The sequence below is a fragment of the Panthera onca genome, chromosome X (assembly GCF_046562875.1).
Source record: "Panthera onca isolate mPanOnc1 chromosome X, mPanOnc1 haplotype 2, whole genome shotgun sequence".
Lineage (NCBI taxonomy): Eukaryota > Metazoa > Chordata > Mammalia > Carnivora > Felidae > Panthera > Panthera onca.
This window is the reverse complement of record NC_138357.1, coordinates 11960669-12249026: the sequence shown is the minus strand read 5'-3', so window position 1 is coordinate 12249026 and position 288358 is coordinate 11960669. Positions and strand designations below refer to the sequence as shown.

The 288358-nt window shown below is 40.2% G+C and overlaps 1 protein-coding gene and 1 pseudogene across 4 annotated transcripts; both read left to right on the top strand.

Moving 5' to 3' along the window:
* The first annotated feature begins 13271 nt into the window (after positions 1-13271).
* On the top strand, positions 13272-20030 carry LOC145713666 (melanoma-associated antigen 10-like). Of its 4 annotated transcripts, none has more exons than XM_081792559.1 (6): positions 13272-13501; positions 16023-16098; positions 16436-16507; positions 16870-16973; positions 18190-18267; positions 18344-20030. In XM_081792559.1, the coding sequence occupies exon 6, from the start codon at positions 18411-18413 to the stop codon at positions 19479-19481; it is 1071 nt and encodes a 356-aa protein (XP_081648685.1). In that variant the 5' UTR covers positions 13272-13501; positions 16023-16098; positions 16436-16507; positions 16870-16973; positions 18190-18267; positions 18344-18410; the 3' UTR covers positions 19482-20030. The 4 variants fall into 4 exon arrangements, with proteins under 4 accessions (XP_081648685.1, XP_081648683.1, XP_081648684.1 ...); XM_081792557.1 differs by lacking the exon at positions 13272-13501 and adding an exon at positions 13985-14115; XM_081792558.1 differs by lacking the exon at positions 13272-13501 and adding an exon at positions 13985-14115 and having other exon boundaries at positions 16436-16512.
* Positions 20031-207037: 187007 nt separating this feature from the next.
* LOC145714607 (glyceraldehyde-3-phosphate dehydrogenase pseudogene) lies at positions 207038-208127 on the top strand (annotated as a pseudogene).
* Positions 208128-288358: the final 80231 nt, after the last annotated feature.

Here is a 288358-nt window from a genome sequence, read left to right as displayed (position 1 = left end):
GATGTTCATTATAATAGTCTCTGCTTTTTGTACGTATAAAATATTTCATAATTAAAAACAAACTAGAAATTATGTCAAAACACTTTAAACATCACAACCCCCCCAAACCCTTTAAAATGCCTCTTTTATTAAGATAAAGATCGTTCTATTGACAGTTTCTGCAGCATAGTGATCAAATTTGATTTTTGTTCATTTTTCCTTTGTGATTTTTCTCAGTTTCATAAAAAAATCTACAGCACAAGTTCTATTAGGTAGCCTCTGCGAGGCTTCTGGTTACTCTATGAAACATGTAATACTTGTAGCACATGTACACTCATGGCTGATAGGCATATCCCTGTGTATCTAAATGGCCCTTTTTCTACCAGTTGAGTTGTATGCTTACCAAGAATCATTTGTATGTGTTCACAAATCCTTTTATATGTTAATTAAGCTTTATATCTTCATTGTTTAATTAAATATCATGAAAACCAATGAGATATACCTGTAAAAAGAAAGGGTTGTTTTTTTTTTTCTTATAGGAAGTCTCAGATAAAAGCCTTGGACAGACACAATAAAGGTGAGCCTTTAAAATCAATCTGTATTAATTAAGTGTGAGCAAGATAACGAATAGATTTGGAAAAAAAATTATAAACAATAGAAGCCTTCTCACAGATTGCTTGGCAAGTAATTTTCCAAGTTACTGCTCCAATTCAAATAAAATGTAACTAGAAATTACAGTGTATTTGCTATGAGCATGCATTTCACAAGAAAAAATGAACAGAACTCCAATCACTGGTTGCATCTCAAAGAGAAGACCTTGGCTTCACATCAAAGGACTGATAAAAGAATGTACACTTTCATGTTTTATGTTAAAAATATGAAGACAGCTATAAAACTCTGATGAAAAAATTTTAAAAAGATCTAAATGGAGCTATTTCATGTGCATGAATAAGAAAACTCCATATTGTCAAGATGTCAGTTCTTTCCAATTTCATCTATAGAGTCAATGCAGTCCCAACTAAAATCCCAGGGAGTTATTTTGTAGACATCAGCAAAGTCATTATAAAGTTTATGTGGAAAGTCAAAAACCCAGAATACTAACACAATACTGAAAGAGAAGAACAAAATTGGAGTTCTGCCACTAGCCAATTTCAAGACGTACTATAAAGCTACAGGAATTAAGACAGCATGGTATTGGTAAGTGAGTAGAAAATTTATCAGTGGAACAAAATAAAGAGCCCAGAAACAGACTCCATTAAATAGAGTCAACTGATCTTTGACAAAGGAGCAAAGGTCATATGATGGAGAAAAGTTCCAACAGAAAGTGATACACGCACCTCGATGTTTATAGCAGCATTATCAACAATAAATTATGGAAAGAGCCCAAATGTCCATCGACAGATGAATGGATAAAGAAGAGGTGGTATATACAATGGAATATTACTCGGCCACGAAAAAGAATGAAATCTTACCATTTGCAATGACGTAGACAGAGCTAGAGAATGTTATGCTAAGTGAAATAAGTCAGAGAAAGACAAATACCAGGTGATTTCACTCATATGTAGAATTTAAGAAATAAAACAAATGATCACAGGGGAAAAAAAGAGAGAGGAAAACCAAGAAACAGTCTCTTAACTATAGAGAACAAATTGATAGCTACCCGAGGGGAGGTGCGTGGGGTGATGGGCTAAATAAGCGATGGGGATTAAGGAGTGCATTTGTCATGTGGACCACCAGGTGTTTTGTGGAAGTGTGGAATGAGTATATTATATACCTGAAAATAATATTACACTATATATGATAAACTAACGAATTTAAATAAAAACTAAGAAAAAAGTGATGGAACAACTGGCATCCACATGTAAAAAAATGAATCTAGATAATAGATCTTACACAAAAAGTAACTCAAAATGGATCACAGACCTAAATATAATATGCAAAACTATAAAGTTTAGAAGATAACATAGGAGAAATCCCAGATGACTTTGGGTATGGCAGTAACTTTTTAGGTATAACAACAAAGGCATGATCCATAAAAGATATAACTGATAACCTGGATTGCATTAAAATTATAAACTTCTGTAAAAGATGCTGTCAAGAGAATGAGAAGGCAAACCAGACTGGCAGGAAATATTTGCAAAAGGTGTATCTGATAAGGAACTATAATCCAAAATATGCCACAACTCTTAAAACTCAATAAGAAGAAAATAATAACCCAATTTAAAAAAATGGATAAAAGATCTAAACAGACACCTCATGGGAAAAGGTACATATGGCAAATAAATAAACATATGAAAAGACGCTCAACACCATATATCACTAGGGAATTTCAAGTTAAAGCAATGAGACAGAACTGCACAAGTATTAGCCAAAATCCAGAACGCTGACAACACCAAATGTTGATAAGGATGTGGAACAACAGGAATGTTCATTCACTGCTGGTGGGAACACAAAATGGTACAGCCACATTGGAAGATGGTTTGGCAGTTTCTTACACAACTAAATAGACCCTCATCCTATGATCCAGGAATCATGCTCCTTGGTATTTACCCAATAGAGTTGAAAATTTATGTCCACACAAAAACTGCACATGGATGTTTATAGCAGCTCTATTCATAATTGTCAAAACTTGGGATTAACCAAGATGTCCCTCAGGAAGTGAATGGATAGGTAGATAAACTGTGATACTTCCAGACAATGGACTATTATGTAGAGCTAAAAAGAAATGAGCTCTCAAGCCAGGAAACGTTATGGAGGAATCTTAAGTGCATATTACTAAGTGAAAGAAGCCAATTTGAAAAGCCTACCTACTATATGCTCTAAAAAATAAAGCCTACTAAAAATATTTAGTATAATTTTTGATTCTTGTTTTAACTGATTCTTTAGACTGTTTACATTAAATAAGGTCTTCTATATTTACATTGAATAAAAGACTGAGAGGAAATATATCGATATTTTCACATTTTATTTATTTATGTATGTATTCATTTATTTAAGAGAGAGTGCAGGGGAGAAGGGTTGAGGGAGGCAGGGGGGGAGGGGGAGAGAGACACACACAGAGAGAGAATCTCAAACAGGCTCCATGTTCAGCACGGAGCCCGACCTGGGGTCTGATCCCACGACCCTGGGATCATGACCTGAGCCGAAATCAAGAGTTGGATGCTTAATTGACTGAACCACCCAGGTGCCCCAAAATATATCAGTATTTTCAAGACCCTTATCCCTGAGTGGTATATTATAGGTGAATTTTTATTTTTTCATTTTTTTCATTACATGTTTTTTCATGTTTCATATTTCCTATAAATATTTGTAACTAGAAGGTTATCTTAAAAATATTGAAAATGACATGGAAGAGTAAAAGTAGCCTCGACTACAGGGTTATTCTTTAGCATTGACCTCAAGAATCTTTCTATTATTCTAACAGTTCTAACATTTAAGCTATATTTGAAATTAATGTCCTGTCCTGGTGTAACTACTTTGATATCCCAGCAGGTCTTTGGTTTGTTGATTTGTCCTTTTGCCATGAGGAAATAGCTGCCTGGAGTTCCTTTCTGATGTCCATATGATGTGTTATGGATTCTAGAAAATTTTATGTCTTCTTGTAAGTATGGCAAAAATTGCCTGCTTGTTGTAAATAGCAGTTTGTTGGGAGATATTCATAATGTTGGGTTTATGCACTGTCTGTAAATCTACTCCTTCCTCTTTTGCCTGAAGATACACTTGGAAATAGAGTGTTTCATCACTTAAGTGATTTTCCATAAAATATCAGAAATAAATAAGAGGAGAAAGGAATACACTCAAGTGAAATGTATTGAGCATAATTATGTAAGTGTACTACAGAAACTGAACTTGGGAGAGAAAAGAGCAGATTTTTCACAAGATGCTCCAAGGGAACCAGAAAACGTTCCTTTTTAGTATATAGAGAAAACCTGGCGTCGAGTGTTCAAAAGCTGTAACAACCAACGGGTGCACCTTTTACGAATCTACTTGTTTCTACTAAAATACCAGTTAGTGCCAGACTGGAGCTAGGATGCAGTCTTTCCCAAGTTGCCTTGTCCTCAGTTGGCTTGGCCTAGCCAGCTACCAGAGGTAGTCACCTTTGGCTACCACCATGCAATTCAGACTTCTAGCACAATGATTCCTTTGGCAAGAAGAGGCATGGGTATTCTGATGCTGAAAGCAATCTTCGGTGGCCCCATCACAGTTTATTTCTACCCCTGACTAGTTATGTGTCAACCTGTGCACTTAATTCTGGAATTCTAGAAGGGAAGACATACATCTACAAAATCGTGCCAAACCCAGGCAAACTGTGATTGGCAACAGAAGGCAAAGTACTGCCGGCACATGTGGGTAAAGAGAGAATACCGTTTGGAGAATTGAGGGTAGTGGTGGCATCTGAGCTGATCATCCTTCAAGGATGAGAGTCACTCAGGGTCTGGTGACAATCCTATTTCATTTGGCATTTTGGCTTCCTGAGGCTTGATCATCTCACCAGAGCAGGAAGTTTGATTTTTGAGACACAGAGCTGCTAAGAGCTATGCTTTAAGACGAATGCTCTGCTCTTGAAGGTGAAGTACACTGGGGAAAGGGTAAGACTGGAGAAATCTTTTTCTGTTAACCCTCCAATCCTATCATACCCACTATCCCAATATGCCTCCATTTGGCTTACTTTCTGGACAAGTAAAAAAATCCTAGCACTTAAACTCTGTTCCAATTAGCATCTGATTTTTGATTAGATGCTCACATTAGAATATTCTTCACATTCTCATTTACCTGGATCCTGTGAGTCCAAGAGGAAAGATACAATCGTGTAATATTAAAAAAAAGTATCAGGAAGATCAAAGTTCCTGGTTCTAGACTTCATCTTCCTCATCTATAAATACATTAACAATGTACAAAAGAATTATTGAAAATACAGTTCGTGTAGATTTTCTGGGTGCGGAGTTCCTACTGTTTTTTGTTTGTGCTTTATTTGGATATTTTTTGGCATCTGTGGTTTGCTCTTTGTTATTAGATTTAATGGAGGTGAACAAAGGGTGGACAACCCAAAGAGATAATTTCAGACATCTGTTATTCTGATTTGGGGAATCATTCTTGACATATCCCTTCCTCATATCAGAAGAAAAGCCTGAGCACAGGAAAAGCAAGATGTAAATTTGGCTTCTTCCCCCTAGGAGGAATAAGGTACTGCCCTCTAGCCTCCATTTCTATTTATAAAACATTGGAAAAAGTGTGACATTTGTTTAGAGACTGTTTCTGCAGTTTCTATTGCCTGGTTCATTGTCTCAGCATCTCTTTCCTTCTCGGGAACATCTCCATCTTCTTGGAAGGAAACTGCTTCTTCTTCCCAGTCAAACCCAATAGTCCTAGTAGAGCATCGAAGTGTCCTTGGTCACAGAGGTAGGCACACAAGAGAGAACAGGGACATTAGGGCAGTCAGGAGGCAGTTGAGGTCTTAGTTCCAGCTGTTCTGACACCAGACGTACCCTCTCATTTGGTTATGTGAACCACTGACTTGCCCGTTTTGTATAATGTTAGACTTGAGTTTGTTATTTATACGAAGAATCTCACTCTCAGAAGAAGAAAACACTCTTAATCTGTTCACTCCTTTCCATTCCTACTGCCCAGTTAATATTCCCACGACCTCGTGTTTCTACTGTTAAAATAGTTTCCCGCCAAGCCTCCCCATGTTCACTGAAAAAGTGAATATTTAATTGTATTTCATTTTATTGCAGGTTTATCTTCATGGATGTGTGTCCCGTACAGATGCATAAAGCCCCATTCTTAGAAGGGCCCTTGTTCTTGGTTTAATGCTCTGCTGTTGATACCTTAAAATTCTTCATTTTATCTTTGATCTTGTTTTCTGTACGTGGAGGGTGACGGGGCAACGAAGCTCGTGCATGAGGAAGGGAGATGTGCTAGGCGCGAGCTCAGAACTACAGGCTCAGTGGGTGGTAGGCAGCGTGCACGCCAAGCAGTTGGCATGGCCGCCTAGTGCAGTCCAGGGTGTCATGGATCCTCAGCAGGGTGACAGCTGGAACCTGAGCTCCTACTGGGGGCAGTGATGGTGGCGGCGGCAGCAGAAGCAGTAACGGTGATGGCAGCAGATGTGAATCAGGGAGAGAGGTATTCTACAGGGGTGAAGTGTGGGGACCAGAGGTGGGAGCTCAATTTGCCTATCTGTCCTCATAACCTGTCACTGTAGCATGTGCACAGATATTAACTCTCTGGCCTGAATGCCAGGACGGGGGTTGCCTGTGCTTAAGCAGCACATGTGAATAAATTATCATAGAATAAAAGCAGTTAGATATGTATTGTAATAACCATTTCAGGAACTTATTAGAATTCTTCAAGGAGTTTAGAATTTCTGGTTTTGAAAACTGCAACACTGCAAAGCAAATATCCACAGGCTTGGAAATAGAAATCAAATTTATAGAACATATTTCACAGAAAAGAATATTTCCTTATGAGGACTTGGATCTTAATGTTTCGGTTTCTCTGGCTGAACAGTGAGGAATACAGTGATCTAGGGCGAAAATCCACAAAGTGTAAGTGTTTCCAGAGGGAAGATACTAAGATAACGAAAGGCCTAGACCAGTGCTGAAGAACAGTACTTTTTGCAAAGATGATGATGATGGAAATGTTCTCTTTATCAGTGCTTTCCAGTACAGTAGCTACTAGCCAAGTGTGGCTATCGAACACTTGAAATGTGGCTAATGTGACGGATGAAGTAAATATTTTAAATTTCAATTTCAATAGCTACAGGTGGCTAGTGGCTAATGTAATGGACGGTAAAGGTCTAGACACCATGATATATGGGAATCTCCTGAAAAAAATAAATGTCTACTTTGGATAAGAAAGACTGGAGGAGAACATGTTGACTATTTGCAAACATCTGAAGGTTTGTCATGTGGTTGCTTGGGCAGCCTCATTGTGATTTCACAAAGCAGAAATAGAACTCATGAATAAATGGTTACACAGGGACCAGTTACTGACATTATATAAAGAACTTTCTAACAACCAGTGTGTCTAAAAACTTTAATGGGTGACTAGACTAGATGCCCCCTTCAAGTTCCCTTTCCTATGCTGTGAATCAATGATTATAAGATCTAAAGGTTGGGAATGATGTATTATGGAGAGAATTTCTTTCCAGCCAGATATCCATGTAATACTAAGGTCATTTAGGACACCCAGACTAGGTGGCCTTGTCTATTTTTCTATTAAATTCTGGGTGAAATATATTCTGTCAATCTCTGAGATTAATAGTTCTATTTTCTACTCACTGTTTTTGAGAAAATTCCATTACTAAAGTAATTTGTGGGGAAAAAGAACTAACTTTTCAAGACCTTTTCCTTGAGGCTATCAACATATACATTCCATGATTCCTTAACTTCCCAGTCTTCGTAGGTATCTAAGATTATGTCTCTAAAACATTGACAGGTAAACATTAAGAACGATGCAATTCCTAGGTTAGATAATAGTTGATGCGAATTACTTGAAGTAAGAGTGTAATCTGACTAGATGGAAGCAGTTACCATAATCAATTTCTATGTTTACGTTTGTACAATCATATCTTTTGTGGGATACTCAACTTAGGAAAAATTATAAAGTAAAATAATTACACATTTTATTTAACAATTAAAAGGCATCAACAAATCAAATGATTCAACAAGAAATATTTTACAGTGCATACTCTGATCCAAGCAATTGCAGACACTGGATATAGTGGGAGACGTGGCATGGTCTTTACACTCATAGAGCTTATAGTCCAGTGGAGGACATAGATGAGTAAACTATCAATTACAGCTTGGAAATCAATGCTATGATGAGAGGGGGGCACGAAAGGGGTACGGGAGCATAGAGATGGGTGCCTAAACTAGCCTGGACTTGAGAAGGTGTGGGATGGGGACAGGATATGTTATTGAATGCTTTTCCGTATAGGTTTGGGTATGATTTTTCTCATTTAATCTGTCAATGCGGCATGCTTGTTCTAGACTTATCTGCCCTTACATCCATCCCTCACTTGTCCTCTGCCTTACAGTACACACAGGCTGAATCCTTGGGCTGGTCAACAAATGCTATCTGGGTTCTGCCAAAAGGCAGACCAACAGAAGATTAGAAGCTAGGAGGATGGAGCAGCCAGAGTTTTCTCCTCCTTCCTCTGCATCAGCTGGTTTCCTCTTTAATGGCTACATATTTTCCATGGCTCCAGCCCCGTCAGGAGCCCCATGGCTCCAGATCCTGTTGAACCCAACACCAAGGCTCCAGAAACACCGTCTCCTCTTTTCATTGTTCTTCCAGCCTAGAAGTGGGAATGACTTCTTTATGTTGCTGGTTATTGGATTCCTTGGATTGCCCCTGTTTAGCTTCGTCATCACTTATGTAACTAATTCCCTGAATTAAATCCTTTCTGTGTTAAATGTCTACTATGGTTTCTGTTTTCCTGGATGATTCTTGACTGTTACATGTGTGGCCAATTATAATGATAGATTTTCTAGTATTAAACTTCATCACATTCCTGGGACAAGGTCAATTCTTTTACCTGCCATTAAATAGGTTTCAGTTTCTCCTATAATTAATAACTAAAAGAAAACAAAACCCAAAATACCCTTGGATATTGAAACCTGCTCTAAATACCATTCTATGTCTCTCATCCTTTTCGAATCCTACTCAAAAAAGTTTTTACACTGCCTACTTTTTGTATATATTGAAAAAATTCCAATAATGCAATAGGGTGATATATTTAACTTACCTGTGTGATGCAGCCCGAGTGATCCTCAGAGGGAAATATTATAGCATGAAATAAATGTCTTAGAAAACAAATATTTAAAACATGTAAACCATTCAAGAAGCTAGGGAATCAATAGCATTAAAGCAAAAGAAATAAAGGGTAGGAAATAGTGAAGATAAATGCATAAATAACAGAATAGAAAATAGAGCCCCAAAACAAAGCCAGTTCTTTGGAAACACTTATAAAATTAGACAAGTTTTGTAAATATCAGTTACTGAACAGAAAGGCAGAAATAAACAATAGAACTTAAATTGTACAAAATATAGATGCAGAGGAGATTTAAATATTATAAAAGAACACAGCAAATATCTTTCCCTCAGGATAACCAAATGGTGGACAAGGGACAGTTTCTACATATAGAGATATTTCAGTTAATAAGCTAGAAAAGAATGAGAGAATGATCAGTTTTCAACCCCCAAGGATTAATGGATAAACACAATGACCAGTGATGACCCAGCATCAGCACAAGGACAAACAGTATTATGTACCTCCTAATGGAAGTGAACAGCATCACCTATGGAGTAGTCTTGCAAAACAAAAGACAAAAATTCAAAAAACATCTGCTCAAGCTTCTACTTCTAATTAGCAATGTAAAGAAATACAGGGCGCAGAGGAACACAGTCTCAAAGGACACCGAAGTGTTAGAGTCTGCAAAATCCAGACTACGGGAACCAGGACAAAACAGAAGACCTGTATTGTTACTGTATAACGATAAAAATTGCAGCAAAAAAGAGGTGATATGTAGGTGATATTTAGACCTATAGACTAAAATGATTTAGGGGAAAAATGATCCTATTGGGGCACCAATTCAAGGAAACAGATTTTTAAAAAAGTATGTAAGGCCTTCAGTTAAGTGTGAGAAATAACTGGATATTTGATATCAATGACTTGTTTAATTTTGGGGTATTGTATTGGGTTTATATTTTATAAAAGAGTCCTTATCTTTTAAAAATGCATCCTGAAATACTTAGAGAAGGAATGGTATGATGTCTTGGATTTGCTTCACATTATTCTAGCAACAGAGATTGGGGGTGGGGGTGGGAGTAGGTGGGGGTATAATTTAGAACCAGATTGGCCATGCATTGGTGACTGTCGATGTTGAGTATCTGGCATATTGGGTACAGTATACTATTCTCTTTACTGATGTGTAGGTTTTAGGACTTCTGTAAGAAAGGTTTTATTATAAATATGCCATTCAATTTGAAACCTTAGTGAAATAGACTGCTTTTTAGGGAAACAATGGCCAAATTGGTTCACAAAGAAACAGAGAATTCTAACGAGTGCTACAGACTGAAACTGTATTCAAAGATCAGGCAACCCTTACATACTCCAGGTCAGGCAGTCTTGAAGGCCAGTTCTAGCAAACGGTCAGGGAGAAGTAATTCACTATCTCATGCAATCTCTTCTAAAGCATCCAAAATGATGGGCAATTATTCAACTACTTCTCCCAGGCTAGCTCTCCTTGATTCAAAAGCCAGATGAGGGCTCCCCATGAACATAACACGCGAGCTAAGCTCGCTCACATAGCAGTAAATATCTTAAACAGATTAATAGCATATTCAGCATAGCAGTGAATTAAATGAATAAACTGTGTCTTAGGAGCGAAAACATGATTTAACATGAGAAAATACTTTCCATTGTAATTCCCTACATTAACAAATTAAAGGAGTATATTCGTTTGCTAGGGCTGTCATAACAAATTACCACAGGCTGGGTGGCTTAAACAATAGGACTTCATTTCCTTATAATTCTGGAGCCTAAAAGTCCAAGATCAATGTGATGGCAGGGTTGGTTGCTTCTGAGGCCTCTTTTCTTGGCTTGCAGTTGGCTGTTTTCTCCCTGTGTCTTCAAATGATCTTTCCTTTATGTGTCATCTAAAGGATGACCTAACTTCTTCTCATGAGGACACCAGTCATGCTGGATTTGGGCCCACCCATATGACCTTGTTTTTACCTTAATTACCTCTTTAAAGGCAAGATCTCCAAATTCAGTCAAATGCTGAGTTACTAGGATTTAGGAACTCAACATACGAATTTTGGGGTACGTAATTCAGTCCATAACAGGAGAAAAGAAAACATTATTACATCAGTGGGTACAGAAATAAAAACTTAGAAATTCAGCACAAGTTCATGGGAATTTTTTTTTAAATCTTTTAGCAAGCTAAGATTACAAGGGAATTTCCCTTTCCTAAAATCTACAGCAAACATGCTTTCGTGTGAAATGTTAGAAGCATTTCCAGTAAGGTCTGAGAAAAGATAGAGGTATATGCTATCACCTCAACTGTTCAAAACTACACTGAAATGCAAAACCATAGCTGTGGATATATAAGTAAGGAGTATGAATACTGAAAAGAAAGATACTATTTGGTGATATGATCACTTATGTAGAAAATTCTAAGGAATAAGCATGTGGAATATTCAAATGAATACGAAACCTCAGAAAGATAGTATAAGTTCACTCTAACAAACAGCCAGAGGCTTGTCACACAAAAACAGTAACTAATTAGAACACGTGATAGAAGACATCCCAACAGCCACAGGATCCAAAAATTACCTTAAACGAATCATCACAAAAATGTATGAGATCTTTACGGAAACAACTATAAAAGTTTACTGATAGATTCTGGTAAAATAAGTCCCAAACAAACAGAGCAGTATAGCATATTCATTGGTGGAATACACATCATAGTAAAGATGTCAATTCGTATTTACAGACTTAACGTCTTACCTGTAGATGTCAAGATGACTACAGAGCTTGGGCTGCTGTCTTCTCCCAGAATGAAGCCCAGAAAACTACGGAAGGGAGGATAAAAACAAATATCAACAATAAAATCGAAACAACCAAACATGAGAAACCCCTGGGGGAGACTGAGGACTGTGCTGAATAGGTACTTATGTTTGGGGTGAGGAAGTTCTGGGCCTAAGCTGGGGAGACTTCGTAGCTTGTAATAACAGAAGGCAGATGGCAGGACAGGGAGGAGCAAACCTTTTCAACTTCTGCTCCTGCTTCATTGCAGAAATCTGAGACCGTGCCTCAGGGCACAAATGCCAGTAGCCCCCCGGGGGGGGGGCAATGTCAAAACGGCAGGGAAGATGGGGTTCACTGAGGCACTATGACTCCAGTCTCCTAATAATCATCTGAAACCATGCTAATGAGTAAGGACTCTTCAAAAAAATTAGTTTAGCAGAATATAAAGTATGAACTAAAAATGGAATAGTATCACAATGAATCACCCATAGTAAGGATAAGTATTTTTTCATGAAAAAAATATTACATAAACACTTTGGATAGATGCACAATGTATATAATATATTTCTCGCTATGAGTGACAGTTATAAAAAAAGAAAATCACTGCACTGGACAATGCAATAGCCTGGAACCTGAAACCATTCTCAAAGAGTCGCTGGCAGGCAGGGACGATTTCTAATTTCCCTCATGGTATTTAACTGAGAAGCCAGGACACAAGGTGAGGACCCTTAAGAGAGAACTAAGGGGCCCACCCATTCCAGAACAGAGGTTATCCCACAGAATCGTGCTTTACTGCTGATGTGAGTCCTGGGAGACTCCGAGCAGGGGTCCCAGGCTGAGCAGGCCCCTCACTTCCAGCTTGAGGGTCTTGGGAAGGTGGAGGCCTTGGTGTGAGGGTGGCAGACAGAGGTCAGCGAAGGGAGGAGTCCAGATCTCGCCAGGTGACAAGGTGAGGTCCTGAAGGAGGATTTGAGGGCCAGAAGAAGCCTGCCCTGTCTCTGTGGTTAGCCCTGGGACGCTCCAGGGCATGGTCACTGGATGTGCTCAGAAGGGAGCAGCTGGTCTCCGCCAGACATCAAGGTGAGGACCCTGAAGGAGGACTAGATAGCTTGGCCCCAAATAGAGGAAGCACCACAGAATCTAGTCCTTGACCTGCTTTCAGCCCTGGGAGGCCCTAGAGCTTGGTGGCCAAACGCGGTGTCCCCTGATGCCCCTACTAGGGCATCAGGGAAAAGTGAGAACCTCGATGTGAGGGGCCCAGCTTCATGTCAGGAGAAGGGAGGGGACCCAGGTTCTGCTAGGCATCCCGAGGATCTGGAGGGAGGACTGCGAAGACTACGTCCCCAGACCCAGGGCGACGCACAGAGAGCCGCCCATGGTATCAGAATGGGAGGTCCCAGGCAGGTCGGGCAGGCAGAAGCGCTGCCTCCCTGACTTCCTCTTCCGAGAGAGGGAGTCTCAGGCAAATGGCCTTGGACTGCAGGCCGCATCAGGTCCGCAAAAGGGCTGACAGGCAAGCCCTATCAGTAGTAAATGTAAATACCTTGGACATGGCCCAGGGTACGCCTAGAGCCTCAGATGGGAGGGTGGTGGCAGGGAGCTTACCCTACGCCTGGCGTCAACCCTCCGTCGCCCTGGAGCAGATGGCCATCCGTGCTTCCTCACGTCCACCTTGATGTTCTCCGGAAGGGGAGGGGCTTGTGCTGCAGCCAATGAGCTCAGCTCCAGAGAGGAGAGCGGCTCAGCCAGAGCCCAGAGCCAAGGCGAGGACCTCGAGCTAGGACTGAGGGGTTTTTCACCCCAGACATCGGGTCCTGGTCTCGGATGACCTGTGCGGTCATCCCGGGGAGACCCCAGGCGGGGTCCCCGTACGTGGCGCGGCTGGCCTTCCGTCTTGGGCGCGTGAGGGGCGTGAGGCTCGGCCTGACCGGAGCCCACTCCGGTCAGAAGAGAGAGGAATCGCGGGCTGCGCCAAGCTCGGAGGTGAGGACCCTGAGGGAGAGGCGGGAGGCTTCCCCACCCCCCCACCCCGCGCAGGGACGGGGGCCAGGCTGGGCCCCGCCGGTGCCGTTAGTTCTGGAAAGCCCCGAACACGGCGTGGTGGGCAGCGGCGTTTGGCGACCTTGGTCTTGGGCGTCTGGGGGACGCGAGGCTTCGTCTGGGGGGGCCCGACTCAGGTGCGGGGAGGGACGAGTGCCAGCCCTTGCCAGCGATGGATACGGACCCCGCGGGAGGAGTGAGGCGAGACCCCACCACAGATCACGGGGCCCCCACTCCCATCCGGCTCTTACTGCCAACCCTGAAGAGACGGGGCAAGGTCCCCGGATGTTCTACTTCGCGACTTGTATCTGGGGAGCCTGAGGGGCGGGGCCTCAGAGCAGCTAGGCGGGAGGCGCGGGGGCACCGCCCACCCGCGCATACGGAGCGTCTAGCCACGCCCCGCCCCTGCGGTCATCCCGGGGAGACCCCAGGCAGGGTCCCCGTACGTGGCGCGGCTGGCCTTGCGTCTTGGGCGCGTGAGGGGCGTGAGGCTCGGCCTGACCGGAGCCCACTCCGGTCAGAAGAGAGAGGACTCGCGGGCTGCGCCAAGCTCGGAGGTGAGGACCCTGAGGGAGAGGCGGGAGGCTTCCCCACCCCCCCACCCCGCGCAGGGACGGGGGCCAGGCTGGGCCCCGCCGGTGCCGTTAGGTCTGGAAAGCCCCGAGCACGTGTGGTGGGCTGTGGCGTTTGGCGACCTTGGTCTTGGGCGTCTGGGGGACGCGAGGCTTGGCCCGGGGGTTGCGGACTTAGGGCACAGGGGGAGGAGGCCTGGGCTCTGCGAGGCTGCAGGGTGAGGTCCCTGAGGGAGGAGGGGGACACGGCCCACGGCCCTCTGAGCCAGCCGCCCTGGGGAAGCCCCAAAGCGGGATGGGCGAATACGGCGGGCGGTGATGTGCATTTTGGGGGTGCGGGGCCCCCCGACTCAGGGGCCAGCAGAGGGCCGGCCGCCGGGCAGCGGGTGAGGACCCGGGGCGGGCGGGGGGCCCGCACCTCCCCCCGCGGGGTCTGCGCGCCGGGGGCCTGTTCGCGGGGCGGGGGGACGCGGCCCCGGCCGGACAGGCGGCGAGGGGACGACGCTCCCGCCACGGAGGGCGTGCGCCGCCCCTGCCCGCCGCCCCGCGAGGCCCCGCGCGGGGCCCCGGATGTGGGCGGCTGAGGGACGGGCGGCTCTTTGTGCCGAGGTGGCTGCGGCTCGGTGGTGGGCGAAGCCCGGGCCCCTGGCGGGCTTCGAGGGGCAGACCCGGGGGCAAGTGATCGGACCGTCCAGTGCGGACGCCGGGGGCCCAGAACCCCCTGCGCCTCCCGTCAGCCCCGAGGAGCCGGGCTGGACCGTGGAGCCCAGGTGGCGGTCCTTCCCCCCCCCCCCCCCCAACTGCCGTCCCTGGCATCTCTAGGGGACGGTGGCCAGGGCTGAGGGACCGTCCCCAGGTCAGCAGGAGGGAGGGGATGCGGACCCTGTCAGGAGTCAATGTGACTATTTGCAGGCTTCGTGATGGGCCCCACTCAGTCCCCGCGGAGGGAGGACTCGGGCATCGGTGGTCAGATGGGGTGTCCCCTCCCTTCTTCCAGGGCGTGGCGGGGCCTGTGTCAGGGAAGTGAGGCCTTGTCTGAGGGAGCATTCTGAGTGCTTGAGGGAGCACAGAGGCGATGCCCCCCCTGCAGAGCAGAGGGGATTCGGCTCCTGCTGGGAGCCCTGGGAGACCCAGGGCAGGGGGGGCAGGATGTGGCTTCTATTTAGTTTTGCTTGGAGGTTGTCGGGGGAATGAAGGCGTAGGCCTGAAGGGGCAAGGGCAACTTCGCGGAGGGAGGAGTCCCAGGGCCCAGCGGGAGTCAGGTCAAGGACTCAGGGCACCCCCTTCCCCAGAGGGGTCCCAGACGGGACCCAGTGCTGTTCTGCCCTTGCTGGCAACACGGGAGGACCAGGGCGGTGGCTACTGGATGTGGCCTCCCCTCCGTATTTTCTGGTGCGGGGTCTCAGGGAGGTCGAAGACCTTGATCTGATGGGTGTAGCCCAAGGGCAGCAGGAGGAGTACTGCCCTCTGCCAGGTATCAAGGTGAGGACTCGGAGGGAGGATTTAGAGTATCTCTCATCCTGCAGAAAGGTGTCACAGAAAGTTAGCCCTGCTGTCAGCCGTGGGAGGCCACACAGCAGGGTTGCCAAACGCAGCGTTTCCTGATTTACACTTTGGAAGTCTGAGGGAAGTGAGGCTTTTTCTGAGGGTTGTAACATCAGGTTACTAGAGGGTACAGTCCCAGGCCTTGCCAGTCATTAAGAAGAAGACTATGAGGGAGGATGGAGAGGACCTTCCACCTCAGATAGATGGGGTCTTGGCCTGCCTTGAAAATACCCCAAGAGAGGGGAGGCCTCAGCCCTGTCCCACCCCTCGTGTCCACCCCAGGAGTCCACAGGCAAGGTTGGCCAGATGTGGCATTTCCTTACGTTGTCTGGGGGAGTGTCTTACAGAGGTGAGGACCTTGGTCTCAGGAGGTGACACAGCAGTTCAGAAGAGGAGGATTCCCAGGCCCTGTCAGGAGTCAATGTAAGGATCCTTGGTGCGAAGCCTGAAAGCCCCTCTCCTTGAAAAGAAGGACCCACAGAATCACGGCCCTGGGAGGATCTGAGCAGGAGTAGCCAGGTGGGAGGAACTCTCACTTCTGCCACAGACCCTACCAGGAGTCAAGGGGATAGAGTGTCTTACAGAGGTGAGGTCTTGGTTGGAGCGGGAGACTTTAGGTCAGCGGAGGGTAGGACAGGCCTTGCTGGGAGTACAGATGAATACCTCGAGGGAGGATTGGGTGTATTCCCCACACTGGAATAGACCCCGGGCAGGAGTGGCTGGATTTGGTGTCTTTTTACTTTTGTTTGGAGTATCCCAGGAAGGTGAAGAGCTTGGCCTGAGCTGGTGACATCAGCAGAGGGAAGAGTTCCAGGATCTGTGACGAGTCAAGGTAAGGTAAGGATCTTGAAGGAAGACTAAGAGTGCCCCCCAACCCAGACAGAAAGAGCCTCACGGAAACTCTACCTCGTCACCACTTATCCACTCTGGGAGGATCTGAGTAGGAATGCCCAGATGTGTTATACCCTCACTTCCTGCATGGGGTGGGTGGAGGGGGTCTCTGGAAAGTGAGGCCTTGGTCTGAGAGGGTGATTTCAGAGGAAGTGAGCCCAGGCCCTACCAGGAAGAAAGAACACCCTGAGGAAAGACAGAGGGAAACCCCCTGCATCTGGGGCAGAGGAGGCCTCGCCCCTGATGTCAGCAAGACCTGGGAAGGTGTGGCTTGCTGTGATGTCTCTTCACTTTTGTTTTGAGGGACTTGGAACTGAGGTCCTTACTCTGAGTGTGAAGGCAGGGGAACTGAAGAAGCCACATCAGATCAGAAGAGGGAGGAGTCCCAAGCTCTGCTAGGAGTTAAGGTAAGGGCCTTTGGTGAGGAACAGAGGTACTTCCCACCCCAGAAAGAAGAGATCCCCTACGGTCTGGCTTTCTCCTATTCTCAGCCCTAGGATGACCCAAGCAGGGTTGCCTTCATATGGCACGCCCTCACTTTCTCCAAGGTGAGGGAGGTGTCCCAGAGAGGCGAGGTCATAGTCTAAGGGAGTGATGTTAAGTCAGCAGCAGGTAGTCCGGGCCATGCCAAGAGTAGGGATGAATGCCATGAGGAAGGATTGAGGTTAGCCTTACCACAGAACAGATGGGGACCAGCCCTTGCTGTCAGCACTGGAAGGACCTAGCAAAGGCGGCAAGAGGTGTTGCCTCTTCATTCTTGTGCAGGGCTTCTCAGGGAGGTGAGAGCGTTGCTCTGAGGAGGAGCCACGTCAGGTCAGCAGAGGGAGGTGGCCCCGTTACTGCCAGGATTTCAGATAGGGACCCTGAGTGAGGACTGAAGGCACACCCAGCCCTGCCTGCCCCTGCTGTCTGCTCTGGGAGGCTCCAGCCAGAGTGAACAGATGTGGTGTGCCGCCACTCTCTTGGTGGTCTCAGGGAGGTGAAGGCTTGTTCTGAAGGGACCAGACTCAGGACAGCAGAGGGAGGAGTCACAGGCCCTATCAGGCATCAAACTGAGGAACGAGGGTAACACTCGCCTAGGACGGAGGGATTCCCACAGACTTTGGCCGGCCTTTGCTGTCACCCAGGGAGGCCTTGGGCTCATAAGGTCAAATGTGTTCCTCTTTCATTTCCTTCTCATTGGTCTCCGGAAGGTGAGTTCCTGTGCAGAAAATTTTGCCTGAGGCTGGCAGAGGCAGGGAAGTCGGAGAGGGTTTGGCCAAGGTCAGGGGGCCAAGGTTGGGCAGGTCTTGTTAGGGAAAAGGTGAGAACCTTAGTGAGCACAGAGGGGATCATCCACTGCAGGGCAGGAGGGACCTCACAGAGCCTGTTCGGGGCTCCGGGTATGATGAGGTGAGGTCTTGGTGTGAGACACATGTCCTCAGTTCAGCAGAGCAGAGGAGGCCCAGGCAGTGCTAGGAGCCAAGGTGAGGTACACATCCTGAATATCTATCAAGGACCCGCCCGTGTCAGAACAGAAGGGACCCCCCAGTGCTCGACTCCACCTGCCCAGTGTTGGCTCTGGAAGCCTTGAGCTGTGCCGGCTGGCTGCACCCTCAGGAACTTTCTCACATCCTCCTACAGGTTTCCAGAGGACGAACTGTCCAGGAAGACAGGAGCCCTGTGAAGCCCGAGAGCGTCCCCCCGCCGCCAAAAGAGCCTGTAAGTTGGCCTTTGTCAGAGCTGCCAAGGATGTGTTTCTCTACTGAGACTGTTGATCCTCTCCCTCTGTCTCCAGGCCTGTGGCACCCGATCTCCCACCATCCCGCTCACACTTCTACTTGTTGCTGCCAACTAGAGGCATCATGCTTCACTCTCCAAAGCGTCCGCGGCTCATGTTGGAACCAGACTTTCAGGCCCAAAATGAGATACAGGACCTGGCGGTGGCCCACGTTCTCAAGGCTGAGGAGGAGGAGGAGACTTCCTCCTCTTGCTCTTTCAATTTCTCCTATCCCTCCACCTCCTCCTCTCTGCGTTCCTCTCCTGTGATCCCGGTTTCCAAAGAGGAGAAGGAGGTGGAGGAGAAGGAGCCTGAGAAGGAGCCCGCCACAACATTGAGTCCTCCCCACAACCCTCAGAGCCCCTGCTTCTTCTCCGTATCACGGAGCACATCAGAAGGAGGCTCCAGTAGCCAAGAAGAAGATATATGTTTCCCGCAGACCTCAACAGACACCGAATCTTCGCCCACAGACCCACTAGATGAGAGGGTAGCTGATTTAGTGAATTTCATGATTCTTAAGTACCAATTGCAGGAGCTCGTCACAAAGGCAGAAATGCTGATGGTTATCATGAAAAGGTACAGGAAACATTTCCCTGTGATCTTTAAGAAAGCTTCTAAGTTTATGGAGGTGATCTTTGGCATTGATATGTGGGAGGTGGACATTTCTGTCCCCTCCTATGTCTTTGTCAACTCACTGGACCTCACTAGTGTTGAGGTGTCTAGTGACACCCACGGCATGCCTAAGAACGGTCTCCTGATAATCATCCTGGGTGTGATCTTCATAGAGGGCAATTGCATCCCTGAGGAAGACCTCTGGGATTTCCTGAATATTATGGGAGTGTATCCCGGGAGGGAGCATTTCATTTATGGGGAGCCCGGGAAGCTCATCACCATAGATTGGGTGTATGAGAATTACCTAGAATACCGGCGGGTGCCTGACAGCAATCCTCCACGCTGTGAATTCCTGTGGGGTCCCAGGGCCCATGTTGAAATCACCAAGGTGAGAGTTCTAGAATTTTTGGTTAAGATCAAAGGGATTGACTCCCTTTCCTTCTCATTTTGGTATGAGGAGGCTTTAAAATACGAGAAAGAGAGGGCTTGGGCCAGAATTGGATCTGGGGAAAGTACTGCTGCTATGTTCATTGCACAGCATTGATCAGCAGCTTCCGCCCCAACTGAAGAGGGAGCCCGAATATTCACTCTCTATTTGAAGAGGGCAGTCCTGGCTCTGAGTAGAGGGTCAGGGTCAAACTGGGGAGAACACAGTGTGCAACAACTTTGTGTTCCTGTTCTACATAGATGATTTGGAAGTTTATCTTTTTTTACCTTTTGGTGTTTTTCAAATGCTGTTTCTTTTACTGGAAGGTTTTTTAGCTTTAGAATCTAAGTGTGTGAATGAATTTGTCACATATCTGTTGATGTTTCTCAGATTTAAGAATATGACTTTTGATATTTTACAAAATAAAATATCAAATATCACAATATCAAATATTGTGATCTGGGACAAGATAACAACACTGGAATGGGAATTTCCTTGGAAATGTGAAAGAAAATGGGAAAAAAATGGAATGTAAAAGGTGGCTCATTTTTGGATTCCCTTAACCACTAATTTATTGTTCTGTAAAATTAAAAGACATATACCTGGACTTGCTTGGCTTACTGAAGGAAGTAGGCATAATCTTAATAAATCTTATTAAATGAAAGATCCAGCTTACTGGCTCATTTATTTGCCAAATGTTAATTGGGTATTTTCTCCTTAGAAAGCACTGTGTTGATAGCGGAAGTCACGCCCCTAATTATAAAACGGTAGGGGCTAGGAGCAGCTATCACCAGGAAGATGGTGAGATGTCTTCCAATACGTGAAGAACATGCGAAAACAAGGAGCGAGGAGGTGAAACTCCAGATGCGAGCAGTCAAGTAGAAATGCCCTGAGCCAAGGCAGTTTAGGAACCGTAGTTCCTCCTGTGTGTGGTAGCAGGGTGATGTGTTCTAGAGGTGACAGAAAAGCCTGGAATAGGAAACTGCCTAGTAGTCAATTTTGTATCATGGAGAAGCCAGAGGGAAATCTCCATCCGGGGCAGGTATGGAAGATGGCCTGAGCTCTTGTCCCAGCACGGTTAACACAGTGCAGTGACTAGGTGTTCTATCCATCGTCTGCAATGATTTCCTGAGCATAGGGTAATAGTCCCTTGAAGCCACTTGGCTGCCACTCTTCCCTGGCCTGAGAGAACCAGAGCCTACACCATTAAAATAACATTAAAGGTAGGTTTTATTTTTTAAAAATGTATTTATGTGTTGTATTTTGGAGTGTGCACGAGCAGGGGAGAGGCTCAGAGGGAGAGAGAGAGAGAATCTTAAGCAGACTCCGCGCTCAGCATGGGGCATGACGCAGGGCTCGATCCCACAAGCGTGGGATCATGACCTGAGCTGACATCAAGACTCAGATGCCCAACTGACTGAGCCTCGCAAGTGCCCCTAAAGGTAGGTTCTCTTGAGTGTAATTAAGCCAAATCTAAGCATATTTCGGTTTTGGGGGAGAGTGAAATGAAGGAAAATAGTGTTTTGGATGAACAGCAAGAAGGGAAGAAAGGAGTTGGTCTTTGATTCAAAGTTTGGGAACTTGAGTTCTATCAGCTGAGAAAGGCTAACCCATAACCAAATTAATATATCCCCTAAGAGAAAAAATGTAATGAATTTTATCTGTGAAGCTGCATTTTTGCCTGATTTGATATTCTGTCTCCTCTTGAGCTGTGTATCGTCTGAGATGTCCTGTATAAACACAAAATCCCAGAGGAGGGGGCAGTAGGGTCTGGGGACAAAATAATATTAGAAATAGCTGCCATTTGTTAAAGATCCAATAAATGCCAGGCACTGTGCCAGCTACTTTCCTTCACGTACATTCCAGCAGCCTTGCTTCATCGTCAAACCCATTTGACAGATGATGAATCGAAGGCTCATAGTGATCAGTAATATCCCTAAGATTATACCCAGCCCAGTGATGGAGCTGGGACCATAACTCTGGTCTGAGTTTATTTAGGGTCCACATTGTTTCCACTCCCCATAACCTGAGGCAGGTTTTCTGTCCCACGCCATTTCTCTTAGTACTTCATAATGGTTCTCAGGTGGCAAAAGAGGGACGATGTGACAAGGTACTAAAAGCAGGCCCCTAAAGAAGGAAGAGGAAATGAGAATAAAACATAATTTGGGAACTGATGGAGCTTCACTTATCTAGGGGACTCCTGCTCTGATCCCTCTGATACCTTCATAGCTGATTCTGCCTAGGTCCTGGCATTTGTGTCCAGTCCCAGCAATTCCCTGAATTACAGCACCTTCCTCTGGGTCGTCCCATGTGTCCTCCCATTCAACTCTGAACCCTGGCCTACTGCCCAGCTTTTCACTGTCTCCTCTGACGGCTGTGCTCTGCTCCCAGTGGACACCCCTGAACCATCTGCCTTGCCCCTAACATAGGACATTCCTACCCCTGCAGAAGTCCCCTGGTTGTCCCAAACCACTCTGGAGCCCTGATTGCAAGAGCCCCATGGACTTCAAAGTTTGATTTTGACAAGTGTTGTTTAGATCCATCTGTAGTAAATTGCATGGTGACCGCCCCCCCGCCCCCCCTCCCCCCCGCCAAAGATCTATCCAAGCCCCGATCTCCTATCGAATTCCCCCTCTATCTGAAAGTGGAGCATCCCTATGATAACGTGGAGGAAAGACTACCATTAATTATATGGAAAACGTTTTTAGCATCCCCAGACCCCCAAAATCACCTCTCTTAGGCTTTTCTGATACTAAAGGACACATCTTGCTAGTAGATGCACAGAATAAATCAAGGTAAAGTACAGATGCTCAAAGACAACTTCAAAGTTATGGTGGATTGAGGCTGAGACGCTGAGTGTAGTTGCTAGGGGAAGGAGCTGGGGAGCACTGCCCTCTCTGCTCGGGGTGTGTACCTCCCCTGCAAGCTCGCTGCAGGACAAATGCTGGCATCTAGTTTTGCTTTTCACCTTTTTTTTTTTCTTAAAAGATTCTTTGGATTTCTTTCAGGTAGCAGAAACGGGTACTGACCTAGATCTTTCATGACAGTGAAGTGGCATAGTGTGAACTTTTGAACAACGGGGCACACTCGTATGTGTGTATGTGGCCTTATTTGGAAGTAGCGGTTTTGCAAACGTGAATGCCTTTTAGGAATCTTGAGTTGTGATTCTCTTGGACTTAGGGTGGGCCCTAAAAACAGTGAGCGGCATGATAATGGACAGGAGAGTGAGATTTAAGCACACGGAGGACATGGAAGAGGGGCTGTGAAGAATGGAATCTGAGACTAGAGTGAAGCATCTGGAAGGAAAGAATGTCAAGGATGGCTGGCAGTTGTCAGAAGCAAGGAGAGAGCCAGGAGACAGAGTTCTTCCTCCAAGTCTGCAGAAGGAGCTCCCTTGCTGACACCTTCATCTTGGACTGTTAGATCTCCAGAACTACGAAAGAATACATTTCTGTTGTTTGAAGCCAGCCAGTTTGGGGTACTTTTTTATGACAGCCCTAGGATCATCCCCACTGGGTGTATTTAAAAACCTGTCAAAGTGTTTTCCCAATAGGCTTGTGAGTGGAGTCTGATATGACACGTAATCTACCGGTTATCGGGATATAACTCTGAAGTCAGAGTTTTTTTTTTAAAAAATGTTTATTTATCATAGTCAGCAGAGGGGCAGAGAGAGAGGGAGAGAGAGAATCCCGAGCAGGCCCCCCACTGTCAGTGCAGAGCCCAGTGCGGGGCTCGATCCCACAAACCAGGAGATCATAACCTGAGCCGAAATCAAGAGTCAGACGCTTAACTGACTGAGCCACACAGGCGCCCCTGAAGTCAGATTACTTTTGAAACCACCATGATATTTGCGGTAAGATTTTAATGGGCTGCCTGTTTCTGACGTTGTCCACTGAACACATACACAGATGAATAAGTTTACCCACGTGGTTAAAACCCAAAGCCTCAAAAAAAAAAAAAAAAAACCAAAAAAAAAAACTAAACACAAACAAGCAAATCCTAAAGCCTCCCTCATAAATGGTAGATAAGGAAAGGCCATGGAAATCTCTGTGTAAGCAAACATCTACCGAGGCTGAATTCTTAAAATCCTTGGAGTCCTTCTAGGAAGTTAAGAACAGTTCCTTAGCAGACATACTAGCTCTGATTTAAAAAGAAAAAAAACAATCACTGTTATGGACTCTATGTTTTGTGTTCTCCCCAAATTCATCCTTTGGAACCATAACCCCCAGTGGGGTAGTGTTAGGAGGTGGGGCCTTAGGGAGGTCATTAGGTTTCAATGGGATCATGATTGTGGGGCCTCCATGATGAGATTAGTGTCCTTATAAGAGAAGGAGACGTGAGACCTCTCGGCCATGTGATGAGAAAAGGAGAAGCTGGCTGGCTGCCTGGCTGCAAACCAGGTAGAAGGTCCTTACCAGACACTGAATCTGCCACCACCCTGGTCTTGGACTTTGTAAACCCTAGGACAGTAAGAAATTTCTGTTTAAACTACCCCATTGATGGAATCTTATTAGAGCAGCCCACGCTGACTAACACAACCATCCTTCCGTTACTCCTTGTCTGTGTAGTGGCCCCACAGCGAAATCCTGGTTTGCAGCGTGCCAAAAGCTTTTCAGGATGTTACAGTTGTGTGGAAGGCAGCAGAGGCTCATAAATTAAGATTCCGACTCTGCATTACAAGGAAGGAGAAAATCCTCCGTCTGCTGAGATGATAGAAGTTATTGCAAAAGGCAGTCAGTTCGAAAGAGTGCTAGTGAGTGAAGAAGGGTGAGTCCTCCCCGCTAAGACTGAGAGCCTCCCTGGAAAACTAGATGTGACCCTGTATTTGAGAGCACCTGTCACATCGTAGGCTCTTGCAAAAGCTGGTGGATTTCAAGGCAAACTTGTTTTTCTCAGAAACTCCTCCAAGAATTGAAGAGGGTTGATGTCATAGCAAATGCCTTTTCCTTAAGCACCTCGTGGGGGTCAGCTTCTGGGAGACATCAGAAGTGCTCATCCACACCTTGTCTCTCTCTCCTTCCTGGGTGGCCCACCTGTCGTTTGCAGCAAACATGGGGACCCTATGTTGAGATGTAGAGCCCCAAGATGGAAGCAGTCTGGATCCCTGAGTTACCTGAGAAAAGTCCCTGCCAACCCACATCAGAATTTATGTGAATGACGTGTTAAGCTGATCATATTTCAGGTTGTGTCGATTGCCACAGCTTGCAGGGTTTTTTAAAATTTTTTTTAACGTTTATTTATTTTTGAGACAGAGAGAGACGGAGCATGAATGGGGGAGGGGCAGAGAGAGGGAGACACAGAACCGAAACAGGCTCCAGGCTCCGAGCCATCAGCCCAGAGCCCGACGCGGGGCTCGAACGCACCGACCGTGAGATCGTGACCTGAGTTGAAGTCGGACACTCAACCGACTGAGCCACCCAGGCGCCCCAGCTTTGCAGTTATTTTAACTGATTAATACACACCTCCTATTTCTGGCCTTAGGCTTTTGAAAGTATTTTACTTACAAAGGTAGTCGTTCATACGTTCTTGTAAACAAAACTCCAAAAATCCAAATCAATCACAATTCTCCCTTTTACGAAGTTCCTCCAAAATTCAGCCCTCTTCTCAGAGTTAACCACAATTACCAATCTGGTGTGTATTATTTTCAAGCTTATTCTAGGCTTTTCATGTATATATAACGTTGTTTTCCTTTTAACATACTGGGTAGCGATGTGTATATTAACCTTCCAGTTACCTTTGCCACTTCATATAGTGAATGAAAGATCTTTCCATGGTAGCGCTTACTCCCTAGAATTCTAAAGTATGTATGTGCCGTAAATAATTAAACACTTTTCGTCCTGATGGACACACAATTGTTTTCCATTGGCTGCTATGGTTAACAGAACTGAAATCAACATCTTTCTAAACATGAATTCTTGGGAGAATGAATTTGCTTTCTTTTTTTTTTTATTTTTATTTTTATTTTATTTTATTTTATTTTTTTTAATATCTGAGCAAAAGCTTTATTTTTTTTTTATTATTTTTTTTAATATATGAAATTTACTGTCAAATTGGTTTCCATACAACACCCAGTGCTCATCCCAAAAGGTGCCCTCCTCAATACCCATCACCCACCCTGCCCTCCCTCCCACCCCCCATCACCCCTCAGTTTGTTCTCAGTTTTTAACAGTCTCTTATGCTTTGGCTCTCTCCCACTCTAACCTCTTTTTTTTTTTTTTTTTTTCCCTTCCCCTCCCCCATGGGTTTCTGTTATGTTTCTCAGGATCCACATAAGAGTGAAACCATATGGTATCTGTCTTTCTCTGTATGGCTTATTTCACTTAGCATCACACTCTCCAGTTCCATCCATGTTGCTACAAAAGGCCATATTTCATTTTTTCTCATTGCCACGTAGTATTCCATTGTGTATATAAACCACAATTTCTTTATCCATTCATCAGTTGATGGACATTTAGGCTCTTTCCATAATTTGGCTATTGTTGAGAGTGCCGCTATAAACATTGGGGTACAGGTGCCCCTATGCATCAGTACTCCTGTATCCCTTGGATAAATTCCTAGCAGTGCTATTGCTGGGTCATAGGGTAGGTCTATTTTTAATTTTCTGAGGAACCTCCACACTGCTTTCCAGAGCGGCTGCACCAATTTGCATTCCCACCAACAGTGCAAGAGGGTTCCTGTTTCTCCACATCCTCTCCAGCATCTATAGTCTCCTGATTTCTTCATTTTGGCCACTCTGACTGGCGTGAGGTGGTATCTGAGTGTGGTTTTGATTTGTATTTCCCTGATAAGGAGCGACGTTGAACATCTTTTCATGTGCCTGTTGGCCATCCGGATGTCTTCTTTAGAGAAGTGTCTATTCATGTTTTCTGCCCATTTCTTCACTGGGTTATTTGTTTTTCGGGTGTGGAGTTTGATGAGCTCTTTATAGATTTTGGATACTAGCCCTTTGTCCGATGTGTCATTTGCAAATATCTTTTCCCATTCCGTTGGCTGCCTTTTAGTTTTGTTGGTTGTTTCCTTTGCTGTGCAGAAGCTTTTTATCTTCATAAGGTCCCAGTAATTCACTTTTGCTTTTAATTCCCTTGCCTTTGGGGATGTGCCGAGTAAGAGATTGCTACGGCTGAGGTCAGAGAGGTCTTTTCCTGCTTTCTCCTCTAAGGTTTTGATGGTTTCCTGTCTCACATTCAGGTCCTTTATCCATTTTGAGTTTATTTTTGTGAATGGTGTGAGAAAGTGGTCTAGTTTCAGCCTTCTGCATGTTGCTGTCCAGTTCTCCCAGCACCATTTGTTAAAGAGACTGTCTTTTTTCCATTGGATGTTCTTTCCTGCTTTGTCAAAGATGAGTTGGCCATACGTTTGTGGGTCTAGTTCTGGGGTTTCTATTCTATTCCATTGGTCTATGTGTCTGTTTTTATGCCAATACCATGCTGTCTTGATGATGACAGCTTTGTAGTAGAGGCTAAAGTCTGGGATTGTGATGCCTCCTGCTTTGGTCTTCTTCTTCAAAATTACTTTGGCTATTCGGGGCCTTTTGTGGTTCCATATGAATTTTAGGATTGCTTGTTCTAGTTTCGAGAAGAATGCTGGTGCAATTTTGATAGGGATTGCATTGAATGTGTAGATAGCTTTGGGTAGTATTGACATTTTGACACTATTTATTCTTCCAATCCATGAGCAGGGAATGTCTTTCCATTTCTTTATATCTTCTTCAATTACCTGCATAAGCTTTCTATAGTTTTCAGCATACAGATCTTTTACATCTTTGGTTAGATTTATTCCTAGGTATTTTATGCTTCTTGGTGCAATTGTGAATGGGATCAGTTTCTTCATTTGTCTTTCTGTTGCTTCATTGTTAGTGTATAAGAATGCAACTGATTTCTGCACGTTGATTTTGTATCCTGCAACTTTGCTGAATTCATGGATCAGTTCTAGCAGACTTTTGGTGGAGTCTATCGGATTTTCCATGTATAATATCATGTCCTCTGCAAAAAGCGAAAGCTTGACTTCATCTTTGCCAATTTTGATGCCTTTGATTTCCTTTTGTTGTCTGATTGCTGATGCTAGAACTTCCAGCACTATATTAAACAGCAGCGGTGACAGTGGGCATCCCTGTCGTGTTCCTGATCTCAGGGAAAAAGCTCTCAGTTTTTCCCCGTTGAGGATGATGTTAGCTGTGGGCTTTTCATAAATGGCCTTTATGATCTTTAAGTATGTTCCTTCTATCCCGACTTTCTCAAGGGTTTTTATTAAGAAAGGGTGCTGGATTTTGTCAAAGGCCTTTTCTGCATCGATTGACAGGATCATATGGTTCTTCTCTTTTTTTTTGTTAATGTGATGTATCACGTTGATCGATTTGCGAATGTTGAACCAGCCCTGCATCCCAGGAATGAATCCCACTTGATCATGGTGAATAATTCTTTTTATATGCTGTTGAATTCGATTTGCTAGTATCTTATTAAGAATTTTTGCATCCATATTCATCAGGGATATTGGCCTGTAGTTCTCTTTTTTTACTGGGTGTCTGTCTGGTTTAGGAATCAAAGTAATACTGGCTTCATAGAATGAGTCTGGAAGTTTTCCTTCCCTTTCTATTTCTTGGAATAGCTTGAGAAGGATAGGTATTATCTCTGCTTTAAACGTCTGGTAGAACTCCCCTGGGAAGCCATCTGGTCCTGGACTCTTATTTGTTGGGAGATTTTTGATAACCGATTCAATTTCTTCGCTGGTTATGGGTCTGTTCAAGCTTTCTATTTCCTCCTGATTGAGTTTTGGAAGAGTGTGGGTGTTTAGAAATTTGTCCATTTCTTCCAGGTTGTCCAATTTGCTGGCATATAATTTTTCATAGTATTCCCTGATAATTGTTTGTATCTCTGAGGGATTGGTTGTAATCATTCCATTTTCATTCATGATTTTATCTATTTGGGTCATCTCCCTTTTCTTTTTGAGAAGCCTGGCTAGAGGTTTGTCAATTTTGTTTATTTTTTCAAAAAACCAACTCTTGGTTTCGTTGATCTGCTCTACAGTTTTTTTAGATTCTATATTGTTTATTTCTGCTCTGATCTTTATTATTTCTCTTCTTCTGCTGGGTTTAGGCTGCCTTTGCTGTTCTGCTTCTATTTCCTTTAGGTGTGCTGTTAGGTTTTGTATTTGGGATTTTTCTTGTTTCTTGAGATAGGCCTGGATTGCAATGTATTTTCCTCTCAGGACTGCCTTCGCTGCATCCCAAAGCGTTTGGATTGTTGTATTTTCATTTTCGTTTGTTTCCATATATATTTTAATTTCTTCTCTAATTGCCTGGTTGACCCACTCATTCGTTAGTAGGGTGTTCTTTAACCTCCATGCTTTTGGAGGTTTTCCAGACTTTTTCCTGTGGTTGATTTCAAGCTTCATAGCATTGTGGTCTGAAAGTATGCATGGTATAATTTCAATTCTTGTAAACTTATGAAGGGCTGTTTTGTGACCCAGTATATGATCTATCTTGGAGAATGTTCCATGTGCACTCGAGAAGAAAGTATATTCTGTTGCTTTGGGATGCAGAGTTCTAAATATATCTGTCAAGTCCATCTGATCCAATGTATCATTCAGGGCCCTTGTTTCTTTATTGACTGTGTGTCTAGATGATCTATCCATTTCTGTAAGTGGGGTGTTAAAGTCCCCTGCAATGACCACATTCTTATCAATAAGGTTGCTTATGTTTATGAGTAATTGTTTTATATATCTGGGGGCTCGGGTATTTGGCGCATAGACATTTATAATAGTTAGCTCTTCCTGGTGGATAGACCCTGTGATTATTATATAATGCCCTTCTTCATCTCTTGTTACAGCCTTTAATTTAAAGTCTAGTTTGTCTGATATAAGTATGGCTACTCCAGCTTTCTTTTGGCTTCCAGGAGCATGATAAATAGTTCTCCATCCCCTCACTCTCAATCTAAAGGTGTCCTCAGATCTAAAATGAGTCTCTTGTAGACAGCAAATAGATGGGTCTTGTTTTTTCATCCATTCTGATACCCTATGTCTTTTAGTTGGCGCATTTAATCCATTTACATTCAGTGTTATTATAGAAAGATATGGGTTTAGAGTCATTGTGATGTCTGTATGTTTTATGTTTGTAGTGATGTCTCTGGTACTTTGTCTCACAGGATCCCCCTTAGGATCTCTTGTAGGGCTGGTTTCGTGGTGACAAATTCCTTCAGTTTTTGTTTGTTTGGGAAGACCTTTATCTCTCCTTCTATTCTAAATGACAGACTTGCTGGATAAAGGATTCTCGGCTGCATATTTTTTCTGTTTAGCACACTGTAGATATCGTGCCAAGCCTTTCTGGCCTGCCAAGTTTCAAAGGAGAGATCAGTCACGAGTCTTATAGGTCTCCCTTTATATGTGAGGGCACGTTTATCCCTTGCTGCTTTCAGAATTTTCTCTTTATCCTTGTATTTTGCCAGTTTCACTATGATACGTCGTGCAGAAGATCGATTCAAGTTACGTCTGAAGGGAGTTCTCTGTGCCTCTTGGATTTCAATGCCTTTTTCCTTCCCCAGTTCAGGGAAGTTCTCAGCTATAATTTGTTCAAGTACCCCTTCAGCACCTTTCCCTCTCTCTTCCTCCTCTGGGATACCAATTATGCGTATATTATTTTTTTTTTAGTGTATCACTTAGTTCTCTAATTTTCCCCTCATACTCCTGGATTTTTTTATCTCTCTTTCTTTCAGCTTCCTCTTTCTCCATAACTTTATCTTCTAGTTCACCTATTCTCTCCTCTGCCTCTTCAAGCCGAGCCATCGTGGATACCATTTTGTTTTGCATTTCGTTTAAAGCGTTTTTCAGCTCCTCGTGACTGTTCCTTAGTCCCTCGATCTTTGTGGCAAGAGATTCTCTGCTGTCCTGTATACTGTTTTCAAGCCCAGCGATTAATTTTATGACTATTATTCTAAATTCACTTTCTGTTATATTATTTAAATCCTTTTTGATCAGTTCATTAGCTGTTGTTATTTCCTGGAGATTCTTCTGAGGGGAATTCTTCCGTTTGGTCATTTTGGAGAGTCCCTGGCGTGGTGAGGACCTGCAGGGCACTTCCCCTGTGCTGTGGTGTATAACTGGAGTTAGTGGGCGGGGCCGCAGTCCGACCCGATGTCTGCCCCCAGCCCACCGCTGGGGCCACGGTCAGACTGGTGTGTGCCTTCTCTTCCCCTCTCCTAGGGGCGGGATTCCCTGTGGGGTGGCGTGGCCCGTCTGGGCTACTTGCACACTGCCAGGCTTGTGTTGCTGGGGATCTGGCGTATTAGCTGGGGTGGGTGGGCAAGGTGCACGGGGGCTGGAGGGGCAGGCTTGGCTCGCTTCTCCTTAGGTGATCCACTTCAGGAGGGGCCCTGTGGCAGCGGGAGGGAGTCAGATCCGCTGCCGGAGGTTTGGCTCCGCAGAAGCACAGAGTTGGGTGTCTGCGCGGAGCGAGCAAGTTCCCTGGCAGGAACCGGTTCCCTTTGGGATTTTGGCTGGGGGATGGGCGGGGGAGATGGCGCCGGCGCCTTCGTTCCCCGCCAAGCTGAGCTCTGCCGTCCGGGGGCTCGGCAGCTCTCCCTCCCTCTGTCCTCCAGCCTTCCCGCTTTCCGAGCAGAGCTGTTCACTTCTGACCTCCCAGACGCTGAGTCGCGCTTGCTGTGGGAACACAGTCCGTCCGGCCCCTCCGCTTTTGCCAGCCAGACTCGGGGGCTCCGCTTGGCCGGCGAGCCGCCCCTCCGCCCCGGCTCCCTCCCGCCGGTCCGTGGAGCGCGCACCGCCTCGCCGCCCTTCCTCCCCTCTTCCGTGGGCCTCTCGTCTGCGCTTGACTCCGGAGACTCCGTTCTGCTAATCCTCTGGCGGTTTTCTGGGTTCTTTAGGCAGGTGTAGGTGGAATCGAAGTGATCGGCAGGACGCGCTGTGAGCCCCGCGTCCTCCTACGCTGCCATCTTCCGGAACCCCCCATGAATTTGCTTTCTAATAAAAGAGACAAACCACTGAAGTTGGGATAACATGCAAAGGTTATGAATATTTAAAACTTTTAATCAATATTGCCTAGATCGGGTTCCACCATGTTTTCTCACAAATTACTATATGTGAATATCCTATACGCTCACAAACATTTTACCAATCTTTTCAATTTTTATCAAAATTATGAGTGAAAACTATTGTGTCAATTGTTATTTTAATTTGCGTCTCCCCTTTTCTCATTAGGTTAGGTAGGCAGAAAATTAATCTCTCATCCATGTAAAGCTGGATTTATGCAGTGATGTCCTGAGCAAAAAGATTCCTCTGGGCATGATTAGAACCCTGAAAGGTCAGCAGGACATTTTTCTTTTACTTTGAAAAGCAAGGATTCGGCCAGAATGACCAGGAGCTGGGGGAGGGGACCAGACAGGACCCCCTTAGTCAGTGAGGGGAACTGAAAGCATCGTGGGGAGAGCAAGGGTCAGAGTCCACACGAGAGACCATATGCAAAACCGAGTGCAGGGGGCCTCTGGCAGGGCTCTGAGTGCGGAGTTCAGCATAGGGAGAAGCGTCCAGAAGGAGAGATGGTGGGGAACCTGGGTGGGTGGTACTGGACAATTTACTTGAATCAGCTTGGGAGATCTCAGAATCGTCCTCACTGGCTGGACGTCTCAGTGAGGTCTGAGTAAATAGGTCAACTGGAGGAGTGGCCCCGCAGCATGGCAGGCACCAGCCCCTACCTTAGGGCCACCCTAAGTCCTGTCAGGAAGAGCACAGCTGCTCCCTGTGTCATTTGGGTGAGCAGCACTCTTGGGTACTCTAGTGGTCCAGGGCACCCTTGCTGGTGTCCCAGGGCTGAGAGCTGCCTTGGTGCCGGCTGGACACCAGAATGTGTTTCCCCTGCGCACGGTGGACCCCTCTGTGGAGGCTGGGGCTATGTGGGTGCACAGGGGTGGTGACCGACGTGTGACGGTTGAGACAGACCAGAAATACTAATGAGCAGGGGAAGGGAGTGTGCGGCTGCAAGGAGGTGGGAAGTGGAGAGACAGTGCCCTGGGACTAATCACCTCGGTGACTCTGCAGGTAAAGGGCTGGGTGTGGACATACCTCGAAACGGGTCCCCATGTTGTCCCTGGCTCAGGCTGCCTCCCACAGATTCTGAGCTGTTGGCACATTAGAGGGCAGGTGTCCCATGGCTAGGACTGTTGGTCCTCATTGCCACCAGATAGAGGATTGGCCCAAGGGTGCAGACATTTGCATGATGTGGATGGAAACCCATGGAGATCACTGGGGGGTGAGGGGGTTTGTGGGGTCCTGTGCAGGAAGCATCGTGTACTACCCGTTGAGAGTTCCTCCACCTCTAAGATGATGTTTGTATGTAGGGAGGAGATGTCCTAAGTGACACTCCCGGTGAGAGTTTCCCAGGGGAATTCTAAAGTTATGCGAACAGCTGTAGCACTTTGGGTCTCTTCCATGCAGTCGGGAGGCCCAGGCAGGGGACACGCTCCACATTTTGAATCATCGAATGTGACCCTCTTGCGTTTTGATCGATTCATCCGTGATCTCATTTAGTGATTCGGCAAATATTTATTGAGCACGTAATGAGTTAAAAACCCCAAGTAAACAGAGCAAAAGAAAGTGACAAGGCACTTGATTCGGGCTGCGGGCGGGAGAAGGTCAAGAGACAGATTTTAAGGAGATTCTGTGAAAGGGGGTGGGGAGTGTCTAATGCTTCTGAGTTCTGAAGGTTGCTGACTAGGCAGAAGCTGTTTGTCCTACCTGAGATCAAGGATAGAGGGGGAAAGTTTGTGGGGACTGGAGTTAGGGGTAGCAACGAGGAGGGGTGTGACAGAGAGGGTACAAGTGAGCCATGTTGACGGCAAGGTTGAGTGGGCCGTCCAGGTGAAGCTGTCCAGAGGGCAGTAGGAAACCTGGGTTGTACTACAAAGAGAGGGACTTGGGCTAGAGACCTGATCAGGCCACATCTCTAGGGTCATGTGGTTGCAGCTAAAATCAAAGTTTAATAAATCCAGGAAAGACTTTAAAGGGAAAAAGTACTCACCGAGTATAAGGAAACAGGAGAACGTTTTCTGGTATATCTCTGGGTGAGTACTTCTAAAAACACGTACAGCTATATGTACTCGTGTATATACTTACATATACTTTTGTATATGACATACACATACACACATATATGTAATATACACACATGCGTATACATAGATATCCCCGTCTATTTGTGGCTGATCTTACATACACAGTGATAAGAGTTTTCAGTCGCACATCTGCTGTTTTAGGTCACTTCTCAGACTCTGCTCTTGGCACTGTTTGTGCGAATCTAAGCTCACACACTCCAGTACCCCCTCTTCTAATCAAGTGTGTTGGTTTTAGGGAGCTGTCGGCTCTACAGTAACTACAGTTGGTCATGGTGAACCAAGCAAGGGACTGGACGTTGAACTTGGGTCAGGGTACCTGGAGGCCATTTCTCCTTGATCCATTCTATATCTAACTGGCGGACAGTGGTCATCAAAATTTTAGACATGAGACTTCTCATTCCAACTGAAGCCTTCTACAGAAGTCCAATCCACAGATGCAAGGGTTGCAATCATCTCCTATTCACCCTGCTGGTGAGGGAGGGACTCCTGCCTTAGGTCTTGGGGCTGGTTGAGCCCACGACCTCTGACAGTATGATGAGACTGACGGGTCATGTGCTTACATCTCAGGGGAGGGGGACACAGCATGCCATGCAGGGCCACATGGGGGGTGCACTCGGGAAGAGAGTGAACAGTCCAGAAGGGGGGAGGTAGATGGACTTTGTAGAATCGGGACAGTGGGATGACCCCTGGCTCCCACAGCAGGATGTGACAGCCTTGCCTGAATCGTTTCGCGGGCTGGCAGGAACTGAAACCCAGTCAAAGATGAGTAAGAACTTGGCCTGGTTCTCTTTGTAAGGAGGATTGTTTGGCTAGGAGACCACCTCTTCAAGAGCAGAGTGGAGAGGAGGACAGGGAATTAGATTTTCAAGGCCTTCTCAATTTCCCAGATGTCAAGGCAGCACATGATATTGAGCCTTGGGGGCGCCTGGGTGGCTCGGTCAGTTAAGCATCTGACTCTTGATTTCGGCTCAGGTCATGATCTCACGGCTTGCGGGATCGAGACCTGCGATGGGCTCCGAGCTGAGCGTGGAGCCTACTTGAGATTCTCTCACCCTCTCTCTCTCTCTGCCCCTCCCCTGCTTGCTCTCTTTCCCTCTCTCTCTCTCTCTCTCTCTCTCTCAAAATAAAGAAAGAAAGAAATTTAAAAACTCTTGAGCCTTAATCATAGGCCTTAATTTTAGGTCTCAACACCGCAATGAGGAAGGCAGAACAGTCTGGCTGAGGCGAGGACTATAATCCCAGAGTCTTGCTGGCTCAGTACCTTTCCTTCTTCCTTGGGGACCGTGGCCCTGTCACCCAACCACAGAACTCTGGATTCCCTCTGAGCACTGCTGGGAAAGCCCTGTGCTAGAAGACTCTTCCTCGACCGTGGACTGCCACGTCCCTGCTCAGGCATGTATCTGTGTGGACTCCATCCTGCCCAGCGCACTGAAACCCAGTTTTGCTGCCTGGTTTTCCGGCCTTGCCAGCAACTTGTGAGGCCCCAGCCTCCGTGTCCCCCTACCTTCCCACCCCAGCTCGTCACGGCCCCACCCCTGACCAGACACGTTGGCACACGCTGTCTTACACACTCATCAGTCTCGATTCTCAGCATGGGATTGGTTGCCATCCCTGTAACCCACTATCCCCCCCCTTAGAATTCTGCTAGGATTTTTCACAGGCTCTTCCTGCTGACGCCAATCCCTCTCTCTTCCTTCCCAGCCTTGCTTCGGACTCTCTTTTGCAAAGAGGCTCCTGCCAGTGCCTTTTCCTGGCAGCTTCTCAGCACCAAATAACATGGGGGATCTTCTCTGATTTTGCACCCATGTTTCCTTCTTTCAAAAGTATTTTCAGTTCAAGTTCCAGCTCCCTCAACAACAGCACGGACTTTTACTGATTTTACTTTCACCTGTTGCCTGAGCTCCCCCAACACGGCCCACAGTCCCCTTGCACTGTCAGTGAGGAGCCTGCTTGGGATTCTCTCTCTCCCCCTCTCTCTCGGACCCTCCCCGCCCTCTCTCTCTCTCGCTCAGAATACATAAATTAAAAAAAAATGTTTAAAGTGTACAATTCGGTGGCACTTAAAGCACAATCATCACCACTATCTATTTTTAGGACTTTGATTCAATTAATTATACCCACAAAGACTCTATTTCCAAATGAGGTCACATCCGCAGATATCATGGTTAGTATTTGCACCTATCCTTTTAGGGGACACAATTCAACCCACAGCACAGGTCCAGTTTTTAAACTCAGCTGGGAAAGATCAGACTAATGTGTAATCTATGGTTAATATCGCCTCATTTCTGGGGCGCCTGGGTGGCTCAGTCAGTTAAATGTCTGATTCTAAGGTTTCGGCTCGGGTCATGATCTCAGTTGTGAGATCAAGCCCCATGTCGAGCTCTGCACTGGGTGTGGAGCCTGCTTAATATTCTCTCTCTCCATCTGCCCCTCCCCCAGTCTTGTGTGCGTGTGTGCACACACGTGCACTCTTTCTTTCAAAAAAAAAAATATTGCCTGATTCCTAAGGCAAAATCCTTTGAATACCCTTTTTTTAAATTTTTTTTTTATTTTAGGGGTGACTCAGTCGTTAAGCATCTGACTTCGGCTCAGGTCACGATCTCACAGTTCATGAGCTCGAGTCCCACATCGGGTGAGCTTGATCAACCCACTTCAGGTGAACTTGAGCCCCACTTCAGATGAACATGAGCCCTGTTTTGGGTAAAACACGAGCCCTACTTCAGGTGTGCCCCGCTTCTCTCTCTCTTTCGCTCTCGCCCCCCTTGCCCCTCCTGAGATCCTCTCTCTCTCTGCCCCTTACTCATTTGCACCCCCCCAAAGATTTTATTTTTTTTTAGAGAGAGTGTGAGCAAGGGAGAGGGGCCAAAGGAGAGAGAGAGAGAGAGAGAGAGAGAGAGAGAGAGAGAATCTCAAGCGGGTTCTGCACTGAGTGTGGGGCTCCATTCCATGACCCTGGGATCATGACCTGAGCCAAAATTAGGAGTTGGATGTTCAACCAGCTGAGCCACCCAGGCACCCCAAATCCTTTGACTATTCTGATCAATGCTCGATTAGTTTCTCCACTCTGATGGGAACAAGAACAATTCCTAGCCCTGTGTGAGCTCTGGAGCTTTTTCTCTGTGCAGCTTTCTCTTCTCTGGTATTCTGTACTTCAAATTCTGGATTCCTTGGACTCCTTGGCTGCCCAGCTCCATCTCAATCAACTCGAGGTGACTGCCAGGCTCCCCTCTTTGCACTTTGACCTGCAGTCCCTCTCCAGGCTCTAAGCTGCAACGATTGTCAGGCTCGTTTCATTGTTTTCATCTCTGAGATCGTGGTCCTTTGTTGCGTGATGTCCGATAAATTGAAAATCATGGTTTCGTCTATTTTTGTCACTTTTTAGCTGTTTCAGATAAGAGTATCAATTTGGTCCCTATTAATCAATTTTGGGAGGAAGGAGGAGTCGTGTAATACAAACCTAAAATATCTGACGAATATCCTAATAATTCAAACCTACTTAAATTAAAACCAAGGTTGAAAGACTGTTCATATAGACATACAAACAATGGGGAGAATCCACAGGAAATAGCAACAATGTTTTCTTCTTGCTAGTGAAATTATAAGTGATATCTTTATTTTCTTATTGATGGCTTCAATATTTTCCAACACTTCTGAACACATAAAAATTACCTTCATAATTATAAAATATAAACACTTTAAAATGTGATACAGACTACCAGAAATAAACACATATCCTCTACATGTTTTTTTTTTCAATATTGATCATATTCTTGCTGGACTCTGTTCAACCTCTGGCATATTTACGACTTGCATAACTAGAAAGAAAAAAACTGAATTCCAATGAGTATACAATGTGAGTCATCCAATTTGCCTCACACTTTCAAGTATAACACAGGTAATAATCTGTCTTGTTTTTTAAGGCTTTCCCTCCAGTAAAAGTGTTAACTTATATTTTAGAAAGGAAAATTATATTTATATATAAACCGTATTCTCCATGACATGATTGGATTCAATATTGATATGAAGCACTGCACATAGGCAATATTGGTAGGAGGAATTATAACAATCATATTAATTATTATGAATGTTGTTTACATTTATCTTGTCAATGATTATAATAAATTGTGGTATTTGAACATCTATTGTTCAGTCATAACTGCCATTAACTCAGAGTCATGCCTGAAAATGTACTTTTATTTAAACATTCCTTGATTTTCATAAGATTTACATAATGATAATCACTATATTCCTTCAGACTATTATTCAACACGTAGTTATTTAAGCTAACACAGGACTACCTTTCACAAAGTAAATTCAATGTAAAAAGAACTATGATTCCTGGTTTTGTTAATATTTCTTTATTGTAAAAGTTATTTGCTTGGTTGTTGGCTGTATCTCATATATGTGTTACCTGCATTTACTATTCTTCCATTTTAACAATTTCATTTACACATTGTCCTAACCAAGTTATTAATGCTTTCTTTCACATTCATGTATTATTTTTCTGCCTCAGAAATATTCTCACCACTGTATTATTCATCCTTTGTTCTTTTCTTTTCCATTTTAGAAGAACCACACATGCTCTTTCCTCCTGTACGCATTGTTCTTTCTCTGTGTTTTGGCCCATGGCCCTCTTTCTGAAACTCATCAATCCCTGAGTTCTACCAACTGATTTTGATTTGAAGTGTTTCTATAGATATTCAGTTGTAAAATGTTTGCACTTTATTGTTTTCACCAGAATAAACTTTTAATATTTTTCTTTTTTCTTTTTTTAAAATGCAGATTCATATTTTCTAAAAACAATGGAGTAATAAAGTATGTAACTTGTTGATGCTGGCTTTTTCCACTCAGCAAGATGCCTTTGAGAATCATTCAATTGGTTTTGGATGTCAATGGTTTATTCCTTTTTATTGCTGGGTAGTATTCCATTGTGTGGATGCACCATAGTTTCTTTATCCATTCATCTGTAGAAGGATATTTCTGGGTTGTTTTCAGGCTTTGGAAAACACGAATAGAGCTGTCATAAGCATTTGTGTATAGCCTTTGTTTGAACATAAGTTTTCCTTTCTCCCAAGAATGGGATTACTGAATCATATGGTAAATGTGAGTTTACAGGAAATTGCCAGATCATTTTCCACAATGGCTGTACCACTCCACATTTTCACCAGTAATGTACGAGAGTTATCATACTTGATAACACTATAGCACTTAGTAATGTGCATATACATATTTAAATTTTTAGTCATTTTCAAATGTGTATCATGGTATAAAATTGTGGTTTTAAAATGCATTTCTCTGATGGCTAATGATGTATAACAATTTTTCACTTATTCATTTGCCATTCATACGACCAGTTTGGTGAAGTGTCAGCTGATGCTTTTTGCCCATTTTTAAAATTGGGTTGTTTTCTAAGTTTTGAGTTTTGAGACCTCTGCTGAGTCTTGATGCAAGTCCTTTATTAGACATTCATTTGAAAACATCTTCCAGACTGTAGCTTGATTTTTATTCTCCTAACAAGTGAGCGCCTCAGAGAAAAAAAAATTAATTTTGAAGATGCCAATTTATCATTTTTTTTTCTTTTATAAGCCATGTTTTTTGTGTGTCACGTTTAAGACATCTTTGCCTCATTTTGGGTCAGGAAGACTTTGGAGCTGAGAGCTGACCTTCCATCTCCCACGTGGCAGAGTAGGAGGTGCTCAGATTCCCCTTCAAAGGTAACATGGACAGGATGCGGTGGGTACCGACCCCCTTCCCTCTGCGTGATGCTGAGCCAGGCGGTCTCAAGCAGGGCTATTCAGGGCTCTACCTCCTCTCTCCCCTCCACTTCCCTTGTATCACTGGGGCCAGTGGTGAGCTGAGAATCTACCTTATCCTACTCAAAAGACAAAAAACAATCAGGAAATAGAATAACGAAAACAATTTTGGGAAAAAAGTAAGCCGGTGTGAAGTGTTCGTTGGTTTTTCACATTTGCCAGGAAGGTGTCAGCTCAGTGAAAGAGGGAGCTGAACTTCCACTCCATCTGTCTGGAGTAAGGCTGTGTGTATCAGCACCCCACTTTTGCTGGGGAGTTGTGGGTGGAGACCAGAGAGAAGCCGACCATGGACACCCACAGGCCCTGGTTGGGCGTCTCAACAGGGGAATTGCTTGCTTAGAAGAAAAAGAAACAGGATCAGGAGTTCATAATATAAGGTCCAAAATGTGCAGGGCACAGTTGAAAGACACCTTTCCACACTAAGAACCAAGGAAATCACCATTGGAGTGAGAAAAGACAGTTGGGAGATGCCAACACTAAGGTGAAAAGAGTCCCGGAATATCTGACAAGGATTTTAAATAAGGCTTCATAAAACTGGTTCAACAGGCAACTACAGATTCTCCATAAACAAAAGAAAACTAGACTTCAGGAAAGAAATAGAAGTTATGAAAAGAGCAGCAGGTAAGAGATCTAGAACTGAAAAATATAAAACTGATACAAAAAATCTTGCTGGATGGGCTCAGTAGTAGAGTGGAGGTGACAGAGGATAGCATCAGTGAACTTGAAGAAATCAATAGAATTTACTGATCTGAAAGGCAGAGGGAAAATAGACAGACCTTGTAGATACAATCATCAAAATTCAGTCTGGAGACTTCTGCTTTTGAGAACATGGAGTAAATGTATTTTACCTTTTACTCCTGCTAAGAACAACTAAAAATCCTAGATATTGTATTTAAAACAAATGTAAAAAGACACCGAAAGTTGGAAAGCCAGACTGGCTTGGGGACTAGCGATGGGAGGAACGGAAAAATGATGAGTTCCCTTAGTTTCTTGTTGTCTTGTGTCATATATCCCAGACCTGGAGCTGAAGAAGCCAGCAATCAGGAAATGCCAATGGATATGGACCAAAGGAAAAAAAATAAGTCCCAGCAAAAGCCTATTCTCTCTAGCTAAAAGACCAGGAAAGGAGCAACCTAGCAAGACAGAAATATTTTAGACCATAACCACTCTACTCCACAGAAACAATTGCAGCCCCATCCCACATACACCAGTCAAGGCCGAGTGGGAACACAGACTTCCACCTTCACCGGGTTGTAATGAGGCACTCCAAACACCTTGCCAGAGTGGCATCAGAGAAGGCCAAATGGATACTGGGGACCATCATCACCCTTGGGCATCAGCAGTGACAGTGGAGACCACTTGGGTGCCTGGAATTCTACCCCATCCAGTGGAGAGGATCTGAGGCTATGAACAGAATATGAATAGAAGCCAAAGTAGGAATCGAGACTTCTACCTCCACCTGTCAGCAAGAAAATGATGACATTCCCTCTTACCCTGCCGAACCAGTGTCAGAGAAAGCCAGCTAAAATAAACGTCTAAACAAGATTCAGAGTCTCATAACATAATGCACAAAATGCCCAGATGTCAACTGAAAATCATCATACCAAGCACTATGAAGATCTCAAACTGAATGAGAATGGCAATGACTGGAGGCCAACAACAAGGTGTTACCCAGGAGTGCTGATTGGAAGGGGCACATGCACCCCGATAGCAGCACTATCAGCAATAGCCAAAGTATGCAAAAAGCCCCAATGTTCATCGACCGATGAATGGACACAGAAGATGTGGCATATATATACAATGGACTATTACTTGGTGATCAACAAGAATGAAATCTTGCCATTTTAGAGTGTAATACGCTAAGCAAAATGAGTCGGTCAGAGAAAGACAAATATATAATGTGGAATTTAAGAAACAAAACAGATGAGCATAGCGGAAGGGAAACAAAACTAACATAAAAACAGAGAGGGAAACAAACCGTAAGAGACTGTTAAATACAGAGAACAAACTGAGGCTTGCTGGCAGAGTGTTGGGTTGGGGGAAGGGCTAGAGGAGTGAGGGGCATTAAGGAGGACACTTGTTGGGATGTGCACTGGGTAGTATATGTGAGAATCACTAAATTTTGTTCCTGAAATTATTATTACACTATATGTTAACTAACTTGGATTTAACTGAAAAAAACAAAACAGCCGTCATAACAATTTTCAATAAGATATTATGAACATAGTTAAAACAAATTAAAAATAGCCTCAGAACAGAAATGCAGTTTCAGCAAAGAAATAAATGATGTAAAAAAGAAAACAAACAGAAATTTTATAACTGAGAAAATGCAAAAGCTAAAATAAAAATCCAGTGAATAGGCTAACAGCAAAATGGAGGAGACAGAGGAAACAATCCATGAACTAAAAGGACAAATTTGAACAAAGAAGGAACAGTAGAAATTATCCAATCTGAACAACAAAGGAAAAATAGACTGAAAAACATAGACTAAATGACTTGTGGAAATATAACAAACGATCTAAATCCAAGTCATTGGAAACTCAGAATAAGAGAAAGTAGGGGCTGAAAAAATATGCAAAGAAGTAATTACTACAAACTCTTCAACTTTGGTAAAAGACATGATCCTACAGGTTTAAAGAGCTGAGGTGACCTCAAAGATCTAAATAGAGGCATACCATATTTATTGACCAGAAGACTCAACATCGTCAAGATGCCAATTCTCCCCCAAATTGATATACATGTTTAATATAATTACCATAAAAATCCCTACGAGAATTTTTGTATAGATATAGACAAAATTATTGTCAAGTTTATATGGATTGGCAAAGGAAGTAAAATGACTAAAACAATTATAGAAAAAAATAAACTAGTTAGAATCAGTCAACCCCATTTTCAAGAATTGTTTTATAGCTACAGTAATAAACATTCTATGATATTGTTGAAGGGATAGACACATAGATCAATGGAATAGAATATACTATTCAAAAGTAAACTCATATAAGTATGCCAAGGTGATTTTTGACAAGGGTACAAAAGCAATTTAAGAGCCTTTTCAGCAAATAGTCCTGAAACCTTTGGACATCCAGAGGCAAAAAAAGGAACCTTGACCTAAATATCACAACTTTTACAAAAATTAACTCGAAACAGAATATGAACACAAATGTAAGATGAAAAACTATAAAACTATTAGAAAATAAATAGATCTTTGGGGTCTGGGGCTTGACAGAGTTCTTGGCCTTGACATCAGAAGCATGATGCATAAAAGGAAAAATGCATAAATTGAATTTCATCAAAATTAAAGCTTTTGCCCTGTGAATGGCCCTGTTAAGAAGATGAAAAGATGGGCGCCTGGGTGGCTCAGTCGGTTAAGCGTCTGACTTCAGCTCAGGTCACGATCTCGCAGTCCGTGAGTTCGAGCCCCGCGTCGGGCTCTGGGCTGATGGCTCAGAGCCTGGAGCCTGCTTCCAATTCTGTGTCTCCCTCTCTCTCTGCCCCTCCCGCGTTCATGCTCTGTCTCTCTCTGTCCCAAAAATAAATAAACGTTAAAAAAAAAAAAAAAAAGAAGATGAAAAGACAAACTACCGACTGGGAGAAAATATTTGCAAACCACACATCTGATAAAGAAGTAATATCTAGAATATATAGATAATTCAAAATTTAACAGCAAAAAACAAACATCCAATTAGAAAGTGGGTAAGCAAAATGAAAAAAACATTTTACTACGTATATACAGATGGCCAATAAGCACATGAAAAGATGTGCTAGCCATTAGGGAAATTCAATTGAAACCATGCTAAGACATCATTACACAACTATCAGTCATGTATAAATTGATGGGAATGTAAAATGGTATAGGCACTCTAGAAAACAGTTGACAGCTTCTTAAAAAAACCCCAAAAATCCAAACATACACTTACCACATGACCCAGAAATTGCACTTCTGGGCATTTATCCCAGAGAAATGAAAACTGATGTCCATGGAAAACTGTACATGAAAGCTGATAGTAGCTTTATTCATAAGAGCCCCAAACAGGAAACAATCTGCATGTCTGAGATTGGCTAAACAAACTGTGGTCTATACATACCATGAAACAACACTCAGCAATAAAAAGGAATGAACTCTTGAAAAACGCAACAACTCGGATGGGTCTTTCTAGAATTTTGCTGAGTGAAACAACCAATCTTGAATGGTTGCATACTGCATAATTCCATTTGTATATCATTCCTGAAATGGCAAATGTATAGAAATGGAGATCAGATTAATGACTGATAGGGATGATGGAGGGTTAGGGGCAGGAGGGAAGTAGATATAGTTATTAAAAGGCACATGAAGAATTCTTGTGATGATGAAAATATTCTGTCTCTTCACTACATAATATAGTTTTGCAAGTTGATACTATTAGAGATACTGGGTAGATGTAAACGTGACATCTTTGTATTATTTCTTAAAATTTCATGTGAATCTACAATTATCTCAAAATAAAAATTTAATAAAAACAAAAATCTATTCTAAGAAATTTATATGAAAAATGGCCCTGGGGCACCTGGGTGGCTCAGTAGGTTAAGGGTCGGACTCTTGGTTTTGGTTCAGGTCATGAGCTCGCGGTTTGTAAGTTCGAGCCCCACATCGGGCCCTGTGCTGACAGTGCAGAGCCTGCTTAGGATTCTCTCACTTTCCCTCTCTCTCTGCCCCTCCTGCATGCTCTCTCTCTCTCAAAATAAAGAAATAAACTTTAAAAAAAAGAAAAAATGGCCCTGTTTCTTCAACAAATAAACTACAGGGACGCCTAGGTGGCTCAGTGGGTTAAGCGTCTGACTTCGGCTCAGGTCACGATCTTGCGGTTTGTGAGTTCGAGCCCCGCATGGGGCTCTGTGCTGACAGCTCAGAGCCCGGAGCCTGCTTCGGATTCTGTGTCTCCCTCTCTCTCTGCCCCTCCCCTGTTCATGCTCTGTCTCTCAATAATAAATAAACGTTAAAAAAAGAAACTACGAAGAAAAAAAGATGGAGGGGGGGGCTTGTATATTTAAAAGAATTTAAGAAACATATCGCCCAACTTGAATACTCAAAGCTCATTAAGATCCTGATATGAGTAAATAAACTTTAAAAATAATAAAAATAGGAAAAACTTGAACCCTTACTGTATATCAGATGGTATTAATGAATTAAAATTTTTAAGTGTGATAATGGCATAGTGGTTATGTTTAAAAATCAGTCTTTATATTTTGGAGGTACACACAAATATTTATTAATTGATAGTCTGTCAGAGATTTGCTTCCAAATAATGTGGGTGATTAGAGTGGACGAAATTCTCAGATGGCCCCCACGAATGACATGCACGAATGACATCCACCCCTTGAGTGTGGGTACGAGCTGTGAATATGAGAAGATTTGTTCCCATGGTTACATGATGCTATATGGCATCAGAACGTCTTGAGATTTAATTAAGATACCTAATAAGCTGACTTTGAGTTAATAAAATGAGAGAATTGCCCAGTTGGGCCTGACATAATGGGGCTAGCCATGAAAAGGGACAAGAAACAGCTGTCCTTGAAGAAGCAAACAACAATGTTGTAAACTGCCCACGCAGAGGGCCATGTGCCACAGATTTGAGAGCGCTCGGTAGGAGAGAAGAGAAGCCCCCGGCTGACAGCCAGCAAGAAAACAGGGACTTCAGTCCTACAACTACAAGGAATTGAAATGCGCCAGCAATCACGTAAGCCTGGCAGAGGGCCCCAAGCCCCACGTGAGACTCGAACTCCAGGCAATACTTTGCAGCTTGGTAAGACCATAAGCAGAGAACCCAGTGGCACTAGACTTCAGAGCTTCTGTGAGATAATACATGAAGGTAGCTTGGAGCCTCTAAGAATGCTAACAAATCGCTCTGCGGCGATAGAAAACGAATGCAGGAGAATACAGACAAAACAAAATTGGCTCTGAGTTAACAGTAGTTGAAAATGAGTGAGCCCCAATCCCCACGCTTCTTCACAAAGAAGCGCACCTGGGAATCCCAAGGAAGATGGCAGAGTAGGAGGATACTGGGCTCACCTCATCCCCCTGACAGACCTAGAGGACACTCGCGTCAGCGTATGTAACCCAGAAAATGACCCGCAGACGAGCAGAACAGACTCTCCACAGCTAAATGGAGACAGGAGGCCACACAGAAGAGGGTGGGAAAGGCAGAGACATGGTTGGGAGCCAAACTGACTCGTGGGAGAGTCTGCAGGAGGGAGGGACGCCATGGCTGTGGAGAGAGGAGAGGAGAGAAGCTACACTGGGCACCTGAGGCACGGGAGGCCAGCCCTGGGAAGAGGAACCCCCATAAAATGTGGTTTGAAGGCCAGAGGGCCTGGCTTTGGGAGGTTTTTACAGTCAGTGGGGCTTAACACCTGGAATTTAAAAATCAGTGGGCTTGGCTCTGAGAGAGCCGGGAGGGTGAGAAGAAATGGAATCCCTGTCCTTAAAGAGACAGCACAGCAAACAGCCCAGCCGAGATACAGCTTAGAAGCAGCAGTTTGAAAAATGCATGGGATGCACGGGAAGGAGATATACTTAATAATATCAGAGTGTGGGCTGGAAGGTCAGGGAACTTTCAGAGCCTTCTTCAAGAACAAAAGAGCTAGTGGGTGCCATCTCCCTCCTCTCCCTCCTCTGCCCCCCCTCCTAGACATACAGACACCCGCACTCTCCACCTGCCTTGCTTACAGTGCACCCTACCACTGCACGCGCTTCCGTGGCTCTGCCCCCTCCCACCTGGCCAGATTCCGCAAGAGATTTCTGGGCGGCTGCAGCCCTCTTTCTGCAGTGGACTAGCACAGACCTTGCCGGCACTGTCCTTCTGTGGACCTGCCCCCTCTGATTGCCCTTGACTGGAGCCCATCCAAAGTGCTTCCATAAGCCTGAGAGTGTGCAAGCAGCCCTGACACGGGTCGGCACCACTCCAAAGTGACTTCTGCTCCGGGGAGAGGGAACATAACTACACACACCAGTCTGACTATACGCCCCAGCGGTGGGCTTGGGGGCAGGCATCGAGTCTGACCGAAGACCTTGCCCACCAATGAAAATTTCTTGAGGGACGATACAGGGAGACGCCCCTGCAGTTTGGTGAAACCACAGCTATGTCAAAAACCTGGTCTGACTCAACTCAAGCCCTAGATGGCCACACACTGGCCCACTAACAGCACTGGGCCCAAACCATGTTCACAACAGGCAAAGAGCCATTGCAGACACCATGGCTCGGCCACAACAGTAGGGCGCATGCAACACGCATAGAAGACATTTTTGAATGGCCAGGTTCTGGTGAACAGGGGACATTGCACTGCAGGGCACCACAAGACCTATTCTTCGTAAGGCCACTATTTTCAAGAGCAGGATGCATAGCTAACATTACTAACACATAGAAACAGACACAGATAGTTAGACAAAATGAGGAGACAGAGGAATATGTCCCAAATGAAAGAACAGGACAAAAGCGCAGCAAGAAACCTAAGCGAAACAGAAATAAGTAATATACTTGATAGAGGATTTAAAGTAATGCTCATAAAGATACTCCTTAGACTTGAGAAGAACGGATGGTCTCAATGAGACCATCAACAAAGAGATAGAAAACATAAAAAAAAAAACCAGATACGAAGACCTCAATAACTGATATAAAAAATACACTAAAAGGAATCAAAGGTAGACTAGAGGAAGCAAAGGAATGGATCAGTGACCTGGAGGACCAAGTAATGGAAAGCAATCAAGCTAAACAGGAGAGGGGAAGAAAATGAAAATAAACTTAGGGAACACAGTGAGACCATCAAGCATAATGACTTTTGCATTATAGGGGTCCCAGAAGAAGAGAGACAAAAGGGGGCAGAAAATTTGTTTGAGGCAGTGATAGCTGAAAACTGCAAATCCGGGGAGAGAAACAGAAATCTAGATCCAGGATGCACAGGGAGTCCCCACCGAAATTAACCCAAGGAGGTCCATGCCAAGACACATAATAGTTAAAATGGCAAAAAGTAGTGACAAAGAGAGAAATTTAAACACAGCAAAACAGTTATGTACAAGAGAAATCCCACGAGGCTAGCAACTGATTTTTCAGCAGAAAGTTTTGAAGGCCTGAAGGGAGTGGCAGGATATATTCAAAGTGCTGAAAGAAGAAAAAAGCCTGCAACCACAAATACCTTATCCAACAAGGTTATCCCTCAGAATAGGAAAGATAGAGTTTCCCAGACAAACACAAGTAAAGGAGTTCATCACCACTAAAGCAGCCCGACAAGAAATGTTAAAGGGGACTCTGTGAGTAAAAGGAAAGTCCATAAGTAGGGTGAGAAAAGTAGAAAGCACTAAAGGAGTGAAATTAAGTTTATCTGTACAAATCAGCCAAGAGATTCACAGAATAAAAGGGTGTAAAGTAGGACACCATATACCAAAAACATGGGGCGGGGGGAGATGAGTAAAAATTTAGTGCTTTCAGGATGGGTTCAAACTTAAGAAACCATTAACTTAATATAGACAGTTGTATGCATAAGATTCTGTATATACACCTAATGGTAAATACAAATCAAAAACCAATAATAGATATGCAAAAATTGTAAGAAAGGAATCCAAGTGTATCACTTAAGAAAGCCAGCAAAGTGTGAGAGAAGAGAGCAAGAGAGTAAAGGAACAGAGAAGAACGACGAAAACTACCATAAAACAAAGAACAAAATGGCAGTAAGTACATACCTATCAATAATTACCTGGAATATAAATGCACTAAACACTCCAGTCAAAAAACATAGGGTGACAGAATGGATAAATAAGCAAGACCCATCTATATGCTGCCTATAAGCTGTCATTTCACATGTCATTTCACATGCAGATTGCAAGCGAAAGGACAGAAAAGCATTTATCACGCAAATGGAAGTAAAAAGAAAACGAGGGTAGCAATACTGACAGGACAAAATAAACTTTAAAACAAAGACGGGAAGAAGAGACAGGGGCACCTGGGTGGCTCAGTCACTTAACTGACTTCAGCTCAGATCATGATCTCACGGCTTGTGGATTTGAGCCCCACATGGGGCTCTCTGCTGTCAGTGTAGAGCCCGCTTTGGATCCTCTGCCCCCTCTCTCTCTGCCCCTCCCCCACTCATGCTCTGTCTCTCTCAAAAGTAAATAAATAAACATTTTAAAGAAGTAAAAAAAAAAAGAAGAGACAAAGAAGGATGTTATGTAATCATAAAGGGAACATCCAACAAGAACATTTGTGCACCCAACATGGGAGTACCCAAATACATAAAGCAGCTAATAACAAACAGAAAGAAAGTAATCAATAGTAGTGCAATAATATTAGGGTATTTTAATACCCCACTTACATCAATGGATAGATTATCCAAACAGAAAATTAGCAAGGAAACAGTGGCTTTCAATGAAACATTGAACCAGATGGATCTAACAGATATATTCAGAAAATTCCATCCTAAAATAGCAGAACACATATTTTTTTCAAATGCACATGGAAAATTATTCAGAATAAATCACATGTTAGCCTGCAAAACAAGTCTCAACAAATTCAAAATATTGAAGTCATGCCATGCACCTTTTCTGACCACAACACTGTGAAACTAGAAATCAGTCACAAGAAAAAATATGCAAAGTGCGCAAACACATGGAGGTTAAATAACATGCTACTGAACAATGAGTGGGTCAACCAGGAAATCGAAGAGAAAATTAAAAAAATACGTGAGACAAATGAAAATGAAAAACAATGGTCCAAAATCATTGGGATGCAGCAAAAGCTGTTCTTAGAGGGAAGTTTATAGCAATACAGGTCTACTTACAGAAGCAAGAAAAATCCCAAATAAACAAAGTAACCTTACACCTGAAGAGCTATAAAAAGAAGAATATAAACTCCAAAACCAGTAATAAAAATAAATAAAATAGAAACTAAAAACAAACAATAGAACAATAGAACAATAGAACAGATCAATGAAACCAGGAGCCGGTTCTTTGAAAAAAATCAATTAAATTGATAAACCTCCATCCAGACTCATGAAAAAGAGAGATAAATAGAGAGAGAGAGAGAGAGAGAGAAGATTCAAATAAACAAAATCAGAAGAGTAAGTAAGAAGAGAAATAACAACCGATACCACAGAAATACAAAGGATCATAGGAGAATATTATGAAAAATTGTATGCCAACAAATTGGACAACTTTGAAGAAATGGTTAAATTTCTAGAAACATATAAACCTACCAAAACTGAAACAGAAAGAAATAGACTATTTGAATAATACTCAAAAACTACCAACAAAGAAAGTCCAGGACCAGATGGCTTCACAAGTGAATTCTACCAAACATTTAAAGAAGAGTTAATACCTGTTCTTCTCAAAGTATTCCAAAAAATAGAAGAGGAAGGAAATATTCTAAATTCAACTTATAAGGCCAGCATTACCCTGATACTAACACCTAATAAAGGTAGTACAAAGAAAAAAAAAGAGAAAGAGAGAACTACAGGCCAATGTTGCAATGAACCTAGACACAAAAATTCTCAACAAAAATTTAGCAAACAAAATCTAACAATACATTAAAAAAATCATTCATCAAGGTCAAGTGGGATTTATTCCTGGGCTGCAAGTGTGGTCCAGTTTCCATGAATCAATCAACATGATACATCGCATCAATAAGAGAAAGGATGAGATCTATATGATCATTTCCATAGGTGCAAAAAAAAAAGCATTTGACAAAGTAAAACATTCATTCATGGTAAAAAAAAAAAAAAAAAAAAAAAAGCCACCCTCAGCAAAGCAGGTTTAGAGGGAACATACCTCAACATAATAAAAGCTATACATGACAAACCCACCACTTACATCATTCTCAGTGGTGTAAAAATTGAGTTTCCCCCCTAATATCAGGAACAAGATAAGGAAGTCCACTCGCACCCTTTCTTTCAATACACTACTGAAAGTCCTAGCCTCAGTGATCAGAGAAGAAAAATAAATAAAAGGCATCCAAATTGGAAAGGAAGAAGTAAAACTTTCCATATTTGCAGATGACAAATATGCTATATAACCATAAAGATTCCACCAAAAACCTATTGGAATTGATAAATGAATTCAGTATACAAAATCAATATACAGAAATCTGTTGCATTTCTATACACTAATAATGAAGTAGCAGGAGGAAAAATTAAGAATACAATCCCATTTACAATTCTACCAAAACTAATAAGATACCTAGGAATAAACCTAACCAAGGCAGTGAAAGACCTGTACTCTGAAACTATAAAACACTGATGAAAGAAATTGAAGAGAGCACAAACAAATGGAAAGATATTCCATGCTCATGGATTGGAAGTACAAGTATTTGTAAAATATCTATACACCCCAAAGCAATCTACACATTTATTGCAATCCCTATCAAAATACCCACAGCATTTTTTCACAAAACTAGAACAAATGATCCTGAAACATGCATGGAACCACAAAAGACCCCAAATAGCCAAAGTCATCTTGAAAAAGAGGAACAAAACTAGAGGTATCGCGATCCTAAATTTCAAGATATACTATAAAGCTGTAGTATTTAACACAGTATGATACTAGCACAAAAGTAGATACATAGATCAGTGGAACAGAATAGAAAGCCCATAAGCAAACCCACAATTATATGGTCAGCTAATCTTCAACAAAGCAGAAAAGAATATGCAATGGGAAAATGTCTCTTCAACAAATCATACTGGGAAAACTGAGCAGCTACATGCAAAAGAATGAAATTGGACCACATTCTTACACCATACACAAAAATAAACTCAAAATGTATTAAAAACCTAAATGTGAGACCTGAAACCATAAAAATCATAGAAGAGAGCATAGGAAGAAATTTTTCTGACATTGGCTTTAACAACTTTTTCTACATATGTTTCCAGAGGCAAGGGAAACAAAGAAAAAATAAACTATTGGGACTACAACAAAATAAAAAATTTCTGTACAGGAAAGGAAGCAATCAACAAAACCAAAAGGCAGCCTACTAAATGGGAGAAGATATTTGCAAATGATATACTTGATAAAGGGTTAGTATCCAAAATATATAAAGCACTTAGACAACTCAACACTCCCAAAAAAAGAAGCAATCCATTTGAAAAATGATCAGAAGACATAAACAGACATTTCTCCAAAGAGGACATCCAGGTGGCCAAAACACACATGAAAAGACGTTTAACATCAGTCATCATCAGGGAAATGCACATCAAAACCGCAATGTGACGCCACTTCACCCTTGTCAGAATGGCTAAAATCAAAACCACAACAAACAACAAGTGTTGAAGAGGATGAGAAAAAAAGGAAACTTGTGCACTGTTGGTATATATATATATATATATATATATATATATATATATATATCTCACATAAACACAATGGAATATTAGTCAGAATGAAATCTCGCCATTTGCAATAATGTTGATGGATGTAGAGGTTATAATGCTAAGTGAAATAAGACAAATACCATAAGATTTCACTTCTATATGGAATTTAAGAAACAAAACAAATGAACAAAGAAAAAAAGGCAAACGAAAAAGCCAGACTTTTAACTATAGAGAACAAACTGGTGGTTACCATAGACGAAGTCAGTGGGGGGAATGGGTGAAGTAGGTGAAAGGGATTAAGAGTTTATTTACCATGATGAGTACTGAGTAACATATAGGATTGTCACATCACTATATTGTACACCTGAAAATAATATAACGCTATTTAACTATACTGGAATTAAAAAAAAAGAGAAGTGGACCTGCTATTAATAGATGAATGGATAAAAAATATGTGATATAAATATACATATATATATACACACTATATATATATATGTAAATATATACACACACAATGGGATATTATTCAGCCATAAAAAGGACAAGATCTTGCCATTTGTGGCAACGTGGATGGACCTAGAGGGTATTATGTTAAGTGAAATGAGAATGAAAGATACCATATGATTTCACTTACATGTGAAATCTAAAAAACAGAACAAATGAGTAAAAAAAACAAACAGAAAGCAGAAAAAAAACCATAAACACAGAGAACAAACTGATGATTGCCAGAGTGGAGGGTTGTGTGGGGATGGACGAAATGAATGAAAGGGAGTGATTAGATATTGTTTCCCATTTATGAAAGGAGCAATTCCCAGGAATAAAAGGTACAGCATAGGGAATATGGTTAATGATATTGTAATAGCAATGTATGGTGACAGATGGTAGCTACATTTGTGGTGAACATAGCATAATGTATAAACGTGTTGAATCACTAGGTTGTACACCTGAAACTAATGTGACATTGTGTGTTGACTATACCTCGATAAAAAAAAAAGAAGCAGAATTGATGTCCTCACCTAACACTCAGCTCACCTGCTGCCTTTCTGGTCATTCTTTAGTTCTTTTCCAACCTAAAGTAACTGTAAAGTTTTGATATGGGAGTGTGTGTGTGTGTGTGTGTGTGTGCGCGTGTGTGTGTGTTTTGGGGCATATGTGTGTGTATGTGTGTGTGTGTGTGTGTGTGTGTGTGTTTTGGGGCATATGTGTGTGTATATGTGTATGTATGAAACTGATAAATAAACCAGTAAAATGAAAAACTTAACAGAGTAGAAATCAAAATTTACTTTAACTTCAGGCATTGTTTAGATAGTTAAAAATCTGGAATTCTATCTATAAATCTATAACTCACCTGTGTATAGGTAACCAAGTTGTCTGGTAGAAAAAAATGGAAGGGATTAGTATCTTACTTGGGTCTGCCAATATGTTAAACATGAAACTTTACGCCACCTAAACTTTGCTTCTTCCTTTTCTAAAGTTTTACCTGTGGTAAACGTTAACGTTAGTTAGGAACCTTCCATTTTTCCTTATATAAAATAAGACCAAAACTTCCTGCCTTGTCTACCTCCTTTGGGTTTTTTATGTATATTTACAATTGGCAGAAGGTGAAATTCTACATGCATCACTCCTTAAAATAGCAGAATTATTTCAGAATTACATCTAGAATGTATATCACAAAGTGACAGAGATCAAGTTCCTTTCTAAAAAAAGTCAATCCATGGAAACACAGAAGAATGGAATCTATCCTAAGCAAGAATTGTCTCTCTGATAATTGCACCAAAAAATCAAACAATTTGCATTATAAACAATGCATTATCTGTGGCCTGAGCAGCAGCAGCAGCAGCAGAAGTGGCTCAGGGACTTTTAACTTCCTCCCAAACAGGTATCACTTTTCCTCAATTCACTGATGTGGATGGACAAATGATGCTTTCACAATCATGTGAATTGCTATGCAAGCGGAGCTTCCAATGCAGTTCTTTAGGATACACTTATGACTTAGAGTGCCATCTCTTAAATGTCTTCTAGGTGAAAATTTTGGAGTTGTCATTATTCTTAAGAAAGCATACTAGGTCTCAGTAAGAAAGTGTATGAGGTCTCATCCAGTTTGACTAACAGAAGGCATATTCTGACATTGAGCCAAAGTTTCCTTCGCTCTTAAATCTGCCCCTCGTCCTAGTCTTCTACCCATATCAGGACTGCTGGGAAGAAACAAACTGATCTTTCTGTCCCCAAAACTTTTGACATATCTAAAGTTCAAATCTCATGTGTGTTCCAAAGAATTTTAAGTGTCCCTGAGAGGCATGCAAGAAATGGCAAGTTTGGGTACGGGCCAGGTAATTATCGTCTAATTGGTTTAAGGTTGGACCACGCTTCTTGTACCCATTCCCCTCCAAATGAAGCTGGGAACAATTAAGCTAATAATATAAACTTCTGAGAGAATCATCCATCACAGCAAGAAAATATAAAACACAGTCCTCCAGGGGCCAGGTTTATGGTAACAATACAGATCATGCAGCCATAAACAACTCTACAAACATGTTAGGGAGTGTAAGGTTGATCTCCTTGGACGACTATTAGGGTTGTTGTTTGAAGGTGATATATGACTATGACAGAAACCCCAGAAATCTCCTGAAGAAAACGATATCAGTTCAGGGCTACACTGAGGCTATAAGTATTTCATAATATCATGCTGTGTCTGACAAAACTTCTCAGATTTCTAGTACCCAGCCTCCCTTCTTATGTAACTTCCTCCACATAAATGTTCAGACATTTTGTAAATGGCTGATGCATTCAACACAGACAGCAAATGGAGCTGAAAACCAGGACTCCATCAACACCCCTAAATAAGGAAAAGATGGTTTAAACTTCCAATTTTTACCTGTGTGAACCTGCCGGTATTGGCACTAGTGAGTACCAAAAATAAAAGCAATGTAGATAGAAAGAAAGTGAAGGAAAACCAAAAATCCAAAACTTCACCTCGAAGCAATCACTGATTTGCCTTTCACCTCCTGTGGAAAAGAGCCCAAAGTCAAGAATCTCTTCCAGATCTGAGAGCTCATTTGTTTTTGTTAAATTTGCAATTTTTGAAAAGTGACCACCTTGCTTGGTACCAAGACACAGGGAGCATGGAAGTCCCCAGATGACAATGATCCTCTCCTATTTATAGAGAAAGAAAGAAAGAAAGAAAGAAAGAAAGAAAGAAAGAAAGAAAAGGGAAGGAAAGGAAAGGGAAGGGAAGGGAAGGAAAGGAAAGGAAAGGAAAGGAAAGGAAAGGAAAGGAAAGGAAAGGAAAGGAAAGGAAAAGAATTAAGCTTATTGCTAATCATTCCCACACTAGGACAGCTTAGGCATAAACAAGAAAGAATGCTTTAGAGTGGACATAAATTAAATTAGGCTTAAGAATATTTCATTTTTCTCAAACATTTACTGAGCACCTATCATGAATTAAGTGCTATGGTAGCACTAAATACATAAAGTCGCAATTCATACCGTTAAAGGGCTCACAAGCATAGAAGAGGCAGACATGTAAATTAGTTCTTGTAATACACCAAGAGAGTTGTTATAGTCTGATGAAACCTAAAGTGCTAGGAGAGCACAGAAGAGATTTTTGGAGGATGGCATTACAGAAGAAATGATGTTGTTGCAGAATATTGACAAATGGTTACAAGTTGGCCAGGAGAAGAGAGGACATTCCATGTAAAAAGAAGAGATTTGTAAAGGGTACAGAGGTCTGAAATAAAATAATGTGCTCAGGAAATACAACATGTAGTTTTGTCTGGTTTTGTCTGACGAGATGTACAAGATACATAAGTGGAAGGAGGCATAAGATCTAGTTTTTAAAAAGCAAGAAAAAAGCATTGGGTGAAGCATATTGATGAAGCAGGAGAGAGGCACAAGAGAAGATTGAGGCTTTCTCCAGAAAGAGACCCAGAAACACAGAGAAGAAATTGATGATCGTCAGAGGGGAGGAGAGTGGGGAGATGGGCAAATGGGTGAAGGGTAGCTGGAGGTGTAGGCTTCCAGTTATGAATAAGTCTTATGAATGAATAAGTCATGGGGATGAAAAGTACAGCCTAAGGAATATAGTCAATGGTATTGTAATAGTGTTGTATGGTGACAGATGGTAACTACACTTGTGGAGAGCATAACATAATGTATAAACTTGTCACATTACTATGCTGTACATCTGAAACTAATGTAAACATTGTGTGTCGACTATACTTCAATTTAAGAAAAGAAAAGAAAGGAAACAATTGAAGAAAACAGGAAGACAAAGATTAAAGCTTTCTCTATCTCTTCTCCTTCTGAGCCTTCAATGAGAATTGCCCTAAACAGTCTATTTACCAAAATAGACTTTTTCTAGAATGTTCTTCCAAACTCTTCCAGCTGCTGCCCATTACCTAGTTCCAAAGCTGCTTCCTCGTTTTTAGGTGTTTGTTACAGCGGCAACCTCACTTCCAGTACCAATTTTCTGTTTTAGTCTGTTCAGGCTGCTATAACAAAATACCACAGACTGGATAGTCTATAAATAACAAATCTATTTCTCACGGTTCTGGAGGCTAAAAGTCTGAGATCATGGCACCAGATGGTTGGATGAAGGCCCTCTTCTGGGTCACACACATCTCCTCACATGGTGAAAAGGGGCAAGACAGCGCTCAAGTCTCTTTTTTTTATATTTTTTTTTCAACGTTTTTTATTTATTTTTGGGACAGAGAGAGACAGAGCATGAACGGGGGAGGGGCAGAGAGAGAGGGAGACACAGAATCGGAAACAGGCTCCAGGCTCCGAGCCATCAGCCCAGAGCCTGACGCGGGGCTCGAACTCACAGACCGCGAGATCGTGACCTGGCTGAAGTCGGATGCTTAACCGACTGCGCCACCCAGGCGCCCCTTTTATAAGAACATTAATCTCATTCATGAGGGCTCTGTTCACATGACCTAATCACCTCCCAAAGGCTCCACTTATTAAGACCATCACATTGGACATTAGGATTTCAACATATAAATTTGGGGGTGGGGGGCTCAAACATTGAGATCACAGCACACTGTTTGCGGTGTGAACAACTGGAGGGTGGCAGCAGGAAAAATGAGGAGACCCGTTGGGAAACTATTTTAACAGGAAAGACAAGTGTTCATAGGAAGCTGAACTAGAGTGATAGTGGGAATGGGAGAGTGGAAAGATTAGAGTACACTCCCCAACACTTTGTATGATCAGTCGTTTAATTTCAGCCATTTGGTGGGTGTGTACTCGTATATCATCGTGGCTTTATCTGTATTTTCCAAATTACCATGTTGAATATCTTCTCATGTGCTTATTGACCATTTATGAATCTTATTTGTTGATATGTCTCTTCAAATTTTTGACCTATTTTTATTGCATTAATTTTCTTTCTTTCTTTTTTTTTTTTTTTTGAGAGAGAGAGAGAGAGAACATGTGAGCAGGGGAGGGGGCAAAAGGAGAAAGAGAGAATCTTAATCAGGCTGCATGCTCAGCACATAGCCTGATGTGGGGATTGATCCCACAACCCTGGAATCATGACCTGAGCCGAAATCAAGAGTCAGACACTCAACCAATTGAGCCATCCAGGCATCCTGAGGGTTGTTAGTTTTCTTGCTGTCGAATTTTGAAAGTACTCTATTCATACTGGATACAAGTCTTTGATTGGATATATGATTTTCCAATATTTTCTCCCAGGCCTTGGCTTATCTTTTCATTTTCTTAACAACACTTAAGAGAGAAGATTTTTAAAATTTTGTTGAAGTCCAATCTATTAATTTATTCTTTATGCACTTGGTGTTTTGGTATCATATCTATGAAATTTTTGTCTAACCTAGAATCACGAAGATTTTCTTCCATGCTTTAGACTAGAAGTTTCATAGTTTTAAGGTTTAACTTTAGGTTTATGTTTCATTTTGAATTAAATTTTGTATATGGTATGAGGTAAAGATTCAAGTTATTTCTTTTTTTAATTTTTCTTGTATATCCAATTGTTCCAACACCATTTATGGAAAAGGCCATCCTATCACTGCAGTATTGCATTTGGGCATTTGTTAAAAATTAGTTGTCCATATATGTATGGGTTTATATATGAACTCTGTATTTTCTTCCATTGACCTAGTTGTCTATTGTTATGCCAATGTCATGCTGTATTGCTTAATATAGTTTTATAATAAACCTTAATATCAAGTAATATCTTACAACTTTGTTCTTTTTCAAAGCTGTTTTGGCTACTCTAAATCCTTCATATTTCCACATAAATTTTATAGTCAGCTTGTCAATAGCTACAAAATTTTTACTGGGAGTTGATTGGGTTTGCTTTGAATGAACAGAAAAAGTAAGGAAGAATCAATATTTTAAAAATATTGAGTCTTCCAATTCATAAATATGAAATACATTTCTATTTATACAGCTCTTTTTAAATTTCTCTCTTCAGTGCTTTATAGATTTCTATGAACAGATACTTATGTATTTAGATTCATATTCAAACACCTAACATCTTAGTGCTACTGCAAATTTTATTTTTTTATTTCAAATTTTAATTTCCAGTTTTTCATTGCTGGTATGTAAGAATGCACTTGACTTTTGTATATTGTCCTTACATCACTTTGTATCCCAACTTTGCTGAACTCACTTAGTTCTAGGGTATACATGTATATTTAGATTCCTTGGGATTACTGTGTAGACAGTCATGTCATCTGTGAATAGAGATAGGTTTATTTCTTCCTTGCCAATATGTATGCATTTTATTTCTTTTTCTTGCCTTATTGCACTGGCTGGGTCTTAATTTTATTTTTAAATAAAAAACTTAATATTTTATTCAGGGTTCTGGGATCAATTGTCAATGATACATTAGTAGGGTTTCTAAAAGTTACTGAATGATGAGGCACTGATTATTCAAAAGGACTCTAACATTTCTTGGAGAAGGTTCCATTGCTGGTGATAGAATGAGGGTAAAACCATTGATATTCATCAGTGAGGCAGGAGTAGATAGTAAAGTATGTCCTCTGAATTGAAGATAAAAAGATGGCAATTTTTTTAAAAGGTAGTGTGGCATGGAAGTAATATTATACTTGTAAATATATCAGGCGATATTGCAGAACATCTATTATTTCATTTGGTGCTTAGAATAAGTCAAAGATATTGGTATTACTAACTTCTTTTTACATATGGGAAAACTGGAATTCAGGCAATAGAATGTTCTACTTAAGCTTACATGTACTTACGAGTTTTCATTCAATGCACTAAGAGGCATTGGACTATTTAGAGATTCTGATTTCTGAGTTGGGGAAACCCTGGCCTCTTCTGTAAGTGCTAGGACCAGTCTCTATAATGTGGTAATTTTATATATTGTCCTACTAGTGTGTAAGAGTTAGAATAGAAGTTTCTGACAAACTGTCCTCTTGCTTTTATGTAATCAATTGCACATCAGGAAGCTGTACTTTTTCTGACATCTTGACCCTTTAGACATGACGTGGTGAGTGCATGATTCTTTGATAGCTGAGCAGATAAATGATTTCCACTAAGTTGTTCCCTTGCCCTGACACTCTATAGTTCTTATTGCAAAGAAAGTTCAAGGACACAGAAGTGCTTCTGATGCATGAGGCTTTCAAACAGAGTCTAGGGACCCCAGGATTGGATTTGATCTTGCTAACAGCTATAGAAAATACCACAGTTAGTGTGTTTCCATTTCCATTCAGGAAACCTCCAGATGCACTCTGGGTTAGTTTGTGTATGATTTATGTCTTTTCTACAGGGATGTTGGCTTCAAATAGAAGTCCAAGTATGTCTCTTTTTGGGAAAAGCCTTCATTGATCCCACCTTTCTTGTGTTCTGACCTCCTTTTGCACCTTTAGGACAGCATTTCTCATTGCTTTATGAAGGAGTTGTAGTAGAGATATTTAGGTTTTATATCTCCCCCCTCCCACTTCCCCACAAGGCCGTGTGTTTCTTGAGGACAGAGCCCCTGTCTTATTGATCACTGTATCACATATGTTGAGGAATGGGCTTTAGAACCAGAGTGGGCACTGAATAAATATTTGGTTAATAGAAGTGAAGAGTATGAGTAGTTTTTTTTTTTTTTTTTGGTTCTAGATATATACAGCAAAATATCCTTTCAAGTTAGTTTCATTATTAGACTTATTTTCTGAATAGTTAAGCAGAGGATAGTATGAGACTTGGGTGGTAGATACCTCTAAACTATGCTTCTAGCTACCCTATATGGAGGGGAGAAGTTGGAACTGTCATTTTTTTCCAGTTGAGTTGCCTCTTGTTGGGGTATACTCCTTACAACTCATTGGACCATCTAGTCAAGGTGCTCTATATGCCCGCAATATGAACGGCAAGATAGGGCTTCAAAAAACTTATATTCTAGGTGGAGTATAAGAAAATAACCCAATAAACAAACAAAAATAAAACCACAGGTTGTTTTGATACGAAAGAAATGAACAGAGTGGTGCATAAGAGCGTGGTAGGGGAGAGGGGTGGCTGCTTTGAAAAGACTTCTCAGAAGAGGCCTTTCCAAAGACATGACATTGGTCCTGAGATTTAAATGATCAGAAAAGGGCCAGTCATATGAAGAGCTGAGAAGAGAGCACTCTAGGTAGAGGAATCAGCAAGCACAAAGATGCCGAGATAAGAAAGAGCTTTGCTGCTTTCAAAAACAAAAAGGAGGACGGCGTTGTTAAAATGAGAAGAGAGGGATAAAGTGATATTGAAAAACTAGCAGGGGCAGATCCTCTGAGGCCATGTAACCCATGAGAAAGACGGGGAACTGGATTCTGAGTGTAATGGGAGACCACTGAGGGGATTTTAGCAGGAAAATGACATGATCTAATTTATGGTTGATAATTAACTGTTTGGCAATTAGACTATCAGGTGTGAGGGGCAAGAGTGAAAACAAGCTGGTGAGAGATAATAATGACTTGTATTATCCTGAAAGCAGTAAGTATGGAGAGAAGTACATAGGTTCAGGGATATATTTTGAAGGTAAATTAACAAAAGTTGTTGTTGGATTGTATATAAATGATTAGGGAGTGGAAAGAATTAAGGATGGCCTCTTGATTCTTGGTTTGAGCCACTGAATGGATGGTAGTGCCATTTGCTAGAACACGTAAGACTGAGGAATGAGTAAGCATTAATTATGGAGTGAAAAATCAGGGTTTTGAATCATATTGAGTTTGGATATTCAGTAGAGAACTGTGTGAAGATGTTAAGAATAAAACAATCTGAAGTTCATAGAAAAGGTCAAAGCTGAAGCTATAAATTTGGTATACAGGTGATAGTTAAAGCCGTGTGCTTGGGTGAGACTGTTTTAGGAATGAAGTACTTTTAGAGGAGAGTACCTTTCAATATTGGGACTCTTCAACAATGAAAGGATAAGAAGAGGAAAATAATACTGAGGATTGGCCAGCTAGGTATGAAGAAAATCAGAAGGGTGCAATTTCCTGTGTGTTGTGAGATGAGAGTGTTTAAAGAAAGAGAGTGTTTAAGACAGAAACAGAGAAGCGTCCACTGGATTTGGAAACGTGGGGGTCATCGGTTACCTTAAGAAGCAGTTGAGAGAAGTCAGGTCAATTACTTCTAATTTCTCAAAGAAGAATAAGGTGAAGCCATCTGCCGTGAGTGTGTGACTGAGGCTGTAGTAGGTTTGAGGAAAGAAGGAAAGGTACAGAATGGATATGGTGAAAGCAAATTTATTGAGGGAAAGGTAGGATTGCTGGGCACTGTGGAGTGCCCACGTGAGGCTTACGACAAGAGATTTAAAGAGAATTTTCCCATGCAATATTCAGCTTTTAAGTTTTTCATGTGAGGAGATGATATATTTAGGTTCAACTAAGGTTGAGATTTCACTCCTTGCTTAGAGGGTTAGAAGGGCGAGGGTATAAGAAAGAGAGTGATTATAGTGCTGGCTAATGGGATATAATTTGGATAAAGAAGGGAGGATGTAAAAGTGGTGATGGGACTTGAAAATGCAGTGGGGTTAATGGATTGGAGATTATAAATTGGTGGCAAAATTGTTGGACTTGGGGAACAGGAGGAAGGATGAGAGGTTGAAATCAAGATTTCAGGAGTGGTGCGGTCATTTATAATGCTGAACTTGAGTATGTGTACATGAGAGTGAGTGGCTTGGGCAAGGTGGAGGAAGTTAAGCTGTGAATCTAGTATTGGGCATTCCATGTATGTGGTTACTAACATCACTAAACATGACTGGAACAGAATTGGAAATGACGTCAGACAGCGATAGCCCAAGTTTTTAATGAATGAAGAAGAGGCACTGGGAGGTAAGTAGTTGGCAGGGACTAGAAATGGTAGCAGGTGGTTTTGTCTGGTGGCATGGGCATTAATGGAGCTTGGGATTTTGAAGAAAAGAGAAGGCATGATTTTGAAGTAGCAGTGAGGAATAAGGCTGCTCCTGGATCTGGATTCTAGGATTATGACAGAAAAATATTCACCTTTGCCAGCTGCATGTCCTCATGGGACATCCGGGTCTCAATTAAGGTGAGGAGGGGGAGGAACGGTTCTAGGAAGAGGTTGAAGATATAAGAGAATAGATTAAATAGGAAACAAGTTCCCAAGAGTTTAGAAAGGATAGGCAGGAGACTAAGTCAGATTAAGGAATACAGAAAAGAGTATAGAGAAGAAAGTCTAGATGAGAGAGGTAAACCAGGATGTGAAGCATTATGAAACCCTTCATTATTATTTTTTATGGGCTGGCGGGCAATACGTTCAAGTTACGGACCCTACTATTACAGTTAGTTCAATGGTTTGGTAGTTGTGTGTATAAGATTTGATGGCCTTGCAGGTAAGTAGGCCGTCCTGCAACTTATCATGTTGTAGCTATCCAGAGCAAGATGTCATATGATGGACACCCTCTTCCCCTAGTAAATAATTGAATCTTTCCAAAAAATGGGGTGGGAGAGATTCTCTTTGCGTTTACAAGCATGGAGAAATGGCGGTGCTAATGTAGTGCCCCTGAGTTCTGCTGCATAATGTGCAGCTTCTGACCACTTGTCATGTGGTTTCTACTGAAAATGTATGACCCATCATAAGCCAAAGAGATATAAGGTAAACATTCTGCTTGTAGGCCTTGGCTCCATTCCTTCAGAAATAGAGCCAAACCCCGCTCAGGTGGAGTTGTCTTCGGTGGTTCGGAAGTACATTCATCGCAAGGACACATAAGTGTTGCTCTGGGATTACAAGAAAAGCAGGTTGCGTGTTACCCTCCATCACCGCATGGCTGGATGGCCATCGTTATACGATCCTTTATTAGTAGTAGTATTTAATTATTTTCTTTGCTCTATTTTTTAATTTTTTAAATTTAAATTTTAGTTAACATACAATGCAATATTGGTTTCCGGGCTGGAATTCCGTGATTCATCACTTACCTACAGCACCCAGTGCTCATCACAGCAAGTGCCCTCCTTAGTACCCATCCCTCATCTAGCCCATCCCCCACCCACCTCCCTCCATTAACCCTCAGTTTGTTCTCTTTGAGTCTCTTGTGGTTTGTTTTCCTCTCTTCCCCTTTTTCCTCTCCTTCCCATATGTTCATCTGTATTGTTTCTTAAATTCCACATATGAGTGAAAAATATATATATATGTTTGTATATATAATTTATATACATATATATATACACATATATATCATAAAGGGTTATACCACACTTTGTAATAGGATTCCTATTTCCCATTCTAGGGTGCCAACTACCTTCATTCTTCTTTCCACTTATTTTCCCACCCTACCTTTAGTCTCACTTTCTTCTTCTAGAACTGGGAAGGGCTTTCATTTTGGGCCATATAAGAAGTACTTTCTTTAACTCTGCCAGGTTTCTTATGGTGGGATTGGATCTGTCTTCACCATCTCCTAGACAGCCATTGGCTGACTGTGATCATTCCTTTACGTTGACAGCTCTACCTCTGGTTTCCTTTCTGACGTTTAAGTACATGTCTTTTTTATTTTATTTTATTTTATTTTATTTTATTTTATTTTATTTATTATTTTTTTTAATGTGTATTTTTGAGAGAGAGAGCTCTAGACAGAGCACGAGCAAGGAAGGGGCAGAGAGAGAGACACACACAGAACCCGAAGCAGGCTCCGGGCTCTGAGCTGTCATCACCGCGCCTGACGCGGGGCTCGAACTCATGAACTGTGAGATTGTGACCTGGGCTGAAGTCGGACGCTTAACCGACTGAGCCGCCCAGGCGCCCCTAAGTACACATCTTTTAAGTAGGCATGAATAAAGAAAGGTGCACAAATCATAAGCATGCAATTCAATAATTTTTTTACAGTGTAAATACACTATTCATGTATCAATCATATCAAGCACCCCTCAGACCCTCTTTATAGTCCTTCCCTGTGACTATGCCTCTCTTAACAAAGTAATTACTGTCCTGAATTTTATACTGCTGTCAGTGTCCCTTTTGCTCCACTCCCAGTGTTCTCACTAGGCTTAATGAAGTTTGGCTATGTCTACCCAATTTGGAGTCTCCATATGGAAAGTAAGACTATATTGTAGACTTTCTGATCTTAGATATTTGAAGCACTTCATCCGGCAGCCCAAAGCCAATATTCTTAATCTGAATGGATCCAGTTATGAAACCTATAAAAATAAGAAGAATTTCTCGTGTAATACTTGGGCAGCAAGAGAGACATTCTGGTGTTGGTGGGATATGTTTAGGCATGGTTATTGAAATGGTATGTTACTATGAGACTCATCCAAGTGTCTAAAGTCTGGCTTCAAGTGTTATATAAGCGAATTTCAAGGGTTTGTGAGTTTGACCAGGGTCTAGATAAGTTGTTTATGGGGACAAGGTCTTTCTTTGTGCTTAGTGGGTATAGATACTACATTTCCATTTAACATTCTCCACCCTCTTGTACCTCATGTTCCAATGAATTCCAAGATTATTTTTCTTCTCACATTCACACATGATACCATGTTTCCATCTCATCTCCCCCCCATTCCTCCCATTATATCTCTGATCTCAGGTCCTACTGCTCTGCCTCGTTTTCACTCTGCTCCAACATCAAACATGGCAGGACGGCTCCCATCTTGGCTATTTACACTTGCTGTTCCCTCTGCATGGAACCCCCCCCTCCAGATATACAAATAGCTCACCCCCTCACTTCTTTAAAGTTTTTACTTGTCACTTTCTCTCGAAGTCCTTTTTTGAGGTTTCTAATATGGTAATTCTCATTCCAGACATTTGTTTTTCCTTTCTGTGCTTTTTCTCCCCGTGAGTGCATGAAACCGTCTCTGTTTTTGTTTATTGTTGTATGTCTCACATCTAGAACGGTGCTTGACACATAGTGCATATCAATATCAGAAGATGGGACCACCCTGTTGTAGCGACTTTGTCTCTAACTAAGCCCAGGCTAACAAGGTCAGTTCTAGTAGACCAGTGCTGCTTCGTGACATCTAGTTTTGTATATAAATGAATGAGTTACTATCAGTCCATAGTAGAAAAGGTACGCCATTCATCAGTTTTTCAAACCTAGTTATTAGTGCTCGCTTTAACACCAACAATCATTCATTCAGTTCCCTGTTGCTGGACATACGGATTGTTTGCAATCTTTGATGCTATAAATACTGTGGCAATAAACATCTTTGTATTATAGCATTTGTTTGACTTCTGTTATATTCATTTTGGTATTCCCGGTATACCAAAGATAGTTTTGTGCTGATAAAAACCAGTACATAATTGTTGGTTGCATTGAATTAAACCTGACTGGCTAGAAATACTTACTATCCTATAGTCAGTTACCATTTTCTATTCTCCCTTTTCCGCCAATGTTAGGTCACCCAATCATCAAGACTTGGCGATATGCCTTCCGTTCAGCAGTAATAATTTTTGAGCGTATGTTATATGTCAAACACTGTTCTAGGCACTGTGGATACAGCTTTGAAAAAAAACGGCCTGGATTTCTACCCTCATGGAGCTTACAGTCAAGCAGGGAAAAAGTCCTTAACCAGACATGTATGATGATGTTTAATTTTATATGTCAACTTGGCTAGCCTATAGTGCAACATTGTTCAGTCAATTACCAGTGCAGATGGTGCTACAGAAGTTTTCTTTTTTTTTTAAAGATGATGTGATTCACATGTAACTTAGTATACATTGAGTAAAGCAGATTGTTCTCCATGGTGTGGGTGGGCCTCATCAAATCAACTGAAGGCCTTGAGAGAACAGAGACTGAGGGTTCCCCAAGGAGGAGGAATTATTCTCAAGACTGCGACACAGACACCTTGTCTGTGTTTCCAACCTGCAGAATTCAGACTCAAAACTCCAATCTCAACTCCTAACCTGATTTCCAGCTTGCTGGCCTAGTGATCTCTAGCACAACATATATGTAATTATTTAGATATAAACTATGATAAGTGCCATGAATTGTATGTGTATAATTGGGACCTAATTTAGATCAGCAGTCGGAAGATGCCCCTTTAAAGAAGTAACTTTAAAAAAAATCTGATAGATACACAGAAGTTTTGCAGACAAAGAAGGCAGATTTATGAAAGGAGAGGTGACTCAAAATGTGAACACTCTATAATGAAAGAGATTGGTTCATTTATGATGGAGTGTGTTGAATGAGCATGTGAATGGCGTAAGAAGAGGCTGGAGAGGCAAGCAGGGGCAACTATGCGAAACCAAGTAAGTCATGACTGTGGCCTTTCCCTGAAGGCACTTTGTAGCAGTCTGGCCTTGGGAAAGTCACTTAATCTTCCCGAGCCCCGAGCCCCGGTTTCCTGATTTGTAACACGCGGGGGGGGGGGGGGGGGATTGGGGAATAAAACCTCCCCTAGGTAAGAAGTCAATCACATAATGTATGTAAAAGACCTAGCCCAGTGCTTGGCACAGAATAACCGCTCAAGCCACGGATACTGTTATTCTCTGCCCATTTAAATCCTACCCGGTCTTTAAGATGCAATTCAATACCCGTGTTCTCCCTGTGGACTTTCTTGACAAGTCCGGTATGCCCTGATCTTCTTCTTCTCTGCAATCAAATTGTGCCAAGAGTCTTTTTGAAGGTCCCTCTTTATTGTTTCAAATCCATGTTATCTCCTCTAGCTTATTTCTAAGTGGTCCAAGGACAGAACTTATGTCTACCAATTTTCTGTCAGCTCTGTTTCACCACAGTAATTTGGTTACATGGCTGGTTACTTGAACTTGTGATTGCTTTTCTCACAGGGAATTTCCTTCACTGTGTCACTTATCCTCTTTGGTGCCAGGCATACCTTTGCAATAGGATCACCTGGGGTTAGAGGCACATTTAGAGACCTGGGAGGTGAGTAAAACCTAATCGGCTCACATGGGAGACAGAAGCCAGGGCCTTCACCTTGAGCGCAAGGAAACATATGAATGGCCCTTCAGGATATGACAGAAGCATTTTGGATTGTTTGTCATACTTCTGTAACTTACACCCCAAGACATCAGCCAGACTTACTTTCGACCTTCTTATCTTTCATTCCTTTTGTTTTGTTTTGCTTTACTTTCCCCAGAAGATCTGATTTGAAAAAAAGATCTGTTTGTGCCTCATTTTCTCCATGCTGTCTTTTATGGAGTCGTTTTGTATGAATATCAAGAAGGAAGAGTAGAGGTCAGTGATTCAGATTTATTATTAGAAACATTGAATTCGTTAACTCGTGAGCAAACTTTAAAGAAGCTCAGCTTCCCGTCTTTCAGTAAAGGAAGAGAAAGAATTCCCCTTTCAGCCTACTTGTCACTTGCTCATTCCCAGGCTATTTCTGAATGCCAAGACCAACCTGTGGGAAATCCTAAAGTGTTACTGGCTCTCATTCTCAGCAGGGCTGGGAGATAGGTTCCTATGTACGTGATACTTCCTTCAGCTACTAGGGGAATTGTTTTTTATGTTAACCAGCATATTTCCAAACTTTAACAGCATACCAAAAAGCCTTGAAGTAGTAACTTATCCCTCTTCCTATTTGTATATAGCAAATATTTCATACTAGGTTGAACACCGAATGTGGAAACTGGAAAACCACACAATAGCCAATTTTAAGTTGAAGAGTTAGATGCATTTCAATTGCTTAAAGGAATGATCTGATTAGCAGTTATCACTGAAGTTGCAGTTCAATTTAATATGGCACATGCTCAATAAAGCCAAGCATCTCCTTTTCTTAGAGGGATGTTTATTTGCACTGGTTTCTACTGCAAGCAACTCTGAATCCTCAGGTAAGAAACATCAAGAGCCACACATCGCCTCATAAGTCAACTAGTTTCTGTTTGTTGTGTTGGTTGAAATGATGTGGCTTTTCAAGCCGGAATTTCATCAACATTATTGAGTGATTGTTCTTGTGATTAAAAAAAAAGATTTAGATTATTTAAAATAAGGGCAAAAAAATCAATTAAGTGGGTCATACGAACATGAACACATGGCGTCTCAAGCCAGCATCTACATTCTGAGTAGAATATTAACATGAGGTGGCTTCCACTTTGAGTCAATGGGGACCTTCTCAGTGAGAAGAGAGACCGATTGATCAAGAACGAAGTAAAGCTCTAATAGCCATGTTTCTGGGCTAGGAATCAGAGCACCTGAATTTGACCCCCAGATCTACCCACTCACTGGCTTGCCTGACCAGAGGATAGTTAAGTCATTTATTTCTTTGGGGGGATCTCTGTTTTCCATGGGAATTATTAACATTTTGAGTATTAAGGGAAATGATAGATATGTGAAAACACCCGGCTTAAATCTTTCCGTATAGTTCTTTACTAACCAGAAACGCACTTTGAGATGATTATCTTCGTCAGCTCTAAAACTTCACCTTATTTTAATATTTTCATGTTTTCTCCCTCATGGCTATTCTGAAGAATATAAACGGAGAATAATTTGGGTGTCACCCTAAATCTTTAGGGTTTCCTTTTTGTTTATTTGTTTGTTTTTCTGTGGCAGAGAGATGGAGTTTGTCTGTGGTTATAGCAGAGGCAAAAATCTGGTCACTTACTTATTTGGTCATTCATTTCCTCTGTTTCTGCCAACCACATCTTTTATTAAAACAAACTCACTGGTTTATGCCTTACCTATCTTTAGGGACATTCTGATATTTCCTTTGTAGTGCTGAGAGAGAAGCACTTGGCCTTTTTATATGCCCAATATCATACTTGCTACCCCTCTGGGCATTTAATAAATGTGTGTATTATCATCTCCATTTCTATTAGTAAGAGTCTTCGTGTGTCGCTAAGTTTTCTCTTAGGTCGTGAATAATCTACATTACATATCCTCTTCCTAGAATGACTCTGTTACCCTGCTGCAGCCAGGATATATTGTACGCTTTATCTGGCCTTTCTAGATCCTCATAGGTTGGCTCACATTTATATTACCAAAATGATTTTCACACTAAAATGCTAGCACCGTGTCCATAGCTAATGCATGACTGACTTGACCGTTATTGTGAATGTGCTTGGCATCTGCAATTTCTGATATAGTTTAAAAATATGAATGTCACTTTGCTCCCAATAACCATTTTAGATCTTCCACAAGGCACCTAGCTTTCCCCTATCTGCATGCTAATTATTTAATAGATCCAGTTATTACCTCCTAAAGTAGTTTGCTTAACAGGAACAACATATCATATTTCCATATAAAGTGCTTATAAAAATAAGATGGAATAGAATGTTTCCAGAGGAGAATGATTATGGGGTTGAGCTTTTCAACGACGCAGTATTAATTTATAAAATTATTTCAATATATCTCAAATTATTAACGTTGCATTGAAAATGTTGGCTACTGGCTGGAACTTGACATAAAATGTCTCATTCATACAGCAATTTCATTTCATACGCTTTTGTTAAAATAGTCATTTATTAAACTTGGACAGGGGAATGTCTGCCTAGGGTATTTTTTTCCTAGTTCTATTATTTTTTCTTCCAAGTTTTTATTTGAATTCCAGTTACTTAACATACAGTGCAATGTTAGTTTCAGGTGTAGAATTTTTTTTAATATTTTTATTTTGAAAGAGAGAGAGACAGAGAGAGAATCCCAAGCAAGTTCTGAGGGACTTGATCCCACAAACCATGAGATCATGACCTGAGCCAAAAACCAAGAGTTGAACAATTTAGTGACTCATCACTTACATACAACACCTAGTGCTCATCACAACAAGCACCTTCCTTAACACCCATCACCTATTTAACCCATTTTCCTGCCCACCTCCCCTCTAGTAACCCTCAATTTGTTCTCCGTACTTAAGAGTCTGTTTCTTGGTTTGCCTCTTTTTTCCCCCACTATGTTCATTTGTTTCTTAAATTTCATGTATGAGTGAAATCATATGGTATTTGTCTTTCTCTACCTGACTTATTTCACTTAGGATAATACTCTCTAGCTCTATCCATGTCGTTGCAAATGGCAAGATTTCATTCTTTATTATGGCCGAGTAATATTCCTATATATATATATATATTCTTTTATAATATATATACTATATTTTCTTTATCCATTCATCGGTTGATGGACATTTGGGCTCTTTCCATCTTTTGGCTGTTGTTGATAATGCTGCTATAAACATCGGGGTGTATGGATCCCTTTGAATCAGTATTTTTGTATCCTTTGAGTAAACACCTAGTAGTGCAATTGCTGGATTGCAGGGTAGTTCTATTTTTAACTTTTTAAGGACCCCCCCCCACCCCCCACCTCCAGACTGTTTTCCGGAGGGGCTGCACCAGTTTGCATGCCCACCGACAAGGTAAGAGGGTTTCCCTTTTTCCACATCCTCCCCAACATGTGTTATTTCCTGTGTTGTTAATTTTAGCCATTCTGGCTGGCATGAGGTGATATCTCATTGTACTTTTTTGACTTGCATTTTACTGATGAGGAGTGATGTTGAGTATCTTTTTCTATGTGTCTGTTAGCCATCTGAATGTCTTTTTTTGGAAAAATGTCTATTCCTGTCTTCTGCCCATTTTTTAATTTGTTAATTTTTATTTGTTTTTTGGGTGTTGAGTTTTATAAGTTCTTTATAAGATTTTGGATACTAACCTTTTATCAGATGTGTCATTTGCAAATATCTTCTTCCATACCATAGGTTGCCTTTTAGTTTTGATTGTTTCTTTCACTGTGCAGAAGCTTTTTATTTTGATAAAGTCCCAATACTTTATTTTTTCACTTGTTTCCCTGGCCTCGGGAGACATATCTAGTAAGAAGTTGCTATGGTCCACGTCAAAGAAATGACTTCCTGTGTTCTTCTGTAGGATTTTGATGATTTCCTGTCTCACATGTAGGTTTTTCATCCATTTTGAATTTATTTGTGTGTATCATGTAAGAAAGCGGTCCAGTTTCATTTTTTGCATGTTGCTGTCCAGTTTTCCCAACACCATTTGTTGAAGAGACTTCCTCCCCCCGCCATTGGATATTCCTTCTTGATTTGTTGAAGATTAATTGACCATATAGTTGTCGGTTCATTTCTGAGCTTTCTATTCTCTTCCATTGATCTACGTGTCTGTTTTTGTGCCAGTAACATACTGTTTTGGTCACTACAGCTTGGTAATAAAACCTAAAGTCCAGAATTGTGATGCTTCTAGCTTTGCTTTGCTTTCTCAAGATTGTTTGGGCTATTTGGAGTCTTTTGTGGTTTCATACAAATTTTAGGATTGTTTGTTCTAGCTCTGTGAAAAATGTTGGTGGTATTTTGATAGGGATTGCATTAACTGTGTCGACTGTTTTGGGTAGTGTGGACATTTTAACAATATATGTTCTTCCCATCCATGAGCATGGATTGCTTTTCCATTTCTTTGTGTCATCTTCAATGACTTTCATCAGTGTTTTATAGTTTTCAGAGTACAGATCTTTCACCTCGTTTGTTAGGTTTACTCCTAGGTATCTTATAGTTTTGGGTGCAGTTGTAAATGGGATCAATTCCTTGATTTCTCTTTCTGCTGCTTCTTTATTGATGTATAGAAATGTGACAGATTTCTGTACATTGATTTTTGAATCCTGTGACTTTACTGAATTCATGTTATCAGTGATAGCAATTTTTTCGTGAAGTCTTTTGGGTTTTCTGTATAGAGTATCATGTTATCTGCAAATAGTGAAGGTTTGACTTCTTCCTTGCTGATTGGATGCCTTCATTTCTTTTTGCTGTCTGATTGCTGAGGCTAAGACTTCCAGTACTATGTTAAATAACAGTGGTGAGAGTGGACATCCTTGTCCTGACCGTGGAGGAAAGGTTCTCAGTTTTTCCCCATTGAGGATGATGTTCTCAGTTTTTCCCCACTGAAGACGATATTAGCTGTGGGTTTTTCATATATGGCTTTTATTATGTTGAGGTATGTTCCCTCTAAAAGTACTTGGTTTTGGGTTTTTATCATGCATAGAAGTTGCTCTTTGTCAAATGCTTTCTCTGCATCTATTAATGGATCATAGGGTTCTTGTCCTTTTTCTTATTGATGTGATGTATTGTGCTGATTGATTTGCAGCCCAGGAATAAATCCCACTTGTATCATGGTGAATGATTATTTTAATGTATTGTTGGATTTGATTTCCTGGTATTTTATTGAGAATTTTTGCATCCATGTTCATCAGTGATATTGCTCTGTACTTCTGTTTTTTAGTGAAGTCTTCGTCTGTTTTTGGAATCAGAGTAGTGCTGGTAATATAGAATAAATTTGGAAGTTTTTATTTTTGGGAATAGTTTGAGAAGAATTGGTATTAACTCTTTTTTAAATGTTTGGTAGAATTCACCTGTGAAGCCATCTGGCCCTGAGCTTTTGTTTATTGGGAGGTTTTTGCTTACTGATTCAATTTCTTTGCTGATTATCCATCTATTCAAGTTTTCTATTTCTTCCTGTTTCAGTCTTGGTAGTTTATATGTTTCTAGGAATTTATCCATTTCTTCCAAGTTTTCCAATTTGTTAGCATAAGATTTTTCATAGTATTCTCTTATAATTATTTGTATTGCTGTGGTATTGGTTGTTATTTCTCCTTTCTCATTAGTGATTTTATTTATTTGGGTCTCTTTTCTTTTTAATAAGTCTGGCTAAGGGTTTATCAATTTCCCTAATTTTCTCAAAGAACAAGCTCCTGGTTTCATTGATGTGTTCAATTGTTTTTCTGGTTTCTATATCATTTATTTCTGCTCTAATCTTTATTATTTCCCTTTTCTGCTGGCATTAGGCTTCATTTGTTGTTCTTTTTCTAACTCTGTTAACTGTAAAGTTAGGTTGTTTATTTGAGATTTTTCTTGGTTCTTGAGGTAAGCCTGTATTATATATACTTCCCTCTTAGGACTGCTTTTACTGCATTCCAAAGGTTTTGGATTGTCGTGCTTTCATTTTCATTTGTTTCCATGTATTTTTTTTTTTTAATTTCCTCTTTGATTTCCCAGTTGACCCATTCATTCTTTAGTAGGATATTGTTTAACCTCCATGTATTTGTGGTTTTTCCAATTTTTTTCTTGTAGTTGACTTCAAGTTTCATACTGTTGTGGTCAGAAAATATTCATGGTGTGATCTCAGTCTTTTTGTACTTGTTGAGGCCTGATTAGTGACCTAGCATGTGATCTATTCTGGACAATCCCATGTGCACTTGAAAAGAGTGTGTTTTCTCCCTCTTTAGTATGAAATGTTCTGAATATATCTGTTAAGTCCATCTGGTCCAGTGTGTCATTCAAAGTCATTGCTTCCTTGCTGATTTTCTGCTAAGAATATCTATCCATTGATAAAGTCCCTATTATTGTATTATTATCAATGAGTTTCTTTATGTTTGTTATTAATTGTTTTATATACTTGGGTGTTCATGTTGGGGGCATAAATATTTATAATTGTTAGGTCTTTTTGTTGGATAGTCCCCTTTATTATAATATAGTGGTCTTCATCTCTTGTTATAGTCTCTGGTTTACAATATAATGTGTCACAGAGCGCCTGGGTGGCTCAGTCGTTTAAGTGTCTGACTCTTGATTTTGGGTCAGGTCATGATCTCACAGTCATGAGATTGAGCCCTTCATTGGGTCTGCACTGAGCATGGACCCTGCTTGGGATTCCCTCCCTCTCTCTCTCCTCCCTCTCCCCCTCATGTGCTCTCTGTCTCTGTCTTAATAAATAAATAAACATCAAAAAATAAAATCTAGTATGTCTGATATGAGTATTATTACTCTGGCTTCCTTTTGACATCCATTTGCATGAGAACTGGTTCTCCATTCCCTCACTTTCAATCTCTATGTGTCTTTAGGTCTAAAATGAGTCTCCTGTATGCAGCGTATCGATGGGTCATGATTTTTATCCATTCTGACACCACATGTCTTTTGATTGGAGCATTGAGTCCATTTACATTCAGAGGAATTACTGACAGATATGTATTTAGTGCCATTTTACTATTTGTTTTGTTGTTTCTGGGGATTTTTTCTGTTCCTTTCTCTTGTCGCTTTTGGTCTTTCCTTTCCACTCAAAGAGTCCCCTTTAATGTTTCTTGTAGGACTGGTTTAGCAGTCACAAATTCCTTTGGTTTCTGTTTGTCTGAGAGACTCTTTATCTCTTCTTCTATTCTGAATGACAACCTTGCTGGATAGAGTATTCTTGGCTGCAGATTTTCCCCATTCAGCACATTGAACATATCATGCCACTCCCTTCGGACCTGCCATGTTCTGTTGAGAGATCTGCAACTAGCCTTATGGGGCTTCCTTTGTAATTTAGGGACTTCTTTTGTCTTGCTGCTTTTAGGATTTTTTTTTATTGGTATATTTTGCGAATTTTACTACAATATGTCTTGCTGTCGGCCTGCTTTTGTTGATTTTGATGGGAGTTCTCTGTGCCTCCTGGATTTGGATGTCTGTTTCCTTCTCCGGATTACAGAAGTTCTCAGCTACTATTTCCTCAAATACAATTTCTGCCCCCTTTTCTCTCTCTTCTTCTGGGACTCCTATAATACAAATGTTATTACATTTGATAGAGTCACTGAGTTTCCTAAGTCTGTTCTTGTGCTCCACAGTTCTTCTTTCTCTCTATTGTTCAACCTCATTATTTTACCTTCTGTATCACTTATCCATTCCTCTGATTCTTCTATCTTTGTGTTCATTACGTCTGTCTGTTTTGAATCTCATCTATTGTATTTTTCATTTCTGACTGATTGTTTTTTAACTCTCTTATCTCTGTGGTAAGGGCCTCTCCGAAGTCTTCCATTTTTTTCTTCAGTCCATTGAGTATCCTTATGATTGTTCCTTTAAATTCCCCATGAGGCATATTATTTATACCCGTTTTGATTAGATCTCTGGCCATGACCCTTTCTTGTTTTATTTGGGATGAATTCCTCTGTCTTTGCATTTCGTCTAAGCTTCTATCTCTGTGTTATAAAAGCCTGTTTTGTTTCCTGTTCCTGAGCGTAATGGCTTCATGAAGAAGTCACATAATGTCCAGGGCCTGGTGCTACAGGGAGTACCTCTGGTGTGTGCTGTGTGCACTCTACTGCTGTGTTTTGGTTGTTCCATCCTTCAGGCCAGTAGTCTGCAGAGGCTCTCCTTGCCTGCAGTTGGCAGTGTTTGGACCTTGGTCAGAGAGTGATGAGTTTTAACTAAGCGTGCTCTGGTCTACTTGTTAAATGAGACCTGATGTTACTTCCACTAGAACTGAAACCTTGTGGAACTCTGGCTGGGAGACATGGTGTGTGTGGGGGTTTCTGCTGGACTTCTCAGGAGGGGGCCCGTTGTGCTGGAACTTAGGCACACTTGCCAGAGAAGGGCAGTCCTGGAAGAGCGCAGGGGTGGGGCTTGGTATAAGCAGGATAGGCTGCCGGTGGCTCTGTGCTGTTTACTGAAGGGGATTCTGTGTTTATGCTGAAGGGCATAAGTGGGGCCCCTTTGTCCCAAGAGAGGGGTCTTTGTCCCGAGAGAGGGGCCTCAGTGCTTATTGTCTCAGGGAAGCCTTCCCAGAAGAGTGAGTAATCTCCTCCCAGGCATTTTTCAGATCACCATTTTCACCCGATCTCTGTATTACTTGCCTTCCCGGAGCCGTGAAGTGAACTTTGGGCCCTATTCCAGCCAAGCCACTGACTTTTAAAACTCCAAACTTTAGGGACCTGTGCTCATCTTCAGTGGGAGGGTCTTGCCGCATGGAGATTGATGCAGGATTGACCAAGAAGGGCAGTCGTGCCAGAGCGAAGGGGCATGGGACCTGCAGCAAGTAAGCTAAGTGGCCAGCGTCAGAGTGAGCCACCCTCAGCAGGTGGTTCTGTGTCTATGCCAAGGGGTGGGGGAGGGGAGTGGTGTCTTCTGGCTGTTTCGACACCTCTCACTGATGGGCTCCAAGGATAGCAAACAATGTCTCCCTTGTGAGCCTTGGGCTCGATTGAGCCGTTTGCTCCTGGGTTGCTTGCCTGCCTCTTCTCCAGGAGTAGGGCAGTGGCCTCAGGGCTCTATCCCATCCAAGCCTGCGGGACCTTTAAAACTCTAGTCTTCAAGCCTCGCTGCTTGCAAGAACTCACGAAAATCAGCCCTTCTCATTTCTCCGCCAATGGCTTTGGGGGAGTGTTATCCCTGTGCAGTTCCCCATGTGCTTTTCACTTTGTCACCTTTCTCCTTCCCCTCCGCAGCACCCATGACCCTTTTCTCCCCCAAGCCACATCTCCACACTTGTACCTTCCTCTTCTCTCCTTCTGGTTGTGTAGTCTGTTCTGTCAGTCCTCAGGTGGATTTCTTGGGTATTCAGAATGATTTGAGACTTATTTCTCTGTGTTCAAAGGATGTGGCAAGCCTAGGGTCCTCCTCCTACACCGGCATCTTAGCTCCCCCTCGGATATGCTTTCAAAGTCTTCCCTTTGACTTTGTGCCCCTAGAACCAAAAATATTTCCTCGATGTCATTGCGCTCTATATTTATTTACAATACAGTAAATAACTGCCATTTTTGAAGGAAAATAATTTAGATGTCTGATTTGGATCTTAAATACAAGCCTCTCTGCAAAGTGATGTTTCTTTCTCTGTTGAAGGACCAGCAACCAGTCGATCCCTTCACAGACCTTTCTGGAGTACTCCATTGTTGGGAAGCATGTTGTAGTTTTAGGGTTCTCTGGGAGATGCAACCAAGGGGTAGCCATGGAATATCACAGACACAAATCTATCTCTATAGGTATCAGAGGGGATTCGTAACATGGGCTTGTCTCATCACATCTTGGTACTCATTGAGTACATTGAGCTGAATCAATTTATTTCTGACAACCCACCCATTTCTATATTTGTGCTAATCTATTTGTACTTCAAGTGCTATATGCTGAAAGTACTATTACAGAATTTTGCAAACAGCTAATGTTCTTTAGTAAAACTAATTGTTTCTGAGTGATAGAATGGACTTTAAAACTAGGGCAAACACCCAGTCCACCAAAGATTTGTCAAGTAGTACTGTTTTACAACCAAATTGAGAATCTAGCTCATCTCTAGCTCTAGAAAGGACTGGGAAGCATCTGAGGATTTGGCAAGTCTTTGGTGGTAGTAGTTGGGGTGAACGTCTCAGGTTGAGGGGACAATATGATGCAGGAAAGCTGAAAGCTACGCATGGTCTTGGGAGGGAAAGAGGCTTATTGCATAGATCAGGAGGATACGTTTTTGTCAGGTGATTTGAGACAGTGAAGCTGATTCATTTACTGACATTCTTAGAATTGGAAATCTGTACTTTGGAAATATTGTTTATCCCCATTTGTATTTTGTATCTGTATTTTATGTCAGTTTAATTTCTATATTTTCATGGCATATAGTAAAACTCTTGGATAATGTCACCCTGTTCAGCTCTACAAAATGGATTCTTGTCTAAATGTAGGCTGGCATTTTAATAAGGGAGTCTTGTCGGGAAATAAAACAAGAAGGAAGGCATTAGGGGCTGACAACCTTTTCATTCTGTGAATTCTCTGGGGCCTCTTGCTTTGGAATTCAGGGACATCTTTGTGCTGTTTGAAAAGGAAGGCCATCTTTACTTACGATAAGGTGTTCGTGGGTAGGAACCTGTTATCTCCTTGACCATGCTCCAGTCACACAGGAAAGTCCAGGTTAGACTTCATTTTTTTAAAAATATAATTTATTGTCAAATCGGCTAACTTAGAGTATGTGAAGTGTGCTCTTGGTTTTTTGGATAGATTCCCGTGGTTCATCACTTCCATAAGACACCCAGTGCTCATCCCAACAGGTGCCCTCCTCCATGCCCATCTCCCATTTTCCCCTCTCCCCTGCCCCCCATCAACCCGCAGTTTGTTCTCTGGGTTTAAGAGTCTCTGATGGTTTGCCTCCCTCCCTCTCTGTTTGTAACGGTTTTTTTCCCCTTCCCCTCCCCCATGGTCCTCTGTCAAATTTCTCAAGTTCCACGTAGGAGTGAAAACATATGATATCTGTCTTTCTCTGACTTACTTATTTCACTCCGCAAAATACCTCCCAGTTCCATCCATGTTGCTGCAAATGGCAGGATTTCATTGGGGCCAGAGTAGAGCAGGGACTACATGCATGCAATTTACTCATTTATTATTTACCAAGTATTGATTGAGCGCCAGGTACTGTTCCGGGTTCAGGGGATATTGGGAAATGAGAAAGGCAGCCCCTGCCCTCACAGACAACAATAAGGTACTTTACTTTGATTTACATATCATCATTTGAAAAGGACTGGCAAAGGAGCACCAAGAAAGGTACCCTTGACTAAGAATAGTACCATTAACTGCCTGCTAGGGAGTCCCAAAGTCCCCTATCATACATTTAGTTCAGCAGACATTTATCAAGTGTCAGTTCCATGTTAGGCCTTGTTCTAGAAACTAGAGATCCAGATGAATGAGTCCTTTGAGAGTTATCAGTGGAGACTTCTTTCAAAACCCATGTATTATCTGGGATGGAGAATATGTTTGCTATCAATTTAGAGCATTTCAACATGAATCGGATGATTAGTCCCTGGCTAATGCTGGGCCCTCGTCAAATGATATACAAGACAAGGGCAAGTTTCCTTTATTAGCAGCAGCGTCAGGTGGGAGGTGTGGGGATGCTACAGTCCTAAAGTGGGGCAGGCCACATATCAAACTTGGAAGGGGAAATATCTTCTTAGGGTATTATCTCCATATATTTCTTTTGAAAGACCCAGTACAAAATGAAAATACAGAGCCCCTTACTCAAGAGGCAGGAAAAAGTAACATTAAAGGAAGAAAAATATAAAACTTTTCCCTTCAAAAAATATTTGATTACTTATGAAACATAATAGGATACGTTAGTAAGGACATAACCTTTCAAAATGCAAATAATAATATTTGGGGGTCATAATTTTATAAATGCGGTAAATGATAATGATGATAATACTTGATCCATATGGTATCACAAGACTTCTTGTTCACGTTTCTGCAAATTTATGAATTATATCATCAAAATTTATACTTTTGACAGCGTTACTTTCAATTTGTATAATTGAAAGAATCATCAGTTGCTCTTGGCCAATGCAAGATTGCAAGTAAGTTTTGATGATTTTTCGTTTTGAGAAGGATCTTTCTGCTGATGCAACTGTTACCAGAGACATTAAGAATATTTTTCTCGGCCGTGACAACTTGGAATAAATTTTTAATGAATCATTTCAAAATACAAATTTTAGTGCATCTAGAGCTGATGACTCTCATGAGAGAAGTTCTTCTAAAAAGATGTAACTTATCATACAAAAGATAGAAGGAGAAAGAAAAGAGAGAGGCACACACACACCCACACACCCCCTCACACACACACAATGCTGTCTTTACAGAGATAGGCCTGCATTAAACTCCTGACTCCTGTCTTCCTAGATGGGTAACCACAACCAAATCACTTAAACTCCATAATCCTGCATTTTCTTTTCTGTCAAATGGGAATAATTATGGCACACAAGTCTTTGTTGTAGCAATCAACAAATACTTCTTGAGAACCCTTTCTGTATCTGGCAATGTTCTAAGTGCCGGGGACAAAATAATATTTTGCTCGTGGGTCTACATTCTTGTAAGGGAAGACACAAAGTAAACAAAATATGTAAGAAAAGATTTAGTATATCATATGGAGTGTTGTAGAAAAAAAAACATGGAAGGTTAGGGAGTACTGAGGTAGAGGGAAGAAAGTAATTTTAAGTAGAGTGGTCAGGGCAGGTTTCTCTGATTAGATACGATTTGAGCAAAAATCCCTTGAGGGGAAAGGCCATGCAGATTCTTGGAAAAGCACCCACCAACGTGAGAGCACAGGAAGTGCAAAGGCCAGAAAGAGGAAGAGGAAGGGAATAGTATGGAGGGCAGTTTGGTAGATCATGTGGGAGTCCTCGGCTACTGTCGAGGCTTGGGCTTTTACTCTGAGATTGGGAGCCATAGAGGGTTTTGCATAGCGTGGTGACATGGCATGATTTGGGTTTTCATAGGAAGACTCTGGCTTCTGTGTTGAGAAATAAATTGCGGGAGGGAAAAGGTGGGAGAGAAACAGTATTGAAGGGGTTTAAAAGTGGGCCTGTCTCAGGTATACTTTGATGGCAGCACGACAAGACTTTCCGACAGACTAGATGAGGGGTATGAGAGAGAGTGCAGTTGATGGGACTTCATGACTTTTGGCCCGAGCAACAGAAAGCTGCAATGAGACAATGCACACAAAATGCTCAACACAGTGCCTGGCACATAGTTGGTGCCTCATCAGTTGCTGTCATAACCAGATGACCTTCAGAATTCACCAGCCAATGCATACAAAGATCACATCGCTGCAACAACTTACATGTCTCTCACTCTGCTCCACCAGCTTGGCTCACCAGTCAACCCCCCCTCGCGTAAATTGACATTTAAGGCAAAAGCCCTAGATCGATTGTCAGGAACCTAGGATCCTAGTTCAATGCCACCACCGGCCTGTTGTGTGATCCCAGGCAGGCCCCTTAATTACACAGCAACCAGGGGTATTTATTGACACAGTGGAATCTAATAATGTCTGCACTTACCGAGCTCACAAGGTGGTGGGGCCAAGGCAAAACCAAACGGCCAATCATAATTTATGTAAAAATGTACTCATTGTAGAAGTGTTAAAGAAATGCCAGATTATTAAGTGGGAATGTTCATTATAACGCTACTTCTGTGAAGATTTTAATTTCAGATGGGAAAGATTGGGGCTGTAACTCTTCTGGTTTTCTTAGAATACCATACTTGAAGGCACTCTGATGGATAATCTTAGCGCTAAGCACCTACCATCTTCCATGGTGTGAAGCCAGGATTCAAAACTAGGTCTGACTCTAGAACCCACTCCTTTAGCCATCAGGCTCTACCGACATCTCTGACTAATCCTGGGAGAGGTTGTACTCCTCAGTGTCTACCTTGAGAAACCATAGCGCACTGATGTGTGTGCACGTGCAAAGCACGGCACGCAGTCCCACAGCACGTTACGGCTTCAGAGTACTTTCACACACATAATCTCATTTAATTTTACATTAGTTGAGTTTCTATTCTGTGTCAGGCACTGTTTCAGGCCTGAACACGGAATGACGAATAAGATGGTACCCCTGACCTCAAGGTACTCATAAGGAGGTGAGGGAAACAGAGTTGTAAATAGTCAGAATACCAAACGATAAAGAGGATTCTATTTCTTTAGACTTTTATCCAGCATGATGGGTGTTGGCGGTTGGTCAGTCAATTTAAAAATTGATGAAATTGGGGGGTGCCTGGGTGACTTAGTTGGTTGTACATCCAACTCTCGGTTTCGGCTCAGGTCATGATCTCGTGCTTCATGAGATCAAGCCCCGTGTTGGGCTACACGGTGACAGCACAGAGCCTGCTTGTGATACTCTCTCTCTCTCTGCCTCTCTTCTCCCCGCAAATAAATAAACATGAAAAAATTTTTTTAAAAATTAAAAATTGATTGAATTGGATAATTATAGAACATTTTATATACATGCCTAAAACACTTTAATTGAAATATGTAAATGCATATACTTGCTTATATTTTGATACAGGTGTAAAGCCTTTTCTTTGATTATGGATTTGCTGAGTGCAGTTTCCCTCTTCTTTCTTGCTTAACTACATCCATAATGTTTTGCTTCTGAGTTTACAGTGTCAGCTTCTTTATTTTATTTTATTTTATTTTATTTTATTTTATTTTTACCATTTATTTATTTTTGAGGAAGAGAGAGACAGGGCGTGAGCAGAGAAGGGGCAGAGAGAGAGAGGGAGACACAGAATGTGAAGCAGGCTCCAGGCTCCGAGCTGTCAGCCCAGAGCCCGACGCAGGGCCCGAACTCATGAGCTGTGAGATCATGACCTGAGCCGAAGTTGGACGCTTGACCAACTGAGCCACCCAGGCGCCCCAGCAGTGTCAGCTTCTTTAAACTGGAGCACAAAACTGAACAAAACATTTGGAAAACAATCAGGGCACAGTATCCTAGATTTTGATGTTTTTTTGCAAATAATTCATAGTTGCCTCACCCACACTTAAATTTGACAGCATTTTTTTAGTGAGTTTTCTTCTAAAACAGTCATCTCTATTTTCATAGAAATAGCACCTCTTTTTTTTTTTTTTTTTTTGCACTCATCTGCTCTTTGCGGGTGGTATTGACATAACATTGAACTAAATTATGGAATTATAACACAACAGGCGTAAGCAGGTTTGGGAACAAACCAGACCGATTTTCCTTAGGCATATGACCCACTTGGCGGGAGCAGACGTGAGCGGTCATTCTACTGGGTTGCAGTGTTGCCTCGTGACGACCCCGGTCCAAACCTCAGCTCGGTGTTTGCATGCTGTGAGCCGTTTACTTAATTTCGCGGTGCTCAGTGTTCTCATTGATTAAATGGGGATGATATTGCTGTTATCGTGAGGATTATCGGAGTTGGTAATTGTAGAGTCCTTGGAGCGGTACCTTACATAAGCGTTAGCGGTTATTGCTATTTTTAGAGAATAATCGATTAGCTGTGAATTTCCCGAGGGCACTGGTTACTACGTTTTACTGAGGAGAGGAAGCATTTCTGTTGTTCGGGCAAGTCACTTAAATAGAGTCTGGTTAGGTTAAGAGTTATCAGCAAGGTAAGAATGAATTCTGCTGCTGTAGATTGAAAAAGTGGTTTTAAACTCTGGCTGTACACTAAAATCATCTAGAGAACTTTAAAAATGTTTTAATATCCGTACCCAACCCTAAAGCAGTCAATTCAGGATCTCTGGGAGTGTGGTCCCAGTCTCCCAGGAGATTCTAATGGGCTGCTACAGGAACCAATTTCCAGGGAGGTGTGATGGTGTCACCAACGGCTAGTGAAGTTTCAGTAGAGACGCTGGGAACCGGTCTGAGGTACGTGGTGCAGACGCTTTTACCTTCATGTTTTTGGATTAAGAATCAGGGGTTTTGAGAGGCTATGTTCACACCGTCAGAGCAGGGATAGAGGTCAAGGCTTCTACCATCAGAGACAGTGGTCCTTCCGCAACTCCAGGCTGTCAAAACTAAGAAGGATTGAATGAATTAGTAAGCGCTCAAAGAAATCTGCCACATCGTTTCAAAGTAAAAAGAGTCGCATGATGTTTTGTGTATGGTTTGAAGTAAAAAAACACTGTGACCTTTTTCATGCAGATCGAATTTGCATTCATACTCCTCCCCTAATGAGGAGTGTTTTCTATGATCTGGATTATGATTATAAGCTATGGAAAATTATGTTTGTTTGGAGTAAGTGTTTTATGGCACAAATATGATAAAAGGCTTAATATTTAGTGAACATTGATAGATTGGTTGTCTTTTTGAATTTATGCTGGCAACACTAAGTAAAAATGATTTTTATATTTCCGTTGTTATTTTACCTAATGTACAATGAGTACAGTAAATAATATATGTGAAGTCCACCCAGTGCAGAAGTATAAAGTTGAATAATTTAGTGGTCCACGAAACAACCCATCCCACCCGCCCCCAGCCCCCTCCAACACACAGAGTTTCTAAATATAACACATTCTAGCTAACTGAATGGGAGCAATAAAAACAAGAGACTATTTCAGAAGCAAACAAAAATCATATGGCACCAAGATTTAATGCAATGATTTCAGAAGTTTTTCTTTAGATGGATACAGACACAGTATTTTATATTTTCTACAACGATAAGCCAAAATAACAAGGGTTAATCAAGGACTTTGAAATAAGTAATTTCTTTGTGGTGATTTCATAGTGGAAAATTCAGCTTTTCTTCCCCTTCCCCTCCCCCTCCCCGTCCCCCTCCCCCTCCCCTTCCCCTTCCTTTGTTCAATGTAAAAACACTGCTTATTTTTTAAAAGACTTCTGAAGGGCCTTTCTCCATGGTGATAAAAGCCGCTGACGAATAAGAACAGAATGTTCAGACTTTAATGGGAGGAATGGCTACAAGTAATAACTTGCAAATTTCACTTGGTTGGCATGTTAATTTCCAGTGGCTGCTGTAACAAATCACCACAAAGTAGATGGTTTAAGACAACAGAAACTGATTCTCTTCCAGCTCTCCCGGGTGAAAAGTCTGAAATCAAGGCATCTGCAGGACCGCACTCCCTCTGCAGGTTCTAGAGGATTGTGTTTCTTTACTTTTCCCGCTTCTGGTGGCACCCGGTAGCCCTTGGCTGTGGTGGTAATCTCTCCAATCTGTGCCTCAGTCTTCACATTGTTACCTTCGCTTCTGTATGTTTATGTCCTCTTCTGTATAAGGACTCTTGCCATTGCATGTGGGGCCCACCTGGAGAATGCAGCATAATCTCATCTCGAGATCTTTATTTTTTGTTTTAAAAAATTTTAAATTAATTTTTAATTTTTTAAAATTGACATCCAAGTTAGCATAGAGTGCAATAATGATTTCAGAAGAGGATTCCAGCGATTCATCCCCTACGTAGAACACCCAGTGCTCATCCCAACAAGTGTCCTGCCTAATGCCCCTTGCCCCTCTAGCCCATCCCCCCACCCGAACCCCTCCAGCAGCCCTCAGTTTGTTCTCTATATTTAAGAGTCTCTTATGTTTTGTCGTTCTCCCTGTTTTTATATTATTTTTGCTTCCTTTCCCTTATGGTCATCTGTTTTGTCTCTTAAATTCCACATATGGATTTATATGAAGAATTTATAAAGTGAAGTCATATAATATTTATCTTTGACTAATTTTGCTTAGCATAATACCCTCTAGTTCCATCCACATTGCTGTCATCTCAAGATTTTTAATTGCATCTGCAAGACCCCTTTTTTTTCCAGATAAGGCAACATTCATAGGCTCTGAGTATTTGGATATACATGTATCTTTTTGGAGGTCACCATTCAAATCACTCCAGTGCCTTTTACTGGGATTTAGGCTGTACCATCTGCTCAGAAGCATTCAAATAATTAGGAGAAGCATAGAATTACCTCAACTTTTTATTTGCATGATGAAGATACGGATATAGTTTGGTTAGCCACGGTAGCATGTTTGACCAAAAGACAGTGCTTAACTAATCAGCGTCCACATCTTTAAAGTTTGCCTATAATCAGTATAATCCCATAATTTAACAACCTATAAGTGGGGAAATGGGAGGCAAGGGCATAATTGAAATTTCATAAAACAGGAAATATGTAAATACTCCTTCCTCTTTTTTGTTTGTTAGTAGTGCAGGGCTTTATAAACATGATCAATACCACTAGGAAACAGGCATTCCTCAAACTCAAAGTGAAGTGCTGACGAGCGTGGCTGGCTAGTTGTGTTGTGTCATTTTCAAATAGCACTTGTAAGTTACTGAGTTATTTATGGATCAAATAAGGTGGTGCATTTGAAATTATTAATTGTGTTATATCCTTCCAGTGTAAGGAATTATCATTGCCATTTGTGCAGGTGGGGGGACAATCTCATAGTTAGATACTATCAAAAAATGCCTGCTACGTAGGAGGTAAGGATATTTTTGTTCAATGCATCAAACAGGTTTGCACCCAGTGGGGGCGGTCATGGGGGATTAGCGTCTGCTCTGAAATCAATTTAACAGGTTATATCCATCATCGAGGATGAATTGAGTTTGCATAAGAGACCAAGCTCCTTGTATAGGAAGTAGGTGAATCAGCAAGATGAATTCCTTCTTGCTTGAATTTTGCTCACTGATAAGAACTCATTTGGGCTGTAAAGATAGATGAAAATCTCAGAGGAAGTGATTATAAAATGAAGGAATGTAAAATCCTAGGGAAATAAGAAACTGTAAGACTAAGAAATAATTTTTAAGAAAGCACATCTCAGATTTGAGACATATGGTTGTAAAGATTCAGTAGAAAGAAAATTCATAGCCAATGTAATAACACAATATTAATTTTCCAACTTTTAACCATCAGACCTCATTTTTGCCCTAAATAAATCTTACCTGGAAATCGGATACATAAAATAGATGAAAGTGAAGCTGTTTTGGTTGGATTTGATGAGGGTGGGGGGCAGGAATGAGGGACACAATGGATATCTTGGTGCACGTGTCACTGTTGTAATTTTGTACTACGTGTGCAATTATTCGAACAACAGACAGCTCTCCAGGCTGGGACTTTGTTTCATTTTGCTCATAGTTGCATCCATAATGCCTGAAACTCAGTATATGCGTGTGTTGATGAATGAATAGATGGTGGGGAAGCTAAGAAAAGCTAATTGAACCAAGTGAGTTGAGTGTCAGTATCTCTGATAGCAGTGAAGGCAGAGATGATTCTTTATCTCCCATGCCAGCATTTATCACCAATCCTGTCATCCACACGGAATGCTGTATTTCAGTGCCTGGCACAGGTCCTGAAACATAGTAGGTTTCAGTAAATGTTTGTTAAATAAATGGTACTCAGGAAATATTAGTTGAATGAATGAATGAATGAATGAAGTGAAATGATTGAATGAACGAATGAGTGTCATACGATAGAATGAGGGTACGTGGTTTCATTTTTTTGCCTTAAAATAATTAAAAGAAACAGCTTAAACAAAACTTCATGAAGAATCGTCTCTATTAAGTAGAAGTTTCACTTTGTTTATACCAATTTTCCAGAACTGTGTTGTCTGAAAGCGTGACACATCATAAAACAACCGGAGCCAGTGGTGGTGCTAAAGCCGTCTTCACTCAGGACAAATTGCTGACTTACAATTATCCCCAGGAGACACTTAGTGCCCCAAATATGGACAGCTCCCAAAGAAGGATGCCCAGTTTGGAAGAATTGTGTGCCTATAGCAAACACAGAGGCTCTTTATTTAAGAAGAAGAGGTATAAATTACAGTTGCTTGAAGGAGACCCTACCTTGTGCTTTAGCTGGATGTGTAAGCAATGTGCTATTTGATCTACAGTGTGTATTGTAGTGAGACATTGCCTAGGGATGAGGGCAGATCGATTTGCAGTGTAACTAGTCATCCAGAGCGTCAGCAGACTAGGGCACCAAAGCCTTATGCCACAGTGATGTTGTACACTTTCCCGAGTCCAAGATAACTGTTGCAGTGTGTGTGTGTGTGTGTGTGTGTGTGGGTGGGTGGGTGGTGGGGGAGAGCGGATTCGGGGCTGCACCTGTCATTGGGGCCTCCCTCGCCTGCTGAATTTGCCTTCTGAGCCTCCATATGTGAGAGTATCAGAAAGCCATGATTAACGGCACAGATGGGTTCAGAATGAAAACCACACAAACCTGAGGTGGTTGTTTTTGATTTTTTTTTCAGAACAAGAAAATGTTTCTAAAGGTATACATGGCTATTATAAAACCATAACGAATGCAAAATTATACAGAATAAACAATGAAAATGTCCTTTCATCAACCTGCTCCATCAACCTTATCCATGCAGCACCCCCACCCCCACCCCCACACGCATCCTACTTTCTTGCTCAGAGGTGACCACTGCTGTCCGCTTGGTATTATACGAGTCTTCCCAAGCCACTTTCTATGCCATCTATTATGTATTTTATATCTATTATATTAAATCACAGCATGGTGTCCCCTGCCCCCCCAGTTCATATGCTGAAACTCTAGTCTCCAATGTGATGGTATTTGGAGCTGGGGCCTTGGGGAGGTAATTAGGTCACGAGGGTGGAGCCCTCATGAATGAGCTTAGTGCGCTTATGAGACACAAGAGAGATGATCTCTCTCTTGGCTGCACTGAGAAGGTGGCTGTGTGCAAACCAGGACGGGGGCCCTGATCAGACACTGATTTTGGATTTTCCGACCTCCACAACTGTGAGAAATACATATCTGTTGCCTAAACCACCCAGTCTATGGTATTTGTTATAACAGTTGGAACTGACTGAAACATACATATGCAGATTTTCAAACACGTACATAGGATACATACTATACATATTTCACTATGACATGCTTTTTGTTTTCACTTAACAGTATGTATTAGGCATATTTCCAACTCGCTAGTCAAAACAAAAAGATAGCTCCAGTTAATAATAGTGTGGTGTGTATCCTTCCAGACTTTTTTCTGCACCTACATACACATATTTGGTAGGTTTTGGATAGTTTTATAAAAATGGGATCCTGCTATATACATTAGTGTGATACCTTGTCTTTTCCCCTATTAGTACATTGTGGTCATTTCATGTCTATACACACAGGTCTTCCTTACTCTTTTAAACTGCTGCTTAAACTGTGTTCACAAAATAAGGATGTGTCATTTATTTTGCCTCTTCCTGTAGACATTTAAGGTGTTTTCCAAGAGCCAAGTTATGACTCTTGTGTGTTGTTGGTTTGGTTTTGGTTGTTGTTTTGTTGCGTTTATTTGATTATACACCATACTTCTGTGAACATCCCACATATGCACGTGCACAAGTGGTACGTAAAATTCCTGGGTCAAAGGATTTGCGCGTTTTAACTCTTACGAGATACTGTCAAGCTCTTCTCCAAAAGGCCTCTTTCCTCAAATCCTTGCTAACACTCGATACTATGTGACTTCTTATGCATTGCAAATCTGACAGGGGAAAAGTATTTCATTGCTATTTTCACTTGCATTTTCCCGATTACTAATGATGGTGACCCATTGCTTTATTTTTAATCCACATTTTCTGCTCATATATCATTCTGTCTCCTGATGGTTCTCTCCTCCAGTTTCTTTCAGATCCAGGTCAACCTACATAGGGCTACCAAGTGAATTTTCCTAAAGTTACTTCTCGTAACTTGACTTTCCTGATCAAAAATCTTCTCTTCAATCTATGCGATGTTTATTTAGTTCCTGTTCCAGGCTCCCTGGGAGGGGCAGCGATGGTTCATGACCAATGATTTGACCGGTAGTCCAGGAAGCTCTTCTGTCTTTGCTGTCCATCCGTCACCTGAGCTGTGCAACCAGCCCCCGAGTCCAGAATCCTTGAAACCTGCCTCTTTTTCAGTAACTTTGACATAGTCCTCTCCATACTTTAGCTCTGTGGAGTCCAAGCTCATTTGTGCTTAGGTATGAAACGCATGACCTTATCCAACAAAATGGGGCCGATTCTGAAATAGTCTCTTAACTCAATATTTGCAGAAGTGAGATGATGCCTGTCTTTCTGACGCTCTCAGCAGAACACTTAAGCCCAACACGCTTTCCTCACCCATTTGCAGACTGATGCTGTCTCTTGTCCAGGCCAGCATTTCTGCCTCCCTTGAGTGATGCTTCTCCCAGCTGGCAATGTCACTCGATTGGATCTCAAACGGTAGAATGCCTTGTTGACCCTGTGGAGCTTCCTGGGTGGGGTGTCTCTGGCAATACGAGGATCTAAGTCTTGCACATGGCTGAATCTTTGGAATCCTTCATTTGGGTCTCAGAGAGAATCACAAGCCTTTGTTAGCGGGATAATCGCTCTCCCCACCCCCGTGCCTTTTGAACTGTCATCAGAGTGCATTGTTCGGGAATAGCAATGGACACAAAATTGCTTTTTAAGAGTGAAGTTCTAAGATGTGTTATTTTCCTGCCACTTCTAATTCTGGAAAAGGATTAGTGCTAATCACTTCTTTTTAATTTCTAATAAAGCATCTAAGGTGAAAATGTTGATGATACGTAGTCTGAACTAAGGGAGTGGAAACCATGGACTTCAAGGGGGCAGGTCTGCAGTGATTGGTACTTCATGAGCTTCATTTGTGCCTTTGTGACGGAGATGGTGAAATTTGTTGAAGAGATAAAAGCTCAGCGATGGAATTGGCATTTGGCTTTCCAGCTGTCTCTTTTGAAGTGTACTGCCGAAGTTTTAATAGGTAGACACGGTTTGAATTAAGATACTATTTGCCGTAAGCTTACCAAAACAGTCTTTTTAAAAGAATTTTTTTAATGTGTATTTATTTTTGACAGGGAGAGAGAGACAGAGACAGAGAGAGACTGAGTGCGAGCGGCAGAGGGACAGAGAGAAATGGAGACACGGAATCCCAAGCAGGCTCCAGGCTCCGAGCTGTCAGCACGGAGCCTGATGCGGGCTCCAACTCATGAACCGTGAGATCATGACCTGAGCCGAAGTCGGACACGTCACGGAGTGAGCCACCCAGGCGCCCCCAGTCTTTTTTTTTTTTTTTTTTAAGGTGGGACAGTGATGCTTGTAACTTGATGCTCAGTAGTCATTACTGTCAACAGCCAGAAGTCTGTTTCACAAACCCACTTATTTCGTGTGTTAGTCGGAGGATGGAAAACTCCAGAAAAGTACAGTTCTCTGATCCGCAGCAACCACTGAAGGTGGCCATTAATGAGACAAAGAATCTAGGTGGACCAAAGCGAACTGCGTGCACACCGCCAACAGTGCTGCGGGAAGTTTACACGCAACTGCTCAGGCCAAGCTCCTACGTGCGGCGTTATACTCTGTTTTCCCTGCAGACCAACAAAGCTTCAGATTTCTACAACGACAAGTCTAAGACCTCGGTGATGAGAATTAATCTGAACCCAGAAGATGCCAGGCTTAATTAGAATTCTGATGCAAGGCAGCAGACTGTGTGAACTGCTGTTGCTAAACTGTACTGTGTAAACATTGCATATACTGAAGGGGTTTGCTTGTCAACTCAACTGGCATTTCTGTGCTGTAAGCTTGTCTCTCTGTCGGCCAAGTGCATTATGGGAAAAGATCAGCATCTCAAAGGAGTGTGATCTGCATGTGTAAAGAGCGGGGCGGGGAGGGAGAAAGCCCTCAAAGAAAAGGAACTTGTGTGTGTTTTCCAGTTGTTCAAAGGTTAAACAGGATGTCTTCTAACAATGTGCATCTTGGCCCCAGGAGAGTGAGGCTTTTCTTTCTAAGAACTGAAAGACGAACATTTAAAAAAAGTTTTTTTGAGGGCAGTACCTGCAACCCCTAGCTAAGTGAAGCATGCCACAGAAAGCAAACCGCAGAAGATGAAGAGAATTTAACAGTGTTTTGAGCTTTTCCCTAATCCCTCCTGTGGAAATCTTTGTTTCCTCCTATCTGCTACCTCAGCCGGTTTATCTAAATCAAGAGGCATTTTTGAAAACTCAGCAGCAGCATGGCATAAGCAATGTGAAGAACAGACGGGTTGTCTTCAGATCCTGTCTCTGCCACTGTATCACCCTGAGCAAGTCACTTCGTCTCTCTGTGCCGGTTCCTTATGAATTAAATGTTGTCACAAAAATGTATGTCGTATTGGGGCGCCTGCGTGACTCAGTGGGTTGAGCGTCCGACTTCGGCTCAGGTCATGATCTCTCAGTTCGCGAGTTCGAGCCCCACGTCGGGCTCTGGGCTGACAGCTCGGAGCCTGGAGCCTGCTTCGGATTCAGTGTCTCCCTCTCTCTCTGCCCTCTGCATTCCTCCCCCATTTGCACTCTGTATCTCTCTGTCTCTCGAAAATAAATAAACATTGAAAAAATTTTTTTAGAAGAGTGTCGTATCGATATGAGGGTTGGGTGAAATAATGTATGTGAAAACCCAGGCACTTAATAGGCGGCTAAGAATTGTGGAATGATTTGAGGCTGTTGATGTTTTGGAAAGTTTGTCTTCTGAATAACATCTGAAGATCATTGTGATGTCTCTGCTCTACTGCAAACTGGCTTTTTTATAAGCTTCTAAGACCAGGGAGCGTGTCTGTGCGATTCTTTGTTCTCAGCTCCACAGTACGCATAGGATTTTTAGTAAATGATTCTTGTTTGCCTCTGCTCGGCACACATCTTTCTTCTTCTTACTTAGCCCTCTCATCCCTTCATCAGTACGCTCCTCAGCGTCGTTTGTCTGTCACGTTCAGAGATCGTCTGTCGCCGACAGTTGGGCCAGGGTTCTTTTCTGAATGATTATTTGTCAGGGATTTATTGCAGTACAAGCACCGCAAAACAGGAAAGAGGGAGCAAGGTCTAGTACACAGCAGGCATTCAAATGTTCATAGAATATATTAGGTGCAGGCGGGATGCAAACGTAAGCCAAAGGGATAAGGAATGAGGCAAAGAGAGAAGGAGGTAGCACGCACCGAAGACCGTCAGCGAATATTCGGTACATGCGGACGAGGAAGCTGAGGCTTAAAGGAGTAGGTAAATTCCCCACGGTCATACGGAGATTCACAATCTTATCTGAGGTCAGATATGCTTCAAAAGCCAGAAATTTCGGGACTTGAGAAAGATATGCGGTACGGACACCGTATATTGCATAACATCAGCAGCGGGTAACACTGGTGGCAACAGCACAGAATCAAATGCATTACTATGTATGCATTGAAATAGATGCAGATTCACACCTCGTGACGGAAACAAAGCCTATAAGTAGCTCCGTGTTAGTCCAGATCAAGCCAGGCATTTGCTGCCAAATTAAGTTACAAAACATACTTTTGAAGCTTTTTAGAGTTTGGACTTTCAGGTAAGGCCTGTGGTAGGTGGGAGAGACTCTTGAGGACTCCGGTGTGTCAGGCCCCAGACAAGGGCCACTTCCTTGCTAGAGTGCTTCCCTGTTGCTGTTGAACAAGTGACTACAAAGCGAGCGGTTTAGCGATGCAAATGTCTTCTCTTGAAGTTCTCGAGATCGGGAGTCCACAGTGGATCTCCCTTGGCTAAAAGCCAGGTGTTAGTAGGGCCGTGTTTCTTTAGGAGACTCTCGGGGAGAATCTGTTTTCTTGCCTTTTCCAGCTTCTAGAGGCTGCCCCGCATGCCTTGCCTCTTGGCGGGTTAAGTTCTTCTTACTTCCCGTTGCCCTGACCGTCTCTTCTGCTGCCCTCTCGCATATTTAAAGGGCCCTTGTGATTACCTTAGGTCCAACCAGATAAAGCAAGGTGTATTAGCCAGAGAAACCTTGGTGTATTTCTCCAGAGCAACAGAACCCATAGGATGTGTGTGTGTGTGTGTGTGTGTGTGTGCGCATGTGTGTGTGTTTGTAGAGACAGACAGAGATTGATTTAAGGAATTGGATTATGCAAATATAGAGGCTGGCAAGCCCCAAATCTGCAGAATGGGCCAGTAGGCTGGGGACCAGGGAAGCACCATTGCTGCTGCAGTTCAAGTCCAAAGGCTGTCTGCTGGAAGATTCCTTCTTGCTTAGGAGAGGTCAGTCTTTTGTTCTATTAAGGCTTTCAGCTGAGTGGATGAAGCCCACTCACATTTCGCAGGGCAATCTGCCTTAGTCAAAGTCCACTGATTGAAATGTTCTTCTCACCCACGGGCACCTAGGTGGTTCAGTCGGCTAAGCGGCTGACTCTTGATTTGGGCTCAGGTCATGATCTCACTGTTTGTGAGTTCGAGCCCCACGTCAGGCTCTGTGCTGACGGTGCAGAGCCTGCTTGGGATTCTCTCTCTCTCCCTCTCTCTCTGCCCCTTTCTGTTTCTCTCTCTCTCTTTCTTAAAATAAATAAACCTTAAAAATAAAAAAAAATGTTCTTCTCACCCCAAAACATCTGGAAAAATCCAGAATAATGTGGCACTGTGGATCAGCCAGGTGGACACTTAAAATTAGCCATCACACAGGGTAATTTCCCCTCTCAGTGTCAGTAGATTAGTGCTCTTAGTTCCATCTTCAACCTAACGTTACCTCTCCAGGTAACTTAATATATTGTCATTCCCAGAGATTAGGAAACGGATATCTTTGGGACCATTTTCTACCTAGCTCAGTATGGTTGTGTAAGTTGTGCAAGGGGACACCACTCGCACAGATTACAATTTGAATAGTGCCTTCTGGGTTCCAGAACCCACTTGCCTAAAGAAAACCAATACGCATACTGCCTACCAGGGAGAAAGTGTAGTAAAACGTTTTCCAGGCTCATCCTCTGGAAAACATGGTTCTCATGGCTTCTGCATGAATGCATCAGCTAATTCCATGGGGTGCCTGGGTGGCGCAGTGGGTCAAGTGTCTGCCTCTTGATCTTTGCTCAGGTCATGATCTCATGGTTGGTGAGATCGAGCCCCAGCTTGGGCTCTGTGCTGATAGCATGGAGCCTGCTGGGGATTCTCTCTCTCCTTCTCTCTCTGCCCCACCCCAAATAAATAGATAAACATTAAAAAAAATATCAGTTCTATAGGAGCTGAGATAGAGCCAGGGTCCTTAGGGAATCGCCCTGTGAAGCACAGGGGCGTGATTGTTAGCTTTTTCAATTCCAAGTGTTCCTCAGGACCAAGCCAGGTGGGTCTGTAGTAGGCTGCCGTGACTCAAACAGGATTGCCTCCTCCAGATGACCCTGGATGTTTTGTGGCAGAGAAGAGGGGACAACTGCCTCTTGATTATGGGAAGCCTGGTGAAAGGTTCCAAAGGAAGGGATCCCGGTTCAGCCTCTGAGGCAGCAAATTTGGGGGTCTAGTGTGGTTGAGTGGGTAATGAATATCATGTCAATAGCTAGGGAGCCTGGGGCGCCTGGATAGCTCAGTCGGTTAAGCGTCCGACTTGGGCCCACGTCATGATCTCGTGGGTCATGATCTCACGGTTCGTGGGTTCGAGCCCCGCGTCGGGCTCTGTGCTGACAACTCACAGCCTGGAGCCTGCTTCGGATTCTGTGGCTCCCTCTCTCTCTGCTCCTCCTCTGCTCATGTTCTGTCTCTCTCTGTCTCTTAAAGATAAATAAACATTAAAAAAAATTAAAGAAAAATAGCTATGGAGCCTGGTGGATCTATGGCATCTTTTTGTAGGAAAGCATTTGTTTTTTGTTTTTTCAGGAGAACCACGAAATTACTAGAGTAGCTTATGTTTTCATTGGTTTTGCATAGATGACAGAGAAACCAAATACCTTCTAAAATGCTCAAGTCAGCACACAGATGCACCTTGACCACAACTTGCTCTCTCCCCAGACAAAGCTAAGAACAGAAACAAAACAGGAGAGAAAAATCGGAAAGTCTTTTTCAAATGTTCCAGGGCCATTAATTCAAACTGCTTCAGGAGATCTAGGAGTAAAGGATCTCCCTTCCGTGGCAAAGTGAAAAAAATCTCATTTATCATCATTTGCAACAGCTCAATGAGGCAAAACTCTATCTCCTGACCCTTCCAATTCCTACAGTAAGTAGCCACACTCTAGATGTTTCCTTGTTGTAAGAGAGTCATTACCCGAGTCGTTTAAGTAAATTGGTAAAGTCTTGCTGTTAGTTTATACTCACTCTTTAGTTCCTTGTAATGTCTCCTGCAATTTCTGTTTCCGGCCTACTATGCTCAGAGCAGAGCAGTACTTCTAGGTTTGATGTTGATTGGCTTTTATTAGGTGCCGGGGACTTTGATCTAGATTAAAACAGTGCTGGTGAGCGTCGAAGACCCAGAGAAAGGTCAGCAGGTTAGGTCAGCAAATTGCCACCCAGTGGAGGATGTGACCTCAATTTTTCCTTTTGCAGAAAGGACCCATGGCTGACGAGGTCTTGGGAACACGTAAGACCTCTTACGTGTGTTGACCTCTTGTTCAAAACAGAGGAATACAAAAGGGAACCATCTGACAGGCCTTATCTAAATGCCCTTTTGGCTATTTGTTAATGGAATTAGCACAAATCCTGCCGAGTCTCTGGTTGGACTCCAGAGCTCAGGCTTATTCTGTTACACTACATTATTAAATTATGCCCAGTATCTTCTGTTTAATGTGGAATACATTTTAGAGTGGAACGACGGCAATCTGGTGAGATTCTGTAATGATTGGAAGCAAAAATAAAAACAACTCATTGCTTAAAGGTTAAAGGCTTTTGGTTGTTGAAAGACTGACCAGCAGAGAGAAGACATTACTATATCTCATTTATTAACACAATTTTTAATATTCTAAATGGCCCAGGTTTTTTTTTTTTCCGCTTGTCAGCTAACCATAGTCGAAGATGAAGGGTCAGTAAAATTTTTGTAAAGAAAAGGATAGTGAACATTTTAGGCATTGTGGGACAGATAGATGGTCTCTGTTCCAATGATAGCTATCCCCTGCTTTTTGAAAGTTCCCATTAAGCCACTTAGATACTATGTTAGTAGCTGTTTTCGCTAACTGAAAGAAATTCGAAGGGGAAGTTGGCTTTTAGGAAAAAAGGGTAAAAGCAAAAAGAGCACTGAGCATTTGTTTTGCAGCCAGTGAGTGAGCTGTTAGGCAGTGTGCACCCTGAGCAGCGAGAGTGGCGCCTCCCACCTCTTTCCCCAGGAACTTAGCATCTCAGCATCCGGGCACCGGAGCTCCAACAGGGTCTGTGAGCACCTGTGCTTTAGCTGGGTTTATTTTGTGCGTCTGTAAGCAAGATGTGTCCTAAGGTATCAGAAAAGCCCAAAAGAAGTTATTTTGGGGGGGTCTGGGAACGGTCAAAAGTGTTTCCGTATAAATTAATAGTAATTGCTTCTTTGCTTTATGCCACGTTGGTTTATAAAAGTTTTTTTTTTTAATTTTTTTTTAATGTTTATTTATTTCTGAGACAGAGAGAGACAGAGCATGAGTGAGGGAGGGGCAGAGAGAGAGGGAGACACAGAATCAGAAGCAGGCTCCAGGCTCTGAGCTGTCAGCACAGAGCCCGACGTGGGGCTCAAACTCAAAAACCATGAGATCACGACCTGAGCCAAAGTCGGTCTCTCAACCAACTGAGCCACCCAGGCGCCCCTATAAAAGTTTTTATAGGAGCGCTCTACTTTTGGATAGTGGGGGAGACCTACTCAACTCTGCCATTGTACCCTAAAAGCAGCCATAGATACTGCATAAATGGGTGGGCCTGGCCATGTTCCAATAAAATTTATTACAAAAAAAGCTGGAGGGCCACGTTTGTCCTGTTGGTAGTTTGTAGTTTGTTTTCCCCTAGTCTAAGGGACAAGAAATAAACTCAATTGACTAGCTTGATTTGTTAATAAGCTGTAAAAATCAGAGTGATAAAGCAGATGAGTCATCCAACCCTGTAAGCGGGGAACGGCTGTCCAAATCATTGCCTCCTCTACAGTTTCTGATTTCTTAATGTCTTCCTTTGGTCTCCTTGATATTCTCCACTGTGCTAGGATGCCATAGGATCCTGTGGGTTAGAGGAGAAGAATTGGGGAGCGGGTGAGTTATAGATTAGGGGGCCTGTGATGCTTAAAGGAGATAGGATGATTTGGTACACTTGACTTATGTACGTAGGTATGAGTTGCCCAATAGTTTTGTTTTTTACTCTCTAACAAGGACAACAAATCACCTAACCCAGACAAAATGGATATACGTTGCCTCCATCGCTATTGTCCATGGAGAGCAAAATCTAGCAAACACTGAGTTCTGTTCTGTTGTCTTCTAAAGAGAACAGGCATTTGGATTATAAAGTTTGATTGTGTTGACTCCTTCCTTCCTTAGGAAAAATGCTCCCCTCTTTCAGTATCTCTCATTTTTAAGTCACTTTAGTGCTACGGGCCAGATTTTAATCTTAAATGTCAAGTATACTCACAAATGTCAAGTGCACACATAAATGTCAAGTGAACTATGTAGTTCTTCATATCCTCTCCTACTGAATCGTAGAAGGCATTATACAGAAGACCCAGGACTCAAAGATTCCAATTCTTAATAGAGTTTGCTCTTGTGCTGCTGGCATAGCTCTCTAGTTAGCTGTTACACTTACTGCAGTCTCACAGTGCAATTGGAACCGTTTTCAGAGTTGGAGTCGATGAACCACATACTTGTTTATAAGAAGTTACATAGAGAGTGCAAGCCCTCTTGGTTGATTTTTTTTTTTGAAAGAAAATAAGATCCACAGGAAAAAAAAAAAAACAATTGCAGGGGAAATTGCTTGTGTGCCCATTGGACAGTATGTTGAAATGCCCTTTGGATTAGCTACTTACTCATGGGACTGGAACACCTTTGCCTTCTTGTCAGTGAACCCCTCCTGCTTGTAGGAGGGGAATCATGGCCCTAATTTATATTCTCACATTTATAATTTTCCTGAAATGGATCCCCTTTTCTCCAAAAGCAATCCTTTGGGTTTTTATTTTTTTATTAAAAAAAACTTTTTTTAACGTCTATTCATTTTTGGAGAGACAGAGCATGAGTAGGGGAGGGGCAGAGAGAGAGGGAGACATAGAATCCGCAGCAGGCTCCAGGCTCTGAGCTGACAGCACAGAGCCCGACGCGGGGCTCGAACTCACTGACCGTGAGGTCATGAGCTGAGCTGAAGTCGGTCGCCCAACCGACTGAGCCACCCAGGCACCCCACGATCCTTTGGGTTTTTAATAAACAAGCCAATGTTCTACAGTGTTGCTGAGTTTCCTGCACATGCATGCTTTTCTTCCTTTTTCCATTTTGTATATACATATTGAGTGTCTGCTCTGTGTTAGGCGCTAGATATAAACAGCAATGAACTCGTAGAGCTTATGTTCCAATGGTGGGGACAGATCTTAAATAATTAATCACCCAAGTAAATAAATAATTAAAAACTGTGCTAAGTGCTGGGAAGGAAAAGTACATTGTGCTCTTAGAGCTTATAATAAGGAGAACTGACCTAGTCCAGGATCAGGGAAGCCTACTCTAAGGCAATGTCCATTTAGGCCAAGATTGGAAAAATGAGTAGAGGTTCAATAGATACAGAGTGGGAGGAAGAGCGTGCCAAGCAGAGAACTCTGGATGCAAAGCCCTTGAAATGGAAAGAGCCCAGAGCATCGAAAGGAGACCAGGGTCTCTTAATGACTGAAGGAGTGAGCAGAAAAGGGAAACATTTCTTCCTCAAATAGTCTGAGGCCCATTGTGTACAAGGCACTGTTCTAGTTATTGGGAATATGATAATGAAAAAAATAACCCCAGCCATCACGGAACTTACTTTCTAGTTGGTAAGAGAGACTAAGTGCATGACTCAATATTAATTTAATTTCCTATAGTGGGAAGTGTCCCTAAGAAAGTGAAGCTGGGTGCTCGAGGAAAGGCTCTCCGAGGAGGTACCAGTTGAGCCAATAGAAGATGGTTAGATAAATATCTGGAGGAGGAGAATTTCAGGCACAGCGGGATCAGCACATGAACACATACTTGGTGTGTTTTTTATTTTTTTTTATTTTTTTATTTATTTATTTTTTTTGATGGTAAAACAAAACAAACTTTATTTATTTCTTTTTTTTATTTTTTTTTATTTTTTAATATATGAAATTTACTGTCAAATTGGTTTCCATACAACACCCAGTGCTCATCCCAAAAGGTGCCCTCCTCAATACCCATCACCCACCCTGCCCTCCCTCCCACCCCCCATCAACCCTCAGTTTGTTCTCAGTTTTTAACAGTCTCTTATGCTTTGGCTCTCTCCCACTCTAACCTCTTTTTTTTTTTTTTTTTTTTTCCTTCCCCTCCCCCATGGGTTTCTGTTATGTTTCTCAGGATCCACATAAGAGTGAAACCATATGGTATCTGTCTTTCTCTGTATGGCTTATTTCACTTAGCATCACACTCTCCAGTTCCATCCATGTTGCTACAAAAGGCCATATTTCATTTTTTCTCATTGCCACGTAGTATTCCATTGTGTATATAAACCACAATTTCTTTATCCATTCATCAGTTGATGGACATTTAGGCTCTTTCCATCATTTGGCTATTGTTGAGAGTGCCGCTATAAACATTGGGGTACAGGTGCCCCTATGCATCAGTACTCCTGTATCCCTTGGGTAAATTCCTAGCAGTGCTATTGCTGGGTCATAGGGTAGGTCTATTTTTAATTTTCTGAGGAACCTCCACACTGCTTTCCAGAGCGGCTGCACCAATTTGCATTCCCACCAACAGTGCAAGAGGGTTCCTGTTTCTCCACATCCTCTCCAGCATCTATAGTCTCCTGATTTCTTCATTTTGGCCACTCTGACTGGCGTGAGGTGATATCTGAGTGTGGTTTTGATTTGTATTTCCCTGATAAGGAGCGACGTTGAACATCTTTTCATGTGCCTGTTGGCCATCCGGATGTCTTCTTTAGAGAAGTGTCTATTCATGTTTTCTGCCCATTTCTTCACTGGGTTATTTGTTTTTCGGGTGTGGAGTTTGATGAGCTCTTTATAGATTTTGGATACTAGCCCTTTGTCCGATGTGTCATTTGCAAATATCTTTTCCCATTCCGTTGGTTGCCTTTTAGTTTTGTTGGTTGTTTCCTTTGCTGTGCAGAAGCTTTTTATCTTCATAAGGTCCCAGTAATTCACTTTTGCTTTTAATTCCCTTGCCTTTGGGGATGTGCCGAGTAAGAGATTGCTACGGCTGAGGTCAGAGAGGTCTTTTCCTGCTTTCTCCTCTAAGGTTTTGATGGTTTCCTGTCTCACATTCAGGTCCTTTATCCATTTTGAGTTTATTTTTGTGAATGGTGTGAGAAAGTGGTCTAGTTTCAACCTTCTGCATGTTGCCGTCCAGTTCTCCCAGCACCATTTGTTAAAGAGACTGTCTTTTTTCCATTGGATGTTCTTTCCTGCTTTGTCAAAGATGAGTTGGCCATACGTTTGTGGGTCTAGTTCTGGGGTTTCTATTCTATTCCATTGGTGTGTTTTTTAGACTTTCTCTTATTTAATGTTCTGAACAACCTCGGGAGGCCTACACTGGGCAACTTGGGCTGAATTCACAGCTCATACGTGTCCGGGTAGGATTGAAACCCAAATCTATCTATCCATTTCCACATCCCACTATATAATTCTGCTCCTTTCGAGGGTGTTAAGCCATGTCCATATACGCGCCAGTCATTTAGACGTTTCAAAGTTGTCACAGCTTAGAGTGGACATAATCCTTAACCTGTGCCCTGGAGAGAACCCCAAGCCGATGCCGATAAAGGCATTTTCACCCTTTTGTGCTGGAGAGGACTCTTTTGGGGACTGGGATGAGGAAAATGCATGCTCACTATACATTCTGTGCTATGTTTGTAGATCATCGCGTAACATACATAAAGTTTGAAACTAACACGAGACTTCGTTTCTATGGTCTTCCTTCCATTCAATTCGTTGTGTAAACTTAGGCAAGCTCCACCTCCTCCGGGTTCCAGTTTCTTCATCTGTAAAATGGGAATAATGATATCTGTCTCGGCTACATCTCAGAGTTATTGTGAATATTCAATTAAAATAGCTCTACCTTCAAAACATGCCCTGAATCCAACTATTTCTCACTGTCTTCACTGCTCCCACTCTGGTCCGACCACCAGTATTTCTTTTCCGGATTAGCGGAATAGCAGACCCACTGGTCTTCCTGTTCTGCCCTTTCCACTCGGCCTGCCAACTCCATTCTGCATGAAGCAACAAGAGTGGTCCTGCTAAAAGCAAGTTCAATCTCAGTGAGGCTTACTGTTCTGGTCCAAATCCTGCAGGGCCTCAATAATTCACTCGGAATTAAAGCCAAAGTCCTAATATTGGCCTACGTGCCCGTCCGTGGTCTGCCCACCCACATTACCTTGCTGATCTCCTCTCCTCATCCATGGCTGTCATTGACTCTGCTTCAGCCTCACCGGTTTTCTTGATATTCTTCAATCACACTAGGTACAATCCCAATTCAGAGGTTTTCGGGGTTTTTTTGCCTCCTTCAGGAACACTATTTGGGCAGAGAGCTACATGGCTAATGCCCACATTTCCTTCAAGTCTCTGTTCAAATGCCTGCCACTTTCTTTTTTTTTAACTTTTTAATGTTTATTTTTGAGAGGGTGGGGGAGGGGCAGAGAGAGAGGGAGACACAGAATCGGAAGCAGGCTCCAGGCTCTGAGCTGTCAGCACAGAGCCCCATGCAGGGCTCGAACCCACGAACCATGAGATCATGACCTGAGCCGGCATTGGACGATTAACCAACTGAGCCACATAGGCGTCCCAAATGCTGCCTACTGTGCCCATCCTATTTAAAATGGCAACTTTGTCACATTTCAGCCCTCCTTACTGTGCTCTCTTTTTTCTTTTCCAGAGCACTCTTCATTGTTCAATATATACATACTTGTTATTACTCTGGCCGTATAATTTTGTACCAACTGAGACATTTTTGAGAGTGGAAGTGCGTGTGATTAAAGTATACCAGGACAGCAGGTATAGACTGGGACGTAATCATTTACGATGATTAAAATATTGTATGTCTCCCTTTGCTGGGCTTTACAAGGATAAGGATCTCTGAACGTTTTTTGTTTACTTATTCATCTCATTTATAAATAACAGTGCCTGGCATAATAGGTTATCAATACATACTTTGAATGAATGAATGAATGAATAATACATGTGAGAGATGTTTTTAAGATATAAAGTACAGTAGATGCGTATGTCAGTTGTTAATTTTTCTCACTCTATCTGTACATAGGGATCTAGATACATATACGTGATGTAAAATACATCTATACCTCTGTATTTCCATCCATCTACTAAATGTATATTTACTGTCAGCAGGCCCTCCCCACATTACCCTTTTTATTCTCTAGGATAGAGTAAAAGAAGTTTGGCCATACATACATTTTACGTGTACTTTAAAATGCTAAAGGGTGATTTGAGAGATAAACACGATGTAGGGAAAATTATTAAAAGGAGGTTGAAAGATGCTGTTTATTAAAAAGCCCATTTCTCCCCCGAGGGCGCAACTCTCTGCCGAGGGCTTGCGGATACTGACAGTCACCTCCAGGAGTTGTGGGTGCGGACGGACTGCAAATTAGTTTGACGCACACGTAAGGCTGTGCAGTGAAAGGCAAGGCAACCTCCGTTCCCACAGGAGACACAGTACTCCATCTGTTGCTGGAACAATAGGTGGGAAACGTGGATGGATTGGAGTGAGCTCCTGCAAAAGATGGGCAGCGTGGGCCAGAAGTGATGTCTGATAAGAAAACACGCGAGCAGTAAGGGTCCAACTGAAGACTGCATTGTGCCTTAATCCACACCAGGCTACATAAAGTGCTTGGAAACAACTGGAAGTAGCCATTTCTTTATTTTTGCAATAATCTGCATCCGTTCATTGCTCGTGTCTGCTCTATTTACTGACCTGCTCTTGACTGAATTTCTGGCAGAAGCAAAAATACAGTATACTCTTATCAAAGTTAAGGAATGAACTGAACCCAAATGTAAAATGGTTTGGATTCCATTTTGCTTACTCTGTAGTTTTGGAAATGCTTAGGTAAACAACAGTGTGCGATTTGCTTATAAAGCCAAAGCAAAATCAATAGACACACTTTCATGCTTCCTCTCTTAGTTGATGATATTGATGAGAATGATTAAGTCAGATACTTTCCTTTTAGTGCAATTTAAAAACAATAAGGCCTCATTGGGCTAGACTTTTGGGCTTCTATCTTCCTTGCCCTTTTAGTAAATCAGATTTGGTTGAATTGGCTTCCCCTGCCTCCCACTCCCACAACATCTGAAATACCTTTTTATCATCTGAAGTGCTTTTCTTATATTCCAAGGGAGTATCACAGAACATTGGCAGAAAAGTTCATTGGGTTCAGCTGGATCATGAGAAGAGACATTTCAACATTTAATCTTCTCTTCAGGCATCTAAGAAATCATAGGTGAGATCAATATGGAAAGAGGCAAAATTTTTACAATTCCAGCAATAGAAAAGAGAGAAAGGAGAACATCTGTTTTTCATCTTCTTTTTGGACCGATGCTTGACTTCTTTTCAGAGATGTCAGCCTTCTGATAGCATTGGGAAATCTTTAGTTCAGGTACATGCTTATCTTTTGCGGTTTGTATCGTCCAAGCTTGCAAACTCAACTGTTTACTTTAAATATTAGAAGGTACTTAAATTCGCAAAAGCGAACTTGAGCGGAGCCAGGCATATAGTAAGGACTCAGTTTATGTGTCAATTTAATGTAGTATGGTCGACATCTTTTGTAAGCATACTCATCTACCAATTGGTCTCTCCTGTTTGATGGCAGGTAGCCCCCTAAGATCTGAGCAGCTAGAGAGGAGATATAGACGTGTGAATTTCATAGCCACAGGCTTAAATATGCGAAAACGTAGATTACTTCATTTTTCTGTTAGTGAATTCATTGTCTTTCTCCAATGCCTAGTCTAGTAATAGAAAATAGCAGCAAACAACAACCGTAAGAGTAGCAATAAAAACCTTAATCTAGTTGCTTCTAGGTAAACTCAGTCCAAATTTGGGATGTCTAGTTAATACAGATTAATAATTCAGCCACACTCAGATTTAAAACATCTCACTTTTTCCGTCTTGCCTCCATTTCCTCGCAGTTTCTTTAAAGCTTCTGTGCGTGGTGATGTTTGTGGGGACTTGGCTTTATGCAGCTGTTACATGGCATCTTTGAAGAGAGTGTCTCAAAAGGCTCTCTTCTTGAACCTTTTCTGTCTTGATCCTGTGAAATCCTCCTACTCCAGTTGATTTCTGGTATAACCAACCATTAGGAAAGCTTCTGCTTGAAGGTAACGGAAAATCAACTAACAGTGCCTTAAAACCCAAGACTATTTATTATTTAGTAATAAGAAAATCCAGATGCAAGCGGCCTCAAAGTTGTTCAGATAGTTTAATGACCCAGGCTCTTGCTATCCTTCTGCTCTGCCTTTCTTTGCATGGTGGCTTTTCAATTTTGTGCTTTGTACCTCATGGTCACAAAATGGCTGCGGCATATCCTGACATCATGCAAACGTTCCAAGGCAGAAAGGAGGGAAGAACCATCAGTAACCAGTATTCGCCACTTGTATGTGCCTCTTTTATCAGGAGAAGTGAAGGTCCTCAAAAATTTGCTCTTAGCAGAAACGAGTCACAGGCTACCACTTGTTGTGAAGAAGGCAGGGAAAGGGACCTTCTGGGTTTTCCACCTCAGTCATGGGAGACAAATGAGGGAGATGATGTTGTGAATGGCATCTTGAGTGGCCAGGCTTCAGTTTCTACCACTACTAGCCCGGTTCTCGATACAGGAAATACACAGTGCTCCTTGAGATCACATCTGAGATGGTCTGTGGGAGAATGACTAGGTTCCATCACTGAATTTTTTACTGTTGAAGAGGGACCTTTTGTGTGCAGGAAACACTATTTACAGTTACTTGGTTTTATATTAACTTATTAAAAGTATAAATTAAAAAGTAATTTTCACCTGGCCTTTAAATTCAATTTAAAAATATTAGTCAAGGGGTGCCTGGGTGGCTCAGTTGGTTAAGCGTCCGACTTTGGCTCAGGTCATGACCTCACGGTTCGTGGGTTCGAGCCCCGCATCGGGCTCTGTGCTGGCAGCTCGGAGCCTGGAGCCTGCTTCAGATTTTGTGTCTCCCTCTCTTTCTGCCCCTCCCCCACTCATGGTCTGTCTGTCTGTCTGTCTCTCTTTCTCTCTCTCAAAAATAAACAAACATTAAAAAAAATTAAAAAAAAAATATTAGTCAAAATTTGTATGGAACCACAAAAGACCCCAGATAGCCAAAGTAACGTTGAAAAAGAAAACCAACGTGGGAGGCATCACAGTTCTGGACTTTAGCCTCTTCTACGAAGCTGTAATCATCAAGACGGTATGGTACTGGTACAAAAACAGACACATAGACCAGTGGAATAGAATAGAGAACCCAGAAGTGGACCCACAAATGTAGGACCAGGTAACCTTTGACAAAGCAGGAAAGAGTATCCAATGAAATAAAGACAGTCTCTTTAACACGTGGTGCTAGGCGACCTGGACAGCAACATGCAGAAGAATGAACCTGGACCACTTTCTTACACCAGACACACAAATAAACTCAAAATGGATGAAGGACCTGAATGGGAGACAGGAAACCATCAAAACCTTAGAGGAGAAAACAGGCAACAACCTCTTTGACCTCAGCCACAGTAATTTCTTGCTCGACACATCTCCAAAGCCAAGGGAATGAAAAGCAACAATGAACTATTGGGACCTCATGAAGATAAAAATCTTCTGCACTGCAAAGGAAACAATCAACAAAACTAAAAGGCAACTGACGGAATGGGAAAAGATATTTGCAAATGACATATCGGATAAGGGGCTAGTATCCAAAATCTATAAAGAGCTCACCAAACTCCACACCCGAAAAGCAAATAATCCAGTGAAGAAATGGGCAGAAGACATGAATGGACTTCTCTAAAGAAGACATCCGGATGGCCAACAGGCACATGAAAAGATGCTCAATGTCGCTCCTCATCAGGGAAATACAAATCAAAACCGCACTGAGATACCACCTCACGCCAGTCAGAGTGGCCAAAATTAACAACTCAGGAAACAACAGATGCTGGCGAGGATGTGAAGAAACGGGAACCCTCTTGCACTGTTGGTGGGAATGCAAACTGGTGCAGCCGCTCTGCAAAACAGTGTGGACGTTCCTCAAAAAATTAAAAATAAAATAAATTAAAACCAGAACTGCCCTGCTACTACTACCCTAGCAATACTAGGAATTTATCCAAAAGATCCAGGAGTGCTGATTCATAGGGGCACATGTACCCCAGTGTTTATAGCAGCGCTTTCAACAATAGCCAAATTTTGGAAAGAGCCTAAATGTCCATCAAGTGACGAATGGATAAAGAAGATGGGGTTTATATACACAACGGAATCCTACTTGGCAATGAGAAAGAATGAAATCCTGCCATTTGCAGCAACGTGGATGGAACTGGAGGGTATTATGCTGAGTGAAATAAGTCAGTCAAAGAAAGATATCCTATGTTTTCACTCATTGGTGGATCTTGAGAAACTTAACAGAAGACCATGGGGGAGGGGAAGGGGAAAAAAAAGTTACAGAGAAAGAGGGAGGCAAGCCGTAAGAGACTCTTGGGTACAGAGAACAAACTGAGGGTTGATGGGGGCTGGGGGAGAGGGGAAAGTGGGTGATGGGCATGGAGGAGGGCACTTGTTGGGATGAGCTACTAGGTGTTGTATGTAAGCGATGAATCACAGAAAATCTACCCCCAAAACCAGGAGCAAATCATGTACACTGTATGTTAGCCAACTTGACAATAAATTATATTAAAAATAATTTAAAAATAAAAATATCAGTCAATTCCACAAATCTAGTATATTTTAAAAAATCATTTGCAAGAAGCCTTCGATTAATGTTGGATCAACTCAGGCCGAATAGGCTAAATTCTGCTTAATTGGGTGAATAATTCTGAAATTAGGTGCCTCAATTCTCTTTAGCATTTCAAAGTGTGTATTTAAGTCTAATATATCTGGTTTTCTTTTTAAGTACTTCAAATGCCTGACTGGGTGAATTTATGATCCCACCAAGCAAAAACTTACTAACTGCTTGAACAACTTTTATATATTTCATAAGTATATATTTGTAAATATAAAGAATGTCAAGTTCTGTTAAACACTCCAGTACATCAAGAAATAAATACAATCAAAGCAACTTACATACTTTAATAAAAGTCACAAATGAATGAAATTTTAAAATTGGAGTCTGTTCTCTGTTTAAACTGTCATTCTAAAATATGCCCCATTCCCTGCCACATCACAAGCACAACTAAATACCAAGTGCACATTATTCTGAACTTCACATATTGGTATTAATACTATGGGTGTGATTCACTTCATTAGCTCTACATTTTATTACAAACCTCCCTAAGATTTTAAATAGACTTAGTCCTAAGGGGAGCAGGGCACCCCCTCAGGCCAGGTAAGCTGTGCTTGCCATAACAAGTGAACTGAGATCACGTGCAACTCAGAGATCACGTGCGGCATGTAGGAGTGGGACTCAGTACCGAGAGCCACAACGTTCCACATCGTCGTTACCTAATTTGAATAGATACAGTCTTCAACCCTCCCGCTCACCCAAGTTCATAACTGACTTCCTTGAATGAATGCCTACTGCCTGAATGAATTCAGGATTCTGTTTGATCCCATCTGAGCCACCATTCTTATAGTGTAATGACATCTGATTGGATCCCGCATGTCTCTTCCGCAGTTGTCTGCATGGTTGAAACCGCTAATGATAACTCTCACCATGGCACACGACTATGACACAACCACACCTTCTCCTGATTCCAGAGAATGGGTCTTGGGTGGTGGGATGGGCAGAGCCACGCTCGTCACTATACCCTTTGTTGCCTGTTCTTACATCATAGTCCTGGGACAATGGGCATACTCACTAGCTCACTCTGCCGACTTTTATGCCCCCACTGGGAACCCACGGAAATTTTCGAGATGCAGAAATTGCCTATGTCACCCATGGGCCTGACTTCCTGTCACACTGGGATGGTACGTCTCTTCAAGGCTCATACTTCTCTCCTTCGCCGGCCCCAGCTCTGTGAAGAGTGGTGACAAATCTTTGGCTTTCCATTCTAAATTGTCCTACTTTCGTCAGCTCAAAGACCTTTTCTGGTGAGTGTGAAGGCTTGAGGAGAATGGCTTGTCCCAGAGCGTGTCTGCATCTTGCTGCATTGCACTTGACCCTCTGGCTTTGCACTCCAGACATTTTGGCTCCTTTGTTTGCCTGGGCCAATATGTCACCTTCTCCCTGGGTTAAATTTAGCTCCATTTCTCACAGCAAAAATAAGATAGGTCACATGGGAGAAGAAACGGACCTGTCAGTTAAAGATACAAATCATCGTTTGGTGAGTCATGGCATCTTACCTGGGGGATAGAAGAAATCTGTTACGTTCTCTTCTAAATAAGCTACTGGTTTTTAAAAAAATGCTTATTTATTTATATTGAGAGAGTGGGGGGGTGAAGGGACAGAAAGAGAGGGGGAGAGAGAAAATCTCAAGCAGGCTCCACGTTGTCAGTGCAGAGCCCGCCGTGGGGCTTGATCCCACGAACTGTGATAACATGACTTGAGTCAAAATCAAGAGCTGGATGCTTAGCCGGCTGAGCCACCCAGGCCCCCCAATCGGTGCTTTAATAGCTGGAACAGCTACAAGGGGGAGATCTTACAGTCGAGGATGAGAGTAGTTTGCAGATTTATTGGAAACAAGGCCAGTGGCTTCTCTAAATGTGACTGAGGCCTGTTTTTTTCATGAGCTCTCCAATTCAAATGCCACTTCATTGAGGAGGCCTTCTCTGACCCCTCAGGCCAGTCAAGCCTCCCTATTATATACTCTCAAAATAATCTTGATTTGTTTTTTAGCCTGAATCTCACTTAACATTTCTGTTTAATGTTTACCTTAACCAGTAGACTGTGAGCTTTGTGGGTGCTGGGGCCTTGCCCCTCTTCATAGCTCTCTCCCCAGTGCTTAATGCTATGTTTGGCACTGAATAACTGCTCCAAAAATATTGAATGAATGAGTAATTGTTTTTAATTAGCTTAGTTAGTGAAATACAGTAAGCACGAATAAGAGGCTGGGCTCCAGTGGCTTGGCTTATCTTCAGTGTTTGGCTAAGTAGAGTGAATGGAGTGATTTCAGTGATGTGTTGAAACTTGTTAGTCGAGAAACACTTTTCCAAACTATAAATGGGAATTGAGATGAATCTAAGGCTCCTTTCATTTTGCAAAGCAGGCAAATCTTCCAGGATTTATTTTCTTCCTGACATTCTTTTATATGACACATTTGAACAGACTTAAGATGAAGCAGAGATTTTTCGTGTCTTTTGACCCTGAGCCATTGATAGGAGAGAGGCTTTTAAAACATGAATAGTTTTGGCTCTAACAACTGCACCTTTAAAATGGCATAAAACACAGTGTTTAGAAGTGCAAATATCACTGACATTTCTAAAGTGCAAACAATCTTTAATAGCACGGCAGAAAATGTATCGCCTCTGCATGAACATAGGTATTGCTTGGAAGTTTATGGTATTTAAGAGTTAAATAAATCAGTGGAAAACTCACTATAGACTAGCTCTATGTAACCAGAGGTAAGTATAATAATTAGGAGGACTGTGAAACTCTTTTAATGCTTCAATAAATATGCCACATATCTGTGGCAGCCTGCTGTTCTCTAAGCCCAGATTGCTGCTTTGTAGATAGGTATCAATCTTCACTACTTGCTGTGTTCAACCTTTCTGAATCTGTGATCAGGATCCATCTGTTCGGCTGTATTGGTTAGTGTGTTTTCTTATGACATAAATCCTTCAAAAATGTTCCTCTCCAAGTGGTGTCATGATACCTGCTGGGTTATATTTGTCAGACACAGTAACAGTATAATCGTCTCTAACCACAGAGTACAGAAAGTACTAAGTATTCTGAGGCTTCCGACCTGGGGATACGCTTGCTTAGTGTCCTGCCGTTGAAAATAAGATGGGAGAGAAGTGATTTGCAAGGGTCAATGCAGTAGGTGCTGACTTCCAGAATTACCACTGTTCATTCCAGAGAAACTTTGGTAATTACTTAAGGATGGAAAAAACTGCTTTTAAAATTTGAACAGATTTTAATTTTGAAGGATGTGATGCTTTTTTCATGCTAATACTTCTCCACATGTTTTCTCCTTACAGGGTCTTTTCATGCTTGTATATACACTTTGAGAAAAGGATATTGGAAAGAATTTTTGCTATAAAAAGGGTTTGAAAATCTTGAGGCTGACTGTCCAAGAGATAAGCATTTCTAACTATTCAGTCTCATTTAAGAAGGCATAGAACATCCGATCTGGAAAGCATAGCTCTGCCATTTTACAGGTTATGTTTTTTTCAACATTTGTTGAGTGCTTACCCATAAACGAACTGAAGCTCACAAAGGTTAATGATTTTGCCATGTTGATACAATCAGACCCATATTTCCCCCTTTTATTTATACATGTAAACGTTTATGCCACTCTTTACCAGTATTTTGTATTTCTTTTCCATCCTCCTTTTTTTGCACTGTGAATTCAGTTATCATCATTGTTATTTTATATAATGTGTGTTTAGATTGATCTCATGTTTACCATACGCCCACCCTATCTTCTTACATCTCAGATCTTTGGTAATCATTTTCCTTATACTTTAAGTCCATTGTTGCTCTCCTCATGGAGCTTAGTTAGCATCTAGTGGAGAAGGCAAATGTTAAAGAAATTATTGCATACATATATAGGTTCAAGATAACAGAGGACTTCATACAAATACAAGAGGACGGAGGGGACAGGTTAGGTGAGACCTCTTTAAGAAGAAATAAGTTTAAGTTGAAATCTAAAAATGACGGGGGTGGATGGTTGTTTACAAATTTTCTTGTTTATGAACCCTCTCATACATGCCTTTGGGTTAACATGGTCAGGAATTTTTCTAAGGTGTATACTTAGGAATTGAATTGCCAGGTTGTACTCTGTGAACATGTCTGGTTACCCACAATTGCGATTGTCAGACTTTTCCTTTCTTTCTTTCTTTATCTACCTATCTGTACCTATCTATCTATCTATCTACCTATCATCTATCTATCATCTATCTATCTATCTATCTATCTATCTATCTATCATCTATCTATTTATTTATTTCTAGAGAATTCCAAGCAGGGGCTCAATCCCATGACCACAAGATCATGACCTGAACTGAAATTAAGAGTTGGATGCTTAACCAACTGAGCCACCCAGGAGCCCCCAGACTTTTAAATTTTTGCTCATATAGTGGAGATAAAATGCTCTCTCATTTTGAGCTTATTTTGCATTTCCATGATTATTAGTGAGGTTCAGTGGGTTTCATGATTATTGGACATGCTCACTCTCTCTTTCGTGGAGTATCTGGTTTGTGCTCATTTAAAAACTTTTATTTATTTTTATGTCATTGATTTTGTAATTCTTTACATATTTTGGATACTGATAAAGATATTTTTTAGTTTATATCTTACGTTTTCACTTTCTTTATCATGGTTGTTTTGATGACCAAAAATAATCAACATTAAAGTAGCTGAATTTTTCAATGTTCTATTTTATGGTGTGTGTGTGTGTGTGTGTGTGTGTGAGTGATTTTAACAAATTCTTACCTTCCCTAGGGTCCTGGGGTGCCTGGGTGGCTCAGTCAGTTAAGCGTCCGACTTTGGCTCAGGTCATGATCTCACGGTCCGTGAGTTCCAGCCCCGCGTCGGGCGCTGTGCTGACAGCTCAGAACCTGGAGCCTGCTCCTTTGAATTCTGTGTCTCCCTCTCTCTCTGTCCTTCCCCGTTCATGCTCTCTCTCTCTCTCACAAATAAATAAACATTAAAAAATATTTAAAAAAGAGTCTCCTGTGTTTCCTTCTATACGTTTTTATTATTTTTATTCTTCCAGCTTTTTAAGGTAAAATTGCCAAATAAAATTTGTATATATTTGAAGTGTACAATGAGATGATTTGATATATGTATACATTATGAAATAATTACCACAATCAAGCTAAGTGAAACATCCATCACCTCCAATAGTTACCAATTTTTTGTGTGTGCAGTGAGAACACTTAAGATCTAGTTCCTTAGTAAATTTCAGATATAAAATACAGTATTATTAAGTATAGTTACTGTACTGTACATTAGATCCCCACAATTTATTCATCTTATAAAGGAAAGTTTGTAACTTTTGACCAACATTTCTCCATTTCTCCCGGCCCTATCCCTTGGCAACCACTATTCTATTCTTTGCTTCTGTGAGTTCGTTTTTATCAGATTCCATGTATAAGTGAGATTATGCAGTATTTGTCTTTCTGTGTCTGGCTTGTTTCACTTAGCATAATGTCCTCCAGGTTCAAACATATCACAAATAGACACTTAGGTTGTTTCCATAACTTGGTTCTTGCAAATATTGCTGAAATAAACGTGGCAATGCAGATATCTCTTCAAGATACCAATTTCATTTCCTTTGGATATATATGCAGACGTGGGATTGCTGGATCATATAGTAGTTCCATTTTTATTTTTTTGAGGAACCTCCATAATGTTTTCCATAGTGGCTATACTAATTTACATTTCCACCAACAACGTGCGAGGATTCCTTTTTCTCCACATCTTAACTAACACTTGTTACATCTTTCACCTTTCTGGTAATAGCCATTCTAACAGGTGTGGGACAATATCTCATTGCGCCTTTGACTTGAATTTCCCTGATGATTAGGAATTCTGCACATCTTTTCATTGGCCATTTGTATGTCTTTGGAGAAATGTGTATTTGAGTGTTTTGTCCATTTTTAAATTGTGTTGTTACTTGTTTTGCTCTTAAATTGTATGAGTTCCTTTATAGGTTGGCTATTAACTTATCAGATGTATGTTTGGCAAATATTTCCTCCCACTCTGTAGGTTGACTTTTCACTCTGTTGACTATTTCCTTTGCTGTGCAAAAGCTTTTTAGTTTGATGAGATCCACTTCTCTATTTTTTCTTTTGTTGCTTGTGCTTCTGGTGTCATATCCAAGAAATCATTGCTAAGACTAATGCCATGAAGATTTCCCCCTATGTTTTCTTCTAGGACTATAGTTTTAGGCCTTACATTTAAGTCTTTAATTCATTTTGAGTTAATTTTTGTTGCACTATAAGGGTCCAATTTTATCCTTTGTCTCTGGATATTTAATGTCCCCAGTATCATTTATTGAAGAAACTGTCCTTTCCTAATTGTGTGTTCTTGGTACCATTGCCAAAGATTAGTTGTCCATGTATGCATGGGTTTATTTCTGGGTTCTCTATGCTGTTTTATTGGTCTATATGTCTATTGTTAGGCCAGGACCATGCTGTTTCGATTATTATAGTTTGGTTTGGTAGTGTAGCTTGAAATCAGGAAAGTATAATGCCTCCAGTTTTGGTCTTCTTTCTCAAGATTCTTTGGCTATTCAGGGTCTCTTGTGGTTTCATGTGAATTTTAGGATTGTTTTTGATATTTCTATGAAAAATGCCATTGGAATTTTTATAAGGATTGCACTGGATATGTAGATGGCTGTGGGTAGTGTGGACATCTTAACAATATTGATTCTTCCAATCCCTGAGCATGGGATAGCTTTCCATTTATTTGTGCCTTTTTCAATTTCTTTTATCAATATGTTACAGATTTCAATGTACAGATCTTTTGCTTCGTTGATTAAATTTATTCCTAATATTTTATTATTTTTATGCTATTGTAAATGAGATTTTCTTAATTTTTTTTCCAGATAGTTTATTGTTAGTATATTTAAATGCAACTAATTTTTGTGTGCTGATTTTGAATCATGCAACTTTTCTGAATTTGTTTATAAGATCCAACAGTTTTTTTTAGTGGATCTGCATGGGGTCCTTTGAGCTTCATGAAGCTGTATGTCCAAATTTCTCCCAAGATTTGAGAAGTTTTCAGTCATTATTTCTTTAAATAAGCTTTCTGCTCTTTTCTCTCTCTCTTCTCCTTCTGGGACTCCCATAATGTGTGCATTCTTTTTTCATGGCATCCCATATGTTTTCTTTAATCCTTTTCTGCATTTTTTTCTTTTTGTTACTTTAAATGGCTAATTTAAAAAATAACCTGTTTTTGAATTTGCTGATTCTTCCTTCTAAAAGATTGGGTCTACTACTAAAGTCTCTATTGAATTTTTCAGTTCTGTCATTGTATTCTTCAGCTCCAGAATTTCTGTTTTTTTAATGGTTTCTATTTCTTTTTTTAAAATTTTTTAAATGTTTATTCTTTTTTTGAAAGCAAGAGAGACAGAGCATGAGGGGGGGAGCGGCAGAGAGAGGGAGACACAGAATCCAAAGCAGGCTCCAGGCTCTAAGCTCTCAGCACAGAGCCCGACAGGGGGCTGGAACCCATGAACTGTGAGATCATGACCTGAGCTGAAGTCGGATGCTCAACCAACTGAGCCACCCTGGTGCCCATATGGTTTCTGTTTCTTGAGTTATATTCTCAATTTGTTCATGCTTTTTTTCGCCCTGATTTTATTTAGTTGTCTATATGTGTTCTGCATCTCACAGAGCTTTTAAAAAATGATTATTTTGAAACTTTTTCAGGCAATTCATACAGCTCTATTTCTTTGAGGTTTCTTACTGGGGATTAATTAGTTTCTTTTGGTGGTGTCACGTCTGATTCTTTGCAATCTGGGTAGTCTTGCATTGTATCTGTACATTTGAAGGAGCAAACCCTTTTCTAGTCTTTATAGACTGTTTTTGGCAGATAAAGACCTTCTGTTGCATCCCTGAGCTGATGATACTATCTTCTGGACCACAGTTGAGTGTTGTTGGAGTTGGTTTCCATGACTACTGCTGGATATGCAGTGGGGTCCATGTTTGGTGATCTTGTGACTAGGGGCTCAGGCAGGTGTGGATCTTGTCTGATCACTGGAAGGACAGGACTACATCTAGGACTGGTATGTAGGACTGGTGCTGAGACAAGGACCCACGTCAGGGTCTGCAGAAAGTGGGCCTGTTTCCAGGCACATGGATGAGTATGGGCTCCCACTGGATCCCTGGAAGGGTTTCTGCTCATTCACTCGATATGTCTCTAGGCAGGCAGTACTGACCCCAGAGTGCATCTTAGTGGGGTTGAAACCAAATCACAGGCTTGCTTCTAGGAGCATGGACAGGTGTATCTCCCTCCAGGCTCCTGGGTGGGTAGGATCACTCCTGGACTTTGGCTGAGAGAGGCTGGAGCCAGTTTACAGGGCTATTTATGGATCTCCACTTGGACTGAGGTTGGCAACCAATCTACAAGGGGGTGAGGTGGTTTTGGGGTCTCCTAGATGGGACCACAGTTGGCAAGCCTGACACCTGGGCATGCCTGCCTTCTCAAAGCAGCCTTCTTTGGTGTTAGCCTCCACCAGCATTTCACAAGCTCTGACCTGGATCCCCAAGCTTTCACAAAGGTTCTTTTGTCTGTGGATGGCTGCCAAACTATTATTGCTGAGGGAGGGTATGAGTGGGGGACCTCTTACCTCTTACTCTACTATCTTGCTAATGTTATCTACATATGTTTTTTTTTTTTTTTTTCAACGTTTTTAATTTATTTTTGGGACAGAGAGAGACAGAGCATGAATGGGGGAAGGGCAGAGAGAGAGGGAGACACAGAATTGGAAACAGGCTCCAGGCTCCGAGCCATCAGCCCAGAGCCTGACGCGGGGCTCGAACTCACGGACCGCAAGATCATGACCTGGCTGAAGTCGGACGCTTAACCGACTGCGCCACCCAGGCGCCCCTCTACATATGTTTTAAAGCTTGACCTCCTACATTTAATGCTTTACCATCTGGAATTGAATTTTTGTAAGATGTGAGCTTAATATATTTTTTTTTAACATGGAAAGGAAATTGTTTCAGCATCATTTGTAAACATTTCATTCTTTCCCCAAAGATCTTCAGGGTCATTTCTAGGATATCAGTGAAGTTTCTAGATGTTTGTGTATGTGTATAGCACTAGTTTTGGTTTCTCTATTAATTTACCTACTCCTGTGCCGGTGGCAAACTTTCTTATTTTGTATGGTTTGTAAGTCTTAAAGTCTTGGAGGGAGCTTCTTTCACTTTATTCTTTCCTTTTGATTTTCATCTTTACTCTTCCACATAAATTTTAGAGCTAGCTTGGCAAAATTCCACAGAAAAACATTCTTTCAGGATTTCAATTGAAATTGCATTGACTATGTGGCTTAATTTGCAGAGATTTGACATTATTCTGATATTAAGTGTTTTATGAGTATGATATATCTCTTCTTCTTTGCTGGTTTTTCATCATCTTCTTCTCAACTCTAGATATAGAAATGCCCTCAGACCATTCAATGGGGGAAAGAACAGTCTTTTCAACAAATCTCAAAGGAGATTGAGAAGTGGCCAGTCATGTAGGAGGACAAAAAGGAAAGTGTGGTAACAAGAAAGCCAAGGGAAGAAAGTATTTCAGAACAAAGGGACTAGGCAACCAGATGGAATACTCCTGAGAAGTCAACTAAGGTGAGAACAGAGAAGCAATCACTAGATTTGGCCAAAATAAAGTAGTTGGTGACATGCACAAAAGATGTTGAAATGGAAAGGTAGGCGCAAAAGCCTAAGTGAAGAGAGTTCGGAAGTGAGCTGGAAAGGAATGACAGCAGTGAGAGATAAATGAGATCAGAAACTTTTTCCATGAAATGGAGCTGAGAAATAGAGTGGTAGCCAGAGGGAGGGTGTTTCAAAAAGGAGAAGTACTGGAGTATATTTAAATATTTATGGGAAGGATGTAGTTGAAAGAGATACAGGATAAAGAAGCATAAGAGATGAGAGGTAACTTGAGGAGCACAGACAGTGACTGAGAAGAAAAAATGGGAAGGCCGAGTGGGATAGAGCCCATGTGGAAGGACTGGTTTTGGATAGTGGGAGGAATACTTCCGTAGTTGTTCTTGGAATGAAGACAGAGTGGATCGTTGCAAATTATAGGTAGGCTTATGAATTTGCTAGTGAGTAGATGAGGGAACACAGCTTGAAGGTTTCCATTTTGGATATGGAATATGAGCCATATTATAACTTGGAAGTGAGAAGCAGTGGAGAGGAGCATCTGTGGGAGACTTGACTAAAGAAAGCTATAACTTCATTCTTCTAGAGCCTTCTCGAGCAGGGTTGATGGAGAATATATAATAGATTGTTAGGTAGTGTCGGGGATCCATTTGGGTTTGGTGATTATATTCATTAGTGTAGCCTAAACTGCTATTGTTATGATAGAGCCCCAAATATATAACAACTGAAAGACTATGCTCTTTGCTCATGTTGGGTGCTCCAATTTAATGGGCGGCTCCCCTCCACGTGGTCTCTCTTCCACTGTGTGATTCTGGCATTCCCCATGTTTATTTTCATGCAGCCAGGGAAAGTAGAAACAGCATGGAGTTGGCATATTGCCTCTTTAAAATCTTTAGCCCAGAAGTGGCATATGTTGTGTCCACTGACACTGTGAGTGAATGTGATTCTGGCAAGAACTAATCACGCAATCACATTTAAGCCAATAGGGGAAGCATCTTCTAGGATACAACTTGTTAATGCCCAAGACCACCAGGAACACAACTGTAGTTTGAACAAGTTGGGCTTATTTATCATTCATGCAGCAGGGGAGAACATACTCCACGGGGAGTCACGGGGCCTCTCAGGAAGATAGTGTTGGACATGGCTTGTTGTAGGTTTTGGGATTGAGTCAGGTGATTTGAGAGATTAGAGTTAGATCTGACAGACAAACGAAGAAAGCAGGGCTTTGCTCTGAATTGGGTGCTGTCAGGAAGCAGGGGTAATTTTATAATTGGGTGTTTTAGTAAATTGTACCTAGGAGGAGTGAAAATGAACACGGGCTGAAGCTGTAACTGGTATAGAAGCAGCAGTCACTCACATTAGCCAAGTTAAAGGATGTTTGGTCATTTTTGTGGCTCTCACCATGTTCACGTCTTGTCTGTGCTCACCCATGATTATGGAGTGATCATATTTTTGTCTTGACCCATCGTGGTCACAGAGTAGCCTCGTTTGATGTTGATGTTCTGTGAAGTTGTTCCTGCTCAACAGGAGAACATTAAGACTTTGCTGTGAGTGCCAGGCCAACGCCTCACAGCACTCAGGCCTACTTAAGAGTACCAGGTCAGCTCTCTGATGTCAGTGCTGATTTCCTCTTTCTCAAACTCTGCACGATGAAGGGCAGAACGAATGTTGGTGAACAGCTATTCGTCCCATATACGGTGACCAGGAATTTATAAGGATGTCCATTTGGCAGGCAGATTTTGTGAATTTCTCCAGTAACTCTCAGCCCTTATTATAAAATTGCTCACTGCGTCTTTCCCTATCTCGCCTCATGCTCTCTGCCAATGTCTTCAATCGGTTAGGAGGAGTGACGAGAAGTTGGTGACATTTGCCATGAGGAGAAGGAGGACTGGCATACATAACCTGAAGACATGAGCCCCAAGGGAACCAGATTTTGTCTTTTTTTTTTTTTTTTCCAGTACGGAAACAAATGAAGATAACTGTCTTAAAGTGGCACTTGAGGTGTGTGGGGTGTGAAAGACAAAATAGCCCCCACGTGAGTGGACCGGTGAAAGGAAGGCAGTGTCCCAGATGAAGGTTACGTGATGAAATGACCACTTGACAAGTGGTTTAGGACATTCTGCTCAAAGTTAGTCCCTCTGACCAGCATCATTATCACCTGGGAGCTTGTTAGAAGTGCAGAATCGCAGACGGATGGCTAAAAACAATTATGTTCGGCGAAGTGACATGGGAAGGATCCAGCACATTCTGAGAGTTGGAGGAAGGAGGGGAGATTGCACCCCGCCTAATGCATCAGAATCTGCATTTCCACAAGGTCTCAGGTGATTCACATGCGCATTAATGCTGGGGAAGCACTGGTTTCGGATTTAGAGGATCCTGCTAAACGTAGGCTACAAACCCGGAAGGACACAGCAGAAGGCTTTGGGGTGCGAATAGAGGCAGGAAGGGTTGAGCGAGCAGGGAAGTTGAAAAGAGACATATAGGGACACGAACACATGAAGGCCAATTTCTTTACCCCTTCAGACTACCTCTCAATCTCTCCTTCCTCCAGCTCTCAGAATGGGGTGGATTTTTTTCCCCATCACCTTCTCGAACATAGTTGTTTGTAGCCGTGTGTCTAAAATGATTACAGTGGTGTTATCTTTCTCTTAAATCTCCCTATTTTCCAAATTTCTCGCAATGCTTACATGTTGCTTTTGCAACAGGACAAAACAATATAAAAATACATATTAAGGAAATACAAGGGCTAAAATGTTAGGTTGCGCCATGATTTGCTATTCCCGAGGGAGCTAGTCTATCAGCTGTTATCTGTCAGCTGCCCCATTTACAACCTCCAGTTCTTTAGAAATCAGTATTATCGCCGGAGATAAGAATAAGACCTGCAGTGCCAGCCGAAGCTTCTCAATTTTTCTCCTGGCTGTGACTGTTCCTATCTAGCTCCCTGATCCTATGGAGGGGCGGAAGGGTTGGCTAAAAGCGAAAAATACAGAAGGGAACGATGGCTTTTAAGGCATCCACGAAACAAGTGTTTGGAGACTGTCAGAGAATACTTTTATTTTCACATGCTTTCAAACAGTTGTTGGAGGCACGCACCTAGAGCATACACTGTCTTTTTCTACCAACTAGAGCCTTGCTTACCATTCAGAAAGACATTTCCTTCTTCTGCAGCACAAAATATATTTAGCCATTCTATGACTCAGAGTTACAGTTCCTTTCAACAGTTTCTCCTCTTCTGCCGGAAGCAGCTGAACTTCTTTTTATAGCCTTCTGTATCACCTAGCTTGCATCACTTAAAGAGATTCTTATTTCTTGACCCTTTTTTTTTCAAACCCGATTCATTCAAATAAGCCACTATGGACCCCAAAATGGCACCACGTTTTTAATTTAAGTCAACGTAAAGTGTGAAGTTTCTTGTGAAGCAATGTTTGCTCATCAGGCTAGATCTTGTGAGATGTGTGTGATGGGAGAAATAAAAATTAGGATGAGCCCACCTGCAATAAGAAAGTATCAGGTAAAATGCTGGTATAAGACAGAGCTGTCTAAAGCTGATGACGGTATCTAATCCTAGTTTTTATATCGTCTGCTGTTAAGTACACAGTATCCTTCAGTGGCTAAGAAGCATTTCATGGAAAATTACTTCTTCTTGAACCACCTTTGTAAGAATGATAAATAATTAGGGGCGCCTGGGTGGTTCAGTCAGTTAGGCGTCTGACTCTTGACCTTGGCTCCGGTCATGATCTCACAGCTTGTGGGTTCGAGCGCCACATCAGGCTGTGCGCTAACAGCATGGAGCCTGCTTGGGATTCTGTTTCTCCCTCTCTCTGCCGCTTCCTTGCTTGTTCCCTCTCTTGCTCTCTCAGAATAAATAAATAAACTTAAAAAATGACAAATAATTATACTGACTCTGTTCAGTGAAGGTTAATGCTGAAAAGGGTCCCAAACGATGCCCCTACCTTTGAAATGAACAATGGTTTTCCCAGTTTGCCACTCTAGAAAACAGTGTGGAGGCTCCTCAAAAAATTAAAAACAGATCTACCCTATGACCCAACAAGAGCACTGCTAGGAATTTACCCAAGGGATCTAGGAGTGCTGATGCCTAGGGGCACTTGTACCCCAATGTTTATAGCAGCACTTTCAACAACAACCAAATTATGGAAGGAGCCTAAATGTCCATCAACTGATGAATGGATAAAGAAATTGTGGTTTATATACACAATGGAATACTACTTGGCAATGAGAAAGAATGAAATCTGGCCTTTTGTAGCAACGTGGATGGAACCGGAGAGCGTGATGCTAAGTGAAATAAGCCATAGAGAGAAAGACAGATACCTTATGTTTTCACTTTTATGTGGATCCTGAGAAACTTAACAGAAGACCATGGGGGAGGGGAAGGGAAAAAAAAAGTTAGAGAGGGAGGGAGCCAAACCATAAGAGACTCTTAAAAACTGAGAATGAACTAAGGGTTGATGAGGGTTGGGAGGGAGGGGAAAGTGGGTGATGGGCATGGAGGAGGGCACCTGTTGGGATGAGCACTGGGTGTTGGATGGAAACCAATTTGACAATAAATTTCATATTAAAAAAAAGGAAATGAACAATGGTTCCCTCTGCCAGTGTTTCACAAGATGTAAAGGTGGTATAAAGAATTGTGTCCATAATAACAATCTCTTGGGGTGCCTGTTCAAAACACAAATTCCTGGGTCGTAACTCAAACCTACTGAATCAGATTTTGCAGGAAGAGGCCTGGTATCTGTGTAGTTATTAAGCACTCTGAGTAATTCTCACCAGCAAGTAAGTATGCTAAAGATTGGTAAGGAACTACCTGCCTCAAAAGGGCGTGGTTGCTGGTTTCCTGTTAAATAGACAGATTCCTGGGCCTTATTGGCTCTTTGAGAGTGGGACCCGCCAGTTAAGAACCACTGGGTCTTTACTGAAGAACTATTTCTTTAGCATTGCCTGTTTACCTGAATCCCAAAGATAATTCCATAAGTATATCAGGGGTCCAGGAATATTTTCAGAAGTTCTCTTACTGCTTGCAAATGAAAGATAGAAATAAAAACTGTCACATAATATAAATGCTGGTGAAAACTGCAGCCTAATCAATCCACACTTCGGAAATCAGTCATCTAGCTCTTGCGTACCGCTGATAACATCTACATGGGAATTAGAGAAGAATTAAGTACAAGAACGAATGCAGTAAGCATAATAATACGATCATTATGATAACATTTTTCTAGCCTTTTACAAAGTTTACAAAGAGCTTTATAAAGAGTATCTGTATGTAGATCATCTCATTTGATCTTATACCTACCCCGAGGCCTATATACGTAGGCCAGGTTTTATAGCTCAAGAAGTTGGGGTTCAAGATGCGATAGATACGTGGCAGTCAGGGCTAGAACTCATGTCTTTTTTTTCTAGAAGCCTCTTATAATCTACATATGACCCAGTTCCTTGCTATTGTTATAGTTGCTTTCCTAGACCCAAGGGCCTCTGCCACCCGGGTGCCCTTTACACAGCAGAATTCTTATCTAGCTTTTATCTTTACAGAAATTCCATGCTCGTATATCTTAACATTGCTGAAGCAAAAGTGAAGGAGTTCTGTTATTCTAGGCACTCAGCATAGCCTATATTACATATTCTAGATAAGAATTCTGCTGTGTGAAGGGCACCCGGGTGGCTCAGTCGGTTAAGGTCCGACTTTGGCTCAGGTCACCATCTGGCGGTTTGCGGGTTCGAGCCCCGCATCAGGCTCTGTGCTGACAGCTCAGAGCCTAGACCTGCTGCAGATTCTGTGTCTCGCTCTCTCTCTGCCCCTCATCCACTTGTGCTCTCTCTCTCTTTCTCAAAAATTAAACATTAAGAAATGAAAAAATAAAAAAGAATTCTGCTGTGTGAGATTCTGCTCCCAGGGAGTCTGACCGTCATTCCTCCAAGCAAGAAATGTTCTGAGAAGGAGTCTGGCTTTAGCACCAATGTCTATGAGATTTTCATTTCATGGAGTCCTCTCTCAAATGGTTATCCCAAATCCAACCTTGTGTTGTTCTTTTCCTATATATTCTCTGCAGGGGATGATGGAAGTCGGTGGGGCGGAGACAAGAAGGCAACACCTTGGCCCTAACCATGCTGAGTCGCTATTTCTCTATTCTTTCTGCCCTTTGGAAAAAGCACAAGTTTTGTACACAATATTAATATATTACAGAAAGCAGAGTTGTACTGCCTTGCCAAGTTCTTTTGTCTTGTGTTTTGGAAATAGCAGTACTTGTCTGGATATTTTGACCACATTTAATATTCATGATTATTTCTTTGTTAAAAAACAGCAGTGTCCTTGGGAAATGAGTTTAGGCATATGTTCAAGAAAAGAACATTGTGAAACTCACAAAACATTTTTTTAATGTTTATTTTTGAGAGAGAGAGAGAGAGAGAGAGAGCGGGGCAGGGGCAGAGAGAGAGGGAGACACAGAGTCCAAAGCAGGCTCCATGCTCTAAGTTGTCAGCACAAAGCCTGATGCAGGGATCGAACCCACGAACTGTGAGATCATGACCTGAGCCGAAGTTGGACACTCAACCGACTGAACCACCCAGGCACCTGCTCACAAAACATTTTCAAGAAAATGTTTGCCATTGGATTGGATATTATATTTTTCCCACACACAGTTTCTCAACCAAACATGTATTTTAATCATGGACTGATATCACTCTAGCCTTGGAATGACCATAGTTTTTTTTTTTTTTTCTCAGTATTAAAGTGTATTTCATAAAAGAAGATGTCAGCGAGTGTTTTCTCAGTATTTGTGGCAAGAGAACAATTCAGAGGGAGAAATCTAAGAGTGCCTTGTAAGAAGTGAAATGGACTATTGTTAGATTTAAAAGTTCTTTTCTCATTTGTGACTTAAGTCTTTTCGAAAAAGGAAAGAGCCAGGCGCATGTCGCAGTCACGGCTATGCCTCTGAGCAAGGTTAGAAGTAACACGTTTTCTGGTCAAGTTTGGTCTGAGACAGTTATCAGAGCTGCTCATCAGCCAAGTTCAGCTTCGATGGTGGAGGGAGAACTAAAAACAATCAGGGGAAAGAGGCGGCTGTGCGATAGCAAAGGCAAGGGTCATTTTCCAGCTATGCAGTGACAAGTAGTGAGACATCGCTTTGAATCTGCTTTCTGAGGACGAAGCACATTTGGCCTAAATGAAACCTGTTCACCTTGACAAACACCGCTTGGCTTGCTGCTACAGACCAGGAAAAGAAAAAAATTGGGTCGAAGGAAGATTATTACGTGAAAAATGTTTTAAATGTTATTTTATAGGAAATACATGATTAAATGGCTAGCATTGTTTGCCAAAGTTACCTTAGCCCAGAAAAATATCAGATACCTTAAAGGAAAAGGAAAGCGTGGCTTAGATTTAGGTATTGCAACAAAGGAAATGCGAGGCCAGAGTGACTCCATGAAACACCATTGGCCAATCCCTTGATGTGATAATCGTCAGTGCTGATGATATCAGCCTGGAAGAACCATCTATTTTAACGGCAAAATTTTGCAGTTAATTACTTCTACTTCCTTAGTAACTTATCTCCTTATTTTAAAAATTGATTTTCAAGATTTACATTATGGATACTTGGCTGGGCCATTGATACATGCATGAGTTATGGGTTTAATTACCCCCACGGCTCCTGGGAGTCGAACGCATTGAAATAAGAACCACAGGTATCTATCACATAGAATATACAGCAGCTATTCTGCTCATGAGCAGGTTATGTTTCCAGGGTTTTAAAGGCTATTCTCAAGGCCATTTGTTTCTAAATTCTAAGTTGTGCTAGAAAGATGACTGTTAATGACTTTTATTGGTGGAATTGCCCACTGGTTCTGGCTTATGACTTCTCAGTATCTATGCAATTTGGCAAGTCAAAACTTTGTGAGCGGTTTCTGTAATATGGCAGAAAGTACTGGATAGGGCCACCTCAGCCCTTCAGGGGATCTGGCAAGGGACTAGTGGCCCAACTCAAATTATGCAAACACCACCAACCTGTTCCCAAATTCCCCAGCAGGCAGGCATGCCCCCTCAGAACTGGCCTGCCCGGGTCCCACTAACACCACAGAGAGCAAACACAGCCCACAATAGGAATGATTAAAAAAAAAAACCCAAGGCCTCACCTCCCCTAGGCTAGCTACCACATTTTTGGACCAGAAAATCTGCATTTATGTAAAGCACCCACCTATTCTTGGGGACAACAAAATTGGAAAACAATCCCTTCATATAGCCTTGCTACACAAAATTTTTAGGTAGTAAGTGATAGGATGTTGGAAATTCAGAATCTCAGACCCAACCTCAGAATTACTGAATCAGATTTGCATTTTAACAAGATCTTCAGGTTATTCTTATGCCAAGATCTTCAGGTTATTCTTAAATCAGTAGATCTTCAGGTTATTCTTCAGGTTATTCTTATTCTTATATTCTTATGCCGGGTTAATCATTCTATGGTGCCTTAACTTTTGCTGGGCCCCACCTCCAGAGTTTCTGAATCAGTGGGCCTGGGGTGGGGCTGGAGGATTTGCATTTCTAACAAGTTCCCTGATGATGCTGACTTTGTTGGGAGAGGGACCACACTTTAAAAACACTGCTCTAAGACAATGGTTTTCAAATATGACTGCTCATTAGAATCAGGGAATTTAAAAAAGATCTAGATGCCCAGGACCCTCCCAATGAAACAGAATATCTGGGGATGGGGCCCAGGCATCCGGAGCTTTAAAACTTCTTAGGTGAGGGGCCCCTGGGTGGCTGAGTCGGTTAAGCGTCCGACTTTAGCTCAGGTCAGGATCTCCAGTTTGCCAGTTCAAGCCCTGCACCGGCTCTGTGCTGACAGCTCAGAGCCTGAAGCCTGCTTCAGATCCTGTGTCTCCCTCTCTGTCTGCCTCTCCCCTGCTTGTGCTCTGTCTCTCCCTCAAAAATAAATAAACATTAGAAAAACTTTAAAACTTCTTAGGTGATTCTAATATGCAACAAGTTTGAAAACTCCCCCCTTTGTAATTAGGGAACCCAGAATTTCATTCTAAGACCGTGTGCATTCAGCTATGGTATAGTGTTTCTTTTTTCAAATTTTTTTTTTCAACGTTTTTTATTTATTTTTGGGACAGAGAGAGACAGAGCATGAACGGGGGAGGGGCAGAGAGAGAGGGAGACACAGAATCGGAAACAGGCTCCAGGCTCCGAGCCATCAGCCCAGAGCCTGACGCGGGGCTCGAACTCACGGACCGCGAGATCGTGACCTGGCTGAAGTCGGGACGCTTAACCGACTGCGCCACCCAGGCGCCCCGGTATAGTGTTTCTTTATAAAACAAAGAATCTTGTGTCACTGTCTCAGAGTGAAAACTATTAAATCAATTTATGGTTGGTGAGTGCAGAATTCGTAAATGGAGGCTTTTTTATATTCTTTGACCAAAATTATTAGCTAGAAGGCTATCTTTCTAATAGATTGCTTTGTTTTCTCTTTCTGGTTCACTATTTGAGCCCATAACTTCCTAGCTACTACTTGAATAAGCTGTCAGCTCAATACTTACTATTCCTTACTTTTTATCCTTGTATTTTCTACGACTTCGTCTTTATTTGCCCTCAGCTTGTTTGATTGCTTAAGTGAGAGGGTGTAGGTGTGTATTTGATTTAATTCAGCTCCTGCCCTCTCACCCCCCTGGCAGCCTCACCATTCACTGTTAAATAAAATTCATATCCGAAGGCTCCAATTCAAATTATTTGAAGAATTTCACTTGGCAATTATCTTTAGAATTTTATTGAATCTGTCAGTGCACATACTCTGTTGGTCCATGAAAGTGTGTGTCTACAGATTCTCTGTAATCTTTTTATATTCTATCTTATGGGTTCCCAAATAATTTTGTTGGGAGGAGTGACTTTTGTCACAAGCTATAAGATCACAAGAGTATGCATGCATGTGTGGAGATAGAGGAAGGGAGGGGTGGGGAGTGTATATTAGGAGTCTGGGTGCAGGAGGCAATAAGGGGACAGGTAGAGAGACAGCTGACTCCAGCCCTAGAGTGGGGTCAAGGAGCGGATGCTGGTATAGTTGCCCTCCAACTAACTACTAGGGATTCTTGAAAACCCAAGTGAGGAGATGTGGGCGCACCACTGGTTTGGAGAGCTACCAATGAGATTTTGAAATCTACTGGCATTCCAGTAGTTGGACATGCTGACTCCCAGACACAAGTCTGAGATTTTGTTTGATACATGCATTGGAAGTCATCCTGTGACTCCAAAGTCTGACTCTGTAGCTAGAAGTGTGTGTGTGTGTGTGTGTGCGTGCGCGTGTGTGTGTGTGTGAGAAGCTGGAGAATTAACTTTCTTTTTTGAGACTTGGGAAGAGTCTAAGTTATCATGAGTTTCTTCCTGAGCATAATGGCCATCATGGCAGAGCTGTTTAGTTTTGATTTTTATTAAGCTAGGAGGGCTGTGTCAAAGCCAGGCAACAGTACCTACCTCACTGTTTCAAGGGATCTGGAGAATTACAACATTATCGTCACTGCGTAAGCAATGCCACGATCTTTCCCAGCTATATTTGTAGGGATGACAGAGGATTCTGGGAATACTGCTTAATGTTAACATGTTCTATATTCTGGCTAAGAGAAAAGAGAAGAAAACAGAGACTAGATGTCTTTTTCTGTGATCTCTGGTCTTTGCATCTATGACTCCATTACTGGCGGCCACTGAGGTCCTTTCAGAAAGCACAAGATTGGATTAAAATGCAAGACCGGGCTCAGAATTAAAACCCCTCTGGATAACACTATTTGATTTCTGGAGCATAATTACAAATATGATTATCTAGTAGTCACTTTCTGGTTTCAATATGTGCCACATGAAAGCCAGATGTGTATACTTGTGCAGAGATCTCAGGAGACTGACTTATCATGGCAGCTCAGATGTTTACAGCTTGAGCTCTGGACTTGAGTGGATTTTCTTTGGAGAGAATTGACTCAATGCGTTTGAACACATTTTTGTTCGTGATGGGTTATGTAGTAGGGAATTCAAGCTCAATTTGGATAAGAATCTTGCTCTTTGAATTTATTCTCTATTCTGCCATTCAACTACAACTTGCTCGAAATCCTCTGTATGCCCTCCCACTTACCTCTTTAATCATTCTTACTAATAAGTACTTGAAGGCTTTAGGGAAATACCAGATTTTTGTTGAGCTGTATTTGTAATTTTTCATTTTCCAGTTTCCTCGGCTGTAAAACAAGATTGGTAAAAATGCATGTATATCAATGTGGCTGATAAATGCTTTATAAATTGAGTTAAAAGCTAATGCAAAGTCTGAAAATAGCAATCCTTAGAAAATATTAAAATACACTCACTACATTTTCTTTTCCCTACAATACCAAACTATGATTTCCTGAAGAATAGGGTTCTTGTTTTCTGTGTGTTTGGTGCCCACCAGGCACTGAACAAAACAATCTGCACAAAAGATCCTTTCGATAACAAATGGACTCATCTGTGTGACCTGACGTAAGCCAACCTGTCGGTCAAACAATTGTCAGGGTTTCTTGGTAGATCTGAATAGCTTCAGCAAATTTAAGGTGTGTGGGAGTTACGTATCCCCTCCCCTCTAACCTTGCTACCACGTGGTATGTTATAATGAGAGCACATGAAGGCAGAGTCAGAGATCAGGTTCATAGGCTCGGGTGACAGAATTCCCCATTTAGTGGCAACGCAATGAACAGAGTTCTAGATCTAGGGTGTTACTTTGAATGTATAAAGCTGCTGGCTTTGACAGATTGTTCAATCTCTTTTGGAAAAAGCTTGAGGTAAATGCTTTCTCGACAACCACATATCCTCAGGCCAAGTACCCAAGCCCCTAGGGCGTGAGGGCCTCTGAAATAGGGTCCTTCAGATGCTAACTAAGCAACTCTGGAGTATGTATTCCTTTTGGTAAAAAGTGTTTTTTGATATTTACTTACTTCTGAGACAGAGACAGAGCGCCAGTGGGGGAGAGGCAGAGAGAGAGAGAGAGAGAGGGAGAGAGAATCCGCTCCAGGCTCCAGGCTCCGAGCTGTCAGCACAAGAGCCCGACGCGGGGCTTGAACCCACAAACCGTAGATCATGACCTGAGCCCAAGTTGGACGCTTAACCGACGGAGCCACCCCGGCGCCCCAAAGGAGTATGCGTTCCCGATTAGGGCACTTCCAATGGTAACTACAGAACCTGGGATGTAGGAGAAAGTCAATTTATACACGGTCTATGCTGAAGCTTCTAAACTTAAATCCCAAAAATATAGACATGTTTCTCTCAGTGATGCAGACTCACAAGACCAAAACACCTGACAGAAAGCGAAAAATCCCATTATATACAAGCAACAGGTTTGTGTTCCGCTGCTACCTGGCTCTGACCCAAGTCCTCCTGTGGCTTTGGAAATACAGATCAGAGATCTACAAACGATGGCCCTAAGGCCAGATCTGCCCTGCAGCTTTTACTTACTTTCCTGGCAAAGGAAGTTTTATTGGAACACGGAACATCGCATATTGTCTGTTTCTGCTTTTACACTGCAATGGCAGAGGTGAGTAGTTGAGACAGAGGCAGTATGTGGCCTGCAATGCCAAATATGTTTATTACTTGGCTTTCCAGAAGAACTTTGCAGTGTCCTGACCCAGAGTATAGTGGAATAGTGAAAAGCATGCACTTGTGCCTCACTTCCCTCATCTTTCAGTGCAGATATAATCTTATATATATATATATATATATATATATATATATATATATATTATATATAATATATCTTACATTATATCGGTATAATCTTATACCTATATCTCATAGGGTGTCATGGTCATTAAATCCTTGACGCATGTAAAGCAATGTTATTTGTTGGACGAAAGCACTTGAGAAAACTACTTCTTATTCTTGGTGGGCAGGGGCGCCTGGGTGGCTCAGTGGGTTAAGCATGTGACTGGTCGTTTCGGCTCAGGTCGTGATCTCACAGTTGGTGAGTTCTGGCCCCACATCGGGCTCTGTGCTGACAGCGCAGAGCCTGCGTGGGATTCTCTGTTTCCCTCTCTACCCCTCTCCTGCTCGCTTGCTTTCTCTCTCTCTCTCTCTCTATCTCTCAAAATAAAACTACTTAGAAAAATGTTCTTGGTGGGTAGATTTCTAAAAAAACTCCTTATGTTTGCCTACTGGTTGTCTTTTGTGTTCCTCTTCATTTCTCCGGAGAGCGAGCCTCGGTTTGACTCATGAAAACTTCCCACCGTCTCCATCAGGCACTGGGTGCGTTGTCCCCACCGACAGATCAATGAGTGCCATTTGAAGTCTTTCTCTTTCTCTTCCAAGACTACACTGTAAAAGCACCCACTTTTATCCTGCCCTCTTCCTAATTTCCTCTATTTTCACATTTTTCCTGAGGTATAATTAACAGGTAAAAGTTGTATATATTTAAGGTGCATAAGAGTGATGTTTTGATAGGTGTATACGTGGTGAAGCGATTACCATAATCAAGCGAATGAACATATCCGTCATCTCACATAGTTAATGGTTTTTTAAAATAGTGAAAACACTTAAGGTCAACCCTCTTAACACTGTTGTGTTAGTGAATGGATGCGCTGCCCGTTTTCTCGTGCCTGTGGAGAAGTGTTTCCAACATGTGAAAAAGATGGTTGTTAAACAAAGCTCTCTTAGCAAATTTCGAGCATATTTCGAAACAGTATTATTAATTACAGTTACAATACATTAGATCTCCAGGACTCATCCATCTTATAACTGTAACCTTGTACCTTTTGACCAACACCTCCCCCTTTCCGCTTCTCTCAGCCCCTGACAACCACCATCCTACTCTGTCTCTATGATGTTTTTAGATTCCACGTATGAGTGAGGTCACGCGGTATTTGTCTTTACGAGTCTGGCTCATTTCACTTAGTGTCATGTCCACCGGTCTTTCCCTTCCTTTGATTCCAACGGTGATTTACAGCCTAATTCATGCTTTGATGACCCGGTTCAGTGACTCAGACACGGCGTCGACCTGTGTGGTAGATCTAGAAATGTGTTGGAGGTTGTGATTTTTCACACGGGCGTTTGCGGTTCAGATACAGTGTGTGTGCGTGGAGGGGGGAGATGTTGGTGATGGGATCCAATGCCCCTAGTCAGGAGGGGGGGAGACTCCTCTTGACAGAGAATTCCGGGTTATGGATGATGCAGACCAGGTTCTGGAGCTGGGACTGGAGTGTGGTAATCAGACCAGAAATGACTGAAGACTTTCTCTAAGGGCAATGGCTTCCGCAGGTAAAAAGCCAGTGGATGAGGAGGGCGAAAGCTCAGTGGGAAGCTCGCGATTGTAACGGTTTGTATTCCCTACGTCCGACTGGGGCTTCAAAAATATTTGTAGCTCAGGGGGAGATGTGATTACAGGTTCCGTGTACCAGCTCTGACAAAAAGTGGTTAGTCAGGGAAAGGCAGACGCTGAGATGGAGAGTAGCCAAGGGGTGGGAGCTGAGATGTTGATATTTTGTAGGGAAGACAGGTTTTTGAGGACCGGCCATATCTCAACGCATTGATAGATTTTATTTAAACAACGTGTGCTGGGTTGACCTATGAGTATTCAGGGCCTGTTCCCCTCAGTGGCCGAAGGGCTGCTGACTCAGGGAAGCTGAAAACAATGACCTATTTATTCCTTCCTGCTGCCCCCCTCCTCCCCTCGGCCTTATCAAAACAGAATTTCATTGCTAAAGATTATTACCTGTTCTCTCCAACCCTGTAGTGTCTTCTTCGTGAGAAATCACTTGCCTCTAAATCTCAGCTTTTTTTCTCCCTCTGAAGGCCCTTCTCCCCAGTGACGCCAGAGGAATTAGGCTAAGAATAGTGGTAGCCGGAAAAGAAAGGGCTGGTAAGCCTTTTCCAGGTCTGACCAATGGGTAGCGTCTGGTCAACGACACACTCTCTGACCCAGGTGCAAAAGTTCCCCCTGTGCTGCATTCCTAACGTTCAGAAGTTAGCCGAAAAACAGCTAATGCGAATTTTAGGTGTTTGATCATTTTGGGGGGATCCATGCATCGATATAACTAGCACACAGAAAGGAAAGTCTAGGCACTTTAAGGAGGATGCTTACTTATTTCATTTTATATTCCACGCACCCTAGCTCCCAATTCTGATAACATTTTCATGGGAGGCCTGGAGGCGGATGCTGTTTTCGCAGCTGCACAGGCCGGGACGCCTAAGATGCACACTTAAGCCTCTTTTGGCAGCTTTCCTTTCCCAGTACGGTTTGCCCATATTTATGACTGCTTTTCTTTTCTGCACACTCCTTACCTTGCCACTACACTGTGCGTGTGGGTGCAAAGATCCGTGCCTCAAATGATAAATAATGCGGGATTTGTTTTCTAGCTGAAAGATCATTCTCAGGGAAATCTTTGGTTCTTTATCATGGCCATGTTGATTAATTAACTGCAGTGATCCATTTTCTCACTTGTTTTTACTTGATTGCAAAAACAATATAACAGTGCTAACACATTTTGAAAAGGGATAAGAAAAAAAAGCCCTTCCGCTCTCAATCCCATTATCTGCGACAACTTTTTTTTTTTTTTTTTTTTTGCATAGTCTGCTAAGTAATGCCCACAAGCATGTATCTCTTTAGATACTTGTAAGCATTGTGGGCATACAACTGTGCATTCTGCTTTTTATACTATGTATTATGTCTTAAGCATTTTGGCAAATTGCTCGATACATTTCACAGCTGTAAGAATTTCATGGAATAAATGGCATATAATATACTCAGTTGCTCCCTTTTGATTAATAAAGCCTTTTCTGCTCCTCTTTTCTCCTCGTTTCTACCTTCTTCCTCCTCCACCTCCTCCTCCTCCTTCCCCTCTTCCTCCTTATCTTCTTCTTCCTCCTAGTTCTTTTCCTTCTCCTTCACCTCCTCCTGCATACCCTTTCTGCTCCTCCTTGCTATTATAGGTAAAATGAAAAACATCTTTGCATATGCATATATGTATTTATAGCAAGTCATAATTCACATACATATATACACAGTAAATATATATATTATATATGTATAATACATATCTCACTGTCCTTTGGCAGAGAGCATAGCTATCTTTTTTTTACCTTAGAGGTGAATGCAGTATGAGGGATTACTATAAGAGAAAAAGAAACTTGTATTTTATAACAGTCACTTAGGTACAGAAACAATAGGAGTATATAAAAATTAACTTTAGAGATTCCAAAGTAAATTATGGAATATAATGTTTTTTAAGGTTTTATTTATTTTTGAGACAGAGAGAGACAGAGCATGAACGGGGGAGGGGCAGAGAGAGACGGAGACACAGAATCGGAAGCAGGCTCCAGGCTCTGAGCCGTCAGCCCAGAGCCCGTCGCGGGGCTCGAACTCACGGACCGCGAGATCGTGACCTGAGCTGAAGTCGGATGCTTAACCGACTGAGCCACCCAGGCGCCCCTAAATTATGGAATATAGATATGGAATTATTTGACATTTTCAAAGAGTTTCTTTAAAATAGTCCACATGAAAAATGGAACAGCACGACTGAAACAAAATGATATTTGAAACACATTCACCCTCCAATGTATATGAGCGGTATCCCAAGTGTCAACATATCCAAAATACTTTATAAAATACAGTTTTTAAAGGGTATAAAGATCTATTTTAAAAATAGCATTAATAAAATGTAAAAAGAACATGCTGTAAAACGAGTGCAAAGTTTACCAAAAGATGCATGAAACATTTTATTTTATATGTTCTAAACAGAAGCATAATCAGGCTTTAAGACGTAATCCTTCATTTCCTAAGAAGTGCCGGGTTTCTCTGTTTCAGCTTTTTAGCTTTGAATTTTGAAGTCTGCTCTGTAGTTTCTTCGGATATTTCCACCAAGCCTTAGGGAAGCTCCCACAAAGTGCGTGGCACAGAATGAGTAATGGCTACACGCAATGTTAAGGGAAAGAAAAACAAAAACAAAAACAAATTCTCAAACAAGGCTTCCTGTTGAGGTTTCAGAGAAAGCTTCAAACATTCCCCAAAAGGATTACACTTTCCCCTGACGATTTTCTCGTTTCTTCTTCCTTTTCAAAGTGGGCCTACCGGTTTCATAGCAAATGGCTTCTTCATTAACACTACTCTCCACAATTCCTTGTGTGTCATGAAACTCAGCCCAGCTTTTCTCATTATCGTCATGTCATACGCTCTTGCCCGTGTTACAGCTTCAAAACTGATTTAAAAACGACACGTTCTCCATTCGCAACATCCAACATCTACAAAGACTGTCACCAGAAGCGTGCCTCAGGATGGCCAAGGCTCCAAGGAGGTAGAGTGGCGATCGCTAGGGCTATTTTCCGCCACATTAGGCTTCCGCCCTTCCCAATATGTTTAACCCCATTCGCTGAATTTTAAAATAGCAAAGCTTTTGAAAATACATTTAGCCCGACGAATGTTGAGGAAATCTATTGTTAGGATTCCCAACTCTTAAGTCACTATCATTTTCTTTCTTACATTTGACAGCGTCATCCTCACAGCGAAACAATGAACACATTTGTGAACCATTCAATGGATTATTTCCTGGGCTCTCCACAATGGTTTGGAATTTGCGATATTGGTGTGACCAGAAGTTCTGGATGCATCATAGTCACATGTATTTGAACTTCTTTCCCTTTTGAAAAGTTCCATTCTCTGTATCGCTAGTTATGGTTTAAGGTTTGCGATCAGGTTAATCGATTCTCTTTCCTTATCTGTCTGGTTCTTCAGGTTAAGTCCGTAGCCTTCTTAGGAAGCAAAGTATCCTTGGACTTTGTAGTCTCTTGAAAATCTGCCTCAAAAACCCCTGAGAATTTTACTTCTCAATGAGTTTTAAGAGCAGTAGAGTGTTTTCCTCTGAAGTCAGGCGATTTTGAATGTCTTTTCTTATGAAAACAATAATAGAACCATCATTCACTTTCTGCAAATAGTGTGTGATTTCAAAATTTGTCCTCATTTAAAAAAATCATCTAGCATTTTCTTAAACATCGTCTTTATTAGCCTGGGGCGTGTTTTGCTGGGCATTTGCAAAACCTATTGTCTCCAAGTCAAATAGTGATTACATTGCTATGGACATATCTTTCTGGCTGTCATGCCAAATGGCACCACACCCTTGGAATGCTGTTTAATGGGCAAGGTCAATCATCTTTCCACACTTGATTTTTTTTTTTTTACTCAGTGTAGAGGTTTGCCATTTGTTTGAGGTACAGCAGCCTTGAAATAGTAGCCTGAGTCGAGGCATTGAACATAGGCTTGGTCCCGAGAGGAGTGTGGGGCCGGCCTTAGCAAGGCAAAGGAATAATAAAGAAAGGTATTGAGAAGCAGCCGCCCAAGGCCCCGGAGCTCATCTCCTCATCTCGAAACGTAGAGTGGCCCAAGGGGCAGCCAGAGTAGAGAGACTTGCTTTAACTAAGGTGCTGATGCTCCCCTCTTGCTCCTTTCCTCCCTGGTGCCAGGCCCTGGCCAAATATTTCGTTGTAGTCCCTTTTGCCACACGCTCTCCTGGGGCCTGAGGGAATGAGTGAAGGGGCTGTAGGAGAAAGGCTTCTCATTATGACCTCCATCTTCAGTATTCTCCTTTGGCCTAGGCCTGCCCTCTAGGCTTCCTACCACTTAGAAGATCATTTAATACCTACAAGGGATCAAGTTAGCTTTTCCTAATGCTGTATTTCTAACCATAAATGTCAGGTGCTCAGAGAGGCCATCTCTGACCAATAAAATTGAAAATAAGCCCCACTGTTCTCCTGATAATTCAAGTGTTTTCCTATCAGTATAGCATAGGAGCTTGGGCTCTGCAGTCAGACTGCCTGGGCTTGATGCACAGGTGCCCACTGATAAGCTATTTGACCTTCAAGGAGTTGCTTACCATAGATGTGCACCAGTTTTCTCCTGTGCAAAATGATGGTCTATCTTTTACGACAGTTTCTGGCACAGACCTACTCAGTAAACGTTGGTTGTTAGACTAATAGCCTCATGGCAGTTTGTATGTACACATTTATGGGTCATTGACTTATTCAGTGTTTCTCTCCCCCACTACGGAACGGAAATTGTGTGTTTTGTTTGTCAATGGAAGCCCATCACATGGCACAGTTCCTGTCACAGGGACTTAAAAAACATTTCATGAGTTAATCACTCTTACAGTGTTTCAAAGTTGAACAACTGTATTTCCATTGCAGCATAATGATAACTCCCTTTAATTACTTTTATGTACCTTACTTAATTTTTTAGAGTCAAATTCTTTTCCTTTTCAAATGTTTGTTCTACAAATGTTATCCAAGCCATTATGTAAGCTGCTTTTGTATATGTCTATTTATGGACACACACACACACACACATATGTAATGTATAGTGTATATAAACACTATTTAAACAATAATTCAATGAAAACAAATATACCTTCATCCAATTTAAGAAATAAAAAAATTACCAGGGCATTTGAAGTCACTCGAATGTATGTTCCCAATGTCATATGCCCCCAACACCCACCCTGGGATACTATTCTGACTTTCATTACTTACATTTTTACATCACTTGATCATTATACCACAAATGTCTATATCCTAAAACAATGTGTTGTTTAATTTGACTTGTTTTTTTTTTACCTTTATGTAAACGGAATCACATTGAATGTACTCTTCTGTGTTTTTCTTTTTCCCCTCCTGAATTCTATGTTGTGTATGGTTGTAGTTCATTTATTTTCATTGTGATATTGTATTTCATTGTTAGACTACACCACTATTAATTTATCTGACACTGGATATAGCAACTTTTTTCTAGGTATGCCTCTGAGGTAAAGGAAACAAAAGCAAACAAATTATTGGGACTACGCCAAAACAAAAAGCTTCTGCACAGCAAAGGAAACAACCAACACAACTAAAAGACAACCTAAGTGAATGGGAGAAGACATTTGCAAATGACATATCTGATAAAGCGTTAGTATCCAAAATATATAAAAAGCTTATACCACTCAACACCCAAAAAACAAATAATCAGGTTAAAAATGGGCAGAAGACATAAACAGATATTTCTACAAAGAAGAAATACAGACAGCCAACAGACACACGAAAAGATGCTCAATGTCACTCATCGTCAGGAAAATGCACATCAAAAGCACAATGAGATACCGCCTCACACCTGTCAGAATGGCTAAAATCAAAAACACAAGAAACAAGTCTTAGAAAGGATGTAGAGAAAAAGGAACCATTGTGTACTGTTGGTGGGAATGCTAACTGGTGCAGCCACTATGGAAAAAAGTATGGAGGTTCCTCAAAAAGTTAAAAATGAAACTATCTTATGATCCAGTAATCATGCTATTGAGTATTTACCTCCCAAATATGAAAACACTAATTCAAAGGGATACATGCACCCCAATGTTTATAGCAGCATTATTTACAATAGCCAAATTATGGAAGCAACCCAATTATCCATTGGTAGATTAATGGATAAAGAAGAGGTGATACACAGATATATATAGATATAATGGAATATTACTCAGCTATGAAAGAATGGAATCTTGCCATTTACAACATGGATGGATCTCGAGAGTATAATGCTAAGTGAAATAAGCCAGAGAAAGAGAAATACTTGCGATTTCACTCATATGTGGAATTTAGGAAACAAGACAAATGAGCAAAGGAGAAAAAAAAGAAGAGAGGAACAAACCAAGAAATGGATTCTTAACTATAGAGAACAAACTGATGGTTACCAGAGGGCAGGTGGGTGGGGGGATGGGTTAAATAGGTGCTGGGGATAAAAGAGTGCACATACCAGGATGAGCATGAGACTTGTTGAATCACTATATTGTACCCACACTTGAAACTAATATAACGTCGTATGCTAACTATACTGGAATCGAAATTTAAAATTGAACAAAAAAATAAAGTTGCTGCTCACAAAAAAGACTGTCCCACTATGTATTCTTTATACCATTTATGGATATTTAGATTGTCATTCTTTTTTTTCTCAAAATAGTGCTGCTATGAACATTTTTGTACATGTCTGCCCGTACTCTTGTGCAAGAACTTCTCTGGTAAAAACCTAGGACTGTGATTGTGCAATTGTGCAATTGTAGATAGAGTATGCCATCTTCAACTTTGTTAGGCTGTTTGTCTTTTTGTGATGACCACGTCCATTGATGATTATATATCAATTGTTTTACAGTAAGGCTGCAAAATGGTGATAGTCTATCTTTTCTTCTTCATCTATTAGCTGGAACACTTCTGTGAAGGAAACTTTTTCCTCGTCTTCTATTTACCCAATAAGACAATTCGTTTAGGAAAGGAGAGGGTCAGTGGTTCATTGTTTCAGAATAAGGAGTTGGCTCCCTGATGTCCTTTAAAATATACTGGAGTGGTTTCTTTATTGTCATTATGAACACATGAATTTAAACATATGGGTTAAATATATTTTAATCCATTGAAATGATTATTCTTATTGAGGCTCAAACTTTCCCATCTTTGGCCAGAGGCAACCTGTTCAATGAGTACCTGAGTTTTTCCAATACAACCCCAGTAACCTTTGGTAGCTTCCTTACTGTCTTGTATGACAGTGTCTCCCAGGTTCACTCAGTTTGTTCACTTTCATTCTCAGACTTGTAATCTATCTTTCCAAGGATCTCTGCTTTCCTTTAGTGGGAAATACTGTTTGAAAACCATAATCTGGATGCTCAGGGTCTTTGATGCTATTATGGTGATTACTGTTTCTAGGACATTTTAGAGGACAGGACTTGGAAGTATTTTTCTCTAAGGCACATTGCATCATGGGTTCACACTGATATTCAAATTCAAGATTACAGAAGTTTTAGTTAGCCTCTTTGATCTGTATCTCCGTTCTTTCACGCTGAAAATTCTACTTCCCGAGGACACTGACATATTGGTCTGCTTTGTCCTACAATACACATACCACAGTCTCAATAACAATCTAGAACTAAGATAGTAGATGTAATTTCTCAGGTTAATTATATATTGTTACGGTTTTGGAAAAAATTGGGGGTAATTTTTTAAAAGTCTCTTGAAATAATTCTACATATTATCTTGCTACCGCTTGATACATAGCTGGACTCATATGTTTCACTTTGCTTTCAAACTTTAGAGACTGCATTATTTGGATTTAACTTTTAAAAATTATGTGAAAATAATTATGTAAACGTCGAATCATTATATTGTACACCTGAAACTAATACTACACTGGATGTTAACTCACTGGAATTTAAATAAAAACTTAAAAAATAATTATGTAAAGTGAAATCTACAAATGAAGGCATATTCAAAGAAATACAGTTTGTATGCCTGTAACCTTTATGTTATTCCTTTCTTCCTCAAACATTTTTTGAGTTTTTGGTTTATGTTGTCTTTTTTGAAATATAAGCCAATACACGTGAATTAATTCCATAGCATCCTCCAAAGGTTGAACAATGATTGTTTTAAAAATGACTATGAAGTCATGGATTTAAACATATTTCATGTGTTTTAATCCATCAAAATTATTATTATAATTGATGCCCACATTTTTCTATCTTTGGTCAGAGCCTCAGTGGTCTTTTATAGCTTCTTTGATTTGGGGCATGAAAATAGGTCCCTCTACCTTTCTTAGCTAAATATAGCATAATATGCACACTTTTCACCTTACATGAAATAATATAATTTATTCAAACAGTATCCCACTGATGGACATTTTGGGTTGTGTCCAGCCTTTTGCTTTTATAAATACCACTGCAATGAATAGCCTTGTATATATCTTTTCGTGTATTTGTCAGTGTGTCTTTCCTGAAAGTATTATCTCTTGGTCAAAGAGTATATTCATACACAATTTTAAGGACAATCTCTTAAGAAACAGGCCATCTAGTACATTGTAAGCCATTTATAATCTGGCTGGCTATGCTATTAAAATTGGCTTTCTCATGATAGATGACCAGTTCCACCCTTAGTCTTAGTAAAAATGAAAGAAACAGGTTAATTGGTCTTTCTCAATAGTAAGTAGGATTTGACTGATGTGTAAAAGGTTTTCTCACTTGCTTTGCTTATTCAAGTTTCTTTCCGTCTGGGCTAATGGAGTTGACCTTGAGGACAAAGCATGCCTTTAATACTGCTGGAGAACTTGAATAAGAAGGGCAAATGGAATATTGCTACCAGATAATCTATATGCCCTGCACAGGGTATGGTCTTTTGAGGGAAAATCGAGCCCCACAGCCAGCACATAAGTAAATTTAAAAAAATAGGTCTTCTTTGGGGTGCCTGGGTGGCTCAGTCGGTTAAGCTTCCAAATTCTGCCCAGGTCATGATCTCGTGGCTCTTGGGTTTGAGCCCCATGTCAGGCTGTGTGTTGACAGCTCAGAGCCTGGAGCCTGCTTCTGATTCTGTGTTCCCTCCCTCTTTGCCTCTCCCCCACTCTCTCTCTCTCTCAAAAGTAACTAAACATCACAAAAATTTAAAAAGAGGTCTTTTTAGGCACCTAAGAAATGAACTCTACATTTCCTCTCACCTCATTTCCCTTGCTTCTTTCTACTCTTCTCAACTCCCCCAATGGATGGCACCTGATATTCCCACTTCTTCCTCATTCATTCATTCAACGAATATTTATGGAGTTAATTTCTGTGCATGTCCCTGTTAGCATGTCATTTTCACTCGGGGTCCATATTATTTTTTTTGCAGAAAATTCTTACATGTTTACCTTTATTGAAGTTTACTTTGGATACAGAATGTTTGTCACTGCGTTGTTAAGGCAGCTCCCCAACTTCTTCATTATACAGATAGCAAACTGGACGGCGACATGCAAAAGAATGAAAATGGGCCACTGTCTTACCCCAAACACAAAACCAAACACAAAATGGATTAAAGACCTAAATGTGAGACTTGAAACCACAAAATTACTAGAAGAAAACATAGGCAGTGATTTTCTTTGACATTGGCGTTAGCGACGTTTTTCTAGATATGTTTCCTCAGGCAAAATAAATAAAAGGAAAAATAACTGTTGAGACTACTCCAAAATAAAAAGGTTTTGCACATGAAGGAAGCCATCCACAAAATAACAAGGCAACCTACTGAATGGAAGAAGAGATTGCAAATGATATCTCTGATAAGGAGTTGATACCCAAAAATATAAAGAACTTACACAACTCAACACCAAAAAAACCAAAAACCAAAAACCAAAAAACAAAACAAAACAAAACAAAAACAAACAAGTAACCTGATTAATAAATGGGCAGAGGACATGAATAGACATTTTTCCAAAGGAGACATACAGATGGCCAATAGACACATGAAAAGGTGCTCAACATCACTAATCATTAGGGAAATACAAATCAAAACCGCAATGAGATATTGCCTTACACCGGTCATAATGAGTAGAATCAAAAAGACAAGAAATGACAAGTGTTGGTGAGGGTGTGGAGAAAAAGGAACCCTTGTGCACTATTGGTGGGAATGCAAATTGGTGCAGCCACTGTGGAAAACAGTATGGAGGTTTCTCAAAAATAATTAAAATAGAGTTACAATATGATCTGGTAATTCTACTCCTAAGTATTTACCCAAAGAAAACAAATACATGAATTTGAAAAGATATGTGCACCCCTATGATTATTGCAGCACTATTAACAATAGTCAAGGTATGGAAAAAACTCAAGTATCCACTGATAGACAAATGGAGAAAGAAGAGGTGAGATACACACACACACACATGCGCGCGCGCACACACACACACACACACACACACACACACTGGCCTATTAGCCATAAAAAAGAATGGAATCTTGCCATTTGCAACAACATGGATGGACCTAGAGGGTATAATGCTAAATGAAATAGTCAGATAAAGACAAATGCCATATGAGTCCACTCACATGTGTAATTTAAGAAGCAAAATGAACAAACAAAAAAGGGACAAACAGAAAAACGGGCTCTTAAATACAGAGAACAAACTGGTGGTTGCCAGGGGGAGTTGAGTGGGGGAGGGTGAAATAGATCAAGAAGATTAAGAGTATACTTACTGTGATGAGAACTGAGTAATGTATCTTTAAGAAATGCAGTCTGCATTACTGCCTACTGGGAAATGGGTTCTCTCCTATTTGTGTCAGTTTGTAATCTTTATTTGTCTCACTCCAATCTGACGTTCAGTAGCCTAAAACTTACCCAGTGCTAATTCTTTTATTTAGATGTTCTGGTGAATTACAGTGATTGGAGAAATGTTTTTAGCTCCTTTGAGTAGGAAAATAACCCCCTTCTTGATTAAGGTGCAAACTGATGATGGAAATATATGTACTCCATAGCACTTCCTATGAAACATTGAACATTTTCCTTGCCACATTTGCTTTGCAGCCTCTAAAGATTCTTTTCTATTCAACCATATTATGACTTTTATCATATGGACAATCCTTGCCCTTGCTGGTACTCTTCCTAGAGACCAAGTACTTAATTATGGCACAGTTTTCGGTATAGACAGCCTGCTCTCCTTGGCTGAGAGAGATCTGGTCCCCGACAGTACCTACCTAAATTCCATGTCACCGTGTTCTGCCTATGAAAACCATTCTATTTTATCGATAAGAATTTTCCCTTCATTTCCTGAAACCAGTCCCCTAGAAAGTAAATGTCTCAGAGGATAGTTGGAAGGGAGATACTTCCTAGCCAATTACTTATATGAAAATATAAAAATCTTCTCGGAATTACATATACTTGATAAGTCAGAAATAAAACTCACATGAACAGACTGCAAAACTCAAAAGTCCCTTTATATGAAATGATCCAGTTGCAGGGTAGTATGAAAACATTTGAAAGAATAATTGGTGGTATGGAAACATATGAAATAATACAGCTTACTGGTAAGGGTAAATATGCAATAAAATTCAGAATACTCTAATAATGTAGTGATGGTGCATAAGTCACTTTCAACACTAGTATAAAAGTGGAAAGAAAGAAGTATAAAAAAAACCACAACTACAATAATTTGTTCATGGATACACAATATAAAAAGATGTGAATTGTGACATCAATAACAAAGTGTGTGTGGGAAATAAAGGATAGAATATCAGTATTTGAAGTTTTTGTTTTCAGCTTAAATTAATATTATAATTATACATTGTGTTATTTAAGCCTCATGGTAAACACAAATAAGAAATCTGTAATAGATACACAAAATATATAAAGAAAGGAATAAAAAAAAATCAAATTACAAAAGAAGACAGTAAGAAGTAAGGAAGGAACAATGTAATTACAAAACAGCTAGACAACAAGTAACAAAATGGCAATAAGTCTTCACCTATCAATAATTACTTTAAATGCAGATGGATTAAATTCTCCCAAACAAAAGACATAGTGTACAGGAATAAATTAAAAAAAAAGAAGACCCATCCATACACTTCCTACAAGCACTCAGCTTTAAGGATGCACACAGACTGAAAGTGAAGGGTTGAATAACCCATGCAAATAGTAATCAAAAGAGAACTGGAGTGGCTATTCTTATATCAGGCAAAATAGACTTTAAGTAAATTGCAGGAGATAAAGAAGGATATCATATAATGATAAGAGGATCAAATCATCTCAAGATGATATCACAATCTATAGATATGTATGTACCCAATATTTGAGCACCTACATATATAAAACAAATATGGAAATATATGAAGGGAGAATTAGCAGCGATATAATAATAGTAGGGTTCTTCAATACTTCACCTTCAACAATGGATCGACTTTTCAGATAGAAAAGCAAAAAGGAAACACTGGAGTTGAACAACAGTATTGACAAAATGAACCTAATGGACATACAGAATATTCCATTCAACCTTAGCAGAATACTCAGTCTTCTTAAAGGCATATGGGATACTATCCAGGAGAGAGCATATTTAAGGCCACAGAATAAATCTTAACTGATTTAAGAAGACAGATCATACCAAGAATCTTTTCTAACCATAATGGGAGAAAAATTGAAAAATTCACAAATATGTGGAAATTATAGAACATACTTGTGAACATTCAGTGGGTCAAAGAAGAAATCAAAAGGGAAATTAAAGAATTTTTGAAACATAAAATACAAACACAACATACCAAAGAGGGAGAGGGATGTTTATAGCAATATGTGCCCATATTAAGAAAGAAGAAAGATCACAAATAAACAACCTAACTTATACCTCAAGGACCAAAAAAATAAAAACAAACACAAAAACAAAAAGAACAAACTAAGCCTAAAGAGAGAAAGAAGGAAACAATCAAGATTACAGTGAAATAAGTAAAGACTAGAAAGAAAATAGAAAAATATCAGTGTGGGGCGCCTGGTTTGCTCATTCAGTTAAGCGGCCAACTTTGGCTCAGGTCATGATTTCTTGGTTTGTGAGTTTGAGCCCCACGTCGGGCTCTGTGCTGACAGCTCAGAGCCTGGAGCCTGCTTCAGATTCTGCGTCTCCCTCCCTCTCTCTGCCCCTCCCCCGCTCATGCTCTGGCTCTCTCTCTCAAGAATAAATAAACATTAAAAAAAATTAAAAAAAAAGGAAAATCTCAATGAAACTAAGAGCTTTTTTTTCTCTTTTGAAAAGATCAACAAAATTGACGATATTTTATCAAGACTAAGGGGAAAAAGGACTCAAATAGACAAAATTATAAATAAAAGAGGAAACATTATTTCTAATGCTATAAAAATACAAAGGATTATAAAAGACTATTATGAACAATTATATACTATAGAACTGGATAACCTAGAAGAAATAAATAAATTACTAGAAATATATAACATACCAAAACTGAACCATAAATAAGAAAGTCTGAACCACCCAATAACCTATGAGGAGATTGAAACAGTAATAAAAAAACCTACCAATGGATATAAAAGGTCAGGATCAAATGGCTTCACTAGTGAGTTCTACTAAAGATTTAAGTAAGAATTAATGTCCATCCTTCTCAAACTCATCCAAAAAATTGAAGAGGAGGGAACATTTCCAAAGTAATTTTATGAGAATAGCATTACCTTCATACCAAAGACAGACAAGGCACTACAAGACAAGAAAATTGCAGACTAATATCCCTAATGAACATAGATGCAAATGTTTTCAACAACATACGAGCAAACTGAATTCAACAGCATATTGAAAGGATCATAGGTCACGATCAAGTGAGATTTATCCCTATAATGGGAGGATGTTCCAGCACATGCAAATCAATAAATGTGATATACCACATTAACAGATGAAGGATAAAAATAATATGATTATCTCGATAGAGAAAAATACTTGACAAAACACAACATCCTATCATGATAAGATTCTCGACAAATTAGGTATGGAATGAATGTATCTCAAATTAATAAAGGCCACATATCAAAAGCTCACAGCTAACCTTACACTCAATGGTAAAAAGCTGGAAGCTTTTCCTGTAAGATCAGGAACAAGACAGTGATCCCCATTCATGCCACTTCTAATCAACACAGTACTGGAAGTCCTGGTTAGATCAACTAGGGAGGAAAAAGAAATAAAAGGCATCCAAATCAGAAAGGAAGAAGTAAAATTATTTTTTTCTGCAGATTACAGGATCTTACATGTAGAAAATCCTAAAGACATCACCAAAATTTGTTAGAACTCATAAACAAATTCAGTAAAAGTTGCAGGATCCAAAATAAACATGCAAAAGTCGGTTGCATTTCTATACAATATCAACGAACTCTCCAAAAGAGAAATTAAGAAAACAATCCTACTTATCATAGTATTGAAAATAATAAAATATTAGGAATAAATTTAACCAAGGGGTGAAAGATGTATACACTGATAATTATAACACATTAATGAGAGACAGCAAAAAAGACACAAATAAATAGAAAGATACCCCATGTACATGAATTGGAAGAATTAACATTTTGAAAATGTCCATATTACCCAAAGCAATCTATAGGGTCAATGACATCTCTGTCAAATTCCAATGGCATTTTTCGTAGAAATAGATAAAACAATCCTAAAATTCATATGGATCCACAAAAGACCCTGAACAGCCAAAGCAGTCTTGAACGAGAAAAACAGAACTGGAGGCATCACACTGCTTGAATTAATTATTTAATTTAGTTTAATTAATGTTTTTCTGTTTTAAGCCGTCTCTTTTATTTAATTTTAATTTCAGAATACTTAATACAATATCATATTGGTTTCAGGTGTACAACATAGTGATTCCACAATTCTGTACAGTACTCAGTGCTCATCACAGCCGGTGTACTCTTAATCCCCTTCACCTATTTCACCCATCCCACCACCTACCTCCTCTCCGGAAAATCATATATTTGTCTTTCCTCAATGAACTTATTTGGCTTAGTGTCCTACAATCCAGCCCCATCCATTTTGTTGCAAATGGCAAGATTTCATTTTTCGTGGCTGACTAATAGTTCTCTGATCTTATGTGTATATATACGACTCCTTCTTTTTCCATTCTTTTCCCGTTCATCTACCAATGGACACTTGGGCTGCTTCCATAAATTGGCTATCGTAAATACTGTTAACATAGGGGTGCATGTATTCCTTTGAATTAGTGTTTTTGTTTTTTTGGGGGTAAATACCCAGGAGTGCAATTGCTGGATCGTAGAGTAGTTCTACATTTAACTTTTTAAGGAACCTCCATACTGTTTTCCATACTGGCTGCACCAATTTGTATTCCCACCACCAGTGCACAAGGGTTCCTATTTCTTCACATCCTCTCCAAGGCTTGTTGTTGCTTGTGTTTTTGATCTTAGGCATTCTGATAGGTGTGAAGTGGTATCTCATTGTGGTTTGGTTCGAATTTCTTTTGAGGATGAGTGATGTTGAACATCTCTTCATGTGTCTGTTGGCCATCTGGATGTCTTTGGAGAAATGCCTGTCCATGTCTTCTTATTTTATAATTGGATGCTCTGGGTGTTTTTGGTGTTGCCTTGTATCAGTTCTTTATATATTTTGGATACCAAGCCTTTATCAGATAGGTCATTTGCAAATGTCTTCTCCCATTCAGTAGGTTGTCTTTTAGTTTTGTTGATTGTTTGTTGTGTTAGTAAGGTTTGGGTAGGTTGGCTGTTGGAGGGGACCTGCAGCTGCGGAAAAACTCCTGCCCAGGTCAGAATGGTGGAGGCAGATTCACAGACGAGTGCAGGGGTGGGGTGCCCTGTTAGCAAACTAGGCGGAGAGCGTTTGTGCTGTGGTGGTTCCTGGAGGTGTCTGTGTATCTCACCCAGGTGGCAGGGGAGTGAAATGGTGCATGCCAGCTCTTTTGTTCTTGGAAAAGTCTACCAAAGATCCCTGTCCCTTTAGCACATGCTCTGAGATTAGTAAATAAATCTCCTTTCTGTATACCCCAGGTATTTGTCAAACTGCTGCTTCTATGTTGTATCTTAGCAGCGCTGTTTGCTGGGCTTTCTCTTTAAGGGTGGGGACTCGATTTCATATTGGTCCCCCAGCTCTCCCAGAGCTGAGTGGCTGGTTTTTAAAGTGCCAGATATTAAGCCCCACTGAATGCAAGAAGTTGCTAAGTTAGGCTCCTGGGGTTTTTTTGAAAGCCAAATGTTATGGGGATTTATCTTCCCAGTGCGGATCCCCTTGCCTGGTGTGCCCAGGGCTCCTGGGGTGAGATTTGCTCTACTGCTCTCTCTGTGCTCACGGCACCCCTCCTTCCTGTGGACATTTCCATGGCTTGGTTTGGCTCCTGACTGCATCTCTGTCCTTCCTACCCTCTTCTATGTGGCCTCTTCTCTACAGTTAGCTGTGGAGGGTCCATCTGTTCTGCCAGTCTTCCAGTCATTTGAAAATAAACACTCTGGTGGGTGTTATCTAGGTGTATCCATGGGACCATGTGAGCCTAGGATCCTCCTACTCTGCTCTCTTTTCCAGAAGTCCACATGGCTTAATTTTAACATACACTATAAAGCTATAGTAACTTAAGTAGTATGGTACTGGCATAAAGACAGACATAAACGGGTGCTTGGGTAGCTCAGTTGGTTAAGTGTCCAACTGAGCGTTTTGGCTCAGGTCATGCTCTTGTGGTTTTTTGAGGTCAAGCCCCCCATCGGACTCTGCTGGCCGCACGGAGCCTACTTGGGTTCCTCTCTTCCAATCTCTCTGCTCTTCCCCCACTCATGCTGTCTCTGTTTCTCTCAAAATAAATAAACTTTAAAAAAAAAAACGCAGACTTATAGACCAATGGAGCGGAATAGAAACCAGAAAGAACTCCACACATTTCTAGTCAACTGATCTCCAATACAGATGCAAATTTTGGAAATTTGTAAGTCCACGTGCTGAAGGATTAAATTAGACCCTTATCTCACACTATATACCCAAATAAAGTCAAAATGGATTAAACACTTAAATGTTAAGACCTGAAATTGTAAGATTACTAGAAGAAAACACAGAAAAAGCTTCTTGACACTGGTCTGGGTGATGATTTTTGGATATGACTCTAAAACCACAGGCAACAAATACAAAAATGGACAAATGAAATTGCATCACACTAAAAAGCTTTTGCACAGCAAAGGAAACAATCAAAAAAGTGAAGAGACAACCTGGGGAATAGGATGAAATATTCCCAAACCATATATAAAATAAGGGGTTAACATCCAAAATGTATAAGGAACCCAAGCGACTCATTATCACAAAAAGAAGAAAGAAGAAAGAAAGAAAGAAAGATCCTAATTTAAAACTGAGAAATGGACCCGAATACACATTTCTTCAAGAAGACATACGAATGGCCCATAGGTATATTAAGAAGTGCTAACTGTCGTTAATCATCAGGGAAATGCAAACTAAAACTGTAATGAGATATCACCTTACATTTGTTAGAATGCCTATTATCTAAAAGATAAAAGGTAAGTGCTGTCAAAGAGGTGGTGAAAAGGGAATCCTTGTACACTGTTGGTGGGAATGCAAATTGGTACAGCCACTATGGAAAACAGTATGATCTACATATGATCTACAATCACACTTCTGAATGCACATTGGAGGAAACAAAATTTGTGTCTCAAAGAGATATCTGCACTCTGATGTTCATTTCAGCATAATTCACACAAACCTAGATATGGAAACAAAGTGTCCATCAAAGGATGAATGGAAAGTGAAAATGTGGTATAGATATGCAATGGATATTATTTATTTATAAAAATGAAGGGAATCCTTCCATTTGTGACATGAATGAACCTGGAGAACATTATGCTAAGTGAAATAAGGCAGACACAGAAAGACAAATACTGCTTGAGCTAACTTAAATACAGAATCTGAAGAAGTTGAACTCTTTAAACCATAGAGAGTGGTGGTTACTTGGGGCTGGGGGCTGGAACATGTGGAGAAATGCTGGTCAAATGTACAAAGTTTTTAAACACGTAGGACGAATAAATTATGGAGATTCAATGTACAGTATGGTAACTGTAGTAAGCAACACTGTATTTTATACCTGAACGTTGCCGAGAGCAGATAATTGTTTTCGCCAAAAAAAGTAAGCTATGTGAGGTGATCGATATGTTAATGAGCTTGATTGTGGTAAGCATTTCACAGTGTATACGTATATCAAGAATCATGTTGTATACCTTAAGTATGTACAATTTTTATCGATTGTCAATAAAACTAGGAAAAAAGCCTAAATCCCATGATTTTTAATCTTACAGTACACTGATTCCCTAATGTCATTTGGGCATGTGTTGGGTTGCTATTCTAGATGCTAAACAAGATCAAGGTATTACTAAACGTGAGATGAATTGTTTGACTTTTACCAGAAGGACGTGCTCAGATCCAGAACAGGGTTTTTCCTAAGTGATTTGTTTCTGGGTAAATGTTCAAGGTAGAATTACCCATAATCTACATTGAGAGGGCTGCAGGGCTAGGACTGGGTTTTGCACCAGTGCCTGCTAGACTGTAAGATTACTTTCCAATATTACACTTTCAGCCAGGCGCTGAGGCTTGATTCCTTTAGGGGGCCTGAAATGTGAGGTCATCTCCAAGTAATCAGCTCTGCGCTTTGATTTCCATTTCTTCTTTTCCAGCAAGGTAGAGGCCTTACACACATAGCCCTTACTGGACTAAACTATAGAAAGGCAAAGGAATATTGTTCATTAAGGAAAAGGGACACTATCACAAAACCTTACTTCTCTGTTATAGAAATAGCTAAGCTCTGAAGGTCAACCCAAGCCACATCCCGTGTCACATACAGAGTTCAATTATATTTATGCCCTAGTTCGTCACTTGTAAAGTGTACACAAAATTTCTTATAGTATACTTCATTTATCTATTCATCAATATTTGCTGTTCATTCATAAGGCCTTAGGGTGACTCTATTTTAGTGTGTCTGGTCTGCTGTAACAAAGTACTGTACCACAAACCGCGTGGCTCAGAGCAACAAAAATGTATTCTCTCACAGTTCTGGAGGCTAGAGTCCAAAATCAACAGAACTATCCTTCTTCTGAAGGTGCTAGAGGAGGATCTTTCTTTGCTTCTTTCCAGTTTCTGGTGTTTGGCTGACGACCTTTGCCGTTCTTGGGCTTGTAGATACGTCACCGCAATCCTACATCTTTACACGTCGTTCTCCCTGAGTGTCTTCAAAGGGTCTTCCCTGTGTGCATGTCTGTTTCTGTGTGCAAATTTCTCCTTTGCGTAAGGACACCGGTCCTATTGGATTAGGGATCACTCTAATCTCATTTCGATGACCTCTCTGAAGACTCTGTTTCCAAATAAGGCTGCATTCGGAGGTAGTAGGGGTTAGGACTTCAACACATCCTTTTGGGGGGATTCAATTCAACCCATAAGAGATGCTAAGATGAATAAAGCACAGTCCTTGATGTCAAAGTGATTCCTATTTAGTAGGGGACATTGGCTGCACAGAAATAACTGTTCTATGAAGCATCAGGCAAGGGCTTTAAGTGAATGACCATGCCAATTCTGAGGGGAGAGATCACTTTGAATGAAGATAACATGGAAGGAATATGATTTGGAGCTCCTGTTGTCTAACATGGAAGAAATGCCTCCCATTTCCAGTGTGCATTAGGAAATACTTTTAAATAGGTTGCAATAAATTATTTGTGTCCATTCAATAGCTAGCATATCTCTGAACACCCCTGTTCCCACAACAGTCTCTCTCTAGCCTCCTTATCCTGCTTTATTTTTCATAATACTACACACAATCTGACATATTATATAGTTAGTTGCTTATCTACCCCTAGCAAAATGTAAGCTCTTTGAAAATGGGACCCTTGTCTATCTACCTCTGTATTCCTAGGGACTAGATCAGTGCCTTGTATGTAGTAGGTACTCAACAAATACTTGATCAACGAATGAACACATGAATTATCCCGTGCATAGCTTGAAATACCCGCTCGTGAGACGGTTATGGTACTTCCTTTTCCTGAAAAGGATCAGGAAGGCAAGTGACCTTTGGGTCTAACCATCACCTCAAGTGGTGAGGGAATCTTCTTGCAGCGTACCAATTTAAGGGATGGAAATTAATTAAGGCTACTAAGTACCCAAGATTCCAAAGAAGGTGCCGGGCCCTTCCGTGGCGGGCAGGAGCTGCCCTGTCAGGTAAGAGGAGAAACAAGAGTTTGGCTGCCAGGACTAATTTATGTGATTCCATTCCTTTTTCCTCTTGGCTCTTCTTCATGAGTTAAAAGCCTATGCAATAACCCCCTGCAATTTCCACAGCATGACAGCCAGGAGGAATCGTGCGGCCAGAAAGCATTGCGGTACAACACAAATGGAGGGGTTCAGCAACGCTACAGCGTCTGTTCTTTCCTTTCACCATCAGACAATGGCACAATTACAAGCAATTACTTATTAGATGTTTGAAAACTGTTGTGAAAAGCCAGCACCATTTGCCAAAAGTAATTTAATGAAATTGGGCATAATTGCACCCTGAACTGAAGTTTTCTGATTTGCCCACGTTTAGATGACTCCACAGAAATTATTTAGCAAATGAAGGAATAAAAACACATAGACAAAAATCTCTGTGCAGTTGTTGGAAATGCATAGCATCAATACTGAAGACCACAGGTCTTGAAACGATTTAAAATGAGGTTTTGGCAAATGGAGAGGAAGCAAGCTAACATTCGCTTGATAGAATGTAAAACACCATTATGAAGGAAAACAAGATACCTTATGGCTCAAGAATCCATTTGATATTTTGATTGGAAGTTGAAAACAATGATAAATTTCATATGTGGATTAATGGCATTCTTTAAATAACAAATGTGACATCAATTAGGCAAGTTTTCACCAATTTGGATGAAGAGAGTTTTAAATTTGTTAAAACTCCCATTTATAAGGTAGTTTTTAAAAAAACAGAATTTCGTTATTTTTTCATACACACAGTAGCTACATTGGCCAGCTAACTACTGTCTTGTCCTGTAGAGTCCATTATTTTCTGCGAATTGATGAGAATGATTTATAATTAACACCTGAATTGTTTGTAAACTGATGCTTAATTACAGCAGGTTCTCTGATGGGATTTGAACATTCCTTCTCATGTTTGTCTATTGATAGGTTATTGGTTTAGCAATCCTGTCTCTATGTGTTTTATTTTCCCATGTATCAATTGACTTGACTTTATCAGCAAACGTTTGCTTATTTTTAAAAAATCAAACAATACAGAAATACAAAAAAGGAAGAAGTCACCTCAAAGCCCATGACCCAGAAACGACCACCATTAACATTAGTGAACATCATTCCATCGTTCCAACTCCCCATGCAAATATACAAGTGACTTGGTGACTAGATAGACGCATGAAGTAGTTTTATAAATTTAGGATTATACTATATTAATTTTAAGTTTAAAAGGAGTGTGTTGAAGTTAACCTGAACTTAGTAGAAGAAAAAGACACCAGAGTCAAGTTGAAAAAATTGTCAAGGTTAAGCAAAAAATATACATTCAAGTATTATTTCTAAAATGTTCTTAAGTTCCATGGGAGATTTTTAGACAATATTGGTTACTTATTTTTATCGTTAAGGCTATTAGCATTTAAATTGACTTCAAAACATCCCGATTCCTATAACTGGTTAGTTTTAACTCTGTTTAAAAGCATTCAGTGCTTACCATTAGTTTGTGGGCACAGCGTCTCCATCCCTAAATTCTGTATTTGGATTAATCTCTTATCTGACTGGTTGCATTATAAACTAATTTTTTCAGGTAGGGCTCATGGTGGCACTTGAACGCGTGCATGCTTGAAGAAGCCTTTTACCTTTATGCACAGAGGACAACTTGACTGTTTATAAAATTCTACGCCATGGTTTCCTCCCCCTCTCAGGATTCCAGAAATGGCTCTATTATCTTCCTGCACTGAGTGTCGTGTTTCCGTTTACCTGACTTCTCCATTCATCTTCTGTTTGGCTAGATTTCATCATCAAGTTGTTTTTATAAGGGTTCTCTTTCCCCCAGATCCCTTTATGTTGAATGCTGCTACGGAGAAGTGTGAGGCCAGCCTAATATATTTCTTTCTCTTTTGTAAATGCTTTTTTCCCCTTGTCTGGATGACTGAAGAATTTCTGAAGGCGGTAAATAATGGCTTTGACTCTCAAGAGTTCAGTCTTGACTTTTCTCCGGGCTGTCTCTCCATCTCATCAGTCTGATTTTGACCAGATGATGGGTATCAGGAAGAATTCTCAAGTTTTTATTAACACTTTTTCCCTCAATGTTATCTCTGCAGGTTGTGATTGGGTTAAATTCCTTGATATGTCACCCTAGAGTATCAGGATCTTCTTTTTTCCCATTGGCCATGACTTTTTGGAAGCGTTTGCTATGAGCTTATAGCCTTATGTTAACTTGTTACTGGTAAAGTTACCACCCTTCCCATTTCGATTGTTTAAAAATATTGCTGTCTTTCCTCGTTGCATAAAATATTTTCCTTCATTCTTCTGAATTATCTGGAAGTAGAGCACAATACTTGTTTATCTGATTTTCCCATCATTTTATTTTTAAAAATTTCGAACATACAGCAATACCGTGAGCACCCTTATACTCACTTACTTGATCAGTGAATGCCCAGTCAAGAGACAGATACCACATCAGAATTTTTTAAACATTTTTAATAGCGATTTATTTGTTTTGAGAGAGAGAAAGAGAGTGCATACATGTGCAAGTGAGCAGGAGAAGGTGGGGGGATGGTGCGGGGAGAGAATCCCAAGCAGGTTCCACACCATCAGCACAGAGCCCAACATGGGGCTCGACTGCACGAATCATGACATCATGACCTCATGTCAGAATTTTGAACAGGGAAATTTAATATAAAACTGCTAACCAGGAAAAAGCTGACTATAGGCATCATCATTTCTCACAATAGTGCAGTATTTTTTCCACCTCCAATCTTGTCACCTTCTCACACCCACTATTGGCAAAGCAAGACTAGAAACTACTTGGCAAAGAGGAGAATGAGTTGCAGAATCCATCTCCAGAATCCCAAAATGGGGCCAAGAAGGGTTGGGTTGAAGGTATGAGGCAATAAATTACAGGCATACCTATTCCCTGGATTCTACCATGAACATTTTCTTATACTTGTTTTATCACATATCTACCCACTGGCCCATCCCTTTGTTCATTCAATCCATCATAAGTTTGATGTATTAGAAAGTAAGTTGTAGGCATCAGCACATTTGCACCTCAATGGTTCAGCATGCATAGCATTAACTAGAGTTTGATACTTGAGTTTTTTCAATTTGAAAACTTGTAGAATTTTTAAATAAACAAATGTAAAATTCAATTATATGCACAAATTCACTGATGTTTGAAAAACCCACACATCTGTGCAGCCCTAACCCCTATTAAGATATAAAATATTTCCATTGTCCCCAGAAAGTTTCCTCATTCCCATATCCCAGTCAATCCTCTTTCTCTGCTCCCAGGCACCAATGTTCTGATTTTTTTTTTTTTTTTTTGCCACCATACATTAGTTTTCTTTCTTCTAGAACTCCATAGAGATGAAATCATAAGAGTATGTATTCTTCTGTGTCTGGGTTCTTTCCCTCAGCATAATGTTTTTGAGATTCTATCAATGGCTTTGGCCAGTATCAATAGTTCATCCCTTTTAAACGCTGAATAGTGTTCCACTGTATAGAGATATGTCATAGTTTGTTTATTCATGCTCTTATTAGAACACCCGGGCTGTTTTCAGGTTTGACTGTCATGAATAAAGCTACTATGCACATTTGCAAATAGTTTGTCTGGATTTTAAAGACAAGGTCAAATCTGTGTGTGTGTGTGTGTGCGCACGCGTGTGTGCATGTGTGTCCTTTCTCACAACTTATATGTGAATAAGAACAAAGAGACTTGCATTCTAACATAGGGAGCCTTATCCCTATTCTAAAATTTAAAGAACAAAAGTTTTATCTATGTTTGCCAATGAGGCTAGGGGAAAGAAGTTGACTACAGTCAATGGTGATTGGCTGAATCGATGTTCCCCCTCACAAACTGATGTGTATGTGTAGATATTGCCTCGGTCTGCCCTTACTTCTCATTTATTTGTCTACTTCTCCTGTTATAAGAAACATACATAACAAGCATTGGTAGACATATACACGGGAGACTTTTTTCATATTTTCTTTTGACACTTCTAATAGTCATTCTCACATAATCATACACGACATGCACTACATGTGATTTATTCTTAAAATATTAATTTCAGTGTTTTTTGCATTGAAAAATACTTGATAATGGTAGTTTTAAACTTTTGATTAAACGGTCGTTGCTCAAACATTTTTATTTGGCAATGAAATAAAAATTGGGAAATTTCGTCTGACTTTGTCTTATTAATTGTTAGAAATTAATCAGTGATCTCTCAATAAAACGGAAAACTTAACGTGTTAAAAGGCTTAGAGAAGCAATAAAATGAATCAGCTAACGGTATCCATGGAAATAGAGGATAAAAAAGGGGGGAAAGCTTAGTAGAATTATGAGGTGATTTTTTAATGAATGGCAACACTAATTTTTATTCATAGGGGATGTGACCCATGCTTGTTATTAAAGTTTATAAAAACCAGTTTGGTCATTTAAATTTCAAACTTCTTTCTCATTTTGCTTCTGACTTGCACTAACACTAAACATTTTATGTAATAATAACAAGTGCATTACAGTGTTTGTTTTTAACTATGGGTTGATGCCAAATTTCAGACGTATTGAGTACCAAGTATTGAATAGCAAATGTAATGTTTAATGAAGTCAGTAGTTTTCAACTCAGAGCACATTTTCTGAGATAAGCAGTGCTGTGAAGGCGTTTCATCCCTCAATCATATCTTCATTCAGATTTGTATAACGTTTCACCGGGGCTACGTACAACAGCCTTCTGTTTCCCTTGCATTCACTATTGTTTTTCTCCAGACTCCAGAAGAGTCTGAGGAGTCAGTCCTCTGCTTAAAAACAGTAACTAGCTCCTCACTGCAATGGAGGCCAAGTCCTAGGTCCTTAGCATTTTGGCCCTGCCTATTGTTGTAACCTCACCTCCGTCACACCTTTGCTTCAGGCTCCCTTGTTCCAGCCAGCCCCAGATCCGCACTTAGGAGAGATTTCAGAACCACGTTGTACTTTTTGACTCCTCTTTGCTTTTGCACATACTGTTGCCTATGTCCTGTGGCTTTTACCTGTGATCTTTTCTGGGCCTCACTGGGGCCTGGATGAAACACCCCTAAAGACTGTTCTTTCTCCTTTGCTCTACGTTCAACTTACCTAGTAGCCCTCTGATTGGAATTTGCCTCCTTATATAGATCTGCCTTCAATGAAGGAGTACATGGGTCATAATTTCTGGCCTTTGAGAGCTGAGGGTCAGATCCAGGATAGTAGGAAAGTCACCCTGGTCAGAGTCATCTCGGTATCTCTCACCAGCTGGCCAGATTACCTCTATCTGCCCCTCCTTTCCCATCTTGTTTTTGAAAATATTAGTTCACTCTCCCCTATGTCTTTTCCCCTCTCGGCTGTCAACATGTGTTTGCTTTTTAAGTGTGCAGATAATGTGTATAAAGCCTTTTCTAAGGCCTCAAGTCTTTGGAATTGTAGAGACAAACAACTTACATCCTTGTAATTGTAGAGACAAACAACTTACATCCTTATAACTGATTATTAGTATTACAACTTTATATCGGGGCATTTGGGTATCATGGTGTGATAACCTTTAACAACGTAATTTGTGCTTTGGGGATAAATCACTCTTTAAATTGTGTGTCAAGGGCTGAAGCACGGACTAAAGAATGGAACTATGGGTCTTCAGTAGGCAGTTCATATAAAAAATCCCTTTGTTCTGACGTTATTTTAAAAAGAGGTTCTTATTCCTTGGTTTTCTTCCTAAAGTGTCTAATTCTAACTGATAAATGTAGCTCAACTTCACAAGGTTGTTTGCATTTGTCAAATTTTCATAACAAAAATTCTTATTTGAAAGCCCATGTGTAATTTATTTTGCACGTATACATCTTATTTAAAAATACTTTAGCATGAGAACCTGAATAAAATATAACACTGTATATAGATCATGCATACTGACTAACGCGAAAACAGGCTGTCTAAATATACTTAAACCAGTATATATTGTAATACAAGCCAATGCATCGTCTTAAACATTTCAAAAGTGGTTTAGCTTAGTATTTAGTACAGATTTGCACTTAAAGAGAATTTAAGGAACAGGGATTTTATACATACTGCTCTTTGAGTCTAGGACTCTGTTCTACAATATTTGCTTTACTTTGGAGTTTATAATCGCTGATTATCTAGCCACCACCATCCCTATGTTTAAAAGCCTTTATTTTACAGAAGGTCTTGATGTACAACCGACTTGGGCAATTTCAACCTCAGAATGTTTTCTTTGTGCCGTGCGAAATATATCTCCAGGGCTTGCATTGACCGTCTCTGCATATCATTAGACAGATATTTGCAGACTATAATGTGCATCCTCTATGAAAAATATAGTGTGGGTATCTGCTAGCTACTTTACCGTTTGGATTCCATGAGATTCTACAACCGTCTATTGATTGCCTAAGTTTTGGTGGGGATCAAGATGAGCAAGACGATGTTGCTGCCTTCAAGATTTCACAGTTGAGTAGGGGGAGGAGAAATGGGCCACAATTATCCGAGTATCAGAAAAATGTGCTAAAACGTACTTTTGAAAGAGCCACAATGTGCTGCAGGGGTTTGAGGGAGGCAACATTTGCATCAGGGAAGGCTTCCTGAAAGAAGCAGTTCTTAAAGGGCAGGCTGAGCGGAGAACAGCATTTGAGGCAGTGGGAACAACATAAGCAAAGGCACGGAGGGAGAAGAGAAAGATTTGCTGTATCTTACCCAAGCCTTTGTATGTGCTTGCTCATTTAATCTGCACAATCAGCCTCTAATGTGAATGGTGCAATTTCCATTTTAGAGATAGCATCAATGCCCAGAGCTGGCAAAACAAGTGGCGGAACTGATATTGAACCCAGATCAATCGGGCATCAAAGTCTGTTCTTTCCTCACAGAGGCAGGAAAACGCACAATCTGGGAAAAGAAAGGAATGGAGTTATTCAGAATGTGGTATCGCTGAAACGTAGCATAATGAACAAGGGGATCGATGGAGCCCATAAAGAACCAGATGTGTTCTACTGGATATCAACAGTGTGGATGATGCTTCCCCTCCAGTTTCACATGGTACACGTTTTCCTTCCCTAATTCCTACTTCTGGGAACAGGCTTCCGTGAACAGTCTTTATGTGCTGAACATAGGTTACGGGGTCTGACATGATATTTATCCCCTCCATCTTGGGGTGGCCTGATGGTGTTGGGGCAGCTGGAGTCCCTGCGCTGGTTACCTTCTTCCCAAGCAGACCTGTCCACTTACCCCAGGGTCGACATAATTTTCTTGGTGTGCCATGATGTGAGAATGGTTGGGAAACACTGATTTTGAAAATAGCTTTCAGTTACTTGCTAAAAAAAAAAAAAAATCAAGCCTTGTTTTATGAGGCAGTGGTATTTTCCCCCCATAGCACCAGAAATATTGGTTGGTACAGTCAATGTTGGAGGAAACCGGCGTTATTGCAAAATATACTGCAATGGAAGAAGAAACAGCTCTTTGAGCATGATGCTTTTAGATCATTTTGCTTATCAAGTTGTGAGCATCACATTAATCTGTTTTTCTCTCATGACAAAAACTTTTGGGGATAACAGCAATCACTCGTTTAGGTGCAAATACCCAGAATATGAGCCATGTGAATCCGTAACAGTAGAGGAGGCATCGAGGGTGAGGTGGCACAATTCTTTAAATAGTCACACATAATTTCAATTGAAAAACTTTGCTCAACTGAAAGAATGACAAAAACGCTATTGTTAAAGGGGAAAAAAATGTGGAAAGTTATGAATGTCTAAAATTTCCTGCAGTTATTTTTTGCAAGGATTGATTCATATTCAGATTAGCTTCCTGCCAGATGGAAGAAACACACAGTAAATCAGCTTTTGCAGGAGACAAATCAAACAGAAGTACAAGCTGCTATTTAAAGGGATTTCTTTCTTCTTTTTGCCGTATTAATAGCACATTAACCCATTCTACCCTTTAGGAAGACTAAATATTTTTCAGTCCAATAGGCTGAGAAAAATTATTTCCTCGGATTGCACATCTAAGATAGTATTTCTATTTAATGATGGCCAAGCCTCTTGCATTCCAAAGCAAAAAGGAAGGATAGATGTGTGGAAATAGGAGATAAATTCTTCCTCTCGCACCCGGTGAACCACTGCTTTATGTGGTTGGTCCCGGGAAGGATTAACTACACGGGAGATGAGATGGACTGTGTGCTCAGGGGTTCACTAAATCAGATACATGGTGTTCTGGCAGGGGTGCTGGTGGCGTGCACACGGCGTCTTGAAGGAGGTATGCTGGTTCCGGCCAAACCAGCCAAGCGTGTAACAGCAAGATCTTACTACATGCCCAGCGCTAGAGACTACATTTCCTCTCTGCACCCAGAGTCATACTCTGCACTCAATTCTGTTTCTCCTGGCCTCTGATGTTCACCTTGTTCTTATCGTGGTGTTTCTGCCTTTCCCATTCAACTCTCCACCCCATTTGTTCTCTCTTCGGGTTATGCTCTAGGCTTTCCCCACGATAATACTGTTCGCTCTACTGTAGTTCAGTAACATACCATAGGTTGTGACTCTTCAGGCCTGATCCATCCCCACGTGTGCTCTCTCTCTCTCTCTCTCTGTCTCTCTCTCTCTTTCTCTGTCTGTCTCTCACATGCTGACTCCACGGGGACAGATTTCCATTTGGCCTGTCTGAGCCTTGCTGGAAACTCTGATAATAATTGCAACAATTCAGCTATTGACACTTGTTTTACGAACACCTACAATGTGCCAATCCCCTCGACAGCCCTGTGAGATGGATATTATTATTATATCATGTCTATAGCTGAGGAAATAAAGCTCAGACAGTTGAGGAACCTGATCAAAGATCACAGAGTAAATATTATCGTTTCAGCAAATAGTGCTAGAGCCACGGGACATCCACACACAAAACAAGTGAACCTAGAAACAGATCTTACACTCTCTACAAAAATTAACTCAAAATGGATCACAGACCTAAATGTAAAGCACGCAACTGTAAAGCTCCTAGAAGGCAACACAGAAGAAACCTAACTGACCTTGGGTGTGGCGGTGACTTTTTAGATGCAATACCAGAGATAAGATGTACGAAAGAAATAAGTAATAAGCTACACTTCATTAAAATTGAAAACTTGTGCTCTGTGATATCTTGTGGTATCTCATTGTTGTTCTAACTTGCAATTTCCTAACATTATACGATGCTGAATATCTTTTGTTTATATATATGTAATTTAATTGTATATATATAATAATTTATATATAGAGAAATCATATATATAATAATTTATATATATACATATATATACATATATATATATACATATACATACATATATATATATATATATATATATATATATATATATACACATCAGCCATAAAAAAAGAACGAAATCTTGCCATTTGTAATGACATGGATGGAACTAGAGGGTATTATGGTAAGTGAAATAAGTCAGAGAAAGACAAGTACCATATGATTTCACTCATACGTGGAATTTAAGAAACAACAGATGAATATAGTGAGGGAGAAAAGAAAGGCAAATCAGAAAACAGACTCTTAACTATTGAGAAGAAAAACTGAGGATTATTGGAGGGGAGGTGGGCAGGGGGACGGGTTAAATGAGTGATGGGTATTCAGGAGGACATTTGTTTTGATGAGCACTGGGTGTTGCAACAAACTAATAAATAAACTAATAAATAAAAACTTGATAAAGAAAAAACTCACTTTTTCTAGAAATCAAGAGAAACCTTGTACTTCCTCCTTTGGTTTGACACTGAGCTCTAGAGACCATAATTTAATTATAATGTATAAAACATCCCATTTGACAGATAAGTAGTCTCATGAGTTCCGAAGTCAACCAAATCATTGTTGAAGGTTAAGATGAACGATTAAAAACATCCAAAATACACAAGCATCTACAAAACCAGGGTTTTTTTTCTTCAAATCATTTTAACAATACTTTTATAGACCTGTTCCTTCTAAGTACAGAGTGATATATTGTATCTACTCCCTGTGTTTTCACGGTCCTTCCAGTGCACCTTATAAGTATGCAAAATTATATCAGATGCTAAATGCCTGAAGCATGAGGTTCTCTGGGTTCTTATTCTTAATTATTGTGCTGAATTTCATACTTGGGTCTAGATTTCATATGAATAAATTATTCTCCAAATACATAATTTAAGACAATTAATATTCAGTCTTACTTTAATGCAGACTGGAATCTAAGCCAGATTTATCTATGAACAAGAATGTTACATAGAAATGCCATTTAAAACCCCTAAAATTGTAGTTAACTCATGTCTTCTGATTTGTTTTGCTATTGACCCCTTAGTATCCTGGAACTGACAGGTCACAGAACAACCTGGGATTCTGAAAAAGTCATATCCCCGAGTCATTTTCCACTGAGGCTGTTGCACGGTTTACAGAGTGCTATCCTGCCTCTCTGCCCTACTCAATTCTGTTCATGATGCAGCCTTGCTCTACCTTCTAGTCTAGGCCTATTTCCATGTTTTTTGCTTACATTAGATTTTAATCTTCTCAAGAATAAGGAGCACTTCTTTACAAAAAATTCCATGGCATTTAGTTAAATAATTTTGCTTCAAATGGATGCTGGGCAGGGGAGGGGCAGAGAGAGACGGAAGGAGAGAATCCCAAGCAGGCTCTGTGCTGTCACTGTGGAGCCCAATGGGGGGCTCGAACTCATGAACCATGAGATCATGACCTGAGCTGGAATCAAGTCGGACTCTTAACCTACTGAGTCACCCAGGTACCCCTGTCGGCTGTTTTTAAAACTCATAAATGACTTGATCCAAGTGGGGTGAAAGAATATTCATCTGGTATAAACTGTAAAAAGAGGGGCGCCTGGGTGGCTCAGTCGGTGAAGCGTCCGACTTCGGCTCAGGTCATGATCTCACGGTCCGTGGGTTCGAGCCCCGCGTCGGGCTCTGTGCTGACAGCTCAGAGCCTGGAGCCTGTTGCAGATTCTGTGTCTCTCTCTCTCTCTGCCCCTCCCCTGTTCATGCTCTGTCTCTCTCTGTCTCAAAAATAAAAAAATAAACATTAAAAAAAAACTGTAAGAAGAGAAGAGTGATGAAATTACATGTTTTGTCTGTAAGTAATGCAAGTAAGTACAAGAAAAGATTCCCCCCCCCCCCAATATTGAAAAGAATATAATTCTAGGTTTAGGTAGTGTAATCACTCACGAATGATAAAGGGGTCACTTCTCCAGCATGGCATAACAGCCTTAAATGTGTATGCATTTAATAGTAGAGTTTTAAAATGCATGAAACAAAAAACGACAGAACTGATTATTTAACCTGATAAAGAATACCTTAAATAAGATCTTCAATTAACCTACTGATTAGTGAAAGACTAAATACTTCCCTCTAAGATCAGGAAGAAGGAAAACATGTCCATGACCACCACCCATCTTCAACATTGTACATTTCCAAACGCCTTTTAGAAAGGTAAAATTGGATTAGAAAATAATTAGAAAATTGGATTATTCACAGATGACATGCTTAGGTAGAAAATCTCAAAAACTACTCAAAAATGCTGTTAGAACTGATGACTGAGTGTAGCAAGGCTGCAGGATATAAATTTGTTACACAAAACTATTTTGTTTATATATTAGCAATAAATAATTGGAAACTCAATTTAAAAAAGAATAATACAACTTATAGTTTTGATTGTGCAGGATCAGTATATCAAAAACTAGAAATGCTGATGGGAAAAAAAATTAAAGAAAATCTAAATTAGTGAAACATGTCCATGGATCGGAGGACTAATTGTTAGAATTGCAAATCTCCCCTGAGTTATCTGTCGAAGCAATTCCAATCAAAATCGCAGTCGGATTTTTTAAATAGAAATTGGCAAGCTCATTGTAAAATTTTTTTGGATAAACAGAGGAACTTGAAGAGAAAAAAACACTTTGGAAATGAACAACAAATTTGGAGGGCTCAAGTGATCTGATTTCCAAACTTACTATAAAGCTACGCATATTAAAATAGTGTATAGTACTCTAAAAATGATACAGATATACAGAGATGGAGATAGAAATATGGATCAATGGGGCTGAGCAGAAGACCCATAAAGAGATGCACACAAATAAATTCAACTATTGTTTGACAAGGTTTCAAAGGCAATCCAACAAAGGCTTTTTGGCAAGTGGTGCCAGAACCACTGGATATACATATGGAAAAAAATGAACTTCTGCACCATATTTGAAACTAATTCAAAAGTACTCATAGTTCTAAATATAAAACCTAAAACAATAAATCTTGTAGGAGAAAACATAGAAGAATATTTTACGACCCTAGATTAAGCAAAGATTTCTTCTATGGCATACCACCAAAACACGATTCCTAAAAAGAAAAGTGATAAATTTGACTTCTTCAAAATTGAGACTTCTACTCTTCAAAAGACACTCATAAGAGAATGAAAAGATAAGCCACAGACAGAGAGAAAATATTTGCAAATCACACATCTAATAAAGTCCTTGTAGCTAGAATATATTAAGAACTCTCATAACTTAATAATGAGAAAAGAAACAACTCAAAACTTTTTAAAAATGGGCAAAATATTGGAGTCAACAGTTCAACCAGGAAAATATATGGATGGTAATTAAGCACAGGAAAAGATGCTCAACATCATTAGTCAACAGCAAATTAAAATCACAATGAGATACCACTATACCCCTATTAGAACAACTTAAAAAATAAGAAAAAATATGAGACCACCAAGTGCTGGCAAAGATGAGAATCCCAATACATTTCTGGCCTTCCAATATACTTCCAATACACTATAAAATGTTACCAGCCACTTAAAAAAAAAGTTGGTTAATTTTTTTTAAGTTAGGCATATATATGCTATATGCCTCAATGAGCCCACTCCAAAGTATCCACCCAAGTAAAATGAAACCGATATTCACACAAAGCCTGTATGCATAATTTTATAGTAGCTCTATTGGAACCACCAAGAACTGGAAACAAACCAAATACCACTCAAATGGTGATTGGATTAAACAACCCTTGATACAAGGATTGTACAAACCTTTGCACATCCTTACAGTGGAATATCACTCAGCAATAAAAACGGAGGCACTAAGGATACATTAAACAATAAAGATGACTCAAAATCATTATGGTAAGTTAAGAAAGCCAGAAAAGGAAAAGCCAACATAAGGCATCTTTCTATTCTCTTGGCATCCTAGAAAAGGCAAAGTTCAGGAGAAAACATCAGATCAATGGTTGCCTGAAGCTACGGGTACTAATGGGGGTTAACTGCAAATCAGCATAAGGGATCCTTTGGGATAATGGAAATGCTCTGCAACTGAATTTTGGTATTGTTGCACAACTTTGTAAACTTACTGGAAAACATTCAACCCTATACTTATGATGGGTGAATTTTATGAAGCGTTATTTATTTAATTATTTTTTGAATGTCTATTTATTTTGAGAGAAAGAATGAGTGGGGGTGGGGGGTGGGGGTGAGCAGGAGGGCAGAGAGTGCAGGAGAGCGACATGGGACTTGATTTCAAGAAATCAAGAGCCAGACGCTTAACTGACTGAGCCACCCAGGTGCCCCTATGAAGCTGTTTTTTTAGAAGGCACCATAAAAGGAGACATTTACTCTTCAGATGTCTTGGTTATGAATCTCCCACTTTGGTGAGGTTCAGGCCTTTATTTGAGAGTCCTCTGTTGCCAATTTCTGTCCTCATTCATTTCTAAAGGGAGGATTCCATCTTCACTCATATTGAGTGAAATATTCGGGTTTCGGGTTCTTAGCGAGTACTCGGGTATGGGAAAGAATTCTCCTAAGGAGACTTTGACAATCAGCCCCCAGCTAGAACTCCTGCAGGACTTCTGTTCAAGGAATATGGCCCTTATTACTGTCAATTGTCTTTGTCCTGTGGGACTCTCATTACCCAGGATGATTTAAAAGTTTATCGGCCAAGATGGGCCCTTTGGATACCCTGAAATTAGTTTAATTGTATGCACGGGATTATAAAAGCAAACAAAATGAGTGAAAGCTTATTTCAGTTGGCACCTGGAGGCCTCAAAAAGAAACACTGAAAATGTTGCTGCCCTTCAGGCAGTTAACTACAAACTTTTAGAAGCTAACTTGGACCTTTCCAAGAGGCTGTCAAAATTAGAAAAATCGGTTGAAGCCACTCCTATCCCCTTCCTTGGAGTACTCAAACTGTACAAATGTTTGGAGTCGCTAATCACCCTGTATCTGTCTTTACATCCCTCCCCATCCCATTCGAACTGGGACCCATTCAGAGACACCATCTGTTCTTCCTGGTCCTTTCGGCTCTTATTCAATTATTGGGTCAAGATTTTCTTGGAGCCCATCAGGCACACAACTCCTTTTCCCAAAAGGGGGAAATATTTTTGAATATTGAACCTCCAAATCCAAACCTTCAAGAAAATCTTGACATCCTAATATCTATTCCCATTCTTTCTCTAAAACACCCTAACTCAGAACCCATCTTTGATTCTATTCCTGAAACTCTTTGGTCAAAAAGTGACATTGATATTGGGGGTATTCGTTCTGTACCACTCATTAAAATCCAGATTGATGAAAGAAAGAAAAAGTCTTTGCTAAATATCAAACAGTATCCTTTAAATGTTGAGGCAATCCAGGGAATCAAACCTACCACTGAGGATTTTTTTAAAGAAATTAATTGTCCCTATACTAGTCCCTGTAATACCCCCATCCTCCCATCCACAGGCCACATGGAAGGGGATGGAGATTTGTACAGAATCCTACAGCAATTGATAACATGGCATTTTCTAAAGAAGATAAAATACTACAACATTAATTACTGAACATAGGTTTATCCACTTTTGGTTTCTTATTGTAGAGAAACTAAGGATATTTGGGGCTATTGGTGAACACGTTTTATGCTACACTGAGAAAGCAACATATTTCAAAAATTATAAAACATATTCATAAGTGTGCTGGTCCACAATTGCTGACTTCTTAGTTTTCACTAGGAATTAAAGATCCTAAGGGTTAAGAATTCTAGTTGATATATATAAAAATAAAACAACTAAAAACAACAAGGATGGAAGAAAATGATTGTGGATGGAAAGTGTGCAAGGAAATAGAAAGTGTGTTTTTGGTAAAAGAAGGTATGAGGAATGGAAATGCATTTTGTTGAGTGAAAACAGAAGGGGTTTTGTGCTAAAGTAAAGCTGGTTAGTTTGGAAAGGGAAAGAACAGGGATAAAGGAAAACGGATGCAGAAAGTTGTAGAAAGTTTGTGGAAAAGGAATTTTATGTTGTACGGTCAAAGCTGGCTAAGATTGAATGGATTTATTTATAGGTTTTTAAAAATGAACTCAAAAGGGTACTGATACAAAACTAGAGTTTGGTTTTCTCTCTGTTGAAACAACAAAATTTTCTTAGATTATCAGTTTTTTCTGAATAAGAAATTATAAATAAAGCTTCTTTGCTGTTCATGTAATCCACCGGGGGAACAAGGATTCTGTGTTTTGTCTTTATCACATCTTTGATGACTTTGAAAAACTGAATCTCCTCTATTAAAAAAAAAAAAAGGTAAGGCTTTTACAGCAATGTAATCTTCTATATTTGTCCTTGAAACCTTTCTGTCACTTGGGTTTTAAGTAGATAATTAAGTACTGTTTCATAAATTTCTGTGATCCTTTTTAGCCAAGTGTCCAAACCTTTTGATATTTTTGACAAACTTCCCCAAATCAAATTATAAATGAAGTCTTTTGACTTGGAAGAAACTTTGGGATATTTTTTTCAGAGGGTCCTTGGGACATTTCAAAGCATTAATTAAACTAATTAGGCTTATTTGATACGTTAAATTATATGGGAAGCATTGTCAACTAAAAATAGTACTAAACCGGGGCACTTGGGGGGCTCAGTCCGTTAAGCGTCCGATGTTGGCTCAGGTCATGATCTCACAGTTTGTGAGTTCAAGCCCCGCATCGGGCTCTGTGCTGACAGCTCAGAGCCTGGAGCCCGCTTTGAATTCTGTGTCTCCCCCTCTCTCTCTTCCCCTCCCCTACTGGCGCTCTGTGTCTCTCTCTCAAGAAAATAAATAAACATCCAAAAAATTTTTTTAAGTAGTACTAAACCTTCTTTATGTAGTATTTACACAGGTATATGTTAATATAAGTGTTCAAAAATTATATGAAATTCCTAAATTTCCGATGTAAGTTTGATGACATTCTGATGACATTCTGCTTCCTTTGATCTAGAGCTGATAAAAGGGGATGTACTTCAATTTTGCAAAAGCCTAATAAAATCCATAGAGAATATTATACTTTCGTAGAATAGTCTTTCCACAGTGTGCTCCCGGGAGACAAAGACATCAAATATCACAGCCTTCAACCCGAGGACATGGTTTATTAGAAAAGACACATTCACAAAGACTCCCTCCAGCCTCACTGGAAGGGACCACGCCACTTCTTGCTAACCAGTCCTTGCGCCAGTAAATTAGAAGGCGTCGACTCGTGGAGTCATGTTTCTCATTTTTTAAAAAAGGCTCCAACGTCCAACTGGACTACTAAACTAACTGGAGACCTCACACTGACTCTATCCTAGAAAAAGAAGCTGATGACATGTGAGTTGACTGCTTTCCCAAGAGTCAGGACCAGGCTAGTACAGTAACTCTTCCATCACTGCCAAAATTAAAAATTTTTCAAATGTTTATTTATTTTTGAGAGAGAGAGATGGAGTGCAAGCCGGGGAGGGGCAGAGAGAGAGACACACACACACAGAATCGGAAGCAGGCTCCAGGCTCTGAGCTGTCAGCACAGAGCCCAAGGCGGGGCTTGAACTCTTGATCCATGAGACCATGACCTGGGCTGAAGTCAGACGCTCAACCGACTGAGCCACCCAGGCATCCCCGTAACTGCCAAAATTTTAATGGAAACTCTTAAACTTGGAGTTTTGGATTATTGTTTCTCTGTGTATGAATTCTTAGAATTTTTGCTGTTGTACATTCAGTGGGACGTCTTCACTGTTGGTAACCAAAATCTGAATGGTTTCTGTATACCTACTGTTGTTCCTTCCTGCCTTTATGTCTTTCCAACATCATAACATATAACATATTATAACATATAACATATATAACATATAACATATTTGTTTTCCTCCCTGCTCTTATCACATCCCTAACCCAGAAGGATAACGTTATTGTTCAAACATCGCAATCCTGGGAATCCATCTGACTGTTGGATCTGCCATCATTCCCCCACTGGAAGTTTTCCAAAAAGTAATGACCCAATAATTATGCCTATCTCTAACTTTTCAAATATTCCCAACTTTATTGTAACTTTTGATACAAAGCCTCCTGCTATATCCTATCAAATTCAAGTTTTCAGCCCCCAAACTCCTATTCCATGCTTTGTCTTAGTACCCTACACCCTATCTACCTTGTTTTCTTCTCTGGTACAAGACCGTTAGACTTCTGATCCCTGACTTGAGCTCACCTCCCCTTCATTGTCTATTAATGAATCTATAAATACTGCCAACATGTCTGGCTTGCTCTGTGCATCTAAGGGATCTATTTTTGTTTGTAAATATGATCAACAATCTTGGGCTTATGAACGTCTTGATAGTTGGAGAGGCCTTGGTAGCTCATGTCTTTGGGTCATTTACTATCCCCTTTCACTATTCTCAAAACAGCCACAGCCAGGACTCGTGAATCTCACCCAAGAGGGAAAGAGGTCTTATCAGAAATACAGGATTACCCCGATGAGGACCCTTGCAAATATGAAGACAACGGCTGGGGATGAAGCCAAGGCTGTGACCTTCTTGTCGTATATTCTGGAGATCAGTTAACTGGTACTTTAGAATCATAAGTTCATGGCTTGGAGCAGACACAGCAGACTTAGAAGTTACAATAAGAAATGTGACCAGAACTGTTAACAGAATAGTCTTTCCATGGCCAGGGCCCCCAAAAAGATCTTTAGATTCCTTAACTCAGATCGTCCTTGACAACAGGATTGCCTTAGATTATTTACTTGCAGCCCAAGGAGGAGTTTATGCCATAGTTAGTACCTCTTACTGTACTCGGATAAATACCTCACAGCAAGTAGCATTAGAAACCACTAAGTTACTCAAACCAGCCAAATCCTTAAAGGGACATTCAAATTTTATCCTAGGATGGTTTAATTTTGGGTTTTCGGATATTTTTAGCGGGCTTATTATTTTAATTAATGCGCTGTATGCTATTTTCAATTGCCTATGTTGTATATTTCCCATTGCCGTGTTACTACTCAAAATGTCATAGTGACAGTTGCTCAAAGACTCCAAACAATTCACCAGATCTACCCTTTAACTAAAAGAAATGAGAACGTAATTGGTATCTAGACCTTACTTCCTCAAACCTCCTTTTTGCTGAAGTATGACTGTAAGACTCTAACTCAGCATGCTTATTGGATCTGTCAAATATCAACCAACTATGAAAGTCCCCTTTCTGGAGGATATGATAGACCTACAGCAGGCTGCCAACCATTCTCTCAGCAAGAGGGGACTGGCTGCATAATCATGACATTGACCCACGATGCTATCCTGACAGAAGGATCTCCATTAAAAGGGGGAAATGTGAAAGAAGATTCCAAAATGGAGTCAGCATTGCTAAAAGAGTCACTCAAAATAGAGTCCGAAGGACATAGAAGAAGTAGGGTCTTTGCATATCTCCTGTTTCGCTTCTCAGCACACCATGAACTTTGGCTTTTGTCAGTTGCAGCCCTACCACCTCCTGAAACACACTTTTCCACGTTGAACTGAAATAGAGACAATGTAGCCCTTGTTAGGTAGATAGCCAATCATGTAGACAGTCAGTCCAACTCTGTCAGTCCCAATCATAATTCTTTCAAAAATCCTTATGTACCTTTGTGGTTTTTGCCTTTCCTGCTTGCAGTTGGCTCCATACTTTGATTTTGGTCCAGTCTGTCTCCCAATCCCTGAGACGCCAAATAAATGTTGGTTGCTGTACAGCTGTCTCGTCTTCTTGGTTGACGCTTTCTCTCTCTGTCTCTCTTAATCTCTCTCTTTCTCTGCCTCTCTCCCTCTCTCCTTCTCTCTCTCTCTCTCTACACACACACACACACACACACACACACACACACGTCACACACATTATCAAACGACAAAAGATTCGACCAAACTGCAGACCGTTCCTGTTAAATAAAGAAAAAGAGACAGACAATCCAATAGAAAAAGAGTGGAGAAGGTAGCTCAAAAAGGGGGACATCCAAATAGTCAGCAAAGCACATAAACAAATGAACAGTAGGCCCATGTAAAAAATACTCAACGTGATTAATCGTGAGAGAAATAAAAACAAACCCGCTATGAGATACCACCATGTTCCCACCATGCGTATGCCAGAAGGACTCACAACCAACCGCCACACAAAGTGTTAACAAGGATGCGGACTAACTGGGACAAAAAACTGTTTGGCAGTGTCTCTATCAAAGCTGGATGCACCCATACCCTACGGCTCAGCAATTGCAGTTTCGCTCCACCGTATATACTCAACATGTATCTATGCATATGCTTACTGAAGCACATGAACAAGAATGTTCACGCTCGCCCTGTTTGTAGTATCTGGAGACTAGAAACAACCCAAATGTTCCTAAGTAACGAAACAGCTGAATAAGTTGACGGCATACTATTAAAACAATAAGTTACACAGAAACGAAAGCCAGTGAACTGTTGTCAGAAGCGGGAGCGTGGATGAACCTCACAAACATAAGTCGAATGGGAAGAAATCAAACACTAAAGACAACATACTGCATGAGTCCATGTAAAATGTAAAACCAGACCACACTAATCCAAAAGAAGTTAAGATCGGAGGTACTGAGGCAGCCGCGACCGTGGTGGCGGCCAAGTCCCAGAGTGACATTGTGCGCCCGTGGCCATAGGCGAAGTCCTTCCAGTGGGACATGGAATGTTAAAAAGGGACTGGAGAAAACACTCGGGCAAAGTGCACAGCACTTGTTATTTCAGTTCTGTGGAGATATTATCTTAGCTCTAACTTCACTGACGGAAGCTTTACTTTGGGATCAGAGCAAGCATAAAAAACTAAAAAATCCGAGACAGAGATAGTCCCTGCCACTCAAGAAATCCTCAGAAGTATTTTGCTGTGGCTATAGAGGAAGAAGAACACAGAAATGTTAGTAGGTGCTGTCGCACTTGTTCTGGATAAATTCGATGATCTGACTGACAATTTCTCCTCCCCTCACACCCGCTGCAGAGTTCTCGCTGGCATTGTCATGGCAACAGGCACAGATGTTACAGCTGCCAAGGTGATGAGTGTTTCTCCAGGAACAAAATGTATTAGTGGCAAATACATGAGTGATTGTGGTCTTGCATTAAATGACTGCCATGCAGAAGTCATATCTCAAAGATCCTTGCTTAGATTTCTTTATACAGAACTTGAGCTTTACTTAAGTCACAGAGATGATCAAAAAAGATCCATCTTTCAGAAATTGAGGGAGAAGGGCTTAAACTGAAGGAGAATGTTCGCTTTCCTCCGTGTATCAGCCGCTCTCCCTGTGAGATGCCAGCGTGTTTTCACGACATGAATCAATACTGAAGGAACCATCAGACTTGCTCAGTGGCAAGTATCTGTAGAGTGTGCTTACTTAATCTCTTTCGGAGAACTTTATTTTTCGATGTTCAGGTCCTTGGGTGTAAAAACAACATGTGGAAACTGCTCTGTGGCTAGCACAGGAAAATCAAAGCCGTTCTCAAAGGATGATAGGCCATGATCTGGGGCCTCTGAAGCCGTGTCTCTAAGGCCTTTTACTTGACTCCCTCTGCAAAATCAACCTTTTTTTTTATCAATTGAAAACTTTGCTATGCATAGAGGAAATTATAGCCTGGACATGGCACCCCTGTGTGTGTGTGTTTTTAGTGTTGATTTATTTTTGAGGGGAGGGGAAGGGCAGAGAGAGGGAGGCAGAAGATCCAAAGTGGGCTGGGCGCTGACAGCAGAGGGCCCGATGCGGGGCTCGAACTCACAAACTGTGAGATCGTGACTTGAGCCAAAATCGGACACTAACCGACTGAGCCACCCAGGTGCCCGGGCACCTGTGTGTTTTTCTGTCTCTCACGCATATGGACTCAGATCCTGTCTCAGTAGCAGATACTCATGGATGCCGTGCAAGTTATGGAAGCATGAGGCTTTTCGATATTAACTTTGGGCTGGAACTTGCTGAACATCCATCCCTTCATAAAAGCCACTTGGGATATGTCCTCACAATGACAAACTGCCACCCACAGAGCGAGCCCCTCTGCCAGTACCGCCAGAACCTGCCCGGGTCTCCTGGGGCACGATACCCAGGCTCACTCTTGGGAGGTCTGATGGATATAACCGAAACGGACTCATGACCGGTAGATGGTGTTTCAGCGGTGTCTTGTGCCTACGCTTAATGCCCTTTATTACTTAAAAAACAATTCAGTGACTAGCAGGAAAGTGGGCAAGAACTTTTGAATTCAAATGTCCTAACGTCTAAGCTCACTCTGATTTAACAGGACAGAGTTCAGGCATTTTTGTCCTTTTGAAAATATTGTGTTACTTACTGTTTTAAAGCTCAAAACTAAGGTCATAATCCTAAACTAAAATGTGTGGTTTTTTTGTGTCGTGCCGTTTTTTGTTTTTTTTTTGGGGGGGGTGTGCATGCGTACCCTGCTCTGTTCTGTAGTATTTGGTTACTAGCATGTCTTTTTAAAAAAATTTTTAATGTTTATTTTTGAGAGAGAGATGGGGTGCAAGCAGGGGAGGGGCAGAGAGAGAGGGAGACACAGAATCCGAAGCAGGCTCCAGGCTGCGAGCTGTCAGCACGGAGTCCGATGGGGGGCTCGAACCCACGAACCATGAGACCATGACCTGAGCCGAAATCAGATGCTTAACGGACAGAGCCACCCAGGCCCCCTGGTTACTAGTACATCTTTAATTTGAGAAAAAGGAGGATGGATTTCTTATTTGAAATCAGGTGTATTAGAGCACATAAGTTAAGCAGCCATGAGGGAAACAGAAGCTTTCTCAGATCAAATTTTACAGCCCCCAAACCTTAAGAAAAACACAATAGAAAGACTGATGAGCTCGATGGTGGCTAAGTGGAAATCATGGCATCGGTGTCCGTAGAGCTTTCGGTGGTGGACGTGAAATACAATGTAACTGTTGTGTTGTACAAAAAAAAAAGAAAAAGTAAGAAGCTACCTTTAGGTGGGGCGCCTGGGTGGCTCAGTCAGTTAAGCGTCCAACTCCTGGTTTCCACTCCAGTCGCGATCTTACGGTTTCCTGCTTGGGACTCTCTCTCTCCCTCTCTATCTGCTCTTCCCTCACTCGCGCTGTCTCTGCCTCTCTCCAAAACAAATAAATAAACTTAAAAAAAGTTTTTTTTTTTTTTTTTTAAAGAAGATCCCTTTAGGGAGGAAAGGAGGCTAAGTGACTGGGAGGGGGTGTCAGTGGTAGTTGTTCTCGTTTCTGATCTGAGTGGTAGTTATGAGATCATTTTACTGTGGGAGAAATCATCACGCTGCACAGTTATGATATGTGTTCTTTTCTCTATGTATGTCACTTTTTCAATTAACCGATTTTGTTTCAAAAAGAGTCACGGTGCCACAATTAAAACCATTATTTCCACCATTTCTTTCCCCCAATGAGTCTAGTCGACTCATAAATATTTACAGTAATTGGCCCCAAATAGTGTAAGTATTCTTCCGATGCTTAAGGAAAAATTCTAGGTAAGCTTTTGCAACATCAAAACACAAGAATTTCATATATTTTTCCATCCCTTTTCACTCTGGAGTAGATTCAGCTTTTCAGTTTAAGAGAGGCTTTATTGCCACAAAGCACGCTTCAAAGTCATCAAGCATCTGTCTCTGACCCTTCCATTTGACATTGTATAATAGCAACATTAAGGGCTGTGACTGATCTTCATCAAGAAATTCTTAGCATTGGCAGCAATACAGGCTCGGGCTGGAGTGTAGTTTACAGTCTTGGAATCCTTTCTCGGATGTCCTCCAACTCCCTTCGGTAGCTGTGGCACAAATTTTCCGCACAAAATGGAACCAAGGAACTCAAACAATACTGTGCTGTACTTTCAGATAGAAACAAAGGAGTCTGTTGGATTCCCCATCCATGTTCACTCAGGAAATCTGCCTCTGGCTAACCTTTGCATGCATAATGTGCTGGCTGCAGTGTGGATAATGTGTGTTTCTGTCTTTTCTCTTCATCCACCTGAGCTGTAAACAGCCCTGAAATTAACCTGTGTCACATGGTCTCAGCAAGGTAGAAGCACATGGGGGGGCCCTGGGGGATTTCTTTTCGTGCTTCTTGCTGACATCTGCCGAAACAGAAAAAAAAAAAGGTACAGTCTCTTCAAAATAAATACACTCACCTTTTTTTTGTCATATATGCCGAGTGTTTAAATTTTTTTTAATGCTTATTTATTTTTGAGAGAGAGAAAGAGAGAGTGCAGGGGAGGGGTAGAGAGAGAGGGAGGCACAGAATCCAAAGCAGGCTCCAGGCTCTGAGCTGGCAACACACGGCCTTATGTGGGGCTTGAACTCACAAGCTGTGAGATCATGACCTGAGCTGAAGTCCGATGCTTAACCCACTGAGCCACCCAGGCACCTCACAGAGTGGTTGTTTCATTAGGAAGCCTGTGCTTAGGATTTCAGCATCCTACAGAAGAAGATACTTGATAACTTCACTTTGATTTTTAGAAACCTGTTAAGTAAATATGTGACCAAAATAATGGCTACAGTCAACTGTGATACATGACATGTGTCTCAAAGTCTTTCCTGAAACTCCAAGATTTGTCAAAAAGGAAATTAAATGATTTGTTAGGGGTAGGGAAGTTGCACAGTTAATGGTGAGGACAGTTTGAGGAGCATGACCGATAGGTTATGAAATGCTTCCTCTCTTGCTACCTCTTTCTGTCTCTGATGTTCGATGATTCTTCATTTAACAAATGCTCACTGAATGTTTACGTCTACTGGGCCTTGTCCTAGGTGCTGAGGTGCCGTTCTATGCATTGGGAATTCAATAAATAATATAGGCAAAAGGCCCTGACAGCGTGGAGCTAATCCCCTCCTGGGTATAGAGACTACCAGATGCAGAGAATAATAAAGGAGTAAATATATAAAATAGATAGTATGCCAGATGAAGAGGAAAAAAGTAGGGCAAGAATGTTAAGGAACGCCAAGGGGCCTATTTTAAATAGTGTGGTCATGATGGCATTACTGAAAATGCAACATCTGAACTTTTTACCTTGAAGGAAGTAAAGGAAAAAGCCACGGAACTACGTGTCGGTAGGGAGCCATCTTGCAGGAGAGCTTCGTAGTCAGAGCCGTGAGCACACAAGTCTTTTGTGGAGCCTGTGTGAGGAGAGGCAAGGAAGCCAGTGGAGCTGGAAGGAAGGTAGATTATTTTGCCAGGACTGCTGTAACAAGGTACCACAAACGAGGTGGCTTTAAAAAAATTCACTCTCTCACAGCTCAGGAGGCCAGAAGTCCAAAATCAAGGAGTTAGCGGTGCCATGCTCCCCGCAGAAGCTCCAGAGGAGGATCTATTCCTTGCTTTTCCAGGAACCCTGTGATTATATTGGGCCCATTGGGATCATCTGGGATAAGCTTCTCCTTTCAGGATCCTTAATTTAGTCACATCTTTTGCATGGAAGGTACCATTCACGGGGTCCAGGGAAGTGACATTGGTATCTTTAGGGGAGGACTTTTTTTTTCCTTTCTTTCCCCCCAGAGGGAGACATTTTCAGCCTACCACAGAAAAGGAAGAGTGAAAGAGTAGGAATGAGGTCAGAGACCCAGCCAGCAAACGGGTCATGGGGTGACATGGCAGGCCACCGCTAATACGTGGGCTATTTCGCAGAATAAAACCGGAAGTCTACTGACATTATCCAACTTATTTTACGGTCTTTTTAACTGCTTCAGAAAACCCTTTCAAAGTAACGTGTACAGTTGTGATAAGGTTGTGATCCTTTCTTGGTCACCTCATGGATCTCACCGGTCCACACTGTGAAGAGGGGACTGTCCATCCCTCACACTGAAGTCTTAGAGATGTTTTAAAGTCAGAAAGCAAGTTCAGAGACCAAACCTGCCTGTGGCTACTGAACATGCCCAGCTCTTACAAGTTTTCCAAGGAAAACTCAAGGACAGTACAATCGGTGGCAGGAAGGGCAAGTGAGCCTAACAAAGAGCTCCCCAAAAGGGGGAGGAGAAGCGGGCACTGCAGGGAGCTCCCATAAGGCAGATCAAACCTCCCCTTGTCCCTCTCACCTCTGCTCCGTCACCCTCCTCTCTGTCCGTACTGATGCGTCCACAATGAGCATGGACTCCTGCCTGATCAGAAACATCCTTACCAGCCAAGAAGCTTAGGCTTAACCCTAAGAACAATGGGCCACCACTGAAAGGTTCATAGCTAAGACTCAACGTGGCCTGGTTTTTGTCTCAGACACATCACACAGGGTGCAGAGGGCGAAAGAAATCTTAACGCTCCTGACCCTCATTGCTAACAGTGTTGAAAAAAACAGTGGTAAGTAAAACAGTGTCACGCTATGTGATCTATATCATAGAAGATGGGTCATATGGATCAAGGCATGTTTTCACATGGAGAGTCGCTGTTCCTGACAGATGGGAGCACTGATACATTGCGACCCATGGGGCCCGCGTGTATCACTGTCTCTGGGAAGGAAAGTGGGCTCAACGCAACTCTCCTTAAATGACTGCTGCTCTTTTTGCTGTGATAATCAAGTCCAGATTCAAAAGAGCACTTTTAAACTAACTCCATCATTTTCGCCCTGAGCAAACCTCGAGAGAAAAAAATGACCCCTGAAGATATCGACAGAGTGACCATAGTCTTAGATTTCCCAGGATAGTCCAGGTTTACAGCTGTGGAAATGGCGTCACTATTAATAATAACAGCACCTCTGGGGCGCCTGGGTGGCTCAGTGGGTGAAGCGACCGACTTCGGCTCAGGTCATGATCTTGCAGTTTGTGAGTTCAAGCCCCGCGTCGGGCGGGCTCTGTGCTGACAGCTCAGAGCCTGGAGCCTGCTTCAGTTTCTTTGTCTGCCCCTCTCTCTACCCATCCCCTGCTCACGCTCGGTGTCTCTCTGTCTCCTAAGAATAAATAAATGTTAAAAATTTAAATAATGATAGTAATAACAGCACCTCCATTCAATCTTAAAAATGACGTGGCTCAGATGAATACTTGTATGATCACTCCCAGGAATCAAGATACAGAAAAAAAAAAAAAAAAAAAAACCCACCAAAAAAACAAAACAAAAAAAACCCAACTCCTCAAACCTAAGGAGGCATTTTGCAGTTTCATGGCTATCCCAGAGGCATGAACAATCTTGTAGATATCACATTGTCACCTAATGAGCCTGTGTCCTAGATTAGAGAAAACTCCCCTGATTTCACAGAGGAAAATGCTGATGAATACGATCAGTGTGTCTATTCCACTGTCCCCAAGTACTGCTAGTTTTGTTCATATTTAGCAATAAAAGGATTTGGGCGAAGCTTTGCATATTTAGCAATAAAAGGATTTGGGTGAAGGCTCAGGACTGGAATGAGCACCAGAAGGACAAAGAGCAGGAGAAAGTCAGGACTGACACACAGTGGCCACCATTGTATGTTCCCTTCAAGAGGGGAGCGAAGGAGTGAACTCAAGGTAGGGTCTAGCTGCCATATAACGGCATACTCCTGTGCGAGAGGGAAGCAACAGCACTTAGAATTCTAGAAAACTTACATCCCCACGGATGGGACTAGCCACAGAATTTGTGGGGCTGGTCCTGAATGAGAATGCAGAGCACCTGGTTCACAAATCACTACAATTCCAGGATGGCAGCAGCAACACATTCAACAGAGTGTGGGGCCATTCTAGGTGTCGTGCCCTGTGCAGTGACACAAATGCCCACAACGTCCGTCCGGCTCATCGGGGCCTGGCTGGCCCGGACCGCACCAGATTTTCCCTCCAGTGCCTCCGTACTCCCTCATCACCTCTCTTCCACCCCCGCTTCCCAGACTCACATGAACCTATAATAAAAATAACCGACGTCTTTGTGTCGCTTTGCACCTTATGCGGCATTTTCACATATTCCAAAGTCCGTTCGAGCTGCTCTAACAAATAGCACACACTGGGTGCCAGCACGCTTCTCTTCGTCCTCTTATAAAGGCACCATCGCATTATGGGTGCTCTCTCCAATGACCTTGTCCAAACCCACTCACTCCCCAAAGGCCAAATACCTCCAAATACCATCTCTTTGGGGATTAGGGCTTCCACTTTTGATTTTGGGGGGTGGGGTGGGGAGACAGGTACATTCAGTTCACAGTAACGCACTACCTCAGGGGGTTTCAAACCGGTTTGCCTGGAAATGTCTCAGAGACCAGTGAGGGCAATGAGTGAACGACCAGCTGGGTGGGCTCCAGGATCCTACTTTCATCTGTTTTGTTGGGTGAGTTTCCAGGTAAGCCGTCCTCTTGGGAAAGATAAAAGGCTCTACTCGAAAACAAAGCTTAAAAGCCACTGTCTTGTTTGGTTTGAGATAAGCGGGGAAAATCGTATTCTTCCTAATTCTTGGGAAAGAATAGATTAACGTGTATTAAGTGCCTATTGTATTCCCGGTACCCTGTGAAGTGCCTTCAGGCTTTATAACATTTAATCCTTACAACTCCACAAGGTATGTGTAATTATCCACTTTTAATAAATGGGGACACTGAGGGCCAGATAAGTTAACAGATAAATCCAGTCAATATGTGGCAGAGCCGAGATTTGAACCCTGGCCCGTTAACAAAGCACATGTTCTCTCCACAACACCATACGGCTCCCCATTCAGGTAAGCCTGCCATCTGTTCTCCGGCAGACATCTGGCTGCATAATTTACTGGGTAGCTTTTGGTTAGACTCTCGGCCACCAGCCCATCTCTGTACCCCAGGGAACCAGCAGAAAGCTGGGAAGCTACTGAATGGAGAAGAGAGAGGCCAGGAGCCCAGGGGAGCCTGGACTTGTTGTCTTTGAGGGCGGATATAAGCCACGGGCAGGGAAGCCCGAGTAATGACCCAGAAGGTATGGCACTGTTTGTCCTTTGAGGACTGGACACTGCTTCATCTCAGAGCAGCGTAATACCTTCCGACAATCACTTCTGCAAATGCGATTTTCGGCATCAAAGAGTCTTAACGTGTTTTCGGGATATAGTGTCAAATTAGTTCTATGTAATGACTGTAACGTCCATCAGGTGAATGAATCCCGAGGCGTCTCTCATAACGAATAGTATTCATTCCATGCTGGAGTGTTGCTGAACACTCCCGTGCCGGAGGCAGAGTTTGGAACAGAAGTATAAAGCTCCATACTGGCTTTGGGCAAAGAAAGACACACAGACAAGATCCAGACATTGTAATAAAGGGTCGTGATCTGGTGAGATCAAAGGGAATATTCTGTGTCAACAAGAATGAAGAGACTGTTGCCAAGGACAGCAGAGGGTGTGCAAAGGCTGGTGGTTTTCAAATAAAGGGTATAATCAGAACCCCTGCTGCCAGGACGCACGTTTTTCTCACACAGAATGGAGATAAATTGTGTGTGTGTGTGTGTGTGTGTGTGTGTGTGTGTGTGTGTGACGCTTCCTTAGATTAAAGAGTCAGAATTAAATTGAAAGTAATGCGATCTTATCTTGAGAGGAAGGTATTGGTATTTTTGATGCAGTCGCATGTATCTGTAACAGGAGGCGACCACAACTGGTTCCAATGTCTCCGTCGTCTTTTAAATGAAAAGAATGTGGGGATGAAAGCACAGCTTCCTTCCCATTAGTGCCAACAACCGCACTTCTCGCTTTTCAAATCTGCCTCTTGGGAATTCGAGTTTTAATAAGTGCTTGGGCACCAAGCACTTTCACTGAGAGAAAAGCTGTAATTTTTACCAGAAGTGCAACCTTCAAGCTGAATTTAATAGAGTCGGAAGGCGACAGAGAAGAACTTAATATACTATATTATCCTATGCAAATTACAGTTGTTGGGCAATAATTAGGTGTTCTACATTTTCCGTTCGTGGCACAGCTTTCATATGTGGACTGCTTGAACGTTGGAAGTCTATTCCTTCTGAGACAGGCAGTCTATGGCAAGCTACATAGGACCAGAAAGTTTAAAGGTCCCTACGTCAAACGACAGCGAGAATTGGATTTTCTGTTAAACACTAGCAAAGCTGCTGTAGAAACTGCCGAGCTGCCCTCACTCGGCTGGAGGAAACAGCACTGTCCTTCAGCCTCCCAGCTCCTGACCGCTCCTTGACTATGGCCCCTGCTGGCCGTTCCATGGAAGAAGCCTTATTTTCTTCATCTGGAAATGGGGTTCAACACCTGACTTACAGGACTCTTGGAAATCAGGTAAAGAATCACGATGCAAAGTGCCCGGCACTCTCTAAATAGTAGCTCCGGACATTATTATCGTCAGTATTATTGCCGGTGTGGTTGTGACGAAGAAGAGAGGGCGAATGCCGCAACAAGTAACAGTATTAGCCTCAGGCGTGTTTCCATAATAGCAAAAGCAGAAAGGACACGATGTCAGAACTACAAAGAAGCCGGAAGAGAAAGCCCAATTCTCAACGTACTGACTGCGCAGCTGTGGAACTCTGACCTTCTGAAAACAGCAGCATCCTGGCACTATTCCACTACGATGACACTGGCTCCCAAATGCTCCTCTAACATTTGAAAATCACTGTATCATGAGGGTAAGTTGATAGGCATGTTCATTTCCCCATCCCTTTTATTTTCCGTGATATACATTAGCAGGTCTTTACCCAATGTCTCTTTCTTTAATGGGGAGCTTCACCTTCTTTCATGGCATTCCTGTTTTGCCACTTGACACGTAAATGCTTTTACTGAAAGCAAAGTGCAATTTACAGCATGGAACGTTTCCAAATTACAGGTTGTGTGAAACTCGGGTCGCCATCTTAGAAACAAACTTCAGAATCAAAGAGGAGCCGCAGAAAACAACAGCAGCCAGTGACACAGATGCCAAACAAATCGGAGGTGACATTTCGAGCTACATTTTAATTCTTTTCTCTCGAGTAAACTACCTTTCCCATTAAATCTCTGTAGCCCTGTACTCAGCCGTGATGCCGCAAATCTGCCTAGCGTTCCTCTGAACACACCTCTTTATTTATTTTTTAATGTTTATTTATGTTTGAGAGAGAGAGAGAGAGAGAGTGATCAGGGGAGGGGCAGAGAGAGAGGGAGACACAGAATCCGAAACAGGCTCCAGGCTCTGAGCTGTCAGCACAGAGCCCGACGCAGGGCTCGAACCCATGAACCGCGGGATCGTGACTGAGCCTTCGTCGGACGCTTAACCGACTGAGCCATCCAGGTGCCCCTGAACACACCTCTTTAGATTAGAACCAAGATAGACCTGCCTTCTCACAGGAAACTATGTTTTCATTTTGGGGCAGATATGACAGTGCTTTGCCAAACACTGTGCCCAATGTTCTTTCCCGCGTATTCCCGTGGTGTTCAATGACTGTCAACGAAGACCAAGGTGGCATACGACTTAGACAAGAAACTCAGAGACTTTGTGACACAGGTGGTGTTTTCTTTCCTCCCTCCTACTGCCGTTTGCGTCCTGGGAAGAGAAAGGCAGCTCTGGTTGGGAAAAGGCTTCCGAGGGAATGGACCTTTGTAAAACCCAGATGGGATCACGTCAGACTTCTACTTAAAACTCTCCGGGGGCTTCTCATGAAGTACACAGTCCTTACAATGATGGCTATGGCCCGCTTCCGATCTGTGCTACTGCTGGCCTCTTGAAACTCATCCCTCATTCTCCCCACTGTCCACTCTGCTCCTGTTCCCGTGTCCTTTTTCCTTGCTCTCAAGCGAGTTCAAACTCGTTCCCACCTGCGGGCATTTGCACTAGATGATCACTCTCTGTGGAAGGCTCTTCTCCCATAACTTCATGTGACTGGCTCCTTATGATTCAGGTCCAGCTCCAATGTCACCTCCTCAGAGATAACTTCCCTGACCAGAAATAAAATAGCCCTGTCAGACTACAGTATCGTCCCCTGCTTTATTCTCTGTCTGGCATTTATTACTTTGTGACATTTATTTGTTCACATGTTGGTCTCTTCCATCTAGAATGTAAGCTTTGTGAGATCAAGGATGTCACACGTCCTGTTTGCCACTTATTTGCAGGGCCCAGAAGAGTACCTGGCAAGCTTAGTAGATACTCGATAATATTTGTCTATTGTGGAAACGGGGTATGAATTTCTACCCTGTAGCTTTATATATCAGATGAATGTGTTCTTCGTTCAAGTTAGAAGGCATCTCAATTCATGGGGATAAACATATTTGCTTACACCGAATATGATGAAAGGGTGGAAAATACGACCTGATAAACTTCCGAAACCAGTTACTAAAGGGAACGCGAGTCAACATTAAAAAAATGAATGTGGGGGATAGTAGAGATCAACATAAGAAAAAAATCCTGAAGGGATTCAGGGCCTCAGATGTGTATACGCTAACATGGCAAGGGTAGACAATAAACAGGGTAAATACGAGTTTATTAAAATAATGTGACGGTGGTCTCATAAATAGTATGTTTAGGTGGGATGACGATCAAGATTAGAATCCAATGTTGAAAAGGTCTTCCCTGTATGCCTGATATGTTGTAATACTTACTGGCCAGCAGGACATTCATGAAAAGGAAAAATGAGAGAAGTGACACAAGTGTGGAAACATCATCGTTAGTCATATGTGAAATTATTTCAGTATCATGTGCATAATCCTTCTCTACCCAAACAGGTCAGACAGCACAATCCAGGGCCAGGTGGCTCTCGGCCAGCATCAGGGTAGCTGGTGGGGTTTAAACCTGGGGGAGGGGCATCCATAGCCTTTGGGTTTGGCATAGGAAAGGAGGGAGGGAGGGAGAGAGGGAGGAAGGAAGGAAGGAAGGAAGGAAGGAAGGAAGGAAGGAAGGAAGGATGAGGTAAGCAGAGGGACTAGTGAGTGCACACGAACAGACTGGTGAGTGGGCACACACCTCTTCCAAGATGGACAGTGTTCTGGCTGTCCCTTCCTGTGTTCTCAGGAGCCCTAGCTTTCAGCCCACTTAAATGCGGTCATGGATAAAACTGGCGTGGGAAACAATTAGGGCAAGTTCTTTTATCTATGCTTGATTTGTTTCCTTTTAAAATACATTTTCAAGGGGGGCAGATTATAAAGAAAATTACTAAATGAATATAATATTTATGGATTATGGGAAGTTTGTCAATACAACTGAAGTGGTACTTTAAACAATGTCATTGTGTGTATTTTCCCCCGTTTGACTTTGAGTACGAGGATCAGACCCGCACCACGGTCTTAGGATTTTCCCTCACGGGTGTTTCATCTAACGTATTTTTTGCATGTCTGATTCTGCCTTGGCATCTGATTCTCAGAGGACATGAACTAAACCTCAGACATTAAATATGTTAAAACTGAAAGAATAGAGATATATGTCATACAAAAACAAATCATGAGAAACCAGGCAAAGAACTATACCTTTTTATCTATAATAGCATTTCTTATTCTAAAGTCTATTTCTCTGTTATTAATATAGGCACTTTCGTTTTCTTGTGATTTCTTTTTGTATGATATATATTTCTATTCTTTCATTCTTAACATCTTTGTATCTTTAGATTTAATGGATGGCGTTAGAAAGTATGACGCTAAGTGAAATAAGTCAGAGAAAGATAAATACCATGTGCTTTCACTCATACGTGGAATCTAAGAAACAAAACAAACAAGAAAAAGGGAAAAAAAGAGAGAGAGAGAGATGAAGCAAGAAACAGACTCTTAACTATAGAGAACAAATTGATGGTTACCAGCGGGGAGGGGGTGGGGGATGTGTGATATAGGTGATGAGGATTAAGGAGGGCACTTGTGGTGAGCGCCGAGTGTTGTATAGAAGTGTTGAATCACTGTTATTATACACCTGAAACTAATATTACACTGTACGTTAGCTAACTGGAATTTGAATAAAAACTTAAAAAAAGAGATAGTTCATGATGATACCAATTTATTGAAATGACCTAAAATTCATGATGATACCAATTTATTGAAATGACCTAAAATTCAAAATGTGTATGCATCTCCAAACAGATGAAGCAAAAACTGACAGAACTTAAAAGAGAAATAGACAAATCCACAATAATGGTTGCAGACGTCACCACTCGTACTTCGCTAATTGACAGAGGAGAGAGGCACGAAGTCAGGAGATACAGAAGACTGGAAAAGCGCGATCAAGCAACTTGACCTAGTTGACATACGGAGAATACTCCACCATGAAAAAAGAACATGAGTTTGTTTCAAAGGCACATTGCAACATTAAAATTGACAGAGCATAAACAAGACTCAATACCTTTTATGGAATAAATGTATTTTTCACACAGCATTTGTGTGACCACACAGGATTGCATTAAAAAAAATCAATAAGAAAAAGATATCCAGAAAGTCTCCAAATATTTGGAAATTAAATCTGACCATACAGAAACCTGTAAGTTCATATGGTTACACTGGTGAATTCTACCAAACATTTAAGGAAGAAGCCATGCCAGTTCAACAGAAAGTTAAAGAGGAGGCACCACTCTCTAACTAATTATATGAGGGCAACATTACGTGAATACCAAAACCACATAAAGACATTGCAGCCAAAGAAAACTGGACAAATATCCCTCATGAACATAGATGCAAAAACCTTAACAAAATTTTCGCAAATGTAATTCTGCAATATTAAAAAAAAATCACATCATGATCAAGTGGGGCTTATTTCAAGAATTTAAGATTGTTTTGTCTTTGAAAATTAATTGGTGTAATTTTCCATGTGGACAGGGGAAAACGATCATTTCAACAGATGTAAAAAAGCATTTAACAAAAGTTAACAGCCATCCACGTTAAAAACAGCCAACTAGGAATGAATGCAAAGGAAATATCACAATCTGACAAAGAACACCTAGCAAATCTCAAAGCTAATAGCATACTCAAAAAGATTGAATGCTTTCCCCCTAAAATAGACAGTGCATTAATGCCAAACAATGGCATACACATTGGTAACAAGATATAAAACTGTCTTCGTTCACAGGTAACATGACCACATGTGTAGAAAATTATAAGGAATCTACCAAAAAAAAAAAAAAAAAAAAAAAAAAAGCTTCCAGAACAAATAAGCAAGCATAGCAAGGTTGGAAAATGCAAGGTCCATGTATGTAAATCAGTTGTATTTCTATATAGCAGCAAGACAAATTAGAAATTGAAATACAAATATTACTTACAAAGTCATCAAAAATATGAACTACTGTCAGGTAAATTTAACAATATATGTTCAATACCTGTATATCAAATCCCACAAAACATATCTAAGAGAAATTCAAGATTTAACTAAAAAAAGCTGCATAACAGGTTCATGGTTTGGAAGACTAAATGTTAGGGTGTCCAGGGACACCTGGGTGGCTCAGTTGGTTAAGCGTCTGACTCTTGGTTTTGGCTCAGGTCATGATCTCATTTCGTGAGTTCAAGCCCACCTTGGGCTCTGTGCTGGCAGCACGGAGCCTGCTTGGGATTCTCTGTCTCCCCCTCTCTCTGACCCTGCCCCACTCACGTTGTCTCTGTCTCTCTCAAAATAAATAAATAAACTTAAAAAAATAAATGTTAGGATGTCCATTCATTCCCAATTGATCTATAGATTCAACGAATCTCAGTTGAAATTCCAGAAGGCATTTTGAAGAAATTGACAAGCTATTTATGAAATTCACATGAAAAATGGAAGGACCTCCAGTAGCTAAAAGTTTTTAAAAAGAACAAAGTTGGAGCATTTACACTATTTGATTATAAGGCTGGTCATCAATACAGAGAAGCATTTGTGCAAATATAGATCTGAATTATTATATAGATCAATGGAACAAAAGGAAAGAGATAGTCTTTTCAATAAATGGTGTTAGAAAAATGGACTATATGCAAAAAAAAGAATCTAGAATCACTATTAATCATTTCCACTAGTAAAATCTCCCATCCATTTTGAGTTAATTTTTATGTATCATCATCTGTGGAAAGCTAGCACCTAATGTCATTAGTGATGAAAGACTGAACACTTTCTCCTCAAGACTGGAAACAAATGAAATATATCTTCCCTCACCACTTTTAATCAGAAATTTACTGGCCATTCTAGCTAATAAATTAGGTTAGGAAAAAGAGTCACTCAAACAGGCAAGGAAGAAGTACAACTCTCTATACTTGAAGATTACACGATCACATGCAAAGAAAATTCCAATAGATCCAAATGCTAGAAGTAATCATGAAATTTAGCAAGGTTGCAATATCCAAGGACAATATAAAAGTGTATTTGATTTGTACATACTGGCAATGGAAAATTAGAAAATAGACCTAAATAAATGGAAATAGATCTAAATAAAATGGAAATAAATGGAAAATAGACCTAAATAAATGGAAAGAAATTCCATGTTCATAGATTAAAAGACTGAATATTGTTAAGATGTCCATTCTTCCCAAACCGATCTATGGATTCAATGCAATTCCAAGATGGTAGAAGGCTTATTTTGTAGAAATCGGCAAGGTGATTCTAAAATTTTCATTGGAAATGCAAAGACTTGGTAGAGTCAAAAAATTACGAAAGAAGAGCAAAGTGTGAGGACTTACAATATTTGATTTCAAGAGAAAGTGTGGTATTCTAGGAGAGACATATAAATACCCTGAAAGGAATAGGGAGTCCAAAAATGGACCCACACATATATGCTAATTAATTTTTGACCAAAGTGTCATGGTGATTCAATGAGAGGAAAGGATAGTCCTTTCCACAAATGTGGCTGAAACAACTTGATATGAATATAAAAAAAAATATAAACTTCAACTCTGCCTTCACACTATATATAAAATTTAACTAAAAATGTATCATATACCTGAATGTAGAAGTTAAAGCTCTAAAACTTCTAGAAGATCTTGGGATACCAAAATTATTATTTGAGTTATACAAACAGTGAACCCTACAGAAAATTCATAAATTGGGCTTCACCAAACTAAAAAAAGTTGCTCTTAAAAGAGTACTGTTCAGAAAATGCAATGCAAGCTACAGACAGAAAATGTCTTACTAATCCCTGCAAAAGAACTTATGTCTAGAATATATAAAGAACTCTTACAACACAGTAAAAAGACAAACAACCCAATAAAAATGTACAAACGATTTGAACAGATACTTCACAGAAGTTGATATGTGAATGGCTGGTAAGTACAAGAACATATGGTAAAATAATTAGTCATCGGGAAGAACGAAATACAACCATAATCAGACGACACTCTACACCTGCTAGAATGGATAAAATTAAAAATAAAGACTAATGCCAACTGTTGGCTAGGATGTTCAGCAATGGGAACACTCATAGTTGCAACTACTTTGGAAAACAATGTAATAATCTCTTTAAAGGCTGGCCTTGAATTTACACTCTGGGCCAGCAAGTTTCCTCTTAGATATTTACCCAATAAGAAATCAAAATACATGCCTTCACAAAAGGCTGGCACACAACCATTAACAGCAGCTGTATGCATAGAAGCCCCAAACTGAAAGCAATGCAAATATTCACCAGCTGGTTAAAAGATAAACAAATTGAAGTATATTCACACAATGAAGGACTAGCAGCGGTGAGAACGAATAAACCGGTACATGTAAAAATATGGGCTGAATCTCAAACACATTATACTGAGCAAAAGAAGCCAGGAACAAAAGAACACTTACTCTACGATCCTATTTCTATGAGATTCTTGAACAACAACAACAACAGAAAACCAGTCAGTTTTGTCAGAAAGTAGATCAGTAATTTTACACTGGGGTGGTGTCGTGACTGACTTCAACGTGGACTGGGGGAGCTCGGAGGGGTGGCGGAACTGTTCTTTAATTTAATTGCAGTGTCCGTTCATAGGTGTATATGTTTCTCAAAACAGATCAGACTGGTCACTTAAAAATGGGTGTATTTGTATCATATGCAAATTAGATCTCATTCAAGTTAAATTTTTAAATTTGCAAATCTCATTTATTTTATTATTTTTTCTTTTTTTTTCAATACATGAAGTTTATTGTCAAATTGGTTTCCATACAACACCCAGTGCTCATCCCAACAGGTGCCCTCCTCAATACCCATCACCCACCCTCCCCTCCCTCCCACCCCCCATCAACCCTCAGTTTGTTCTCAGTTTTTAAGAGTCTCTTATGCTTTGGCTCTCTTCCACTCTAACCTCTTTTTTTTTTTCCTTCCCCTCCCCCATGGGTTTCTGTTAAGTTTCTCAGGATCCACCTAAGAGTGAAACGATATGGTACCTGTCTTTCTCTGTATGGCTTATTTCACTTAGCATCACACTCTCCAGTTCCATCCACGTTGCTACAAAGGGCCATATTTCATTCTTTCTCATTGCCACGTAGTACTCCGTTGTGTATATAAACCACAATTTCTTTATCCATTCATCAGTTGATGGACATTTAGGCTCTTTCCATCATTTGGCTACTGTTGAGAGTGCTGCTATAAACATTGGGGTACAAGTGCCCCTATGCATCAGTATCATTTATTTTTAATTAATTATTTTTAATCCCAGTATAATTAACCTAGTGTTATATTAGTTTCCAGTGTAAAAAGTACAGCACTTCTACACATTACTCAGTGCTCATCGCGATAAACATACTCTTAATCCCCTTCGTCACCTATTTCACCCGTCCCCCCACCCGCCTCCCCTCTGGTAACTACCACTCTGTTCTCTCTAGTTAAGTCTGATTTTTGGTTTCTCTGTGTTTTCCTTTGTTCATTTATTCCTTAAATTCCACATATGAGTGAGATCATATGATACTTGTCTTTCTCTGATGGGCTTATTTCATTTAGCATTATACCCTCTAGCGCCAGCCATGTTGTTGCACACGGCAAGAGTTCTTTCTTTTTTATGGCTCAGTAACATTCCAGTGTGTGTGTGTGTGTGTGTGTGTGTGTGTGTGTGTGTGTGTGTACACACCACGTCTGCTTTATTTATTCAACAATCTAGGGACACTTGGGTTGCTTCTATAATTTGGCTATTGTAAATAATGCTACAATAAACATAGGGGTGCATCTATCTTTTCAAATCAGTGTTTTTGTCTTCTTTGGGTAAATACCCAGTAATGGAATTACTGGATCACATGGCAATTCTATTTTTAGTTTTATTTTAATTCCAGTATAGTTAACATACGCTGTTATATTAGTCTCAGGTGTCCAATATAGTGATTCAACAATTCTATACACTACTTAGTGCTCATCATGACCAGCGTCCTTTAATTCCCATCACCTATTTCACCCATCTCCCCACCCACCTCCTCTACCTACTTTGACCAGCAGACGACAGCTGGTAATATAATAAGGTGGGAAGTTCCTGTGTCCCTGAATCACCGTGTGTGTCAGAGCTACTCTACCAGCTTACGCTATTCATCCTGTTACACGAGGAAGAAAAACTTGTATATTATTTAAATCAATGCATCTGAGGGACTTTTGTTAGCCTTTATGTTAACATTCCCCAAATAAGAAATTCCCCAAATATGAAGAAAGGAGAATTCTAAATAGTCTCTAAGGATCTTACAACTCTATGGTTCAATGGATTTCTATACATTTTCTAAAAGAATTTGGAACAAAGCAACCATGACCCTTAGTACAAGCCTACGCTTTTTCAGTTTTCCATACTTTACACCATGGGGCCTTCACTCGGAGCTTCCATTATTTAGGGACATTCCTTGTGTTCATTTTCTTTTTCTTCCTTCCCTCTTTTCTTTCTTTTTGTCCTTGTATTATTTACTTAGCATAGCTGCCTAGAACAGACTCTGGAATCGGATCGCAAAGGTTCTCACCAAGACTCCAACCACTTCCTGGTTGTGTAATTAGTTAGAAGGTAAGTCAGTTAACTTCTACAAGCAATCAGTTCCTTATCCAAAACAATGGGAATGAGGGGCACCTGGGTGGCTCAGTCGTTAAGCCTCTGACTCTTGTTTTTGGCTCAGGTCATGATCTCACGGTTGTGAGATTGAGCCCTGGACACGGAGAGTGCTTAGGATTCTCTCTCTCCCTCTCTCTCTGCCCCTCCCCTGCTCATGCTCTCTCTCTCAAAAGAAAAATTTTAGAATATTTATTTACTTTTAAGAGACAGAGAGCATGCATGCATGGGCGTGTGAGTGGGGAAAGGGCAGAGGAAGAAGGGGACAGAGATCTGAAGCAGGGTGTGGACAGCAGAGAGCTCAATGCAGGTCTTGAACTCACAAACCGTAAGATGAGGATCTGAGCCGAAGTCGGATGCTTAACCGACTGAGCCACCTGGCATGCCTCTCAAAAAAAATTTTAAAAAATTAAAAAATGAGAATGAAAGTTGTACCTACCTTGTAGATATATTTTTGGGATTAAAAAGTACTTTCCTCAGAATCTGACAAACAATAAGCATGAATGTTAGCAAACTCCGATAACTCATTACTATTGATCTTTTGTTAATGCTGTTTCCTTAGTGTGGGAAATTATTACATTTCCTGTTCCTATCAGAATTCTGTTAATCTTTCAGGGCTCAGCCAAAATACTTCCTCCTCTTTTGGGGCTTTTCCTATCAACATCCAAACAGGAGAGTTCTCTTCCCTCCCATCATGCATTGTTTGCAGTAAGAAATTTGTCTAAGGCTACAAAGCACTGAGTCATTGTGCTTCCTTGTGTATGTGTATGTGTGTGTATAATACACACGTAATTTTTAGTTTTCACTACCACTTCCCTGATTTTCCTTCTAGGTCACTGGCCACTCTTTTTCAGTTTCCTTTGGTTGGCTGTCCCTTTTATATCTCACTTCTAAATGGTAGCGTGCCCAGGTTCAGTCCTTAGGGCCTGTCAATATCCACAGGTGAGATCATTTCGTCTCATGTATTTAAATACCATCCATGCTCCGATGACTATTTATTTATGTCTCCAACGTAGATCTCTCCTAACTCCAGTCTCCTCTATCCAACTGCATTCTCAACATCTCCACTCAAGTATCTAATTGGCATTTCAAACTTAACCAGGCAAAAATATATCTTTCCATCCATGCACTCGGCCTAAATTTGCTCCTCCTGTGGTGTTCCCCATTTTAATAAGTTAAACTATCATTCACCCAATTGCTTAGGCCGGACATCTAGAAACATCCTTCATTTTCTCTATTTCTCTTACTCTCCACATCCAACCCCCCAGCAAATCTAGTCACCTCTATCTCCAAAAACATATCAAGTCCAACTACTTCTGTTTTCTCTACTACACACACCTTGTTTAAATCACCATCATAAACTGATAAATCCTGTGACAGCTTCCGGTCACCCTGCCTCCTCACAGAGCTATAAAGGAGATTTTAATATGGAAATAATAACAAATCTGCCTCCTAATCAAACTCTCCAAAGACTTCATATCACATCTGGAGAGAAATTCAAACTCACTCCACGGCCTAGAGGGGCCCTATGTGATCTAGCCCGTGTCCTACTCTTTGCCGTCATTTCTAACCCTTTGTCTATCACCTAACTATACTATCTTTCTTTCTGTTACTCATGCATGTCAGGTTCAATTTCATGTTAGGTTATGCGCATTTATTTTTTCTCTCTGCCTGCAAGGCTCTCACTCCTGATATTTTTCATGGCTGGCTCCTTCTTCTCATTGTTCCTTGAACACTCATCCTAAAATAATCATCCACACTTTCATGTCACCCAATTTAAATTCTCTCCGTAGCACTTAATACTAGTTGATGATATACTTGACTATTTATATCTGTTTATGTGATGCCTATCTCTTCTGCTTACCAGTATGTGTGCTCCGCTAGAAAGATCTTGATTGTTTTATACTGAGCTCCATACCCAGTATCTATCTAAAACAATGTGGAACATAGAATAAGAATTCGAGAAATATTTGTTGAATGAATAGCTTTGCCTTTAGTTTCCCATACAGTGCTTATTTATTTTCCTCAATCAAATAAGTGTAAAGTATAAAGAAAGAATAAAGACACTAGAACCCGTCAGAAGCAAATCAAAGTCAGAAACATTTGTAGAAAACTGTGTTGGACAAAAAAAAATCTTATCAAGGCCAATTAATAGACGTGTGTGTATAGCCATATACATACACACCTATAGTCGTAAAACCTATTTCCAATTCCAACTGAAATGTACGAATAGGGGTAGGAGGAAGGATGGTTAGTGCTGACCCATACCTCCAGTGGCATCATCTCAGAAATTACATGTCCTTCTAAGGAAAGGTTGAGTTTCTTGTGTCACTTAAGCTGGCACCTAAGAGATGCCATGTGGATAACATGTAACTGTCACAGACTGGTAAGTGCCAATGGCCAAGAAAGATAGTTACAATGAATCACTGTCACAAGAGACCATCCTGTGGGAAGAACTCCTTTTTGTGAAAAGACAGAAAGACTAATATGACTTATTTGCAGTTGCTTAAGACAGAAATTATTTTGACACCTGATTCATAAGTAACCATAAGTTCAGTGATCCAGATAATGAAAAGTTGAAGACGCTTCTGGCAAACGGTTATAACTTCTGATGCTGGCCAGGCTGGAGTCAGCTCACCACATTCCATCTCTCCCACTAATTATAGCTAAAAACTGTCAAGAGAACACAAGAAGTCACTTCCCGAGAACTCTGAAAAGCAAAGTAAATAATAGGAAGACTGGAAAGAGAAGTCAGAACGTGAAGAATGACTACAATGGTAGCGAAGGGCCTGGTTTTATTTTCTTCCTTTGTAATAGGTTTTGACCCAAGGGTAGGATATGTTGCCGAGGTACACAGTGCGAAGAATTCTGAGAGACGCTATTTTTTCTCACTTCCTTGCCTTGAGGGAAGGCCCAGTGACACCCAACATTCTCACCAAAGGAAATAGGAAAAGGGGCCCCTGAGAGCTAGAAAGTGTGGGGGGAGTCCTGGAGAGGACAGCGCTAGAGAAAGGGGTCCCCTAATTCTGTGTATCAAGTAATCCGTGTCTAGAACTTGCCCCTGAGCAAGACAGGCATAAAAGAAGCAAAGAGGCATAGCTTGACCATTGAACTATGATATCAACCACCACAAAGGGGCGCCTGGGTGGCTCAGTCGGTTAGGCCTCCGACTTCTGCTGTGGTCATGATCTCATGGTTCGTGGGTTCAAGCCCCGCATTGGGCTCTGCGCTGACAGCACAGAGCCTGCTTGGGATTCTCTTTCTCTCCCTCTCTCTCTGCCCCTCCCTCACTCGTGCTTTCTCTCTCTCAAAAATAAAATAAAATCAAAAACAAAAAGCAAAACAAAACCAACCAACCAACCAAACAAACCCTCAAACCACCACATGAGCCTCAAACTAGCCCCTGAGCGGCACATACATGAGGCAGACCCGTATACCATGATAAGGGTTTCGAAACCTCAACTGCCATTGTAGTGACTGCCCATAGAAGGTGAGGCAGAATTTGAGATTTGCACCTAACCATGATGTTGATTGCCTTTAAAGCAAATGAACAAAAATCTACACTCTACAGAGGCCCCAGAGTCTTACAACATAATATTCACAATGTTCAGGATACAATCTAAAATTACTCAACCTATAAAGAACTAGGAAATTCAGACCTAATTCTCAGAGAAAATTATAGTCAGCAGGTGCCAACACTGAGAAGACACAGATGTTGGACTTGTCGAAGGTTTTTAAGCACTTACTAAAAACACATTACATAAGATAAATTTAAAGTATCTTTAAATTAATGGAAAAGTGGAAGTCCTCAGGAGAGAAGGAAATTATTTTTAAAAAGCCCAGTGGAAATTTTAGAACTGAAATATAAAACATCCAAAATTAAAAAAAAAAAATCTCATTGGATATGTTCAGGAGTAGAATTAAAAACAACAGAGGAAAGACTCAGTTAACTTGAAGAGTGATCGGTAAGAATCATCCAATCTGAAGAAAAAAAGTAGTGAAAAACTGAAAAGACCTTCAGGGACCTGTGGGACAATAACCTAAAGTGTAGCATTCATGTCATTAGAGTCTCAAAAAGATACTGATTGACTGAGAAAGGTATTGATACCCCCAAATTTTGAAAAAATAGTGGCTAATAATTTATCAAATTTGTTTGGAGACATAAAGCTACATTCAAGAAACTCAGCAAAATAAAAATAAGGTAAATTAAAAGAAAACCAAAAGTAGATTCAGCATAATTAAAATGCTGAATACCAACGATAAATTTTATTTTAATTTTTTAAAATGTTCTTTTAATGTTTATTTCTTTTTGAGAAAGAGAGACAGAGTGAGAGTGGGGAGAGGCAGAGAGAGAGGGAGACACAGAATCTGAAACAGGCTCCAGGCTCTGAACTGTCAGCACACAGAGCCAGACACGGGGCTTGAATGCACAAATCACGAGATCAGGACCTGGGCCAAAGTCAGATGCTTAATAGACTGAGCCACCCAGGCCCACCCCCAAAGATAAATTTTAAAAATCCTTGAAAGGGGGTGGTGCCTGGGTGGCTTAATTGGTTGAGCGTCTGACTCTTGATTGCGGCTCAGGTCATGATCTCATGGTTCATGAGATCAAGCCCCGCATCGGACTCTGTGCTGAAAGCACAGAGCCTGCTTGGAATTCTCTCTCTCTGCCTCTTCCCTGCTTGTGCACACATGCTCTCTCTCGTTCTCAAATACATAAACTTTACAAATAAATAAAGATTAAAAAAATCTTGAAAGCAGCTGGATAAAAATGACACATTACCTCAGTAAGAACAATTCAAATGATTGAATATTCCTCATCAGAACCCATGGTGGTCAGAAGATATTAAACATCTTTAAAATGCTATAGGGAAAAAAAAGAAGAGTCAAACCAGAATTCTATATCCAATGAAAATATCCTCTCAAAAATGAAAGCGAAATAAAGACATTCCTAGATGAATAAAAAGTAAGAGAATTCATTGCTAGCAGACTTTTGCTAAAAGAAATGTTAAGTTGTTTAGATGAAAGGAGAATGATAAAAGAAAGAAATATGGAACTTTAGGAATGGAGGAAGAACAAAAGAAATGGCCAACGTCTGCATAAGTATAATAAACTATCCTAAGTTCTTCAAAACATATATCACCTTCGAAAGCAAAAATTACATTATTTGGTGGCATTTTCAATGTATGTATGTGTGATACATATAACGCAAAGGGGATAACATAAATAGACCTCTGTGGCTGTAAGACTTCTACATTTCACCCGAGGGGGTAAAATGTTAACTCTAACTTGACTGTGAATGGTAGATATGCGTGTTGAAACCCCTTGAGCAAACACTAAAGATAATAACATAAAGAGATACAATCAAAAAGTCAGTAGATGAATTCGGATATATATACACACATATATAATTCTATACATATACACAAACGTGTGTGTGTGTGTGTGTGTGTGTGTAAAATAATTCAAGTGTTGTCAAGGATGTGGGGCACCTGGGCCTCTCGTACAATTCCGATGGGAATGCAAAACGGTACAGCCAGTCTGGAAAAGAGTTCGGCAGCTCCTCCAAACACTAAAGCTAGAGGTACCGTGTCACCCAGCAATCTTATTCTGCGGTATTTACCCTAGATAAATAAAAACATATGTCCACACAAAAAAAATCTTGCGTATGAGCATTTATAGTAGCATTATTCAAAATAGCCAGAAAGTGGAAACAACCTAAATGTGTATTAAGTGATGAAAGAACAACATGTGGTAAGCCCATACTGCTATCTGGATCCTACGGACAAATAAACAGACGTGAACTCTAATACACGGAACAGCATGAATGAAACCCCAAAGTAGTATGCTAAGCCAAATAAGCCAACTTCAAAAGGCTACATACGGCGTGATCCCACCTACAAGACATTCTGGAGAAAGGAAGTTATGTGGATGAGGACAGATTACTGATCGCTAGAGTTCAGGAAAGAGGGTTTTGCTCCAACAGGGCAGGCAGTACAAGGGAATATTTTGGGGTGACAGAACTGCACTGTATCTGAATTGTGGTGATTTTCACATCACTCTATTCATTTATCAAAACTCAGAGAATTGTATGCCAAAAAGTGTCAATTTTACCAAATACACGTAAAAAAATAAATTAAAAAAATAAATGAGTGTGTGGTTGAACTCCCTGTCATCTGGGAAAGGAAAAAAAAAAGTCTTAACCTAAAGAGTTGTTCAATGTAAATATGATCACTAATCTGAAAGGAAAAAAAAAGAGAAATACTTGAAAAAAATCCCTCCAATTAATGTTATTTAATATCTCTAAAAGCTGACGCAGACAGCATAACCAGGAGTTGGACCGCAGGGAGTCTCATCAAGAAGTCATCAAATTAACATACCAGGCCTGCTGGGGAGGAACTGCTTTCGGGATAGAAGTGGCACATTTCAAAGATCTGTTCTGCTTTCTAGAATCTTCTTCCAAGAACCATATATTACCTCTTCCAGGCTTGTGCGTCCCATCACTTAGGAAAAAAAAAAACCAGCTAATATATTTAAAAGACTAATTAGAATTTAGCTTGCACACTTGGCAACATCAAAATAAAAACATTAAAAACACGTTTAAGAAGACTAGGATAGAGGGGCGCCTGGGTGGTTCAGTCGGTTCAGTCGGTTGAGCCACTTCAGCTCAGGTCATGATCTCACAGTCTTTGAGTTCAGCAACGCCCCCGCCCCATCAGGCTGTGTGGTGACGGCTCAGAGCCTGGAACCTGCTTCTGATTCTGTGTCTCGCTCTCTCTCTCTGCCCCTCCCCTGCTTGTGCTCTGTCTCTGTCTCTCTGTCTCTCAAAAATAAATAAACATTAAAAACATTTAAGAAAGAAGACTAGGATAGATATGGCAACTGGAAACAGGAATGATGTGAGCATTAAATTAGTTACTTGTCAGTTTTATATAAAAATTTGCGGCAAGGTACGGTTCGGGGGCCTAAAAAGATATGTGTTGATAGAGGACCTACGTACAAAATGCTGGCCACAACTATATTTCAGTTATGACTATTTCACTGTTCAGAATACAAATATGACGGAGGGACCATTTATTTATCACTCAGTATGGACTAAGCACCCGCCATGCATTTTCTCATTCAACCCTCAACACTTCTGTGAGGTAGCATTTATTGCCCTTTTTCATTGATGAAAAAAATGGCAACTCAAAGAAATTAGGTATGATGCCCTGTATTACAGAGAGGATTTGAACCCAGATTTGATTTCCGTTTCACACTGTCTCTTTAGGTAAGTACCAGAAGTACCTCAGTCCTGTAGCTGAAAACATAACTGAAAACATAACCAAGGGGAAAGAGGCCAAAGAGTGTTTATTTTCTTGATATTTTTACATGTAAGGCGTCGGTTCAGGGACTGATAGAGGGAGAACAAGAAGAGAGAAAAAAGTAATAGTGAAAAGTTGGGAAAATTTTAATCAAATACAGTTATTTTCGGTGCTCCTAGTTTCTTGTTTCTCCCTCAGTGATTTATAAAAATAAGGATGTTTCAGACCTTTTTCTTGCTCAAATGATCACATAACTTAGAAAAAAACGTTAATGAAAACCAAGATTCGCTTTTCAAAATGTTGTTAAGAGGTAACTGCACTTAGAAGGATATGTTCTTTATTCCCATTACATTTTTGTTTTTTGCATTTGATATGGCATGGTATCGTTTCCGTTTTTCTTTAAGCTCACACTCTAGTTGACTTATATTCATTCTATTCTTGCTCTCTCAAGACCAGCTTCACTTCATAAATTCTTGTTACAAGAGTTGTCTGGGGAAAAAAAATGTATGTACCTTCCTGAGATTTTGTGTTCCTTTCATTCCAACCTCAGCTTCACTGTGCCAAATTCAGCTGGGTTTTTTTTTTTTTTTTTTTTGCTGATAACTCTGCCTGAAGCCCAGCTATTATCAGGACCTAACCCTACCACGCTTACAACTTGATGATAATCAGTAGAACAAGGTCTGTGTTTCAGGACACCCACATCCACCTCGAAAGCTAGAAAAAAATTCTAAAAGTTTATCTTGCTGTGCACATTTGTATTCATATACATAAACATGTATGCTTAAAAAAGCTAGTCTCGTTATAATAGTAATTTTCATCATGGCAAAATTAGCGGGGTAACAGATGGTTTGCCTTAGTATGTGAAATGCATTTGTAAAGGACAAGAGGTGTGTAAGTGCTCTGGGAAACTTCCCTTCTTTCCAAAAAAAGGGGAAATTATATTTAGAAGAATTGAATAAACTGATATTACAACTGTTGAATTTTTTCTAAACAAAAACCAATAATGTATGACCCATCTGCTTACGAGTCAACTTTTATTTCAGATCCTAAATATAGTTCCCCAAAGTTCCTCGGATAAACTCATTTTAAGATATCTGACTTGTTATCACAATACAATGTTAGAGAAGCCAATGTCAACTGATAATTGGAGCGTTCTTAAAGGATACTTAAAAAACAATTGATCTTGAGATTTTAAGTTCCTGCTAGAATTCTACTGAGGCAATTGTACAGAGTAAAAGAATTAAGAAAGGTCACTGAATGTATTGATCGCGGTGGTCCCAATTTAGTCACACAAATGGCTCATTCCTTGCCTCACAGTGCCAGCCTAAATGAATGTGCTTGATTTAATCAATTCTGATCACAAAAAAAGAGAGAAGAAAGGGAGACAGAAAGCGAGAGATAGACAAAGAGAGAAAGAAAGGGAGAAAGAGAGAGAAAAAGAGAGAGAAAGGGAGAAAGGAGAGAAAGACAGAAAGGGGTAGGGATGAAGGAAGGAAGAAAAGAAGGAAAAAGAAAAAAACAAGAGAGGTCATTCATGGTAAATGGCTTTTGTGATTCAATCAAATCAGTTTTCGTGACTATCAAATCCAACCCAGGAATATTCAGCACAATGTTTTATAAAATGAAAATTTCCAAAACGCAGATGCATAACTTCCTTATTCTATTTACTGTCTTTCTGATATATATTTTTTCATTTTAATTTAAGGAAAACCAAGGCTCGAACAAAACATCAATTATAGTATAGCATTTCTGTCGAATAAAAGCCAATCTAAGTGCCATAGCGCAGGGAATTTATTTTTACAAACATTATGATTTTTACCATGCTTTTAATTATAGCGCACTATAGTTTCATCTCATGAACTATCACATGTAAATTACAGCTCTGCCCTCACACACAACGGGGCTGAGAGTGGTGAAAATAGATGATAAATAGAAAAGGGAACAAGTACTGCAAAGGTCCCAGGATGGAAACAAGCTTGGCATAGTTGAGAAGAAAAATATCATCGTAGCCTAAGGACGGAAGGCAAGGGTTGGGCAAAGATAGAAGAGGTCACCAGAGGCTGGATCCTACAGTCTTGCAGGTAAGAGTCCCACAGTCTACAGTCCTACAGTTAAGAGTCCAAGTGTTATTCTAAGGGTAATGAAAAGCCATGGGAAGGTTTTGCATAGGAGAATGAATGGTCTAACCAAATTCTAAAAGGGTCGTTCTGCCTGCTGAGTGGCAAATCAACTAAAAAGCAGCAAGGACAGCAAGAGAGATCCGGCTGGAGGCCATTACAAGAGCACAGGAGAGAGCTGGTGATAGTGGCCGGTGCTGGGTTTACGGTACAGAGCACAGCGAGGAGTGGTTGAATGCAGAACAGATTTTGGGGTCTCCCGTGGACTCGCCGATGGATTGGATGTGGGGAGCGAGGAAGACAGAAAGAGGTAACGGGTGACTCTTACTTGTCTAACCCGGGGAGCTGAGTGGACAGTACCGTGAAGGCAAAGACCGTGACGGAGAGGTTGGGTGCGGGGCGGGCATAGGTCAGGACTTCTGTTTGCACCGTGTTAGGGTTCAGATGCCCTATGAAACATCTAGGTAGGGTTGATGATTAGGCAGTCTCACATGCAAGTCCAAAGCTTGGAGGGGAAGGTTGGCACGTGGGGCGCACATAGAGCCTCGGAATGGATTGAAGTCGGTCAGGGAAGAATGCAGGTGGTAGAGGGCCAGTGGAAAGATTGCAGATACAGGTATTCCCTGCTTTTTGGGAGTGCGGGGTATGCCACTTAACTTTTTCGAGAGACCTCCATTGGTACCTGTTTTCGCTAGCCGAAGAGGATTTTTCACTTTTACGAAAAAAGGTGAAAGGTGAAAAGAGCGTGCCGCTTGTTGTGCAGGCAGGGCGCACACGGGCACAGCTGCCACCGAGGTGCCACCTGGCCCCTTCTCCAGGAGCTAACCCAGGATCTCAGCATCAAGGCACCATAGTTCGAACTGTGTCTGTGGGCACCTGTGCTTTTTCCCAAATTGTTTTGCGCATCTGTTAACAAGAGGTGTCCTAAGGGATCGGAAAGGCCTAAGAGAGGCAATTTTGGGGGGTCTGGGAACACTCAAAAATTTTTCCACATAAATTAATGGTAATTGCTGAGGGTTGATGGGGGGTGGGAGGGAGGGGAGGGTGGGTGATGGGTATTGAAGAGGGCATCTTTTGGGATGAGCACTGGGTGTTGCATGGAAACCAATTTGACAATAAATTTCATATATTAACAAAAAATGGTAATTGCTTCTTCACTTCACGTCACTTCGGCCTAGGAAAGGTTTCCTAAGAGCGCTCTACTTTTGGATAGTGAGGGAGACCTGTACTCCAGTATTCAGCTAGTGCAGAGAAGAAGCAAGCAGACAATCAAAGGAGACTGAGACAGGGTTCCCAGTAATAAGAGGAAATAAACAGGAGAATGTGGCATCTTGGAAGCCAGGAGAAAGTAAAGACGTTGTAAGAAGAATGAAATGAGCCTTCTAAAAGGGAATTGAAGGATTCGAGAATGAAGAGATGTATCTTCAAAAAGTATTGCTCTGTGAGAAAAGGAACTGAGAAATGGGGCTGTAACTAGAAGGTGATAAAGGGTAAGACAAATGTTTATTCTTGCCTTTGACATAAGAGACACTAGAGGCTTAAAATTTTATTTTTATTCTTAATTGAAGTATAGTTGACAATACAATTATCATATTAGTTTCAGGTGCACAACAGAGTGACTCAACAATTCTATACATTATGAAATGCTCACCAGAAGTGTAGTGACCATCTGTCACCATACAAAGCTATTAACAATATTATTGACTATGTATCCTGTGCTGTACCTTTCATCCCCGTGACTTACTTATTTTACAATCGCAAGTTTGTACCTCTTAACCCCCTTCCCCTATTTTCTTGGTCTAGTTTCTGATGGGAATGACACAGTAGAGAAGGAAATGCTCGATGCAGGAAAGAGAAGGGAACACCCGTCGCCGGACTGATGACCTGAAGAAGGTGAAGAGATGACACCAGAAGCACAGTTGTGGGGTTGGCCTTGGATAGCAAAGGAGGTGCTGCTTCCACAGCGTAACGGGAGGAACATAAAGGAGTGTGGATACAGATGCAGGGATGTTGGGAGTTTGGGTTTGGAAAGATGGCGATTTTCTGGTTTACCTGCACCAAGAACGTGGATTTAGGGGTAGGGAGGATACTTGCGATCAGTTCTACGAATTCACACATTCCCTGAACTCAGACTTCCTGGTCATAATTCAGTGTTAATCTTACCATTGTTGCATATACTCCTACACGGCTTATTCCTCATAACTTCCCGAACACACGGTAACCAAAGTGGGTATTAGGGAAATTAAGTCAGAAAGAGGACTTTTCTAATGTCACAAAAGCAATTCCAAATTTTCTAGATTTTGGTTTTAGTCTTGTGGCTAAAAAATCGTTTGCTTCAGAAGCCTAGGTCCCTTGATTCTGACCAATGTAGGGCTTAGAGGACTGTAGAGCTCTCAGACCATTTAGTTTAGCGACCTGAAAGCTTTATTGACTTCATCACTTCCCTTCTGTAAGAACTCTTTCTAGGGGCTTCCTCCAATGTTGCTCTACTGCCTTTTATCACATCCCAGGCAATCTGCCAATCCCATCTTTCAGAAACAAAGAGGGTTGATTCAAAGTTTGTCAGCCCATAATATGTTCAGTTATTTTCAGTGGGCAGATGCTATATGCAGGGCATAGTTGTAAGTTTTCTGGGGAAGCAGGGTCTCCAGTCTGTATTTTCAGGCATTTATTAGAGACCCTGTGGCTTGTAGCCTGATGCAATGTGCCAGGAAACAAGCGGGCTACATGATTCCAATGGCGCTGTTACCAGCTCCAGTCTTCCTGTTCTCTATTGCTAAACCCAAACAGCAATTCTTTTTGCGTTTCACACTGACATAGTATTTTCAGAATCCAGCATACCAGAACTCTTAGATTTATCTAGTTCAGCAACTTTACACAATATATACAATAGTATATAGTATAGTATATTTGGGGGAAACTGAGACCTACATGAGGCTAGAGACTTGCCGAAGTTGACCCAGACTTACTAACTCCTTATGCATCACTCCGTTCACTGTTGTTAACATGCTCCCCTCTCTCAACGAATCACCTCACTGTAGCAATAGTCTTCTCAGAGCAGGCCAAGTGGTCATGTTGACTCCTGATGTCACCTGTACTGCAAGCTTCTAGAGCAACTTTCCCAGGGACCATTGCAAAATCCAGTCGTGGTTAAGCAGCAAAGACTAGAAAACAATAATAAAGCAGAGGAAGGAAGAGAGTGATACATGGGGAGAAACCCAAAGATACAAAGTCCTGAGAAAAATAGGAGAAAAAAAAAATCTAGCATGGGGAAAAATGAAGAAGAAAAACAGCTGGCATGAGGAAAAATAAAGAAGAATCTATAAATTGTTTGAAATAGAGGGGCAGAGAGGAAGGTGAGTTATGTAGCCCTCTCTCCCAGACTGATGGGAAGGACCCAACCCAGCTGCCCTGACTCTTCCAAAGGCCACTCTATTTCTTGCTGGTGATTCATCTTGCCCTTGACAGAGATAGACCTCCTGCTTAGCTGCTCTTTCCCCTGTTCCCTGCTTTTACTATCTTTGGTATTGTAAGATGACATTACTGTTAGTGCAATCTTTTTGTTAGGGAACTCATGGCCTTGAAACTAAAGATTTCATTACAAATATAAAACACTTAACAGCTTATAAAGTGCTAACTCATATCTTGTCTCCTTTGGATCCCACAATACACTTGAGGCAAATATTATCTGAGACCCTTTAGCAAGGCTGGTGGGTGGGTAGAGAGGGGCTAGAGGCCGTGAAGGGTCATTAAACCAAACATCCTCTGGAACACACCAATTAAGGAGGACACTCCAAATGGGACCAGAAGAAAGTCAATGCCGCAAGCCAGGAGAGGCTAAATCATATAACCAGGTGCTGAGGTGACAGAGGAAGATAGGGAGGGCACAGACCAAGGAAACTGAGATCCTGGATTAATGAGTAAGGGTGAAATGTGATAGAGTTCATTGATTCAGAAATGTTGGCATCTACAAATCCTAACCGTGCTGCAGAATGCTCCAGCCAGACCCAGCAACTCTCCTCCATCTGCATACTATGCTAAGCACCCATGCTCTTAATGAGCTTTCCATTCCTTCTGGAATGCTGTTCCACCCCATACCCATATCTACATGGCTAACTCCTTCATGGCATTAGGTCTCTACTGAAATATCGCCTTACTAGTGAGGTTTCCCCATACCTTCCTTTCCCACCTAGCATCCTTTTCAATGCTTTATAGTTCTCCATAGCATCTGTCACTATCTGAGTAGAGATGTAGAGGTAGACACAGATATATCTATATAGATACAGAGATAGACATATACATGTCTACACACACACACACACACACACACACACACTCATTTGCCATCACTCTATCCCAATTGTAATATGGTTACAGGGACAGAATGTTTGTCTCCTTCCTTCACTCTGTCTCTCCAGCCCCAGGAACAGTGTCTGGCCTAAAGAGAGCACTCAATAAATATTTGTTGAACCAATGAAAATTACATTTCTCTGTGTAGCTAGACTGCAAATATCTCAAAAGGCAAAAACTATATCTGTTTTCATCATTATATCCCTGGTTCTTTGCAGGACGCCTAGGACACTATGGGTGCTCAGTAGGGATTGGTAGAGTGAGAAATGGCCGACCTGTCACACTTCTATGGCTCGAACTGCAGTGTAACCGTAACTCTTTGTCCTGCTAACCTCAAATTTACCTCTCTTCCTTCAATTTCCCACTAAGCAACTGCTTTGTTATTCTGAGAGCATCCATTCTCCTTATATGATTGCTTTCCTAAAACTAACCCGAATGAATATGGCTTTATTCTTTGAGGAGTCAGCTTGCTCAGGGTCTTCTGTATCTGCCGAGTTTTTTTGCACTTGATGAGATATTTGTTAATTAACTTACAATTGACGAGGAATAATTTCATCTACGTGAGCACTATCACATTACAGTATCTTAAAATGTTATTTGAAGCAACACAATTTTTAACTGGAAAGATGTAAAAATATCCTCTAAGTATAAGGCTAGCTAAATGAGTTCCCCAATCAAGATTTCACAAGTGATTACAGAAATGGATACATTCTGTAGTTGAGTTAATGGACTTCCTTTTTTAGGGTATAAAATCCTTAATATCCAGATCATGGTTTCGATGTGTTCTTTATGCTGCCTAACACATTTTGACTGCTCAATAAATAGCGATCAAATTGAAACCGTGGCAACTCTAACACTAATAAGTCCAATAGAGTGCTTGGCTCTGCCTTTCTCTTTCACTAGCAAGTACCTGTCAAAGGCCTTACATAACAGATGCAGTACAACTTTAGTCATCAGTATTTTGTCCGTTTTCTCACGTGAAAGAAGATTTAGACATATTTATACTCTGTAAACAGCAGAAGGAAAGATATACATACAAACAGTAGCGAATTATTAGAATTCAGCTCAAAATGACAAAGTAATAAATCAGAATTACAAGAGGCCATTGACTTTTAAATTTTCTTCAGAACAGATTACAGGGAACACCTTGATTTGGGAGTGGACAAAAAGGCCCATTAAAGGGCTCCTTTTCACAGGTGATTTTCTCTTCCCCCGTCAGTTCACCTGCCACGGTAGCTGCCAGTATGATGGGACGATAAACTTTGGATAGGGACAAGTACCACTCTATGCACACCCTCTCATCCCGAATAAGTAGGGATGGTTGACTACCAATAAAAGGGCACCCTTTGGTCCCATGTTAAAAGCAGGAGTCATAATGCACAGTGATATTGTGAAGGTTATATTGAATAATGTATATGAAAGTATACAGGGCCTCATACCCAAACAGATACAGTCCCATTTATAACTTAGAGCACCCTAGTTACGCTTTTGCAGTCTTGTGATTCTCTATAGACCAATTTGTAATTGCACATAACTCTACCATAGACAGACAAACTCATGAATACTTCATAATTTTTTTCAGAGTATAGGTTTCACTCTTCTCAGCTGAACTTCCTGTGGTCTTTGTAAAGGGCTGAAAAAATCGTCCACTTTAGTAAATACATGTTTCATTATCTATTGGGCATTAGGTATTAACTTAAATAATAATATTATTATTTTAATCTTCCCAATAACTCCTTAGTAAGTGGATAATAGTATCCCCATTGAAAATGATGAAATTAAGAATTAGATGGGTTAAGTCACTTGTGCAATGTCATACAACCATGAATAGCTCAAGCTATTATTCAAAATCCTGTAGGTCTGACGCTGCTATTCTTTCCCGAATAGCAGAGTGCCTTTCGAGTACTGTGCAAGAGTATTTGAACTGGAGGTCCAAGCGATGGCTGTAGTCATTGCCCTAGTGCTACATTCGAGTAGAACAAAGGAGCTTTATGGATTTGGGTATGAGACCCCATAGACTTTCATACATGTTATTCAGTATAATCTTCACATTATCACTGTGCATTTATTACTCCTGTTTTTAAGATGAACCAACTGGAACTTGGCAAGGTTGAGTAACTTGCTCAGGGTCACACAGCAACAGGCAGATCCACATATCAAACTTCAGCTCTCCAACTTCAAGTTCTATGCTTTGCCACTGGTTATCATGCTTCGTCTTGCTACTTGACTCCGCGAGTGTCTATACGCATACACGTGCACATCTGGTTTATCTCTTTAATTAGACCATAAGCTCTTAGAAGGCAAGGATTATATTTCATATTGATCTATATGTTACATTGTACTTTGTACCTGTACATGGAACTACATCTTTACTAGCAGTATGAAAATGATTTAACGTAAATGTCAAATCAAAACTGATCTCTAGTACTGTGTGGAGAAGTGACACGAGCTACTCACAATACGACACATGTTTTCAATATACTCTGGTACTTCAAGCTAGAAATCAAGAAAACACAACACCCAAACTATTTTTATCCCAAATCAGGGACATTGAAAACAATCATGTGCTAAAAACTGCAGTGCAGTGTGAATTGAAAGTGTTTTATTACGTTTTAATTGACATTTAAGAATATAAGAGTTCTTCAAAGGAGAAAGCTGTGAAAGATGAGATACTTTCAACCTTTGTATTAAGTATAAGGCAAGTGAACGGTCTATAATTAAAAGTAAAATGAACATGTAAAGCAGATTTCTAAAACAATGGAAATCTAAATGGAATTTAGATGGAATTTCTAAAACAATGGGTGGAACATGGCTGACAGAAATGGTTTGTGGTCCCCAAAACAAAATTATTTGGTGCAATTGGTAAGATGCAAACATCAAAAAGAAATTTATGTAGAACTCAAAATAATGGCATCAATTTTTAACTCCATATAGCTGAAGCACACTGCATATGAAAGAAATACGTAGCTAAATAAACTGATGGCTGGGCCATGTTTTGTGTATTTAGATATATAAGGCATCAAAAGAATATGTGAAAACTGAACTTTTTTTATTTTGCTATTTCATGCAAGTGTTCCAGATTACAGCAAAGCACAATAACTTTGCATGACTTATCAATAATTCAGGCCAATATATTTATATCGTGAGTTTATTTTTCAAAGATTCACGCAAGCTTGTGTGAAATAAAGCAAAGTTGGCTCTAGATAGGAAATAAGGAAATTAATCACAAATGGATTGTTCAAAAAATGCACAAATAGACGTGTCAGGAAGCTGACAGAGGTAGAAAATATTGAGAGAATATAGGTTCATGAAGAGGACACATGGAGTGATTCTCTTCATTCTGAGATGGCAGAGACAGAAGACCTATTGATTTCCTCAGGTAGATCATCTATTTACCAAGAGAACGAAATAAAATTCTGGTAACTGCATGCTATTGGAAATTATCTGTCTCGGCTCTCTTCTTCTCCCTGTCCGACAGAGAGCCACATCTCCTGGTGCGGTGCCAGCCGCATCCTGGAGACACGATGGTGAAGGTCGGAATAAACGGATTTGGCGATATTGGGCATCTGGTCACTGGGGCTGCTTTTAATTCTGGGAAAGTGGATATTGTCACCATCAATGACCCCTTCGTTGACCTCAACTATGGGGTCTTACATGTTCCAGTATGATTCCACCCATGGCAAATTCCACGACACAGTCAAAGCTGAGAACAAGAAACTTGTCATTGATGGAAAGCCCATCGCCATCTTTCAGGAGTGAGGACCCGCCAACATCAGATGGGGTGATGGTGCTGAGTATGTTGTGGAGTCCACTGAGGTCTTGACCATCATGGAGAAGTCCGGGGCTCACTCGAAGGTTGGGGCCAAGAGGGTCATCATCTCTGCCCCCTGTGCTGATGCCTCCACGTTTGTGATGGGTTTGAACCATGAGTAGTATGACGACTCCCTCAAGATTGCCAGCAATGCCTCCTGCACCACCAACTGCTTGGCCCCTCTGGGCAACGTCATCCATGACAACTTCTGCATCGTGAAGAGACTCATGACCACAGTCCATGCCACCACTGCTACCCAGAAGACCGTGGACGGCCCCTTTGGGAAGCTGTGGCGTGATGGCCGAGGGGCTGCCCAGAACATCATCCCTGCTTTTACTGGCACTGCCAAGGCTGTGGGCAAGGTCATCCTGGAGCTGAATGAGAAGCTCCCTGGCGTGATCTTCCGTATCCCCATCCCCAACATGTCCATTGTGGATCTGACGTGCTGCCCGGAGAAAGCTGCCAAACACTTGATGACATCAAGAAGGTGGTGAAGCAGGGGCATCCTGGCTACACCGGGGAAGAGGTTGTTTCTTGTCACTTTAACAGTGACATCTACTTTTCCACCTTTGATGCTGGGGCTAGCATTGCTCTCAATGATTTTGTCAAGCTCATTTCCTGTTATGACAATGAATTTGGCCATAGCAACTGGGTGGTGGACCTTATGGTCCACATGGCCTCCAAGGAGTAAGAGCTCTCTGGACCACCAGTCACAGCAACAGCAAGAGGGAGAGGCCCTCAGCTGCTGGGGAGTCCTTGCCCCAAACACACTGAAAATCTCCCTGCTTCTACACAGTTTCCATCCAAAACCCCCTGAAGAAGGGGAAGGGCTTGGGGAACCCTACCTATCAGGTACCATCAACAAAGTATACTGTACCCAGCTCCCCCCACAAAAAAAAAAAAAAAAGAAAAAAGAAATCATCAGTCTCCTCTTAAGTTCAATCATCATCATTTTGATGTTCAAATTGTCCCTATAACAGACACAAACTTTCAGCTATTAAGTCTCGAAAACACATGGAGGTAACTTATACCCGTATTTCTAAATGAAAGGAGCCAGTCTGTAAAGGGTACGTACCGTAAGATTCCAACTATATGATATTCTAGGAAAGACAAAACTATAGAGATGGTAACAAGATCTGTGGCAACCAGGGATTCGGGTTGATGGAGGGAGGGATGAATAGGTGGAGCTTGGGAGATTTTTTAGGGCAGTGAAACTATTCAGTATGATAGCCATGGTGGATGCATGACATTATGGATTTCTCAAGACCCATAAAATGAGCAACACAAAGAGTAAGCTTATCATAATGTAAGCTATGGATTTTTTAATAATAATGGTTTCATATTGGTTCATCAATTGAAAAAATTTGGCATAATAATGCAAGATGTTTACAGTAGCGGAAGCTGTGTGGGCAGGGAAGGATCCCTGTGCTTTCTATTCAGTTTTTCTGTAAATCTAAAATTACTTTAAAAAATAAAGTCTATTAATTTTTAAAACAATCTTCTTCATGGAGTGTTAGATTTACCCATAAATATTTCATGTTGTTTGGGTGATTGTGAATTGAATTTTGTTTTAAATTTCAGTTTCCAATTGTTCATTGCCAGTACATGGAAATAGGTTCACGTGTTGATCGTATACCACGCAATCGTGCTAAATTCACTTATTTCTTCCACAGGTTTTTTTTTCCAGATTTACTGGAATTTTTCTACACAATTAGCTTGATTATGAATAAAGATGATTTCATTTGTCTCTTTCCAGTCCGTATATGCACATACACATACACAGCTCATAGCTGACTTTGCAGGAATGGACACATTTCATTAAATGACAAATATTAGAATGTTTGGAAGTTATCTGCATAATGTACTTCTGTCACTATGAATTCCTTTCATAGGTTATATTTTTAAGTGACAATCATAGCTACATCCAGAAAATAAAGTCATTTTTGATGGATGTGTGCAGTGACCCAAATACTTAAGTAACATCTATAAAAGGACTTTGGAACTATCTAGATAGAGATAATTGCTTTTCTCATGTTCTGCAGATTTCCTGCAAAAGATTGCTCAAATAATGTCAACACTGTACCTGGTAAATGCATCTCAGAAAGAATATTACTCGATCATTCTGATATGGAATTAAAACAACATAGAGTTTAAGTTGAACTGGGAAGAAAAGACATATTCTTACTTTGATTTCATCACTTACACAAAAGTGAGCAATGATAGCCCATCATCTAACGATTCTCAAGATACCAGTTACACTAAAAATTCTGCATCTGATTTGAGTTCCCAGTAGACTTCAATGGAAAGAACAATCAAGAGAAAGAAAATACCCAAGTAATTGGTATTCTCAAGAGTAAAAACTACACTACCCAGTAACCTGTGATAGATAATCAACATGCAGAATTCTTTTGTGGTTGTTTTGAAACTGTTTTAGGGAGGCATATTTTGCATATCATAAAATTCTCCCGTTGCATGTATAATTCAATGACATTTTCGGGAAAATTTATTAAGTTTGGTATAACTGCTAAAACCATCACCGTGAATCAGGTTTACATTTTCATAACCTCGATAAAAAACTTCATGCACATTTACTGTGAATCCTGTTATCCACCACTAACATACCAGGCAACCGCTAGCCTCCTTTCTATCTTTATAACTTTGCTTTTTTGGATATTTCATATAAATGGAATAACAAAATATGTGGTCTCTATGTCTGGCTTCTTTCACTAAGCAAAATGTTTTTGAGATGTAGCATGTATTAATTTCTTTTTTTAAACTTTAAATTTTTATTTATTTGTTTGTTTGTTTGTTTGTCTTTAAACCACCCTATTGAAGAATGATTGACATACAAAAAGCTATACATACTTAATGTGCAGAACTTGGTGAGTTTAAGATGTGGCTGTTTTTTGTTTGTTTGTTTGTTTGTTTTGTTCTTTTTGTTTTCATTTTTAAATTTACATCCAAGTTAGTTAGCATCTAGTGCAACAATGATTTCAGGAGTAGCTTCCTTAATGCCCCTGACCCATTTAGCCCACCCCCCTCCCACAACCCCTCCAGCAACCCTCTGTTTGTTCTCCACATTTAAGAGTCTCTTATGTTTTTGTCCCCCTGCCTGTTTTTATGTTATTTTTGCTTCCCTTCCCTTATGTTCATCTGTTTTGTCTCTTAAGGTCCTCCTACGAGTGAAGTCATATGATATTTGTCTTTCTCTGACTGACTAATTTCGCTTAGCATAATACCCTCTAGTTCTATCCATGTAGTTGCAAATGGCAAGATTTCATTCTTTTTGGTTGCTAATACTCCATTGTATATATATACCACATCTTTATCCATTCATCCACTGATGGACATTTGGGCTTTTTCCATACTTGGGCTATTGTCGATAGTGCTGCTATAAACATTGGGGTGCATGTGTCCCTTCAAAACACCATACCTGTATCCCTTGGATAAATATCTAGTAGTGCAATTGCTGGGTTGTAGGGTAGTTCTATTTTTAATTTTTTGAGGAATCTCATTTCTTTTTATCACTGAATCATATTCCATTGAATGGATCCACCACATTTAATTTATTCATCTGTAAGTTGATGAACATTTAAATTGTTTATAACCTTTGATTATTATGAATAATTAATTATACTATTAAAATTTGTTAACAAGTCTTTTTGGGTGTGGACCCAAAATATTTTCAATTTTATTGGGTATATGCTTACAGTAAAATTCCTGGGTCATATGGTAATACTGTGTTCAATTTTTTGAGAAACTGCCAAATATTTTTTCAAAGGAGCTGTGCAATTTTATTCCCACCAAGAATGTATATGGTTTCCAATTTCTGTAACACTTGTTACTGTCTGTCTTTTTGATTATAGTCTTCCTGTATATATAGATATATAGAGTATATAGAAGTGTTTTATTGGATTTTTATTTGTTAATTTCTTCCTTGGTAAAATGTCTATTCAAACCTTTTGCCCATTTTTTGATAGGATTGTTTATTTGCATTGCATTAAGGTGTAAAAGTTTTGTGTATTCTGGGTACAAGTCTTTATCAGATACATATTTTTGCAAATGTATTCTCCCTTTCTGCTGCTTGTCTTTTTTAAAATTAAACTTTTTATTTTGCAATAATTGTAGATGCACACGAAATTTTAAGAAATAATACAGAGATCCCGTATACTCTTTACCCAATTTCCCCAATGGTAAAATCTTGCAAACTACAGTATGATATCATAAACAAGGATATTGACATTGATATAGTCATATAACAAAACATTTCTATTACCACAAAGACTTCTTATGTTGCTTTTTTTTTAGAGTTTATTTTTGAGAGGGAGAGAAGCAGAACATTTGCAGGGGAAGGTGAAGACAGAGGGAGACAGATTCTGAAGCAGGGTCCAGGCTCTAAGCTGTCAGTACAGAGCCCGACGCAGGGCTCAAACTCACAGACCATAAGATCATGACCTGAGCCAAAGTCAAATGCCTAACTGACTGAGCCACGCAGGCACCCCTTATGTTGCTTTTTTAAACAGCCACATTGATTTTTATCCAACTCTACCCCTTCCTTACACCTCGGCAATGAGTAATCTGTTAATTTTTTTGATTTTTTCTTCTTTTGTGGTATGTGCTTTAAAAAGTATTTTCTTTTTTTTTTTAATTTTTCATTTAATTTTTATTTTTTAATATCATTTATTGTCAAATTGGCTTACATACAACACCCAGAGAACCCCTTTCAATATTACTCTTGTAAGCCACAGTTTTTGGAAATCCTCCCGATTTAAAAAAAATTTTTTTTAAATGAAATTAGTTTTTTTTAATTTGACTTATTTTTGCTTTTCATAGACCAGATGCCATCATATGGCCTCAGTGTGTTCTACTTCAGTATCAGAGACAAAATGAAGTGGCCGTCAGATTTCTCTAGAGTACTCATATAATAAAAGAAATGGTTTATGAAGCCAGAAGATCTAGCCTTATGACAGATCCTCCAGGATGGTTTAGATCAGTAATTCAGGGTAGCCAACTGAAACAGAAAGAATATTAGATGGTACCTGCACTGGAATAGCCATCCTGTCCAAATGCCTCAAAAGATTGCCTTGGGGCGCCTGGGTGGCTCAGTCCGTTGAGCGTCCGACTTCGGCTCAGGTCACGATCTCGCGGTATGTGAGTTCGAGCCCCGCGTCGGGCTCTGTGCTGACTGCTCAGAGCCTGGAGCCTGTTTCAGATTCTGTGTCTCCCGCTCTCTCTGACCCTCCCCCGTTCATGCTCTGTCTCTCTCTGTCTCAAAAATAAATAAACGTTAAAAAAAAATTAAAAGGGGCGCCTGGGTGGCGCAGTCGGTTAAGCGTCCGACTTCAGCCAGGTCACGATCTCGCGGTCCGTGAGTTCGAGCCCCGCGTCAGGCTCTGGGCTGATGGCTCGGAGCCTGGAGCCTGTTTCCGATTCTGTGTCTCCCTCTCTCTCTGCCCCTCCCCTGTTCATGCTCGGTCTCTCTCTGTCCCAAAAATAAATAAAAAACGTTGAAAAAAAAAATTAAAAAAAAAAAAAAAAAAATTAAAAAAAAAGATTGCCGGTTGATGGTGTTAAAAGCTATTTTTTTTCAGTGGTCTAATCCAGTCTCACTTCAGTTTTAGAATATCTTTTTCATGAGTTGCTATAGGTATACCCTTCCATTAGTCAAAGAAGTTTCCATTGTAAATCTGACACCAGGTATTTATATGAGAATCAATGTTAAACTTGGTTGAGTTACATCACTATAATTAACAAGTATAAAGACAATTATTTAGGCAATGCAGCCTTAAGTTCATTTTCCTTCACCTATGCTCTCTTCCTTTTGTGCTCTTAATAAAATGGAAGTGACAATATTTATTAGTCAGTATATGCTGGGTTATGCTGTGATAATATACAACTTCAAAATCTCAGTGGATTAAAACAAGAAAGGCTCATTTTTTCACTCACACAAAGTGTACTGCTAAATGGAATATTGAGTGAAAAAAGGTAAAACCAAGCAAATATATATCAGACTTCAAGATCAGGCAAAATTTAACTACATAATATTTAACAAAACATATATATAGGGTGAGAAAATGCATATGTTAATTAGATTGACTACAGCAATAATTTCACTATTTATATGTTTATCAAAACATCATTCTGGGGGCGCCTGGGTGGCTTAGTCGGTTGGGCGACCGACTTAGGCCCAGGTCATGATCTGTCAGTTCGTGAGTTCGAGCCCCACATCGGGGTCTGTGCTGACAGCTCGGAGCCTGGAGCCTGCTTCGGATTCTGTGTCTCCCTCTCTCTCTGCTCCTCCCATGCTCATGCTCTGTCTCTCTCTGTCTCTCAATAATAAATAAAACTCTAAAAAAATCATTCTGCATACTTTAATATATACAATTTTTATTAAAAATATCATTTAGGATAGTGGTTCCCTTTAGGACAGATAGTGCACAGACAGTCGTTACCTTTTATTCTTTATATCTTATGTACAAATATAGTACACACTTTTTACTGTGTGCAATATTTCATAAAAACAGTTGTCCAAATGGTACATCATCAATGATAAACTTGAATTTTAAAAACATTTTTTAGAGGGGCACCTGGGTGGCTCAGTCGGTTAAGCTTCTAACTCTTGATTTCGGCTCAGGTCATGATCTCACGGTTGACAGTTTGAGCCCCACGTCGGGCTCTGTGCTGACAGTGAGGAGCCTGCTTGGGATCCTCTCTCTCTCTCTTTCTCTGTACCTCCCTCACTTGTATTACTTATCTAACTTCTATTGCTTATCTAACCATAGATCCCCCCTATTGTGAATGTTTCCATAAATTCTATAGACAAAATTTATATTTGTGAATGACATAAAGAAGCAGTATATGATTGTAGTTAACATGAACTAGAAGCAGAATGTCCCAGATTTGATTCAAGTTACAACAAGCATACCTACCAATAAATGAAACTGTAAGGATACCTGAAAACCAGGAGGTGTGAGGTCTTCATTCACTTTAACAGTCAACTGAACAATCAGTCCATGATCATCACCGAAAGGAAAAAGTGGGGTTCTTTTGAGACGTGGTTCTGTGTGAAACTGCTTGACAAGTGACAATCACACAAGATTCCAGAAAGTGGCATCAGCTCTTTTTTTCCCCCCACAACAGCCTAGCATAAATGCAAGGTCATGATATACATCCAGGGGAATATAGATTTGTTGGGAAAGTTCACAAACATAATAGTTTTCCCTTTAAAATTAATCTATACAAGAATGGAAAGATGAAAGACTGTAACGTCTTCTAGACTGGGATCTCCCTGAGGTCAAAAGCAATCTTTTACCTCAGACTAACAGGGTAAGGTACATAGTACATACTCAGAAAACTTTTGTAAAATGGCATTAAGTTGATCCAAATTAAGACCAATGTTTTTCAAGTTTCCCCATATGTGAGTCATCTTACTACCTATCCTGTCTCTATCTCTACATCGATATCTATATCATCTATATCTATATCTATATCTGTATCTATATTATATCTATATCATCTATGTCTATCTACCTCTTTCTATCATCTATATAAAACATTCTCTGGGCATGGAAACTGGAAGAACAGGAGCACAGAAGCCTGAAATGGTTGACTCACAGGGAAACGACTAAGTCACCAAAATGCTATAATGTGGGCACTTAAACTATCGAACATGAGGATACTCACACTCATGGGCTATAAACCGTTATAAGTAGTTTATGAATGGCACTTAGGGAGCCGGCAAACCTGGCTACATCAGAAATACTTCAGCAACTACAAAAAGCTGTTCTTTTAAATAATTACTATGTGACGGCCATCTAGAATTATTAGATTTGGGCTTTTGCTGAACAAGATGTAAAAGCCAAAATGTATACATCTATAATGGACTGATATGTACAGCAACTAGGAAAAGATACCACAGAGTAGCTTAAAAAAAGTATTCGAGGGGCGCCTGGGTGGCTCAGGTCAAGATCTCAGGCTCCGTGCTGACAGCATGGAGCCTGCTTGAGATTCTCTCTAAACGAACGAACAAACAAACAAACAAACAAACAAACAATTTTAAAAAAGCATTAGAAATAATGAAACTAAGCCTGAAGGAGTAAAGTAGAATTTTTTGAAGCTTAGTGACAAAATTGAAACTAAATATCCCTTCCGCTATGACACACGTAGAAATACGACACCCTTTCCAAAAGCCCAAAATAGAAACATGACTTGAAATTTGTCCTCAACAATAACCAAGAAGACTCTATGGTTTTAAACACTTAATCTGGACAATAGTGGTTGAAAAGGGAATATAATGGGGTTCTTGGGTGACTTAGTTGGTTAAGAGTCCCATTCTTAATTTGGGCTCAGGTCATGATCTTATGCTGTGGGTTCGAGCCCTGCTTCGGGCTCTGCTTTGACGGTGCGTAGCCTGGAATTCTCTCTCTCCCTCTCCCTCTGTCTCTGTGCCTTTCTCCTGCTCTCTCTCTTTCTCCCTCTCAAAATAAATAAACTTAAAAGAGAAACGAAAAGGGAACATAACTCATCAGTTTGCTAGATGTCATGCCCTTCACTGGATACCGGACCAAATTCCAGCCATCTAAAACATAAAATGTAGAATTCTGGAGCTCTGAGAGCATTGGCTTAAATTACCGTATTTTATCTGAGGAAGCCGAGTTTTCTCATAGGAGTTCACCGACTTGTATTAGGGCACAGCCAGTGGGCGAACATAGCTGGGACTAAGACTCTAGACTCCACATCCAGTGCCCTTCCTTTTATGCACTTTAAGTTCCTTTGGATTGTGTAGTATAGGATCAGAAAAATCTGTCCTTAGCAAAATTTTGAAGAAGGAACAATTTGGCCTTGGCCTCCCTGCCCATTTTCTCAATGTCTTCCTCCAGGCGCTCAGCACTCCTGTTGCGCTCACAGGTCGGGACCGCGGCACTGCATGTGGTCCGGTCCTTCTGGGCAACGCTTTGAATTCCAGACCTTTATGTTCTCACTCCCCAAGGTTGCTGCAGTTTTAAATGTAAGAAAAAAACCCAAGACTGGAATTTCAGGCCACAGAAAGGCTTAGAAAGGAAGGGGACATTTGTATATTCTCCAATCACAAGCAGTTTCATATATAAAACTACTCCCGTGGCATTCACACCTATGACGATATATATGTATATATATATGTGTGTGTGTGTGTGTGTGTATGTATATATATGTAAATATATATGTATATATTTACAGTTCCAAAGGTAAAAGTCAACTGAATATTTTCCACAGGTGCTCATGCAAGCCCTGAGTACAGAGTCCCAGATTGCATCGCTGATGAACATTTGCAACAAGGTTATTTCAGGCAACTTAATGACCCCACGGCTCAGCAATCAAATCAATTGTTTGGCAATTGTTCGGCACCTGACCTTTAACTGGACAAAAATCTATGTCCCTGACAAATCGGATTTCCTGACAAAAAAAAAAAAAAAAAAAAGAGGAAAAACTGACTAGAGCATTAGCAAGCCTGAGATAAGAGATCAAATTACCTTATAATTTAATAAAATATATAATCACTTTTTCTTGCCCACAAATGCATCAGTACGCCTACAGATTCACTTCCAGATACTACAATCAAGCTACTTCAACTGCACTAGAAAGTCTAAGACTTCTCTCCTTTTTACATTAAGTATAACTTAATTAGGAACTATTGTAGAATATGGGTTTATCACACTCTTTCTCCAGTGACAGTGTATGTCTCTGTTACTACTTTTCAGAATGGCAGTTCTCTCCATCCCCAAAATCTAAATAAAGAAATTTGATTGTGTCACTAAAACATATTGCCATGAAGTATTTTCCACCACATAGGTGAGTAGAACTCTGGTTATAACAGTGCCACCATTTAAAGGTGTGTGTTTTTTTTTTTAATGTTTACTTATTTTTGAAGGAGAGAGAGACAGAGTGTGAGTGGGGGAGGGGCAGAGAGAGAGGGAGACACAGAATCTGAAGCAGGCTCCAGGCTCTGAGCTGTCAGCACAGAGCCTGACGCGGGGCTCGAACTCACAAACTGCGAGATCATGACCTGAGCCGAAGTCGGACGCCCAACCGACTGAGCCACCCAGGTGCCCCAGGTGTGTTTTTTAAAAATAAGTCATAGCCTTGCAGACAGTCAAGGTCATATATATATATATATATATATATAGAGAGAGAGAGAGAGAGAGAGAGAGAGAGAGAGAGGCTTATTTATTTTGAGACAGAGAGACAGCGAGCAAGTGGAGGAGGGGCAGAGAGAGAGGGAGAGAGAGAATCCCATGCAGTCTCCGTGTTGTCAGTGCAGAGCCCAACGTGGGGCTCAGTCTCAGGAACCTTGACATGACGATCTGAGTCGAGATCAAGAATCAGATGCTTAACCCACTGAGCCACCCAGGTGCCCCAAATTAAATACATTTGTATGATGTGCACGATAATGACCTTCTCTTAAAGTTCGCTGCTGTGACTGGTCAGTACAGGCTCTGAAACCTATAGTAATAGCTCACAGCCAACACCCTAATTAACAACTGGGTCCGTGAGGCCCGCCAAGTGTCCACGTTTCTCTCCGCATGGCCTGTAAAATCATTCATGCGTTTGCCTGCAGTGATGGCCAAATAACATTTCTTGTAAAACTTTCTTCCTCTCTCTTTCTCTGAAAGTAACCCTGTGCTTTGAGAATTGTTTCTCTGACTCTGCAAATGGAAAGCACAACTGGGTTAGTGAAAGAACCTTCCTTCAGTTTCCATTTGAGTTCTGTATTTGGAGAGAGAAAAAAGACGATTCGGCTTGTCTTAATTATGCATGAGGCCTGAGTCCCTTACTTCTTAATTAGCAGTTGAGATGTCAACAGATGTGCTCCCTATATGAATGAATAGATGCCTGTCATAGAGTTTATCCTCTTGATGTTCTCCAGTCTCTAGAATGTTGAACGAGCTACTCGACGTGCCACAGTGATGCACTGGTGCAGTTAGGAGAGCCGAACATCAAGCCCAGACTTCTTTAAGTATTTGGTTGTCGGGACATATCCTCATTTCTATTTTTTTAAATATTTATTTATATTTGAGAGAAAGAGAGAGAGACAGAGTACTAGCAGGGGAGGGGCAGTGAGAGAGGGAGACACAGAATCCGAAACAGGCTCCAGGTTCTGAGCCGTCAGAGCAGAGCCCGACGCGGGGCTCGAACTCACAGACCGCGAGATCGTGACCTGAGCCGAAGTTGGCCGCTCAACCGACTGAGCCACCCAGGGGCCCCTCATATCCTCATTTCTGATAAAGAAAGAACAAAACCTCTCAAGAACTCATTGCGACAGTGAACAGCATTAAATGCCTCAAACTAACATTATACAGGTGACAGAACTTTATTTTATTTTATTGTGGCCTGATATTTTATTGTTTGTGGCCTAATACACCTCTTCCTACAACAATTAAATTTTCTGGTTCAGATATGATTTTGGCTTTCTACATAGTTTAGTACATTTGTGGTGCATATTAATATATGAGAATACAATCATTATGTAATGCATTTAATGTTCAGTCAACTGGATTATCTTCTAGTTTCAACCCCTGGTCATAATATCTATTAGAGAGAGAGAGGGAGAGGAGGGGCAGTCGGGCGGGAGTGTGGGGGTGTGGGGGGTGAAGGAGATTGAGAGACAGTGGGGTGGAGAGAGTTGCTGTTCAGGACTGTAATTGAAAGCTAACAGGATGTTTCATTACCACCCAGATAGGATCCCACTCCACCTATAATTTCACTAGGAAAAAAAAGAGTGCTTTATGTTCTATTAGTTCCAAAGAATTTTTTATTGTTTATAATATTTTTATAATACACTCTGTAAAGGTAATAAATTGTGTCATTTTCCATTTGGTTTCAACATTCTATCTAATCAGCTTGCGAATAACGAGGAACGTTATGAAGTAGCAATGCAATCTTGAATACACATGGAAACAGAGAGCACCACAAATCTGCCTGCCTATTACTTTCAGCGAAGGTAATAATCAAAAGTGCCTCTTATAAAAAGTACTGCATATTATAGCTTCAGAGAATTCAGATGCCATCTCAGAGAACTGCTATGTATAACCGTTCATGAAGGTCAAAATAACCAGTATAGCATGGGATGTGCTGCCTAAGGGAAGGGAGACTTCCAATCTTACAGAAGCTCATGAGTCCGTAACCCAGCAGTACTACAGGGTAATAGGACAAACCCAAGGGAAGTTAGCTCAAGAAAGGGAGGAAGTGACTTAAGCAATTACAAGAAGTCACCAACACTGATCAGCTCTTGTATGTGCATTATTTCAGTGGTTTCCAACTGCATTAATTAGAATATTGTTCAGTTGTTTGAACAGAAAAATAGAATAATTGGTTTCTTTCCCATAAAAAGAAAGGGCGGTGGATCGGGCTAGTATGGGTGCTCCACAACTATCATGATTCTGGGTCACAGGATCTTTGCTCTATCTTTCTCGATGCACTTCTCCAATTCATGACCTAGAATGGCTGCTCCAGCTTCAGACCCAATTTTTGCAGGCAGCAGGAAAGGGATGGTAAATGAAGAGGTCCTGCATTTTCTTTCTCAGCATTCCCAGATGCTTCCCGTCTCACTTATGCTTACACCCCATTGGTCGTAACTGGGTGACATGGTCATTCATGGTTGCAGGAGAGGCCAATGAGTGAAATCATTATTCAGGCAGCTGTATGGCCAGCTACAGGTTATCTGATCATAGTAGGATATGAGAATGGATATTGGAAGCCAATTAGCAGCCCCTGTCACCGCAACAAGTGGTCTGTGGAGCTCAAGTGACCCTAGAACTGTGGCAAAGGAACCACAGATTCGTGTGTGTACCAAGTATTAACTGCAAAAGGAACAAACAATGCACCTCATAGCTATATCCGCACAGTTAGATAATGAAATGTAAAGGTATTTCAAAGTGCTCTTTAATTCGTGACAGCATTTCTATCATTGCACAGTCTCCCAGTTAGTGGGTACTAATGTACCTACTTCAAGTTAGGAAAAGGAAACCGAAGCTTAGGGAGGTCAAATGACCTGCCCCCGAATTAGACAACTAGCCAGTGGAGGATCTAGAACTCCTACCTAGGTTTGTGTGAACCCAAAGCCGGTATTTGTCCACTATTTCACACAATTTCTAGGCAAGCAATGCTGATAGTTTTTCATGCGGTTCAACAAAGATGGCGAAGAACAACCGTAACACTGAGCAATCTCCTTTGTACACCGTCCTCTCTACTAGGCTAACTGGGCAACATTTGTCATGCTTAGTCTAAGAAAGTGGGCAAGGCAGGGCACGAGAGACCAAGATGATGACTACAGTTAAAGCAAGAGTTCTAATTTTGACTTTCAAGAGCTCCCAGCCACAGGCTACATAAGACTGCGGGATTCACGGGGGTTTGCAAGGTCTACCAGGCTCAGACAAGAAGAGCTAGTGTCCCTTAATCTTAGGTCTCGGCTCATCACCTGAATGCCCAATTTTATGTTCCCTGCCCACCCTGAAGGTCAGAAAGTCAGCGTATTATAATCATGCTTTGGATTCAGGCACACCCAGATTTAAATCATTGAGAAGGAATTTAAATTTAAGTCCACTGTACTTAAAAACATTAATCTGTACTGCTCATCAATGGGGATAGGTGGTGATGAGAGATGTAACAGATTCTAAGCCATGTTTTGAGAAAAGTGTGTTTTTAGCAGCATGAAAAATGAAGAATAGCTAGTCTGGAGACTGGGAATCAAATTAGAAGGCTGTTGCAATAGAATTATGGCAGTGGCTGTGAAGGAGAAGGGGGGAAATGTACAGTGGTTGTTGCTGATAATGCTGCAACAGAACCAGGTAACTGATTTGGCTCAGGAGGGCAAGTCAAAGAAAGTGGTTTCTAGATTGGAAGATTAGAGAAATGGTGACAAACGAAGTAACACCTAAAAGGAGATTGATGATGACCTTTGGTCTACATCAGGTCGATGGTAAGCAGGAGATGGAAGGGTGGGGAGTCAACCGGTTTTAGACATAGTGAGTTTCAGGTGTTGGAATTGGACATATATATTGATTACGTGTGTAGCTATGTTGCAGTTAATGTAATAGGGAGTTAAGAGATTATTTTAAAACCTCAACTGTCTATAAAAGTAAAATACCTTCCAAAATTAACTTCATAAATGTGAATGAATATGATCGAAGAGGGTTGATAATCCTAGTCCAGCCTGTCTCAGAAAGTCATTGTGAAGATTTGAGGAGATAGGTAGGAAAGTGATTTGTAACTTACAACATGGTATACAAATAGGAACAATTGACATGGCTTAGGGAGGTCTAATAGGTATGTGCATACTGGGGCCCAGCTGCTAAAGGACAAAATCAGCTCAAATAATAAAGCGCCAAGTGTTAACATAGAGGGACTGTGAATGGTGGAACACAATTTACTTTATAACTGCCTTATTTGTATAACTTGGAAACAAATCAAATCAGGGCCAAGATACATGAATTGAACTATCACCGGATTGCATAATGGATTTTGCCCTTACCCTTCAAACTGTAGCACACCTTCTAGAGTCACACAGGATAGAAAGCATTCCATTTCATGTGTCTATTAGGAAGAGATTTATCTTTTGTCCCTCATTGCCTAGTGCCTCACACCACAGGAGTTGCCCCATTATGGTGCTCTTTCTTTTGAAACCCTGGGTAATGAGAATGAACTAGATATATCCCATGAAATGGCTTTTGCAGATTTAAAAATAAGGATTGCATTTGGCTCATTAAAAAATCTTTGTGGGGGAATTTCCACTGAAAGAAGGATATTTAAAACAGTTGTGTGAGAAAAGGAATATGTGAAAATTTTATTATTCCATAAGTACACATAATATAGTTCAGGAATGTTACAGAGAAAATTATTACACGAGAAGAAAGAGTTAACATGCAATTGAAAGCACATCTCCTAGCTACATAATGAAACAGTAGAAAGTAATCATTATTTAAAAGTGCATGGCATAGACAAAATGAATAGGGTCATTTTCATAATGTCTTTGTGGGTTATGAGCCAAATCTTCCCTAAGAATATGAAAAAATGAAAATGAAAAAATCACTCAGTTTCCTGAAGCTTCTCTCATATGTAACTGCACAATTAGCCAGGGATAATATCCAATTGTTTCTAAACTACCTGTATCTTTACGCACTAAAATAAAGCATTTCACCAAAACAGCAGCTGCCAGCATAGTAGAGATCATCTATTCCAAATTTTACTTTATACATGAGAAAACTAAGGCTCAAAGAATGGAAGCAACTTACCCAAGGTCACACGTCTAGAGTAGAGCTGGGACTAAAGCCCGGTGCTATTTTCAACCCACCACACGTAGTCATACCTATATTTTTGTCCTACATATTGGTTTTTTTTTTCTACCAAATCCTCTGAAATCTGAAATGTTGTTTCCTTAAATGTATTCGTCAACAAAAGCAGACATAACTCAAATTTGTCTGTCTACTAGGCCCTCCATGTAGCTAGTAAGAAGAATGGGCAAAATTGAATTGAATTGAAATAATCAAAAGTTATAAACTGTGAGTACCTTCCAGCTGAGACAGCTGTGTCATCATTTGGTGTTTTGTTCTTGGTACCACGGGGTGCAAGAGACAGAATGTCACTGCAAGTAACTCAGTGAATTTGCGGGTGGAATGTATGAGTTTTTTTTAGCTACAATTCCCATTGCTTCTATATATTTCAGGATTATTTCTCCTTTTGAAAATCTGCCTGATTGAGGGTATTGTTTGAAATCACAGGTTATTTTTGTGATTTAGAAACTATCTAAAAACACAAACACAGGAAAAGGAAAATAACTCCTCAACATTTCTAAAACTAGAGGGTTACTGGATCATAATCGTCTACATATATTAAGGAAATAACTTCTTAAAATTAAATAGGATAATAACAACCTCTTAAAAAACATTCTGTAACATGTACTTGAGAAAATTACGTGTGAGGTTCTATAGTCATATTAATTTTAAAAGAAAAATAAATATTTGATGTTCTAGGGATCACCTCTGCTTAACACCTTGAGAACAGATTCAAAGATTCAAAACACAATGTACCAACATAGGATCTTTGTCTTATAATTTCATAAATGCACTCAACAGCCTAGGGAAGACATTACTATTAGACTACGAGCTGGTAATCTATTTAATTACCAAAAGTGTGGGGATGCCTGTGCCCCCAGGGCATGGTACAGTACTGCTAGAGTACTCCCCTCTTGGTGTAGCTGCTTCACTTAGAACGATTCCCCAAATACACATGGTTACCTGCTCAATACCGGTAACACTCAATAGTCGAGTGTTCCAGAGTTTAGTAACTGACGCAGATCAGACCGCAGTCCTTCCCTAAAATATTTCCAATGTGGGTTGTGACTTAGTCTCTCTTTGATAATAGGACGTATAAAATGGGAAACTTGAGAATAACCGGACATGTGGAAAGAAAAACCAATGAAAAACAGAAAGACATTTCTGCTTCCAGTTGTTCTGAAGCCTTGTCCCTACTGTGGCTTAATGAATAAACCCCTTCATTAGCTTTGTAAAACAAAACAAAACAAAACAAAACAAAACAAAACAAAACAAAACAACAACCTATTTTCTTCCAATACATTACTTTTTTAGCCTAAGTTAATTTGAGGTTCTGTCATCTACAAACCAGTGTCTTAATTAGTATATCTGCATTTTAAGCAGAATTTTCAATAAAGATCTCAACGAAATGTTCACTAGAGCAAATTGGACATTTATAATATTTTCAAAGAAAAAAGCCACAAGGGGAAATTTCATATGCTTATGGGAAGTAAATCAGAATGAGATGGTCTCGTTTAATATTTCTTTTATGTATTTTTAATTCTTATTAACCCTTCACTGGAAGCATAACTTTTAACGTATCCACTTTTTTCTCTCAGAACTCTTTGGACAAAGAGAGGGTCAAGTTCTATTTATTTGAATATGGGAGAATTTGAGGAGAAACATTTAACAGCCCATTTCTCACTTTTTGTCCAAAACGTTATCTGATTATAAATCTCTTGAAAGTGTCTCTGCCAAATTCTTACTAAAATACTGAGGAAGGCATAGAAAGAGGGAAGATTAAAAATAAACAATTCTTACAAATTGAGGGTAATTCGTCGTAACTACGAGGTCAGTGCACCTGGATGAAGACACCCAATTAGTGGCCACTCCCCCATAAGACAGCTTGAATTGCTTGAGTGCCAAGAGGAAGTATCTCTGGCCTGCGTTTGGGAACGCTAATTCTGGAGGGATCACTTCTTACTTGAAGATAAATAAAGGAAAAAACTGAGGCCTGTGAAAAACCATTGAAGAACACCTAAAAGGAAATTTAACAATAAAGACTCAGAAGAACCTGCTTTTATAATTTTCATGTTACTGAAAATTATCTACTACAGGATCCTAAGAAAGTTTTAGGAAACAATTTGGCAACTTTTGTAGATGACCAAAAAACATGGCTCCTCTCTCTTTCTCATATATATATGTATTCTCATATATATATTCTCACATATATATACATATATTCTCATATATATACATATATATATTCTCATATATATACATATATATTCTCTCATATATATATATTCTCATAATATACATCTACATATTCTCTCATATATATATATATATTCTCATATATATATATATCAGCACAAATGAGTCTGAAAATTAACAAAAAATATATTTGATTCACAATCATAATAAAACTGTAAAGAACCTACAAATGAACAGGAATGTGCCGGATATATGTAAGGTGAGCTATAAAACCTTTCTAAGGAAAATAAAAGACATCTTGAGAAATTATTGGTGTGAACCATGCTCCTGAATGGCAAGATTCAATATTGTAAATCTGTCTAGTCCTTTTCAAATTAGTTTGTAAGTTTAAGTAAGTGGACGTTTTGAAGTTGATTTGGCATCATAAATGGCCAAGACTTACATCCAATTTTCAAAGCAAAGTAACAAAGGTTGAGGAATTCAATTAGATATTAAAATTTAGTTTTAACAGACAATATTTCACCGGTGTGAAAATAGCACAAATTGAAGAGACATAGCAACATCAGTAAACAACATATATTTTTGCCTTTCAAACTCACAAAGATTTTCTAAAGGATAATATTTAATGTTGATAAGTGTGGGGTAAGATGGCTATTTCAGGCACTGTACAAAAAAAATGATATATTCTTTCTGGAACTCAGTTTGACAAAGCATATCACAAGTCTTACAAATACACATATGATCAGATCTAGGATTTTCAATTCTAGGATATGTTCTAAGAAAATTGTGAGAAAGAAAACCAAAGATTTGCATATAAAGATATTTATGTGAGTCTTACTCACAATAGCTAAACAGTAATAAAATCTAAATGTCTAGCAATAATGTCTCATTAAATAAAATATGGTTCATTCATATAATGTATTATGTAGACTCTAATAAATACTAACTGAATAAGTTATTATCAATTCAATAAAAATCACGTGGGAAAATATTTAATGGAATGGGAAAAGGTTGATAAAATAAAAAATAAAAAGATAATTGTATTAAAATATAATTCTACTTATATTACTTATATAATATTGTACATATTCACAAAAAATATCTGGAAAAATGCATTAAAATTGTATTCAGTGCATTACCCATGGTTTTTCTTTTTTATAGTTTCCATATTTAAAAAAATTTATACAATTAATATGCATTATTTTCATACAAGTAACAAATAAAACATTATTTTAAAATTGTTCATTGTCTCACATCAGGGAATTCTTTCCCTGGGCTCTGTTCCATTATTCTGGAACTAATATATACATATAATTGGTTTACTTGGCTTCCTATCATCATTTATATTGGTTTATGAATAGGTTGACTGCAACTTGTGATTAGTCCTAATTTATGCCAATTTCTTGCTATAATTATCAACCCCAGTTCGCGTCCCAAAATGTCCCAGCTTGCATAATGAAGTATATGTTTGGTCGCTCAATTTTATTCATTTATTTATTTTTAAAATTTTTGTTAATGTTTATTTATTTTTGAGAGAGAGAGACAGAGTGCGAGCAGGGGAGGGGCAGAGGGAGTTGGAGACACAGAATCCGAAGCAGGCTTCAGGCTCTGGGCTGTCAGCACAGAGTTGGATGTGGGGCGCGAACTCACAAACCATGAGATCATGCCCTGAGCCCAAGTAGGACGCTCAACCGACTGAGCCACCCAGGTGCCCTGGTCACTCAATTTATAAGAGCATTTTTGTTATCAGCACCATCATCCACACTTCACACTTAGGGTTCATCATCAGGACTACGTTTTTGTTTTGTTTTCCATTAAATCTTTATTAAGGGTGAGAAGTACAATGACATCAAGTATTCGCTTACAGATAACTTTGAAAAATACTACATGAGCATGTGAATACAAACCAGAACAGCCTCAGACACACAGTTCGCTTTTGCATTTCTGTTAGAGAAGAGGTGAATCCTGATTTCAATGTTTTATTTGGCTTACATAAAAAAGTTCCACATTGTGTTACTAGTTTGTAGAATTTGAGATTAATGCTTAATGGATGCTTACAAGGGCATATTTTTATTTTTGTAACCTGAGTTCATGCTATTGGGCTTATACCGCCCATCTAGCACAAGCTCATTTCAATTCTCAGCTATAAATATGTTTCTAATTAGTGAATACATAATGGAAGCATCAAAAAATCTTTTCTTTCATCATGAAGAAGTGAGGCCTGAAATTACTTGTTGGTTTCACGTGTGCCTTTTTGTTTGTTTATTTAAAATTTATTGCCAAATGGAGGTTTTATATACTGTTATGTTTCACCTAAACTAATATTTTCCATAGTAGAATTTCTGAAACATCACTTATATAGTGTATATGGACTTTATTAAAGTATAACTCATTTCAAGGAGGCCCCCTTCCAGAACCTGAAACTGTTTAATTTTTATTAAAAATGTTTTAAAAACAAGTTCAACTTAGGGGCACCTGGGTGACTCAGTCGGTTGAGCCTTCGACTTCGGCCCAGGTCATCATTTCGTGGTTCGTGGGTTTGAGCCCTGCGTCGGGCTCTGTGCTGACAGCTCAGAGCCTGGAGCTGCTTCGGATTCTGTCTCCCTCTCTCTCTGCCCCTCCCCCGCTCATGCTCTGTCTCTCAAGGATAAATAAACGTTAACAAATATTTTAAAAAATAAATAAAAATAAAAATAAAAAGAAGTTCAACTTAGGTCTCACTGAGGAGGACACTTCTCACTTTTTATTTCGTTTCTTTTTTTTTTTTTTTACTTTCTATAATTTATTCATTTTTTATAATTTATATCTAAGTTAGTTAGCACACGGTGCAACAATGATTTCAGGAGTAGATTCTGTAAGCCTCTTACTCATTTACCCCATCCCCCCCTTCAAAAACCCCTCTAGCAACCCTCTGTTCCTTCTCTTTTTTTAAGAGTCTCTTATGTTTTGTCCCCCTCCTTGTTTTTATATTATTTTTGCTTCCCTTCCCTTATGTTCATCTGTTTTGTATCTTAAAGTCCTCATATGAGTGAAGTCATATGATATTTGTCTCTCTCTGACTGACTAATTTCGCTTAGAATAATACCCTCCAGTTCCATCTATGTAGTTGCAAATGGCAAGATTTTATTCTTTTTGATTGCGGAGTAATACTCCATTGTATATATACACCACATCTTCTTTATCCATTCATCCATCGTTGGACATTTGGGCTCTTTCCATACTTTGGCTATTGTCGGTTGTGCTGCTATAAACATTGGGGTGCATGTGTCCCTTCAAAACACCATACCTCTATTCCTTGGATAAATACTTAGTAGTGCAATTGCTGGGTTGTAGGGTAGTTCCATTTTTAATTTTTTGAGGAACCTCCACACTGTTTTCCAGAGTGGCTGCACCAGTTTGCATTCCCACCAGCAGTGCAAGAGGGTTCCTCTTTCTCTGCGTCCTTGCCAACATCTGTTGTTGCCTGAGTTGTTAATGTTAGCCATTCTGACGGATGTGAGGTTGTATCTCACTGTGGTTTTGATTTGTATTTCTTTGATGATGAGTGATGTGGAGCATTTTTTCATGTGTTGGTTGGCCATCTGGATGTCTTCTTTGGAGAAGTGTCTATTCATGTCTTGCCCATTTCTTCACTGGATTATTTGTTTTTTGGGTGTTGAGTTTGATAAGTTCTTTATAGATTTTGGATACTAACCCTTTTATCTGATGTCTTTGCAAATATCTTCTCCTATTCCATTGGCTGCCTTTAGTTTTGCTGATTGCTTCCTTCGCTGTGCAGAAGCTTCTTGTCTTGATGAGGTCCCAGTAGTTCATTTTTGCTTTTCTTTCCCTTGCCTCTGGAGATGTGTTGAGTAAGAAGTTGCTGCGGTGGAGGTCAAAGAGGTTTTTGCTTGCTTTCTCCTCAAGGATTTTCATGGCTTCCTGTCTTACATTTAGGTGTTTCACCCATTTTGAATTTATTTTTGTGTAGGGTGTAAGAAAGTGGTCCAGGTTCATTTTTCTGCATGCCGCTGTCCAATTTTCCCAGCACCATTTGCTGAAGAGACTGTCTTTATTCCATTGGATATTGTTTCCTGCTTTGTCAAAGATTAGTTGGCCATACGTTTGTGGGTCCATTTCTGGGTTCTTTATTCTGTTCCATTGATCTGAGTCTGTTTTTGTGCCAGTACCATGCTGTCTTGATAAATAAGCTTTGTAATACATCTTGAAGTCCGGGATTATGATGCCTCCAGCTTTGGTTTTCTTTTTCAAGATTGCTTTGGCTATGCGGAGTCTTTTGTGGTTCCATACAAATTTTAGGATTATTTGTTCTTGCTCTGTGAAGAATGCTGGTGTTATTTTGATAGCTATTGCATTGAATATGTAGATTGCTTTGGGTTGTATTGACATTTTAACAATATTTGTTCTTTCTATTCAGGAACATGGAATATTTTTCCATTTTTTTGTGTCTTATTCAATTTCTTTCAGAAGCTTTCTATAGTTTTCAGTGTATAGATTTTTCATCTCTTTGGTGAGATTTATTCCTAGGTATTTTACACTTTTTGGTGCAATTGTAAATGGGATCAATTCCTTGATTTCTCTTTCTGTTGCTTCATTATTGGTGTATAGGAATGCAACCGATTTCTGTGCATTGATTTTATATCCTGCCACTTTGCTCAATTCATGAATCAGTTCTAGCAGCTTTTTGGTGGAATCTTGGGTTTTCCATATAAAGTATCATGTCATCTGTGAAGATTGAAAGCTTGACCTCCTCCTGGCTGATTTGGATACCTTTTATGATATGAATTTATTGCCATTATGTTGTCTGTAGAGTTGGAGTTTCTGGTGGTATTCTCTGGTCTTTTCTAGTCTTTGTTGCTTTTAGTCTTTTATTTTTATTATCATCTTTTCTCCCCTCAGAGAGTCCCCCTTAAAATTTCTTGCAGGACAGGCTTAGTGGTCAGAAACTGCTTTAATTTTCGTTTGGGAAACTTTTTATCTGTCCTTCTATTTCGAATGACAGCCTTGCTGGATAAAGAATTCTTGGCTGCATATTTTTCCGATTCAGCACATTGAATATATCCTGCCACTCCTTTCTGGCCTGCCAAGTTTCTGTGGATAGGTCTGCTGCAAACCTGATTTGTCTTCCCTTGTAGGTTAAGGACTCTTTTTTCCCTTGCTGCTTTCATGATTCTTTCCTTGCCTGAGTATTTTGTGATTTGATTATGATATGCCTTGTTGATGGTCAGTTTTTGTTGAATGTAATGGGAGTCCTCTGTGCTTCCTGGATTTTGATGTCTGTGTCTTTCCCCGGGTTAGGAAAGTTTTCTGCTATGATTTTCTCACATAACCCTTCTATCCCTTTTTCTCTTTCTTCACCTTCTTGGACCCCTATGATTTTGATGTTGTTCCTTTTTAATGAGTCACTGATTTCTCTAATTCTTAAATCATGCTATTTTGCCTTACTCTCCCTCTTTTTTTTTTTTTGCTTCATTATTCTCTGTAAGTTTGTCCTCTATATAGCTGATTCACTGCTCTGCCTTATCCATCCTTGCCGCTGTGGCATCCATTTGAGTTTTCAGCTCAGTTATAGCATTTTTTAATTTCATCCTGACTAGCTTTTATCTCTTCAGAAAGGGATTCTAATCTGTTTTCAATCCTAGCTGGTATTCTTATTATCATGATTCTTAAGTCTGGTTCAGACATCTTGCTTATATCTGTGTCGATTAAGTCTCTGGCTGTGATTTCTTCCTGTTCTCTCTTATGGGGTGAATTCCTTTGTTTTGTCATTTTGAAGGAAGAAAAGGAATTAATAAGGTGAAAAAGTTAAAATTAAAAAATTAAAAACAGCACAAAAAGTCAAATAAAGGATGCTAGATCCTAGGTGTGTTCTGGTCTGGTTGTTGAAAGGAGCTTGATACATTAGAGAAAAAAAACGAAAGGTAAGAAAAGGAAAAAAAAATAGGAAAACGTTTGAAAATTTGAATAAATGAATACAATGAAAGAGAATAAACTGAAATTGAAGTAAAAAAATAGAAATCGAAAACTTTACAAAAAAGTAAACAATATAGTAGAAAAAAATTAAAGAAAAATATTTTTAATACAAATGGAAAACAAAAATAAATCTTTTCTCTTCATGTATTCAAGAATAAGAAAAGAAAAGAGATTGAATAGATGGACCAGAAAACGGACTGAAGTACGATTCAAATTACATTGGTTTCCCCTAGAAGTTGAACTATGAAGCATTTTTTTAGTCCATAAATTAAGCCGGCGGAGAGTCTTGGGTTGTTCCTGAAGAGCGAGGTTGGCCCAGGTGGGCAAGGCTTAGTGTAATGCCTCCGTTCTCCACTAGATGGCGCTGCTTAGCTTACTGGGTGGATTGTGGTGCGTGAAGGTGCACATGCACAAGAGTGGGAGGGGTGAAAATGGCGTCACCCAGCTACGCAGTCTCTAGTATCAGAATTCTGTACTCTCCCTGACCAGCAATTGCACACCTGTCCTTTGTCTCTGGCTTCCATCTACTCCCCGCTTTTATACTGTCCGTGACCAAGCTGTCAGGTTGCCAGGCTGCCACCTCCCTCCTTTGTTTTATCTGAGATGCGTTTGTGTTTCCCAACCCCTCACTTCTGAGGGACTATGGCTTTGAGCCCCTCAGACCTTCTGGGGGAGGGTCTCACCTAGCAATGGCCAGGTGCTGGCCTGCCCCCAGGAATGTTCGGGAGACTGCTGCTGCCGATGCCCAGAGACTGTGGCTGGGTGCCAGCCCACCCCTGAAGAATTCACACGATCGTGTAGCAGCAGCATTTCAGGGCTTATGGAAAATCACAACACACATCTGGTGCCAGACTTCTTTGTTCTAGCACCAGCGAATGTGGTTGTTCTCTGGGGTCAGCTGGGACCTTCGCCCTTGGGGAGGCTGCACAGCCTCTACCAAATGTCCTCCCGGCAGGTGAGCCACCTCTCGCTGTGTGGCGCAAGGACCTCACTCTGCTCCTGGAGACTCATCCTTCCCACCAGAGCACGACCAGGTATTGAGCTGTGGAGTTTCAGACTCTGCGCTCCCCCTGTTTATAGAGTCTTAATGGAATTCAAACCCTCTCCTTTCTCCTTTCTGCCTTTTTTGTTCGGTCCCTTGCATACTCTTTCTTTTGTCTCCAGCTTCTTTAGGGTGGAGGGTGGGGAGGGATGTTTTCTGTACTCTCTCCCTGTTTCCGTCCTCTCTCCATAAGCAAAAACAGCTCCCTGCCCTCTGTAGCTTTCTCCCCCAGTTCACCTCTCCACGTGGCATACCTGCTGAGTTCTCTGGTTCAGGTCGTGCAGATTGTTGTGTTAATCCTCAAGTCAGTTTTCTAGGTGTGCAGGATGGTTTAATGTTGATCTGGCTGTATTTCAGGGATGAGAGATGCAAAAAAACTTCCATGCTGTTCTGCCATCTTGGCCCCTCTAGGACTGTTTTAAGCGTCGCGTTTCTCCAACACAATTCATTGTTAGATGAACATTAGAGAACATATATAAATATTGCATCGGCACTCAAATTAAGATTAGTCTTCTAGAAAATATATGATGTACCACTTCTGAAAAAAAAACTGTAAAGCTATTTTTAAGAGGAAGACAGGGGTACAAATCCAACAGAAGACTGTGATAGTGTTCAAGAGGAGGACAAGCGCAAGAGACATATTTTAGATTTTCCCGGCTATAGTGAAGGATAACTGAATCCAGGGTAAATTAAGGTCTAACTTCTATAAAAGTAAATGCAATCTCATGACTATAAATGCTTTCCTAAGGCCCTGTAGACCATGTTAACCTACCTTCGTTGTCTCCTAAGGTGAGCAGAAGTGATAAAGTAAAAATCTCTTTGCAAGGTAATAATTGTTCCCATTCCATGGTGGTAACCACAAAGAAATCTATTTTTCAATTGTATCCTATTATTTTTTTTCCTTTTCACCTTCACACTAACCTCAATGCACTGCTGCCTCTGTTCCATCTTAAATGCAGCAGACAAACTACTCTTTTAGCTGATTTCAGCTTCCACTGCCTCTTCAAACGCTTGTGTGCCATTGCTATCCTTGGGAGTTTTACTAATGGAAGAGATTATTAGGAAGAATAAAAAGCGAATCATAAAATTACTCTTTCTCCCAAACCTCTTTCTTCGGTGGCCCCTTGCGACACAACATTGGTTACCCTGCTGATAATTAATAAACTACAAAAAGAAGCCTCTTTCATGAAACCAAACTGCAGGACATTTTTCAAAAACAGTACCTGTGATGACTCAGGCATCAGGTTAATAAAACTAATTTTTCCTGAGGGTTTCAGACAATTTAGGGTAATTATTTTCTTCCATCGTTTTCATTTACATGGCTAGAAACAACTCAAAGCATTCCATGTCGGCAGCTAGGGCAGTGCATTGAGTGAGTGACTAGGATGTAATTATGAAAGCACAAAAGGGGAACGTGTGGCACCCCACATAATTACTGGTCCCTCTTCACTAAAGGGCCGTAGTTTGAGCCCTGTTGCTTCCTGTCAGTTCAGAATTATGGTCTGTGAAATTGAAAGTCAGTTACTGAATTTCAATGTGCTGGCTACCTGTTGCTCCCACCTCTGATTTGGTTGCCCTAGGAAGAAGGAGGGTGTGTTTTGTAATTCCTCTGTGTTTCTCTTTGAAATCTCTTCACACGCTTTGCGGAAAGGCGTGTAATCAGTACAGAAACTTTTTCCAAACGTATCTATTTACACAAATGTTTTTTTTTCTTTCTGTGTACTACTTTCATTAAGTTCAACATACAGGTATTGTCTGGACTGAATGCTTGTGCCATCCCGCCCCCCCCCCCAAATTCTTATGTTGAAACCCTTCCAATGTGATGGTATTTGGAGGTGGGGCCTTTGCAAGGGAATTATGTAATAGGGGTGGAATTGAATGGGATTAGTGCCCTTGTAAGGAGAGGCTAGGGCACTCTGATATCCCCATGTAAGGCTGTGAGGAGAAATGGGCAGTTCTCTATAGAACCCGACCACGCTGGCCACCTGATTTTGAGCTTCCAGCCTCCAGAACTGTGGGCAATACACTTCTGTTGTTTATAAGCCACCCAGTCAATGGTATTTTACCATCCCAAGCTTACTAAGGTAGGTATGTTTAAAGAATATAATTCCAGCTTCCCGTGCTCTGATTACTCCTTGTTACTTTCCAAATTAAGCACAAACTCTTCAACCTGATAGTCAAGGAATTTTCACAATGAAACTTCAACTGCATATTCCTGGCTTATCAGCACTGCCCACTCAAACCCCACGCTTTAGTCAAATAAAAGCCATCAGATTTCTCTGATGACAGGCTCAGACACTCCTGAAGTCCCCTGCATAAAATAATTATAAAATCTCTACCTAATATAGAAGGCAACTGCATGAAGGTACAGGAGTGTCCACAGAAGCAGATTCTGGTAAGGAGTGTATTCTCAGAAGAGGGGGAGGTAGGTAGCTACGTGAAGTTCCTGCTTTTGTTGTGGACTTTATCCTGAGATTAAGTGCAGCTGCTTGTATGATGCATAAAGTGGTGGAGGCAGTAGTGGAAAAATCACTTTTTTGGGGTCTTTTTTGGTCTTCTCTGTTCTTTCTGGCCAGAGAACCTGAAACTTTAAAAATTCACTTGATGGGGGCGCCTGGGTGGCTCAATCAGTTGGGCATCTGACTTTGGCTCAGGTCATGATCTCACAGTTCGTGGGCTCGAGCCCCGCATGAGGCTCTGTGCTGCCAGCTGGGAGCCCGGAACCTGCTTCCGATTCTGTGTCTCCCTCTCTCTCTGCCCCTCCCTTGCTCGCGCTCTGTCTCCCTCTCTCTCAAAAATAAATAAACACGAAAAATTCACTTGATGGATTGGACAGCTAAATGGAGATGACAGCAAGGTATATGCGAACCATACAATAAATCAATAGAAATTATTCAATGAGGCCAGGGTAGAAAACAGTATGGAGGTTCCTCAAAAAATTAAAAGTAGAATTACCACAGGATCCAGTAATTCCACTACTGGGTATTTACCCAATGAATACAAAATATTAATTGAAAAAGATATATACACCCCTATGTTTATTGCAGTATTATTTACAATAGCCAAGATACAGAAGCCACCCGAATGCCCACCAGAGATGGATGGATGAAGATGAGGTATATATACAGTGGAATATTATTCAGCCATAAAAAGGAAGGAGATCTTGCCATTTACAACAACATGGATGGATCTAAAGGTGAATATTGAGTGAAATGTTAATGTTAATATTAAGTGAAATAAGTCAGCCGGTGAAAGACAAATACCATATTTCACTCATATGGGAAACTGGAGAAACAAAACACATGAAAAAACAAGCAAAAAAAAGAGACAAACAAAAAATCAGAGTCCTAAATTCAGAGAACAAACTGCTAGTTGCCAGGGGGAGGTGGGTGGGGGTGGGGGAAATAGATGCAGGGGATTAAGAGTCTATGTATCATGATGAGCACTGAGTGATGTATAGAATTGTTGAATCATTATATCGTACACCTGAAGCTAATATAATACTTTATGTTAATTATACTTCAATTAAAAAATCGAAAACCTTGAAAAAAAAAGGAAAACGTATTATTAGGAATGCTCTGAATAACAAATACTTGTGTAACAACAGACTGCTTAGAATACTTAATAAAATGTTTCTCTTCTTTATTCATTTTTATGATGGATTTTATGTTTAATATGTCATAATTTAAAATTCCAAATAGATGCAAAATACATGTGATTTTAACCATCAAAAAAGGAAAAAAAAATTCAATATGGATAAGGAAAAAGAAAAGTTATAAAAATAAACAAATAGAAGCTCAGTTAACTAATGGATAATACTGAACTTTCCAGCATATGTGTAACTGACACTCCAGAACAAAGGAAAGAGAATGAGACAGAAAAAAATTACTTGAAGAAATAAAGGCTGACAGAAAAATTTTGCATCTACAGGATGCTTCAAGAAAAAAAAGCAGAATAAACATGAAGAAGCCCATGCCAAAACACATAACAGTCTTACAGTTGAAAACTAATTACAACAAAGCTTGAAAACAGCAAAAGAAAAATGATGAATTACATACAAGGGAACAATGATCTGATTAAAAACTGACTTCTGATCAGAAACAATGGAGTCTAGAACAGATGGAACATCTTTTAAAACACTGAAAGGAAAAAAAGTGTTGGTATAAAATTCTATATTCAGCAAAAATATCTTTCAATAATGAAAGCAAAATAAAGGGACTTTCTAAGAAAAGAAAACAAAAAGAATTCATCACTAGCAGATCTTTACTAAAAGAAATACCAGTGAAAATTCTTCAGGCTAAAGGGAAATTATACCAGATGGAAAGTATCAACTTCAAAAAAAAAAAAAAAAAAAAAAGAATAAAGAACATCTTTAATGGTAAATGTCAAACGTACATTCAAAAGACTATTATCCTGGCTTTTCTCCTCCTCTTAATTCTTTATGATATATATGTAACTATTGAAAGAAAAATATATAGCATTGCCTTGTGGTGTTTAATGTAAGTAGATTTTACATACAATAACTCTAGAATAACATATATAACACTAGAATAAAGGAAGGAGTGGTGTATGTGGCCCTTGACTCTTGGAATGTTTTTATACTTTATGTAAAGTGGCATAATATTAACCGAAAATGAATTGTGAAAAGTGAAGGATGTATAAGGAAATTTCTAGAAGAAACGAAAAATATGCCAGTAAGCTAGCTAAAACCCAGTAAGAAAAGTCAAATACAATCCTGAAAATATAGTTAATCTCATTAAAAGGCAGGAAAAAGGTAACTGAGGGACAATAAAGCAAAGAACACCAAAACAAACAAAAGAATGAAATAAAAGGAAATGAGTAGATCCAGACTCACTATTAGTTTTCTGGGGCTGCCATAGCAAACTAGCACAGACTCAGCAGCTAAAACAACAGAAACGTATTTTCTCACTGTTCTGGAGACGAGAAGTCTGAGATCAAGATGTCAGCAGGTTGTTTGTTCCAAGGTTTCTCTCCTTTACTTGCCAATGGTGTCTCTTCCCTGTGTCTTCATGTGGTTTCCCTCTGTGCACGTCTGCCTCGTCACTTCCTTCTGAAAAGGATTCCAGTCATGTGAGATTCGAGCCCATCCCAATGATCTCATTTTAACTGAGATTTAACTTTTCTTTCTAGGAAGAAGAGATCTAACTTTTTCTTTCTAGGAAGACCCTGTCTTCAAATACAGTCACATTTTGAGGTATTGGGTGTTAGGAATTCAATATATGAATTTTGAGGGGACAAAATTTAACCTCTAACATTCACCAATATCAACAGTTACATCAAATATTCATAGACTAAACACCCTAATTGAAAGGAAAACTGGGAAAACAGATTTTTTAAAGACACATTTACATATTTTCTAAGGGAGACGCATTTTACATGTAAAGACAGACAAATATAGAATGAAAGTAAATGGATGGGAAAAGATAGACTATGCAAAAAATAAGGATAAGAAGGATGGACTGGCTACATTAATATCAGATAAAATAGATCTCAAGATAAAAAGTAGTACCAGAAATAAAGAGAAATATTTCATAATAATAGAAGTGCCAGTTCACTAGGAAGATATAACTATAATAGATAACTGTGAATCTATTGACAAAGTTTCAAAACATGGGAAGGAAACATTGACAGAAATTAGTAAGAAATACTAATACATTTCAGCATTCGTGGTTGGATATCTTCACACACTCATCTCCTGGAATTTGCTAGAACAACTAAACAAACAACAGAAAAGTAATGTCTTAAAAGTTCTGTACAACACTCTCAAACACATTGACTTCATCGATATTTACAGAGCACTGTCCAGCAGTGGCAGAATAACACGTTCTTTTTAAGGGCACCTGTCATTTAAGCCCAAATCGATCAAATGATCAGTTATAAAACAAGTCTAAATAACTTCAAAAAGATTTAAATAATACAGAATCTGTTCTCTTGGCACAAGTAAATGATATCAGAAATCAATAATAATATCATAACTAGAAAAATGCCAACTATATATGGAACATAAACAATGCACTTCTAAATAATACAAGAGACAAAGAAAATATCCCAAGAGAATTTAGACACTGTTTTGAAGGAGTTATAATAAAAATACATTATATTAACCTTTGTGGGGCAGAGTTAAAGCAGTACTTGGAAAATTATAGCTTCCAATAATTATATTGGAAAATAAGGAATATCTAATATCAGGGATTTGAGTTCCCACCTAAAAACATCTTTTTTTAAATAAGGAAGAGGAAATTAAAGCCAAAGTGAAGTGATAGAAAGAAATCATTGAAAAAAAAACAAAATCAAATAAATATTAATTGAAAAATAATAGACAAAAATTGATGACACCAAAATCTAATTTTTTTTTGAAAATACCAATAAAATCAATAAGCCTCTTGTTGGATTGAAAAAGATAAGGAAAGAAAACACAAATTACCAGTATCAAGAACAAAAGGGCGGCCATTACTACAAATTCTACAAAATTAAAGAGGTAAGAGGAAATACTATTAATAATTTTAGGACAATAAATTTGACAAACTGGACGAAAGGTAAAAAATTTCTTTTTAAGATTTTTTTATTGTGGTAAAATGCACATAATATAAAATATACTATCTTAACGATTTTGAAGTATACAGTTTAGTGATGTTTAGTGCATCATATTGTTGTGCAAACATCACTGCCATCCATCTCCAGAACTTTTTTCATTTTGCAAAACCAAATCTCTGAACCTTTCTAAAACAATAACTCTTTATGACGTTCTCCCCCTGATCCCCAGCAACCACTATTCTACTTTTTTTTTTTATATCTTCCCTTTTCCACCAACCCCCAGCTTCTGGTAACTACCATTCTACTCTCTATGAATTCAGCTTTATTTTATTTTATTTCATTTACATTCCACATAGAAGTGAGATCACACAGTATTTGTCTTTCTGTGTCTGGCTTATTTCACTTAGCATAATGGTCTCCAGAATTCATCCGTGTTGTCACAAATGGCAGGATTTACTTCTTTTTTTATGACTAAATAATATCCCATTTATATCTATACCACATTTTCTTTATCCATTCATTCATCTGTTACCAGACACTTAAGTTGTTTCCATGTCTTGGTTACTGGGAATAATGCTGCAATAAACATGGGAGTGCAGATATCTCTTTGAGATAGTGATTTTATTTCCTTTGGATATATACTGAGAAGTGAGTTGCTGCATCAAAAGGTAGTTCTATTTTCAAATTTTTGGGTAACCTCCATACTGTTTTCTATAATGGCTGTACCAGTTTACATTCCCACCAACAGCACCCAAGGGTTCTCTTTTCTCCACATCCTCGCCAACACTTACCACCTTTTGACATTTTGATAATAGTCATCTTAATAGGTGTGAAGTGATATTTGCAATTCTTTGATAATTAGTGATATTGAACATCTTTTAATATACTTGGGAAGATAATAAAAACAGTACACTATGAAAGTCAATTAAATACAAACGAAGGCTACAATGGAGGAATTGAGGAACAAAAATGCATAAAGGGTACAGAAAGCAAAAAGCAAATTGGCAAAAGTAATTCCTTACTAGTAATTATTTTAAGTGTAGACGTGATTCATTTTCCCATTAAAGGACAGAGATTGGCAGAAGGAATGCAAAAAGATCTACCTGCATGCTAACTACATGATACTCAATTTAGACTGAAAGACACAAATAGGATGAAAGTAAACAAAATAAAAACTATACTTCAAGCATATCGTAAATAAAAGAGAGATGGGATGGCTATATTAATATCAGACAAAATGCAATTTAAGTAAAAAATCGTTACAAGAGACAATGAAGGATATTATATATCAATAAGAAGATCAATCCATCAAGAAGACATATAGTTATAAATATACACACCCGTGACCAGAAAGCCCCAACATAGATGAGGCAAGAATGACAGCACTGGAGGGGTAAACAGAAAGTTGTACAACAATATGTGCAGACTTCAATACTCCATTTTCAATAATGGACAGAACAACTAACAGAAGATCAGTAAGGGAATAGAGGATTTGAACAGCAAAATAAACCAATTATACCTAATAGAAATACACAGAACATTCCACCCAACAAGAACAGAATACATATTTTTCTCAAGTGTACACAAAACATTCTCCAAGATAGACTATTTTAGATTATAAAGTCCAAATAAATCTTAAAGGATTGAGATCATACAAACTATCCTTTCCATAGCAGATGGAAAACTGAAAAATTTAGGAATGTATAGAAATTAGTCAACACATTCTTAAATAACCAATAGGTCAAAGAAGAAATCACAAGAGACACTAGAAAATATTTTGAGATGAATGAAAATGAAAATCCAATATACCGAAATTTATGTGCAGCACAGAAAGCAGTGCTCAAAGGGAAACTTACAGCTATAAATGCATACTTTCAGCCTCACTTTACTCCTTGAGAGACTCAAAAAGGAAGAGCAAACTAAACTCAAAAATGGCCCAAGGAAGAAAATAATAAAGATTAGTGCAGAGAGTAATGGGATAAAGAACAGAAACACAATAGAGAAAATTAATTAAACCAAAAGTTTGTTCAAGGAAAAGATGAACAAAATTGACAAATCATTATCAAGACTGTCTAAGAGAAAAAGAGGGATGATTCAAAATTCTAAAACACACAACTTACTAAAATCGACTCAAGAAGAAAAAGAAAATTTGAATAGATATATAATATACAGAGATTGAATCAGTAATCAAAGAGCACACAAGAAAAGCCCAGGACCAGATGGTTTTACTAATGAGTATTCTACAAAATTTTCAAGTATTAACACCAATATTTCTCAAACTCTTCCAAAAAGTAGAAGTAAATACTTCCCAACTCATTGTTTTTTTCAAAACAGTACATTTTATTTGACTTTAGGCAACACATTCCCAAATTTATCTCAGTTGTGGTATGTAGATGGCTTTAGATTGCTTTTTGGTGGTCATCCATGCTGAGCAAGATTTTTCAATCTTCAAAACACTCAAAGCTCAAAGATTCTGCATTTCACATCAGTTCACAAGTCAAAGTATATCTTCCCATTCATCAGAGCATTTGGCATAGATTTCCTTTTAGATAAAAGGGTAGAGATGAAGTCATTGCCTTTACAAATGGATGAGTTCACAATTTCATTTATGCCATAAAAGTCAGATGATGATAACATTGTTCTTTTATTCTTTCTCAGTAGTGGTAGTCTGAGGATGCCAGAACTCAGGACTTTCATGGGTTCTGGTTCTTAGGCCTTTAGTTTCCCACATTCTGTGATGCCATCATTACCCTCATACAAAAGCCAGACAAACACATCACAGTAAAAACAAACAAAACCCACTCGAGGCCAATATCCCTTATGCATAGAGATACAAATTTCCTCAAGAAAATACTAGCAAACCAAATCCAGCAGCATATCAAAAGGATTATACAACATGTCAAACCAGGGTTTATCGTGAGAATGAAAGTGATGTATTTCATATTTAAAAAATATAAAAATCATTCAATTCAATAGGCCGTGTCAACTGAGTAAATGAAAAATGCATGGTCATCTCAACCGATGCAGAGAAAGCATTTTGCCAATTTGAACCTTCTTTCAAAACACAAATACTCAGCAAATTATGAACAAAAGGGTACTTTCTCACCATGATAAAGGCAACGTGGAAAACTCACATATAATGTCAGACTCAAGAGTGAAGGACTGAAAGTATTCCCCCTGAGATCGGTGCAATACAAGGACGCCAGTTTTCACTACTGCTATTCAACACTGTATAGGTAGTTCTAGCTAGAGAAGTTAGGCAAGGAAGAGAAAGCCATCCAAACTGGAAAGGAAGTCATCCAAACTAGTTCTGTTCAAAGATGACATGATCATATGCAGACAATCCTTTAAAATAAACAAATAAACAGTGTAGCAGAATTCAGGGTCCGTAATCAGTACTCCAAAATCAGTTGAGAGGGAATGAGAAATGACGGCTAAATGAGCATTGGATTTTATTTTGAGGCGATGAGAATGTTCTGGAACTAAATAGTAGTGACGGTTGTACAACATTCTAAACATACCAGATATCACTGAATTGTACACTTTAAGATGGTTAAAATTTTATGTTATGTATATGTTACCAGAATAAAATCAAAGCCAATTCTTGTGAGCCCTGGTCATGGACTTAAATACCCACTTGGACACTTACCAGCTGTGTGATCTTGGGCAAGTGACTGGCCGCTCTAAGTCTCATTCACCATAGATACAAAAATGGGCCTAACAATATTAATCAGGTAGGAATGTTTTAATGATTCAAGATAGTATATGTAGCTATATTACTGACTTGATCCTTAACAAATATTTAGTAAGTAGCACTGAAGGCTGGGTGGTGGTAATGGCACTGGCATCATTATAAAAATGGCTTTACTAAAAATAAAAATAAAATAAAATAAAAATAAAATAAAATAAAAATGGCTTTACTGGCAATTCCTAAAGCTTAAACTTTGGCCTGGTCAACTAAAACACAACCTAATTAGGTGGTATAATACCTTTATTGATTTCCTGAACAGAAAGTTATACTTTTCCCAGTTTAAAATGAGAGAAAATTAAGATTCTGTGTATTCTTCAAAGATCACTGGAGAGCATGATTATTGACACATTATACAGTATGTTATGGCTGTTTGCCTTAATTGAGAGGAATATATTTCACAAACAACAAAATCAGTAAATAAGTTAGAGATAGGCCTTACAATACCTTTTAAATTAAAATTTTAAAGCTCTGAAAAGTTATAAAAATCAACTTTATGATCCACGATGGTCCTGATTATTATAGGCAAAGTTATACACCATTAGCTCTGGAGACTTTTTTGTTTAAATCTCAAGGCTTCAAATGGACACTTTTTGAGTAAACATCCGAAGTCTTTCAGTTTCCTGGAAGCATTGCTGAAATAGTTGAGTGCAAACAATATGTCGGGCGCTACAATGTCCTAAGTGCTGAAGATACACCACTAAACAAAAAGAGACATGTCCATACAGTCTACTTAACAAGATAGATATTAAATGAATTGTACCCAAATGTATATTATTATAGTACTGATGAGTGCTATGAAGGAAAATTACAAATGCTAGGAAGGATATGAGTTAACCAGGGAGGTCTAACTAGGCTCTTTTGGTAAAATGATTACTAAGATCCAAACTTAAAAATGAATACAAAACTTAGTACAAAACACTTTGTAACTAATAGTTAAACTGAAATACAAGATTATATAGGTAGTCCTATGACTTTGAGAGTTGTAGAGACATATTAAAACTATAAATAAGAACCAAATGGAACTTTCAGATATGAAAAACAATATATGAAATTAAAAAATACACTAGATGGCATTAATAATGAATTAGAAATTGCAGAAATAAAGATCAGTAAAATAGATGGTGTAGCAAATAGAAACTATACAAACTAAAGCACAGAGAAGAAAAAAAGGTGAAAAACTGAACAGAGACATATGAGTTAGGGCCAATTTCAAGTCTTATGATACATGTTTCTTTGGAATCCCAGAAAAGAAAAAGAGATAGAAATTTACATGAAAAGTATTTGAAGTGGGTGATCAAACTTGGTTACCTAACTTTAACTCTGCCACTAACCGAGTAAGTTATCATTTTGAGGTAAGGAAACTGATTTGCTTGTATAAAGATTGACTTGATATGAATTTTCACAGAGTAACTTTGTATCTTTGTTCAAACTACCCTATGATCCAAAAATTGCACTACCAGGTTATTTACCCAAAGAATACAACAGTACTGATTCAAAGGGATACATGCACCACGATGTTTATAGCAGCATTATCACAATAGCCGAATTATGGAAAGAGCCCAAATGTCCATCGACTGATGAATGGATAAAGAAGATGTGGTATATATATAGGTATATGTGTGTGTGTGTGTGTGTGTGTGTGTGTATATATATATATATATATATACACACATACATATTACTTGGCAATCAAAAAGAATGAAATCTTCCCATTTACAACATGGATGGAGCTAGAGAGTATTATCCTAAGTGAAATAAGTCAGTCAGAGAAAGACAAATACCATAGGATTTTACTCATATTTGAAGTGAATTTAAGACACAATAGAGATGAGCATAGGGGGTAAAAAGAGAGAGGCAAACCATAAAACAGACTCTTAACTATAGAGAATAAACTGAGGGCTGCTGGAGGACTGCAAACCATAAAACAGACTCTTAGCTATAGAGAATAAACTGAGGGCTGTTGGCAGGGGGATGGGCTAAATGGGTGATGGGCGTTAAGGAGGGCACTTGTTGTGATGAGCCCTGGGTGTTGAATGTAAGTGATGAATTACTAAATTCTACTCCTGAAACTATTATTACACTATAGGTTAACTAACTGGAGTTAAAATAAAAACTTGAAACAAACAAAAAAAGCAAACAAAGATTCTCTTTTCCACCTCTGCCAACAAAATGAGGCCAAAGATGAAACAAGAGAAGAGGATTTCATGAAAACTTGATGGAAAAAAGTAGACAGAACAGGCCATGGGACAAATTCACTTCCAAATATGTTTCATGATAGGGAAGATATTGTCTTTTGATTTTTAAGAAAACAATATAAGCAGCCTATTAGCAATGATTTCAGCATGCTTCATAAATCAGTCTGGCTTCTCAATTATTCTTTTATTTGAGAAAACAAAATGAAGATAACGATGTTATGTGCTGCCATTTCGAATTTCAAATTTTAAATCAGCCCTAATTAGCAGCATATAAATTTATCCGCCAGTCACTATTATTTCTTCATGTAACCTAATTTTTCCAACATCATCTTTGTCCAAGGTCATTGAATTTCATGATTATATATTCAGAATTGACATTACTGTTTTAAACACTATTATTGTACAAATTAATTCACATACAGTCTAGATTTACAATTAAATTCACCTTCACATTCCAATTTGTTTTGAAAATTCTTCAGTCAGTGAGATATTTTACTGTAATCCACCAACAGTGATATGGGTATTAATGGACTAATTAAAATAACAATTTGGGAGCCATTGGAGGAAAATGAACTCTATCCAAACCTGATGGCAGAAGGCACTTGAGGTACCATGTTAATCTACCTTGCTTTCCAAACAGGGGAGAAGATTGTTAAATAATCAGTGTTGACAGCAGTAACCTTTAACAAGGTACAGAGCCAGCCTGAGAGTAGAAGCAGATTACAGACATGGCTATGATTTCAGGGAACTCCCAACATCACCCACAAACAATTCCATTCACCAATGACTGCGTCCCCAAACTCCTCTATTGGAGAATTTCTCCTTTAGTTTAATTAAGGCTTTGGAGCCTTTTAAAACACTAATCCTTCTGAAAGAAGTCATGCTTAATGTATTTCTTTTCCATGAAGAAAATTCCCTGGCAAGTAAAACTAATAACTCATTACTTTGCTATACACAGCATTGATTTTTCCAACTTTATTGAGATGTAATTGACATATAACATGTAAGTTTAAGGTGTACAACGTGATGATTTGTTATATGTATATTGCAAAATGATTACCACAATAAGGTCAATTAAGACATAGATCCACTCAACGTGATTTTTTTTGGTAATGAAAATTTTTAAGATCTACTCTCCTGAAGCTGAATCCTCCCGATGGTATTAATTATATCCTTTCGCAAGAACGGAGCTAGATAAAGAGAAGTGGAAAACTAAGTATTCTGAGATCCAAGCAAAGGAGACTGGGCCCAAAAAGTAAATGGGAGACCAGAGATGCCAGAAACAAATCGAGTCTTCACTTCCAAATGAGCTGTTTCTCAAAAGAGGAATCAACAAGTCATCAAGGCACAGAGTGAGTTTCATTTTGGGTCAAGCCTAGTGCTATGAGTTTGCTTTGAGAACGAGAGAAGGAGGGATCTAACTCACACTGGACACCTAATGTGTGTCAAATATTGTGGTACACACTTAGTTATAAAAGTTTTACTCCTAAAGGCTAAAATGAGAGAGAGAAATTAAGAAGCTACTGAAATAGTCCCTGTCCCAAACAATAAAACAACAAACAAAAACACCCCCCCCCCCCAAATAACAAGCACCTGAAGTGTGGCAGGGGAGTAAAGGATTGATTTCAATTTGATCTAACGTGGTGACTGGCTGGATATGGAGAGATGAAAACAGAGGAAGGAAGGACTAGTATCAGGTTTTATTTGGAAGACTAAGCAAGAAACACTGGCAACATTAACCTTCTCGGAACTGTAAGAGTCAGTGTGTGTTACGTAGGAAGCAGTGAATTCAGAATGGTTGAGTTTTCTTTCAGTTACCTATGTATTCAGTTGGAGATACTTGGAGTTTAGAAAAAAGATCTTAAATTCAGATAAACATAGACAAAACCTGGTGAATAGATGATTTGTGGAAAAGATGATGAATATGATGAGGACTATGGTCCAACCTCTAGGAAACAACATTTTATTTTATGTTACCTCCAACAATTATATATACTACAAAATACTCACAAGAAGTATATTACTATATCATTGACTATATTCCCTATGCTGTACTTGTCATCCCTGTGACTTTTATTTTATAAGTGGAAGTTTGTACCTCTTAATCTCCTTCACCCATTTTCCATCCCCCACCCCACTCCCTCTGTCAACCACCAGTTTGTTTTCTATTTTTATGACTCTGTTTCTCTCTTTTTTTGTTATTGTAGTTGGTACAGTTTAATTTGTTTTTTAGATTCCACACATAAGTGAAATCCTACCGTATTTGGCCTTCTCTGTCTGACTTATTTCACTTAGCGTGATACCCTCTAGTCCCATTCATGTTGTCAAGAACGGCAAGATTTCATTATTTTTTATGGCTGGGTACTATTCCATGGTATATACCGCATCTTCTTTATCTATTAGTCTGTTGATAGAAATAACATTTTAAACACAGGCAAGGAAGAAGTTTCAGTGAAAGAAATTGAGGAAGAGCATACAGTGATATAAAAGGAGTATAGGAAGAGACTAATTTTATGTAAACCAAAGGAAGCGTGTTTCAGGAAAGGAATAATCCACATTGACATTTGAGAGAACATTATTCAATGTAGAGTGATGGAAACAGAAGCCAGATTTAAGTATGCTGAGGAATGAATGCAATGAAAAAAGGAAATTAACGCTTTCTAGAAGCTTGGATGAGAAGGGAAGGAAAGGAAAAATAAAGGGTCAAATAAATTTTTTATTTGTTTTTGTTTTTTGTTTAAGATTGGGAAATTGGCATTTTAAAAGAAGGAGAAAACAGAAAAGTCTGAGTATGTGGGGAAAAGAAGAGATAATTGATTCCCAGAGGCATGAGAAGGGAAGGAAATTCAAAGTACAGGTTGAATGGCAGTATCTTTTTTTTAAGTTTGTTTATTTATTGATTTTGAGAAAGAGAGAGAGAAAGAGAGGGAAAGAGACAGAGACAGAGACAGAGACAGAGAGAAAGAAAATAAATGAGGGAGGGGCAGAGAGAGGAGAGACAGAATCCCAAGCAGGCTCTGTGCCATCAGATGCACCCGACATGGGGCTCAAACTCACAAACTGTGAGATCATGACCTGAGCTGAGATCAAGACTCGGCACTTAACTGACTCGGCCACCCAGGCGCCCTTGAATGGCATTATCTTATTCTGAGAATAGAAGAAAAGAGAAAATGGCTGGTAAGTGTGGATACAGAAGGCTTGTAGATGGGAAGTCGGGAAATTGATGAAGTAGAATAATAGGCCTGAGAAAGATCAAGAAAGTTTCAAATGGTTTCAAAGAGGGTGCCAGATTGACTCATCAACCCCAATTCTTCACCTTCCCCTGCATCCACACTTTTGTCACTGATGAGTGCAAAAGGTACATTGTCACTCCTTGATTTGGGGCTTGGCCTTGTGACTTGCTGTGGCCAAGAAAATAGGGCAGAAGTAACAGTATGCCTGTTTGGACCCTATAACTCAAGAGGACTCACATATTTTTTGCTTGCCCTCCTGTGCCTTGCAACGAGCATGAGAAGAAAGTCCTCAGGATAGCTGTTCACCCTTCAACCTGGGCCCCAGAAGGAAACCCATTGAGCAGAACTTCCCCAGCTGCTACACCACTGAAGCTCGAGACGCCGAGCCAACCTACAGGTTCATGAGAATTAATGATAACGTTAAGCCACAGTTTGGACGAGGATCGTTATACATTATTACGGTGGCAATATTTAACACACACAAGAGATGGACCAGAGGTAAGAAAACAGATGCCTCTTATGTATCCCAACTGAGATTAGGAAGGAGAGAGATAGAAAAGAGAATTAAAGGGGGCAGCAAAGCTCAGAGAACTTAAGAAACTTCCCCGATGTTGTAGACAACCAAATTATGAAACTAATTCTGGAACTCAGGACTGTCTGATTCCAACTCCAGGTTCCTTTTGACCTACCAATCTGCATGCCTGAGAAGCATGGTCTCAGCAGTGTCGGTACCACCTACCTAAAGAGTTATGAATGGAGATGAACTTGGACCAGTATTTAAAAATACAGGTGTCAGGAAGCAAAACTTATATCCTAAGGCTAGTCATGTATGAAGAAGTACAATTTTATACCACGTACTGGCTTTCTGGGGGGGGGTCCCAAATTCCTCTTTAGGCACGTTAAAAAAATGAAGATAGGGTGGGCATATCAGAAAGAGTCTTTGGAAATAGACAGAGCCAGGTTTGAATTGCATATATGCAATTTACTTGCTATGTAAACTTCAGCAATTCACTTGAATCTCTTTGCACTTCATTTCCTCATATGTAAAATAAACAAAATTGACCTTGCTGGTTTGTTCAAGGGATTTTTATCAACTTAATTAGGCACCTTTTTCCTTAGTAGGTACTCAATAAAGGTTAGCTCCCTCCTGCTTCTTATCACAAGGGCACTGGCATCTATACCTAATGCACCCTTGTACACAGGAATCGGAGTGCAACAACAACAAAACAGGGTTCCTCTAGACCTGAAGTTGTCAGAAGTTTTTACACAACAAAAATTTCTTTCAAGAGCAACACCCAAAACTACTGCCTACTAGCCTTTATTATAAATATATCTATTGTTCCCCTATTATTTCGTATTTTTTCCTCCAAATGTATCTTTACTTGGTTTCCAATTTTTTAATGAATTCATGTGCCACTTTCCCTACTACCTCATAGTATTTCGTCCAGGCTAGATAATAGGCAACGTGAGTGATGGACAGGGGAAGAATCCCATCTCCCCTGCAGCCTAAATCCTGCCCTATGCCCACCAAAATGGTGGATCCAAACAGTAGAGGAAGAATGTGAAGAGGAATACATTTTATTTATCTCTTCTCTCAGAAATTTTCTTTCTCCCTTCGGTTCAGTAAGGGTCATGCTGAGGGTAAGAGTGGAAGATTACATGGCTTCCCTCTGTGATTTAAACAACAACAACAACAACAACAACAACAACGACAAAACTCTACACTTCTCTTCACCTCCCTTTTTACCAGGTTTCCAGAAGAAAAGCAAAAGTGACAGATTAGTACAGTAATCTGTGTGCCACACACAGAAAATAATAATGGTTCTGGGTAGGCTAATAATAGTAATAATAGGAATAATAAAAGCTAGGATTTCTCATGTTCCTACAATGTGTCAGACACTACTTTAAGGGCTTTACATGTGTTAATTCACTGAATCCTCATACTAGTATTAGTCCTATTTTACAGAAAGGAAAAATGTCTCCAACTATAAGAGTGAATGCATCTATTTTTCCTTGGGGCTCTGTCAGTTTTTGCTTCGTGTATCATGATCCCCTGTTGTTAAGTGCATGCCTATTGAAGATTGTTATGTCTTCTTGGAGAATTGACTCTCTTATCATTATGTAATGCTCCTCTTTATCTCTCATAACAGAGGAGGAGGGAGAGAGAGAATTCTAAGCAATGAGGGCTTGAACTCAGGAATTGTGAGATCATGACCGGAGCCAAAATCAAGAGTCTGATGTTTAACGGACTGAGCCACCCAGGTGCCCCCATCTGTTTACTTTTAATCTATGTGTGTCCTTATGTTTAAAATGTTTCATATAGAAAACATTAAGTTGAGTTTTGGTTTTTGATCTACTCTGACGCTTTCACAATCTCTTTTAATTGGTGTATTTAAGCCACTGATGTTTAAAGTGATTATTAATGTAGTTGGATTAATATGTATCATATTTGGTACTATTTTCTATTTGTTGCCCTTGTTCCTGTTTTTGTCTTCCACCTTTTGTCTGGTGTTTGTGGTTTTAATCAAGCATTTTGTATTATTCCATTTTCTCTCCTTTCTTTGCACATCAATTATACCTCTTTAAAAAAATTTGAGTGGTTGCCTTTGAGTTTGAAATATACATTTAGAAATAATCTAAGTCCACTTTCAAATAACACTATACAATTTCAAATGGGTGGTATGAATACCTTATAATAAAATAATTCTAGTTTCTACCTCCTGTCCCTTGTATCATTATTATCATTCATTTTATGCATATACAAACATACATAAGCATATATACAATCAAGTACATTGCTGCTGTTATTATTTTCAACAAACTATAATCTGTTAGATTACGAAAAAGGAGAAGTTTTAATTTTACCTTCACTTAGTCTCTGATGATCTTCCTTTCTTTATGTAAATCCAGGTTTCTGACATATATTTTTCCTTCTCTCTGAAAAACCTCTTTCAATATTCCTTGCAAGGCAGGACTATTGACAACAAATTCCTTCAATTTTTGTCTGAGAAAGTCTTTATTTTTCTTCACTTTTGAAGGATAATCTCACAGGGAACAGAATTCTAGGTTGGCTCTTTTTTTCTCTCAAAACTTTAAGTATTTCACCCCACTCTCTCTTTTCTTGGTCACAACTATTTTAAAAAGCTTATTTATTTATTTTGAGAGAGACGGAGTGCAAGTGGGGGAGGAGCAGAGAGAGAGAGGGGGGCAGAGGATCTGAAGTGGGCTCTGTGCTGACAGCAGAGATCCCGGTGTGGGGCTCGAACTCACAAACCATGAGATCATGACCAGAGCCAAAGTGAGACACTTAACTGACTGAGACACCCAGGCACCCCTCTTGGTCACAACTTAAAGCACCCAATAAATAATAGTTTTTATTACATTATCCATATACTAAATGTTTCTTTTTCTTCTCCAGAGATTTGTTTTGAGTAGCTTCTGCAAGTCTGAGCCTTATTTTATCAGCTATAAAAATGGAGTAATAATTATCTATCTCATGGGGCTGTTGAGAGGACTGGAATATGGTAGGTGCTCAGTAAACAATTGTTAATACCTAATTGGTTACAATTATCATCAGAATTTCCAGCAAGGCTCAGACAGGGAAGATGGAAAGCTGTCTCCATGGAGTCAGGATATGAGAGAGAGAGAGAGAGAGACAGAGAGAGAATAGAGAAAGGGAACACTTGGGGATGGATCAAGCCTGAAGAGTCACAACCTACAGTATGTTATTGAACTACAGTCGAGAAAAGAGTATTATCATGAGGAAAGCCTAGATCATAAGCCAAAGAGAGAACAAAGTGGGTTAGATTGAACGGGAAAGGTGAAAACATGATAAGAACAAAATGAATACTGGAAACCAGTAGAAACAAAATTAATTGAGTGTGGAATGTGACTCGTGGAGCAGACAGGAAATCTAATCTCTGACATCGGGCATACAGTGAGATGGTGTTCTTACACACTTGGCTGACTTGGATAGAACATACCTCCTTTAAGACACTGCATGGGTTCTACCAGCCCCACTCTTTGAATATTATGAACCTGGTTTAGTGAACCCCCACGGGTATCAATCCGTCTCATGTTCTATGGGCTTAATCCTTCCAGGATCAAACAACAAAAGTAGTGGTTCACTGGATGCAAGAGGAGGACAACTTTTACCTTATTTATTTATTTATTTATTTATTTATTTATTTATTTCCCAGGTTATATTATATTTTAATATGTACATGCAAATTTTGCAAGTATATATATATGCATACACACACACACACACACACACACACACACACACACGCACATTCATAGAAAGAATACCCTCTGAGTGGGCAGTGAACTTGGGGAAATTTTGGTTTCTTCCTATGTATGTATGTATGTATGTATGTATGTATGTATTTATTTATATTCAAGTTAGTTAACATACAATGTAGTACTGGTTTCAGGAATATAACCCAGTGATTCATCACTTACATATGACACCCAGTACTCATCCCAACAAGTGCCCTCCTAATGCCCATCACCCATTTAGCCCATCCCCCACCCACATCCCCTCCAGCAACCCTCAGTCTGTTCTCTGTATTTAGAGTCTCTTATGGTTTGTCTCCATTTCTGTTTTTATCTTATTTTTCCTTCCCTTCCCCTATGTTCATCTTTTGTGTTCCTGAACTTCCACATATGAGTGAAATCATATGATATTTGTCTTTCTCTGACTGACTGATTTCACTTAGCATAATACACTCAAATTCCATCTAGGTTGTTGCAAATGGCAAGATTTCATTCTATCCTTTTTTAAGATTTCATTCTTTTTGGGGCGCCTGGGTGGTTCAGTTGGTTATGTGTCTGACTGTGGCTCAGGTCATGATCTCACAGTTCGTGGGTTCGAGCACCACATCGGGCTCTGTGCTGACAGCTCAGAGCCTGGAGTCTGCTTTGGATTCTGTGTCTCCCTTTCTCTCTCCCCTCCCCTGCTCATGCTCTCTCTCAAAAATAAATAAACATTAAAAAATTTAAAAAAAAGATTTCATTCCTTTTGATCACCAAGTAATATTCTATATATATAATACATACATATATATGTATATATATACATATATATATCTGTACATAATATATATGTAGATATATACATATATACATATACATACATATATATATATATATATATATATATATATATATATATACACACATATATACACACACCACATCTTCTTTATCCATTCATCAGTCGATAGACATTTGGACTCTTTCCATAATTTGGCTATTGTTGTTAGTGCTGCTATAAACATTGGGCTGTGTGTGCCCTTCACATCAGCATTTTTGTACCCTTTGGATAAATACCTACTAGTGAAATTGCTGGATAATAGGGTAGTTCTATTTTTAATTTTCTGAGGATCTCCATACTGTTTTCTAGAGTCGCCACACCAGTTTTCATCCCCACCAATAGTGCAAAAGGGTCCCCTTTCTCTGCATCCTTGTCAATATCTGTTGTTGCCTGAGTCGTTAATGTTAGCCATTTTGACAGGTGTGAGGTGGTATCTCACTGTGGTTTTGATTCGTATTTCCCTGATGATGAGTGATGTTGAGCATTTTTTCATGTGTTGGTTGGCCATCTGGATGTCTTCTTTGGAGAAGTGTCTATTCGTGTCTTTTGCCCATTTCTTCACTGGATTATTTGTTTTCTGGGTGTTGAGTTTGATAAGTTCTTCACAGATTTTGGATACTAACCCTTTATCCGATATGTCATTTGCAAATATCTTCAACATCATAAAAGCCATACATGAAAGGCCCACAGCTAATATCATCCTCAATGGGGACAAACTGAGAACTTTTGTGCTAATGTCAGGAACACGACAGGGAGGTCCACTCTCACCACTGTTGTTCAACATAATACTGGAATTCAGTCTCAGCAATCAGACAACAAAAAGCAATAAAAGGCATACAAATTGGCAAAGAAGAAGTCAAACTTTTCACTCTTCACAGATGACATGATACTCTGTCATTTCACTCTACACAGATGACATGGAAAACCTGAAAGATTGCACCAAAGAAACCTGCCAGAACTATTACATGAATGCAGCAGTCACAGGATATAAAATTAATATACAGAAATCAGTTGCATTTCTATACATTGATAATGAAGCAGCTGAAAGAGAAATCAAGGAATCGACCCTGTTTACAATTGCCCCCAAAACCATAAGATACCTAGGAATAAACCTATCCAAAGAGGAAAAGATCTGCGTGCTTAAAACAATAGAAATAGTTTCTTTCCTTCAGAAAGAAACTGAAGAAGACACAAAAAAATGGAAAAACATTCCATGCTTATAGATTGGAAGAACAAATACTGTTATAATGTCTATACTACCCTAAACAATCTACACATTGAATACAATCCCTATCAAAAGAACCAAGCATTCTTCACAGAGCTAGAACAAACAATTCTAAAATTTGTATAGAACCAGTAAAGACCTCGAATAGGCAAAGTAGTGTTGAAAAAAGAAAACCAAAGTAGACGTGTCACAATTCTAGTCTTTAATCTGTGTTACAAAGCTATAATCATCAAGACAGTATGGTATTGGCACAAAAACAAACACATAGATCAATGGAACAGAATAGAGAACCCAGAAAAGGACCCACAAATGTATGGCCAGCTAATCTTCAACAAAGCAGGAAACAGTATCCAAAGGAATACAGACAGCCTCTTCAGTGAATGGTGCTTGGAAAAGTAGACAGTGACATGCAGAAGTATGAAACTGGACCACTTTCTTACACCAGACACACACATAAATTCAAAATAGTGGAAAGACCTAAATGTGAGACAGGAAACCATCAAAATCCGAAAGGAGAATCCAGACCACAAGCTCTTTGACTTCAGCCACAGCAACTCCTTACTAGACACGCCTCTGGAGGCAAGGGAAACAAAAGCAAAAATGAACTATTGGAACTTCATCAAGATAAAAATCTTCTGCACGGCGAAGGAAACAATCAACAAAACTAAAAGGCAACTGAGTGTTACCTTATTTAGATCAATGTCTTCAGAAACACTTTCTGTAGTCCCCTAACCTAGCACTCCCTCCATCCCTATCTCAATACTTTACTCCATATTATTTATGCTTACCAGATGTTTTCTTGTTTATCTTGTTGAATGTGTCTTTTAATTACAACTTATGAAGCTCCATCAGGTTAGGTCTTTGGAGATCTTGTTTGTAACTGTGTATTCCTGGTCTAGAACAATGCCTGGTGTATAGTGCATTCTCATTATCAGTAACTGCAGAATGATTAAAACATTTCTTAAATTTGTTCTGTAGTCCCATTTCCATGTCTTATTTCCGTCTGTTCCCCTTTCCCTTTTTTTTTTTAATGTTTATTTTTATTTTTGAGAGAGGGAGAGACAGAAGGCGGGTGGGTTAGGGGCAGAGAGAGAGGGAGACACAGAATCCGAAGCAGGCTCCAGGCTCTGAGCTGTCAGCACAGAGCCCGATGCGGGGCTCGAACTCACGGACCGCGAGACCATGACCTGAGCCGAAGTCGGATGCTCAGCCAACCGAGCCACCCGGGTGCCCCCGTTTGTTCCCCTTTTCTGACATTTGTTTCCCCTCCATATTCCTCTGTTGGTGTCCTTTCCCCTCTATGACACCTCACTCACATCTCACTTCTTCTATGTCTTCCTTTATTCTCCAGTCAGAAACAATGTGTCCCACTTAATCTGTTTTATTTGGAATAGCCATTTTTTGCTCTAAGAGAACAATTAGAGGAAAACAAGGGCATCATTTCTGAAGATCATCACATTCTGTACTGAATCATCAATACTGATGCCAATATCTCTCTTAAGCACAAAATTAGGAGTTGTGCAGAAGCATGCAGTGTTATCATCTCAATGTCCTCTGTAGTACTTAGCACATTGTGAACTCATAGGAGGCAGTCGAGTATGCTGGTTAAGCATTTAGGTGGTGGAATTGGACAGCACGGATTTAAATCCCACTTGGTAGCTGTATGATCTTCTATGGAACATCTAACCTCAGTGTCCTCCTTTGCAACATGTGGACAAGTAGTGGTACCTATCTTGTATGGATATGCTGAGGAATACGTGTGATCATGCATATGAAATTTTTAGCACAATATCTTACACTATAAACAGGCACTCCATAAATTTTATCTTCCATTGTCATAATCACCATTACTGATATTATGATTGGGAACTCAAATGATTATTGGTTCCATTTTATTGTAATAACACTAAGCTTTATAGAGTATCTGTTTACTTGTGTACAATATCCTTTGAAAATAAATATAAAATCCATTTGTAGTAATTAATAAAGTATCACTGACTTAAAAGTGGCAGTGATTTTAAATGTATTTTAAAGTACATTTAGTATTTTAAATGGTCGACCGGCACATTTCATAAGAGCATGTTAAAAACATAACAATTGTGTCTTAATTTCAAAGGTTCGGTGTTAATCACAGACCTTCACTTTGGTTTCTCTTCTAACATAACAGCTCTGACTTAAATATTAAAGATCATTATACTTTTTACCATGACAAGTAACATTAAGTTGTTCACCACTAGTAACAATTATGATGACCTGACTCTTCCATAATACCCTAAAATTTTAAAACAGGGGTATATATCTCCTGAAGTTTATGAGTACTAGTTCATTCTACAAAGTCTACATGAAAAATGGCATTAGTTTCAAAACTATTTGTAGAAAGAATTCTTTTTAGAAAATTTAGCTTTAATTCTCAAGAGTTTGCCAAGGCAGCACTTCTGTAACTTCCAAAGAAATCAGTTTTGGCCACCTTCAATGTATGAGTGTGAGACAGTTATGTGCGTGTGTGTATGCGCATGTGCACACATGCATTTGTGTATGTGTGTGTTTGTGTGTGTGCTCCAGTATGCCCGTATGTAGAGTCACACTAAATTTGAGTTTGAGAGAAGCATCCGTTGGCAAATAAACAAGCATGCATATAAAACATATTAGCAACTTATGAAGATACGCTTACAAACAAGTAACATGTGCAACCACCTTCTGGTCATGACTTATTGCCCTTCAGTTCTCTTCTTAGGTTAACTGTTACCTCCTTTCAGAAGTCATCACCAGTCACTTCCCACACCCTGCCCCATGCCCTGAGCCATTCTCTTCTTTCCAGGAAGCAATTTCCAAGAAAGTGGGAGTTTTCTTTTCTTCCCCTTACTTTGTTCCTAGTTTCTGCTAATAGGTGCTGTGTAGATATTGGTTAAGTGCATTAATATATGCTACTCAGAGATTTAGCTAAGTTAGTGTCCAGTCCAGTGGTTCTCAAACTTAGCTGTGGATATGAAATCACCTGGGAAGCTTTTTAAAAACCTCAGTCATGGGGAACCCTGGAGATTTCATTCAATAGGTCTGTTTTGTTCACTGCTCTTTCCCTAGCCCAGCTGTGGCATATAGCTAGGGTTCAATAAATGGTAAGTAATTGGTATAATCATGACTCATATTATTATGAGTATTTTTCTTTTTTTAAAAGTTTATAGTTTTGAGACAAAGAGCGCATGTGCACACACAACAGAGTGGGGGAGCGGGGGGGGGGGGCAGAGAGGGGCAGAGAGAGGCAGAGAGAGAATCCCAAGCAGTCTCCGAGCTGTCAGTGCAGAGCCCGACATGGAGCTCGATCCCACAAACCATGAAATCATGAACTGAGCTGAAATCAAGAGTCAGATTCTTAACCAACTGAGTTTACTCGGGCACCCCTATTATGAGTATTTTCTTGTAGTAACCTTCGACCTCATTCCCTGCCTCCATTTGTTCCCTTGTCCCTAAATTCACACACTCTCGTCCATTTCACTTTCCACGTTTACCCATAGAATTCTGTTCTGAACTAGGCAAACTAAACAAGGCACTACCATACATAAAAGCAGCCCATCATTCTCTATTTTCTTCAGGATGAAGTCTAAAATCCAGACGCCTCACAAACTGACTCCAGCCTACCTTTCCAACCTTTCCAACACTGAACTTCTCCCAGTACACCAGCCTTTGCATGTTCTATTTCATCACTCTAGAGTGTTTTTCCTCCTTTTCCATGTCAAACTCCTTTTATTTATTTTAAGATGTACATCTAAAATCACCTCCAGGAACCTCTTCCTGGATTTCCTAGGCTTAGTTAGCATTTAGCACAAAACCATTATATATTACGAATAGAACTCATGAGAATAAAAGGCACAGCATAGTAAATAAATACAGTTAATGGTATTGTAATAGCATTGTGTGGTAACAGACGGTAGCCACACTTGTGAGCACAGCATAATGTATAGAATTGTTGAATCGCTATGTTGTATATGTGAAAGTAATGTAACATTGTGTATCAACTCAAATAAATAGATTTTTGAAAAGACGCTAAAAAGAACATAAAGGCAAGTCTTATTACTTATGCAGTTACAGCATCAGTCATGGTTATTCGGGGGACTTATTTATTTTATTATTTATTTATTTTTAAAATAAACTTTTATTTTTTATTTTATTTTTTTTTGAGAGAGAGAGAGAGCGAGCGAGCAGGAGAAAGACAGAGAGAGAGGGAAACACGGAATCTGAAGCAGGCTCCAGGCTCTGAGCTGTCAGCACAGAGCTGGACACAGGGCTTGAACTCACGAGCTGTGAGATCATGACCCGAGCGGTAGTCAGACACTTAACCGACTGAGCCACCCGGGTGCCCTGTATTTGTTTATTTTTTAATGAGAAGCGAGAGGCAAACACTTTGAGTGAAGTGAAAAATCAAACTTGAACTACTGGGCTAAGGGATTTTCTTTGGTATCCTATCCTCCTACCACCTCTCTGACAAGGTGAAACTCTGAGGAGATTTTTCTTTCAGAGACAATCTCTGTGACCTTTGCGTCAGTCTTTTGTCAGAAGCAGCATTATGACATATCACTTGAGAATAAAAATGGGGTCTTTGAAGGGGCTCCTGACTAGCTGTGGCCTTGGCATGAAGCATCGTCCTTGCTGCCTCCCATTCCCTGTGGAGTAGCATGCCGTGGGGGCACAACTTTCCCAAAACAACTTGTGGCAGTCACCGTTCTTTTGCTTACTAGCTGTGTGCTCTTGGGCAAGCCATTTTATATCTCCAGGCCTCAGTTGTGTCATCTGGAAAATTAGAGTAATGAGTAAACAGCCACCCTACCTACTTACAGAGGTTTTGATTTTTAGCCCCCAAATTCCCTAGTTTGAATTTGACTGTAGAGAGGACATCGTTTTTTTGTTTTTGTTTTTTTTTAACAAAGGTAGTCATTGGATCAGAACCAGAAGTTGCATGGTTTAAAGACCCAAGAAATATTCCCAGGAATTGGGGGATTATGTTCACGGCAGTAATTTGAAAATTCTTCTGAGAAAAAGGTGCTCATGGTGCAGGAGTGAGAACGTACGTCTCTTTTGGACTTATGTATGGCCTGACGCAGCAGCTCGAAGCCCCAAACTTTTTGAAGACTTCTCCTTATGTAATAAAATATGATTTAAAAATTCTAACTCCTAATATATGTGTTTTTATTTTAATATAAAGTGCTTTTCCACTCCAAATTTTCAAGGTAACGTAGCATTCTAGGAAGTTACTCCGTGTTTATCTTTGAGGGTCATGTCCGGGCATATAAGCGTGTGAAGCCTAGTTTTAATTTGTTATTAGGGCCCGATGCAGAGAAGAAAGGGGCCAAATGTGGTGACCTCTGTGCTGAATTTGGGAAAACTATGTTTTTCCTTGTTCATCTATGGTATCACTTCCTTTGAACATCTAAAGAGCCCTTCCCTTTGCCCTTCATAGAAGGAAAAAGCACAATGCTAATTTTGTGTTCTCATGTGATCTGAAAAGCCAACGTGAATCCTCACCTCTTTGGGGCTAGGATTTAAATTAGTGACCTTAGACTTTCAAAGTGAAAGCCCGTACTGACTATGCTCCGGGACAATTCCGGTGGTTTTCCCAATTTGCCATCCGCCCTCCCCCCACTACCTACCCCTGCCGCTGTCTTGAGTGGCGGGCTGAAGAAGCCGGGGAAAGCAATTTCTCAGTCTCGAGGTACTAAAATATACATGCTGACATTCATCACACAAAGACTTTCCACTGATCTTCCATTAAAGCAGAGACCAAGGGCCCCTCATGAAGGATCTTGGCAACAACTATACAGAACCTTCATAAGGCATCCCATTACACTTCCCTGGGGTCACGGCAAAGGAGATCCCAGGGAGGCATCTGGGCTGCCTACGGCACTTGGCTTTGCGTTTCTGCACCGCTGATGCCAATATCTCCACATCTGTCTGAGGGTACGGGATACGAATAATAAAGAGAAGCATCGGGGAAAATCTTGGCACTAACGAAACGTAGGATTCATTTCTTGGAATCTCCCCTTCAAGTTAGCACCAAGCAAGGGACTGCTGGGCCCTGGGGTTGGCTGGCTCTGAAATGTTCTGCATATTCAGCAGCACACGTTCCTGTGTGCGGCTCGTGCGGGCAGGTGTGCCGGTCTCTCTTTGGTAACCGGCCATCTGTTGAGTACATTTCGGGATGTGGTGTGACGATGCAGCTACGCGATGGCCGATCCTCTCGCGGATCGGAGCGCTGCGTCTGTGCCACTTGACGCTCTGGGGGACTTCCGGGCATGCCTGGACAAGTTTGCTGCTAAGCTGCGCCTCCCCGTCTTGCTGCCTCACCGTAGACTGTCAGGGTGCTCATCTGACGACCGCAAAAGGACTCTGCGGGTTCCCAAATGAGCTTTTGGAATGCGGCCTATTTGCAAAGGCAACAACTCTCAAGCCATAAACACAGCTTTAGGCGGGATGCTGGAAAAATCAACACAACTTGTTCACGCAGACTCGGATTCCTCACCCCTTCCCTAAATGCTGTGCAAAGATTATTCCTCCCGGGAACTGCCCTTTTCTTCTTACCAATATGACAAAGCCAGGGGTTCAGACAGTATGGCGAATCTGTAACCAGGACCAACTGTTTGCTAGTCTAAGTAAACTTCTCATGGTGACATTTCCGCATATGGCTTTTAAGAAGTGGTCTATGTAAAAAAAACAAACAAACAAAAAAACAAAAAAAACCACACACAAGGTTTTATTTTCTAATTAAAACTAAAGTAATTCCAGGGTTCCTTTTTTTTTTTTTTTTGGATTGCCCAAACACTTGAATCCTGAACTAATTCAAGATCATATTTTTAATTTTATTCTATTTTATTCTATTTTATTTTATTTTAATTTTATTACTTTATATATAGAGAGAGTGTGTGAGCAAGGGAGAGGGGCAGGGAGAAAGAGAGAATCTTAAGCAGGCTCCATGTTCATTGTGGAGCCCCAAGGGGAGGGGGGCTCAATCCCATGATCCTGGGATCATGACCTGAGCCTAAGTCAAGAGTCGGACGCTCAGCCGACTCAGCCACCGGGCACCCAGTAAAGAGCATCTTATATGTAGCACTGGTTTTTCGACTCTCCCGCTTCCCCTGAGAAGCAAGTTCACCTTCATCAGTGTCACTGCCAGCAGTGGTTAGGCTACCACCACTGAGACTAATGGCGGGGATCTGGTTCTTGTTGCCGATAGGGCAAAAAATGCAAGCACTGAGCTTGGTATCTGCGACCACAGCAATCTGGCTCCAACCGTTTCTAGCTACGCTTGTTTAACCTCCTTCACTCAGTGACAGTTTGTACAATGCTACCTCCACGCTTTCACTCATCATTTTTGAAACTGTAACGTGGAAAGGTGCCTGGAGAACCCAGTAGGCATTACGTGAATGTTCCTGAATATTCTTCCCCTCATTCTGCCCATCTGGCCCATCTATCATTTTTTTAATTCAGCTTCCATCTCCTTTGTGAGAGTCTGTTATTACTAATACAACATGTATAGCTCCACAGGTTAAAAAATATAACATCTGTTTTATCTTCATAAAAACTCTAAAGGTAGTCTTGTTTTCTCTACATTACATAAGAGGAAACTCAGGTTCAGAGAGTGAAGTAACTGGTCATGTTCATATAGCTAAATTGCAGAGATGAAAATTGCCTAACTAAAAAAGAAGAAGAAAAGGCACATACAGTCAAGGATCCTAAGAACTACTCAGAACTTGGGGATAAAGATTTGACTTTCACATTTTATTTCTTTACTTCTTTCTGACATAAGTGTGCTGTATGTTTTTTTAAAAAATTGACAAATGCCTAGATTTTTAACAAGTTTATTTATTTTGAGAGACAGAGAGAGAGAGAGAGAGAGAGAACGCAAGTGTGGTAGGAGCAGAGAGAGGGTGAGAGCGAATCCCAAGCATGCTCCCCACTGTCTGCACAGCCCAACTTGGGGCTCAAACTGACGAACTTCAAGATCATAACCTGAGCCAAAGTCGGAGGCTTAACCCACAGAGCCACCCAGGCACCCCCACTCCTAGATTATTTTTAGTGAATGACTAAAACAAGCCTTTACCTCTTTCCCTCTGAATACACAACTGAAGAGGTCCAAAGATCTCACAACTGTGAGATCCAAAGGTCATGTCATATCACATGACTTGTTTTCTAAATTTCTCTTGTATTTTTTCATTTCCTCGTTCTTCTCCCAGATCACCAGCCCACCTGTTTGCAGCGTTGGGGAAGTATGTTTGCTGCTGTTGTCAACTTAACAACAATTAAAAATTTTAGGAAAAGAAGCCTTTTCATTGCACTTCAGTCTGTCTCCACAAACAAACAAACAAACAAACAAAACACAAAGTTGTGTGTCATGATTGCCCTTGAACAAGGAAAGAGCCAAACTGGCTTTGGCAATGGTCGTGTCCTGATCTAGAGATCAGGATATCTGCCCAGTTTGCTCGTTATCTCCCTTCTGCTTTCACAGCAGATAAAGCTGGGAAGACATATACTACAAACTCATCAAGGGAAAATGAACAGACCAATGAGATGGAAACTACTCCACTGGAAAATATGGATGGAAGAAAGTTATAACTTCTGGAAACTGATGCCAACCTCTAAATCCAGGAGGGAAAAAACAAGACAAACCATTAATGTGCAAAGCAGACTTCTAAGGGATAATTGAGTGCGTTGCAGTACAGAGGTGCTGGAAAATCAGAGGAAAGTCTTCACTACTCATTTTCTGAGGGTTCCAGAGGGAGCTGATGATAAAAATATGACATAGTTCTTTCTGAAATTCTTGAAAATGTTAGGGCTGAAGATGACTTTTTTTTAATAAGCAGGGGAAAGATTTAGCAGAGCAGCTAGTGAAAGGAGTTCCGTCTAAGAGTACTAGCCATGATTATGTTCTTTCTTACTAGATACTTTTATGATGAAAGGATTTAATAAGTCAAAACAGATTTATTTCCACTCAAGAAATTCAGGCTATTTGGGGAGGAGGTTGGATGTAAGGAACTCCAGAATTGCAAGACTTTGCATTTTGGCCTAGTAACCAGGTACCGCAGAAGGGGTTTCAAATGTGAACATACCTATAAAACCCAACTAAGATGTAAGTATTTTGAGATCTTGATTTAGATTGACTTGATGTGTCTATTTACTGAATTTTGAGGTAGTTCTCCTTACTTAGGAAACAGAAAGCTAATGTTTGTTCTGATTTAATATTCATGACAACTTGTTATGGTTAAGGGGAGGATTATTAAGAAATTCATTTACAGTTGAAAAAAACTCAAGCTCAGAAAGGGCAAGTCATCTGCCCATGTCCCACAGTTCTTTTATTTAACAAGCATTTTTGAGCCTCCGATATATATAAAAAACGGTGAAATGAAGGCATGAAAATGAATGATCCCAGAATGAGCAAACAAAATGCCTAAAATGCTTGTCCTCGAAGAGATCATCTTACTTCTACTAGGAAAGACACTTAAGTAGAAAGATAACTGCAATACAATAGAGGCTAGAGATACAACAACAGGGAGCAAAAAGAAGTCAAGGTACTTGGCTCTTCATTGGGGGAAAGTAGAGGATTCTTTAAAAAGCCTCACAGAAGGAATAAAACCTGAGCTAAATTTTAGAGAGTAACAAGACAGTTTCCAAGAAAACATAATAGGGAAAGGCATCAGAGAGGCAGAGCTATAGAGATCTGTGCTTCTTATTTTTCATTTATTAAAAAAATTTTTTAATGTTTATTTTTGAGAGAGAGAGAGAGAGAGAGAGAGAGAGAGACAGAGCATGAGCAGGGGAGGGGCAGAGAGAGAGAGGGAAACACAGAATCTGAAGTGGGCTCCAGGCTCTCAGTTGTCAGCACAGAGCCCGATGCGGGGCTCAAACCCATGAACCACGAGATCATGACCTGAGCCGAAGTCGGCTGTCTAACCGACTGAACCACCCAGGCGCCCCAGAGATCTGTGCTTCTTAAATTTTAATGTGCATGTGAATTACCTGGGGAGCTTATCAAAACACAGATTCTGAGTGAGTGGGTCTAGTGTGGGGCCCGAAATTGTGGATTTCTAGTAACGTTCCAGATGATGCTGATGCTGTCTGTCCTATCCTGTCTGTCTTGTCCCTATAGTCCAATTATATTTTGGATACATTGGATTAAAATATATTAGTAACCATCATTTTACTGGTTTCTTTTTTTTTTTTTAATGTGGCTACTAGAAAATTTAAGAGTATACGTGTGGCTCACACATGGCTCACACAATTCATTGGACTGTGCTGATCTAAGCGGGTAAAAATTGGGCTTGGAGCAAAAGGGAGCAAGGATGTGGATACAGTGAGTAGACTGAAATATAGGATCAGTGTAGTAAAGTATTTTTTTTAAGTTTATGTATTTATTTTGAGAGATACAGACACAGCACGAGTGGGGAAGGGGCAGCACTGGTGCCCAGCACAGAGCCTGGTGCGGGGCTCAAATTCAAACCGTGAGATCATGACCTGAGCGAAACAAGAGTTGGCCGCTTAACTGCCTGAGCCATCCAGGCGCCCCAGTGTAGGGAAGTATTTTTAATGGGAGAGGATTGAGTGCATTTAAAGTGCCAATATAGAGAAAATGTGAAAGACAAAAGGGAAAGTTCACAACTGGTAAATGATAGAGTGGTTATTGAAAACCAGAGGCCTGGAAGTACATCAGACTTAGGTTTCATTCCTGACTAACTATATCTTAACTGTGTGATCTTGGGCAACTTACCTGACCATTCCGGGACTCTCTTTCCTTACTTGTAATATGGACACGATAATAGTTCCTAACTCATAGGGCTGTTGAAGGGTTATGTGAAATAATATATATTAAGCACTTAGCACAATGCCTGGCACACAATAAGCACTTACTTAGTAACTGTTAGTTATTGCTAGTGATACACTTAAAAGACAGAAGGTCCCAGACGTAGACATTTGTCTTGCACAGGAAGGAGTTGTAGGTTTAGGGCTTTTCATGTCTCACTACTGACTACTTCTAATTAATCAGTGAAATAGGAAATAAGATCACTCGCAGAGAAAGAAAGGTAGGCAATGAAAATGAGGAATCTGATCAGGAACATGTAGACATGCTTCCAAGTAGTCTTGGTGGTCCAGCTAAGGTAGGAGACCATGGCTTTGTGGTGGCACCTGACTGTGAAGAGCAGGGCTGGTGTATGTAGGGGGCAAAGAGGGCAGGTGGTTGGATTGGTTTGGGCTGGAGGTATGCTGGATAGGAACAGCGACAAAAAAAAAAAAAAAAAAAAAAAATGGAGGATAGCAGCTTCACTGATACACAATAGGGTCTAGCTAAAAGGTACTGAACCAAGTGCAACCAGCAAAGAGATAAAAGAATTTGAGGAAGTGGAAGAGGATAAGGAATGGGAACTGAAAGGGAGTTAAAGAACAAGTGGCATGGGAACAATGGAATAAGAGAGTAGGAAAGGGAGGAAATAATAGTTAGAGGATTGCATATTTGAATTTAAGATGTCAGCAGTGGACGAATTCCAGATGATGACACAGTCTAAAGAGTGAAGTAGATAAAGGTGAAGGTTATTGGAGTCAGGAACCAAGACTATAGTGTTGGTTGGGTTCTTCTTCTGACTTCTAGGCTGGTATTAAACAATAATGGAGATGATGATGGTCTTTTTTTCACCATAGCTTTAATATTATCCTCTCAATTGTTCGATCATTTCATATGGGTAGATGAGTGTTTGATCTAGGTATTTTTAAGAAAAACACAGTAAGAAAGCATCTTTCTTTGCTAATTATGAACCGACTTCTTATCAGAAAAGATAAGACTTTTATGAAGTGGTACTTGGATTTTTATCATATTGGCATCTATTGATATGATAATATGCCTGTTAATGGTGTAAAATATACTAAGAGACTTCTTAATATTGAGCCATTCTTGGAATAAAACCTGCTTGGAAGTTTTATGTTATTTTTTTTTAAATATTCTGTTGGCTATCACTTGTGATTATAACCACAGATTCTGCAGGTGAATTCGTAAGTGCGATCTATGGGTACTTTTCTTTTTCTGACATTGTCAGATTTCAGTACCAAGTTTTTATTAGCTTAACAAGTGGAATTGTTAATAATAATTGCTTTCATTTTATATTGTTACCAAATCTAGGGAAAACTTTAAATGCTTTACATATTTCATTTGTACAATAACACTAGGAGGTAAGAATGTGTGTGTGAGAGAGAGACAGAGACATGTAATCCCTATTTAAGAAGGAGGAAAATAAGACTCAGAGAAGCTGACTGTTCAAATTCACACAATTTTAGTAACTGGCAGAACTAGGAACTGAATCCAGATATGCTTTACTCCAAATCCAGAACGTTATCATGCTATATAAACTATTCAAATTTGAAACGAAAATATACAGGTATTCATACGCTGTGAAACAGTGTAATAATATCGAAATTATATGTTTATTGAAGAGTTGAAACACATTATCTGTAAAACAATTGGGATTTGGTGCTTTTATTGAGGTAGTTCTTCTGTTCTTTTTTTAAAGTTTTTATATCAGGAAATAATTTTTAAGTTTTATGTTAAGTGCGAGAAATTACAGAGTTTCAAAAAAGAGTAATCCCTGCCTTGTTAGAGGTTTTTAATTGACTGTAGTCATTGTGCTGTAAATCCATCCCGATGCCTGACTTGTTTTATAATTGGAAGTCTGTACCTCTTGACGCTCCTCAGCCATTTTGCCCAACCCTCAACACCCACCCACTAGTAACCACCATTCTACTTTCTGTATTTATGAGTTTTATTTGTTTGTTCATTTGTTTTTTCGATTCTATATATAAGCAAAATCATACCTTATTTGTCTTTTTCTGTCTGACCTATTTTACTTAGCACAATTCCTTCAAGGTCCATCCATGTTGTTACAAAGGGTAAGATTTCATTCTGTTTTATGGCTGAGTAGTATTCCACTGTGTGTGTGTGTGTGTGTGTGTGTGTGTGTGTGTGTGTACACATCACATCTTCTTTAGCCATTTATCTATAAAGAGATAGTTCTTTCACAGCGTTGTCCGTTTCTTCCATGTCTATTGCAGAATTTTTACTTCTTGAGCAAACGTTAATTTTTGTTTTGAAAATTAATTACCTGTTTCCTTCAGAACTTTATACTTTTTAACATTGTATATGAGTAGTATTTTTTAAAATGTGTTATAGTAGTTATAACCTGCCACTCAACCATTTTATTGCAAACGCTGAATGGATGAAACTTGTCAGAGATTTGTCTATGGTATTGGAATTTTGAAATAGCCATATTTTGATTTATTAATTACTACTGCCCTTTTCTGTTATACAATTTACTACTCTCTGCTTTTATCGTTATTGGCTCCTTCCTCTTGCCTTTGATATTTTTTTTTGGTCTTGTTATTTTGCAATTGTACCTATTAAAAACTAAAATTGAATGCACAGGGTTTAGTAATTCAGAGCTCTCTTCATCAGTACATGGATTTAATATCAAGTGGAAGTTATAGATCAGAGAAGAAAAGTATTGACTGAAAGGGAAGAAAGGCATTTGGGTTAGTTCATAGAAGTAGAAGGACTTAAATTAATAAAGTGAAAGCAAACTATTTAGGTCAGCCAGAACTTAAGGCAAGAGAGAGACCTTTGAGGGAGAGAGACAAACATACAGAGTAAAAGACAGAGTTGAATAATGACTTTAGTTTTACTAATGACAAGAATGCTGATAGCCAAGAGCAGAGTAATAATCTTAACAGATAAAGTTCAAGGTCTTAGTCAAAGCTGCACTGTTCATAGTCCATTCTCAGTTATTTTAAAACTAGGTCTCCTTCTTTATGTGAATAGCATTACAATAGGAAAACTACAAGTAAATGAAGTAAACAATAACTGGGGCTGGAGTAACATGTCCTCTCTAGTTCCTCCTTGAGGGAAGTTTGGGAAAGAAGTTTTAGAGACATACATTATGCAAAAAATGGTGTTATGAAGGGAGACTTAAATATAAAAGTTAGCTTGCTGCACTGACAACTGTTGTTGTTAGATGAAAGTTATATATACACACTGTGTTACTGGTCTACTCTGTCATCATTACTTAGGAAGAGACTTGAGAAATTAGGGAACTTGGACTGAGAAAAGAGACACACTCTCCTGATACATTGTATGAGGTTTAAAACAGTTTAGACAGCTTGCTTTTTGCATTGATCTCCATGCTTATCATCACGCTGGGAAAGGCTATCCAAACAGGCAGTAGGAAAGAGAACAGCAAATCTGCACTTATGTATTTCAATTAATCCTTATACAAGACTGTTTCAGAATGGTGGTGCTATTCATGTACCAGCAGAAACACATGTACTCAATCCAGTGGAGGAAAAAAAGAAAATATAATAACTAAAAAAATGGAAGTATAACATAGCATAGATAAAGTGCTAATATAAAAGAATCCAAAAAAAAATTCAATGGGGTTCCACCCCATGATGTTACAACATTGCCATAGTAGGTATAGATTCCAATATATAGCAGTAAGCAAATGATCACACATACATTCCTTATAAACTATATCATCAGACAACAAACGATTAGTAGAGCTTTTCTTTTCTTCATTTGGAATTCATTTTAGCTAGGGAAGGATACCACAACTATACACAATAATTATTACTAGTTTGGAGGAGAAAACCTAGTTTAATCCATCAAGAGTAAGTAGTAATTGTAAATATAGATGCATCCAACATCAGAGTGCCTAATTATATAAAGAAAATATTAACAGATCTGATGGGAGAGACAGACAGCAATACAGTAATAGTGGGGACTACAATATCCTGCTTTCAACAATGGATAGGTCATCCAGACAGAAAATCAACAACGAAACATTGAGTGTGAACCACACTTTAGACCAAATGGCATTAACAGACATATACAGAACATCCCATCCAGCAGCAGCAGAATACACATTCTTCCTAATGCCCGTGGAATTATGTTCACCTCTCCTAGAACATAGGAAAGAACATAGGAAAGGACATAGTATGTTCTCCTATCCTAGAACATAGGAAAGGTCACAAAACAAGCCTTAGCAAATTTAAGAAAACTGAAATCACACCAACTATCTTTTCTAATCACAATGAGATGAAACTAGAAATCAGTAATAGAATAAAAGCTGGCAAATTCACAATATATGGAAGTTAAACAACATACTCTCGAAAAATAAAAGGGCCAAAGAAAAAAATCAAAAGGAAAGTAAAATATTTTGAAACAAAGGAAAATGAAAGCACAACATATCAAAGCATATTGGATGCTGCCTAAGCAGTTCTAATAGGGTAGTTTATACTGCAAAATGCCTACATTAAGAAAGATCTCAAGGACACAACCTAACTTTATACCTCAAAAAAACTAGAAAAAAGAACAAGCCAAGTCCAAAGAAAGGTAGCAGAAGGAAGGAAATTAAAAAAGCAGAAATAAATGAGAGACCAAAAAACAATCGTGAAGATAAACACAACTAAGAGCTGGTGTTTTGAAAAGATAAACTACATTGATAAACTAACTCAGCAAAAAAAAGAGAGAAGACTCAAATAAAATCGGAAATGAAAGAGGAGACATTACAACTGATATTACAGAATTGTAAAGGATCATAATAGATAACTGTGAACAGTTATATGCCAAACTGAATAACCTAGAAGAAATGGACAAATTCCTAGAAACATACAGCTCACCAAGACTGAATCATGAGGAAATAGAAAATCTTAACAGATCAATGGGTAAGGTGATGGAATCAGTAATCAAACCTGCCCAAGACAGAAAAACCTGAGACTGGATGGTTTCACTGGTGAATTCTACCATACATTATAATGGAATTAATGCCAATAATTCTCAAATTCTTCCAAAAAACTGAAGAGAAGGGCCTACTCTCAAACTTATTTTATGAAGCCAGCATTATCCTGATGCCAAAATCAGATATGAATACTATAATAAGAAAGAACTACAGACCAATATTTCCTATGAATATAAATGCAAACATTCTCAACAAAAATTAGCAAACTGCATTCAATAGCACATTTGAAGGATTAAATACACCAAGATCAAATGGGATTTATCCATGGAATACAAGGATGGGTCAACATATGCAAATCAATAAGTGTGATACACCACGTTAATAGAATAAAAGATAAAAAACGTATGATCATCTCAATGGATGTAGAAAAAGTATTTGTCACATACGATATCCTTGCATTATAAAAATGCTCAACAAATGGAGTATAGAAGGAACAAACCAACATGACAAAGGCCATATATGAAAAACCCACAGCCAACAGTGTACTCAATGGTGAAAGGCTGAAAGCTTTTTCTCTAAGATCAGGAAGCAGACAGGGGTGCCCACTTTCACTACTCGTATTGAACATAGTACTGGAAGTCCTAGCCAGAGCAATTAAAGAAGACAAAGAAATTTTTAAAAAATCCAAATATGGAAGGAAGAAGCAAAATTATCTTTGTAGATGATATGATCTTTTAAATTTTTTTTAAATGTTTATTTTTGAGAGAGAGAGAGAGAGCACAAGACGGGGAGGGGCAGAGAGAGATGGAGAGACAGATCTGAAGTAGGCTTCAAGCTCTGAGCTGTCAACACAGAGCCCTGTGTTGACACATGGGGATGTCAACACATGGGGCTCGAGCTCATGGACTGCGAGGTCATGATCTGAGCCGAAGTTGGATGCTTAACCAACTGAGTCACCCAGGCACCCCTGACTTTTTTTTTAAGTTTATGTATTTTGAAAGAGAGAGAGAGAGAGAGAGAGAGAAGAAGCAAGGGAGGGGCACAGAGGGAGGGCAGGCTCCGCATTGTCAGCGTGGAGCTGGATACTGGGCTCAAACTTACAGAATGCAACATGAGATGAAGACCTGAGCCAAAATCAAGAGTCAGACACTTAACTGACTGAGCCACCCAGATGTGTTCTTATATGTAGAAAATCCTGAATATTCTATCAAAAACTGTTAGAACTAATCAACATTTTCAGTGTGGTTGCTGGATACAAAATCAACATTCACAAAATTATTTGTGTTTATATAAACTAATAACAAAGCATTTGAAACTAAAGAAAACAATTCAATTCACAGTAGTATTAAAAACATAAAATATTTAGGAACAAACTTAACCAAAGAGGTGAAATATCTGTACACTAAAACCACAAAGACTTTGAGGAAAGAAAGTGAACATGACAAAGAAATGTAAAGAGATCCTATGTTCATGGATCAGAAGAATAACGGTGTTAAAATGTCCATATGACTTACAGCCATCTGCAGAGTCAATGAACTCTCTATCAATATTCCAAGAGCATTTTTCACAGAAATAGAAAACAACTATGCTAGAATTTGTATGGAGTCATAAAAGACCTGAATAGCAAAAGCAATTCAGAGAAAGAACAAGGCTGGAGACACAAGACTTCCTAATTTCAAACTATACTATAAAGCTATAGTCATCAAAACAGTATTGTAATGGCATAAAAATAGACACACTGACCAACAGAACAAAATTGAAAGCCCAGAAATAAACTCTTGCATATATGGGCTACTAATATTTGACAAGGGAGTTCAGAACACACAATAGGAAAATCTCTTCAATAAATGGTGTTGGGAAAACTGAGTAACCACATGCAGAGGAGCGAAATAGGAACTTTATCTTATGCCACTCACAAAAATTAACTGAAAATGGATTGAAGACTTGAAAATAAAATTCTAGAAGAAATCATAGGGAAACAGTTTCTTGACTTTGGTCTTGGCAACCGTTTTATGGGTATGACATCAAAAACAAGTAGCAAAAGCAAATATAAACACGTGGGACTACATCAAACTGAAAGTCTTCTGCAAAACAAAGAATCAACAAGATGAAAAGGCAATCTATGGAAATATTTGAAGATCATATATCTGATGGTATATCTGATACAAGATTAATACCAAAAATGTATAAATAATTCGTGCAACTCGATAGCAAATACCCAAGAAACCTGATTAGAAAATGGGTAGAGGTACCGAACATACATTTTTTCAAACAAGACATACATATGGCCAACAGGTCATGAAAAGGTTCTCCATATCACTCATCATCAGGGAAGTGCAAATTACAAGCACAATGAGATATCACCTCATACATGTTAGAATGACTATCATCAAAAAGACAAGAAATCACAAGAGTCAGTGAGGATATGGAGAAAAGAAAACCCTTGTGCAATTTTAGGGGGAAAGTAAATTGATATAGCCACTATGGAAAACACTACGGAGGCTCTTCAAAAAATGAAGACTAGAACCATTTGAACCAGCAATTCCATTTCTGGGTATAGATCCAAAGTAAAGGCAAACAGGATCTCAAAAAGATCCCTACGTCCCCATGTTCATTGCAACATTGTACGCAATAGCCAAGATGTAAAAATAACCTAAGTGTCCCTGAGCAGAGGAATGGATAAAGAAGATGCAGTAGATACACACAATGAAGTATTATTCAGCCATAAAAAAGAAGAAACATACCATTTGCAATAACTTGGATGAATCTCGAGGGCATTATGCTAAGTGAATATGTCAGACGAAGAAAGACAAATACTGTATGATCTCACTTATATGTGGGATCTAGAAAAGCTTAACTCAGAGAAACAGAGAGTAGAATGGTGGTTACCAGGCCTGAGGAATATGGGAAATGGGGAGATATTGCTCAAAGCGTACAAACTTCCAGTTATAAGATTAACAAATTCTGGGATCTAATGCACAGCATGGTAATTATGGCTAATAATTCCGTATTATATACTTGAAAGTTGTGAAGATAGTAGATCTTAAATGTTCTCACCACAAACAAAGAAATGGTAATTATGTGACGGGATGGAGGAATAGTATTAACTGATGCTATGGTGGTGATTATTTCGCTATATATTAACGTATCAAATCAACACACTGTACAGCTTAAACTTACACAGTGTAAAATGCCAACTATATCTCAATGAAACTGACAAGTACATAGATAAATAAAAGCATTATGTGAATCCTAGGATATGAATGTTGAAATATTATAGTCCAGACTGAAGAAAATGCTAGATACCTGGCTTTTATACTGTCCTTCTAAATTTCTCCAGACTGGGGTAATGTTTAGTTTCCCATCCAATTGTGTGTATATCTTAAGGGTCCATCAGTACAAGGCAGAAGTCAAAGAGAGAATGCTTATGGCAGAGTAGTATCTTTGATGAGAGAGGTAAAGAAGTCTGCTTCCTTTGTCCCCAGGTTCAGTCCATGAATAAAGAAGGCCGATGCCTGTGCCAAGGTACTTTGGCCCCACTGTATCACTTAACCTCAAGAAAAAAAAAAATCTATTACATACCTAAAAACCCTTTGTTACACTAAAGCCTCTAGTTGACTGACAGAGTAACCTTCAAAAGATTCCTCATGTAACACAAAAGGTGAAAAGTTCCTACTGCCCTTGATCAAAAAGAAAGAGTTTTAAAAAGGTGCCAAGAATTTTTTTGAGTGATGCCTGAGTCTAGCTCAATTGTACGTATGTTTAGACACAACTTTGCCAATTTCACTAAGGGTCAGTGTTTTGCCAAGTAAAATTCTAGGAGGAAAGAAATGAGATCGAAAACACTTCCTCTTCGGGAAGACCCATAAATGTCATATGGTCAGGTATGTGTTCCTTTTCTCTGATCTGGGTTTGTGGTGTTCCAGATAAGCATGGTCACCAAGGGGTGTAATTTGACAATTGTGCAGCACAACGCAGGGCTCATGTGGCACAGTTCATTGATTCTGCCCTGCACTTACATAATCACACTTTTATGCTGATTAAGTCTACCAGTTGAATACTCACGGTGTACACTTTGCTACCTTTTCTGCATATTTTATTAACAAAAAGTTCTATACCATGCTTATCCAATTTCATATTTCAGAGATCCAGCGGCAGAACTTGATGATGAAGCTACATAACTTATTAGCTTGGCTGAATGCATAAACAAGCATTTAATCAATAATCACGTTGCATATGTTAATGGAAACAATGCAGCGACTGTGATAATCAAAAAAATATGTACCGAACAAATTCATATTCTTAATTATTCTAAAGAGCAACTTAATGCTCTTTAGGCTGGTATTTTCAAAGGAAATACATACTTGTGAACTTAACAAAGATAGATACCAGAAGTTTTCCTTTGTAATTTTTGCTATTTGCCCCTCCTCCCACCACCCCCCACCTGCAAAAAAAAAAAATCTGCAGAATTGAAGTTTGTCTTCTTTTAACACAGAAGCTCTATTTACCCAATGGGCAGCATAACGTTCCCCAAACCAGTCGAACCATGACTTTGTGAAACATAGCAGCTAGGAACCTTCTAAAAAAACTAAGAGGGTCAGCTGAATAGTTCAGAAGTAGTTTCTTCACTGCTTATGCTGATGCAACCTGTTTTCAAAGTATGACATAAACAATCTCAGAATGATTGGCTTAAAGAAGATTTTAAATCCTGGTATCTACTTCAAAAAGCCCTTATTAAATAATAATACTGTGTGCCCAAAGCTATTTTACATATTGGAGGTGGAGTTGGGATCATGGTATCCGTCTTCCAGGACCTTAGATCTCAGCAAATTATTTAGGAAGAGAGATGAATCCCGGCACAGCTAAAAGAACGCAGAGTGGTAAGCACCGGCATATAACCCAGGACTGTAGAAGGCAAGGTAGGGGGAAATTCACTGTGATGGCGACATGGAGAGTTGGTGAGGACAAAGCATTCCAGGCAGAGTGGCATTCTTCACATTTCTTGAAGAGCAGAGTCCTTTTTCATTGAAACCAGAAGAAAAGTTTTTGTCAAGGTTAAATGTTGTGGATTTAGAGATACTGTCATCATTTTTTCACTTTTCAGAAAAGGAAGCTGACTGCTGCTAGGAATCACTCTTGGTCTATCCGCTGTTGTCAGAGGCTGGTTGGTGACTCCAGCTCAAACAGGGAATTGGGCCTTGGCCGTGTAGGCAAGAACAGAATAAATGAGGCAGATGTTGTACTGACTTCTGCTCTTTTGGATCCGTTCTGTGCAGAAGGGGGATGCTGTTTGCCTGAAATTATTTAAGTACAGCATTTGTCACTTCTATAATTCACTTTACCACCACCAGATATGCAATTACTTTAACTGCGAGCCACTTATATCTTAGTCAGTTCTTCTGTCTAAAAATATGTAGGCTTTTATTTGAAGAGCTAAGATTGAAGCTGTCACTTGGGGCCATTCCAAAACTCTGCTAATTGTGCACGTCAAGTAGAGCAATGTTTGAATTAATTTTCCTCTTGAATTTTAAGAAAACAGATTACTCATGTCATGTTTTTTTCATTTATAATGATCATTTTACACTCCTTTTCAAGAATAGAAATTGGGAATTGGTCGGCCTGAAAGGCTACACAGTTGGGCCTGTTATTGGGCCATGACTTACACCTTTATCTAAACGCATTCTTTCTAGATGGCTTCCCTGCAGATTTGATCAACCTCAGTTTATACTGTAATCCTTACCAACCAGCACTTTATTCACTTCCTTATCGTTAAGGGCACTGAGACTCAGAAAACAATACAATTCTTCAGTGAACTGTGTCTCTTTTACACTAAACGGGGCCCTGAGAGATTGCATCTGCCATTCATGACTAGAAAATAGAAATAATAGAAATAGGAATAGAAAACTTCTGGAGAACAGTTTATTTAGCTCAGAGCTAGGCAGGATGGCCCTTCTGGGTTGAGTGCAGGTGAGAGATCCCTAGAGTAGGTTAAAAATAGGCATGATGACAAGGAGGTTGGGTAACTTTCATCGCAGATACAAGGGCAGAGCCCTGATGCTCACTGGGAACACAGGAAGGTTTTGGTGACTTAGGAATAAAGAGCCCGGACGTCTTTGCCACGCATGTACCCGCTTTGCCGCTCATCTCACCAGCTGTCCGTTTTCCTGGCGACTGAGTGTAGCATATTCTTCACCTTAGTTGGCTGGACCCAGCATTGACATGGAGAAGCTTAGCACTGCAGAGGCTGAGGATGCAAATCTTTGCTCTATTCCCACCCTTGTCTGCCTTTTTATCTTTCAGTTCTTCTAAAACTCCGTGTTCTTTCTTGCCTCAAAGGCACACTGTTCCCACTGTTGCACACTGCACACTGTTGCAACTGTTCCCACACTGTTCCCACTGCCTGCAACTCTCTCTCCATCCTTTGCCTGGTCAACTCTTTGCCACCTACAAATCTTACCTCTAAAAGTCACATCCTCAGAGAAACCTTCTCTGACATCCAGAGGTCAGGCCCATTTCTATGATCCACAGCATCCTCGTCTTCCCCTCTGTATCACTTACTGAAAATGGAATGGATGATTTGCTGTTTATTTATTTTTTCAGATCTCCCTCTCAGATGTATACTCCTCCAATGCAGACACTGTGCTAGTCTTTGAACTTGCTGTATCCCCAGTTCCCAAAAGGAGACCCCTCAATACTTATTTGTTGAATGAATAGCATAGACTGCAAGTTCAAAACACATACAGAAGATCCGGTATTAATCTCCGTGGCCAAGGTTTTATCTAACAATTTATTCTCTTTGTTTTTCTTGCTACTGGGAAAGGCTTAAGAGCTCTAAGGCAGATGATGTGCTTAGTTCACTGAAAAGTATACAGTCTTAGTGGCTGTCAGAGTTGGATTTGAATCCTTCCTCTTCTGCTTGAGTTGAGTAACAGTGAGAAATACACTTCATGTTCCTTAACTTCCTTTTTGGCATTTCTAAAATGGGAATCGGTATCATAGTTGCATTGTTTTTACATTCAAGGGGACAGTAATGCCTATATTGTTATGTCACAACGAGAACATAGTAGGATCTCAGGGAATGCTGATTGACTTCCTTCCCACCCTGTTTCTTCCATCTGAAAGCACTTAAAATTTTTTTTGTAATGTTTGTTTATTTTTGAGAGAGAGAGAGAGAGAGAGAGCGAGCAAGAGAGAGGGAGAGAGCTAGCGGGGATGGGGCTGATAGAGAGAGAGACACACAGAATCTGAAGCAGGCTCCAGGCTTTGAACTGTCAGCACAGAGCCCGATGTGGGGCTCAAACCCACGAACTGTGAGATTATGACCTGAGCAGAAGTCAGATGCTTAACCTATTGAGCCCCCCAGGCACCCCCCAAAGCACTTTTTGATGTGAGACAAGTGAAGTTTAATATTTTAGCTCAATCTTTAGAAAGCATAAGATAACATCCAAAGACATCACTTTCCTTTTTTTAGGTTTATTTATTTTTGAGAGAGAGAGACTGAGCATGAGCAGGGGAGGGGCAGAGAGAGAGGGAGACGCAGGATCCAAAGCAGGCTCCAGGCTTTGAGCTGTCAGCACAGAGCTAGTCGTGGGGCTCAAACCCAAGAACTGTGAGATCATGACCTGAGCCCAAGTCGGACGCTTAACCGATTGAGCCACCCAGGCACCCCAAGGAATCACGTTTCAAATCAGAAAGAGTATTTGTGCTTTCTGAATGGTAACCTGTTTCCCATGAAGACTTGGAACTAACTAATTTATTTTGAGAATGATCAAATACTAAAATGATGGATTACATTGAACCATCTCATCAAGAACTGACAAGAGGAAGCAAAATACTTTAAAATCAATGTCACATACTATTTATAGTCTGCTGAATAAAGGAAATCATTTCTAGGTTTCTAATCGAATAAGACCTCATGACCTTGGCAAAAGAACATCAGTTATAAAAAAAGAATATCAGTTATTAATTTGATACCTAACTACTGAGCACTTACCATGTGGCAGTCATTGAACATACAATGTTGAGCAAAACTATAGATCCTCAGTTAACGATGATATTAAACAGAGTGTGAAAATCACAACAATAGAGGTACAAAGAGATACGTTGTGTACTAAATGCGGGACTTAAAAAAATTAATCTAATCTTGTCATATGGAGTAAGTAAACTTTATCGAGAGGAAATAGCATGCATGGAAATAGCAAGCCAGGAGGCAAGATAGTCAGAAATTATTCCTGGATCAGTGTATCATAGATGTATCATAGATGTCAGGGTTCCCCCAGAGAAACAAAAACAATAGGGCAGAATATCTATATCTATATATCTATAACCCTCTATCTCTATCTCTATCTTTATCTCTCTATCTCCAAAGGTCTGAGAACCAGAGAAGCCAATGTTGGAGACTCTAGTCTGAGTCCAAAGGAGAACTACGAGCACTGAGGGCAGGAGAAGATCCACGTCCCAGCTCAAGCAACCAGGCAGAAAGAAAAAGGGTTGAATTCCTCCTTCCTCCATCTTTTGTTCTATTCAGGACCTCAGTGGATTGGATGACTCCCACATCCACTGGGGAAGGCAGTCTACTTTTCTGAGTCTACTGATTCAAATTCTCATATCATCCAGAGACACCCTCACAGAAACACCCAGAAATAATGTTTAATCCGGGCACGATGTAGCTAGTCAACTTGACACATGAAATGAACTATCATGACAGAAAGAGTTTCACTGGAATCTGGATGCTTTAAAGAGCACATACGCATTGTGGTCAACATTTACCAGGCACCTACTATGTGTAAGGCACTCTGAATATGGAGGTTATTGGGATGGTGTCCTTGCCTTCCAAGAACTCACAGTCTAGCAGAGGGTGAAGTAGTGACAGGAATAAAAGAAATGCAGTTTGTATGAGTTCAATGCAACAACAGAATGACATACACAGTAAAGATAGAGAAAGAGCAATTAAGTCTGGAGACCGTGTGTGTGTGTGTGTGTGTGTGTGTGTGTGTGTGTGTGTGTGATGTGTAAAGGCTTTGTAGTGTTGGTACAGGTTACCTGAGTGGGGTTTTGAAGACCGGATATTCACTAGGTAGACAGGCCTAAGCAGAGGCATGGAAGTTTGCAGTAGCATGGTAAGTACAGAAAACCAGTAGCAATTGAGTATTCCTAGAAACACAGGGACCAGTAAGACATGACCATGGACAAGCAGACAGGAGTCAGGTCCTGAAAGGCCTTGCAACCTGTCTTAAGCATTTGGGGCTTAAACTCAAATGTAATGAGAAATTGAAGGTTGTAATGCAGAGAAGTAAGGTGTCAGACTTGACTTTCAGGAAGATCTTTCCGGCTGCTGTGCAGAACAATTGCTCTTGAACTTGAGTTTTTATATGTTTATATTCTTTATATATATTTATATCCTTTATATGTTTATATTCTTTTCAGAATAACCTGGGAAGCTTAAAAAATGCAGATTCATGGAGTCTACTCCAAGAGAAGAGAGCACGGGGTTCATGCATGTGCATTTTAAGAATCGAGGGAGTTTTTTCAGATGCGAGTGGTCCTCATATGGATTTGGTGGTGGTTATCGGAGTTAGGAGCAAGTCCTGAATCAGGGAGACCGAGAGTTACTGAAGGTAACTCTAGACTGAGGTTCAGAAACTGAGCTCTGAGTATTGGATAGAACAAGACAGGAGCCTCTGAGAGGGCTGAAGTACCTTATACATTATTAATACATAGCTTCAAGCACAAAAAAGACAAGATCCAATTATGGGAGATGGCTGTGAGACAAGGTTAAGGGTGCATTCACAATCAGGTAGCTTGCCAAAATGTTCCAGTCTGGTTCACATTCCCGTGCTTGAGGTCAGATTTGGTTTGTGATGGCTCACTGTATAGGTACACAAGCTGATGACCCCGGGTGTTGAAAGGAGAGGCCTAAAGAACCTGGGGGCCAGTCAAGATTCTCTAGGGATTGGCAAAATGTCCAAACAGGGATCGAGGTCCAGCTGTAGAGCTGTGGTTCAATAGCATGAAGTTTTCAACTGTTTCCAGCCACAAAAGCTTTATCCCTCAGGAGAAAAAAAAGTTATTAAGCACATCACACAAGTTAATTTACCATGTTTCGTCACTCAACAGATCATCATTTACAAATGGCTACACAAGCACAGCATGCAAAGCTACTGAAATTATGTGAAAAAGAGGGAGAGAGAGAGAATTAGGATACATTTAATCATAGGTATATAGTGCAGCGTAACCAAGTCTGTTTTTCATTGATGCTGTTGTAATAAACCTTTGACACACATTTTCCCCTCCCTGTGGCAATTTTTTAAATTGGATAAATGTAGCTATTGCAGCATTTGCCAAGATAAACGAATCACGCATATCCGACTACCATAACTCATCAGTGCATTTTGGTTTTGCATATTCACTTTCTGTCTTTGTTGACATACATCTGTATTTTAATAGTTGTACTGCTCTCACCATTTTGACCTTTGCTTCAGTATTAGTTTGCTATGGCTGCCACAACAAAATACCATAGAATGGGGGACTTAAAAGATTTCTTTTGTTTAAAGTTTATTTATTTATTTTGAGAGAGACAGACACAGCAAAAGTGGGGAGGGGCAGAGAGAAAGTGCTGTCAGCACAGAGCCTGATGTGGGGCTCAAACTCAGAACCGCAAGATCGTGCGTGACCTGAGCTGAAGTCAAGAGTTGGACATTTACCCGACTGAGCCACAAGGTGCCCCCAAAAGATTTATTTTCTAACAGTCATCCAAGATCAAGGTATTCTTGGGGTTGGTTCCTTCTGAAAGCCACGAGGAAGGATCCACTCCAGGCTGCTGTCCGTGGCTTGTAGATGGGCACCTTGCTTCTCTCTGCATGTGTCTATGTCCCCAGATTTCCTCTTTCTTTTTATACATAGAACTCTTTTCTCTTTTGTTGCCACCTCTATAATATCCCCCCAAAACATCGAATGCACGTTGGGCATTTTAGGCTGTTTCCAGTTTTTCTGATATAATAGGTATTGCTTCATTAAACACCTTGGCGCATATGGCTTTTTGCTTCTCCTCAATTACATCCTTGGGATGAATCCCCAAGAGTGGGATTACTGGGTCATTTCTAAGGCTTTTGACACATATTGCCATATTGCTTTTTAAATGGGCTCTGCCAATTCATACAGCTACCAGCAGTATTTGAATATACAGCTTTGCTACAATACCAGCATTTGGTATTATAGCTTAAATTTGTGTATTTAATAGGTGCAGAATGTTACAGCATTGCTGATTTTATTTGCATCCCTTAAATTACTGCTGAGGTTGCTCACTGTTGGTTTTCTTTCCCAATTAGAAAAGTTCATATAAAATATCAGGAAACCTTTATCCAAGCATTAATTGCAGAAGTCACATTAATTTAAATTAATTGAGTCATTAACAAAAATCTTTTGGTACATGTTTGATGAGCATCTGCTCTGTGTCAGGTACTGTGATAGGAGTAGAAGATACAAAGGCAAACAGATTCTTTGTGTCTAGAATAGGAGGTGTATGTCATGTCGGCCCTTACTGTCACTTAGAACGTTTATGGAAAAGAAAAACTTCATAGGTGCTCCAAACTTACACAGTTAACTTTGATCAGGTCCCTGTGTCAGGATCTCACTGAAACAGATGACCTATTCAAAAAGAGTATATGAAGAGTTTAATAAAAGAACTATTTAAAGGCAAGGTAACCAATAAGGAATAGTGAAGTATTGTAGATTTTAGCAATGGTGGAAGCCTAGGAACCCATTATCATCCCCAGGCCTACAGGGACAAGGAAGGCAACCATTTCTGGAATATAGTGAGAGTTATAGAAGAGGGGCCATGGAGGAGCTGTAGCCTTAGGTAGAGGAACGCAGGCCCTGCCCAACAGCACCCCCTACCAACTCTCCCTCCTCCCTCTCTCCAACAGTCTGCTAGAGTTTCCAAGGGGCTGAACCTAATGGAAGCTAAGGGAGCCTGGATGACCCAGTCAATGATGTCAGTCCACCAGGGCTTAAAGAAGGGCAAAGAAAGGCAGAAAATGGATCCTGAGGTGCAAACAGAGAATATCCAGCACTGTCCACCACCATCTCTCTGCCAAAAAAGGAATAAAACTGCTTCATACCCAGATAGGTCAGTTTGGATATCTACTCTGAAAGTGACCTAAAACAACTTGTTTGAAACTAATGATGTACAGCATCACTTGGGGAAGATTTCTTTATTTTTTAAAAATGTTATTTATGTATTTATGAGAGAGAGAGAGAGAGAGAGAGAGAGATAGCATGAGAGGAGGAAGGGCAGAGAGAGAGAATCCCAAAAGGCTCAACGCTCAGCACGGATCCTGATGCGGGGTTCGATCGGTGAGATCACAACCTGAGTGGATATCAACAGTTGGATGCTCAAGTGACTGAGCCACCCAGGCACCCCTGGGGCAGATATCTAATGCTACAAGTCACCAGTACATTTGCTACTGCTAAAAGACTTGGTCTTAATTGGCAGGAAGTGGGAACGGCAAAAGAGAGAAGTTTAATCAGATCCCATGCTGCTCCTGACCAGTGGGCATCTTGACAATGTAATGGGATGATTCCGGTGTTTTAATTAGAAAGTTATAGTCTCACTCAGGTTATCCTAAATCATGGAGTTATTGTAAGTGGCCACAGTAACTGCTCTGATGCTCTGTTTGTCTGGGCAACCAAGGTGACATTGTTGATGTAGGGCTCTCTCTCTCTCTCTCTCTCTGTCTCTCTCTCATGGCATCTTGACTTCTCTCTCTTCATTCCAAATATTTTCTTCTGCTACCAACAAGAAGATTATCTTACTATCCAATCAATTTCTGGCTGGAAAGGGTTTGACTGGTCTAGCTAATCACCTAACAGGATTGGCCATCCTTAGGTGAGGTGATCCATTTATGATACAGTAAGTACTATCCCTTGCTCAAGAAGCAGCCCAATGACACTTTCATTAGCAGAGCCCATGGAAAGAGCAGTTTCTCTTAGAAGAGGACCGTGAGAGTGGCACTATTGGTACAAAGTACTCAGAGCTAACTGGAAAACCGTAAGCCTTTCTTATTTGAAACAAATCTCTCCCATATTCACACCAATACAGATTAATTGCTCCTTCCAATGGGTTTCCGCAACATTTTTACAGGTTTGTTGAGGTTTCATTGACACGTGACATTCTGTCTATGTTTAAAGTACAAAAATCGATGATTTTGACATAGGCATACACTCATGAGTTCACCATCATAATCAAAATAATGGATATTTATATCACTATAAAAGTTTTCTCTGTTACCCTGTAGAGGGATATATGACAAAGGTCCTGTCCTCAAGGAAACTAGCATCAAGTTAAAGACATGTAAAGAACTTACTGTGGATGGGCTAGGCAGAATGAAATGACAGGACACCCAACTGCAAACAGTACACTGTGCCTCTCTGTTCAAGATTTACAATCCCAAAAGAAAGAACCTTATGTACTTGGTTTGGATCCTGTACCAACCCCTGGATCAATAACCATGGCGAAGTGATCAGGATCTCATAGTATTAACATGAGCGCTGGTGGCCTACCATCCCTGCATATTGAGGCCATTCTCAGAGGAAGGAGAATTCTCAGCTGGAACACCAGTCCAAGAGGTGTTTACTATATGCTAACAGAGATTAAGAGACTTGCCCAACATCACACAGAATATAAACCTTAGTTCCATCTTTTCCACTCTACCACATCTGTGTTAAACTGTTGACTTTTCTGTCTGCTGGACATTTTGACTGCCAGTGATTTCCCTTTCCCTAGGAATCTTAAAATCCTATTTTTTTGCCATCAAATTTATATGTCCAAATTAGCTGACCTTAATTTCTTGTTCATTTTTGAAATCGTCCATTTCAGAGTTAATACCACAAAAATTGCATGTCTACTCAATTCTAACCCTTAATGAAATACACACACACACACACACACACACACACACACAGCCTGCCTCTACAGGATTCTTTGTATATCTGTTTTTGGTTTTTGTTTTTGTTTTTTTAACCAGGCAATCAGCTATGTGAAGTTGTGGGCGTGATATAATGACTTTATGAGTGGTGGATCCAGTTTGTATCAGTCTCCAGTAGTTCTGAGAACCAGGAATGGAGAAAGTAGATTCTGGAGCTGTTCTTGTTTTGGTGTCTAAACAGGATTAAATGAGTAAAATTAGAGGGAATGAGAATATCTTAGGGTTTGTCTAGTGGAGATTATGAGCATCAGAGTCATCTTATTTATGGTGTTAAAGGGCATGAAAAATTTCCACAAAAGGAATAGGGATTTGTTGTATTCTTTGCATCAGAATATCACAGTAAAGGGAAGTGAAATGATATCAAAGCAGGAAAAGTGTTCCTTAGTCATAGGAAGGAACTCTGCTTGTTGCTTTGTTAAGTTGCAAGAAGGGGTAACTGAGAGTTGTGTGGCATTTCTGCTTCCTGGAGGGTTCGAGAGAAGGGCAAATAATCCTACATTGTACTGAAGCCGAGGAAAACAGACATTCTTTCAAGCTTTTTACAACTCTTCAACTCTGCTATGCTATTCCTTTGATTGTTTCCACATGCCAGTCCATTAGCAGCGAGTATCACTTACAGACTTCTCTGGAAAGAGAGACCTCATGGGTTCTTTTTCAGGTCTTTTGCAGTTTAGTCGTATCTTTTTTTGTCCTTTTTTAAATTAAATATAATTTGTTGTCAAATTGGTTTTTATACAATACACAGTCTTCATCCCAACAGGTGCCCTCCTCCATGCCCATCACCCACTTTCCCCTCTCTCCCACCCCCCATCAACCCTCAGTTTATTCTCAGTATTTAAGAGTCTCTTATGGTTTGCCTCTATCCCTATCTGTAACTGTTTTTTTTTTTCCCGCTTCCCCTCCCCCATGGTCTTCTGTTACGTTTCTCAGGATCCACATATGAGTGAAAACATATGGTATCTGTCTTTCTCTGCCTGACTTATTTCACTCAGCATAATACCCTCCAGTTCCATCCACAGTGCTGCAAATGGCCAGATTTCATTCTTTCTCATTACTGAGTAGTATTCCCTTGTATATATAAACCACACCTTCTTTATCCATTCATCAGTTGATGGACATTTAGGCTCTTTCCATAATTTGACTATTGTTGGAAGTGCTGCTATAAACATTGGGGTACAATGGAAAAAAGACAGTCTAACAAATGGTGCTGGGAGAACTGGACAGCAACATGCAGAAGAATGAAACTAGAACACTTTCTTACACCATACACAAAAATAAACTCAAAATGGATGAAGGACCCGAATGTGAGACAGGAAACCATCAAAACCCTAAAGGAGAAAGCAGGAAAAATCTTCTTTGACCTCAGCTGCAGTTTAGTTGTGTCTCAAGTCAAGTAAGCACTCACTGAGTGGATGTTTGTACTCATTCATTTGCACAATGCATAAAAATTAGAGATATTTTGAGATCTACTTTTATATCATTTGTTTGACTTAATTAACATACAGTTTGAACAAATAACAGCATTTTCTTCTGTAACTCTCCACCTTGGTGACTGTAGGAATTATGAATAGCAATGAGGGATTTCAATAGCAAAGATATTGGTTTAATAATAACTTAGAGTTCTTTAGGGAGACTCAGTCCACAGAGGCTCTCTCCTCCCCTCCCCAAGTCATCAAATGACACTAGAAAATGGAGTGTAAAGAAATTTAAATTATCCTCTGGTGAAGACCAAAGATGTAATTGTGGGTAGGCCTTGGGTTGGAGTTTCTATAGTGCACTCCCCAGCCAAAAAGATTACAAAATATAATAAAACCAGTCTGAGGAAGAAGAGCCTCCCGCCCCATATTCTGATGTCTTTCTAAAGAACTGACCGGCTTGTAACACCAAAGTATTTGACCTCTGAGGCACCATCCTAGCAGTGTTTGAAGGAATTTGCTAATTTTTAAAAATGTTTATTTATTTATTTTTGAGAGAGAGAGAGAGAGAGAGAGAGAGAGAGAGAGAGAACATGAGCAGGGGAGGGGCACTGAGAGAGGGAAAGAGAGAAAATCCCAAGCAGGCTCCACACTGTCAGCACAAATTTTGATGTGGAGCTCCAACTCATGCCCTGAGCCAAGAGCAAGAGTCAATGCTCAACTGAGTGAGCCACCAGGTGCCTCGAATTTGCTAATTTTAAGGACCATTCCACATGTCAAAGGAAAAGGAAAATGGCAGCTCCTGATGAAGTACTTTGAAGGGAGGTTACCACGTGGCCTTTACAAAGGTAATATTCGGCAGAGTTTCATTGGACTGTGAGATTGTCAAGGGAGGGAAGTTATTTGGTTTTCTTACCCAGAGAGGATTGTGGAAACACAACATAATGGTTAAATTATAGACTGAGCAAAGCCTAATTTACGAGATAAGGCTGTAGCTAACGAGCACGTACTTGTGTGTTCCAAAGGCAAATGGCTTCATTCCCCCATCACTTACTAGGCACGCACTTCTGGGTTGTGCAGTGTGCTAAGAGGTAGAGATTCAGTCCTGATGAAGACATTCTTCTTGTCCTAGGAGGTCTTACACTCTCAGGGGAGGGGATGGGGACTGACTATTAAACAGGCTATTAAAATGCTGATAGTTGGCTATTGTGGTCTGGGAAATACGGGGGGGGGGGGGGGGGGGCAGTGGGATGGAGTGCAGGGGAGGGGCAGGCACTTTGCCAGGACTCGGCAGGGGGAAATGGAGGCAGACATGGATTTTGGACTATCTGCTACTTTGTAAGCTCCATGCCACAAACCCTCTCTGTTAGAATGACTAAGAAGTATTAGATGAATTTTAACCTTCTTTAATGTTCTCATTCTTGTTTTAGATTTAAGTTAAACTAATTTCTTCGCAGTGCACCATTGCAAAAAAAAAAAAAGAAAAAAAAAGAAACGCAAATCTTTCCAATTCCTTATTCAATAGGTAATTTCCTACACGAATGAGATAGGGTCAAAGAGAACACATTCATTCATTCAAAAAATTACATGTTAATGCCTCAAGAAGAATTTGATCAAGAATTCACCATACAGAACTTGGAAAATATTCCACTGAGGACCACTGAGCTGCCCTTGCCAAGGCGAAGGACAGGTAATTTGCCGTGACTAATTGAAAAACATAAAGAACATTAATATGAAAAATGAAAGCATAATCCGTGATATAACAGGCAGTGAAACCATTCGCATAATTGATTACTCTTCAAGGTAACACGTTCTTCCTCTCAGGAATCTTTTTCCTTGGCCCACTCTTTTAAAAGCCTGCTAAAGTGACATCACTTGAAAGGTCAGGGAGCAACTGTGTCTATCCTAGTGGCCCAGAGGGTGATAACCAGTGTGCTTACAATGTGGGGAAAGTGTTATTAAATAAAATCTTTAGAGACCTTGGTGATGCGATACACTTCATCTGAACATGCTGAGACATAATCTTAAGAAATGATGATTATAAAAAAAAAAAAAGAAAGAAATGATGATTATAGTATCAGTGGCTTTTAATTTGAAAATTAGTAGCAGGTTTTAAGAAGACCTAGGGTTCAGTCTTAGCTCCACGGCATACTAGCTATGTGAATCTGGACAAGTCTCTTATCTCCATGGGATTCTCAGTTTCTTTATCGGTAAAATGGAGATAGTAGGATCTCCTCTGCTTACCTCGCTAGGTTGTGAAACACTAAGTAAGAGACCATAAAGATTATACATAAAAAGTTATTGGGAAAATCCTGAGTAATTTCTTCGTTGTTAGAGGAAGTCACACCGGTTTATCAAAATGAATTGTTTTGCATATATTGTACTTCTTGAAGTTCAAAGCATAACAGAGCAAATGGTGTCCCTTTACGATACGGCAGCCTTCGATCTTCTGAGAGTAGGTAGTTCCATATGGAAATTCTAAGTCTGGTGTGGGAGCTTCCTGAATGCTCATCCCTCCCCTCCATGGCTTTGAATGATAAAATACAGAAGGGCATACAGGGCGGAATTGGGAAAACACAGGAGCCACTATGTGCTGACAGGGAAAGGGTGACTACCTTTTTTTCCCCCATTGTGTTGTTGGCTATGACAGCACATTAGTGACTGACCAGTGTCATTAACTCATCCTGTGCAACCGTGCAGGGGCAATCTACCTGAAGTCGAGAAGGTAGCATATCGTAATGGTTAATAGCAAGAGATTTGCGGGGAAAGTCAATCTGGCTTTAGATCCTGGCTCTGCTATTTAATAGCTGCGTGATCTAGAGCAAGTTATATAAACTTACTGAGCCTGAGTTTCCACATCATTAAAATGAAGATGACAATAGTGTGTAACAATTTAGGGCAGTTGGGATGATTGAATGAGTTAATAAACACAAAAAGACTGAACCCTTTGGTATTCAACAAATAGTGACTATTTTATCAGCTAGCCCTCAACAGCTCGGATGGAAGGGAACAGAGGAGATGGTTTCAGGTGGAACTATCACCGAGCATTATGGAGGTAAGAGTGATGGAGCGACAGAAGCAGTAATTGAAGGCACAGCTCTGGCATCATACTTTAGGTTGAGATTCCAGCTTCTCCAGCTCAATGTGCCCTTACATAAGATAACCTCTCAGAGCTTCACTCTGAACCATGGGGATCATATCGATTG

Excerpts from the sequence above, each read along its gene's own strand:
- LOC145713666 (XM_081792559.1), top strand. The coding sequence starts at position 18,411 with ATGCTTCACTCTCCAAAGCGTCCGCGGCTCATGTTGGAACCAGACTTT.